Below are 274,848 nucleotides of genomic sequence, written 5' to 3'. Positions count from 1 at the left end.
GGCAATTTTACCTAAGCAACAGATCTCAAATCCATACAACCCTCTCCTTCTCCAGCGCCACCACGCCAGTCCAAGACATCATCAACCCTCCCTGGACTTCTGCAACAGCTTCCTCCATGGCCTCTCAATTTCTACTCCTGCCAGCCTCTACCACCTGTTCTCCACACAGCAGCCAGCGAACTAAAATCAAATCTGATCCTATCATTTCCCTCCTTAACTCTTTGCGTGAGACGTTTCCACAGTCCAGAATGTGCTTCCTCTGGTTACCTCCTATTCGCCCACTAGATCTTAGCTCACTTCCCCTACTATATAGCTTTTTGGACATTTTCTTCAGTTACATCTTCACCCGTTAGGTCAGCCCTGTTAAAGCAGGGGTCTGTTTTGCTCACCATCTTATTTCCAGTACCTATGCAGACTGCCTAGTACACAGCTGTCTCTCAACAGTATTTGTTGAATGAATGAATGAATGAATGAATGAATGAAGCTCATCCAGCTATTGCAAGGCCAAGCTGTCAGGAGCTCTCCAGGGAAGGACGTGGTTCCTTTCCTAATGCCAGCTAAGTAACGACTGTCTTGGTCCCCCGGTTTAAAACAAATGCTGACAGGTCAAGAAACTCGCTCAACTTTAAAGTCACTCCATCAGAGCATCACAAATTTCAGAAGTTGCCTGGGCATTCGCCTCCACACCTGAGGCGCCCATTTCTCGGCTTCCGGGAGGGCGGTGACCAAGCCCCCCCTCCTCCCAGGCGCCGCGGGGACCTGCAATCCCCCAACTCTGTCTCGGCTTTCTATCTCCTACGCTCACCCCGACACCTGAGGCCCAGCTCCCTGAACCCCCCAGGTTCTCAGCCCCATTCCTTGACACCAATCCCTCTCCTCGCTGCCCCTCATTTCTCCGGGCCTGCAGCCGCGCGACTCCTGGCCCTCGTACCAGGGCCTAAGCGCACCCCAGATTCAGGGCCGTTCGGGCCCCTGCCTAGCCGGAGCTCCGGTCTGGATTCACCTGGTCCTCCACCGCGAAGCCCCGGCAGGCAGGCACCGCAATAGCCAGCCTGCGCCGCCCCAGCGGGGTCCTTCGGGCGTTCGGCCGGGCAGCCCTGCTGGGGGTCCTTGCCGGGAGGTCGCGGAGCGAGCTGGTAGCCAAGGACGGGTGTGTGTGGGTGGGGCTCGCGAGGAGAGGGTGCAGCGGGAGCGGCCGGGCGGAGACGGGGCGGCCTGCACCCCGAGGAGCCGGTCCTGCCGGTGGCCCTTGTGTCTCCCCAGTGCTTGCCCCGGGCCGCACGAGAGGGCAGAGCCGGTTCGGGCGGGAGCCGCCCCTCCGCGCCGGGGCTCGGGCGCCCTCCGGCGGGTGGGAGGCCGGCGTTCCGGGGCAGCCCTGCGCGGGGGATGTGGCCGCCTGGCGGTGGGACTGACCTTGCCTGACTTGTTCTCTCTTTTCTGTCTAGGCTAGCTCCTGGCACGTGGTTGGGGGCCAGTACTTGTACGAGGTACGTGGAGGGCGAAGAACTGGCGCGCTTGATCGCGAGGGCAGAGGCCGCCGTTGCCAGTCTGGAGCTGCGAGTGATACGGAGACACGAGGGAGCACAGCTAACGTGGGGGTGGTGACCCAGGGTTCTTGGCTGGGGTACGGGTGTCCGCAGGCCGTGAGGTGAGGGGAGCTAGTCCTAAGCGCCTTGAACCTGTCGCTAAGGAATTCAGGGTGCGGTGGGTTACCCAGGAATCTGTTGAAGCAGTGCAGGGTGAGATGAGAACTGCGGGTATTCTTGGTGTGTGGTCTAAGTACGGAGAGGGGACGGTGTGGTAGGTTGAAGAAGGGTGTTATATTTTGTCTTGGAAGGAGTCACTGAATATGAGAAGAGTGAAAATAAGCCATAAAGGTCATCAATGTAAATATATATATTTTTAGCTGACTCTGATACCAGAAAAACAGGTGTTGCACTCCTGGAATGTTGGAAGGCAAGTCTGTGTTTCTGGCAGCTTGTTTCCACCTGGTGTCTTTGGGAAAGTCCAGTCCTGCCTGGCTGGTGAAGGCACGGGTCCATTTCTGCCTTCACAGGATGAGAATAAACTTAACCATGTGCTACTGTCCAGACATCAGGTTTTAGTCTTATTTTCCAAGTGCACCAGGTCCAGTTTTGTCTTCTACCTTTTTTTTTTTAAAGGTTTTATTTTTAAGTAATCTCTGCATCCAACAGGGGGCTCCAACATAACAACGGTGAGATCAAGAGTGGCATGCTCCACTGGCTGAGCCAGCCGGGCACCCCTGTTTGCTACCTTTATGTTTGTTAATATATCTTTGAATTATAGGGACTTCGACAAATTTTAGACCATGGTCCTTAGTTCACCTTTCTGCCTCACACACACACACACACACACACAGGAGAAGCCTTTAGTTCCATATGTTATAGTTGCTTTGACTATCCTCAGCAACAAGCCTACATAATGAAAGTAGGGCAGATATGATTTTAGGAGGAGACCCAATAAAGAACACGCTTTTTGTGAATTTGGGCTCAGAACCAGCAGAAATACAGGAATGGCAGGCAGGTGGAGACCAGATGTCAGCTTATTTAATACTGATAGAGCTGTTGGAGAACATAATTTAGTTTGAGAACCAAATTCGCCTGCCTTCTCATTCTGTGCTGCCAGAGTTCAACGTCAGGTCTCTTAAAAGCTTTAAAGCAACAGCAACAACAAAAAATCTAAGTCATTAACAGAGCATGCAAAAGGATCGCAGTATCGCCCCACAGTCACTGAATTTAGAAAGTAGACCACCGCTAGCTCATAGCAGATTTTGTCCCTAGAAACCTGTCAAAAGACTGATACTCAGTGAAAGACTGATACTCAGAGAGGGAAGGTGAATAGGCTGAAGAAGTCTTGATTCAATGTCACTGAGACTCAGGTAATTCTATACCAGTTATTCAGAGTCTCCTAACTTGTGGGTCTAAACTCAGTTGGGAGAATCACCCATTCTGAGGTGAATTATGACCTGTGTTCATTATATCCCGAGGGGCATCTACTTGTGTCTAGTCTTATCTTTAGCTAGTGGTTTTTAAGACGATGCCACCTTCTTGCAGTGTTAATTTACAGTAGTGGCAGCCCTACACCAGGTCTTTGAGATGCCTTTCTTTTTTATCCAGCGTATTCAAATTTCTTAATACCGTTTCTCTTTTGGGTCCTGTGTTTCTGGCATCCCCAGGCTGCATTGAAACTGGGCTTTTGGGACCTAGCTTACCCAGCCCCACTGTGAGCAGCGCTCAGCCTTCTGCTGTGGAGTTGCTCAGGCCCGGAACACTTGGCTGCTATCCGTGGAGGGCAGGAGGGTGGTCCTTTACCCCATGAATTTCAGTTGAGAATCACTCTGGCAGGTGGTTGGTTGGTTTGTTTGTTTTTTTGTTTGTTCTGTTTTGTTTTGTTTTGTTTCCCCCTGATGATGCTGTTCTCTGCTATCCGTGGAGGGCAGGAGGGTGGTCCTTTACCCCATGAATTTCAGTTGAGAATCACTCTGGCAGGTGGTTGGTTGGTTTGTTTTTTTTTTTTGTTTGTTCTGTTTTGTTTTGTTTCCCCCTGATGCTGCTGTTCTTGCTTCTAAAGGTTGTTGCCTTAGGGACCCACTGAGAATTGAGACCTCTGCCATTCCTCAGGATGCTGTCTTCAGCTTCTGGATGTGTCACATGGGGAGTAGCATTTCTTTCAGACACTTCTCTTTTGGCATTTTTTTTTCTCTGTGTTCCCCTACTCCTTTCCAGAAGGCTCATTGAATTTCTGACATTTTTGTTGTTGGAGAGAAGGAAGACCATGGAGCCAGCTCTTTGCGAGGCTACAGAAAGTGGGGAAGGAATGAGCTTCCAGGGCCGGGCCCTGGAGATTTGTCTCTCAGTTGTCTTCCAAGATGTCAGCTTTCTTTTAAGAAAATCTCTCTTAAAAAAAAAACAAACAAACAACTTTTTCCTGTTCTTTTCATTCTTGTACTCCTTCTAATCTGATGGAGCAGGTTTCTAAAGCTATGCATTTCTTCCTGGACTTCCTGAACTTACGCGATTCCTTAAAACAGTGTTCCAGGCACAGGCTTTTCTCATCTCCTTGTCGATCTCTGTGGCTGTGGTAATTTCATTGAGTGGTTTATCTACTTCAGTCTGAGAGGATGACATATTTTATTTGTAATAAGAGCATTGTTTTTATTGTTATAAATAAAACCTACCATGTCTTTAAGATTGAAGCTGCATTGTAAATCCCAGAACTATAAAACCCTAGCCAAAGTTATTGGCAAACAGACCAGCAAGAGGGGAGTGACTCTTAAACCGTGGAGGAAAAAAAAAAAAAAAAAAAAAAACACAAAAAAACCCACATGAATTCTTTTGGTTTTGGCCTTTGGGCTTGAGTCTAGCTCAGAACATAAAGGATGGAATTTGAGACAGCCTTTTCATGCTATCTACTGGGCTGAGACTAACAAAGTTTGGAGCTTACACACTTGTGTTGCTTAGCATATGTGGAATTTTTAAAAAAAAATTTTTTTTTTAAGATTTTATTTATTTATTTGACAGAGATAGAGACAGCCAGCGAGAGAGGGAACACAAGCAGGGGGAGTGGGAGAGGAAGAAGCAGGCTCATAGCGGAGGAGCCTGATGTGGGGCTCGATCCCATAACGCCGGGATCACGCCCTGAGCTGAAGGCAGACGCTTAACCGCTGTGCCACCCAGGCGCCCCAGCATATGTGGAATTACAGTTTAAAGCCCGTGGCCTGTCAAACTAGCTAAAAAGCATAGTAAAGGACCATATACTTAATTTTGCCCCAATATCTAAAAGGTGTGTATAGGGAAAGATTCCCTGTAGTCAAATCCGTGCCTCAGCAGGGCCTGCTCACCGAGGTCTTCTCTGCTACTTAGGCTTTGCAGATGCCCCACAAGGGAAGGCAGTGGGTCTGTGTTAAGGCCAAAGTCAGTGCCCACACCTTAACCCTTCATGCTTAAACCATAGTGCTTGTATAAGGACTGCCTTTGCTGAACCACGTCACTGGCATTTTGCTAGTCATCCCTACCTATACATAAAATCGGAGGTATAAAACCGTATACATTCATCCCTACCTGTACATAAAATCGGAGGTATAAAAACACTTGCCTCTGAACAAAGTCGCCAGCATTTCCACATGGCCAACTTCAAAAGTGTTTGAAATGCCTCAAGTGCTCGTCCCATCATAGCCTCAGCTTGTATGTGATATTTCACTCCCCACATTCCTCACCAGGTCTCTCTTCTATGCTCTCTGCCAAATCACGAGATCCTAACATTCCTTTGAATAAAATGTCCCTCTACCTCTGCCAATAGGCAGAGCCTATTCTTGTAAAACTTCCAACACAGAGCAGCAGAACCTGTGGGCAGCTGGCTCCCAAAATAAGGAAGGGAAAAAGGGGCCAAGCTACACTTAACCCGGCTCTCTGTCCCTGAAGCTTCAGCCAGGGGAGGAGAGTTACAGCAAGAGGTCAGAAGTGTTTAGAGGAAATCCTTCCTTGTGGACCCAAGGAATCAGTCCAAGAAGCATTCCCTTTCTAATTGAGTTGAAAATAACTCTTTGGTTTCAACATATGTGTTTGGGAATTTGTTAAGAGGTTGGCTTAAAAAAGAAAATTCATTTGGGATGTGGTGAGTTTGGAGTGATGGTGGGACGTTCAAGCAGGACTAGCTTGATGGTGGTTGGGTAGTTAGGTTTGGGAGTTATCAGAGTGGTGATAGTCGGAAACACGTCAGTGAAGAACCAACCATGGGAAAGAATGCAGACAGAAGACAGGGTCAAAGACCAATCCTTCCCCTGTCAAAGAATAATTTAAAAACTTGTTTATAAAGGGGCGCCTGGCTGGCTCAGTCAGAAAAGCAGCAACTCTTGATCTCAGGGTCGTGAGTTCAAGCCCCATGTTGAGTGTAGAGATTACTTAAATAAATACATAAACTTAAAAAAAAACCCACTTGTATATAAGGGAAAACAATAATTGATTGATTTAATCTAGCAAAAGCAAAAACGATTTATGTACAAAAAAGAGTAGAGAGGGAAGAAGGAAAAACCACAGATTGTGTGAAAATTGTGGCTTTTGTTTCCTGTGGGTAGACTGCTCATCAGCTGGCAGCCAGCAAAGAGGCCAGTATTCTTCCCTGGGGCAACTGAATGGATTATAAAATACCAATTTCACTTGCTTATGGGTTCTCCAGAAGACCTCTAGAGTTCAGGTGAGGTGTATGTCAGGCTGTCTCTGGATGAATAGTGTCTGTCAGTATCCTTTCTAAGCCCCACCATCAGGCCAGGTCTGCTATTTCCCTCGTCAGAATCTCTGACCTCCTCCCTTTTAATCAAACTTAGCTCTAGTCCACATTAGCCCTGAGGGGGCAACATGAGTTGAATATTGTTTTGGGGGCGGTGGCTGTATAACAGTATTTAAACCCCTGAATATTAGCAGACAATGGCAAAAAGAGCAAGGGAATCCTAGATACTATTAAAAATATTTGGAACTCATTTCATATCCAGTTTACTCACTGGCCTGTTTAGTCAGGAGATTAAGTCCCAAGGATTAGTTTAGTGAAATTTAACTAATGAATATTCACAAAGCAAGTGGATCATAATTGAGAGAGCATTTACTTTAGAGAACAAAAATCCTGATAGAAGTTTGTAACTTTGAATCACCGTCTCTGCTCACAACTGCTGAAACATATTTTCCATTAAAAAAATACATATTTAAACACCCTCACACTCACTTTTTAGATGAAATGTATATTTTTTCTTTTGTCATAAATGTTATAAAACAGAACTTTTGATCCCCTGAGCTCCACTTCTGCCGTTAGCCATCCAGTTCTCCAAAAAGTCAGCCATGATTCTTGGTTTCATTTTTTTGCCAGACTCCCCTCAACAGTCCCTCAGCAAACCTGTCCATTTAACCTTCAGCTGTACACTAAATCAGATCACCTCTGTCCATCTCCTAGCCCAAGCTGGCCTCATCTCTTCATGTACTGTCTATCCCTTCCATGGCTTGTTTTTCATACAACCATCCAATTGATCTTTTTATTTTAATTTAATTTTTAAAAATAAATACCTTTTTTTAAAAGTAATCTACACCCATCATGGGGCTCGAACTCACAACCCCAAGATTAAGAGTCGCACGCTCCACTGACAGCCAGCCAGTCACCCCCATATTGATCTTTTTAATGGATAAAGCAGGTCACATCGCTCTTCTGCCTGAAGCACTGCCATGTTTTGCTGCTCTACTAAGAACAAAAGCCAAACTCTTCATGGCCCTTAAAGCACAACCTGACTTGGCCTTTGCTGAGCTCTGTTCCTTCTTCACAAACCACTCTCCCCTCACTGCTACCATTCCACCACCTTGTTCCCACCTCAGGGCCTCCACAGGAGCTGCTCACTTTGCCTGAAAGCTCTTCTACCCAATATTTGCTCCGTTCATTCAACATTGAGTCCCCTCATCACAGAGGCCTGGCCAGATTTCACAATCTAAAGCAACACCCTCTCCCAGCATCCTCTTTCCCATTACGCTTCTCTGTTTTTCCTCAGTACCTGTACTGTTGTTGCTCTAGCCCACCCTTTCTTCTGGCGTTATTAAAGAGAGGAAAATCTGGCTAGCAGCCCTCCAGGTCCACTTGTCTCCTTCCTGCATGTGTGGATACTTCCGTGTGTATGTGTGTGTGTAGGTTATTTTGGTGGAGGAAAAGTAATTCCCCTGAGCCAAGGGAAGGGGACTCCGGAGTCGGACTTTCAGATATGGGGAGGTGCTGCAGGAAAGGGAGATTGGCCTCTCTCTCCTACTGATTCCTTGAACCTCAGGGCCTGGTGTTGCCATGGTCAGATGGGGTGTGCAATGGAGTAGTTAGTGTGAAACTTTGACATGTATCCCCTGGGATTTGGGGCTTATGAAACCATAGACCGTGATGCCTGCTCTCTTCCTGGACAGTCTGCCCACAGCAAAGAAAAAGAGGAAGTTACCCTCACTCTGCTTCCCTAACCCTAACAAATTCCAACCGTAGTACCTAGCCTTTTACTCTAAATCCTATATCCGGACCCCTAACCCCACCACTGACAGTGATCTAACTCTTAACTTGTAACCTAACCCTAGCTCTTCTGACCCTGACTCATTCTCTTCTGACACTGACCTTGTAACTCTGACCCTTAATCCTTAAACTGAAGTCCTAAACCTCAGGCTTTTGCCACAGCCCTAACATCTAATCCACTGCAGTCCCTGACCACCACTCTAACCTTAGCTCCTCTGACACTACTTTCTAACCCTAACCCAAGCCCTAGTCCCTAAACTTCTAACCCTTTAAACTTAGACTGGTTTCTAGATCCTGAGGCCTTGACATTTACCCTCTAACGTTGTAATTCTGCCCTAATCTCAACGTTTAATCCCTAAATCCTGACCCATAGATTGTAATCGTTGAACCCTCACCCATAAAAAGCTAACCTCCAGGATCCTGGAACGCCAGACCCCCAACCCTGACTCCACAAATGACAAGCCAGTACTTCACCCTGCTGTTAGCCACAGACAAGGGGAATTTGCAGCAACTCAAACTGCGTAGGTCAGAGGACATAGTGAATGAATGCCAGCAAATTAATCCACCAGGCACAGAACATCAAACAATAGGACTCCTGGAAAGCCAGGGGGGAAAAAAAAGCCAGAAAAACTTCCCTAAATACAGGATGTGGTAGACTAGCAGCAAACGTGAACAAGCCTTCAAATCTCAGAAGATGGGCAATGAAAGTCCCAGTCTTTGTGACCATACCTCCATGTCCCACCTCAGTCAGCAGGTCATCCTAGACTCATGATGGGAGAGAACTGTCCTTAGTAAGTTGTAATTGCCCTAGGACACAGACAGCAAAAGAAACCTCAGTAATAAAATGACCACCGTAACCCAGGAGATAAGAGCCATAGCCAGCATTACCATTCCCCCAATTTCCCTAGCACAATCACTGTCTCCAGGAGAAGCCCAGAAACCAGCTAACAACCCAACTGAACAAAAGATTGGAACCCTATATGAAACCAGCTCTTTCCCCAAACTCCAGACCCTGACCTAGATGGGATCCCAGAATATAGTTTTCCAACATGAAACAAAGAAACAGGCACAAATCTTCTTCCCCCATGGGGAGGACAGAAAAAGAAGAATAAAAAGTTCATGTTCCAATAAAGATGGAATCCCAGAGTCCTCCCCTTTGTCCCATTCCCAACCCCTTCCCCACCACCAGGGTCCCTATGCATACATGAGACAAAGGACAACTACAGTAGTAACAGAAAACATGTACTGACAGTACAGAGGGGGGGCTTCATCCTGCTTACGCTCGTGACTTCTGTACGTACCTTGTACTTAGGTATAATTGGCTTTAAATTGAAGAATACTGCTGAAACCTAATTTACATGTATTAGAAAAGAAAGCTGAAGAATCCGTCATCTAAGCCTCCATCCATCTCTACAGGTAGAAAAAATAAGCAACCAACCAAAGTTTATTAAAAAGGCAGAGTTAAAAATAAGAGCAGAGATTGCTCAAAATGAAAAAAAGTATCAAAATACAAGATTATTTTAAAATTTTTATGCAATTATATGTAGAGCAAAGTGAATAAAAAGTAAGCAGCTCTTAAATATCTATATCTACACCTGAGTAACCATCACCCAGATGGAGATACAGAACTGAAACTTCAAGCGTTATCCAAGCAGTTATAATCAATATTCCAAATGAGATCGGGGAGAATTTAAGAAAATGTTTTTAAAGATGACAGAAAAAAGCAGGCAAGAAAACCTTAAGAAATAGGAGTAATGAGATAATGCTTAGATATTAAACGTAAACGACAATAATTAAAATTGTGGCATTGGAATAGGATTATGTCAGTCACAGACAAAACTTTCAGAATGAGGGTCTTTTGTATAGAAGAATTAATTCTTGAAAAACAGTCAAAAACTATTTTTAAAAAGAAAAATGGTTGGGTATAGGCTTGTCTTACAAAATATTTATATTTCTTATAAATCCACTCATCAAATAGTGAAGTATGTGTATATGTCAAAGTCAATGGTATTCCATGGGAAAAAGTAATGCTCATAAGGTTGAGAGTTCATCTGGAAGGAAACACCTAGACTTTAACCTCAACCACAGACATGATAAATTCTGCCTGGCTTTAAACAGGTAAAAGTGAAATATAGTGATGAAAATGTCGGAATGAAATTTAGGAAAATATTTTTATATCCTTCATGGTGAGGAGACTTTCCCAAGCAAGATACGGTCTAGAGGCCATAAAGGAAAGACTAGGCCACTTAAGTAAGTAAATAAATGTCATAAAAGACCAAGAATGAACTGTAGACTGTATCGTAAACAATTCTAGCTTGTGGGTAAACAACAGTAAATAAATGTCCCTTACCAAACGGCTAATAAGCATGACTCTACAAATTGACAAGTGAAAACATGTCCAGGCGAGTTACAAAAGAAGAAATGAGTTGTCCTCTACTGCTCTTTGGCTTGGAGTTCTAATTGGCTTGAATGGAGCGTCTGGAGGAGTCGTTTCTTAAGGCAGCAGAAAGGACTTGTGATCTATTAGGCCAGGGTGGATGGCCCTCCCGGATTCTCTTTGGAGCTCCTGTCACTCCCAATTGCCTGCAGCACATCTGCTCTTAACATGGAATCCTCATCTCAAATCTGTTATGTCCCCCATCTGGCATCTCCTCCCTCAACAATTACCAACTGGATTACAGCATTTATGTAGAGTTCTTGCTGTCGTTAGCCTTACGGTAGCCAGGCAAGATACTGTTCCACAAAGTTACTTAGCTGGGTTATTTTCTTCCCTACCCCTTTCAGTGTGGTTATGCAATTTAAAACACAGCTAGTGCAATCCTTAGTGTTTGTATTCCATTCCAAGTCCCCCCACATCCTGGCTGGTTTTAGTTGTTTATGTTTGTGTATGTGAAACATAACTGTGGTTTTAAGGGAACTGTACCAAAAGATATGCTCAGAGAAGTGCTGCTCCCCCCCTCATTCCTGCTATCTTGTTCCCATTCCCCATTTCTTTCCATCATTTTCCCTCCTACTCCCTACAGGGAACTGTTCTTTTTTTGTTTCTGGTTTACCCTGTCTGTATTCCCTTTGCACAAATGAGCAGATACAGGTGTAGTTTATCTCATCCTCTGCTTTCTTACACAAATGTAGCATACTGTAAGTACTCTTTGGCATTTTGTTTTCTCCGCTTCCAGAATGCCCTGGAAAACACTCCATATCAGCTCACGGAGACCTTTCTACTGCTTTTTTACAGCTGCATGTTCTGTATTATGTGACGCACTGTAGTGTATTTAACCACTCCCCTATGCGTGGACATTTAGGTTGTTTTCAATTATTTGCAATAACAGTGCTGCAGTGAATAACCTTGCACACATATATTTTTGTATAGAGGTGTGTCTTCAGAGTAGTAGATTCCTAGGAGTGAGGTTACTGGCTTGGAAGGAAAGTGTATGCCTAGGTTTGTTAGGTATTCGCCAATAGTTGTGTCAGGTATTTCTTAGGTATTTCCTTCTGCTATTGATTTCTAATTTTATCCCATTGTGATCAGAGAGCATACTTAGTATGATTTCGATCCTTTCAAATTTATTGAACATTTTTAATGGTCCAGGATATGGTCTATCCTGCAGAATCTTTCACGTGCGCTTGAGAAACGTGTAATTCTGCTGTGGTTGGATGGAGTGATCTGCAGATGTCTCGGGAGGTCTGTGATGTCTGTATCGGTATAGTTACGCCTGTCTTCTCTTTTCCTTTGGATCCTCTGCTTAGTTGCTCTATCCAGGATTGCAAATGGGATGTTGAAACCTCCAGCTATTACTGTGGAATTGTCTGTTTATCTCTTTAATCTGCCTCATATATTTTGGGGCTCTATTTTTAGTTGCAAAAAATGTTTATATGTCTTCTTGCTGGATTGACTCTTTGATCATTATAAAATATCCTCTGTCTCTGGTAACAATTTTTGTCTACATTCTACTTTGTTTGATGTTAGTATAGCCATGTCAGGCTTCTTTTTGTTACTGTTTGATTGAGTCTTTTTTCATCCTTTTATTTTCAGCCTGTTTGTGTCTTAGAATCCGAAATGTGTCTCTTGTAGCTGGCATCTAATTACTTCATGTTTTTATTCATTCTGTCAATCTCTGCTTTTGATTTTAACATGTAGTTGTGGGTAAGGTAGAATTGTCCTCTGCCATTTTGCAGTTGGGTTTCTATTTGTCTTATGTCTTTTTTGTTCTTCTCTTCCTCCATTGTTGCCTTTTCTTGTATGTTAAATATTTTCAGAGTACCAATTTTAATTCCCTTGTCATTCTTTTACTTTATTTATTTAGAGAGAGGGAGGCAGAGTGGGAGGGGCAGAAGGAGAATCTCAAGCAGGATCCACGCTCAGCATGGAGCCCAACATGGGCCTTAATCCCACGACGCTGAGATCATGACCTGACCTGAAATCAAGAGTTGGACGTTCGCTCTTTTCCAGGTGGATCCATGAAGGGTGCAGAAGAGAAAAAGAAGGTTCCTGCTGTGCCAGAAACCCTTCAGAAGAAGCAAAGGAATTTCACAGAGTTGAAGATCAGGCATCTGAGGAGGAAGTTTGACCAAAAGATGCTTCGAAAGGCAAGGAGGGAGCTTATCTATGAAAAAGCTAGGCATTACCACAAGGAATATAGGCAGATGTACAGAACTCAGATTCGAATGGCGAGGATGGCAAGAAAAGCTAGCAACTTCTGTGTGCCTGCGGAACCCAAATTGGCGTTTGTCACCAGGATCAGCGGTCGCGATGGTGTGAGCCCAAAGGTTTGAAAGGTGTTGCAGCTGCTTCACCTTTGCCAGATCTTCAGTGGCACCTTTGTTAAGCTCAACAAGGCTTCAGTTAACATGCTAAGGATTGTGGAACCATATATAGCATGGGGGTACCCAACCCTGAAGTCGGTGAATGAATTGATCTACAAGCGTGGTTATGGCAAAATCAACAAGAAGCGAATTGCCCTGACAGATAACACATTCATTGCCCGATCTCTTGGTAAATATGGCATCATCTGCATGGAGGATCTGGTTCACGAGGCCTGTACTTTTGGAAAACATTTCAAAGAAGCAAACAACTTTTTATGGCCCTTCAAATTGTCTTCTCCACGAGGAGGAATGAAGAAAAAGACCACCCATTTTGTAGAAGGTGGAGATGCTGGCAACAGGGAAGACCCCATCAATAAGCTTATTAGAAGGATGAACTAAGGTATCTCCCATGATTCTTTTTTGTAATCTGGTCAGTTAGTAAACGACTACTCTCAAATGGAAAAGAAAAAAAAAGAGTTGGACACTTTTAACTGACTGAACCACCCAGGCACCCCTCTTTTACTAGACTTCTTAGTTATTTCTTTGGTGATTGCCCTGGGGATTATAATTAACATCTTAGTATATAACAATCTAGTTCATGTTAATTCCAACTTAATTTGAACATTGTACAAAACTTTGCTCCTATATAACTCCACCCACCTCCTCCTTGGTGGGGTTATCAGCATACATGTGTCATTTTATGCATGTGTGAAGGTCATGTTGGAACAGATTCAAGCCCCCTAGCGTGAGTTCAGGGAGGTTTTTACTATGCCCCTTAATCTCATCTCCTCTGCCCCTTAAACAACTTCACCTTCATATTAAATCTCTGTCCACATCTTTTATTTCTATAGACATTTTCAGGTCTCTCATATATGAGGAAAAGACATATTCACACTGACCAACCAGTGCCATCAGATATAAACAATTATCTCTTTAGAAGCGTAGGATCTCTTGTTGCACGGGACCGCAAGACAATAATTGAGTCAAATGGTTCCTAATTCTAGTTTTGCGTCAGAATTTCTGAGTTTGGGAGGCTTTTCATTCTTACTGCGTGTTGCCTGGGGTTCATTTCAGAACTCCTGATAAGAATTTCATTCTATTCTTTTCATTCTCTTTATGCTGTGTCCTAAGAAGTGACAAGAAATTGTAACAAATGACTAGAACTTCTAGATTGTGTTGAGTAAATGTCCTTAGTCCTAAATGGTATCATTAGTCTGCAGCTTATAATTTGGGGAAAACGGAAAAGCATTAAAGCATGTTAAGAAATAAATGTATAGTAACACAAGCATGTATTTCCTCATCCTTTCTCAGTTTAATGTGTGCATGTGTATATATGTGTTTCCCTAGGACCATTACTGTATGTTTTATGTAAGGATCTATGCAGTTTGTTCTAGTAGAATCCTCACTGTGGAATTGTGTGCAACTCTCTAAGCCTCCGTTCCTTTGTTTATAAAATGAGCATGTACTTCTTAAGTTTATAGCGAGGCTTAAATAAGTTAGTGCTTGTAAAGTATTTAGAAACCTTTCTGTGGCCAGGCATTACTCCCGAGTATTGTGCGCAATATGTTTTCTTTGGATAAAAGTCTCTCTTTTATGGTATGGTTGAAACTGCTCAAACCAGGGGCACCTGGGTGGCTCAGTTGGTTAAGCGTCTGCCTTGGGCTCAGGTCATGATCCCAGAGTTCTTGGGCTCCCTGCTCAGCAGGGAGTCTGCTTCTCCTTTTTCCTCAGCCCCTCCCTACCCCCTCTTGTGCTTTCTCTCGTTCTCTCTCTCTCTCAAATAAATAAATAAATAAAACCTTAAGAAAAATTGCTCAGGGGCGCCTGGGTGGCTCAGATGGTTAAGCTTCTGCCTTCAGCTCAGGTCATGATCCCAGGGGCCTGGGATCGAGGCCACCTCTGGTTCCCTGCTCAGTGGGGAGCCTGCTTCTTCCTTTCCTTCCGCTTGTGCTCTCTGGCTCTCTATCTCTCTGTCAAATAAATAAATAAATAAATAAAATCTTAAAAAAAAAAAAAACAAAACTGCTCAAACCAGATCCTGGTGTATTGAAAGCTCACATGACACATATTCAGTTCCATAGTGACCAGAGCCCTCAGGTTGTATACATAGCTGCTCTTGAGGCACCTACCACGTCGTTTAGATTTCTGGGGTCATTTGCTCACAATCTGTAGGAGAACAGAGGGAATCTATGGCATAAGTCCTGTAGTTTTGGGATGAGAACACAGAATAGTTGGTATTTTTAACAGATTCTGATTAACCAAGAGAAATGTTTGCCAACCAGAATTTCTACTGAGAATCATTTATTGAAGAAGCAAACATCAAGGAGTTTGATCCTCTAGCCATTGGTCTCCTCCAGTACCAGCATTCTCCTCCACAGGGGACGATACTAGAGGTGACAACCATTATGTTTCCCTTGATCGTCTGGGGATTCAGCCGATTCTATAATTCTTCATGGTGAGCTCAGGAGTTTTCCTGGAGGGAAGTATCTGCTTGGAGAAATCAAAGTTGGGAAAATTAAGAGAAAAACTACCATATTGATAACCACACCCGCAGTCCTGCAGGAGGAGTGCTAAACCATTATTCTGTGAATTAAGGCAGACTAGTGACATTCTCATGTCAATGAAGAACAAGAGCATAGAGTGGAGATGAGAAGAAAAGAGGAGAGCTCAGGATGCAGATGCCTAGGTGAGTCTTTGAACCCCTGGAGAGCTGGGGAGGATGCAGAAATGGTGGAGAGTAGAGGCAGTGAAATTGCATGAAGCAGAGTCTGGTCAGAGGCCTATGAGGTGCCATGGGCAGCATAGAAAGTGGTGTTAACAGAATCTGGAGGCTGACCAGCCAGGTTGAAGACTCAGCTCTGCCCATTCCTATCTGTGTGGCCTTGGGCAAGTCGCATCTCTCTGTAGACCTCTCCATCTTTCAATATAGCTAATAGCAACACCTGTCTCATGGTGGGGGCTGTAGAAACATTGGGGAGGCGATATAGGCGAAGCATGGGACACAGTGCAAGGTACCCAGCTGGCCGTCTATCAGTGATAATTGTTAGTCTTCCCATCAAGGATATTGTTATTTCTTTTTGATCTTATCGAAAACAGAGTTTGCATTGTGCTTTGGTAAAAGGTTGTGGGGAGGGGCCACCATTCATTCATTCATTCCCTTTCTCCTCACACTATAGCCAAACATTTTAATGAGCTCAGTGTGTCTCTTTTTGTTTACTTTTGTGTATGTGTTTGCATAAAATGTGTATTGTTTGTGTTTATTTTTAGTTTACATAATGGTATTGAGGTACTTGAATTATTCTGTCTCTTGCTTTTTCTCTCAGTGCAATATTTTGAGATCTACTCACACTGCCAAATGTACATCTGTTTTATTCTGAAAGCTGCATGGACCTCCATGAAGACACCTTCCACAGTTTACTAGTTGATCTCTGGACTAGTCTCACCCAGGCTGCCCCCAAAACTGCCACCTGCCACCATGGATAACACTGCAATAAACATGTATGTCACTTTACAAAGCTATGAGAAAATTGCTTCGTGATTTTGTAGGTTTAGAAATCTAGCCCATGAGATATTCATGTATTTAATTTCTTACTTTGCCTAAGAAGTGGTCAATTGCTCCTCAAGAGTGGCTGTAACGGGCTCTTGGGTGGCTCAGTCAGTTGAGTGTCTGCCTTTGGCTCAGGTCCTGATCCCAGGGTCCTGGGATCGAGTCCCACATCGGATCCCGACAGAGTCTGCTTCTCCCTCTCCCTCTGCCCCTGCTCTCTCTCTAATAAATAAATAAAATCTTAAAAAAAAAAAAAAAAAAGAGTGGCTGGAACAGTCTTCACTGTTACCGCATGTCATGGGAGTACAGCATTGGACATGGCCCAGCTTTCTGATTTTTGCTGGTATAACAAGTGCAAATTGGTATTTTGTCTCAATTTGAACTTGTCTGGTTATTCACGAGCTTTTGAACATCTTTCTTATGCTAATTAGTCTTTATCTTTCTTATAGAAAACCATAGCCTCTGCCTATTTTCCTGTTGGTTTGCTGTATATTTTCTTGCTGTTTATTTACACACAAATTCTCAGTATTAGCTTATTGTTGTCTTTAGGAATGGCAAATATCCTCCAGTTCTGTCAGCTGTCCTCTAACTTACCATAGTGTCCTTTATTTGTCAGAGATCTTCAACCCAACTGAGGTATTCATTGGGAATGACATGATTTTTTAGAATAGTTTAGAAAAAACTAACATAGTCGTATTACTTAAGTTATAAATTTAGGAGCATGAATGGTCTCTCCATTATTCATATGATTTTGAATGTCCTTTGAGTTTTAAAGTTTTTTCTTGGGAAGTCCTGAGTATTTTTATTCTTACATAATTAATTTCCAGATACTTCCGAGTTTTGTTTCTATTTTGAGTGATGTATTATTTTTTATTTTATTTTTAATTGGGTGTTATTGCTATAAAGAAATCTTAACTGATTTTGTAGACTGATCTTTCCTTCAGCACAATTTCAGAATCCCATTAGTAGTGTTAATAGTTTGTGGTTAAGCCCACCCTTGGATTGATGAGTATGGTATCTTCATTTTTGTCTTAGGCAGACTCAAGTGCCATTTAGTCAGCAGACAAACATGAAAAGACTTGAATAAAATTGAAAGTTCATTGCTTGCACATGTAGTGGTCCCTGGGGCGGGTAGGTGCTTTGCAGGAGGCCAGCTGTCTTCCAACCAGTGCTTCTCAGACAGGGTTTGTGATGACTGATTTTATGTGTTAACTTGGCTGGGCCATGGTGCCCAGGTATTTGGTCAGACATTTTTCTGAATATTTCTGTGAAAGTGTTTTTGCATGGGATTAACATTTAGCATTTAATCCCATGGCCAATAGACACATGGAAAGATGCTCAACATCACTCATCATCAGGGAAATGCAAATCAAAACTACAAGGACATATTACCTTACATCTGTCAGAATGGCTAAAATAGAAAACTCAAGAAACAGCAAGTGTTGGGGAGGATGCAGAGAAATAGGAACCCTTGTGCGTTGTTGGTGGGAATGCAAACTGGTGTGACTGCTGTGGAAAACAGTGTGGAGGTTCCTCAAAGAGTTAAAAAATAGAACTACTCTATGATCCAGTAACTGCACTACTGGCATTTATCCCCAAATACAAAATCCCTAATACAGAGGGATTCACAGGCCTCTATGTTTAGAGCAGCATTATTTACATAGTCAAATTATGGAAGCAGCCTGAGTGTCCATTGATAGATGAATGGATAAAGAAGATATGGCTTATATATACAATGGAATATCACTCAGCCATCACAAGAATGAAATCTTGCTGTTTGCAATGACATGGATGGAGCTAGAGAATGTAATGCAAAGCAAAATAAGTCAAAGACAAATACCATATGATTTCACTCATGTGGAATTTAAGAAACAAATGAGCAAAGGAAAAAAGACAAACCAAGAAACAGATTCTTTTTTTTTAAATATTTATTTGAGAGAGAGAGAGTGAGAGAGAGAGCACAAGAGGGGGAGGGGTCAGAGGAAGAAGCAGACTCCCTGCTGAATGGGAAGCCTGATGTGGGGCTTGATCCTGGGACTCTGGGATCATGATCTAAGCCGAAGGCAGACACTTAACTGACTGAGCCACCCAGGCACCCCCAAGAAAGAGACTCTTAACTATTGAGAACCAACTGATGGTTACCACAGGGCAGGTGGGTGGGGGTGATGGGTGAAATAGCTAATGGGAATTAAAGAGTACACTTATGATGAGCACTGAGTAACGTATAGAATTGTTGAATCATTATATTGTACACTTGAAACTAAAATAATACTGTATATTAACAATATTAGAATTAAAATAAAAAAACTTAATTAAAAAAACATTTAACATTTAATCCCAGATTTCTTGCCACAGTGTGGGCGGGCCTCATCCAATCAGCTGAAGGTCTTTGAGCAAAAGACCTTCCTCTCCGAGCAAAAAGAAATTCTGCCAGCAGACAGCTTTTAGACACCATCTTATCAATATCCTTAAGATTAAAAATATCTCTTTGAAGTTACAAGTTTGAAAAAGACATAAGACCAGAAGTTTATTTGGAAAGAGATATGGTCCAGATACAAGAGGAGGGGATTCAGCAGGATTTTTTAGGAATTAGCCCAGGTCAAAGGCATCTGACAGAGGTAGAAGAAATGTAAAGTCTCTTTATAGTTACCCCAAATTATGGAAGTGCCTAAAAGTCTTTATGATTTCTCTCTAGTAGAACTAGAGAATTTTCAGGTTACAGACCTTCCCCAAGTGAGTAATATGTATGCTGGTCTATATATCAGTTGAGACTTGTTAACTTGTTGAGATTGTGTCAGAAGATATAGTCAAAATTATTACAAAAGTATATAATTGTCTTTTTACCTGCTTTACCTTCCACCTTCTTTATATTTTGTTCCAAGATGATTTTCCCCAGTCTTGTTTCCATGCCTTACAACTCTACAGTGATCTTTATGGCATCAGCTGAGTTCTTGCTTTGGCCCTATGACCCTGAAGTCAATGACACAATATCTAGGCCAGAGCTAAGCAAGACCTGATCCATTCACTGTCAGAATAACCTTTCATGTTCTGATTAGTGTCTTTTGCCAGTATCCCAGAAATTGGGGGGTGCCTGGTGGCTCAGTTAAGCATGTGCCTTCGGCTCAGGTCATGATCCCACGGTCCTGGGATGGAGTGTCCCCTGCTCAGCCCCCCCCGCTTATGCACAACTCTCTCTCTCAGGCTCTCTCTCTCTGAAATAAACATAATCTTTAAAAAAAAAAAATCCCAGAAATTGGGTATGGCAGGGAACAGGGAAGGGTGGACAGGATGTTCTTTACTATTAAATTATTAGGCTGAAATATTTTTATTTCCCCTGAAATACTTTTATCTTTCCCCAAAAGATATTATTTTTGAGATGGCTGGGAAACTTTGAACATGAAGTACATATTAGAAAATGACAGGGAACTCATTAGGTGTGATAACAGCATTGTGGGCATGTAAGCTAAGGTCCACACTTCTTAGAAAGTAAAATGACATGGTATCCAAGACACACGTTAATATACTTAGGCAAAGAAAAAAGAAATAATAAAGGAAGGAAATGTGGCTAACACTTTATACTTTGTGGATCGATATGATAGGCATATGATATTATACCTAGTTTTATGTTATGTTTGAATTTTTTATAACAAAACATCTAAAACTCTCTACAGCATATCAGTATATCTGGTTTACTCCTAAAAATGAAAAATGAGAATGACTTTACTTACACATGGTCCATCGTACAGTTTAGTTATGTCAAGCCCTTTGTATCTGAAAGAAATCATATTTTGAAATAATTATTTTTGCTTTATGGCATATTATAAATTATGACTAAATTTCACTTGACAATCTAGCTAAGTTTGAGAAGGAAAAACACTGCTTATAGTGAATTCTTATGTAGCAAATATTTAAAAATCCCTGTTGTTATAGATCTTTATTTGTCAAAGGTATTTGATATATGAAACATACTCAGCCTTAAATCAAATATAGAAAATTTAAAATTATCTTGAATATTTAAGTAGAAATCCAGAGTATCATATAAAGAATGTGCAATAAAATTAACGTAATAATTCGATGAAAGGTAAGGCATTACTACTAACCTTACAGAAATAAAAATGGTTATAAAGGAATACTATGAACAATTGTATGTCAACAATTAGGTAACCCAGATGAAAAGGACAAATTCCTAGAAACACACAAATTACCTACACTGACTCAAGAAGAAATAGGAAATTTCAACTGACCTACATCAAGTAAAGAGATTCGATCAGTAATAAAAAAACCTGTTAATAAAGAAAAGTTCAGGACCAGGTATCTTCTTCGTTAGTGAATACCACCAAACATTTAAGAGTGAATACTAATCCTTTTCAAACTCTTCCAAATAAAAGAAGAAGAAAAAACTCTTGCTAATCATTCTATGAAGGCAGAATTACCATGATAGCAAAGACAAAGACATATCACACACACACACACACACAACTATAGACCAATATCCCTTATGAATATAGATGTAAAAATTCTCAACTAAACTATAGCAAACTGAATCTGACCAAGCGGGATTTATCCCAAGAATGCAGGGTGGTTCAACCCCAAAATACCAAACAATGCTATAGCATCACGTTAATAGAATGAAGGAGGTAAAAAGTACATGTTCATCTCAATTTACATTTAAAAAAATCCCTCATTTGACAAAATTCAACACCTTTTCATAATAAAAGCACTCAGAAAACAAGGAATAGAAGGGAACTTCCTCGACATGTTAAAGAACACTTATGAAAAACCCACAGCAAATATACTCACTGGTGAAAGACTGAAAATTTTCTTTCTAAGATCAGGAACAAGACGAAGATACCCACTTTCACCACTGATATTCAACATTATGCTAAAAGTTTTAGCCAGGGCAAGAAAAATAAAGGCATCCAAAATTCCGTTTGTCAGTTTTACCTCAATAAAGCTGGGTGGGGGGAGAGACACAAATTGGAAAGGAAGAAGTAAAACTTTCTCTATTTGAAGATGACCTGATTCTGCATATAGAAAATCCCAAAGAATTCATGTAAAAACTACTAAAGCTAATAAATTCAGCACTGTTTCAGGGTACAGATAACACATGAAAATCAGTTGTGTTTCTATATAGCAGCAATGACCAATCTGAAAATAAAATTAATAAAACAGTTGCATTTACAGGGGCGTCTGGTTGGTTCTGTTGGTAGAGCGTGCAACTCTCAATCCTGAGGTGAATTCAACCCCATGTTGAGCATGGAGCCTACTTAAAAAACAAACAAACAACAAACAACAACAGCAATTCCATTTACGATAGCATCCAAAAATAAAATACCTATGAATAAATTTAGCTGTGAAAGACTTGTACACTGAAAACAAAACATTTCTGAAAGAAATTAATGAAGTCCTGATGCATGGAAAGCTCTCCCATGCTCATGGATTAGAAGACTTAATATTGTTGAAATGTCCATACTACCCGAAGCAATCTCCAGAGTCTATGTATCCTTATTTATACCAATGGCTTTTTTTTTTTTTTTTGCAGAAATGGAAAAGCCTACTTTCGAACTGATATGGAGTTGCAAGAGGTCGTGAGTGGCCAGCACCATTGAAAAGAAGAAAAGTTGGAGGACCCCAAAAGCCCAATTTCGAAAAGTTACTACTAAGGTATAGTAACTGTGGCACTGGCATTAGGATAGACATATAGAATGTGGAATGAAATTGAGAATGCAGGATAAATTCAAATATCTATGACAAATTGATTTTTGACAAGAGTTCCAAGACCTTTCAGTGATAACAGGAATAGTCTTTTCAACAACAAATGGTGCTGGGATAACAAGATAATCACATGCAAAAGAATGAAGTTGGAACTCTGTCTCACACCATAACAAAAATTAACTCAAAAATAGATCTACAACCTAAATTTAACAGCCAAGACTATAAAACTCTTAGAAAAAAACATAGGGGTAAATTTTCATGCCCTTGGATATTACAGAGGATCCTTAGGTATGACACTAAAAGCAGGAGCAACAATAGAAAAAAAAAAGATACACTGGATTTGATCAAAATTCAAAACTTTGTGCATCAAAATACATTATCAGGAAAGTGGAAGACAATCTACAGAATGGGAAAATATATTTACAGATTATAGTATCTAGTATTCGGAATATATAGGGAACTCTTACAACTAAAAAATAAAAAGACAACACAGTTAAAAAAAATGGGCAAAAGACTCAAATAGACATGTCTCCAGACATGGTATACAGATGGCCAACAAGTACATGAAGATGCTTAACATCATTAGGGAAATGTAGATTAAATGTAGATTAAAACCATAATGAGATATCATTTCACACCCACAGGATGGATATTTAAAAATGTTGGGGAGAATGTGAAGAAATTGGAACCCTCAATGTTGCTGGCAAGAATGTAAAATGGTACAGTCCCTTTGGGAAACATTTGGTGATTTTTTTTTTTTTTAGATTTTATTTATTTATTTGGCAGAGGGAGAGCACACACACAAGCAGGGGGAGCTACAGAGGGCAAGCAAGAAGCATGCTCCCCACTTAGCAGGGAGCCCCATGTAGGGCTCGATCCCAGGACCCTGGGACCACGACCCCAGCCAAAGGCAGACGCTCAACCAACTGAGCCACCCAGGCGCCCCATTTGGCGATTTCTCAATAAGTTACACATGTAATTACTATAGGACCCAGCAAATTCCACTCTTAAGTTTGTACCCCAAACATTGAAAACAGGTACTTAAGTTTATACCTTTACATAATTGTTCATAGGAGCACTATACGCAATAGCTAAAATGAGGAGACAACCCTAATGAGAGAATTGGTTGCTTCAAAATACTAAAGAGAGTCCTTCAGGCTGAAGTGAAAAGACACCAGATAGAACCTCAAATCCACATGAAGAAACAAAGAGAAGCAGTAACGGTAGGGAAATAGAAAAGACAGTATAAATGTATGTTTTGTCTATAATTTTTTCTCCTCCCTGATTGAAAAGACAACTTCATAAAGCAATAATTACAAATCTATGTTGTTGGGCATCCATGTATGAAGGTTTAATTTGCATGATAAAAATATGCAAAGAAGGGTGGATAGAATGGAGCTATCAGGAGCAAAGTTTTAAAAATACTTTTGTAATTAATGTGATATCAATCCAAACTGGATTATTATACATTAAGATCTTTCATTCCCATATTAACTACTAAGAAAATATTTCAGAAAATATTAGTCAATGTGAGTTCTTTGGAAGCCATCTCTCTCTCAAGTATCTCCTGGTTTTAGCATTCTGAGTCTGTGATGTTCTAAATCCCCCAGATTGTGCATTCTGATTGTCAGATGTCTGTACCAGTGACGGAGCACCTGACACTAAATTTGTTCACCTCACAAGTCTTTTATGGGTTCTAGTGTAAATTTTGGTATTTATGCAGCAAGGCATGCAAGAAAGTCCAACCCTGCCAGCTTGACATCTCTTGTTGTGACCAGGATTATTATTTCTTCTTTCAAGAAGACAAGAAGAAGGGCAGGAAGAAAGTTTTATCTACTCTCCTGTCTTTGCTTTTCTCTCTCTTAAAATATTGGACTTAATTTCTAATTCTTAGTTATCCAAGAGTGTTGCTTTTCTCCTTGAAGGAGAAAGCAGATGTCAGGGAATCCTCCTCCAACCTCTGTAAGGCAGCGTCCTTGATAAAAACCTCTGTGCCTTGCTGTTCCTCTTAGACCAAAGCCTTGGGCATTTCATGTCTAACATATGATGGGCCCAAAGACTAAACCACATAAAAGCATGAAAACTAAAGGAAAGTTGGAAGCTAAAGAAAGTTGTTTGAGAGAATAATATCCATTCAAGGAATCAATAAACCAACAGCTGGGAAGATTCTTCGCCCAGCCCCCTCCTCTTCTTCTTCATCAGGCTTTTCTTCTTTGGCCTGTGGGGGCTTGAGGGGAACCCTCATCTGCGGTCACATGATCTGAATGCTGTGGCTCCTTGCTACTGAGAACTTTCCACTTGATACTTGTCCAGGTTGGACAGAACTCTCACCTCAGTGGGTTTCTGTTTCTGCAATTGTGTGAATGGGAGCATAGGGAAGGGTGGAAGAAATGGAGGAGCAAAGAGTGGAGGAGTCACTGGAGGGAAGATCTAACCAGTAGGAAGCGTTCTGAGGGGATTACTCCTATCTTGGCAGCCTTTAGCCTCCTGCCTGGGAGAAAGGAGAATAAAAATTAAGACTTACAGGATCATGGAGCAGAGATGACATTCCCCACTGTAAGTAACCTGGTCACTGCCACATATGGGTTCACTTGGCTTGATGTAAGAGAAAATCCAGCACTTATTTATATTCTCAGTGCACTCCACCTGAAGATGAGACAGATTACTGCTTCAGATGCCTTCCTCCAGGACCTCTGACCATTGTCACTGGAAGTGGGGTTGGGGGCCTGAAGAAAGAATGCTAGAGCGGGTGTTCAGAGAACAGTCTTCAGCAGCTTCAGGGTTGGACCCCTGGCACTTACCCAACAATATGAATATAATATAATATATATTATAACATAACATATGATCTGTGAACTCCCCAGTCTGAGCTATAAGTTCCTCATTAGGATGTAAATCCCTGCCTTATCAACCACAAAATGTGATTGTTCGATTACAGGAAGGAACATGTCTTTAAGTTTAGACTTTTCTTATGAACATTACTGAATCACTTGTGTGTGGTGCTTCAGACAGCAGTGGTGTCACACTTGTCACAGCAGAGGTAGGGTGTAGAAGGAAGGGGACAGAGAGAATATTTGTGGGGCCTTAGTGTGGGAGAGGCAGGATGTACATTTTGGCCTATCTTGGCTGAAAGAATGTCCACTGCAGCATTGGACAGAACTGAACTTGAGCCATGACTTCATCATCCACTTAATGGTTCACAATACTTGGCTTCTATCTCACAAGAGAGTATGAACTGATTGGAATAATTCATGGGAAGAGGGCTCAGGAACATATGAAAAGTGCTACACATAGTTGATGACCCAGCTTTTACTGTAGTGTTATTCCCATGCAAGTCCCCTTTGCCCCCACCTCTCAGAAGAAAACTCTGGGGGCTATTGAGGAAACTGGCTTGCTCCCCATTCCTGTTTTTGGGAACTAAGGAAATAGAGCTCACCGTTGTTTCTTGTAGGTGAGCCCCTGTGCCTGTAGGAAGAGGGAAATCTGGAAGACAAAAACACATTCAGAAGAGTTACTGCCCTGTCTTCTGACCTTAGGGAAAAAAGGTAGGATGAGGGAGACCCTGGTTGGCACATGGGAAGCATCAGATCCCATCAGAAGGTGGAGATTGAATTAATCCCTAGTGGCCAATGATTTAATCAATCGTGCCTTTGTGGAATTATATAAAATTTCTAGACAGGAGAGATTCCATTTTGAAACTCTATTTTCTTTTCTAACTATGAACTCTTGAACTGGGCCAGAAGTGGTCATTATATTACGAACAGTTGCTTGTAAAATCCAACAGAACAACTGGTCCTCAGACCATTAAACTGTTGACATGACCTTTATGAAGACAGAAACATTGACTAATGCATCCCAGGAGGAGTTTTGTTTGCTAGCACCTATAAAATAATTGACTAGGTAGTCATCAAAGGCAGCTCAACCAGTTAGCACTGAATTAAGTTTTTTTCTCTTCTTTATATCCTGTAGTTATCCTCCTTCTTTCTCACAAAAACCCGTTGCTTTCCCGTGTGAGCAGGACACTTTTCTGGTTACTCCAGAAACTGTGCTTGCCAAATTGCAATTCCAAGACCTCAGGGAGAGGCCTTTGTTCTTTTTCAGTTTTGCCTCTTTTTCTCATTTGACACCTTCATAATGGAACCTCCATAAAAATCCTAAACCAAAAGGTTTGGAGAGCTTCCAGGTTGAAGACACTGAGGTGCTGGGAGGGTGGTACGCTCAGAGAGGGCAAGGGAGCTCTGTGCCCCTTCCCACATACCTTGCCCTATGCATCTCTTCCATTTGGCTGTTCCTGAGCTGTGTCCTCTATAATAAACCGGTAATAGTAAGTAAAGCACTATCCTGAGTTCTGTGAACCATTCTAGCAAATTACTGAAACTGAGGAAGGGGTCAGGGAACTCCTGACTTATAGCTAGTGGGTTAGAAGTACTGGAGGCCCAGTCTTTGAGGCTGTCTGAAGTAGGGGCAGTCTTGTGGGACTGAGTCCTTAACCTGTGGTGTTTGGATGGATGCCAAGTAATAGCGCCATAATTATATTAAATTGTGGGATACCCAGTTGGTGTCCACAGAAAATGGGAGGATTGCTTGGTGTGGAAAACCCACACATTTGGTGTCAGAAGTGTTGGAATAGGGGCTCCTGGGTGGCTCAGATGGTTGGGCATCTGCCTTCGGCTCGGGTCATGGTCCCGGGGTCCTGGGATTGAGCCCCGCGTGGGGCTCCCTGCTCGGCGGGGAGCCTGCTTCTCCCTCTCCCTCTGCTGCTCCCCCTGCTTGTGCTCTCTCGCTCTCTCTGTCAATAAATAAATAAAATCTTAAAAAAAAAAAAAGAAGTGTTGGAATAGAAGGAAATAGTTTTTTCTTCGGTAGAAGAAGAAAAGGGGTTTTCCCTGTAAGATATGAGAGGCATGAAGAATAGTTTTCAATTTGTTACAGAGCTTCTTAAGATGTGAGAGTCTTGAAAAAAATGTTTTAAGTGAGAGAAAGCACCAATAGAAAGTAAAAAATTGAAGGTAAATGAGAGTTTCAGAGTCCAGATGGGAAAAGGACCTGTGTAATGGCCACTCTTAGGCAACAGGCTAGAGTAATGGAAATCTGAAGAAGGCAAGAGGGCCCACAGTGACCACTGACCACCAAGTTGACACAAACAGGCTCATTAAGCAATCTACCTGAAATAAGCATAGGCCCTAACTGACCAGTTACATCCACACATAGTTCCTAAGATTACCAAAAAGTCCCCATACTTCCTCATTCCGCCCTATGACTATAGCCCCTCTCCACCACCTCCTGGCAGTCTCTGCTTCGCTGTCCTGCCTGATGCTCCCTGGCCGTGTATCCGCTCAACTTTTATGTCTTTTGTTCTGCCTTGGGTGAATTCTTTCAGCACTGGCTCCACCAGCCCGCACCCAATCAGAATGCACCACATTGAGCCCCTCAAGAGATTCCCTAGAGTTAAGCATGAGCACTGTTTACTCTAAAACCAGACATTGACCAGAATAATATCTGATTCTACTTCCACAGAGCTTAAGCAAGTTCTTTTGGGGTTTGAGAAATGTAAATATACAGACTCTGGAAATGACTGTTTTTAAGGTTTGAATGTCTCGATAGTATTCAGGTATTTTGGAAAGTTCAGTAGTCCTGGGTTTGGAAGGTCTGGATTTGACTCCCAGCTTTGATATCAATGACATTAAGGGAATCCTCTCTTCCTCTGGGTTTCAGTTTCTACATCTGTAACATAAAGGAATTAGGATTAAACAAAACTGAACAGCATTTCCACTCCTACCTCTGATTTTCCTGTAATACCGGATATACCCCAGAAAACATGGGCAGAGCAAGGATACATCACTCACCAACTGCAAAGGCAGCCCACACGGAGATGGCCAGCACAAGGACGGCATTCAAGAAAACCTCCTTCATGGTGGCAGAAGAGCTATGAAAATATGCAGCTTTTGATGGTAGGAGAGAGCAAGTTCCATGTGAAGTACGCATCCTCACGGAGATCCCGCATTGACCAGGAAGTGAAGTCTAAATCCCTCAAGTCTGTTCTTTCCTCAGGCCATTTGGAATGAATTTTGTCTGATGCAATTAAGTTGCTTCATTTGTTTCCCTAGAACAATTGGACATTAGAAGAAAATGATCTAAAAAATGGAATTTGAGAATATGCCAGAAAAAGAGCTAGTAAAGACCATCTGCAGGGGATCATTTAGTAAAGAATAGGCACCAAGAACTTTGCGATTAAATGTTGAAAAGTTGATCTTTATCTCTGAGGTAAGAAGGGCAGTCACTAGGAAGTTCAGTGACGCGTGTTAAATCAACAGGCAATAAAAAACAGGAAGGGACAAAACAACACTCTCATTTCTTAATCTTCCATGTTATTACTTTGGTGCTACTACTTAGTAATCAATAACAGTATTGAAGGGAAAACCATAGAGTATTTACCAGCAGCTTACTTGCATTATTGAAAATATTATAGTACAAGGCAGTTGACATTATTTATGTGCTGGTTTCAATACATTTTCCAGGCAAACTATATATCTAGGTAATTTCTGCCCAAGATCCTCCCTGAGTAAAAACAAATAATAAATAATATAACTCTTTTCCTATTCAAAAGTTTGCAAATTAGTATGTCCACTTTACCTGCTGGGACTCCCAAAGTTGCTGGGACAAACAGGCTGGACAAGATATTTTTTATTTCCAGTTTGTTGATAACGAAATAACGATGTGTGTGGGAGTGGTTGGGTGAGGGAGGAAATGTCTTTTCAAGGCTTAGATGCCTGGCAGTAGAAGAGGGTGAACTTTGTTTGTTTTTAAAGATTTTTTTAAAAATTATTTTTGAGTTAACTCTACACCCAACGTGAGGCTTGAACCCACAACCTGGAGATCAAGAGTTGCACACTCCAATGACTGAGCCACCCAGGTACCGCAAAGAGAGGGAACTCACAACTTAGGAATATGGTAACAACTCGTACCTATTTCTTCCAACTCCAAATTCTGTAATGCCTAAATCTTGTGAGTTTCTATTTCAGTTTTTTAAGGGTGGTATGTACTGCCCACTGCCACTCCAGAATCTACATTCTTGCCAAACCTGGACCTCGCAATCTAGAGATGTGTCCTACCCAAATTTGAGTTCCTGTTTTTATCTGGATAGCAATCATTGTATTCAGGATGGCTTTGGGTATGTACACAGTACGATAAATTACTAAATCCGCATATGCAGTTACTTATTTCATCAGTAGTCAAAACTACGTATTCAGTTTATTGAAACCTGTAATTTAGGTTTCTAATACTGACTTACAAAATCTTAAAGTGGAAAGTTACCTTATATGGAATCTGCCAGGTTCAGCCTTGTTGAGTGGAGTTGAGGAATCCTGGGATGGAGTGCTCTTTCCATGGGCACTAAATGGTAGCTCTTTCTGCCACTTGGAACAAAAGTCCCTCAAAACACCAACTTTAAAGGAAAAGTTCAGAGGTTATTGGGTATCATAAATTCTGTAGGCCCCAGTCCTAGATGAATGGCATTAAATAGGGACATGCTGCATAGTTCTGAGAGGTGGAGTATACTTTCTCAGTACTGTTTTTTGTTTGTTTTTTAAGTAGGCTCCACACTTAGCTTGGAGCCCAACCTGAGGCTTGAATTCACGACCCTAAGATTAAGACCTGAGCTGATACCAAGAGTTAGAGGCTTAACCAACTGAGCCACCCAGGTGCCCCTACTCTCTCAGTACTGTTCTAATTGACCACAGTGTGTACCATGATAGTCTCCAAAATTTTTGCTTTCAATCCCTCTAAATTTGGTGCCCACTTAGATTTTTTAAAAATATTTGTTGTATTTGAGAGAGAGAGAGAGAGAGAGAGACTGGGAGGAGGAGCAGAGGGGGAGGGAGAAGGAGAAGGAGAGAACTCCAAACAAGCTCTGCACTGAGCATGGAGCCCAATGTGGGGCTTGATCCCACAATCCTGAGACAATAACCTGAGCTGAAACCATGAGTCAAACTCCCAACCCACTGAGCCACCCAGGCGCCCCCACCCCACTTAGATAAATATTTTTTTAACTCTCTCTCTATTTTTTTAAAGATTTTATTTATTTATTTGACAGAGATAGACAGCCAGCAAGAGAGAGGGAACACAAGCAGGGGGAGTGGGAGAGGAAGAAGCAGGCTCCTAGCAGAGGAGCCCGATGTGGGGCTTGATCCCATAATGCTGGGACCACGCCCTGAGCCGAAGGCAGACGCTTAACGACTGTGCCACCCAGGCGCCCCCCCCACTTAGATATTTTTTAAGTGGCATATAAAATGTTCCACCCCAAGTTTAAATGGTTACAAATAATTAAATGATTGACTTATTTTAAATGCAAACGTTTTAAAATAAAAATGTTGAAAGCAAAAGTTGTTCTTTAAGATGTATCCAGTGGAATCCACATTCTTTGGTGATTTGATGTCACCATGATAATATGCAAGGCACATGGATGAGCTCACAGTTCAAATTTTATGTACTTTTCCTCCTTGAATGAGTAGAATTTTCATTCTACTTTCCCTACAGCTTTATACACAATGTTAGTTATAAATCTTTAGTGGTCAGGCTTTTCTAGTTTTCTTCAACAGAAATGTGCAATTGAATTGTGTTTTCAATTTCCTGTGAGCATAGGGTATAAAGTGTTAATAAAATTCTTTTGGGTTGAGTTATCACAAGCACTAGTAGTACACCTTGATCAAGACAGCATATATTACAAATGTTGATAGTTATTTAATGTAGAAGGAACTTTTTATTAAATCTTTCTCTATCTTTTTAAGTTTATTTATTTAAGTATTCTCTATACCCAATGCGGAGCTCTAACTCAGGACTCTAAGATCCAAAGTCACATGCTCCTCCCACGGAGCCAGCCAGGCGCTCTTAAGTATACATCTCTTAATGTGATGCATGGTGCTGATGTTTTTCTATTTTTCTAAACATTGTGTCTTTTTGGGTTGGTCTTTGGGAACTGAAAATTCATACCTTTTCCCCAGTTTTCCCTTAGACTTTCCTAAGAAATTCATAAGTTATTACTTCTATGTAATGAATCAAATTTTATAATCTGCAAAGTACAATTTTACTAGATCGATGATTTATGTGCTAATTGTGTATTAATTGTATTTATAGAATATATTATCACACAAATATTTTTACATGGTATTTCATCAAATAATTCCGTTTTATTATTACATAGTTTCTGCTTTCTTATCGTCTTTGATATGGTTGTCCCTGCCCCTAAATTGTAGATGTAGTCATGTAGGATTTTTTGCAAAATTTTATTGCTTTATATTTTTAATTTAAATACTTAAGTTGTCTGGATATTTTAAGTTTAAATACTTAAGCTCAGATTTAAATATGGAGTAAAAGAGGACTTGTAAAAAATATTTTACATATGCAAAGAACTACAATGATGAAGCTACTGTCACCAGCTGGCTCAGTCAGTGGAGCATGTGATTCATGATCTTGGCATTGTGAGTTCGAACCCCACATTGGATGTAGAGATTACGTAAAAATAAAATCTTAAAAAAAAAAAGAAAGAAAAGAAAGAAATAGATCTTTAGAAGCCAACAAATAGCTTTAATAGTTTTGAAAATGAATTAAGAAATAGGAAAACAAACCAATAAAACAAAGGTGAGAGTCCGATATTGGGAGTTTTATCTTCTAGAAAAAGGAAGCAAGTAGGGTGTCTGCTTTCGGCTCAGGGGGTGATCCCTGCGTTCTGGGATCGAGCCCCACATCAGGCTCCTCTGCTGGGAGGCTGCTTCTTCCTCTTCCACTCTCCCTGCTGTGTTCCCTCTCTCGCTGGCTGTCTCTCTCTCTGTCAAATAAATAAAATCTTAAAAAAAAAATAGAAAAGGAAGCAAGTAGATGGCTTCGTCTCCCCTCGGGACGGTGTGTCAGGTGGTGCATATAGAAGTCCACTGGAGGGAGCCACGCAAGAGGCTGTTTGACCAGCCCAGGTGGCCAAAGAGGGAGCTCCAGACCAAAGCCAGGAGAATGGAAAAGCTGAATCACAGCACTTACACGAAGTAGGGGGACATGCGTGATGTCCGAGCAGAGCAAAGAAGCACACTTTACATATCCGTTTGTAAGCAACCACATACGGGCTATTTTAGGAAACCAAGCAATAGAAAGAGACCAGTTCCCAGCTCAGTCACAAAATAGCCTCTCCATTCAGGCTTCCTTCATGATAGGTGATTGTCACCATTAAATACTTCCCTGGATCACCCACCCACCAGCTACCCACGTCAACTCTTCACCTCCATTTAACAATCAACTCGTTCATACCACCTGAAGGAGTTGATGAAGAAATAGAATAAAAAACAAGAATAAAGAAAATAATAGCAGGGGTAGGAAAATATGTTTAAGGACAGAAATAACAAAAATTATCCAAAAGGATCATTTGAATCTCTGAAACCTCCAGACTTACATTGTTATTTGTCCAATTATATACTGAAGAAAAGAAAGTGGGCAGCTTCTCACTGATCACAAGCACTTGGGGTGAGAGAGACACTTATTGTCTCCTTAATTGTATCGGGCTCTGAGACAGAAACAAATGAGAATCTCCCAGCACATGCCGTCAGTATGGGAACTCAAAGATTTTATTCTTTTTATGTAAGCAGAAAAATTATAATGTTCCTAATATTTGTGTATAAAACCAGACATTTTTATAAAAGATGACACAGGAAAATGTAGAACTCTAAAATACTTTTAAAACAGGTATCCTGGGCGTCTGGGTGGCTCAGTTGGTTAAGCATCTGCCTTTGGCTCAGGTCATAATCCTGGAGTCCCAGGATCCAGTCCCACATTGGGCTCCCTGCTCAGCAGGGAGTCTGCTTCTCCCTCTCCCTCTGACCCTCTCCCCAGCTCCTGCTCTCATTTGCCCATGCTCTCTCTCTCTCTCAAAAATAAAGAAACAAAAATCTTTAATTAAAAAAATAAAACAGTATCCTTAGAAGATTACCCTAAACGAAATCAGTGTAGTTAGGAACAGAAGGGTCCAGGGTATCTGAACCCCTTTCTGAGTATAACCCATTCTGCAGAATATCCCATTCTTTCTGCGTTCTCAGAAAGCGATAGGACACGGGATGCCCAAATGCGTGTGTGTGCTTATTGAAAGGAATCTATCCCAGTCCCAAAGCACACATTTAATGGAATATTTAACATTTAATGGAATATTTAACATGAGAGATTCTGAATCAGAAAATTGTTGAAATTTGGGACATAGAACACAGAGGCACAGAGCTAAGAAGCAGAGATTTTGCCAAATGATAGTTTAAGATATTTGAAGACCGTTGGGTATTCAAATATTTAAGCTATTCAAAGAAGTAGGTGAGAGGTTGGGGAGGAGAGAGAGCAAATGGATAGTTAGAAAGGCACAGGCTACTAACAATAGAGTCAGAATATGAAGTCCTAGTTTTCTGTCAAAGAGAGATACTTGTATTATGTGTCTGAAAGAGGACTTCAGGCACCTCCATTTTGACCTCAGTCATACTTTCTAACTGATTCAGTTCTTTCTAGCATATCTCTTAACTCAGGCCAAAGACCCTGCAGGCAAAGCATCCCCAGATGGGAACTGAAACTACCCCCTCAAGCAATGAGAACCGCCCTGAGCCAGCAACCCAATGATGATGACTGACCCCAAGACGATGGTCCACCTGACCTCACTGCCCATCTGCACGTATCCACCGACCTTTGTCCCACGTTTCCCTTATATAAACCTGGAAGTACTTTCAGCACTTTGGAGACAGTCTTTGAGATGCTAGTCTGCTGTCTTCCAGGTGTTGGCCTCCCTGAAATAAACTCCTTTCTTGTTTCACCACCGCTGGTCTCTCTGCCTTTGGATTTTGTCAGCAGTGACTGGCCACATCTCTTTGGGACCCCGGAGCCAGGGGCTCATGCACCCCTGCCGCCCAGTTATATTTCTGTTGAAGGATGTTTTTTCCAGTGAATCAATGCTTCACTAACGCTACATGAAAGACTAGGTAATAAACAATAACAAGGTAATAAATAATGATAAATAGTGAAACAGTGATAAGACTATCTAAAAAGTATAAGAGAAGCCTATAGAAGTATCTGTATTAAAGAAAGAAAGCAGGATAGTGGCCCTTGAATAAGAGAAAAGGAGCTGAGGAAAATCAACAAGCAAGAAAAGTAGAGACAGGAATCCGAAACCGAAAACTTGAAATATAACAAAATATCAAATTATCATTAAATGAAAGATAATGGCTCACCATATAAGTTTAACTTCCAAAGGAATTGTTTCGGTAAAAGTGCTCCCGGGAAATGATGTGTGTGCGTGTTTATTGTAGAAAACATGTATTTGTCGAAGGCAGTAAGTCATTGAATGCATGTGGGGAGCCGAGGCGATGGCAGATTGCTTGAGAGAAAGCACAATCCAGCATAAACACACCAGCCCGCGTGAAGCCTGGGTGAAAGTGGTGCTGTCCACATGGGCCCTGGACCTCATTAAAAATTGAGGAGACAGTCTCCCTAAAATCTATAAAGCACTGTCATTCTCCATCGACCAGTCTCTTGTGCAAACAACACAGCGCTGGCCGCGGTGATTGGCGTGACTCTGACAGGGCTGTTGTTCGTTTGTTTGTTTTTAACCTTTTGAAGCTTTAACGTAGATATGATTTCTGATAGGTTTTTACAAATACTGAAAGTAGCTTCCGGACCCTCTTCTTTTAAGGATCTTTGGAGATTCATAAGAACTACAGATTTGAACATTGCAGTTACCATCCAAGGAGAACGAAAATTCAGTGACTTCCCCAAAGTAATTAACATGAAATTACAAGTCCTGATTATTCTTAGCTTTTCACAAAATGCTCCACAGAGTTTTAAAAAGACACAAAAAGCATTTTTGGATTTAGATAAACCTTTTAAAATATAAAATGAGACCACAAAGCAGTGTGACAGGTTTTCTTTTGTATAATACATCTATTAAAGTTTATTTATTTATTTGAGAGAGAGAGAGTGGGAGTAGAGAGAGGGGGACAAGCCGACTCCTCGCTGAGCATGGAGCCCGACATGGGGCTCAATCTCAGGACACTGAGATCACGACCCGAGCTGAAATCAAGAGTCGGGTGGTTAACCGGCTGAGCCACCCAGGCGCCCCAGTGTGACAGGTTTTCTTCTGTCACTTGCAAACCCTTGAGAAGCAATCCTCAGAGCCCTAGAAGTGCCGTGGAAATATCTTCATTTTCCATCAGGATAAACTGCATCCAACCAAGAGTCAGGGGATCTGGGTTCTAGCCGGACAGGGCACTTTTTATGTTGCAATATCTGAGATTCCCCTCAAGCTTAGAGAAGATGACGAGGTCACCATTTGGATATGCAATGGGGTAAGAGTGATCATAAAAGCCCAGATACGAGGCCGGAAATTCTCAGCTTTCTATCCAAATGGCTGTGTGGTGAGGAGAAGCTAAACTCCGTGTTGAAACTTCGGAATCTCTGAGCTCACCTCTTTCCAGAGCTGTGATTGTCATGCCCCCCACAGCAGGAATGACAGTGGCATCAAGGGAACATCGCACTAATTCTCTGACAAAGATTTGTCCAAGGTATTATTATTGTAAACGATTATTAGCGATTAATGAAAATGCCCAACGAGATGGTCAAAATTAACTAGAAGAGAAACTTTGCACTGGTTTCCAGGGTGACGGGAAGCAAGTATCCTCAGACGCAGTAAATCAGTGTAGAGAATCTAATTTCACTTTCCAGAGAGAATTATGGTTCCTTTGAGGAATCGATTTCCCTGGATGTGTAATTCCATATACTTTTCTTTACAAATTTCAGATACTCAGACATTTATGATATGAAAAGTGAAATAGAAACACCAAAAAATAGTGTATAATGAGACTGCCAAGGAGGAAGAAGTAAGAACCCTTTTCCCCTCACTAATGTCATCTTAACAAGGAGGTAATGTTTGATTAAATCCAAAACTGTTAAGAGGAAAATTAATATAACCATATTGAAGCAGCTCCTGAATTATACATGAAGGAAGTTTGGGGAAGATTGGTGGTTTCTGCAGCCTCCGTGGAACCGTGGTTCTGAAGAATCTAGGAACCAAGGCCAACACTGTTGTGTAGATGGCCCTATTAAATATTTTGGATATGAAAAGAGGGAGGGTTTATCCTACCTTCTGGTGCGGATTCATCTTCCCTGATTATCCAGAGAACTTTCTTTATCTTGTTTCTGAGAACTAATTAACATGATGTCATCATCTCAAGATAATCAAAATCCCTTCAGATTACACTGTGATATGGAACAGAAAAGTTGCGGTAGCCCCATGGAGAGAGAGTGAATGTGAATGCTTTCTTATCCAGGTGATTGAAAATTGCTTTTGATCCTCCTTCCTGATAGAGACGAAAGACAGCACGTACTTTAGACTAATAGCCACATTCCGGAGCTCGTGTTAATCTGTCCGTACAAGGTTAATCCCTCTGCATGCCTGGGGCACATGGAACCGCCCCACGGTTAGGTTCAGGGTGGTTCACTCTCACCTGCCATGATCCGTCTCGTTTTTGCAATGGCCAGATTTTGGCCTGTGATGGGGCCTGTATTCCCTTTGTCTTTGAGGCTACAATTCTACCTGGATACAGTACAGTATTTTGATTAGTTAAGGCGGTTTCAGGAGCATTCATTTGGCTCTTCTTACCATCGTGAATTTTACTTCACAGGACATACAACCAATGCGTGTGCTCTGCCAGCAGCCAGGTGGAGCCATCATGACTTTATAGTCCAAGACCAGAGAGATGACAATGAGGTAAGTTCACAGAACCATTGGATCCAGTATAAAATGAACTTGAGTTGGGTAACCTCTGATCTCCATATGTTTGAGTTTAACATGAGGACTGTGATTGATTTTTTTCTTTTTTTCTTTTAATCAAAGTATAGTTGACATATAATAGGTTAGTGTCAGGTGTACAACATGGTGATTCAACAATTATATGCCTTACAAAATGCTTACCACAAGTGTAACTGCCATCTGTCACCATGCAAAATTAATACGATATTATTGACTGTATTCCCTGTGCTGTACTTTTCATCCCCATGCCTTATTTATTTTATAACTGGAAGTTTATACCTCTTATGTTACCCTGGTAATTGGGTAAGCTCCTTATCTATATCCAAAAGCCCTCAATAGATCTGGGTATCCCTTTTTTCCCAGTGTGGAGTTACTTGGGTCCATGGCCATAGGTCCCACTGGTAAAAGACTCCGTGAATATATGTTTATTTATACTTACAGAGGCTCTGTTGGTTCCATTCTCAAGGACACCAGGTCCCCAGGTTCCCATTCAAGCAATGGGCTCTGTGAACTGGTTTAGATGTCAAAGCTGTATAAGGGCTCACAGTTATCTGCTCAGTTGCTGACATGAGTCTTCTGCAGTCCCATTCTTTATCATTTCATCTGTAGAAGGTGAGCAGTGCCGTCGCTGGCTACCGATGCTATCTCATACCTAGAACAAGGCCAGTTTGCCACAGACACAGATCCTTATGGATAGAGGCCCCCAGGTTGCAAAGCCAGACTTGCTTCCAGTCATAGCAGTCACACCCATCTTGCTTCTGACAGTGAGCTGTTACCATCCGGCTCCTGTTGTATGGAATGCTATTGACACTAGGGAGCCCACTTTCTTAGTCACTTTCCTGTCCTCACCAGGATCTTCAGAGGACAAAAGCTCACCAGTGAGCTTCTCGGTGATGCTGGAGCCCATCTGACTAATAATAATACAGGATGTATTGCTTTTGTGAGAGGAGTGATCTCTGGGCCCTCTCCAGGACCATACTCAGCTGGGTTATGGTAAGCATAATCAGCTCCAGGGCTGTTCTAGTGGGTTCTCTGGATTCACATCATCTTTTTTTTTTTTTAGTTTTATTTATTTAAGTAATCGCTACACCCAACGTGGGACTAAACTCATGACCCCAAGATCAAGAGTCACACACTCTCCTAACTGAGCCAGGTAGGCACCCCTAATAATTCAATTCCTTTTTTTTTTTAAGACTTTATTTAGTCATTTGAGAGAGAGAGAGAGAGAGTGAGTGAGAGCATCAGCAGGGAGGAGGGTCAGAGGGAGAGGGACAAGCAGACTCCCTGCTGAGTGTGGGGCTTAATCCCAGGACCCTGAGACCATGACCTGAGCCGAAGGCAGACACTTAACCAACTGAGCCAGCCAGGCGCCCCTAGTAATTCAATTCTGACATGTCCCTTTGCTGGAACTCTGACCCTCACAATTTGCTAAAGCAATTCCAGCATTTCTGCCTCATTTACCGTGGCATCATCATGTTAGATCTTGAAAGAGCTCTCCCAGTAGGGTCAAGGGCCAATGTCATGTGTTTTTACAAGATGTCAAATCTTGAGTCACTGTGAGTGCCCTCATGTCGATAAACACTTCCGTGCCCAGCCTTTTCCACAGCAAGTGAACACCCTCGCAGTGCACTTTGCCCCTGTTCCCTCAGTGGCCATCAATACAAACGAGACACAGCACACAGCTCATTTGGTAAATCAGCTATTTCCTCACCAAGGCTCTGCTGAGACTTGAACCTAGTTACTGGGTTCCCGGTCATGCAGGGGGCAGAAGTGGAATTTGAGGTGGGCAGACGTCATCTTGTGAGGCAGCCACTTCAGGAGGCCTTTGTGTGGCCACAGGATAGTGGGAGCCTGCTCTCCTCTTGCAAAGGTAAAGCGACTGCTTCCATAGACCTAGAGGTTTTTTAGGGGGAATCTAGGGGTTCAGTGATCTCAGGAATCTTGGTATCAGGGTCTTACTCCTTCAGCTTTAGTGTCCTGGTTTAGCAGAGAAGACCTACAAGGTCTGTGCATTGACATCTCTTTAATTCCACTGACTTTATAATGAAATCCTGGCCTTAATTTTTGCAGTTTGCCTTCTTGCTACAAGAAATGAGGGTCCAGGGGTACCTGGGTGGCTCAGTTGGTTAAGTGTCTGCCTTCAGCTCAGGTCATGATCTCAGGGCCCCGGGATTGAGCCCTGCATTAGGCTCCCTGCTCAGTGGGGAGTCTGCTTCTCCCTGTCCCTCTGCCTCCCCGCCCCATGCTCTTCCTTTCTCTCAAATAAATAAGTAAAATCTTCAAGAAAAAGAAACAAGGGTCTATTTAAATGCTGCCATGGCGGAATTCTGACTCTCAGAGCATGTCCGTAGGTTATGATTGGCCACACGCCCAACTCTAGAACTTTCCAATCACTTTCCCCACATACAGTTCAAATTCTAGAACCAATGTGTAAGTTAGTGCTTCACTTTCCATCTGTACCTCATCCCAATCCACCACATGTCTTTCCAATGTCCCCATGTGGCACTTAGCATTAGCAAAACAGTCCTCACTGTCACCTGACCAACAGTTGACCGTTCTATACCGATGATCTTAGAATTGGTTCCCCCAAAGAAGATCCAGAGATAAGGACTTAAATGGCATGTTCTACATTGAAGATGGTCCGCAGAAAAAAAGTGAGGAAGTGGGGAAGTGAGACAAAGAAGGTGGAAAAGCCATTCACTGTGGCTTAACGAGCAGGTTTGTGGTCACTCCCACTGAGGGAACCTCTGAGCAGCTGTGTGGAACAAACTCAGAATCATCCCAGTTCAGTACGGGAGGCTGCGACATTTCCCCACCAACTCCCATGCCCCAGTGTTTGAGGGGACCCTCAGAAACTTTATTTCCTATCTCTGGTACCTGTCTGTGCAGCCAAGAAAGTTCATGTGGTACCCCTCAGGTCCAGAAAGCCTCAGGCAGAGAAAAGACGCCCATACCTGGGATGTAAAGATGACAACACATCGGGGAAACCCTCTTGCTTTACAGTCGCAGGTGAACTTGGGGGGCCAAGGGGGTGGGGGGGGCGACAACAGTGTATGTGCATCTCTATGCGATCAGTGGACAAACCAGAGGTTCCATCTCCAAAAGGACCATCAAATGCAACTACTCTATTCCTCCTGGTGGGGACCTGAGAAACTCACCATATTGCTTAGAGCAAGTTCAGAGAATCACATTTTCTCCAAATCCTTATTAATTTTAGGAAAAGAAATTTTTCTCATTGGAAAGTGTCTAACAGGACTCTTCAAGATTATGAGATCATATATGTTAGCCATGGGCATTTACACCCACATGGTGTAAGAGTTGCCAATTTTCTTTCACCAGGAAGGTGAAGCTGAGGTAGGCGAAATATTTAATTATGGAGGGAAAAGTATGGGTTCTTCTAAATTATTTTTCTGTGTAAAAGAAAGTATATCAATCATAAAGTACAATTATAATTTTTTTAAAGGCTGACATTAAGACAAAAGACCTTGGAAAATCATAGGTAGCTCCAAGACTGTTTATTTATTTAGTTAATTTCTAAAATTTTTTTAAAAGATTTTATTTATTTGAGAGAGAGAAACAAAGATAGAGAGAGCATAAGCAGGGAGGAGAGGGAGAAGGAGGCTCCCCCAAGTAGAGTTCGATCCCAGGACCCCAGGAACATGATCTAAGCTGAAGGCGGACGCTTAACCGACTGAGCCACCCAGGTGCCCCTAAAAGACAGTTTAAATACCAGTTTGCGATGGGTGGGCGGAATTTTCCACCAGAAAAACAGTGAAATTAAATTTCAACAGCGGAGTAGATACCACATGGAGAAATATGGGAAAACCCTCTTCCCCTTCCATAGCAGAGAGGTATCACTTCCCTTTGCACCTAGGTGGGCTTGCCTGAGAGCCCATGGGCTGCCACACACACCAGGTCCACACACATACACTCCGGGCCAAAGAAAGTTACAAAGCCCAGAGAAACTGGCGCATCTTGATGGGCGGAGCTACCGAGTCTCACTGTAAAGGAGGCCCCTTAACAGGAGCCATAGATTAATGGTCCCCGTTTTGCCAACCTTAGACTTTTCTCTTTCTCTCCCCAGAAACGACTCATTAGCGCTCAAATTTTTACCCGTTGTCTATAATTAGGCACTTCCCTAATTTGCCTGTCTTCCCCCAGAAAAGCAAAAGTCCATTTTCTTTCTCAAGCTGTGCAGTAACGGGCAGTAATCAGTTGAGAAAGCCCCACGGAGGCCTCATCTTGAACTCCATGTGCTCATCAAATATTTTTCTGGAAACTGTAGATCCGTTCAGAAGAAGGAGGGAGGTTGGGATTGCACAGCAATTCATACTATACATTCTTGGATGTTTTGTCTAATTCTATCTAGAAAAACATCTAGTTCCGCTGTATTTTTTCTCATGAAAGGATGGGAAAGTATGAAGCACAGCTAAGCCTCTTCCCACTTACAGATCTGGATCATTTGGGTTGGATGCGACTCATGTTTATCTTGTCCTTTGGCTTATTGCTTCTGAGACGAATGAATGTGTTTGGAATATGTCTAAAACTCACATACCCTCAAGAGAAGTAATTTTTTCTACCTTTGTCAGCATCAGAGAAATGTAATTAAAAACAAAATCTCCCAGGGGCACCTGGCTGGCTCAGTCAGAAGAGCATGTGACTCTTGATTTCAGGGTTGTGGGTTTGAGCTCCACATTGGGTGTAGAGATTACTTAAAAATAAAAATCTTTAAAAAAAAAATCTTCCAACCCAGGAAACCTACAAAGGTAGAAGAAAAAGAAATTTCATTATTGAATAAGCATCAAGCCAAAATGTGATATGGATCACAGGCAGCTATGAAGAGATTACAAAGACAGAAAGGAATCTCACCCTTTTACGTGGTCAAGCAGATACAACCCATTGCGTACATGTTCCCAAGACAGACAATAAATGACTAGCCATCCAGCAAGAGACGTGACAGCACGATTTATTCCATACTTCATCCTAAATTCACCTGGTAATGGGGTGATCATCTGTGTTAGTTCATTGGTTTTATACAAAGGGAAAATAAACTCTTATCTTCATGACAGGAGATAGTTTTTCAGCTGGGAGCAAGGTACCCACTGAAGATAGGCTCCTGCCCTCCCACAGAAACTGTGAGATAGGGGTGCTATCTCCCTGGATGTTTACATTTTAAAGGGATGGCTCCCAGGTCTTTGAGAAAAACATTCCTGGGTCATAAAGCTGACAAGAGTCTTACTTATTTGTTCGTTTGTTTGTTTGTTTTCGAGTATAGTTAACATAGAGTGTGATATTAGTTTCAGGTGTACAATAGAACGATCCAACAATCTATACATTATTCAGTGCTCATCACAGTACGTGTCCTCTGGCAAGAGTCTTACTTAGCTTCCAAGAAGATTTTACACACTTCGAAGAGACAGAGAAAGAGCTTACAATTGCAAAATTTCTCAAGTTAATGCTCTAAAAAAAGGGAAGGGAAGGAAAACTCTTCCTTTATTTTCAACAGGGAAAATTAAGCCTCATTTCTCATTCGTATTTGTCCTTACATCAGGAGGGAGCCCTTCCGTGTTAGCCCATGGTTGTTAGCAACCCATGGCGTTCCGGGTACTCGCAGCTCTCATCAGCTTAAGATGAATTCATCCATTCCTTCATTCGTCGGATTATAATTAAATCTTAAGTTTCCAGAAACAAGCCTGGACTTTGTTGGTTCAGAAGTGAGTTAGACAGAGTCCTTTCATCAAAGAATTATATTCCTTTGAGGAGGAGAGACAATAAATAGATAAATGAATAAATTTACTTAATTTATTTCCATGTGAATTACAGGTGCTGTTAAGGGTATGAAGATAAAATAGCAAAAAGGACCACACTTGATGGGAAGTGTTACTTTAGGAAAAACTTTTTTTTTTAATTTTAGGAAAAATTTTATGTGGAGGTAGTATTTGAGCTAAGATGTGGAGGAAGAGATGGGGTTCTACAAGAGAAGAGGAGGGTCAAAGGCAGAGAAATTGAGAAAAACTTTGAGATTTTTGGCCTGACCAAGAGAATGAATCTCAGTGAGTCACTATGCATGGGGACACAGGGACAATGCACATTGGAAGTTTGAGATGTTTTTTAAACATCCAAGTATAAATGTTAAGAAGACAATCGGCTACATAGTTTTCAACTCACATTAGATGCCCGGGAAGGATATATAAATGTGGGAGTCATCATCATTTAAAACAGGAATCCAGACACCCTTTTCTGGCTATGATGGAGTGCTTGGTGGAAGCCTCATGCTCCCATGAAAACCAGATTAAAACGGAAATAAGATTTTAAGAAATGAATCTGTATGACATCATCAGAGATCCGCCTAGGGAACTAGGATCTGAGTGGGCAGATGGCAAAAGGAAGTGAACCAGAACGAGAGCCAAAAGTCTTTATCCGATTGTTGCCTATTGGCACTGGGCTATTAATAGCGGAAGGGAGCCTGAAAACCCAGGCCCACGGAGGTCTGGGCAGCGTGGTTGCTAGGGGTTGGGGAAGTAAAGCAAAACAAATGGCAGGATTGCACTGTGTGGATGGTAGGGAAGCCAGGATTTGGGTGGCCAATAATCCAGGGATAGGACGCCAGAGGATGAGACCCCAACGTATGACTTGGTTTCTCCTTCCTCTTGAGGCATTTGCCAAATTCTTGGACTGCAATGAGTAGGGGAAGAAGAAGTTGGACAGAAAACCTCTAAAATATCCCACAGTCTCTCAGGCTAGAGAGGAAAACATCAAATTTCAAGACCCAGCAAAGCATAGGGAGCCTTATAATTATTTTTTAAAATATTTTATTTATTTGAGAGACAAAGAGTGGATGAGAGAGAGAGAGAGCACAAGTCAGGGGGAGGGGCAGAGGAAGAGGGAGAAGCAGACTCCCCACTGAGCAGAGACCCCCCCCAACTTGGGGCTCCATCCCAGGACCCCGGGATCATGACCTGAGCTGAAGGCAGATGCTTAACCAACTGAGCCGCCTGGGTGCCCCCATAGGGACCCTCATAAATGCACTACACTTTTGGTTGGGACATCTCCAGTCGCACTCCAGAAGTCACTGATCCAGAAGTAGATGGAATTAAAATAGGGCAAATCTGCCTCCTGTCATCTCAATCCCTTAGCGGATTAGGATAATCTTCCCCTATCCCCATGGGGAAGTGAATAAATGTATTACTTAAATAGATTGATGGGACATAATACTGAATCCAGAAATAGACCAACATATATTATGATCACCCGGTTTTTGACAAAGCTGTCAGTGAACTGTAATAGAGAAAGAATCACCTCTCCCACATGTGGTGCTATGTCAGATGGAAATTCGCACAGAAAAATTAATTCACAATGAACTACAGACTTAAATATGAAAGGCCAAAACAATAAAGATCCAAACAAAAAGTTATTTTGTGGTAGGCAAATGTACCTGAAAAAGGAACAGAACAGTTCTTTAAAGAAAAAATGGATAAATTGGATTTCATGAAGAACTTCTCTTTATCAAAGTCAGCACCAAAGGGCACAGGGGAATTGGGGCAGTGATAGAACTTGATTATAGCGGTGGTTATACAGCTGCAGGGTTAACTAGGTGAATTCACTATCTCTTGGGCAGATAAACACTGGCTGTGCTAAGGGAGAAAAGGGATTATACCCCAAAGAAGCTCCAGATCCTAGTTGGCTTGTACCATCAGGATCAGGAGTCTGAATATTCAACATACCTCACTCTCTGAGCCTCAGTGTTTCCTTCTTCTGGGAAGGAAATAGAATAGACATGTCTTCATTGGTCACTGGGAGGATTTAATGCTTAGAATAGTGGCAGGCTTGTCCCTCTCCCTCTGCCCCTCCCTCTGCTTGTGCTCTCTTTCTCTCAAATGAATAAATAAAATCTTAAAAAGAGAGAAAGAGAGAGTGTGTCCTCTGGGCAGCAGACACAAAAGCCAGGGTACCAGGCATGTACAAAATCTCTTTTCTCAGAAACACCACAGATCTGGGGTGGGGCAGAGGGAGAGCACAGATGGTACCCAAAATTTGCAATTCATATTTTATGCCCCTGAGGCTTCCCCAAACCTTTATGTCCCCAAGTCTCCTGTAACTTTAAACTGCATCCCTCTGGTCACGGGTTCAGCTCTGTAATGCATCATTTACTCAGCAAATATGGAATGTGTGCTCACTCTTTGTAGTGGTGAGCACCGGGGCTCGCCAGGGAGAGGACCCAGGCTTCACTCTCCCTGAACTCTCCAACTCACCTAGAAGAGAGACAGAAAGTAGGACAGTCAGGTTGACGTGCTCCAGGGAGGCAAAGGCAGCCACTCTCTTGCTCTCTGCTGAGCTCCCAGCCTCTTGAAGTTTTGTCTGATCAGTCCAGAGACCTAGCACAGTGGCTGGCACCTAGGAGGTGTTTAGTAAATATTTGTTTTACTGATTGCATGAATGAATGAATATGTGTATGAGAAAGATTGTAAAGATAAGACGTAAGAGGATGGGGGGCGCCTGGGTGGCACAGCGGTTAAGCGTCTGCCTTCGGCTCAGGGCGTGATCCTGGCGATCTGGGATCGAGCCCCACATCAGGCTCTTCTGCTATGAGCCTGCTTCTTCCTCTCCCACTCCCCCTGCTTGTGTTCCCTCTCTCGCTGGCTGTCTCTATCTCTGTCGAATAAATAAATAAAATCTTTAAAAAAAAAAAAAAAAGACGTAAGAGGATGGGATGCCTGGTTGGCTCAGTCAGTTAAGCGTTTGCCTTCAGCTTAGATCCTGGGATTGAGTCCCGCATCAGCCTCCCTACTCACCGGGCAGCCTGCTTCTCCCTCTGCCTGCTGCTCCCCCTGCTTGTGCTCTCTCTCTCTCTCTGACAAATAAATAAATAAAATCTTTTAAAAAAAAGTAGGAGGACAAATTCAGAGAAAGAGAGAGAGATGCCTGCAGAAAGAATATGCTTAGGGAAAGCCCGCAAAGGGGAACAAAGATAGAGGAAACATTAGCATGGGCAGACAGTGGCAGGCTGCCTACCTGCCAGCCTGTGGGGCCATCTGCGAGGAGCAAGAAAGTAGGGAAGCCTCGGGTCAGCAAGGATCCCTGCCCCCACCCAGTTATGTCCTGAGGAGGTCACACGACGTGAGAGGCTCCTTCTCCTCCGCGTGAGGAATCTGGGGCCATTTCATGCCAGAATGGGCCTTAGCAGGTGCAGAGCCAGCAAATCCAAGGCAAGGACACATCTCTTGATAGCCTGGCTCTGGTGGCCAGTGGGGCTTGTGTTCACAGGTTCAACAGGAAAGTAGCGAAGAAAGAGACAGTTCTCAACTGGCTGGCACCCAAGGCTCAGCACAGAGGAAGCAGATAGAAACATCCATCTTCTGAAAGAGATATATTTGTACATGTTGGATTTTTTAAAAAAGATTTATTTATTTATTTGAGAGAGAGAGAGAGTGCGTGCTAGAGCACAAGCAGGAGTGGCAGAGGCAGAGGGAGAAAATCTCAAGCAGACTCTGTGCTGAGCACAGAGCCCGACGTGGGGCTTGTTCTCATGACCCTGAGATCACAACCCAAGCCCAACTGCACCAGCCAGACCGCCCCTATTTGCACATGTTTAAAAGCTGCTGCCTAAGTGTCAGACTGCCAACCAGCCTGAATGTAGTGCTGACTGAGATCCTCCCCCTTGGGACACTGACATGTCTTGGCACACCCTCAACGACTAGGAGCCACTAAATAGAAAGTCGGCTACTTGGACAATCACCAGAGTTTGAGAGACAAGAGATAGGGCAGGGTCGACTGATAAGGTTAATCTCCCACACGAGGCCACTCAGCCACTCGCCAAGACTGGGAGAGGTGGCTGTTCTCTCTCATGCGTAAGAACGAATGCAGAGAGTCAAGGAACATGAAGAAACAGAGGGATGTGTGCCAAATGAAAGAAGGAGATCAAACCTCAGAAGGACCTTAATGAAACAAAGATGAGTGATTTCCCTGATCCGGAGAAAAAAGGATAAGTGCCTTGTGTACTTTCAATGTCAATTTAATGCACATTTGCTGTATAAACACAGGGACCCGGAGGCTGGAGGCCGGTAGAATAAAAACCCTGAAGTAATTCCAGGAATACTTACTCAGAGAGAAAATACGAAACCTAGAGAGCGAGAGAGAGAGATCCCGAGACACAGTCAGTTAGAAATCACCATTCTCACCCTATAGAGGGTAAGAGCAGGCAGCAGCCTGAAAATCAGTGCTAACATTCGATGTCCTGGACCATGAGCGCTGGAAGGAAGCTTATCGCCAAATTCCAGTCCCGTGCGTTTTGTATTGTGGGTATTTTGTCCTTTTATTGATTCTGCATTGGACAGGCTTTAGAGAGGGTAAGACAAAGGATTATTAGAATTGAGTGCCTTTGGGGACATCTAACTGACATAATAATATTCAGATCATTTGTGTACAGAGGTATGTACACGATATACTGTATGTATATATTCACTATGTATGTAACTATAACTCATTCTGGGAAACTTAAGATTTTTCCCACTAGTGCTGTAGATATTTAGTTACTTTTTGCTTTTCTTTAGGAATTTTCTGAATTTGAGGCTTAAAAAAAATCCAGTAGTGGCGCGCCTGGGCGGTTCAGTTGGTTGGGTGTCTGCCTTCAGCTCAGGTCATGAACCCAAGGTCCTGGGATCCAGTCCTGAGTTGGGCTCACCGCTCAGTGGGGAGTCTGCTTCTCCCTCTGCCTGCGGCTTCCCCTGCTTGTGCTCCCTCTCTCTGACAAATAAATATTTTTTAAAAAAATTCCAGTATAATTAACATACAGTGTTAGATTAGTTTCAGGTGTGCGTTATACTCATTCAACAATTCTAAACATTACTCAGTGCCCATCATGATAAGTGCCCTCTTGATCCCCTTCACCTATTTCACCCATCCCGCCACCCACCTCCCCTCTGGTAACCATCGGTTTATTCTCTCTGTTTTTGTGTCTTTTTTCCTTTGTTCATTTGTTTTGTTTCTTAAATTCCACGTATGAGTGAAATCATGTGGTATTTGTCTTTCTCCGACTTATTTTGCTTAGCATTATACCCTCTAGATCCATCCATGTTGTGGCAGATGGCAAGATTTCATTCTTTTTTACAGCCAAGTAATATTCCTGTGTGTGTGCGTGCGTGTATTCCGTATATATATGCATATATACATATCTTCTTTATTTGTCTATCAGTGGACACTCGGGCTGCTTCCATAATTTGGCTATTGTAAATAATGCTGCAGTAAACATAGGGGTGCACCTATCTTTTTGAATTAGTAGAATTACTGGACCATGCGGTAATTCTATTTTTAATTTTTTGAGGAAGCTTCATGCTGTTTTCCACAATGGCTGCCCCGCTCTGCATTCCCACGAGCAGCGCACGAGGGTTCCCCTTTCTCCATATCCTTGCCGACACTTGTTGTTTCTTGTGTTTTTAATTTTAGGCATTCTGACAGGTGTGCGGTCCCATGTGTTATTTGCCCATACGTGAATATACTTGAAGAAAAGTTTAGGATGTATTTCAAGGTCTAATAAATTTGAACATACATTTTTGTTGGTATTAAAGGTAGTGAATAGGAATAGGCAGTCAAGAGCTTATGTAATTTGAATTAGGGAAACCAAAAAACAGATTTTAATATTGTAATTAGTAAAATGGCATCGTTCAGGGAAACTGACTTAGAAAGGACTAGAATTACTGATATGAAAGATACTGGAAGACCCCCTTTATCTCTCTTGAAACCAGAATTTTTTTTTTCTTTGTGACAATTTCTTTCTCTTTAAACCACATTCTCTTCAAACCAGTTTCCTATGAACCTAATTCAACAGAATGAAAAAGGTGTCCTCCCATAGTTGTCAGGTTTGTACTTGCTGGGCCTGTCAATGTGAAAGTTTTCCACTGCAAATTCTGAGGAAGGGATATTTATCCCTGAACAGCCCAGTATGGTTTCTGATAATGGAGTAGATAACGTAGGGAAAACGGGGCTTCCAAGACCCACTACGGCGGTTCCGGCTGGAGGCAACAGAAGGGGTCGTCGCCACTGAAAATACTGGAATCGGTTGTCAAGTTCTTGGAAGAACTTGACATCGGGTCACGAGAGAGAGGCGCCAGCTGTGGCAACCATCTCGGGCAGGCCCTGTGTCCTCGGCATGGGCCTCTGTGGGGACGTCTGCGTGGCCCATGCTTTCTCCTTCCGCCGGAAGTGGAATGCACACAGGTGGACACACAGGGGCTGCGCTGGTGCTAGGAGAAAGGCCCTGCCAGCGGATTCCATGTCCCCAAATAGACATATAAACATGCCAAGCGGGCATCTGGGTGGCTCAGTCCGTTCAACGTCTGCCTTCAACTCAGGTCCTGATCTCCGGGTCCTGAGATCAAGTCCCGCATTGGGCTCCCTGCTCAGCGGGGAGCCTGCTTCTCCCTCTACCTGCTGCTCCCCCTGCTAGTGCTCTCTCTCTCTCTTTCTCTCTCTCTAATAAACAAAATCTTTTCTAAAAACTGCCAGGCTGACTCCCTACACCGGTGATTTGGAACCTAAAGGGTGTTACACAGAGACTTGAATTGGATGAATGTGAGCGTGTCAGTGACAATTTCCTAGGTTGGCGACAAGTTCATCAGCACCTAGAGCAGCCCCAGATCCGGCGCTCTCAGTTCCCAGCACTGAAGAAGGTCCTGTGGAACACGTTTGAACAATGAGCACTAACAAGCAAGGGCTGGGAGGGAGGCCCTCGGCTGCGTGGATCCGACCCCGGGGAAGGGCGCAGCCTTTAAATTCCGAGCACCTGGAGTGGAGGCAGGATGCAGGTTCGGCCGGCGCAGGATGGAGCTCCAAGTGCCGGACGTGCCGCTGTTGAAGATCTTCTCCTTCCTGGACGCGTTCAGCTTGCTCCAGGCTTCCCAAGTGAACAGGGTAAATGCTCCCCACAATCTGCTCTCTGTGGGGTCCTACCCCCACCCCTCCACGAGTGTCGCACAGACCCCTCTCTGCTCAGCCCCTCCGCGTCGGGATCTAGGAGACCCCAGCCTCAGACCCCCGCAGGCTGCCTCACCGCTTACATTTACCGTGTTCTGGCCCGTTCACCCAGCGCCCACAGACCCAGCTCCCTGGCTTGCAGCGGCCGCTCCTGACCGGGTCGCAGGACAGCGGACTGATGCACTGGGTGTTGGGGAGTTCGCGTCCTTCGCTCTGAGGGCCTCACGTTTTGTTAAACGAAAAAGGACAAAGGAGTGTACAGCGTCTCTGTGCTGACTAAAGGGTCCTTGCGGCTCCCGTTTCAAGGCCCGGGAAACCCACGTTTCTCCTGCAAGAATTCCGAGCACCTGTCTTAGCAGAGATGGGCCTCTGCGGCTACCGTGTCGGGGTCCCCCCAGACCGGGAGGGCTTTGAGAGCCCGGCTGGCGGCCGGTGAACCGAGGAAGGCCTTGCTCCCCGAGCACAGGAGAGCAGAGGAGGAGCCAACGTTTGGGTAGTGACTGCCCGCTGCCCTCTTCCTTCCTCTCCCTCAGGGCTGGAACAGGGTGGCGGAGAACGACCAGCTGTGGAGGTGAGCCGGGGCAGGGTCCGGTGGGAAGGCAGGTGTTTCTCGTGGGAGGCCGCGGACCTCCGAGTGTGTACCGAGGCGGCTTGTGCAGGGCTGCGTGGGGAGAGGCACGAGTGAGGCTCACAGCGAGGAAAGGTTCAGGAGACCAGGGCTACTGGGGAGGCCAACTGACCAGGGGCAGCCTGGGGGGCCGATGACTCTGTTTCCAGAAGCCTGTGTCTGAAGAAATGGAGCCTCTGCAACTTCTCTGGGTGCCTGGGCTCACAGACCTGGAAGCGGCTCTTCCTCCAACAAACGAAGCTGGAGCACCGGATGGCGGCCGTGAAGCCAGAGGACTTTCTCTTCAGAGAAGCGAGCGGGAACCTGGGTACGGGGATGGGGCGCCCGGGAAGAACGTGACAAACGGGTTTTAAGAAATGCACTATTTTCGTATGGTGACTAAGATAATATAATAAAAAATCATTAAAAAAAAAAAAAGAAAGAAATGCACTATTTTCCCCCCTGTGTCTTCATTCAGTGAAGAGAAAGAAAATGACAGCTTCTGGCGCTGGGTTGCTGTGGTAGAGGTCACGGTCGGCCTGTGTCTTCTCTTGTCCCCCACGGTGCACGGAGAGACCAGAGTGATCTCTTCAGGAAATAAAATCAGGCCCCGTGTCTCCCTTTCTCCCAAGTCTTCCCATCCCTCCTAGAATAAAAATGTTAAACAAAAAGGAACCTGGAGTAACAGGGCTTCTGCCCTTCACTTTATCCCTAGCGCCTCTTTTAAAACTCAGAACAGTTCTCCGATGGAGCCCTCTTTATCCCCATTTTACCCGTTAGGGAAACTGAAACGAAGGAGGGAAAGCAAGCCGGCCAGTGTCTCCCCAGTGGCCCGTCCGCCGTGGGAACCCATGTCTGGATGACTCTGCAGCCAGCTGCTTCTCTTCGCCATAGCTGTTTCCCAAACGGTCCTAAGAGGGTGCAGGAAAGCGTAGTTATCTTTCCAGAGTCCTCTTTATTCGATTGGACCATCCCTCCACTATCTGGTGGCCCAGTATTGCCTGTGTTTCCTTCCAGGAATCTTAGGACCTATGGCTTATCTGTCAGGATGTGGCCACACAGTGGGTGCACAGGAGAAGTCCGTCCTTTGTACAGTGTCGTCAAAGCACAAGCTTTATGCCTGGGACGTGCAGGAGGTGAGTCTGGCCAGTGAGGAGCACAAGTAATGCCTCCCCTTGTCCATCCTGTGCCACACGGGCAACAAGTGCTGGGGGGATGGCACTTGGAATCGGTGACAGAAACAGAGTCTCAAATCCGGTCTTCTCATTGGTAATCTGTGACCTTTCCGTTTAGACTGTAGACACACACAAAACGCACTTTTTAACGTGTAGTTCTTTTTTTTTTTTTTTTTTTAAGATTTTATTTGTCAGAGTGCGAGCGCATGGGCACACAGGCAGGGGGAGAGGCAGGCAGGGGGAGAGGCAGCCTCCCCTCTGAGCAGTGAGCCAGATGGGGGACTCGAGCCCAGGACCCTGGGATCCTGACCTGAGCCGAAGGCAGACACTTAACCGACTGAGCCACCCAGGCGTCCCTAATGTGTATTTGTATCTATACATTTGTACAAGGACTTGTTTTCTATTGGTAACGTGGAATGGCTGTGAAATAAACTCAGGGTGTTGTACCTCTTCGTGACCTATTCTGCCTCTCTGTCAACTGTTGGCATTTGTTACGTTGGCTTTTTCAGAAAGTGGTCTCTAACACCGATCACTTCCAAGGCAGACAGAGGTCTTCTACATCAGGACCAATAAATGTGGTGCAAAAATCACTAGATGGGGGGCGCCTGGGTAGCGCAGTCGTTAAAGCGTCTGCCTTCGGCTCAGGGCGTGATCCCGGGGTTCCGGGATCGAGTCCCACATCGGGCTCCTCCGCTAGGAGCCTGCTTCTTCCTCTCTCACTCGCCTGCTGTGTTCCCTCTCTCGCTGGCTGTCTCTCTGTCACATAAATAAATAAAATCTTTAAAAAAAAAATCACTAGATGGGGAATTGGAAGACCCCAAAGTGGATCCCAAGTTATTGTATTTTCTTGGTTTTCTCTGTTTGCATTTTTCTCCTCTCCCTATGGAAAGTATACAATGACACTTCTTCACATTGGGTCTTCTGAAGTAGGATAAATAAACCCTTTATGAATATATGAGGTGGCAGGAGAATGATGAAAAAAATCTAGAAGGGACTCCTAAAGTTACACAATGTTATATGTCAATTACGTTTCACTAAAAGCTGAGAAAATCCGAAAGGTACTTTCTTGGATAAGTTGCTCCGGGGGAAACCAGTCACCATGTCCCTGAGGACATCCCAGCAGCCCAGTGGATGGTCCACTTGGCAAAGATCTCAGGCCTTCTGCCAACAGCCAACACCATCTTTGCAGTTATGCGAGCGAGCCACCTTGGAAGCTAACCTTCAGTCCTTCGGATTATTGTGTCCCCAGTCAACACGCGGAAACCAGATGAGGAACCCGAAACCAGAGCCACTCAGTGACTCGTCTCCTGAATTTTCAACCAACAGAAGCTGTGTGAGAGAAACGTTTATTGCTCCGAGCTGCTCTAGCATTTTCTTAGGCAGCAACAGATAACCATTTTTCGTATCACTTTCCTTAAAATTTAAGATGTGGAAGAAGCTTTGGAACCAGGCAGTGGGAAGAAGCTGGAAAAATTCTGAGGAGAGTTTGGGACTTTGAGGAGACCTAGCAGAAACCCAGGGGCCTGTCATGAGGCTGCAAAGACTTAAAGGAAAATGTAAACAAGGCTATTGGAAGAAGAGGGAGAGGATAAAATGACCGTTAGATAAAAGAGAGCCAAGGATTGCTGGTTCTGAAAAATTGTAGCCTTTCAAGATGGCAAATGATGCAAAAATTTAAGATGTAGGCTCCAAGCAAGATCAACCCAGAGCAGTGTCAATAAGCCATTCTATAAAGGTGAAGCCAAAGGAGGGACTGCGGAATTCTTTACAGACCACAGAACGATCTAAGGGGGTGCCTCAGAACTGTTAGTCAAGCAATGGACCTCAAAGTTTAAGGCCTTGTCCTCAGCAGCCCCTGGGATTTATCCCAAAGACTTGTGGATGTGGCTCTTGTCTAATGACACCAACTCCAGTAAGTTTCTCGGAGACCCACTAAGTTCAGGGGAATCATACTGGCTGAAATGCTGCCAGCTTGAATTTAAAGGGGTTGAAATATCACAACAGGAAAAGAGGACTTTGAATCTTGAACTTTTACAAGGAAGAAGCAGCCTGTGAAACTATTCAGCTACAAAATTGGGCCACCATATACAGACAGGGCAGAACCAAGAGCCTAGAAAGTGGAGCCAGGAGTCCTGAAGAATCTTTCCCAGGCGTTGAATCCTGATCAACATATTACAGCACGTTCTCTGTTGGATCTCAAATATTCTGCGTAGCAGTGATGCCCACCCCTCTACCTCCATTTTCCCTTTTTTTGGATGAAAGTGTCTATAATGTTATCTATGTTATAATCTCCTATCCTTGTATTTTGGGGATGGGGTCAGACAACTTGTATACTTCTGAGGTTTTCACATCAAGATGAACTGGATCTAACGAGCCTCATGTCATTAAACAATGAAATCTTGGATTTTGCGATGTTGCTGTAATGGTGAGATATTTGGGGGCATGGGAGATGGTGAATGTATTTTGTATGTGGGAGGGAGGTGAGTCATTAGGGACTGCAGGGTGGAGTGTATCAGCCAGTCTTGAAGATGGCCTCAGTCTTCCTTGTCCCCTATTCGTGATCCTAGATAGTCCACTCCCACACTGAATAGGGCTGACCTTTGTAACCAATTGGACATCGTGGAAATGATGGTGCGTGACTTCTGAAGCTATGTCGTAAAATACACTTCCTCTCTCTTGAGTCATTGGCTCCCAGAAAGCCAGCCACAGTATTATGAGGACCCTAAGAGACCCTACAGGGAAGGTCTGTGTGGTGAAGTACTGAGGGCTGCGGGTAGCCAGCACCAACTTGCCAGCTGTATGAGTCAACCATCTTGAGCCTCCTCCTCGTGAAGCCGACTTCAATTCATAAGAGACCCTGAGCCACAACCACCTGGCCAAGCTGTACCTGAATTTCTAACAGAAACTGAGATAACAAAAACTTTTCTTTTAACCACACAGTTTTTTTGGAGAGGGTTTATTTTTATTTATTTTGCTTATTTAAAAAAACTCCAGTATAGTTAACATACAGCATTATATTAGCTTCAGGCGTACAATATAGTGATTCAGCACTTCTTTACATCACCTGGTGCTCCTCATGACAAGTGCACTCCTTAATCCCCGTCACCTGTTTCCCTGTCACCCATCACCTCCCCTCTGGTAACTGTTCTCTATAGTTGAGTTTGTTTTTTTGGTTTGTCTCTTTTCTGTTTCTTAAATTCCGCAGATGAGTGAAATCATATGGTCTTTGCTTTTCTCTGACTTATTTCACTTAGCATTATACCCTCTAGATCCATCCATATTGTTGCAAAAATGGCAAGATTTCATTCTTTTTCATGGCCAAGTAATATTCCATTGTGCGTGTGTGCGTGTGTGTGTGTGTGTGTGTGTGTGCGTGTGTACGTACATACATACCAGTCTTCTTTATCCGTTCATCTATCAACGGACATTTGAGTTGCTTCCATGTCTTGGCTATTGTAAATAATGCTGCAATGGACATAAGGATGCTCCTGTCTTTTCAAATTAGTGTTTTCCTTTTTTTCAGCTAAATACCCAGTAGTGGACTTGCTGGACCATGTGGTAGTTCTAGTTTTAATTTTTTGAAACGTCATACTGTTTTCCACAGTGGCTGCCCCAGTTTGCATTCTCACCAACAGGGCACAAGGGTTCCTTTTTCTCTGCACCCTTGCGGACACTTGTTGGTTGTTGCATTTTTTATTTTAGCCACTCTGACAGGTGTGAGGTGATATTTCATTGTGGTTTTGATTTTAAGCCACTCAATCTGGAGATGATTTATTGCACAACAATAGATAACACTACACAGGCAACCTGTTAAGCGTTACAAATCAAATTGGTGATTACGTTTGGGGGGTGTGGGGAAGTTAATAGAGCAAGTACAAGTGGGCTTAGAAGTAGTTATTATCAATGTGTAATAACTAAATTTCGCATTTATTTTTGTGTTCTTTTTGTATGATATGCTTCACAATTTTTTAAAGGTTAAAGAAAATCTAGAAGGGAAACGGTTTCTTCTGTGTTATTGGCAATGTACAAGATCGATGATGGAGTAACAATTAAGAGAGTTGATATTCTTTGAATTCCAACTGTTGACGAGGCAGAATTCTTTTTTCTTTTTTTAAAGACGTATTTATTTACTTGGGAGGGAAGGGAGAGGGAGACAGAAATCCAAGCAGACTCTGCACCGAACATGGAGCCTGACGAGGGGCTCAATCTCACAACCCTGAGATCACGACCTGAGTTGAAACCCAGTTAGACGCCTAACCAACTGCGCCACCCTGGCATCCCTAGGCAGAATTCTAAGAATCTTTCATGTGCTGTGAAATGTAATACAACAGCCCTGTAAGAAGCCACAATGGTAAGTAACTTGCTGGTTGTAACACCTTTAGTAAGAGGCAGAACTGACTTGAGCCCAGAGGCCTGATTGTTCTTTATGCCCACCACATAGTGAGATCTTCCCTTTGAATATACTGCGTTGTTCCTTTTGTGTTCACTACCCCTCAAATAATTGAGATGTTTAGAATTTTCTTATTCTTTCCCAGAAGCGAGAAATGGATCTGATTTGGAGGAGAGTTCCAAATAAACACTGGCAAAAAGAAAGCCCAGTAGGTGTGAAGAGTTCCTTGTGTTCCTCTCATTCTCTAGGGCACCATGATCTGGTCCAGCCCAGTCCAGCAGTCTAGTATCATGCGTCTGGCGACCCTCCCTCAAATGCATCTTGCATTCACTGTGGATTTGGAGGGAACTGTCAAAGTGTGGAATTGTCAGGATGAGGATGCCCTGGCTACTCTCACCATGCCTTGGACCTGTTTTTCCTTGGAAATCTGTCTCACAAATGATGGCCCATTCCTGATGGTAAGTGAGCACTGCTCCTAGAGAGGGCCCACAAAACAAAATGCCTTGCTGCCTTGACAGATGTTATGGCCCCATGACTGTCACATCACTGTCTATCTTCCTGGAGTCATCCCTACCACATACCCTGAGAGTCCAAACATACCCATGAATGTTGGCCCTATAAACCTCGCTACCATCTTGGCCTTTGCTCTACCACAAGTACATTTCCCTAGTCATTCTTCCAGAAAAGAAAAAAAAAGTGTCCCTGAATGATTTCCTATCTATGTCTCTTCTTTCAAATGTGTATTATACAGTACTTGACCTTGGACAGGGATTATGAAGAGAGAGCTGTGGGTTTGGGAAGACATTGAGGGGGGAAAAATAGTGTCGATGTGCTATGAGTGACTATTCTTGAGAAGAGTGCTTTGAGGCTTAGAAAGTTTTATTCCTTGGGATCATTCTCACGATGCTGAGACAGCTTGTCACCTCCACTGGGGGATCGAAGAAACCATAGTGTGTTTCGCAGCTGACAGTGCTGCCTTCTGTGTGCTCTCGGATTTCCTGTCTCCTTCCGTTGACGTGGTGGTGGTGCTTTGGTTTCAGGTAGGCAACGCTGAAGGCAACATCTACACACTGACAGTGCCTGAGCTAAGGGGTGTCTCTAAAGTCAATGCATTTAAATATAGTGTTGACCTCCTACACTGCTCTCCCGACAAGAAATGGATCTTTGCATCTGGGACACATCAGAATATCTTGCCCGTGGTAGGTGTTGCTCTGCGCCTTAACTTTGGGAGGAGAGGGTCAACATTAGGAAGGTGGGGTTCAGGAAGTGTTGGAGAACCTGCAGAACTCAGGGAGGATCGCACAGGGTGCTCCCTCATCTCAAAAGCCATATCACATGTAAAATCCATTTTTGTAGCCAAGAAATAATGTTCTTTGAAGTGATAGTATCAAGTTGCAAGAAAAAAAAAAGTTTGTTGGGGCTCCTGGGTGGCTCAGTCGTTAAGCATCTGCCTTCGGCTCAGGGCGTGATCCTGGAGTTCTGGGATCAAGCCCCACATCAGGCTCTTCCACTGGGAGCCTGCTTCTTTCTCTCCCACTCCTCCTGCTTGTGTTCCCTGTCTCACTGGCTGTCTCTCTCCCTGTCCAATGAATAAATAAAATCTTAAAAAAAAAAAAAGTTTGTTAATGAAAATTTGCTCATGAAGCCTGAATCAGCCAAAGAGCTAGAGGAGGTGAGAGAGCTCTCAAGAAAGCAGGATCTTGGGCGCCTGGGTGGCACAGCGGTTGGGCATCTGCCTTCGGCTCAGGGCGTGATCCCGGCGTTGTGGGATCGAGCCCCACATCAGGCTCCTCCGCTATGAGCCTGCTTCTTCCTCTCCCACTCCCCCTGCTTGTGTTCCCTCTCTCGCTGGCTGTCTCTATCTCTGTCAGATAAATAAATAAAATCTTTAAAAAAAAAAAAAAGAAAGCAGGATCTTTGGTAACCTTGCTCATTTTAGCTTTCCTTACTTTACGTTTATCTACCTTGGCTGGAAGGGACAAAAGTCTGGAAGTAAATAAGAACGTAACAGCCTCCGAATGTCCCTCTGAGAAAGTCTGTGGCCCTTGAGTCCGCCATTTTTACCAGTGGCGTGCGTGGACCACACACCAGAGAGCAAGGAGCTAAGAGGAGTCAGTGAAAGCCAAACAGCCCTCGACCAGTTCTCCAAGAAGGGAAAAATCTATCCAACCAATGGCAGCTTGATCTGGGTTCCAATGTGGCCAGATGACTTTCTAACTCCGCGGCATGCCAGAAGAGCAGCTTTGGGGACTTTGCTCTAGGCGTGACCGTGACAGGCAGGAGAGGAAGACAGTCCTTGGATGTCAGATGACAAGCAGGGAATACTCAGTGTTCCTAAGATTCAGAATAAAGCTTTGGCTACAAAGCAAGGATTTTTGTTTTGTTTTGTTTTGTTTAAGTAGGCTCCATGCCCAATGTAGGGCTTGAACTCATGACCCTGAGATCAAGAGTCACATGCTCTGTTGACTGAGCCAGTCAGGCGTCCCAGAAAACCAGGACTTTTAAGGAGGCTTTTCTGGAGTCGCTCCTGTCCTGACGTGCTGTAAATTCTCCTTTCACCCGACTACATGTGCAATAATCTCTCCATAGGTGTTTCTCACAGAGAGCTTGCTGAAACCGTCAGAAGGCAAAAGCCCTCTGTCGCTCTCCATCCCGTTTTCATCATGCTGCAGAGCCTGCTGGGCCCCAAGGAGGACAAGCAGGATCACGGTGATGTACCGAAGAGGCTCTTGCAAGAAGACGGGATTTACCACCTTTGAGCTAATGGCTAAGAGGACGGGGGACCAAACAGACATGCAGGGTAGGCTGTGCCACACCAGAGACACGGTTTCTAGTCCCTTCCACGCATGCATTCTTTGGGAGCTATAACTCTGTGGAAGGGGGGCGGGGGATTTCTTTAGCTGGGGGCTAACCCCTGCCTGCGTGCCTCTCACGCCCGTGCTCTGACCTCCACTCCACTCCACCCCGCTCTTGGGCAGGTCTGTCTAGATTCCCATCCTGCCTTAGGGCCTGGGTCCCAATGCCTCCTCCATGCCTGAGCTGTTCCCGTCCACCGCCCCGCCCGCTCCTGGGTCCGGGCACCCGTTACTGTGGTCTGTGCAGTGTATTTGTCGCTGGCCTACCCTTCGTTTTCCTCACCAGACTGAGGTCCCATGAAAGCAGGGAGTGTGTGTTTTCACTCGGTGTAAAGCTCTCCTGCTGGCTAAAGGATCCGCAGTTTGCCTGCACGTGCGTGTGTGTTTCACACAAACACAGCCCGCCAGATTGCAACTTTCCTGTTGCCGCTTCATATGGAGAGTCCTATCTGGATGGGCGTCGGGGACGGAAATACGGTTGTCTTCGAGAGTGGGCCGTCCTTATTCCTCTTCACCATCAGTGGCCACCTGCTGCAACGATTTGAGGACCACCAGAGGACCATCGGCAACTTGTGGGTGGTAGGTATGAGCCTCCCCGCCCGCCGCTCTTTGCTTGGACTCTGGGCCACTCACCCCGGGTGTCCTTTGAAGGATCCGGTGCACGTCCTCACCACCTCCACGGATGACTCTCTGCATCTGTACATGTGGGACGAGGAAGGCCGTTACCCGCACCTCAAGAGCTGCTGTCACCTGGAGCACGTGGGGAATGACCCGGCGCCGAGCTGGTAAGCCCTGCTTTGTGACCTGACCTTTCCTTAAAGATTGCAAATTTCCATATAAAAAAATGAAGGGATAATAAGTGAGGTTTTTTAAAAAAATTTTTTTGAGGAGATATATATATATATATATCTCCATAAACAAACTTATGTCCAAAAAGAGAATTGCTAGTCCTTGGAATATGTTCACGGCCCTTGCAGTACATTGCAAAAGGCTTTCCAAAAGGGCCCCCACTTGTTTGCCCACAGCAGAATATGGAACATTTCTATCCTCAATATCCTGTCTCTACTTGCAAGGTTTATACCTTTTTTTGAGTTCATTAGTCATTTGGGTCGCTTTTCTTTTTTCTTTTCTTCTTTCTTTCTTTCTTTCTTTCTTTTTTTCTTTTTTTTTTTTTTTTACAATTTTATTTATCTGAGAGAGAGAGCATGAGCAAGGGGGCAGAGGCAGAGGGAGAAGCAGGTTCCCCACTGAGCAGGGAGCCCGATGCGGGGCTCCACACCAGGACCCCGGGATCATGACCTGAGCCGAAGGCAGACGCTTAACCGACTGAGCCACCTGGCTGCCCCCGGGGTGCTTCTTTAGTGAGCTGTTTTTATCTCCATTTTAGTTTTCTTGTAGATTGCTTGCCTTCATTGTTTTTCTTGAGATTTTCCATAGTATCCATAGAGGTCTTGTCCTTTATATACGTCCTGGCTTGTCCTTATAATGTTTACTTTTGGCAAGATCTAACAAAATACAAAATATGTATTCTTCAAGCTGCCGGTACCACTAGCAGGGATTTGACAGTCAACCTCCACCAATTAGAAATTCGTTGGCTGTTTATTGCAACATGAGTTGTGATTGCCAAATGCTGGAAACTCTCTAACTGCCTAAACATAAGAGATTGTTTAAATTACTATGACATATCCACATCATGGAGTATTGTGCAGCTGTAATCAGGATCTCTATGTTCGGATAAATTATTTCCAGGGTTATGGAGGCAAAAAAATTTTTAATTGTATATAACTGATATATAATTATGCTTAGCAGATTTTATTTTTTGCTCTTTATCATATCTAATAAATCTTAGCCTACTCTAAGTCATAAATGCTTTTCTCCTTTCAATAATTAAAAAAAATTTTTTTGAGATTCGTTTATTTTAGAGAGCACAAGTAGGGGGAGGTGCGAAAGGAGGGGGGTGTGAGAGAGAGAGAGAGAGAGAGAAGTAGACTCCCCACTGACAGGGGAGCCAGGCTCAGAGCTTGATCTTGACCCTGAGATCAGGACCTGAACTGAAATCAAGAGTCAGGATGCTTGACCAGCTGAGCCACCCAGGCGCCTCTCAATAATTTTAAATACTTCCCCTTCATATCACATAGTCCAAACTATGTAGCATTATGGTTTTATCTGTCTAATTTTTTAACAATGCAAAGAAATTTAGTCTTCCCCAAATAGAATCCAGTTATCCAGCACAGTCTGAGTTTTGACAGAACCGTAGTCTTTTTAATCAGAAGTACACTCAAACCGCAGAATATTTCCATCATCCCCAAAGTTTTCTTAGGCTCCATTGCAGGCTGTCCCTCCTTCCATCCCCACACCAGGCAACCACTGATCTGCTTTCTGTCCTTATTGATTAGTTTAAATTTTCTAAACTTTTATGTAAATGGAATTAGACAGTACATATTCCTTTTGTGTCTCGCTTCTTTCAGTGAGCGTGGTGGTTCTGAGATTCACCCTTGTCGAGTGTATGGGGAGCGCCCTCCCTTTTGCCGCTTAGTGGTCAGTGCCCTGTCGTGTAGCTGGGCCCCGGTCCATCAGCTCGCCAGCTGAGGGTCATTTATGTTGATTCTAGCTTGGGATGAACATGTTTTCGTATTTACCTACGAGTGGAACTGTCGGGGCACACGATGTTTGATTTTATAAGAAACTGCCAAACCCTTTCCTAGGGGGCTATACGTTTTCGCATTCCCACTTGGTCTTGTTCTGGTTTTGTTTTGTTTATTTAGTTTACATTCTAATACGTGTGTAGTGTGCTCTTATTAGAGTTGTGTTGTGTATTTCCCTAATGATGTCAGGCGGCTTTTCATTTGCTTATTTGCCATCCAGATATCTTCTTTGGTGAAGCACTGTGTACATTTTTTAGTTGGGTTGTTGTTTATTAATATCTAGTTTTGATAGTTCTTTATATATTTGGAATATAAATTTTTTATCAGATAAGGATTTGCAAATATTTTCTCCCACTTCGTGGTTTGTCTTTCTACTCTAACAGTGTCTTCCAAAGAGCAGGTGTCCTTATTTTGGTGAATCTCCAACTTTTCTTCTAAAATGATTGGGCTCTGGATGTTATATCTAAGAAATCTTTGCCTAACCCAAGGTCACTAAGGTTTTCCCCTTTGTTTTTATAAAAATTGTATAGTTTGAGATTTTATGTTTTAGTCTGTTATCCATTTTGAATTAAATTTTATATAGGATAAGATATGGATCAAGGTTTCCTTTTTTTCTTTCTTTTTTTTTTTTTTTAATACAGGTATTTATTCAGCACCATTTGTGGGGGAGGGGAAACCCATTCTTTTTCCACTGAATTCCCTTTACATCTTTGCCAAAAATTGACTCTCTCTCTCTCTCTATATATATATATGTATAATGTATGTATGTTAATTTCAAGATTCTTTTGTTCCAAGGACCAATGTGTCTATCCTTTCTATAATAACACACTACTTTGAAAGTGTAACTTCATTGAAATTTTAAAATCTGATGATATGAGTCCTCCACTTTTTTCTTTTGCAAAATTACTTTGGCTATTCTGGTTCCCTTGTTTTCTACATATTTTATGTTTGCTTTTTGTTTTTCTACACATATTTTAGAATAAGTTTGTAAATGTCTATACAAATTCTGCCGGGGAGGCGCCTGGCTGGCTCAGTCTGTGAAGCATGTGACTCTTGATCTTGGGGTGGTGAGGTTGAGTCCCACATTGGTCTTGGAGGTTACTTAAGGGAATTAAAAAAATAGAATTAGGGGCTCCTGGCTGGCTCAGTCAGAAGAGCGTGCAACCTTGATCTCGGTCGGGGTCATGAGTTTGAGCCCCAAGTTGGGTATAGAGATTAAATAAATTAAAAAAAATTAGAATCCTAGTCAGACACACAAAAAATTCTGCTGGAGTTTCTACTGGAATTCTATTGGGTCTACAAATCTGGGAAGAAAATGGCATCTTTATCAGTGAACCTTATGTCTCTCAATTTATTTACATCTTCCCTATTTTATCAAGTGTTCTAGTTTTCAGGCACAGATTTTGCAAAGATTTGGTAAGACTCTACCTAAGTATTTAGTGGTTTGAGTGCTGTAACAGTAATGTCTTCAGTTTTCAATTTTTCACTAGTAGTATGTAGAAATGATTGACTTTTAAAATACTAATTTTATATCCTGCAATCTTGCTAAACTATTATTCAAATAGCTCTTATTGTCTATAGATATTTTGTGATTTTCCATGTATACAATCATGTCATCTGTCAACAGAGACAGTTTTTCTCCCCTTGCTTTCCAATCCATAGGTCTTTTATTCCTTGTTCTTGACTTATTGCATTGGATATAACTTTCAATAGCAGGGGTGCCTGGCTGGCTCAGTTGGTAGAGCATGAGGCCCTTAATCTTGGGATCGTGAGTTCAAGCCCCACGTTGAGTGTGGAGTTTACTTAATAATAATAATAACCTTCAGTAACAACATTGGAGTGGACAGCAGATATCCTTGCTTTTTATAGGAAGTGTTGGGTCTTTCACCATTATGATATTCACTGTATGTTCTCGTAGTTGCCCTTTACTATGTTGAGGAAGTTCCATTCTAGTCCTGGTTTGCTGAGGGTTTTTATCATCAATAGATGTTTAATTTTGCCAATGCTTTTCCTGCGTCAATTACTATGAGCATATGATTTTTCCTTTTTAGATTGTTAATAAGACAAATTACAGTGATTGATTTTTCTTTTTAAGATTTTATTGATTAGAGAGAGAGTGAGCATGCATGAGCAGGGAGAGAGGGAGAGGGAGAAGCAGACTCCCTGCTGAGCAGGGAGCCCGACTCAGGACTGGATCCCAGGACCCTGGGATCAAGACCTGAGTGCAAGACAGATGCTCAACCAACTGAGCCACCCAGGTGCCCCAACTATGAGTTCTTTAATGGTTATAGCACCATTCAGATGATCTCTTTTATGCTGAGTTCTGGTAGTTCGTGGTTTCCAGGAATTAGTCATTTCATGTAACTTGTTTCTTTCAGTCTTTTACATATATGCAGAGTCTGGTGATTTCGACTCCTTTACTCCTAACACTGGATATATATATATATATATATAAAATATGGTTTTATTTATTTGAGAGAGAGAAGGAGAGCATGAGAGTGGGACGAGGGGCAGAGGGAGAAGCAGACTGCCCTCTGAGCAGGGAACCTGATGGGAGGCTCGATCCTGGGACTCAGGTATCATAACCTGAGCCAAAGGCAGATGCTTAACCAGCTGAGGCACCCAGGTGACCCTCTTTGTCAGTCTTAATAGAGGTTTATCACTTTTAATTATCTTTTCAAATAAATAGCTTTTCTTTTGTCTTTTTTCTTAGTTTCATCTCTGCTCTTTTATTTTCTTCCTTCTTGCTTTGGTTTATTTTGTTTTCTAATTTTTGAGGTAGAAACTCAGATTATTGCTTTGAGACTTTTTTTTTTTTTTTTTTGAGAGAGAGAGTGCATGAGTGAGCCATGGGAGGGGCAGAGGGAGAAAAAAAGAGAATCTCAAGCAGACCCCCTCCTGAGTGTGGAGCCCAACACAGGCCTGCTCCAACAACCCTGATATCATCACAACCAGAGCCGAAACTAAGAGTTGGTCACCCACGCATCTCAAGACCTCTCTTTTTAAATATTAGCATCTGATGCTCTAAATTCCTCACTAAGCACTGCTTTGGCTGCAACTTACAAATTCCAACTGATCGTATTTTCATTTTCACTTAGTTTCATATACTTTTTTAAAAAGTTTTTATTTGAGAGAGAGAGAGAGAGAGAGAGAGAGAGAACACAAGCAGGGGGAGTGGCAGAGGGAGAGGGACTCGATCCCAGAGCCCTGGGATCATGACCTGAGCCAAAGGCAGACACTTAACCGACTGAGCCACCCAGGCGCCCCTCCATATACTTTTTAATTTCCCTTTTCCCCTTTGACCCATGGATTGACTAATTATTTTCCAGTTTTTATTTAAATTCCAGTTAGTCAACATATAATGTAATATTAGTTTCAGGAGAAAAGACCCATGGATTATTCAAAAGTGTGTTTATTTTTCAAGTGTTTGGATATTTTATTACTATCTTGTTGATTTCTAGTTTGAATCAATTATAGAGCGCCTACTCCATATGTTCGTCCTTCTATGTCTGTCAAACTTGGCTTTATGACCTGGGGCATAGTGGATGTTGGTGAATGTTTGAATGTGTACCCTGCTCTTGTCGGATGGAATAGCAATGGCACCGCTTTGTTGATGATCTGTTTCAGTTCTTCGTACCCTTTCTGACCTTTGATCTAGTGGTTCTATCAATTATGAGAGGAGATTGTTGAATTTTCTGACTATAAATGTGGAATCTTTTTCCTTTAAATTCTATCAGTTTTTATTTCATGTATCTTGCAGCTCTGTTACTTGGTACATATACGTTTAGTATTACGACTTCTTGCTTAGTTGGCCCTCTTATGTTTGTGTAATGTCTCTCCTTATCCTTGGCAATTTTCTTTGCTGTGAGGTCTACTTTACCTGTTATTAATTTAGCTATTCCTGCTCCCTCTTGATTAATGTTTGTATGTGACATTGTTTTCCATTCATTTTATTTCCAGCCTACTTCTTATAATTGAAGTGGTTTTCCTGTAGACAGCATCTAATTGGGTCGTGATTTTTATGCACATTGTGCCAAGATTGGTCTCTTCACTGGTGTATTAACTTATTTCAGCGTTTGGGAGATGTTGTGTTATTTCCTTCTGGTTTCTATGGTATCCAGTGAGAGATCCACTGTCATTAGAGGTGTTGTTCTTCTATAGATAAAACTGTCATTTTTCTCAGGCTGATTTCAAGTTATTTTCTGTCTTTAGTTTCCAGAAATTTATTGTTTTTGATGTAGATTTCCTTGAATTTAACCTGCTTGCGTTTGATCAGCTTTTTCAATCTGTAGGTTTACCACATTTGAGGAGTTTTTAGCTATTACTTGTCTCTGCAGTGCTTGAAGAGAAAGAGGAAGGAGGGCCACCTCCACTCATCTTAGTGCAGGGAGGAAATGGTCAACAGGGCTCGACTCAGTCTTTGCAGGGGAGGGGTAAAGGCACCACCTTTGCTTGGGTTAGTACAAGGCAGGGATGGTCACCAGAACTCTACCCCGACAGTTCTGGACTCCTGGAGAAGAGGGGTAGGAGTATCACCTCATTAATACATGATGAGAATGGTTGACAGGGCCATGCCCCACAAGCTCTACATCACCCCCGTGGGGAGGGGGCATGGCCTCTTAGGGATTCGCCCGGAAGAGGGCGGGCATAATCAAAGGGAGCAGAATCCTATTTTAAAATAAAAATATTGTCTCTCAGGGCGCCTGGGTGGCTCAGTTGGTTAAGCATCTGCATGCAGCTCAGGTCATGATCTTGGGGTCCTGGGATCGAGCCCTGCATCGGATTCTCTGCTCAGCAGAGAGTCTGCTTCTCCTTCTCCTTCTGGCCCTCCCCTGCTCTCGCTAGCACTCTCTCTCTCTCTCTCTCTCTCTCTAATGAATAAAACAAATCTTTAAAAAATATCCCCTCAGCATTATTAAATAATGTCTCTGATTTGCTAGATTATCGTGCGAATTCTGGCAGTGCTCTCTCAGCAGGTTGGGATCGCTGCTCTTGCAATTCATAATCAGCAGACCTGTCAGATCTGTGCATCAAAACCAAATCTCAGAATAGCTTCAGTGACCAAAGGACCAGTTGATTTGGGAAGAATATTCATATCTTTGTCGGGTTCAAATTTAGTATTCTCAACAACGGCTATCACTACTTTCCCGTTTGTCCACTGATGATCTTGTTTTTTCTCTTGGCAGCTATGTCTCCAAAGCAATCTGTGATAATATGAGCATAGTATGTGTGATGTCAAGAATTCGGGAATCCAGCATTCTGGTCATGTATTCTTTGCATATGTAACGTGGAAACTAATGGAATTAACTTTGCATCATCTCCCTCAATGTAGTAAAGAGAATTCTGTTTGCAAACCCAGAATGATTATTTTAGTGATATTAGGAAAGAAGCAGATTTCACTAACAGCTACTACAGATCCGGCGCCGTACAGCTGGCAGGAGCAACCCGTCCTTTGTCCTCGCCAGCAGGAAGAGTCTAGAATACTAAGGCAGCAAAATATAACTGGTCACACAACTCAATTCAAGGCGAGCCTATAACAGGAGAAAGAGTGACTTAGGATTGAGGCTGGTTTACAGGTGAAGGCATCGGGGGCGCCTGGCTCAGCTGGTAGAGCAGCAACTCTTCATCTCAGGGTTGTGAGTTCGAGCCCCATAATGGGCGCGGAGCCTACTTAAAAAAAATTGTAGAAGTCAAGGTCATCTGTATTAGTGTTCTCTAAAATGTAAGCAAAACATAAATGTATTAGAAAAACATAGACGTTAATACTTGACGGTAGCTAGAAGCGACTCAGAATGTAGATGGTAATAAAAAATACTCGAGAGGACTAGGAAATATAGCGAAAGCTAAATCACATGGAAGTTTCACTGTGCATATCCTCACAGCCACCGGACATGACAGAGAACTGCCCCCTAGGTTGCATCCCTGGTTCAGGATTCAGAGTTTGGGGAGAGAGTACTAATACATCAAGCCTAAGACCTATGGGTCTGCTGTTCTGGCTCTGAGAGGAGGACTGGAAGAAAGAGGACATGAGGGGGGGACACAGTTCTCCCATGAGGATGTGATCTCAATGGGAGATTTCTCCAAGGAGCTGTGTGGGTTTCTGGGCTGTTAGAGTGCCCACCAGTCCCTCTTCCTCAAAACAGACTTGAGGCTGTGACCAGGAAGATGAAGTCAGTGGAGGGTCCCTGGAGATGGACAAGGCTGGGTGGAGAAGCTGACAGGAGCGTCATTGTACACAGCACGTGACGGTTCTGGGACAGTCGCAGGTTTGAATCAGGGTCCGTGAGGAGGAATACATTCTAACACAGGGTGGAAAGTCCAAGTGTCAAGTCACACAGACAGCTGCAGGATCTAACCCAAATATTTTTTTTAACAAAGAAAAAACTATATTTTATAGATCTATGTTTTTTTAAAGATCCTCTTTCGTGTCATTTAGAAAAGTGATTTAGAAGTAGCCCTGGCCTACACCCGGCATGAGTATCATGTCCTATACCAATTTTACCTCCATTAAAAAAAAAAAAAAAAACAAAATGTAGCCATGGTGACTAAGGAAAGCCCAGGAGGCTCTAATCTCTGTGACAAAGGGAATATGTGGCAGAGGACACGCAGGCGGAAGAGGCGACAGAGGCAAAAATCTGCGGACTATACGTGCATGAGCACAAAGCACGTAATTTGTCCGAGGAAACGGGAGTAAATAGGATCCCACGGGGCCTGTGATTTCTGAATACTTTAGAGACAAAACTGAATTGCTGTTGGGCTTTCATTTTCCAGAAAAAGGTGGTCAAGCTAGGCAGAGGAAACTTTCTACACACAGCACCAAACATTGTTCAAAACTGCAAATGCAAAAGAAAACCTTAAAGTCTATGGTGAAGGGGCCAGAAATGAAGGGAACCCTTCTAAGTTGAGGAATGAAGAAAAAGGGTAAATCCGGAAAAGTGAAGAAATGCTGCATGCCTTATTCCTAGAATTTTAAAGAACTCCACGATGGAACACAGGGCCCCTGCCAAAGCAGAGGTTGGCTCACAGATTTGCAAGGTCCGGGACCCTCAGAAAAGTAACAGTCCTTTCCTTGTAGGTAAACTGAAGGGAAGCCTCCCCACTGGAGAAGGATGATGGGGAGAGCTGCCTCTCTCAGCTTCAGGTTTGGGTGGATTAAAAACGGAGAAACCACTCTCTCCAGAGAATTCCTAACTATAACCATACTCTCCTTGGGGGTGGAGTTGACATCAGTCAAGGTCCCAAGACTAGACAGAGGTCACACACCCATTAAGGTAATTTGACCAAGGTTTAATAAAGCAACTACTGTAATTTGGGTTTGTGGTGAAAAGCATTCGAGAAGCCACAGAAATAATACACTTAGTGGTGTTTTCGCCCCTCCTTTTTGTGAACAGGGCGCTGGCAGTCCACTTTCGACCTATGCTCGCAAGTCCAGGCCAGGTTTTGTTTCTGTCTCAGCCACCGGAAGCTCGTGGGCGGCACCACTGCTGGGAAGAGTTCACTTCCCCTACCTGCACCTGCAGGGTGCTGGCCGAGCTTAGTTACAGAAGGGGTGCTGACCCCCCCCCCCACCCCTTCTTTTGGTTCCCTGGGCTGCCTGTGCTGAAAGCCACGGCTACTGGGTGGGGGCTTGCTACAGCTGCAGAGAACTGAACAGGGCTACTCCTCTTGCTAGAACTCCTCTACCAGGTATCATTGCCTGAATGGATACGTTCAAGTGGTTATAGATTTGACTAACACGTTCTAGTTAGTAAGGACTTTACCAGAGAGAGCGAGGCATCCTCTCTCGTGTACTTCACTCCGTTACAGGCACTGGAGCCAACTGGACCTGCTCCTGACACCCAGGAGATCTGTGAAAAAGGAAACCAAGGCCCCACATGGTGTCCCTTAGGTTAGGTATTAGGTCTTGGTTGGTGGACTTGGGACCTTAACCTAGCTGCAGTTTCAGCCCCCCCGAAATGTCACCTTTACCCAGTCCACATGGGACTTTCCTGGTCAGCACTATGAGATTGACTGCTCGACCCCTTCTGTTCCCCTTAGGAGCGCAACCTGGCCTAAAACAATGAATTCTTTGCTAATAATCTCCTTCTCCCCCCCCCCCATCTTTAAAAGCTTTTCCTCTTCTGTAGCCCTTTGGAGCTCCCCTTTACTTGCTAGATGGAGATGCTGCCCAATTCACAAATGGATTAATAAAGCCCCTCGGACCTTTAAAATTGACTTGGTTGAATTTTTGTTATTTAACAGAACTGATTGCCCTGAATGGGGTACCAGCATATGGGTGATTCCCAGGAGACCAACAGAGGCCCCCCAGCAGATGACCTTCGACTTTAACCCCCTACTCTGTGGTCGCGTCTTTTCCTTCAACCTTTACCAGTGCGACCACACGTTCAGTGGCCAGTCACCCTAGCCCCACATGGCTCATGGGGGTGGGGGTGTCTAGTGCCTGTTAGCACATCCTCCTGCCTGTGGGTGAACACCACTCGCCAAATTTTACAGAGTAAGGGACCCACGCCAAAGGCGCCGTAATATTGGTCTGCGAACTAAACAGATAAATCAGAATCTTTTCCTTTTTGGATCAATTCTCCTGGCTCTCTACCACTAAATGGGCAGACTGGCTCCAAAAAAAGGGTTTTGAAATCCTAGTTTGTGACTTTATAGGGAATCCTATAGAGAATCCTCTCTAGGATTCTCGATCCTAGGGATGCTTTCTCACTGGCTCTAAAAACGGGCACAAGACCCGTTACCTTAAAAGCCAACTGGTGCCAAATTCAAATTTGAACACATTATTTTTGAAATGACCCAAACAAGCAGAGTTTTAGCCATTTAGAGCCTGTCTGCTTTTCCCACCCCCACCGAAGGCTCACCTGACAGCTCCTACCCACTGCTAGGCCAGAGCCCTGTGACTACAGGTGCCAGGCTGCTGCAGTATCGGGGGCTATCTGACCCAGAGCCCCCCACCCCACACGCACACCTAGGCACAGAAGCCGCCTGCTCCCATCTCCTCCTCTCTCCCAGAGTACCCTTGCCGTCCTCCCCTCCTGGAGGGTCGCCCCTGTGCCACAAGCTTCCAGACAATCTTGTGAGATGAGGAACTTCCTCTCCACAGAACACTCTCCAAGCCCCTCTCAGTAAAGCGTGTGTGTGTTACTGCCTCTTCTGGTTTTTTCCATGATGAGCCCCCAAATCCTTTGAGCCCTGAGAGACCTACATCCCAAATAGATAAAGAACTCTTAAAACTCAACAAGAAAACAACCCAATTACAAGTGGGGGAGAGACGTGAACCTCACCGAAGAGGATACACAGAGGCCAACAAGTTCATGCGGTGTGCCACGTCACCGGCCACGAAGGAAATCTACATTAAAACCGCAGTGAGACACCAGTGCACACCCGTCAGATGGGAGGGGGCAGGTGGCGAGACGGACAATGCCAGGAGCTCGAGGACATGCCGCAACCAGAGCCCCATGATACTGCCGGCGGAAATGCAAAATGCTACAGCCGTTTTTGTGAAGAGCTGGGCAATTCCTTATGAAATAAAACACGCACTTAGCATATCACCCAGCAATCCCACTTCTAAGTACTTACCCAAGAGAAATGAAAACTGATCACACAAAAGCCTGTATATAAATGCTTACAGCAACTGTATTCATAATCACCCCAAACTGGAAACAACCCAAACGTCCTTCAACTGGTGAAAAGATCTTCTCGGTGCGTCCGTACAATGGGTACCACCCAGCAAGAGATGTAACCCGACCGCCGAGGCCCAGAAAGCTCTTGGACATCAGCCTTAGCAGCATTTGTCTAGCTCTGTCTCCTCAGGCCAGGGAAACGAGCAAAAATACACAAGTGAGGCTACATCCAACTAAAAAGCTTTTGCACAGTGAAGAAAACCATCAACAAAATAGAAAGGCAACCTACCAACTGAGAGAAGAGAGCTGCAAATGATACCTCCGATAAGGGGTTAATATTCAAAATAGTAAAATTTATAAGATATGCAAAGAATATCCAAAACAAAAGAAGTTCTACAACTCAACACCAAAAAAACGATCTAATTTAAAAAACGGGCAGAGGACCTGAATAGACATTTTTCCAAAGAAGACAGACACCCAGATGGCCAACAGACACATGAAAAGATGCTCCACGTCGTTATTCAAATCGAAATCACCGTAAGCTACCCCCGCCCACATGTCAGAATGGCTAGAATCAAAAAGACAAGAAACAACAAGTGTTGGTGAGGATGTGGAGGAAAGGGAACCCCTTCCTTCCCGCTGTCGGTGGAAGGTAATCTGGAAGACAGTCTGAAGCTTCTTCAAAAAATTGGAAACAGAAATACTATAAGATGCCTTAATTCCACTTCTGGGCACTTACCTGAAGAAAACAAAAATGCTAACTCAGAAAGCTACGCATCCCTATGTTTATTGCCGCAAGATTTACAGTAGCCAAGACATGGAAGCAGCCTCTGCCCATGGACGGATGAGCAGATAGAGACGTGGTGTGTGTGTGTGTGTGTGTGTGTGTGTGTGTGTGTGTACGCCTGCACATAGACACACAGACACATGTACACACAACAGATTATTTGCCATAAAAAAAAGAATGAAATCTTACCATTTGCAACAACGGGGATGGATCTAGATGTTATTATGCTCAGTGAAATAAGTCAGATAAAGACAAATACCGTATGAGTCCACTTACATGTGCAATCTAAAAAAATGAACAAAAATGAGAAACACTCATAAACACAGAACAAACTGGTGGTTGCCTAATAAGGGGAAGGGGGTGAGGAGGATGGGCAAAGTGGGTGAAGGGGAGTAAGAGGTACAAACTTACAATTATAAGTCATGGGGATGAAAACATGGCACAGGAAATAGTAATATTGTAATATATTTACCGTGGTGAGCATTTCATAATGTGTATAATTGCTGAATCTCTATGTTGCACGCCTGAAACTAATTTAATATGTCCACTACAGTTCAATTAAAAATAAAAAAAAAACTTCAGGGGTGCCTGGGTGGCTCAGTCATTGGGCGTCTGCCTTCGGCTCAGGTCCTGATCCCAGGGTCCTGGGATCGAGCCCCGCATTGGGCTCCTCCACTGGGAGCCTGCTTCTTCCTCTCCCACTCCCCCTGCTTGTGTTCCCTCTCTCGCTGGCTGTGTCTCTGTCAAATAAATAAAATCTTTAAAAATTAAAAAAATAAAAACTTTAACACAAAGATTTAAAAATCCTAAATATGACTCCCTTCAAATATAGGAATGAAAAAAAACAAAACAAACAAACAAAACAGGAGAAATGGACGCAACCACTGGAGGCAAGAAGCAGGGGAGCAGATGGGAAACCAAGACTGAATGATGTCCAAGAAACAGAGAACACGGGCCTGGCAGGTGCCCCGAGAGACCCAAGGACCTGGTCCAATAACAGAGCTGGGGACACGGGGGTGCAGGAGGCGGCACAGGGAACCTGAGCACTGCTCCCCCACGGGCCAGGGCAGGGTAGGAAGTTGAACCCGGGCAGCACGGAGCAGCAGGAGTCCAAGGTTCCCATCTGGGAGTCCGGAGAAGCTGGTTCTAGTCCTCCTCACTGGGTGATCTTGAGCAAGTCACTCCCTCCGGATGGATTCAACCTCCCCCTGCCCAGGAAAAGACACCCTCTATGCCTCCCCCAGCCTAGCCCCCAATCAGTGGACAGTGCCACAGCAGCACTTCTCACTTGCGAGGGTACAGGTGGGGGTGCTGGCAAGACAGAGGGCAAAGGCAGGGCCTTCCTGCATCGCCTGGAGCCTGAATCCAGGGAGACCCCAGGCAGGAACCTGGGCATGAGAAGTCGAGAAACCTCTTTTAGGCTGGGCTGCCCGGGGGGCAGAGCGAGGAGGCCAGGGTGAGGGGTGGTACACCTTCCCCTTCCCGTCCTCCTCCAACAAGGCATCGGGCGGACTCCGGCTCACCCTCCACCAAGTCGGGCCTGGCTCTCTGGGCCACGGAGGGCTGACTTGTGTCCTGCAGGCTCTCCTAGCCCTCAGGGTCTCCAGGGCCCTACCTCCTCCAGTGATACTGCTCACAAGACGTCCCTCTGGAAAGGTGCTTAGGGACCCACATCTTACAGAACCTGGGGCGACCGTCCCAAGGTGGTCCCCAGGGCCAGGCCCTAACCCAGTCCTAGAGCTCCAAGTCCATGGGGCTTTCCACCAGGCATCTTTCTTGGGGCCAGAGCTTCTGCCTGCCCCCAATGCCACACACACACACACACACACACACACACACACACACACACACAAACGTAATGATGAGCACTGCTGCCTTGACTCCAGGTCAGCAAGCGGGGCTGGGAGCAGGGAGGAGGGTGAGTGTAAGGAACACAGGTGGCCTCCTGCATCTCTGCACCGGGTCTATGCCCTGCCCGCGCTGGATTCTTCTGCCCTGGGACGAACACGTCTTACACAGCGTGCAGCTCGAGTCTCCCTTGGGTCCCTATTTGCACACCCAGCAACCCCCCCAGCCTGCAGGGGCGAGGAGGCCGATCAGCTCCAAGGAGCTGCGGTTTCTGAGGCCCTTCAGGTGGACTGTGCAGCACTTCCCAAGGGGCAGCAGGTCATGGAGTGTGGGGGGAGGGATCCCCGGAAGCTGGAAACCAAGTCCCACTATGGCCTTAACCCTGTGGCCCTGAACAACAAAACACCTGCTATATGCCTCCCAGGGCAAAGGGGTGCTCGTGCTGGATGCACCGTTTGCCCACCAGGCCCGTCCTACCCGATTTTCCGCCCCGCTCTGCACCTGCCCAGCTCCCCCACCCTCTGGCTCTCAGGTGGCTTGGCAGGAGCCTGGGAAGTAGAGCAGGAGGCCAGGGTAATAATCCCACAGTGTCCTTCCTGCCAGGGGACAGGCTGGCAGGTGCCACCTTCCTCCTCGGAAGGCCTCCATTCACGTGGGGCGGCCCCTCCTCCAGCTTCAGCTCCCTCCGGTGCTGGTACCAGCTCCGTCCCCACCTCTCACGACAGGGCCAGGTTCAGCCTCACCACCCTGGAAAGCTTCCCCAAGGCCCGCAGCTCTGGAAGTAGTTCTCTCGCTAAGGCCACTTCCATGACCCCTTCTCCGGTTTATGATATCAGTTTCCCACCAGGAGCTGGACGGATCCAGCCCTTGACATTTCCTCATTAAATCCTACCAGCTGCCAACTCAAGGTCCCATCCTGCGACACAGGGTGGCTCTTGCCACGTACCAGAACGTTTCTGCCCTTCTCTCCAGAGGCCCAGCAAGTCAGGGGAGGCAAACAAACTAGAATCCAGGTCTCTGGCTTTCCTGGCCTGAGATCTTGGGGAAGAGATGAATTTGGGAATGGTGACATTTTCATAGTAGGTGCCTGGCGGGGAAATCAGGTCCCCAGGGTCCTACAGCATTAGTGAGCACCCAGCCCTGGCTGTGCCCCTGCCAGTTTAGGGGTGAAAAGTCTTCGCTGGTCACCTCTGCTTTGCCCTCCCAACACTTTAGTGATCGATATTCCGTTTGAAACACTCAGGTTTGTTTTCTGCACTAGTCCACTCACTGTTACAGGACTCAACTACTTCCCAAAACATATCTCACATCTAAACCAGAGGTCAGGGTAGAGACAAGACAAGGTCATGCCCTGAGCCCCAGCGCTACTGAACTTTCATTGTTGTGATTTTCTAAAGAGCTCTGGACACAGAAATATCCATAGCAGCCTCCGATAAAATTCCACATCGTGACCAGAAGGTGGCAGTATGCCACCACCCCGAGTCCCCAGTTCCCCAGGGGTCCAGCCCCCGCCCCCAGCATCTCCCCCCCCCCACCTTCCTTGACCTGTGGCCTCTGGGACAGCCCGAAGATCATTCTGCTTCAAGTGCACGTATCAGCCAGGTAATCCAAACACTTAAAAACAAAACCCCCGAACTGCAATCATGGAACAAATTCTTTTCAAATACCAAGATGTTATCTTTGCCTTAGATTTCTGGTAAATATTTGCAATGGGATAAGCCATCATCCTTAATTAGAACAGGACACTTCTAAAGGGAGATTCTTGGAGCATCACCAGATGGTCTGGGTCTGAATCTGGTCTGCAATGTGTTAGCCTAAGGAAGAGCTGGGGGGTGAAAGGGCACCGGATACATGAGTGTCAGTGCCCACCCGAGAAGCCTGGGGCAGCCAGGCCCACCCTGCGGCCCCCAGCACAGCCGACAGCATCTGTCAGCGCTGGCCAGGAGGATCTGGAGTACTTCCGCCCACTCCCAAGGTTTCAAGGGCCTTCCAAGAAGATACCACCATTTGTCAGCACAAGGTCAGCTGTTACACCAATTAGCACAGTTCTTTAAATACCAAAAAAGTTAACAAAAACACACAACTCCCGGATCTTGTCTGGACAATTATTCCAATATTTAAATTGGAGAAAATTCAATTACTAAGGCAAGTCACTCCCTAAACCCCTGGAGGCACCCCCAGCGAGAAACAAGGTCCTTTGCACACTAACACGACTGTGGGAAACACAGCCACGAGAGCCCACTTTTGCCACCCTGATCGGAACAATTACGAAGACACTGGTCAGTCTGGACGAGTGTCTGACACTGAAACTGTGGCCCAGGCCCAAGCGTGCACTCGCAAAGAGCTGTTGGCGTTGGAATCTCCGTTCTCGTGAGCACTTAGACATTGCTACGTCATCACGGTAGATTTTCCTCCTCCACCTCTACCTAGAACAATGTTCTGAGCTCGTTCAACACTCAACCCTCCCGGGCACACAGGAACCTGGTTTCCTCCCCTCACCTACCCGTCTCCTGGAACCGCTACTAGCCTGAGCCTGGAACAGAGGTGGGCGCCTGTCCTGACCAAGTCCGCCCCAGACTGAACTCCCCTTCGGGCCTGCTCCCTGAGATCCCATCGTTTGGCCCCACAGCCTGTGAGGGAGTCCGAGCCATTCTGAGCCACTACAAAAACCTGGCTAGGGCGCCATCTGAAGCCCTACAGCTCCCACGCTCCAGCAATGGTGCCTGACTGCTGACCTCTCCGCCTGCGGTCCCGACATGGGGCAGAGGTGAGGAGGGCGGGCCTTCGGGGCAGAGAAAAGCAGCTGGGACCAGTGGGCACAGACAGACCAGTGTGGCTCCTGCTGTCTTAGGGACAAGGACTCTGAGACGACTTTATTTCGGGCCACTGAGAGGGAAGGAAGGGACTCCTCTTGGAATCCTATCAGCCCCGGGTCTCTTCAAACTCCGTGAAGACCTGAGTGGGGGGTGGGGCCTCTGGTCAGAAGGGAAAGGAGGCTGGGGTCTCTGGGCTTAGGCAGTAAGCAGACAGCCAAGGAGGAGAGCCTCGTCAAGATTTGAGGGCATTTCTATTTGGCAGGCTGGCCTCCTGCTGAGGCCAAGGGTGGTCTCAGTCAAAGGGGCATCGACCCCCAGCCCTACAGGCCCAGCCAGCAACACAAGACCCAACAGGGACAGTCTCGACGCTCACCTCCAGCTACGAATGAGGAAACACCACCCTAGGCGGCCTTCACACAAGGCACACAGCTGGGTCGGGGTCCCTGCCCCGGACACCTGGAGTATCCAGGAGCCCCTTCGAATGTCCCAAGCAAGAGGGGTGTGGGGAGCCCAGAAAAGGGCCCCAAGACCCACTCTGCCTGGAGTCGCCTGTTCTAGAGTCCTCCTCTCCCAGTTCCTCTCCAGACGACAGGACACGGATGGTGGCCTGAGAACACTTGCGCTGCAGACAGAGCAGGGCCCCTGAAGGGACTCCGACCCCTCCGCCTCGGGTTGCAGGCTCCCTAGCCCATCCTGAATGGGGTTCTCACCGCAGCCTCACGTGAGGGTCATGAGAAATCCCCCCACGCACACACCCATGACCCAGGGTACAGATCCCACGTCCCCACCGCGCGCCCCCCCCCCCATGCCTGCCAGGCACGGCTGCCACCCTCCTACCAAGGGAGGGGCTGGGCCGAGCCCACACATGAGGCGCCATGCAGTGTGTTATCTTTTAATGAAGAGCTGGGTCAGTGGGGCCACCGCTCTCCCCCAGGCGCCTGCGGCAGGGGCCCCTCACCATGGGCGGCCTCTGAGGCAGGGTGGCCCGGAGGCAGGCAGCCCCGCTGGGGGGTCAGTTTGCGGCGGCCTGGCAAAGGCATTCCTCTCTCAGACCTAGGAACGTGGCAGCAGCAACAAGGCCAGAGGCAGCTCAACTGAGGTCAGGGATGATGGAGGACGGGCCAGGAAGCGGGACTCTCCCCCCCGCCGAATCCCAGCAGGATGAAGGCCAGTGTTCAGGAACAGTACGGTCTCTCCAGGGGCTGGCGGCCCTTCCAGCCACTCTCTGGAAGCCCTTAGTCCCTGACTCCCCACAGGCTGACGTCACACACACAAAATAGCCCACGGGGTCACTGGGCTCAGGAAGCAGGCTGGGTACCACCCGTCCGCCTCAAGGCCCCAGGCCTGCGAGGTAGGTCCAGCAGGGCCCAGGCCAGAGGCCCCCGGGGACCGGGAGCCACCTTGCACTAACTCAGCTTGTCAGGCACTACAGGCATCTAAGAAGGGAGCTTCTCCCTCAGGGCTCCAGGGCCGCCCGGGCGGGGCAGCAGCAGCGGCAGGCCAGGGCTGGTCAGGTCCCTACAGGTCCGTGACCTTGTTCTCCACCGCGGCTGCGATCTGCTGCAGCCGGTAGCCCAGCTGCATCTTCTGCGCCGTGCCGTCCTCCTCCAGGGCAGTGATGATCTGCAACAGAGGCCGGCCGGTCAGGGCCGCCACCGCCCCACCCGCAGGCGCGACCGGCCCCCCAGAGGCTGCGGCAAGCCCCAACACCCGGCAAGCCCCCTCCCTTCCTCAGGGCCTGGCTGGTGACGTCAGCATAGGGTCTTCCAGATGCGAGAGGTGAGAATGGGGTACTCTACTCAGTACTTAGCACTCACGGTAACAAGCATCCATCTCCACCGGGAAGGTTCTAGTGGAGGCCACCTGCACCCACCATGCTGGCCTTTTCGCCACAAACCCCCAGGAGCCCTGTTCCAGCCATCGTGGCCCCCCTTGCCCACCAGGCAAGAAGCGTTTCCTAATTTCCTATCGTCAGGTGCTGGGCAAGGAGCAGGGACCCCACAGCGAGGGGGCCCATGCGATCCCACCCTCATGGACTCCCCGCTGGGAGGACAGACACAGACCCAACACCACAGCTACAGAAGCAGAAGTGGGGGCTGCCACGGGGGGCACAGCGGGGCCCGGGAGGGTTCTCCACCCCGTCTGCACGAGGGCCTGTGACGCATCACACACCCCCGCCTCCCCCACGCGGGGGCTCGCACTGCTGGGGCAAGGCCACCGTGCCCGGGATTCACACGCGTGCGTCCCTCCTTTGTGAAATGACTGTCCTCACCCCGGGCCTGGGCCACGAGGCAGGCTCGTCCTCTCTGACCAGCAACAGCCCCATCGCTGGCCACACAAACACGTGGGTGGGCGATTCCGGCAGGCACTTAGCACGCTGACTTGGAAGTGCTCTGATCTCGAGGCCCAGTCCTGGAATCCCCCCGACAGCCCCCTTGCTGGCTCTGTTGTGCCCACCCCCGGCAGGACCCTCCTCTCTGACAGCACAGGCTGGCCGTGCACAGCACACAGCCACTGTGGACTCAGGTAGGGATGCGGGTCAGGGCAGGAACAGGTGGCGGCTGTGTGTCCCTCCCCCATGCCACCTCCAAGCCCTGGCAGATCCCCCGGCAGCCCTGCCCCAATGCCTAGGATCCCTGCTGCTGCCAAGGAGCCCAGATGGAGAAGACAAGGCCGGGTTAGAGCACAGCCAATACCAGGGCACACCCTGCGCCGTGCCCGGGTATGGGGGGGACCACAAGTCATGGCCCCTCTCGCCATTAGGGCTTGGGGCTCTGAGCGGTTCTGCCCACCTGGTCGTAGTACTTGTTGATGTACTTGTAGAGTTCGTGCAGGGCCACTCGTGCCCCGAGGTCTCCAGAGTAGTTCTAGGGAGGAGACAAGAGATGAGAGATGAGGGGTATCACCAGCCACAGGACCCCTGGGAAACGGAGGAGGAGGTGGCAGAAGGGACAGGCCCTGAAGCAGGAAGCCCCATCGACACACCAGGGCTCCCGGTCTACAGCGTGAACAGGGCCCTGCCTCTCTCCCCTCGAGGCACAAGCCAGGAGCCCGGGGTCCCAGATGGTGGCAGGGCCCCGCAGGACAGGTGCTGTTTACACGCTGTCTGCTCTGATGTCAGTCTGCTCTGATCTCCCTCACGTCTCCCCTGAGGTCACACCAGACCTCTAGGGGCCGTCTGGGAGTCTGCCCCTCCTCATCAGGACCACGGGGCTGAGATCACCTGACCCGTGGCGCTCCTACGGGGGTCAGGCGAGTGGACACAGTGCCCCCACCCAGCAACACCCCAAATGGCCGCGGCTGTCGTTACTGGGTGTGGCTGTGGTCCGTATCATTGTTTCCAAAACACTGCTTGTAAGCTCCCTGAGTTTACATCTGGGGGCTGTTTTAGGAGTAGGTGGGGGCACATCTACACCCCTGAGGGAAGCAGAGGGGTACGGAGACAAGGACAGGCCAACCTGGACAGTCCGGGACGGATCCCAGCCACCCCACTGCCTCGGACGCATCGACCCCAGACCCCAGACGGGCTGCAGGCACCCAAGTACCTGGCTGAGTGAGGTTAGGAGGCCGCTGCCCGGACAAGCCCCTGCTGCTCTGTAGTGAGATGCTGGGAGCCCTGGTCTTTTCTAGTGGCCATTTGGAACATTCTGCATTTATGATGATGGTATGTGTCCTGCCCCAACCAGCTCACAAGATTGCTGAGGTCCCCAGGGCTTCCTTGCAAAAGAGCAGGACCCTCATGGCAGGAGACCTGTGCCCAACCCAAGAAGCAGAGGGAGGGCCATACCCGAGACAGCTCGGCCAGGATGGAGTTCATCTCTTGATCGCTGGCAGGGACGGTCTGCCTGATGTCTGCGTAGTACCTGTCAGAGACCGTGCGTACGGCAACTGCCGGGTAAACGAGCCTCACCCCAGCAGGGCCCACCCCTGGGCTGCAGCCATAAACATCCAACCATCTGTCCACCCATCCTCCCTCCAGACTCATCGCCTCACCCTCATACCTTTCCACCATCCGTTTGTAACGGGGAATATCTCGAGCATATAAAAGTTTGTTGATGGGGGAGTCCTGGGCACCAGCAGGAAAGAAAGAGGAGAGGCCCCTTGGGGTAACCAACTGTCCCGATTTTCCCAGCACCGCTTCAGTTTTAAATATTCCAGGAAACTCTCAGTCCCAGGCAACCAGGATGGTTGGTCCCCCTGGCCCATTTCCTTCTGCAAGGACCTCTTCCGCCCCTCCCCTCCACCAATGTCCGGCCTCTGCTTCTGTCACCTCGAGCTTCTCCCCGAATTATTCCCAGGTCACTTCTCAGCTCCATCTGCCTCCACCTGCATCCAGCAGGGAGACGGCGTGCAAGGTGGGAGGGCGCGGCGCCGTGTGGGGCCCTAATGCTGCTTCTCCACGTGCTGGTCGCTCCCCGCGTCAGCATTTTAAAAACCAGGAAACTGACCCAGGAATTGAGTACCTTGCCCCACACCACCTCAGTGGCCGAGCTGGCACCTGAAGCAGGTCTCTCAGGTCAGAACCCACAATCTTACACACCCAGACACCTCCTCCACCACCGAAGTGGGTTCCGATCCCAGCTCTGCCCCCCGGCCGTGGGCTCTGGGCAGCACGCTTCCGTTCTCGGCACCCACCGCCTCGGCCTACAGCTGCTGGGAGGGGGAGGCCAGAAGGCGCCACCCTGTGTGGGCAGCAAGGCCTTCCCGGGCCTGAGTCAGCACGCGTGCCTTCTCACCAGCTCTCTGTGGGGGGCCCCTGGCATTCCTCGTTGGACTACTCCTGAGCTGCCCAGCAAGCAGCCGCACTTTTGCTGGGAAGGGGACGCAGTGTGAAGGTTGGGCAAAAACCCAGCCACCGCTCAGCATCCACCCACCGGGGCCCCTGGGGCCAGGAGGGGCCTTGGGGTTTCTCAGTTCACTGTAGACAGAGTGACGGGAACACACAGAACAAAAATGGGCCCCGAAAGACAGCGCTGCACAGAACTAACATTCTGTTTCTCCACCGGGGTCTAGACATAGGCCTCTCAAGAGGTAACAGGCTCCCTTCGCGGGCCTGGCGAGCCACCAGCCCTGCCGGCTGGGTGGCTGAGCAGTTGCGACAGTGACCCCTTATCTGTCATGGGACTCTCCTGGCTCTTACTCCTGTGACAACACCCCAGCACTGCCCCGTGCTACCAGACAGCCCTGGCCCCTCCCGTCTGCTTCTCGGCTCTCCTCACCAGCCCCTCGCTCACGCCTGGCACTCACTGCCCTGGTGTCTCCTGTCTACACTGCCATGGCAGGCAGACCCCCCCTCCACCCCTGTGGAGGGGGCGATGAGAAAGACGCAGGGGTCGTCTCTGATCCCTGGGCCTCTGGCTTGGAGAGGTGAGCCCGGACTTGGAGGAGGTGAGCCTGAGGTGATGGGGCGGGGGGCACCAGGTGGTTTCCAGGTGAACAGGTGGCTTCGACAGTCACAGAACAGCCCCAGGCTGCCTGGTGGATTTGGTTCCTGAGGGGTCATCTCCGAAGACGGGGGCACTGTCGCTCCCGGGGACCACGTCCGGCCGGGGGCTGGAGTCACAGGCCTCCCCTAGCCGTCGTCCTGGACCTTCTCTGGACCTTCTCGGCCAAGCCCGGAATCTGCGCGCACACTGCACGGCCCACCCCTGTCCCCCACTCGCCCCGCCCCCCATGCTCCCCTCCGTGCCCACCTCCCCCTCCCCACTCACCCGGCCCAGCTTGTGGTCGGCCAGGGTGCAGGCATCCATGAAAGTCTGCGCAATGACCAGGAGCACCGCGTCCATGTTATCAGACGTCTGCACGTCGAACACAAACTGCGGGTTTTTTATTATGTTGATCCAGAACCTCAGGGGCAGGCTGTGGGCGGGGCGGGCGCGGCCGATGAGCGTGCTGGGCAGGCAGGAGACCCCGCGCACGCCCCGCCCACCGGGCCCCGGCCCCACCCCCACCTGTTGGTCTTCCAGATGTGCACGGTGTCCTGATCGGAGATGCCGTGCTGCTGGGCCTGCTCATCCAGCAGGTCGAAGAAGTACTTGACGGCAAGCGGCACGGGGCGGCTGGTGCTGAGAATCACCTGGAACAGGTCGTCCACGAACTTCTGCAGGGTGCCCTGTGGGAGGCGGGAAGCACCGGAGCAGGTACAGTCAGCAAGCGGACCTCAGCCCCCGCCCGGCCTCGGATGCCTCGTGGCACTATGGCCCTGCGAGCCCCACCCCACCCGGAATCCTGTAAGTGGTGGTCCTCGCCCACGGCCCAGACCGACCGCCTGCCCGCCCTGGACCCCAGCCTCCAGCCCACGCTTCCCGCCCCACCTTCATGGACAGCAGGCGAGTCAGGTAGATCTCAGGGATGGCCTTGGCTCGCTCGCGCTCCCCGCCCCGAAGGCTGCCCCTCCGGGGCCTGGGAGGCTCCGGCTCCTCACTTGGCTTCACCAGGTGCCAGGGCCGGATGCCCCCCTCGTCCACATCCTCCAGCATTGGGGTCCCTGTGCCAAGACGCCGCAGCTCGTCACCCCTCATCAGGTACCACCTTCCCTGGGCCCCCAGGGTCCTGCCAACTTCCAGGAGTGGAGGCACGGGTTGAGGGCTTCTCTAGGTGGAAGGGAAGCAGACACCAGCCCACCCTAAGGTGCAGAGGACTTTGCCCATTCCTGGGCACTGGGCAAAGCGAGGACAGAGGACAGTGACTGGGTGGGGACTGGAGGGCAGGAGGGAGTACTCACGCTCTCCAGGGACATAATCCTGGTTTTCCCGGAGAACATGCTTGGTGAGGCAGGGGACCAGGGCCACAGTTGCTCCGTCTGGGACCTGCTGATCACAGCTGGTGACCCCTCCACCAGCCCCACCCCACCGTACCCCTCTTCCCGCTCGTACCCCTCCCACCTTGTAATGCTGCAGGGTGTTCAGACGTCTCCACAGACCCTGGACCTCAGAAGTCACATCCTCGTCAGAAAGAATGAGATGCCCAGCCACCCCAGATCGCCACTCTGCAAGAGCAAGGTGGGACTTAGTTCCGGCTCCCGGGACACCCTTCCTGCAGGTGGAGCCTACCTCCTCCTCCACCGGGACAAGGGCCTCACCATCAGGGGGCAGCGTCACCCAACCTCTGCAGAGACTAGGCTGGGGACCCCTCACCAGGAGAGGGGCTGTGTAGAGGGATTCCACAACCCACCACTACCCCATGCCCACTGAGCAGTATGCTGCCCCTGCAGGGCTGGGCCAGGGCCAGCCCAGCCTTCACTCTGGCTCAGGCCCCCAGGCTACCCTTCCCCTCCACCCTCACCGACATCCAGGGTGCGGGGGTCTGGCCGCTGGGCGAGAGGTACTCCTTTATAAAGCTGGTCCAACATCTTCTCTTTGGCCTGGGAGATGGTGTCACAGTCCAGGACCTTGACAGGCACACCCTGGGCCTCTCCCGCGCCAGGCCCCACAGCCAGCAGTGCGTTCAGGGTCTACCAAGGCAAACACGGGAGCAGTCAGGGCTTGTGCCGCACACGGGATGACCAAGACGCGGGGATAGGGACAACCCAAGAGGAAGCCACTGCCTCTGACCTCCAGGCACCAGAGAGTCCCTAATTTTTGTCTCTTCACCTGCCGACCCCTCCTTGGGACAGCGGCTCCCTCCACTGTGACCCCAGCACCTAGCACAGAGCACTAGGTAAATGGGTGAATGGCAGAAAAAACAAGTGAACACAAGGCCCTCTTAACTTAGGTCCCTAGGTTCCTCGCTCAGCTGATCAGGAGGCACCGAAGAGAAGCCTGCATGAGAGGTGACGAGTCCCTACCAGCCTGAGAGAAGAGCAGGTCTGCCGGAGCCTGAATGAGATTTTCCCAAAGGCGCCCTGCATGGGTCACCGGGGGTGACTTCCGGGGAAGGCACCCTGCATGGGTCACGGGGGAAGGCACCTCGCGTGGGTCACTAAGGAAAGGACTCCACTAAGGGGAAAGCAATCCAGAGGAAGAGATGGCCAGGGCTGGCAGAACTGGCTCCCAGCTTGGTGGGCGCATCACATCCCTGGCATGACACTCGTCAGGCAAACACTCAGGCCCTGGCCCAGTCCAACGACTTGGACTGCTCCCCAAACCCTGGCAGTGTCCACACTGACCCCACCCCAAGCCTGAGGCCCTATTCTCCAGGCCCTCTGCCCCAAGGACGGGCCCTCCAGCCTCTATCCTCTAGACTAAGCTCGTCGGAGGGCCTGTCTGGCAGGCAGCCAGAGCCAGGCTAGCCGGACCCCAGACACAGACACGCATAACGAGCACACGTGCTCAGCCTCACCGGGGCTGACACCATGGTGCGCGAACGTGTTCACACGCTCTGTCCCTGCCTCCGTCCCTGCGTCCCTCCCTCCCTTCCTGCCTCCCTATCCCTCTCCCTTCCTCGCTCCCTCACCAGGGGACGGTACTCCACATCCTCTCTGAGAAGCCGGTTGTCATTCAGGGTGTACTTGGCTTTGCCAGTCACGCTGTCCACTGGCCCCTTGTCCACTTGATGCTTAATTCCCCGGAAGAGCATGTACAGCGGCTCCCCTACTGAGTCCTAGGGAGGTGACGGGCAGTGAGGACCCCGGGGCAGACGGCAGGCATGAAACGGGAGCTGCATGGGACATGGCCCACGCTGGGGACGAGGACGGGCTGCAGAGGGCCTAAGGTGACTGAGCCATGCCGTGCACGAGTGGATGAGCCGCCCGGGGGCCAGCAGCCGTGGGGTTCAGAGCCCGCTGCGCCCTGCCTCTCTCACCCGCACGAAAGTGTACAGGCAGATGGACATCCAGTTGGTAAGCAGCTTCTCCACCACAGTCTCGGTCCTGGGATGACAGGGAAGAGGAGGGCAGGTCAGGAGGGGCGGCCTCGGGGCTCCCGGCGCTGCAGACCCCTAAGCCCCAGAGGGCGTGCCTCAGCTCCCGGCTCCAGCCCTCGCAGCCACCCAGCCCCATGGCTTCCGGCAGCCACACAGACCTGCGCAGCATCAGCTTGGGGTTCTTGGCCACGTACTGGGCCACCAGGTCACTGAGCAGGGTGCGGAGGATGTCGGTGAAGTACTCAAGCTTCCCATGCAGCGCCACGGTGAGCAGAGAAGCCACGTAGGCACGGTCCCGAGCCGAGAAGGTGCGCTGGCTCTCCAGGGTGTGGATGAACTGGTGCCGGGGAGACGGACGGGACAGGGAGGGAGGGGCCGATTCAGAGCCGGAGGGACAGAGGTGGAGCTGGGGCAGGAGGGGTGGGACCAGGAGCCCCGCCCCCAGCTGTGGGCGGGGTGGGGGGGGCTTGGCACCTTGGTGAGGAAGAGTTTGCTGTTGAGCAGGTTGGAGAGCTGTCCCAGCCCTTGTTCCACAGTGGGGCGCCTGCTCTCAGGGACACCCAGGTCCCGGTGCAAGGGCGACTCCTGGTGCCCAGGGAAGAAGACCCTCTCGGCATACACCTTATAGTCGAGGAAGGGGATGCCACTGCCCAGAAGGTCACTGGTGAGATCGGTCATCTCGGTCATGAGGTCTGTGGAGCAGAGGAGGCCGGGTTGGGGCGCGGACCCCACACCACGGGAGCAGGCTGGGGCAGAGTCCTGCAGCGCCTTCCGGGCCTCCGCTCTGCAGCCTCACCTGTGAACTCCTTCTTGCAGCGGTCCCGCACGCTGCTCTCCAGATTCTCCAGCTGGATCTGGACCTTCTTGTAGTCCCTCAGGGCCTGCTTGCTCTTCCTCCTGCTCAGCGCCAAGGTCAGGAAAGGGGAGGCCAGACAAGGCCAGAGCCCTTTCTGGTGCCCCAGGCCCCGGGCCGTCTACCCCAGCCTCACCCTGGCCCAGGCTGGCACCGTCTAACACGGCCATGCCCGGCCAAGCCAAGGCCTCGCCCAGAATAGCTTAGCCTGTCCCGTCCTGGGCAAGTCACACCCCATGTCCAGTCTAGCCCAGCGGTTTTTAGCCCAGGGATCAACAAACTACAACCAGGCCAAACCTGGCCCACGACCTGTTTCTGCCAATAAAGATGTGCTGGCACATGGCCACACTCGTTGAGGTTGCCTCTCGTCTATGGCTCCTTCTGCATGGTCACAGCAGAGTTGAACCGCTGCAACTGAGGCCCCCTGGCCCACGAAAGCCTAAAATCGGTACTCTCTGGTACTTTCCAGGAACGTTTGTTGAGCCCTGGCCTCGTCTGCCCTTCCCATCCAGCCTCACCCGCCTCGCTGCCCCAGGCCAGCCACACCCGGCTGCACCCACCTGTATATGAGGACAATGATGATGACACCCAGAGCCAGAAGAGAGGTGCCCACCCCCAAGCCCACCTGGGCAGCCATGGGAAAAGCCACCGGGCTCTCGCCATCGTACTGCACGTGGCCCAGGGAGAAGCGCAGGTTCCCCATCTGCACCTACACGGGAAGCCCTCTGTGAGCAAGGTTTCAGCGCGTGCGCAATGCCCGGCCCGGCCCACACCCACCTACTGACCGTGAACTCAGGCAAAGCATCAGGCACCTCTCGGAGGGCGTGGTGCTGGGGCAGGGGCTGCTCCATGGGGGGCTCACAGTACAGGTGGTGGCGGGTCAGCGTCTTCACCACGCAGGGGCCATCCCCTATCATGGCCACCACCTCCTCCTTGGACATCGCAAGGTCCAGATTCTCCCCCTGGAACACGAGGTCACTGATGGATCACTCCGAGCTCTCCCCTAAGGCGAGGAGCTGGCGGTCACTCAGATCCTATCCCCCCAAATGTGGATCGGACGGGCCTGACACCCACCCCAGGAGCAGGGCTGATGAACCTCAGCACCTCTTCCCCTGCAGGGGGGTGACAGTCCATGGATATCTTGCAAGCTGCCCCCTGACCCTCCTCTGCCCTTCCCATCCTTCCTCCTCACATTCTCACTTCTCCAGAGCTAAAAATCTGGGCCATATAAAGTTGCCCCCCAATCCTGCCCAGTTACTCACAAAGCCAGAGCCCCTAGTGTGCCTGCCGGCCCACCAGGTGAATGACAATGGGCTGTCCACCTACGGCCTTTCGGAACGCCCACCTACTGCATGTGTCAGAACCCACGCCAAGGGTTTGTCCGCGTTGAGCCAGGCTGCCAAATGGGCATCGGCCCAGGCGCCTACTGCGTACCGTGCCTCCCCGCTACTGCGTGTGCCAGACCATTTACATACCGTCATTCAGACTCCTGCCACGGAGTGTGCTGGGACCCGGGCGACAGGACCCAAGCCCCGGCCAGACGCGGCAGGCTAGGCAGCCCACCACCGGCCCCTCAGCCCTCACCACATGCAGGGAGTCCCCTGGCTCTTGCTCGGCTGCCATGCCCCCCTCCCCCAGCAGCAGCGTCCAGCAAAGCAAAGGGTCTGGCGGCCCCACTGTGTCCGAGCGGGAACAGTACCTCCACAGAGAGCACACTCCCAGGCTTGTGCCGGAACGGCGTGGCGGGGTCCTCGGGGTTAAGGGGCTGCAAAGTGGGGTCGGCCTCATAGGAGAAGGGTGTGGGGTTCAGCGTTGCGAAGTCAAAGACCAGGTTGTCAAGGATAAATTCCACCCGGACCCAGGGGTCCTCGGGCAGGCCTGGGAGGGCAGGCGTGTGGCACGTGATGAGCTGAGAAGAGTTCACGTGGCAGGGCTCCTCAAACTGCGGCAGAGGGAGGAAAGACAGGGGAGGGTAAGTTGAGGGCCACGCGGAAAGAGGTCCTGCAAGGACGGGGAGATAGCCTCCTCGGTACCCGCCACCCATGGCCGTGCACGGGGTGGAACGTGGGGTGATGTGGGGGACGGCTAGCCCTGTGCAAGCAGGGGAGGCCCACGGGTCTCCTACGTGATGACCGCCACAGGAAGCCCCGGGGGAGCACGCTGTTTCCGGGATCACGCGCCGCCTCCGCCCAAGCCCCTGGCTCGGCTGCAGGGCTCTTGGGGCCACAGTCACTCGGATCCTTGGTGTCTGCACCACATCCAAATTCTGGCCATGGACCCATATCTTACGTCCTCCACTGCAACACAGACCATGAACCGCTGGGGGCTTCGCAGAACCCGGCTAGCCCAGCCCCAAGCACACACGCCCCTCTCCCCACCAGCGGCACGGGAGTCACAGCGTCTACAAAAAGCCCTGCAACCTCCCCACGTCCTAGAGCTGCAAAGACCCCCCACTCCACGCTGGCACATGCCAGGCAGCCATGCCCTTGGCCCAGCACCTGAGGAAGCTCTTGGTGGGGCCAGCAGAGGTGACATTGGGGTCTGCTGTGTACTCGAACTGGCTGTGTTGAAGCCTCCGCTCAGTGGCCCCAAACCACACAGCCACAGGGAGCGTGGCAGGCGTGGGGTAGGGGCTGGTCTCACACTGCAGCTGCTCGGCCTGCTGCTCCAGCAGCCTAGGGAAGGGAGGGGCGAATGGAAGGCGGGCCAGGAAGGGGACAGGGATGATTCCAGGACACAGGACCCACTCGGGCCTCTGCCCACTTCCCTCGGGGCTGACTGAAAGCTCCACAGGTGACCCTGGAGGCCACCTTCCCACGACAGCCCCTGCTTAGGGAGGGTCTGGCCACTTTCTGATGGAGCAGACCTGGCCCTCTCCCTCCTTTCCGCTCTCCCCAGCATCCCACCCCTCTGTCTTCTCCCTGGAGCACGTGGATTTTTGCCGAATGTGGAAGCAGCCCTCACAGGTGACAAGGCTGGTCTCCAACTACGACTCGGATGTCCTCCAGCCGCCCAGTTAGGAGCTTGGAGCCGTGTAGGGTCAGGTGGGTGCCCCCGGCTCTGGGGCCCCGGGTCGGGAAGATGGAATGCACCTTCGGGTCCTGTGGGAAGGGGGATGGGGAGAGATAGGCAGGCATGAGGCCACAGAGAGGCAAGGGGAGCCTGAGGCAAACGAGAAGGCCGTAGGGTGGGAAGCCCCAGGAGGGCAAAACTACATGGGCTGGGGGAGCCACTTTACCTGGTAGGCAAAGTTGTGCTCTGAGACACCGCGTCCTCTTCCTGGCACCTCCACCGTCACCACGCCAGCCACCTCCCCCAGGCTGGCCTCAGTGATACACACGAAGCTGTGGGCACAGGGCAGGCTGGGGTGCCAGGGCCACACCAAGGGTCCCTCAAATGGACCCGGTTGCCCCCTCCCTGCCCCACGAAATCAGGTGTTGTTTCCCGAGGTTGACAGAGATCCTCTTGCTTCGGAGGGAATTCCTCAGGGCACACCAGGGGGCTCTGGCATTGGAGAATTCACATTCGTGGTTTCAGTCATTCAACTAAAGCCCCCTAACGAAGAGGAATTCACCTCTCTGTGTGGCACAAATCTAGAAGGAGCCCTGTAAGGCTGGCTGCGGGGATGAGGAGCTGAGCAAACGAGGGACCTAACTGCCACCATGCGCCACACCACTTGCAAAGCGGTGGCAACTTGATTTCCTCATGAAAAAAAAGTCCCTGGAAGCCTCTAGTCAGGTCTGGAGGTAGAGGGAAAGGGAAAGTGAGCAATCTAAGAAAATGCTGGTTCTCGGCCAGAAAACAGAAGCTTGGGGCGAATTAATTTCCCCAATGTGAAGCTGGCAGCGGCGCGATTCCGTGACATGGTCACACTCACTGCCAGCACTTTGGAAAACAGAGCAAGTGATATGTAAAGTACCCAGGAGAGACTTCAACCAGAGAATACTTTAATCTCTTTATAAATCACTTTGTAAGTTACTTGAGTCCCGTGGTTCTAGAATCATTAACAGTCTAGACAATCCCCTGAAAGTTTTTGGTCATAACACATTGAGTGGGAAACCACGTGCTCTAACAAAGTCTGGTTTATTTCTTATTATTTTTTTAAGATTTTGTTTATTTATTTCAGAGAGAGACAGTGAGCAAGAGAGAGCACAAGCCAGGCGGAGGAGCAGAGGCAGAGGCAGAAGCAGACTCCCCTCTGAGCAGGGAGCCTGATGCAGGACTCCATCCAGGACCCTGAGATCGTGACCTGAGCCGAAGGCAGACGCTTAACCAAATGAGGCACTCAGGTGCCCCCAAAGTCTGGTTTAAAATATAGATTACAAGGGGCGCCTGGGTGGCTCAGTGAGTTAGCGTGTCTGACTCTTAATCTCAGCTCAGGTCACGATCTCAGGGTCATGACATTGAGCCCTGCATCGGGCTCCGCAGTTAAGGTGGAGCCTGCTTAAGATTCTCTCTTCCTCTGCCCCTCTTCCCCATCCTTCTTCCACTGCCACTTGCACACATGTGCGGGCTCACTCGCTCTCTCTCTAAAAATAAATAAGGACGCCTGGGTGGTTCAGTTGGTTAAGTGCCTTCGGCTCAGGTCATGATCCCAGGGTCCTGGTATCCAGTCCCACATCGGGCTCCCTGCTCAGCAGGTAGCCTGCTTTCTCCCTCTGCCTGCCACTCCCCCTGCTTGTGCTCCAGTGCATGCACTCTCTCCGACAAATAAATAAAATTTTCAAAAAAAATTAAAAAATTAAAAAAATAAATAAAACCTTTAAAAACAAATAATAAAATACAGATTACCAAAATAAATAAGCTCAATAAGATACAGATTACGGGGCCCCAGCACCAGCCTACTGAATCCAGATCTCTGAGGGTGGGCGCAAAGGACCCATTCCATGGTGGCTTTGGACAGCTCTCCAGGAAACCCTGATATTCAGCCGGGTTTGGGATTGGCTGATTGTGGATATCTCCTTGGGAATTTCCCGTGTGGGCACCTTTGGGACCTGCAACTTTCAGCCAGGCTACCAGAACCTCTATCAGCTACAGGCCCTGGGAAGGCAGCCGGGGTCCCAGGGACTGGACTGTGGAGTCTGCCACTCAGCAGGGGAGCCCCAAGTCCGTCCTCCTGAGGCAGTGCCTGGGGGAGAAAGGGCAGCTAGCGGAAGGCTAGCCCCTGAGCACAGCTATCTGGGATCTGAGAACCTCGTTATCACAACTACGTCCCCGGTCACCGGAAAGCCAGGTGAGAACACCTGGACAGGGCCACCTGTCAGCTCTAGGCAGAGACCGGGCCTCGGCCCAGCAGTGACTCCCCAGCAGTCCAGGCCGGGAACATGCATGTCTGTGCACCCTAGCTCTGAGGCATTGTGACCAGAAACAGGGAAAGGGGGAGAGGGAAGGACAGATGAGTAGTGGGTGGGCAGCCGTGAGCAGGAAAGCCAACTGGGGAGCCCATGCGGTGTGCCCAACTCCCGTCGGTCCGGCCAACTCACCTACTAGAGACCTCGTACTCCTGAGCGTCCACAGCACAGGGCACGCCAGCCACCTTGACCGTGTCCTGTACGTCCTGCACATGTTGGCCCAGGTTGGAGCCCCTGATGGTGACACGGGTGCCTCCGTCTACAGGCCCAGTCAGCGGCTCCACCTGTTCCAAGACATGGGCTGCTCACCTCCACCCACCAGTCAACCCTTGGCAGCCCAGACAGGCAGACCCAGCCTCCCACCTTTGGGCCCCCTGGACCCACAGCACCCCCGCTATCCCTCTAGAGGCAGTGGTGAGGAAGGGGCACACCATGTTTCAACGCACCGAGTGGATGAGGGGTGCGGGGCACTGCATGGCCACAGCTTCAGCCTCGCCACAAGCCTCCTGGGCCACGCAACGTGGACGCTCTCCCTTGCACCACACACAGCCATACTGGGGCCTGGCAGTTTGGCAGCGGCTGCAGTCCCCGTGCCCCACGGAGCAGTCGTACAGTACCACTGGGGGCAGCAGAGACAAATGTGAGAGACAGGTGTGGAGGAGCCCCCGGCCCCAGAGGCCCCAACTAGCTCACCATGCAGCCCGTCGGCACTGTCCACACGCAGACGGCCAGCCCGACGCAGAAACAGCCCCACACGGAGCTCTGGCTGCAGAGCCTCATAGCTGAGCTGGAGAAATGGGAGTGGGGTCAGAGCCTGCGGCTGGGGGAGGCATCAGGCCTGGGGAGGGGGCTGGCACAGAAAGGACCAAAATGACCGGTTGTGGGAGCACAAGGTCAGAGATCAGAGTTGGGGAGCAGGGACCCCGAGGCACACAGGGTCAGAAGCCAGAGCCGGGGCACCCGGACTCCCAGGATGAACATGGTGCAGCCAGCTGAGGTCGGTGGCCGGCCTGTGGCCAGCACGCCCTCGCCCACCCGGGCCCTCGTGACCCACACCTGGTGCCGCCAGCAGGTCACATGACACTGGGTATCTGGAGGTGGCTCGCACTCGACCCAGGCCTTGACCGCCACTTCATGGCCCTCCAGTTCCATCACGCACTCATAGTCTCCTGGGCTGTCCTGGGGGCAGAGGACACAGCTGGTGGGGCAGCTGGAGGGGAGCTGGGCCCGGTGAGGCCCCCAGGGGCCCCCAGCAGAGCCCCCGGCTGGGGACTGAGGGCCAAGCCCTCTTCCTGCTCTCTGGGGCTTGTGTACAGCTGGGCAACAGCCTGGGAGGCCACAAGCCCACCTGCAACGGACACACTCACCTGGAAGAGGTGCAGGTTCCTGCCCAGCAGCCGCACTTGTCGTTCCACGTGCACTGGCATCAGCGTGGAGCCCTGAACGCTATCTACACAAGGGCAGGAGCTCGCCCCCCGGGTCACCTCCTCCTGCAGACACCAAGAGCAAGGCAGTCTATGGAGCCCACCCTGTCAGCCCAGGGGTTCCCCGTGCAGAACCCGGGGCCCAAGGCCAGCTTGGAGCTGCAGAACCCACCCTGCCCCTCGATCCCTCCCGACGCAGGATCCCAAGGCAGGTAAGGGGCCGAGTCTGCCCTGTGCCCCCTCCCCTGAGGCCTCCTTCCTGGGCTGGGCCTCACCAGCTCCCAGAGCCCGGGGGTGTCGTATTGGTAGTCGAGGCTGGACAGGAGGATGAGGGGGGCAGGAGGGCCCTCGTGCTCAGCCGAGTCTCCATCACCTGAGAGGAGGGTGGAAGTGGAGAAGGCGGGCGTGTCACCCCCCGTCCACTCGTCCGCCTCAGGCAGCTCGCCGCCTTCTCTCATGAGCCAGTCCAGAGCAGGCTTCGCGGAGCCAGCGGCCCCTGGGAAAGTGGTGGCGGGAGCGGTGCCGGGGGGCTGGTCCAGGAGTGCCGCAGAGGGGTCGGCCTCGGGGCCGGGGTCTGCAGGGGCGGGGGGCAGTGCTGCTGCCTCTGAGGGCGATGGGTGGGAGGCTGAGAGGTCCTCGGGTGTGGCCGTGGGTCCGGAGTCAGTGGGGGCAGGGACAGCGGTTCCAGGTCTGTGGGGGGGGTTGGGAGGGGGAGGTTCCTCATGGAGAGGTGACTCTGTGGAGGCTGAGGCGGGTATGGGACCAGGACCCGCCCCTGGCCCCCAGGGGCTGAGCAGGGAAGGCCTGTCGCCAGGTGGGACATCCGAGGCTGTGGCTGTGGAGGGCGCCCCAGGTTCCATGGGAAGGGTGTCGGGAGCAGGGGTGACTGGGGCCTGGGGGGTTTCGGGTGGGAAGGGGGTGGGTACATCTCTTGCCGGAGGGGCTGGGGAGAGAAGCGGGCTCTGAAGGGGGAGGCAGAGACAGACAGGAGGGGCCGCTCAGCAGGCAGGCGCGGGAGCAGGTGGCAGGCAGGCAAAGGGTGTGTTAAGAGGAAAGGAGACCAAGGGAAAGAGAAACAAAAACAGCCCGTTAATTCTCCAAAGGAGAGAGGGGAGGGCAGGCTCCAGGGGCATCTGTGCTGAGGTGGGGCCCAAGGCCCAGACCTCCCCTGCCGCTCAGCCACAAACGTCCTCTCCCAAAACTCCAGTGAGTCCACCGCACACAGCAGCTCGGGTGCTCACGCCAGAGCCTCGCGTGGGCAGGCAGGCACACAGACCCCGGGCCAGCAGAGAAACCCGCACAACCCTGTGGGGCCCGGCTGGGGGTCCTGCTCACCTGATGGCTAAGCACCACGGGCCCAGCGTCACACAAGGCCTTGTGCGTGCACAGCTGCTGCCAGACACACCAGTTACACCCCCAGCGGCTGCTCACACAGGCCTGGCACCTGCACAGAGCACAGCCATGGGGCAGGGGTCTCCGTGGGGCGGGGGGCGGGGCTGGGGGGCGGGGAGGAACTCACTGTGCAGACGGGCGGAGCTCAGTGACTGCTACACAGTCATAGACAGACAGCGAAGCTTTGGCAATCACCACAGCACCGAACCTGAGCTCCACGCTCATGGACACGTGGTCTGCAAAGCAGGAGAGAGGGCCCGGGCTGAGGACCGGGGTTAGCAGCCTCAGGGCGGTGGAGCACCCGGGGTCTGGGGAACATGGTCCACAGGGCACAAAATGGGCACTTGAGGGGACTGGGGACTAGTTGGGGGACTCGAGAAAGGTGCTACTTCAGGGCTCCTGGCCCAGAGTCACACCTCACCCCAACCGCACCCCTTGGAGCAAGATGCGAAGAGGGTGGGGCTCCCAGGCCCCAGAGCTGGCCCCTTCTCTCACCCACCGGCTCCTTTCAGCAGTGCTGGGGCCTCACTAGGGTCTGGGGACGGGCACATCACACCAGAACTGGTCAGCAGGGCAGGACTCTGGTGATCCCCAAACTGGCAGGAATAGGACTCCCCTGGCCACAGAGGTGGCAGGTCAGGGACCGACAGGAAAACCTGCCAAGAGAGGCCAGGATAGACTCTTGGAGCCACTGGGCAGCAGACCAGGGCCTGTTCCCTGGGCGCCCGAGGACAGCAGGCTCAGGGGCTGGTGGCCGCCAAGGGCTGGTGGTCCCAAGCCTTCACAAACGCCCTCTAGCCTGGGTCAGAAAGAGAGAAAGCAAGGCCCCACGAGAAGTGACTCGTAGAAGGCCCTGTGGCATTAGGAGCAGCTGACACTAAAACACGAGATCCTGACCCACCACCGGAGCCCTCCCCATGAGGGCTGCGCCTGCGTTGCTCATTCACCTCCCTCCGCTCCTCTCGGCTGATGTTGGCAGGACTCACGGCTGCCACCTGCAGACAGCCCCGCTCAGGCTGGAAGCTCCACAGCCACCGCTCTGGGCCCTGGCCCCGCGAGCACTCGGAATGGCGACTGCACCTGCACGAGAATGATGGGGATCCACCTTCATGGGGCAGGGACGCCCCCAATACTGGGAAGCTGACCAGGATTCTCAGGTGGGCTGTGACACTAGGCTACCTCTGCCCTGGCAAGGCACTGATGCCCAGGATGGAGGACGGACGAAGGAGAGTGGGGCATCCCGGGGTCAGGGGGTGCAAGTCAAGGGTCAAGGACCAGGAATACTGGACAGGGCAATTATGCAGGTGCAGCGAGGGCAGGAGGCTGGACTGGGGGTTGGGGAATGGGTCAAGGGTCAGGGGTCAGTGGAGCACTGACCTGCCAAGGAGCACACACCACCCACAGTATGGGTCCTTGTGAGCAAGACAAGATGCACAGTCCAGGTGCTGAGAACAGGAGGCCACAGGAACCTTGAGAAGCTATGACAGCAATCCAAACACCAGTGACTCATGGGTCCCCGGCCTGGCCCAAGGCCCCTCCCAGCAGCCGGCCCCCAGCTCTCGCCTGGCACTCACTGTGTTCTGGGTCATGACATACAGATGTTCGAAGGCCCCATCAAAGGTGAGGTCTCTGCTCACGGCAGACCCCTGCTGGATGTTCTGTGTGGAGTATGGGTGGCCATCACTCCCCGGGCCCAAGTAGACCTGAGGTCAGAGACAAGTTCTGGGACCCAAGTCCATGGCCATAGACCCAACGCCCTCTCCTCTCCCCGCAATGAAGCAATTTACAAGCAGAGTGCTCTCCTAGGCAGTACAGGTCACGCCACCCAGCCCTTGGGGAGGGGGTGGGGGAAGTCATAGGTAAATACTATCCAGCCCTGGAAAGAGAAGCATAAGTCATCTCTCCCAGCCTTGGAGCCAGGGGCGTGTCACAGATCCCTCATCCCCACACCAGGGATCAAAGGTGTAGCTCTGCCCAGGCTGGTCACCAGGAGCCTGTTCCCTCTAGACCCTGGGGCAGGACCCAATACCTCCTGTGCACTCACCCTGTGCAGTTGCCCTTGACTGTCACCCAGGAAAGCAATGGTGTGTCCATCCTCCACGGTGACTGCTACGGCTGTTAGCTGAACCCCTGGCCACTCCAGAATGGGTGTGGCTTCCAGGGGCACATGGCTGGCCATGGGGCTGGGTGTGTGATCCGAGCCACAGGGATAAGCATCCAGGGTGTCCTACAGGAAGCAAAACCAATAATGTCCCCCCTGGATATCCCCATCCCCTGGCCCAGCCAGCTCTCCCTAAATGATTCTCTCTTCTCTACTGGGCCTCCTGGGACAGCCATATTCCCTCTCTTTGGGAGCCCCTAGACAGCCTCATCCCCACCCCAGTCTCTCTGCTGGCCTCCCTGACATCGCCCACAGCTGCATCCTTCGCGTGGCCTCAGCTGCCTTAGACAGACTCCAGCAGCTCTTTACCCCAGTCTTGACGCCCCCCCATCTAGGGGTCCACCCTCCCCCACCCCTGGCCTTGCCCTGGTTTATGCACTCAGTCTTCCCCTGGACCACTTGTCCAAAGCCTCCCAAAGCTGTGTCCTCCTGTCCAGGTCTGCTCCCCTAGGTCCCTGCCACCTCTCCCTCACTCAGTCCCCGCGTCATCCATCCAGAAGCTAGAACCAAACAAGTTTCAACCTCACCTGCCTCCCTTGCTCAAAAACCTAAAACAGGGCCCATCGCCCTACATTCTAGGTCCCTGCCCCATACCCTAGAATCCTCAGTCCACCCATGCAGATACCCCCCCTGCAGCATCCAGTCCAAGCCCAGCTCTGAACGGCTGGCTCTTTGACCTCTGCGCACCACGATTTCAGGAAGGCATCTCTCCAGCACCCAGACACAAAGGAAGCACATTGCCTCTGTTGACCTGATCAGCCCCCACACCACCGCTAGCTTCCCTTCAGACTCCCCGGGCGGCTGCCCAGCTGTGGCTGCCAGACAGGGATGAGCTGGGACTCACCACCGGCAGCTGTGCGCAGTTGGAGTTGACATCGTACTCGATGTAGGCCACCTCCACGCCGTCCTCTGCGCGGCCCTCCCTAGTGTAGCAGGCATCTCGCGTGCGGTTAGCAAGGCGGTCCACCTCGTGCAGAGGGAAGGCGCAGAGGGCAGAGGCTCCCGACACCCCGGCAGCTGCTGACGGAGGCCGGCCCACGGTGGGGGGACCGGCCGAGGAGAAGGCTGCAAAGAGCACCTCCCCCTGGGCCACCTCCAGGGACGTGGCCACAGCCGCAGCCTGGATCAGCCCGTAGCGGCCGCCCTGGCAAGCCAGCGGCAACTCCACATAGGAGTAGTAGTGCTGGTCCCGGAGGCACACGCGGGACACATAGGCACGGAAGGCTCTAGACTGAGCCTGCAGGTCTCGCCGCAGGAACAGGAAGTAGGCACTGGCCCCGCGTGCGAAGGCGCTCACGAAGTGGTGGCTGTACTCGGAGAGGCGGCCCACGGCCAACTTGGCTGTCTCCTCATAGGAGAAGGCAGTTTGGGGGTCCAGCGGCCACAAGGTCCGAGTTGTGATGGGGGGGATGCCACCCCCCACACCCCTGCTGGTGTATCCCCGCCCCACGAAGAGAAGGGGTTCCCCAGCCAAGCCCTGGGCCACCAGTCCCACCGTGCTGACCGCAGGGTCATTGGCGGCCACGTACTGGGTGTCCCCAGGGCGCTCAGGCCGCAACAATAGCTGTTCGAGCTGCCCCAGGCGCCGCAGCTCACAGACCCCCTGGTGCACACTCCCGCACACCACCAGGGCCCCTGGGCTCACCAGGAGCAGCTGGTTCAGGTTGTTGGTAGCCTGGGCCTGGGGGCACTCGTCAGGCATCACAGGGGGCAGGCAGTCCCTGCTATCTAGCACAGGGCCGGTGGGCACAGTAGCCTCCAGCTGCAGCCCAGGGCTCAGCTGGAACAGGAAGTTGGTGGCCCCTAGGTAGAGAGTGCCTGAGGTGGGATCCCGTGCCAGATGCTGCAGATGTGTGCCATTGGGAGCGAAAGCAGCCGGTGGAGGGGGCTGGAGGGTGAGGACCCACCCGGCCCAGAGCGCCTGGAGAAGAGCTGGGCCGAGGGCAGGCATGGTCACCTAACAAGGAGAGAGACAGAGTGCTGAGGAGCCACTGGGGGGACAGAGCCATCACACTGCCAAGGTAATCCTAACCTGGGGAGTAAGCAGAGGAGGCCTAGGCTTAGAGGGAACTGTGGTCCAGGATGACCCTGGCCACACACTAGCAAGGGGCAGGAGATCTTTCCTGGAGACTTCAACACGGCCCGTTTTCTGCAAGCACTTCTGTCTCAGGAGACCTCCATCCCACCCCAGCTCCCCTTCGCCCTGCACTGCCTTATGTCACACAGGGTACCAGGGGAAGGGGCCAGAGGGGCAGAGATGTGGGAAACATCCCATCCCCAGGGACTGGGGCCTGGAAGAGGCAGGAGCACAGGTGAGAGGAAGGAGGGGCCCAGAGCCCCCAGGAGGGAGAGGACACCTCTGCACAGATGTCAGCTGCCTGGGGGGAAAGGGGGAGGGCAAGTTCCCATAGGCCATCTCCACATTAGAGCGAGCGAGAATCAGATGGAGGGCCTTTCAGGCTAGAAATCCAGAAGGGATCCACAGAAACCAATGGCAAGATGAGGGAGGTTGAGGTTGCCAGGTGGCTGGGACCTGAAAGACTGGACGCTGCCTTGGAGAGCCCTAAGAAGAAGCGGGAGTCACACTTCTCCACGTGCCTCGGTGTGAGGTCAGCCTCACCTGGCAGGGCCGGCTGGATCAGGAGACAACAGCATGACCTGTGTGGGAGTCACCTAGCCAGGGAAATAGCAGAGCATGAAGCTGGGGCTGGGCTGCAGGCATGTGGGAGCCCGGGCTCCCCTTCCCGCTGCCCAGCCTGCCAGTGGAACTGGGCCCAGCCTGGCCCTCGGCCACCAAACACATTCCACAGGGGACGCCTCCTCAGAGCCCACACAGGGAGGGGGAGGGCAGCGGAACCAGGCACCCTCAGGGCCTGGGAAAGGGCAGCTAGGAAGGAGACCCACGGTTGGCAGGGCCCAGCCCCCCAGCATGGCCCTGTCCCTCTGCAGCCCCTTGTCCCTTCCTGGCACTCCCTCTCACCCTCTGCCCAAATTCTGTCACAGCACCCAGGTCTACACCCTCCACACGGGCCAGGGGCCGTCCTAGCCCAGACTGACACCAGTACATAAGCAGACGCAGACTTGCACACACCAGGAAGCACACATGCCACTGGCCCTGTGTATGCACACCCACACACAATCACACGGGCAGATGCATGCAGACGCATCGTGTCCACGTCACAGATGTAGAAGCACAGGCCACACACCCCACACACTCAGACACCTGCACAAAGACACAACCTCTTTACACAAACACACACATTGCACAGACAGGCATTCCACACAAGCACATGTCACACCCACCCACATTCAGACACCCACACACACAGATTCATGCGCACTTCCCTGGTTCGAGCCCTAAGGCCTACAGGGCCGCGGAAGCCAGCACATCTCTTGCTATTTCTTCTCCTGCAGGTCAGAGCAGAGCCAGGGCCCAGGGTTGGGGGGAGGCTTGTCCCAGAGGAAGTCACTATGTCCAGCTGTGTTCCCCATCCCCAGGGCCTCCTCAGACCCTGGGTGCCTGCTCTCCTCCCAGATCCCTCCCTGTAGGCCCCAGCTAAAGCCTGCTGGAGCAGAAAACCATGGCAACACCATCTTCCCCAGCCCCGGGGGGTCCCCAGCCAGGAACACCAGGTTGATGAAGTGCTGCTCCCAGGCCAGAGAGATACTTCCCCTACTTGCCTCTGCTCAGGCCACGTTGCCTGGCCCCTCCCGCCACCCAGCTGCCAGTCTGCCTAAGGGAGAGCGTCCCTCAGCCCGGGGTCGGCTCCTCCCAGCCAAGACCCCGCCAAGGTGCTGCTGAGACTGTCCCAGAGTGAGAAGGCTGGGCCTGTCCGGGAGGAGGGTCCAGCAGCCTGGTGGGAGCAGGGGAGCGGTGGCCACAGCCCAGCTGGGCACTGCTCCCGAAATAGCTTGGGGGTTTCCATTTTTAGTGTGCGGAGAACAGGGCAGCTCTATGGGAGCAGGAACAAGGCCGCCTCTGTTTGTTACCCGAGGGGGTGGGGGAAAGGGGATAGCAGGGAGAGTCGTGAACCCAGGGCTATGGCAAGGCCAGGCTTCCAGGAGCCCCCCACCTTGTTTCCAAAGGATGGGGGAAGAGTTTCTTCCTCTGAGAAGACAGAGTCTGCCTAAGGATGGGCCGAGGCTATCTCCTGCACTCAGCAACTGCTCACGCCCTCCGGCCACCTCCTGCCCAGGGATGCGCTAGGGGCAGAAGGTCCATAGTTAGACCAAGAGTCACTCCATGCGCTTACAAACATTTGCTCAGAGCTTACTGCATGCCAAGGTTTTCCAGCCCTCAAGGGGCAGCAACCAAGACACTCCCCGAATGTTAAAACCACAACTTGGTCAAGTGGCCCACAGGAAAATGGGAGGGATCAGAATAGCTCCTGGCCAGGCCACATAGGAGGCTGAAGTCTGAGCCACTCTGGGAAAAGTGACGGGTCTCTTCAAACCTGAAGCAGGACCCTCACTCTTCACCACATACCACAGGTGACGAAGGGGGAAGAGAGGGGCAGTGACATCTTCTCCCTACTGGGCACTCGAATTCACCTAACCTCTGCCACAGGCCAGAGCAGCCCCGAGCCCCTGCAGGCTGCCCCTCCTACCTCACAGGCTCTTCAAGCAGAATCACAGCCTATCTCTCCCCTGTCTTTGGGGCAGCCCCAGGCCTGAAAAATAAAGGTCAAAGCCCTCTAGTCCACGCCCTCTTCCATCCAATCCATGCCAGGGCTCCCCCACAGATGCTGTTAGCTCCTGCTGGTCTGAACTGTGGGCTGCTTCACACTCCTCCCTGCTTGGAATGCCCACTCCCTCTCTATCTGCTTAACTCTGACTCCCAACCATTATCTCCCAGGAGAGCCTCCCCTGTCTCCTCCAGGCTCCATGTGGTGGAAGGACTGGACATATTGTGGACGCAGCTCTGCCTTGGGCTGAATCTCTGAGTTCCAGTTTGTAGAATGAGAGGCAGGGCTGCTCTGACGATTAAATACGAAATGGTGTGTGCCTGGCATGAGTGGCACCAACCAAGGCCACTTTTCTCCCTGTTCCACCCTTCCCACTCTAGATTTGTACATTCCTTTGCAGGCAAGGAGCGTGGCTTTTGAGTCAGAGATCCCAGCAACTACGACGGATATCAGCACAAAGCAAGTGCTCCCTACATGTTGAAAGAACCCCCATTTCACAGCCAAGGAAATCCAGCCAGTAGGGGAGATATGGGGCCCACACCCCTCCCCAGGCCACCTGGCCTCTCAAAGGGACAAGGTGTCAGGCGCACTTTTATTAATAACCAGGCCAGAGCAGACTGAAAAGGCTGGTTTGGAACTAGGCCTCCTGTCCTCAACTTGCAGAATCACCAGTTCTCAGGCCTCATCCAAACTCACCAGCAAAGCCTAACTCTGCCTGTACTAGGGCCTTGGGCCTGCCTTGAGGTCTCTTCTGGGCCCATCTTTCTCTGGACCCCTTCAGCAGAGCCCACAGCTGCCTAACTTCTATCTCAAAGAGGCAGTAGCTCTGGCCGTCCTGGGGCTGCCCTCACCGACTAAAGGGGTAACAAACTCTGCCCTTCCACACCTGGAGGGGTGATACCCCAGCCCTCATCTACCAAGTCACAGGGACCAGTGGGAAACTGGCCTTTCCTTCCCCTTCTCCGCTTCCAGGGTCCACCCAGGAGAGGAGATTCATTGACAGTGCCTTAGTGCACATTGTTCGCCCTGTTGTCTGCGTGTTGAGGTGGGGTGGAGGGGCCCACCATTTACGCACCGCCCCGTGAGGGCTCAGGAGCGCTCATCAATCACCCACCGCCTGGGTCGTCTGGGGAGGTGGGGGTCCCCCTCTGGGGATGCCTAACGCAAGGCTCACAGTCTGCCTTTGTCGGTGGCGCCGAGCGCAGCCTGGAAAGGCTGTTACTACAGAAGGGAAGCCTCGACCTCCCCATCGGCTCTTCTTCCCTCCTCCCTCGGCCGCAGGGCAAGGACCCCACCAGTGGTCCTGGGAGGGCGGGGAAGGGGCCGGCCGGTCCCGGCTGAGGCGGCGGCGAGGAGGGGGCGCGGAGGAGCAGCTCCACCTCCTCTGTCTCCCAATCGCGTTACAGGCGGAGCCGCCAGAGTTTCCCTCAGTGCGGAGAAGTGTGGTCCCAACTCTCAGGACCGAGGCTGCCCACCACTCACCCGGGCTGCCCTTGCCGGCGGCATCAGGACCGAAGCTGCCCACCTCCCCCCGGGGCCGCGCCGCCACCCCCGGCCCCCCAGCCCCGCGCCCCGCACTCACCACCCGGCCGGGCCCCGCGGGAGGAGCGCGCCGAGGCGGGCGCCGGCCGCTGCGGGCTCGGGATCTGCGCGCGGCGGTCTCGCTGCCCCCCGCGCCCCCCCTGGAGGTGGCTCCGGCGGCGCCGCAGCTGTTACCCGGAGACCGACGGGCGGAAAAGCGCGCCCGCTGCCCGCCCCTCCCGCCGCGGCGCTGCCACCGCCGGGAACAAAGGAGACAAAGCCGCGTCGGCCGGGCCGGGCTTCGCTCCTTCCCCCCGCGCCCGCCGGGCCGCCCTCCCCCCGCCCGCCGCCCAGGCCAGGCCGGAAGCAGCCGCGAGAGCCGGGAGCGCGGCCCCGAGCCGCCCGGGACCCCGCATTCCAGCCCTGCGGGCTCCGCACTTGCCGAGGGCGGGGGACTCGACCCTCCCTATGGGGGCGCAGGCTGCACGGCGGCGGTAGCCACGGCAACGCGGGTCGCGGCCAGGCGAGCCGAGGGCGAGGAGCCGAGCCCGGAGCGCGGGCGGCCCGGCCCCACCCCGCCGGGCCTCACCTGCGAGCCGCGCAGGAACCGGAATCAAGAGCCCTCCTGGGATGGGCGGGGCCGGGTGGGGGGCACGCTCCGCACCCACAGGTGTGCAGGTTCCGCGCCCTGCCGCTTCCCTCGCCCCTCACCCGCCCCGCGGATTCGCCAGCCACCACCCCCGCCCCGCAGCGCCCCGAGCTCCCTCCTTCCCTTCTGTGGCCATCCTCCCAACTTTCTTTACCTGAACTTCTCGGCGCCTGGTTTCTCCCCAGCGCCCCTACTCCCCGGACTCCCTAACAGCCACCCCCTCCTTCAGGCCCCAACCTCTGGCTGTGCGAGAGGAGCACAGGCTTTGGGGTTGGGCCTGGGTTTGTGCCACCACTAAGCCTAGTAACCTGACCACCCCCCCCACCTCCACCCCCCATACACGCCTATTTGCTCACCGGCAATTGGAGGTGATACCACACCTAGCCGGCTGTTACAGGAGCTCACACGCGGGCTGCAAAGTGCACAAGCAAGGACACATTTACTTCTTTTCCTCCCAGGCCTGTCCCTGGACCCACCCTGAGAAGCCTTGGGCAAGTCTGGACTCCCTCACTGGCAAAAACACCTGGGCCTTTCTAGGGAGGAACCGTTGGCCCGGGTATTGTGCCCTCTGCCGGGCCCTTCGCACACACCCTGGCCTGCCGACTGCAAACTCAGGAGCCAGGACCTGGCCCTTCCTGTTAGGACTTTTGCAGGGCTTTAGCTCAAGACACATTGGGATAGCCTCCTGGGAGGCAAAATTTGTCACACACACACACACCACTCTGGAAGCCCTCAGAGCCTCCACAGGCTAGGGAGAGCCTCAACCAGAAGGTTCAGGTCACCCACACTGGCTACTGTCCAAAGAGCCAACACCACAGGCACTCTCTGCCACCTGCCACCCCCACCTGCCATCAAGAGTCTGCCTTCACTCTCATCTACCCAACTCTGCCTTCCAATTTCTCTCTCACCAACTTCTCAGGTCACTCCCTTTCCTCCACCCCCTGTTCTAGCACCTGGGGCCCGTGCACCATCATGGAACACCCTTCCCAGTTCCCTTATCCCTGGCCTCTGGCATCAGAGACCGCAGGCTCTCCACCTCATTCTCTAACCTATGCCCCACCACTCCCCCACACCTCAGCCCCGTTGGCTTTCCTGCCTGTGCAGCCTGTGGGGAGGTCTGTCCCACATACCTGGAATCCTCCCACTTCAAATCCATTCACTCAAGTGCACACCCTTTAGGACCTACCTCACCCCAAAGGGGGACATGGGACTTCCAAAACCCACAGCACCCCTCGTCTGTACACAGATATGGCACCTCCTACCCCATCAGGAGGGTGAACATCCCACAAACAGTGGTCATTTCATCCCATGCCATCCTGAGGAACCATTACACAAAGAAAACAAGGTCAAGAATGGAGTAACCAAATGACCAAGGGACCAGTCGTTCAGAGGCACACAGAACCCGTGGGGCCACCTGGGCTGTGATCACGACCCAAGCCTGACCACAGGCTCCGAGGAGGGAGGGCACCTCATAGGAAACCCTACTGGCTCCACAGGCCCCTGCAGAGAGGGCTCTACACAGGCCCAGGCAAACAAGTCCCAACCCACAGAAGCCCCTCCCCACAGATCTACATACCTCCACAGGTTAAAAAAGGAGTGGCTTTTCCAGACCTACAGGGAGGACAGAGTACCTCCTGGCGGTTCCTGTTTACTCAAGGACACGCAAGGCTACCCATGGCCATTTAGCCCAGGAGGTCAAAGGTAGCTGTTCTCTGAAAAGGGACAGGCCAGGGGTTTCCAGGCAGTCTATCCCTGGGTTCCCCCAGGGCACCTCCCACCTCTAGGAGGCCCCTCCCATCACCGCCAAGGAGTTCACACTGCTGGTGGGCTGAGCTCTGCTCCCGCTGGTACAGGCCGTCCCTAGGCTATGTATGGGAGGACACTCAGCTCTAGGGGCACACCAGGACTGCCCAAGGCTCTCTGCACAGGGACCCAGACTGACTACCAATCTCTGTAATTATGTCCCCAGCAATAATTATCAACCTTTCCCCTGATCCCTCTTCCTTGCTCTATCCCTCCAGTGTTAGAACCAGGTTCTCTCCACCCTGGCAGAGAAAGTAATCCAGAAACAGGGCAGTAACCATGGTCAGCAGTGGGTGCACAGGCTAGATTCCACTCACTGGAACCCCCAGGATATCCGACACAGGAGGGTCAGCCAACCAGAGGCCAGGCAAGGCAATCTAAAACAAAAACCCAGGCCTCAAAGGTAAGTACATCCAACACGGTCCTGAACTGAGGACGAGACCTAGAGGAGGTGAGACAGAAACTTAAAGGGGCTGATGATTACCATCATTCCAGGCCCAACCCTCGAATCCCAAATCTCAGTCTTCAACAAGAAAAACTCCGACTGATGTAAATTACTTTAAGTAACACAAACCCAAAGACATTTTAATTGGACATTAGCGCAGGGCTTTGATAATTAATATAAGTGAGCACTTTCTAAAAAGCAAAGTATGCCTGCTGGTGAGCCACGCACACCAGACGGTGCTCAGCCTCAGCTTGAGGTTGCGTGCACCCCTAAGGCTCACTTCATTGTTGGGCTTCTCTAACTAAATCCATAGCCACACCTATCCCCTCAGGGCCTCTGGACGAGGGTCCAAGGGCTAGCTGGCCCTGAACAGCATGTAGAGTACAGGCAGCGCGGCCATGAATGTCACAGAGGTGACCAGCGTGCTGTAGATGGTGTTCCTGTTGACCTGGGTTTCCAGCCTCTGCTCCATGTCCGACAGTGCCACGACCATGCTCCCCTGCTCCAGCAAGGAGCCACGCAGAGCCCCATCTGCTGGCTCCACCAGGCCCGGATGCACGGCAGCCTTTGCAAGCTCAAGCACCTCCGCCGCTTGGCTGAAAGTCTTTTCCAAGCCATCAAGCCGCTCTCGTAAACCCTCTAGACAGGAATGGACCTGCCTGGAATGGCGGAGCTGCTCTTTCAAGGCAGCTGAAAGGACATCTGTGTCTCTGTTTCGGGTGGGGAAAGTACCTGCCTGGGCCCCAGAGCTCTGCCCAGGCCCAGCTTGTACCAGGCCCCTTAGGTCCGCCATGAGGTCATGGAGGTCCTTTTGCTGGAGGGAGTAGCTGGATGCCTGTTCTCGGATGGCCTCCTGGAGGCTCACAGGCCCCTTCTGTGCCTCTAAGAGCAAAGCCTTCAGCTCCTGTAGCCGCACACGGTTCACATAGGTGGAGCCAGCCACGCCAATCAGGGCCCCCAGGACTGACCCAATGAGCGACCAGTTCTTGGTCCTCTCAGCTCGAGTGCGCTCCTTCTCGTGACTTTCCCGCACAGCCGCAGAGAAGAGGGAGAACTTCTCTCGCTCGGAGTCTTCAGCATGCAGATAGGTTGCACGAAGCCTCTTCTCCTCCTGCAAAAGCAGAACTGTGTTACACAGCAGCCACATGGCCCTGCCGCTGGAGCCACGAGCAGCCGCTCCTGGCGCTCAGCCTCAGCCTGGCTCAGACTACATGCTCCGTAAACCCGCCGAGGGAATGAAGGCAGAGTAAGCCCGGTCGGGTTGGGGAGCAAAGGGATCGGGGGTGGTTAGGATGAGCCGGACTACCTTCCACCCAAGCAGGGCTGGGTCTGATCAGACTACAGAACGTGTCCTCTCTGGGCCAGTCCCTCCTCCATGGTGCTCACTCCTCAGCAATCTGTGACCCAGATTACACTGCCCTGGACTGCTAACTCTAGGAGGAAGTGCGTGGAGAGGCTCCGGAAGCCCCTTCTGGTTTACCTCCTCACCAGACCTCTGACCACTGGCCCGTGAGGCCACCTTGCTCCTCCCTGACCTGCCAGGCTAGGGGCCCTGGCCAGCGGGGTAGGGCTGCCCCCCGCCGTGCCCACCTGCAGCAGCCGGTGCTCCAGCGTGGCCAGTTCCAGGTACTGGTTATCCTCTCTGGAGACGCGGTCCAAGCGGTCCCTCACCTCCTTCAGCTTGGCCTGGTGACCTTCCAAGCCCTCCCGGGCCTCTCGGACAAGCCCTCGGGCCACCATGAACACTTTCTCTGCCTGCAGAGAGAACGACGGAGGCCGTCTGCCCTTCCCTCCACACCCACGCAGGCTCAGCTCCATTCCCAACAAGGCTGTGGCTGAGGGGAGTGGGGTGTCGATGCAAAAGGTGTCCCTCAGACACAAAATCCTGGCTCACCCAGCAGTCCTCAAAGTGCAGCCCCGGGCCACACCCGTCAGAATCCCCGGATTTATCCATTCAAGTAGAAATAATGTGCCCCTGAGAAACTGGAAAGTAGCTAGCACTGCACACAAAACCCAGCCAATTCCATTCTGATACAAACCACAACGAGGAACCAGGCTCCTAAGCCATTTCATGTACGTAACCTTACCTACACCTCACAACAATGCCACCCGAGGCATTGCTGTGGCTTCCACGTTACAGACCAGAAACGCCAGCTCAGCCGAGGTCACGACCTCCAAGGGGAGAGACAGCACGCTGCCTCAAAACCTCCCGCCGAACCCCAGGTTCTTGCCACCTCACTAGCCGGGTCTGCACTAGGCAGGAGCGGGAACAGAGATGACAGGATGCGTTTCCGTTGCCACCAAGGGCTTCGCAGCCACACGCAGCTCTTTCCAGCTCACCGTATGCTGCTGCCCCGGCCCTGTGCCTCCACCCGCACCAAGGCTGTTTTAATTCCACACAGAGCTTTGAGGACACTGTAACGCTCTCACCGACCCCAAAGAGTCCATTGCAGGGAGTGTCCGCTGGCCTAACACAATGGATGTCAATGGCCGGGAATGACAGGTACACAGAAACCTGTTTTTAGGGTAGGTGAGCACGGTTCCACAGAGATCTTCACCCCAGGACTATCAAATCCAGGTTGTCATGTGAGAAATAAGTCAGATCCCTCTACGAATAGTATTTGTTCAGGAAAAGGAAAATCTGGGCATGGCTTCCCAGCACCATGTCGCTGGTGAATATCTGGCAGGGGCCTCCAGGCCACAGTTCCCGAGCCAGAAGGCAGGGCCAACCACCCCGACTTCCCTCCTCACCTCAGTCACGTTTCCCTGCGCCTCTCGAACCTCATTGAGTCCGACAAACTCTTCATATCTGTCCCACCAGGTCGTGGCCGTGGAGGAGGCTCGCTGCCGAATGTCGTGCCCCAGGGCTCTTCCCAGAGCTGTGAGGCGGTGGAACAGCCCCGGGGCCACCTCCTCAGGTCTTTTCTCTCTGGGCTGGCTAGGGCCTGGGCTGCAGAGAGTCCTGGTCATAAAGAGGTCCCTTCCCAGGAGGCCTCTTCGCACCAACGCTCGGGGCACACCCATGACGTGCTGCATGGTAAACGCGGTGCCGCACCCTGTCATCAGGAGATCTGTGGGGGGGACGCCAGACAGATCAGCTCACAGCTGAGAAAGGCTGGGCACGAGTCGGGGTTTAGGGCCTAGGCACAGTTCTGAACAAATGCCCATGAAAAAGTCCACACGGAGCGCTACTCTGTTGTGCCTGGAGACTGTAGCCACTGTGGTCAGGCTTCCACGGGTGCTCCCAGACAGCCCGGGGAAGAACATAGCAGGAGGAAGAACATATTTAGGAGATCATGCCTTCCGCCTCCCTCCGCGAAGCCACCAGACTTCATTCCACCCACCTTCCCCACATCCCCCAGGTCTCTGCTGTGACTCGCATGAGAATCCTGGTGCCTGGTTTTCTGATAATGTCAAAGAAAATTCTCAAACCTGAGTTGTGCCCATGCTGACAAAGCCCCACAAAGGTTTCATAAAGACTCCCGGGGAAACTGTGAAACTAAGGCGGTTTCAGGGAACGATTTCTGTAAAAGGCCATCAAAACCAACTGCCCAGACCCTGAGGGCTGCCGCAGCACTGGGGAAACAGAGTTTTGCTTATGTTTGAGGACATAGGTCGTTTATGTCCCAAGGCAGAAAACTCCCTCCTTGGCTGTCCTCTGAGAAGACAATTCCAAGAGAAAAAGGAAACAAAACAAAAAGCCCAGATCTCTTTACAGAGGACAGTTTTTCTTAGGTTCACAACCAGCCATTCTCCTGTGTGCTCCGAGCCCAGACTGCCCAGGCTCCCAGTCCCATGTCACAGTCCTCACCTTCTGTAAGCTTTCTCCAGCCTCTCCAACCTCAGTCGCGCTCTACAGGTTAGATTTCTTTAATCTTTCCCTTTTCAGCCTTGCTTTGATGCTTGGGCCACAACGACAACCACTTCTCGTTACCTAAACAGCACAGGGAGGCTCCCATTACCCATCAAGCCTTGCCTGAGCCCAAGAGCAGCGAGGACGCTGAGGACCCCAAGAGAGGGCCAGGTGACCCATGCTCCCTGCACACCTGGGCCAGCACTCCCTCCCCTGGCCACCTCCCCCTGCCCCCACAACAAGCCCTCAAGTACTAACTCTGGCTGTCAGAGTGACACCTGGTGGCCAGAGAAAAACAGTGAGAGCTGGGGACAGGAAGACAGATTGGGCCCTCTAGAAAACAAAGTTGCTTGGGTAGGGACATGCCTCCTGCCTAAAGCGGGTCCAAGCTGAGAGCCACAGAAGGGGACATTCCTGTGACACTGATTCCAAGCTGGTGCCGCACCCGAACTCCTGGGCCCCATCCCTAAGGCCCAAGAAAGCACACAACATCCAGGACCCAGGGGTCGAGCTAGCCTCCAAGGCCTCAACACCAGCACCCACTGCACTGAGCTGTGACCCCACAAGAATCCTGTGGTGGGCCCTGCATCAGAGTAAAGCACACAGGCTTGCAGCCCCGCCAACCACAGCCCTCTCCTCTTCAGCAACACTCACCAGAAAGGTGTCCGCCTTGGCTGTCATGACCTCCTCAGCCCCCATTCTATCCTGATCCCACTCCACCACGAGGCTGCTCCCCTGGGGGCCCCGCAAAACTTCCACCTTGCCAGATTCAGCAGGCACTTCTCACGTTTCTTCTCCAAATCTCTGCAGCTTTCAACACCCCGTCTTTTTGAAGCCACTACCCCCTCTGGGCTTCCTCCAACCTTCTCAGCCTCCTTTCCCAGCTCCTCCTCTCCCAGCCAACCACTCCTGGAAGCCAGGAGGGTCACCCATCCCTGGCAGCGACGACAGCCACATCCTCCTGTGCCATCCTGCCTTCCCCCCTGCCGCTCAAAGCTGTTCTTCACAACCTGAAGCTGTATTTACTCATCATTTCACATCCCTTGGTTCAACACTCCCCGGCTCCCTGACAGCTCGTATCTCACTTGCCATGAACACACCAGTCCCGCCAGTGGCCAACGAGCCCCGGTCCTCTCGACTGTCATCCCCTTCCTCCTCTCTGCCCCTGTCCTCCGCTACAGGCACCCAAACATGTGAAGCCCAACCCTGCTGCTTCCTGAGCAGCTCCAGGCGGCTCACCCTGACTTCTAGCTCTTGGCACATATATCACCTCCTGGCAAGGCCTTCCCTGACCATTCCCTCCTGGGCCACCTGCTTTATTTGTCTCCATCAGACACATATTTGCCTTCTTTACATGTTGCCAGGCCCCTCGCTAGAACATAAGTTTGGTGACAGCAGAGACTTTGCTGTGCGAGGAAATGACTCAAGTTGTTCCTCTATTCCAGTCCCTCCTCTCGCCCACCCAGCCCCCACTCCAGCCTGACTCGAAGGCCCTCCCCACTCAAACATCTCACAGGCCCTCACTCAGCACAGGGAATGTGTTCCTGGCAGAGGGGGCAAAGTGGAGATGCACGTGGGGTCATCTAAAACCTGAAAGGCAGCCAGTGCAGCTGGAAGACAGCAGAGCAAAGGAGAGTGGGCAGAAGAAAGGCTGAAGAGGTAGACAGAGGCCACGTTAAGGAGGTCCTTGAGGGCCACATTCAGAACCTTGCCCCTCCAAATCCATTCTCCCATTCATTCTATCCAGATGACCGTCTCCTACCAAATGCCCATCCCACGAACTTCCATCACCTGTACCTCTTCCTCACTCGCAGCTGATGGCTTGTTTCATTTTTCACCAAGAAAATATTTAAAACTTGGAGGACAACTTCTCTAAACCCCTACCATACCTTTCTACCTGCCAGTGCATGTCCAGTTTCCACCTTCTCTCTTGCTCTTCAGGATGAAGAATTCATGCTCTAGGAAGACCAAGCTGTGCCCCGGGTCCCATGTGCTCTCCCCACCTGACACTGCTCACTAATTGAGCAGACATCCCTCCAGCCCCACTTCTCAGCCAAACTCTTTGACAGACTGTCAGCACCTGCTGCCTCCAGTTACTCTTCTCCCATTCTCTTAAACCCTCTCTGATCTGGCCTTCGCAACCACCATGCCACCGGAAATGCTCCTGTCCACGTCACTTCCATGTTGCTAAATCCAGTGATCAGATCTCAGTCCTCCTCTTACTCGGCCTATCAGAGCCTGGGGCTCGTGCTGCCTTCCTCCTCCTTGAAACGCCTTCTACACTTGGCCCCACTCATCTCCTGAACCTCTGCACAGAGAGTGCTTCAGGGCAAGGTCCTCAGACTCCTCTCTTATCCAGCCCCATGGCTTTAAAAGCCATCTACGGAAAAAAATTTTTTTGAAGATTTTATTTATTTATTTGACAGAGAGAGAGCGCATGCACGTGTGCACAAGCAGGGGGAGGGGCAAAGGGAGAGGGAGAAGCAGGCTCCCCGCTAAGCAGGGAGCCCCATGTGGGGCTCGATCATGACCTGAGCTGAAGGCAGAAGCTTAACCAAATGAGCCACCCAGGCACCCCATCTATGGAAATGTTATAAAATTATACCGATGGCTGAACAACACCGCGAATATACTAAAATCACTGAATTGTACACATTAAATAAGCGAATTGTATGGTATATAAATAGTATTTCAATAAAACTATTACTTTTTTTCCCCCAAGTAATCTCTACAACATGGGGCTCAAACTCACAACCCCGAGATCAAGAGTCACACGCTCCACTGACTGAGCCAGCCAAGTGCCCCCCCAAAAACAATTACTTGAAAAAACTATCAACTATACTCTCATTTTTCCAGCCCAGACCTCTCCTGTAGATTCCAGGCTCATTTACCCAACTGCTCGATCCACATCTCTGCTTAGAAGATTAATGGGGATCTTAACTTCCCTTCCCAACTTGCCTTTTCCACAGCCTTCTCCATCTTGGTTGATGTAAACTTCAAGTCCAAATCAGACCAAAAACCTCAAATCATCCAACATCCTTCTCTCCCATCTCATATCCAATCCATTAGTAAATGCTACTTCCTTTCTAAAACCAAAATCCCTTCTCTTCTTACCCCTGCCACTGCTATCACCCTGTCCCAATGACTACAATGTCTCCCTACTGCTACTCTAGCCCCTACAGTCTATGGTCAACAGAGCAGCCAGTGGTCCTTTCAAAACACAGACCAAATCATGTCTCTTGACCTGCTCAAACTCTCCAATCGTTTCTCATTTCTCTCAATGTAAAAGCCAAAAATTTTTTCATGGTCTACAGGGCATCCACCTCCTGGCTCTCATTCTTCTCTCTGACCTCATCTCCCACTAGTATATACTTCTCACTCTGTTCCAATCACAGGGACCTTATTCCCCCCAGCTTTATTGACACATAAATGATACATATCACTGTGTAAGTTTAAGATACACACGTGATGACTTGATACACTTGATAGATGTGTACTCGATACACTTGATAGATGAGTACTTGTACGACAATAAGGTTAGCTAACACATTGTTCAGGTAATTACCATGCATGGACTTTCTTGATGTTGCTGGAACACACCAGGCTATCCCCACAGCAGGACTTTCACACAACAGACTTGGTATCTGCACTGCTTGCTTCCTTCTCTTTTCCAAGTCCTGCTCAAATGTCATTGCCATGCATTCCCATCCCAGTACTCTACCCACTTTGCTTTACTTTTCTCCATGCATGTATCACATGACCTGCAATATGTATTTCACTTACTTTGCTTATGGGCTGTCTCACCCACTAGAATGTCAGCTCTGCCAGGGTAGGCATTGTTTTGTTCAGTACTGCATCCTCAGTGCCTATAATACTATCTGCATATAGTACATACTCAACAAAAATGTATTAAATGAATAAGCAGAATTTGCAAAAGATCACAACCCGGCTCAATTATAAAATCCAAACTCCTGCCGGTAGCCTCCAAAACTTCAGGACGGGGTGATCTAGCCCCCGTCCACATTTCTGTCACCTCCCTCATATCTCCGTCCACCCATGCGTGCTTTGCTCGGTTCCAGGAACGCACTTTACTTCAAGGCCTCAGCAAGCGCCCTTCGTTCTACCCTCAGCGCTTTCCCCATGCACTGTCCCAGACCTAGCGCCTTCCGGTTAAGCACCCCTCTTGGCTTCCGGACCCTCCCCCGGCAAGCCAACCCCCACCTCGTACCTGGCGCCCCAACGAGGTAATTGCAACTCAAACACAGAGCCCGCCACTCAGTGGATCTCTGACCCTTTAACGCCCACCCCCAGAGTTGCTTCCGGCAGCGGGAGCGCAACTTCCTGACTAGGAGCCAATCAGAGGGCCCGCGTGGAAGTATAGGAGCAGGGGGTGGGAAGGGGAGCTCCGCTTCCGGTGGCAGGGTCTGGGGAAGGGGCGGCAGGCGCCATGTCCGGCCGCGAAGGTGAGTGTGCGGGGGTGGCGCGGCGGAGAGGGACAGGACCCCGCAGGGACTGAACTGAGCACGTTTGTGTCGCCCACAGGTGGCAAGAAGAAGCCCCTGAAGCAGCCCAAGAAGCAGGCCAAGGAGATGGACGAGGTGAGGGCGAACGCAGAGGCGTGGGCGGGTGCGGAGGGACTGGGAAATTTACCTGGGGTGAACCCCGTCTGCCTCTCTTTAGGAAGATAAGGCATTCAAGCAGAAACAGAAAGAGGAGCAGAAGAAACTCGAGGAGCTAAAAGCGAAGGCCGCGGGGAAGGGCCCCCTGGGTAAGTGAGGGCCGAGTAGAGAGAGCGCAAGCCGGGCAAACGTTCTGAGAACATCAGTCTGGTCCATATCCTGTCCTATTGGTGAGGGCTCGGTTCCTCGCGTCCGCTCCGGCGGACGGCGCCCGCCAGGCTTGGAGTCGCAGCAGCGGTAAGGGGCGGGAGTCAGACCCGCTCTGGAAATGAAGTCTCTTTTCTCCCAGGCAGTCTGATGTTGCCTTCTTTAGGGAAGCGGCAGAAATGGAAACACCGAAATTCATATATCTTAGGCACAAATTCGTAGAGTTGAGTTTCCGAATATTGTGCGCTATTTCTTGCCCCAAATTTGTATTTCACTGCTTCTTTTTTACTTACAACATTTCTTGACTTCACCGCTCATATTGTTAATTCTAGTAAATTCTTTTGCATCCTGAGTCTTCACTCCTGGGTTCGCCTAAAAGATAAAGTCCAGGCTTCTTAATGTGTTGCGCTATATGCTCTTTTAACCTAATCCCCCACCATTCTGCCTCTTTTCTTTATGTAGGAAGAATTGCTTACATATCGAAAGATTTTTCAGACCCAACAGCCCGAATACTTTTCTGTGCTTCTTAAATGCTGTTTATGTTCATCAAACTAGTGAACAATTTCTTCTGTAGTTATTTGTGCCCTATGGGATCTCTGTGAGCCGCAGTGGGGCTGGTGGAGGCTAGGATGGTGGGAGTGTCATCCATGGCTTCCTAAAACTTCTATCCCAGTGAGTTTGATTTGATTCACAGTGCTGAGGTTCTAGTTATTGAGATTCTCTTTTGGATCGTGAGGTATTTTATGCCTTCCTTTAATCTGTGGCTGTGTATAGGGACAAGGTCCATCTTTAGTGAAATCCTATACTACTTGTTTTTCATTGATGGTCTCCGTTTTTAAAGGTTTATTTTGTCAGACATTTAGGATCTTCGATAATGTGTTAGGTATATTTAATTTTGTAACTGTTTCTTAAGTTATCTACTGTGTGCCAAATATACAGTCAAATGTAAATTGAATAAAGATATTGAGTAAACCACATTCCAGGATCATAACGTAGTAGCAATGTGTGATGTGACAGTAGAGAACGTAGACTTGGACATCGGACTACCCAGGGTGGAATCCTGGCTTTGTGGCAGACCAGCTTGTGTCTTTTTTGTTGTTGTTGTTTAAAGATTTTATTTATTTATTTGACAGAGAGAGAGCCAGCGAGAGAGGGAACACAAGCAGGGGGAGTGGGAGAGGAAGAAGCAGGCTCCCAGCGGAGGAGCCTGATGTGGGGCTCGATCCCAGAACGGCGGGATCACGCCCTGAGCCAAAGGCAGATGCTTAACAACTGCGCTACCCAGGCGCCCCCACCTTGTGTCTTTGAACAACACCTCACTAAGATTTCATTTTCTGGAAAATGGGTTGATGGGGGATGAGGATTAAATGAGCCAGTGTGTGAAATACTTAACAGTGTAGATCTGGGCTAGTGCCCAGCCATTATTTGTCCCGCTGCCTCATCTTCATTCAGATATTACCCAGAATAGGCTGTTGGTAAAGCCTTGTGCACGCTTGTATCAAAAAGAATGCCCGGCGCAAGAGCTGAGCCTTTCTAGGACCCATATCAGGTCCCTGGCACTTCTGTGGTAAGGAGTATATTTTTCCTTAGCTGAGACATTTTTTTTTCTTTTTGCAGCCACAGGTGGAATTAAGAAATCTGGCAAAAAGTAAGCTGTCCCTTGTGCCCGAGGCAATGATGATCCTTAATTCCATTCCTGTTTAAACATCTGGATTCCCTGTCATAGCATCCGTTGCTACCTATAGCTGGAATGAAGTATTGTCTTAGATCCTGTTGTACATTTAAGAATAAACTTTTGTAAAAAAAATAAAATAATCAATCATACAGTGGCTCATATTCTCTTTATTTCTTGCCACTCAGTCACCTCTACCTTAGTTGTGAGGTCAGAGTGAACCTAGCCCAGAATCCTGCCAGTGTGTGCTCTTTGGTCTTTGTTCTCTCCTGAACTCTGTCACCTGGAATTAAACTAATTCATTTGAAATGGCTATAGTTTTTGTATCATCGTATACCCAATGGAATACATTAAATGAGGTTAATGGAAGAATTTGTATTTTGGGGGAGGAAAAAAGGTCTCTCTCTCTTAGGACATCCACGTTACCATTTGTTGCAGTGGAACTGTTCGTCTTTCTTGTCAGGAGTCCACTAAGTGCATGCTGCACATGTACCAAAAAGGAATTCCTGTTGTCAAGGATCTTCTCTGTTATGAGAGAGGAGCAACATTAATACATACAAGATGCACTATAAAGGGAATAAAACTGGGGAAAGGAAAAAGATTCCTGAAAGTTTCTAAGAACCAAGCTTACTCTGAAACACCAGGTCTGCATTTACACAAGGGCTTCAGAAAGGTCCTTGCTAGGTTCCTGTGTCTTATATCCCACGTTCGACCCATCAGCAAAATTAAATCTGGCCTCTACATACTTCCTCCAGTATCACCCCCACACCCCGCCATTCTGACCCGAAATCCACCTGGATTATTGCAATCTACATTGTCTTCCTGCCCCCTACCCTTGCTCCCCTACTGTCTAACCTTCACTCAGGATGCAGTGTCCTTGCTAAACCACAAAGTTATACTTTGTCTCTTCTTGGCTCAGAATTCAGTGGCTTTATAGGGCAAAAGCGAGAGTCCCCATAATGACCAGTCAGGCCCTAAGGGATCTGGATGCCACTCCCTACCTTCTGATACCATTCATCCCCTTCATCTTGAGCCACAATGATCTATTACAAGCAAGCTGACTCACTGTTTTTATCAACTCTTCCTTCTGCCTGTTACTTCTGTATACTGGAGACTACCTCCCTTCCTTTAGAAAGAATTCAAGCATCACAGTAGTGAGCTCTTCCCTTACCACTGTATATAAAGTGGTAGTCCCAGTTGTCTGTTACCCTTTTTCATTTTTTTCTCTTTATATTTGTTGATGATCACCTTTGATTCCAGAGGAGTAAGCTGGAGGAGGCAGAGCCTAAATGCATATATATTGAAATAATTCAGAGGCACAAGTGTGGATTTCCCCTCCAAGCCCTTGATATCCCTGGAATTATGCTAATAGTGCTAAGCTTTCTCTGATCATGTGTTTTCAAGAAGGGCTCTAGAACTAGTCAGATTTTGCTAAGTTGAAACTGGAATAGGTTATTATAGATGGAAGCCTGTTTTATGACTAAGGTACTTGACATTAATAGGGCTGGGGTAGGGAGCTCTTTGGTCCTCTCCTGGAAAGTTGCACAGCCAGCACACTTTGGACTTCTGGCATTCCCTGTGGGACTGAGAACAACTCCCAAGATCCAGTGCCAGCACACTGCCCTAAGAGTGGTCTACTGCTCATTTGGTGGAACCTAATCCTTCTTGACAACTGAAGTAAAATCCTATCTTTACAAGACCAGAGACCTGCAGCAATTAAGACTTAGGTGTTCAACATTTGGACAGCTATCTGAGGGAACCTACTAGTTACCTCAAAAACTAAACTCAGGTATTCAAGACCTACACCCTGGTAACCATCTCCCTTTATTTACTGTTTCCACAAACATTCATAAGACACAAGCTAAGTTTGGCACTGAGTGTGCAAGGGTAGAGTCTTACCTCTGTTACTCTCTAACACCCTGTTCCTGCTAACTGTACTGCACGCTACTGCTGCCCAATAAAGTCCTGTCAGGTGCCCAAGTCCTGCTCCTCTTTGAAGCCTGACTTCTCTCTGCCACGGATAACTCCTACCTGGCATTTGTGTGGCCTCCATGTCAGTGTTGTATCCTCATCTGAGTAGACTTGTATGCCAGTCTCCTTGCTAACTCGATAACTTCCACTCAACCTGGAGGACAGCCCAGGTGCCACTTTCAAGGGGACTTTCTTGACCTCCTGAGCCTCCTCATTCACTTATGACCTGCACTTGGGACAAAACCACTCAGGCGCTCTCAGAGAAATGAGTGAATGCCAACAGTCTAGACAGTTCCTACACTCTCCAACACAGGCACACCCTTCTCAGGATCACCCCCTCTCCGTAGAACTTTCTTCTCCAGACCTATCTCAAATGCACACACTCAAGACACTTATTGCTCTCAAAGACACCTCCTCACAAAAGCCGTATTCATACTCTTCGCTCAACCCCCCCTCTCCCAGATGCCTCCTCAAGAGGACCTCTGGGTATGTGAGAGGTGAGTCCGGCGGGGGGAAAAGAGCGAAGTCGCAGAGACCAAACCCCTGAGAGCTGCCTGTCACGATTCACAGGTGTACCTGTGAATGTCAGGACCGACTCCAGCGCGGCTGTGGGGAGGGCGCGCAGAGCCACCCGCGCTGTAAGGCTGGTAAGGCTCGGCCCCGCACCCTGGTGACGCGGATCGCCCAGCACACATCCCGCTGGAGACCCAGGAAACCCAGCCACTGATACCAGAGCGCCCGGCAGAGCTTGGAGGGGCGGGGGGGGGCGGGGGGGCGGCACTGAGAAAAACCCGCGGTCTGAGTAGCACGGCGACGCGTTCGGATTAGGTCATTCTTCCGCGCCCGCTGACTGGCAGCCGATTGGTCCGTGGGCTCGGGGGCGTGGCCCTAGCGGCTGAGGCGAGCGGAGGCGCGTGGGCGGTTGGTCCAGCTCTCCGGCCTCGCGGCGACCGGGCCTTGTTCGGTGCCCTCGGAGACTGGCCGGCGGAGGCATGGCTGGAACCCCCGCGCCAGGCAGCAGGAGGCGGAGCGGGCTCCCGGCGCCTAGCCTTGGCCCTCCGCCCAGCACTGGGCATCCTCCGAGCAAGCGAGCCCGGGCCTTCCCCGCGGCCGCCGTCCCGGACCCCGAAGACCCCTTCGGCGCGCACGGGGATTTCACTGCCGACGACCTGGAGGAACTCGACACCCTCGCGTCGCAGGCCCTGAGCCAGTGCCCGGCCGCTCCTCGGGACGTGTGCAGTGAGTGCGCTCGGGGCCTTTCCCCGGAGGGTGGTGCAGACCTCGCCCGACCTCCCTGATGGCTGTGGCTTCGGCACCCCACAGCGACCGCTGCCCCCGTGTCTTGCACCCACACTCCCCTGCTTAAAATATAGTAATGGCTTCATTTAAGTGGTTGTACTTCAAAAGGTCTTTTGATTTTGGGGAGAAATGTATCAAGAATGTCAAACAGTCGATTTGAAATAAGAAAATTAGGTTAACATTTTACTTTAGTTTATAAAGTTTGGGCCACGAAGTTCTTGGTTCTAAGCAAAGATCCATGGAACACGACCACCACCATCAGAACCATCATACCTACACATGGGGACCCATTCTTGTGACGGGTTTGGGAGGCTTTATATCTAATTAGTACCACTGCCCCCCCCCTTGGGCCGCATGAACATTAAAGGGGGCCTGGCCCAGGCAAGAGATGAAAGAGATTTATTCCTTTATACAACCAGTAAGTTATACTAGGTGCCCAAAACCTTAGGAAACTGCAACATACTTAGCAATTAACAAAAGACAAAAAAAAAACTTCCTTCAGGAGCTTACCTTCTAGCTAGGGAATATATGAAGTCTTGTGGGGCTCACAGAAAGAGAAAAGTTTTGAGGGCACCTTGCATCTCTACTTGGATATCTCACAGGCATCTGAAATCCCACACATTCACCTCCTGGACACCCAGTCATTCTGCAGTATTGCCAGCGTGGTACCTGGCAGAGCAGACATTCAGAAAATGTTCGTTAATGACTAAATATTCTGTATAGCAGTGACTAGTACCACTCTCCATCAGGTGGCACAAGGCAACAGTTCCCTTTCCTTGACCATACATCTAATTCCTTTCCAAATCCTGTAACTTTACCTTCTTAATCCATCTCTGGAATCCATCCTTTTCACATCATCTCTACCATCTCCCTGATCTATGTTACAATCATTCCTTCCTCTGGACAGTAATCTGCTAAATTCTCCCCGCTCCCAGTCTTGACTCTATATAAGTCAGACTTTACACCACGGCCAGAGTGATCTTTTCAGAACTCCTATCTGGCTGCATCTCAGATAAAAGTGAACATCCCTACTGAAGCCCTTTAATGACTTCCCACTGCCTCTAGTATAAAGATCAAAGTCCTGGGTTGCCTGGGTGCCTCAGCTGGTTAAGCCTCTGACTCTTGATTTCAGCTCGGGGCCATGAGATCGAGCCCTACATTAAGCTCCATGCTCACATTGAATCTGCTTGTTTCTCTCCCCCTGCTCCTCTCCCTACTTGTGCTCTTTCTCGCTCACTCTCTCAAATAAGTAAATAAGTAAAAAAAAAATTTTAAAAATCGAAGTTCTTAACATGGCCTGCGAGGCCAATATGACCTGGCCCTTCCCCACTCTCTGTGAGTTTGAGCCACACTGACCTTCCTTCATTTCTTGAATTCTCTCTGCTTCCTTACAATACATAAATTGCACATTGCTGTTTCTTGTACACAGTATTCTTTCCATGCATTCCCCCATTCCCCCTCTTCTGCTTAATTTCTTCTTGTTCTTTAGCTATCAGCTCAGTCATCACTTCCTTGGGAAGCCTTCCAATCATTCCAGTTGGATCAAATCCCCCTAGCATAGGCTTTCCTATATTCTCTTGTGCAGCTCTTGTCACAGTTGTAATTTTGCATTTGTGTGAATATTTTTTAATATCCCATAAGTTCCATGAGTGTAGGGACTGGATGCATTGTGCTCACCACTGAACCTTTAGAGACTAGATTGTGCCAGGTGCTCAGTAGGTATTGGTGTTGGTGTAGGTATAGGTGCTCAGTAAATACTATTGAATAATAGATCACCAACTTCTGACCAGTGAGGTCCCCACAACACCTTTTCAGCCTTTAGGTGAGACTCTTAAAATTGGGGGGTGGGGGAGTGACAGGATCTATTATTTCATAAGAATCATTTATGAGTTTGAATCATGTTCTTACTTTGGAAAATACCTATATTACTTACTAGATCTTTCTCTAATTTGCTTTCAAGAGTGATTCTTTTCAGCATTGACTGACAAAAGTGGGAAAATGTTGGATCCTGAAAAGTGTATGGGAACTGTTTTTTACAGATGTTCGTAAGGTCCCCAGATTAGATGGGATGTCAAAAACTCCCGCAGGGAAAAACAGAGAATTTGTTCCAGTTAAAGATAATTTTGAATTAGAGGTACTTCAGGCACAATACAAAGAACTTAAAGAAAAGGTAAGTGACTTAACTTGGGGTTCTTATAACTAACTTACTCACTTATGCATGTGTCATAAAGCGTTGTATAATAAGATATTGTTATGTAAGATATGTAAAAGTTTTAAAACAAGAGTTCAGATTTAGCCCCACGAAATGGAGGAAGGCTGGGGAAAGAAAGCCAAAAAATTCAGACTGAAAGAAACGAAATCCTGGGATTCCTAACAACTAGGCAAGTAAGGAAACAGTGTACACCAGATCCAGAAAGAGATACAAACTTTCTGTCATAGAACTGAGACAAATTTATAGCATATGTCTTATATAGGGGCCACAACATCATAATGTTTCCTGTTTTCATTAGCAGTTTTACAGAAAAGCAGACATCCTTTATATGACCATCTGTAGGTCCTTAGGAAAACCAGGAACACAGTGTGAAATTTTGGATCTGTGAAGTGTGTGACCCAGGCTGTTTAATACTTTTAGAACCTACAGAATCTGTATGTGTGAATGACAGTGTCCTTAAGCTATCTTGTTGAATGTAAACTGTTCCACGAATGGGCCTAGCAGACCATGGTGACATCTAGTTGGTGTGGATATATTTGAAGACTCGTTGGTCTGTGGAACATGGTTTATATGTGCTTTCTCCATCTCCCCAGCTATATGTTGAAACAAGTACAAATATAACTTTCCCTTGTAAGCTTTTCACAAGATTGATTTGGGATTTACAGATGAAGGCAATGGAAGAAGAAGTCCTTATTAAAAATGGAGAAATAAAAATTTTGCGGGACTCACTGCATCAGACAGAATCCATTCTGGAGGAACAGAGAAGATCACATTTCCTTCTTGAGCAAGAGAAAACTCAAGCACTTGGTGACAAAGAAAAGGAATTTTCCAAAAAGGTGACCCAGAGCTTTTTAATTTTTTTTTCTTTTTCCGGCCATAAGCTTTGCCTGCTCACTGAGTTCTTTTAGAAGCAATGACCAAAGTGTCTATAAATCTTCCAGGAAGATTTCAACAGTTCTTTGTCTTAAATACTTCCTGCTATCAGTTAATTGCATATACTTTTCTTCTAGGCTCTGCATGTAGTTTGGAAAAGGACTTAGAAGAAACTGCTTTGCTTCTGTAGTTATGATAGTTGGTCTTGTCAGGAACAAATCAATAGCTTAGACTTTCCAGAAATAGGCTTAAGTAAGAGCTTTTTTGGCAGGTTAGAAACTCAATAGACCTAGCTTAGGCCAAAAAAAAATTGTATTGACTTCCATAACTAAGTCTAGGAAAAAACAGGTGTGGGGGCCTTGAATGATTCAAGCCTTGCCAGGACTTGTCTTTACTGTCTACTCTATAGACAGGCTCCATCCTTATGGTAAAGGATATGTTCTCCAGCAGCTCCTGGGCTCATATTTCATAGCTCCAGAGCAGACTGAATACTTGTCCCCCTCATCTCACAGCTCTAATTGGTCTGACCTGAGTCAGGTGCCTGTCCCTGACCCTATGACTGCAACCACAGAGATGATAGCTCCCATTTAAATCACACAGAGGTAGGGAAATGATTATTTCTCAGGGGAGGGAGATGCTGTTCCAGGAAGAAATTCTTAGGTATCCATACATAACGCCATTTTCCTTCAGCACTTTCAAGGCTTCAATCTCAAGGACATGGGTCTTATTCTGCCATTCATTCAGCAAGTCAGCGAACTGTGAAGAAGTACTAACCTGTGCCCAGCACTAACAGCAGTAGTTGTCTCTCCACATACACGATGGAAGAGCAAGGGAGTTTCAATCAGACAAACCAGAGTTTGAATCCAGGCTTTCTCACATACCAGTGGAGACCTCAGGGTAATAACTTAAGCTTTGTGACTCGTTTCCATTATCTGTTCCAGGAAATAACCAGAAGGGTTGCTGTAAGACTTAAAACAGCCCTGCACTTGCTAGGACAGGTGCTGTGACTGGTACTATACTTGCTACGGAGTGTGCCGGGGGTAACAGCAGTTAACTGTTGGCTGTAGGCCGGAGCAGGTCTCCCCACGCTGCGTGGGGTTTTGGTAAAATTTCCAAATACTCTGCCTAGACTTTCAAGAAGACCTGGAATTGTGCACCACTCTGTTCATCAAAAGGTCGACATGTCACTGTGAGATAAGGCACCTTGCCAGGCTCCAGTCTGGGCAGTTCACATTCATCCTTCCTGTGTAATCCCCCCAACTGTGAAGACAGGTATTTGTGTTACAGATAAGCTAAAGTTTAGAAAGGCTGAGGAAGTGGTATTTGAACCCTCACAAACTACCTCTCAATAGTTCGAGTCAAATGTCTTTCTAGAATACCATGCTGGCTTTCCGGAAGAAGGCTAAAGCTTTATAGAAAGGACATTTGTGTCACAACAGACTTTCATATTCATTTCTCATGGTTTGTTTTCCTTTATGAACTTGAGATTTTGAAGCCCAGAGATAATTTTGCATGAATGATGGGGCCACCACGAGTATGTTGCTTTTGCCTTCCAGCTCCAATCATTGCAGTCTGAACTCCAATTTAAAGATGCAGAGATGAATGAATTAAGGACAAAGCTTCAAAACAGTGAACGAGCAAATAAATTGGCTGCTCCCTCCATTCCCCATATCAGGTAATGATGGCACTGGAGGGAGAGCTGTTTTGCATGGTTTGTGGAAAGAATGATTAACAAGGTCAGGCTAGTCTTGAATGAAGGCCATTTAAACTTTGCCATTTGGACATAGATCCTCTTTTCTGAAGGCCTCGAAGTTGGTTTAGATGAGGCTTGAATGGTTTGGCGCATAACAGCGTAAAGGCCTCACACTCTAGAAGGGCTTCTTCTCTGTAGGACTCTATACTCAGGACTAAAAAAGGCTGGAAAGATGCTCTCCAAACTTTTGGGTGGCCCAGTCTTCATTTTTGTTTTCCCCAGTCTTCATTTTTATGTACTTTGTTTCAAATAACTGATTTTGCCCCAAGTATAAGCATATTTCAGTCCCAACTACTTGGAACATTTTTTTCTCATTTGCTGCCCTGGGACCTTTGTCCAGCAGTCCCCGCCTTTGCTGCAGATGTGATCAGCTTGTTAACGGTCTTGTCCTGCCCCCTGCCTGCCAGAGAAGTCTGGCACACTGTTGATACCAGCCTTGAAATTTGAACAGTATGGGTCAGAGTGTCTTTTTCTGGTATTGAACATTCTGCTGCCTTTGCTCATAATGGGCAGGGTATGAAATTGAACTCTTCTCGCCTTGCCTAGTCCAGGTAAGACAGGAGAGCAGGGGGTCCATCACCACCTCTTCACACATCTCTGATAGAAGGGTCTTGGCGTTGTCTGATGCGCTCAGAGGGTTAAGGCTGCTTTTCTCACACAAAGACCCTGGCCTGAAGAACTGGCTCGGTTTTCAAGTTGCAGGACACAACATGCCTTTTAATAGGCTCTCTTTCTATTGAAAATCTTTGAATTCAGCCCCTGGGGACCATTAAATAAGAGATTGTTCCACATTAAAAAGATATTTTGGTGGCATTGGAAATAGTAGTGGAATTATGGCCAATATTTTTGGGTGATTAGAAGAATATGGAAATGAAAGAGGTTTTCAACAATTTGGATCAAAATTCCTTGCATTTTGCTCTGCTATCCTGACAAAGGATGACAAATATGTAATAGATAAAACCTTTGGTCAAAGCACCTAGACACAAAGAGTTTAACACTTGAACAAGTTAGAAGTTTTATAACCAGGTATTTTAAGTGGTTTTAGCAGAATCATTACTTTGCTTTCATAGTTAACTTTTTCCAGTCCTAGGAAAAGCCCTTCTGTGGCTATAAAGCCAGAAGCATGTTCTCCACAATTAGTGCTAACACGTCCCTTCCCCACCCCTTCCAGACAGAGCCAGGATACAAGTCTCTGGTGGGCAGAGAGGGTAAGTCAGTCTGTCTCTCATCAATTGCTGTGTAACCAATTATTCAAACTTGTGGCTTAAAACAACAACGAGTATTTCTCCTGGTTCTATGGGACGACAGTGCTGACAGAACACAGTGAGGATGGTTTTTCTCTGTGGCGACTGGAATCACTGAAGGCTTGTCTGGGGCTGAAGATCTATTTCAAAGTGGCTCACTCACATGACTGGCAGCGGAGTTCTCCACATGTGGGCCTCTCTACAGAGCTACTTGGGTGACCTCATAACCTGGGGGACGGCTTCTTCTAGATCTAACAAACATAGAGAGCTAGTGGAAGCCAGGCCTTTTACGGCCTAGCCTCAGAAGTCCCATAGCATCACTTCTGCCACATTCTGTTTATTAGAAGCCATGTTCAAGGGGAAGGAAACTAGGCTGCACCTTTTGAGGAGAAGTGTGTCTAGAGTCTGCAGGCATATTTTAAAATGTCCCCAGTCAACATCCATTGACATGCCAGAAACACAGCTAGTGTACAGAAACTCGTGTTCCTTTCAGCCTTGAGTTTGTACCGCTCGGTCCAGGCTGAGGGGGTGCTACTGCTTTCTAGAGGGACACAGTCTAGCATTGGTAGGTTTTCACTCTGAGAATGTGCTGTGTCAATTTATCTTACAATTCTGATACATCGCCCCTTTCCTACCACCATCAACCCTTTAAGCCATTGGCTATCACGCCACCTCTGAGAGTCTCAACCATTCACATTTTCAGCATCTGGCAGCTACAGGATCAGTACAGGATAGTGTCAGGAGCAGGCAGTGCAGCCCACCAGCCTGGCAGGAGTCCCAGTCACACTACTTACTGGCTTGTGTAATGCAGGCAAGCAAGTCCCTTAACTCCTGTGCCTCTCTTTTCCTATATGTAAAATAGAGCTAGTGATAACACTTCCTCTTAGGGTTGCTCTGAGGAACAAATGAGCTAACATGGGTAAAGCTCTTAGAACAGAGTCCATCTGGCACATAATAAGCACCATAAAAGTGTTAGTGATTGCTGGTTTTATGTTATATGGCCTCATTTTAAAGTGGAGCAAAAAACTTTCCTCTCCTCTCCTCTCCTCTCCTCTCCTCTCCTCTCCTCTCTCCTCTCTCCTCTCTCCTCTCTCCTCTCCTCTCCTTTCTTCTCCTCTCCTCGTATGAGTTCCTGTTTGCCACGAGGAAGGCAAAAATGTGAGGGTTCTTGAGTTGCTCTGGCTCTCATTTTAATCCAAAGTTGAGGAGATGGCGCGGTCCCTATTTGAAACTCATTATGGGGCGCCTTGCTGGCCCAGTCCATAGAGCATGCAACTCTTGATCTCAGAGTCATGAGATTGAGCCCCACGTTGAGGGTAGAGTTTACTTTAAAAAAAAAAAAAAAAAAAGTTAAAAACTCGTACGTTCAAGAGTTTCTGATATGCCTGTGCTTTTGTGCTCAAGTTTTGATTCACATTTTATCTAGTTGTAGAGAATAAGAGCCACAATCTGGGAGGCGACCCCATAAAGCAAGAAGAATCCCAGAAAAGTCTTATTGACAGCTGGATGCAGAGATCGAACACTCAAGGTACCAGAACACCCGCTCCTCAGGCAGGAGGCCTGCCCAGCTCCGTTGTCCTCTGCGGTGCTGCAGTAGAATTGTCTCTGAGAACCAGCATCCCAGGCAGTCCTTCAGAGGGTCCGGGGGAGTGGTAGTCTGTGACTTAAGCAGAAGACTGTAAAATAGAAGGGGCCAAAGCAGGTACGTCCCAGAGCCCTCAGCACCCACAGGGATCTCAGTGGGGCTTAAGGGCAATTTGGAGGATAGTTAACATCCAAGGAACCCTCACTTTTCCTTCTGAAGCCTTAGAAAAGGCCTCCTTTGTCAGAACCTTCTAGAACCACCTTGTCTTCTGCAGGTTCCATTTTGATAAACCTTCTCCTGAAGCAGCCTTTGATCCCAGGGTCATCCCTAGGTCTGTGCCACCTCCTGAGCAGTTGTTCTGAGGCTCCTACCAGCACCCAGCTGCAGCCACCAGGGTTTGGCAGGTAAGCCTCAGACACTTAAAAAGCTTGTTTAGGAAGGACTTCCCAGGAAGCAAGTCCCTTTCTGGTCCTGGCCAGCCTGGGAGGTCTGTGTGCCCCAGGGGGAGGGGAGTCATTTTGGGAAACTAGAGAATTTGGCAGGCAGGTTGTTTGGGGCCCTTGACCTTGTCTCCATCTCATACTTGTGTGTTTTCTTTTGTATTTGCTGCTAGTACCTTGACTGCGATTTCAAGCCTGAGGACCACAGGTTCTCGTGATGGGTCATTTCCCCTCTTGGCCCTGAGAGAAGTACAGAACCTGGCACTCACTGGATTGAATCTGGTTGCCAGGGATGAAGGCTCGTGTGATGGAGACGCAGCAGAGGGAGGCAGAAGGGCCTTCCCACTCTGCCAGCTTCCTGGAGCTGTGCATCTCCTCCCCCTGGTACAGTTCTTTATTGGCTTACACTGCCAGGCTCTGCAAGATTTGGCAGCAGCCAAGAGAAATGGAGCGCCTGGGGACTCACCGACACGTTCCTCCTGCGTGAGCTCTGGGGGAGAGGCCAGCCTCGAGGACTCACTTTGCAACCTGGAAGGCTTCTCTGTGGCATCCCTTACTGTTCTTCAGCACCTGGTGTGCCACAGCGGAGCGGTCGTCTACCTATTACTGTCAGATGCAGGGGTGGATCCCACTGCTAGGGAAGGAAGCCAGAGCCTGGTTCACAGACAAGATCATGGGGATGTGTCCTCAGCCCCAAGGGGGCTTGCCAGTGACCAAGGCCAGCATCCACTACTGAAGATGCTTCTTCACCTGTTGACTTTCTCTTCTTCAGCAACAGGTCACCTTCAAGCCAGTGTCCTGAGCCAGTGTCTTAAGATTTTGGTGAAATTAGCTGAAAATGCTTCCTTTGATCTCCTGCCCAGGTATAACACAGCATGGGAGTCATGATTCTTTGTGGGTCTTACCTGACCTCTCGAGGTCTATCCCATGGCCCGTATACTTTGCCCACATCTTGACCTAATCTATACTTCTCAGTGCTAAGCCTTGGTTTTACGTTCTGAGGCTTCGTTCAGGGAGTTCTGAAGTGATGGAAAATGGGGCCAGGTGTTAGGAGAACCAAGGAAGTGATTTCTTTGGCTTAATTCTACCTGTGTACAGCAGGTAAGCAAAAGACACATGTGATGAAAGAAGGTTTTTAGCTACTATGGGAAAGCATCCTGTCCCCAGGACAGACAAAGGCTGAACCAAGAGCCTTGAACCTGGGCCATGGATCAGGTGAAGACTGCGTATCACACCACATTTTAAGTTTGGTGGGATTCCCTAAGGAAGCAGAGGGCGTGGGGTAGGTCTGCAGCCCATAAGCTGACTTTACTGGGAATCTGCCCATCATCATTGTGCCCCACTCTGGCACAAGCCATAGCTTACCTGCTCCTCTTATTAATGTTTGTGGGAAGTGGTTGTATAGTGAACCTAGCTTGTGAACACTGTAGTCATAAATTCCTAACTTGGGATTCCAGAGCCTTAAGACTGGGAGGAACTATGAACACCGTGCAGCTCACCCCCTTATCCAATAAGCCTGTCTCCCCCTCAGCACGCCACCAAGAAGCCAGTTCCTTTTTGGAGTAACTTCAGTGGCTGCACTACCTTAAGCTTTTAGTCTCTGAGCTTAGCATACTTGTTTCCTAAAAACGCTTCTGGATCCTGGTTTCCATTTGAGGATATTCTAGCTGGTCTGGTCCATCCTAAAGGTAGTCCTCAGAGCTGGACACTACTGTAGTGTAGTGTGGGCAGCATGGTAGGTTCAGAACCATCACCCACGTGTCTGGCACAGACCTAGCTCATAGTGGCTGGTTGCTTGTTTATAAATATTGAATGAATTCCAGGAACCCTTTTACCAGTCCTCTTGGTAGATATACCATCATTCCATTCCTATCGAGCTTGTCCACGAGGACATGAAAAAACAGCTAGTTAGGGGATGCTTACTACAGGCCAGACAGATGCCTTCCATTCACGAGCTCATGTGACACCCTCGGAGCCCCGCATCCCCACACCTAGCATGGAGCCTGGCACGCTCTAAGCACAGTATTTGTTACGTGACTATGAAGAGAGCATGCTGGGCAAGTTTCAGGCCAGTCTCCTTGACTTGCCCTTAATCACGGTCCGACACCACCTCCCACTTGGTGCTTCTCTCCAGAATCCCTACATCCTTGCATGCTGAGCCCCACTAGCACACAGCTTCCTGTTCACCTTGGAGTGAAAGCGAAGGACACGTGCCACCAAGGCTGTAACACAGTGTGTAGTGCAACCCAAGTAGCTGGGCAGACAGTGGTCTCAAAGGGCACCTTTGCCCACCGGGCTTGAGGGCAAGTCATCGCCTCAGACCCATGTCTTCCTACTATATCTGGTGTAGCCATAGGTCACTCCTGGTTACTGGGTCATTCCTGGGTACTGGGATGGCAGCGACTTTTGAGGAAAGAGTTCTCATCCCCAGCTTCAAACAGAACAGCAGGACTATTCTCTTGTATGTTTGGGGGCTCTGAAAAAAATTTTTAAAAGAAGGCTGATGCTATCCAAAATAATTTGGAAACCACTGTGTCATATATAAAATGGATTTTTCTTGCAGATAGTTGCAGGGACTTTACACGAGGACTAGAGACCACTTCTAACCTAATGATGAAATTGAGTAAAAACCAGGTTAAATCCCGGTTTCCCACAAAGTTCCATACTCCCTGGCAACTGAAAACATGCAGCTTATCCACCATACAGGATTTGCTCTAAAATGATTTCACCCCAAATAGAACTTGCTTCCCAAGGGCATACTAAGGACTATTCTTAAGCCCCGATGGTGTGTGCTGAGACCTGCAGGTGCATGAAGGGGGACACGAAGAAGTGCCCCTCTGCCCACCCACAAGGTTGTGTGGGGTTGAGCAAATGGCGGTTGTCTTGGGACTTAGTTCCTTAGTTCCCTGTGCCCGTGAGACCTGGGCTAGAGTGTGCCCAGAGCCCCTTAACTCGTGCACGCTCCAAGGGGGCACCTGCTCCTATCTGGTGACAGAGGAGCTGGTGTTTCCGAAAATGGTCTGCTCAGCAAGTGGTCTCATAAAATCCAACCCTAGCCAAGTCCGCATTTGTCACTTCTAGAGCCTGGCCAGCCCTTGGGGAGTGGGCTCTTAACATTCTCTCACACCCAAGTCAAGATCTGCCTCCCTATTTGGGAGCAGAGGCAGGAAGCCACCCAGGAGCAGGGTGGAAGCCAGGCACGCCAGGTCCAGGGAGGCAGCCCCCATTTACAGGTAGTGCTGTGCCTGGTAAGGGCCTGTCCTCTCTAAGCCATAGCAATATCGTGGTGGAGGGTAGTACCCACTTGCTCACAGGAAGCGGATGTCCTAGCAAGTAGGGGGTGGTCAGCCAGCATTTGAACCCGGGTCTGACCCACAGCTCCTCCTTGTACCGTCTGCTCCAAACGTCCTGTTACCTCCAGTGAAAAGCGAAGGTGAGCTGTGGGATTGGGTTACCAGTACCCCATCTCTCTGGGCCCCTGTGCTGTAGGTTCCAGTGTGTGTTCCGGGTGCTGCCACAGTGCCTCCGCCCTGAGAGCCCCTTGCCCAGTGTGATGCTGACTGTGGAGCTCCTCTCCCTCCTGGCGGACCACGAGAAACTGGCGCCGCAGCTCTGCTCCCGCTCAGGTAAAGCAGAGCAGGGAGGGGGCGGTTGGGCTGCTCCCTCAGGCTGGAAGCGAGGGTGGTGGCAGGGACAGGTTGGAGGCCTCCTGCGGGCTTCTGCAGCTTGTGCCCTGGGCTCTGGGTAAGAAGGGGGACCCTGAGTGAGAGGCGGGGCATCCTTTGCAGAAGGCTGTCCCCTCCTGCTGCTGTACACGTACATCACATCAAGGCCTGACGAAGTGGCCTCGGACGCACAGTGGCTTCAGCTAGAACAAGAGGTAAACTCCAGGGCCCCTTCTGTGAACTGCCCACCACCCCACCCCACCTCAGGGCCACTGTTCCTCCTCCTGGGGAGCACGGAGTTTTCAGTCATTTGGTAACAAGAGTTTACCTAGCTGCTAACAAGGGGAACTCCGTTTGGGGGCGCCACACTACACAGAGGCAATACAGGTGGACCCCAGGGTGTCCTGGAACTTGGCAGAGTTACCTGATAACTGCTCCCACCCTGGCTGTAGGGCCCAGAGGCAGGTGGGTCGCTGGTGAGACACAGGTGTTGGTGCTGAGTCTAGCCTGGGAAGGCCCCACAAGACCCATTTCTTGGACCCCATTATATAGACACGCAGTTGCTAAGGCAACTGGAGCACTTGCAGGAGAAGGCTTAGAAAGCCCTCACTGTGGGGCGCCTGGGTGGCATAGCAGTTGGGCGTCTGCCTTCGGCTCAGGGCGTGATCCCGGCGTTGTGGGATCGAGCCCCACGTCAGGCTCCTCCGCTATGAGCCTGCTTCTTCCTCTCCCACTACCCCTGCTTGTGTTCCCTCTCTAGCTGGCTGTCTCTATCTGTCAAATAAATAAATAAAATCTTTAAAAAAAAAAAAAAAAAGCCCTCACTGTGATCAGGTCTCATTCTGCCATAGATGGAACAGTGTGTTCTTGTTCTAGGCCGTGTGGCTCCTGGCTAAGCTTGGTGTGCAGAGCCCCTCCTCCCCAGTCACTGGCTCTAACTGCCAGTGCAACGTGGAGGTGAGTGCACGCGGCAGCTCTGTCGGGGGGTGAGGCGACCCTGTGCAAGGACCCCCTGCTCCTTCTAACCGTCGTGCCACCCCTCAGAACCCTCCTCACCTGCACCTGCGGTGGCTAGGAAGGGTACTGCCCAGCTGTGCCAGTTGGCGGAGTGCAGGAGCCCTGAGACCCGGCCTCAGCCTTTGCCCTCCCCCAGGTGGTCAGAGCACTCACGGTGGTGCTGCACAGACAGTGGCTGACAGTGCGGAGGGCCGGGCGGCCCCCAGGGACGGAGCGGCAGAAGCGGACGGTGCGGTGTCTGCGGGACACGGTGTTACTGCTGCACGGCCTGTCCCAGAAGGACAAGCTCTTCACTGTACACTGCGTGGAGGTCCTGCATCAGTATGACCAGGTGATGCCAGGGGTCAGCATGCTGATTCGAGGGCTTCCTGACGTGGCCGACTGTGAAGGTGAGCCGGCAGGAGGACCCCTTCCTGTCCAACCCACGTTCAGGGTTTCCCTGAAGTTCACGGACAGGTCAGACTTCCTGGCCTTAAGTCAGCAGTCTTCCGTCCACGGAGCCTTTGCTGGCACTGGGGTCCCACTTGCCTTACTGCTCTGGTTCTGCTCTGAGCATAGCAGACTGCCTTTTGCTTGTATCTGTTGAGTTGGCCTGGCAGAGCCACAGTTTTTCCAGAAACATCCCTGTCTGAATTGCCTTTGTATCACTTTGCTTGCAGTAGCTGAGGGAGCAAGGCCTGGGCGTGGAAGGGACTGGTTAGTTCCTGCGGGCGTGGGGGAGGGGCGGTGGGTCTTCCCCCACCCCTGTGCCCAGCACCTCCAGGCCTTCACCTTAGAACCCTCTCCTCTTCGCTCAGAGGCAGCCCTGGATGACCTCTGTGCCGCTGAAACGGATGTGGATGACCCTGAGATGGACTGCAGCGGAGGCCAGTGAGCACGGCTCCACGGTGGCTCCGGAACCACTACTTTCCCACCGCAGCAACTGATTAAAAGCAGTGAAGGGCTGTTTGAGAACATGCCAGGCTTGTGATGTTTCCTGAGTCTGATCTGTGGCGGCTGAGTGGGAGGGATGGAGCAGGAGCCAGGCCCAGGGAAGGCTGGGATCCTTCCTGTCCCTGGCTGGAGTGGAGACCCTGTCCCCATGGTAACGAATCTGCCCCGAGGAAGGAGCCTGGCCCTGCCCAGCTGGTGGAATTGTCCTGAGTCATCGCTTTGGGCTGAGGCCATGGGAAGAAACCATTGTGTGGCAAGGGAGGAGGCAGCCGGCAGCCGGCAACCTACACCCTACACCAGGGAGACCTGAGAAAGTGGGGCCCAGGGGAGGGTGCACAGTGGCCGCAGCAGGGGCTCCTGGCAGGCTAGAGGCCCGGTGCTAGCCTTCCCTGAAGGGCTGGGTACCACGGCCCTTGTCCTGCCGGCTGGCTGTCACAGTGTGAGGGCTCTGATGCGTTGTGCCAGCCAGCATGCCCCCAGCTGTAGGTCGGAGGCCTTTGGGGAGTCACGAGGGGGTAGTGCTGGGGAGGGACAGACCTGGCCAATGACGAGCAGGGCGGGCCTCGCTCTGGACAGCCCATAGGCGGGCTCACACTAAGTTTCACTTCCCGCCACTGCTGCCAGCAGCAAGAACCTGCCAGACTGCACCCCGAATCATTGCTGCTGTCTGCTACTCGGTAAGTGAGGACCCCTACGGGGATGGGGCAGGGTGGGAAGGCCTCACCCCCTACCCAGGCCCAGACTAGGTGGGCACTAGGGGAGGAGCCAAGCCTTCCCCCAAAACAGAAAGTTGAATGTGCTTCCCCCTAAGGAAGCCACCCACCCTCTCTGGCTTCCTGCCCTGGAAACGGGTCCTGGGGCTCACTGACAGTGCCTGCCTTTGCGGAGAAGGCCAGAGATGTGCTCCTGGGGCACTCACATACCCACTCCCCACCCCTGCTCCTCCCCAGGCTCCGTGGCAGGTACCCAGCATGGGCTCGCAGGCCACAGCTCCAAGGCCGATGCAGACCCTCATCTTCTTGGACCTGGAGGCCACCGGCCTGCCTTCCTCCCAGCCCAAGGTCACGGAGCTGTGCCTGCTGGCTGTCCACAGATGTGCCCTCGAGAGCTCCCCCACCCCTGAGGGGCAGCCTCCCACAGTGCCTACGCCACCCCGGGTGGTGGACAAGCTCTCTCTGTGCGTGGCTCCAGGGAAGGCCTGCAGCCCAGAAGCCAGTAAGATCACAGGCCTGAGCACAGCTGTACTGGCAGCACACGGGCGTCAACGCTTCGATGCCGACCTGGCCAACCTGCTCCAAGCCTTCCTGCAGCGCCAGCCACAGCCCTGGTGCCTCGTGGCCCACAATGGCGACCGCTACGACTTCCCCTTGCTCCAGGCGGAGCTGGCTGTACTAGGGGAGTCACGTGTTCTGGACAGTGCCTTCTGTGTGGATAGCATTGCTGCCCTGAAGGCCCTGGAGCACGCTGACAGCCCCTCGGAGCATGGCCCACGGAAGAGCTACAGCCTGGGCAGTATCTATACACGCCTATATGGGCAGGCCCCACCAGACTCCCACATGGCTGAGAGTGACGTCCTCGCCCTGCTCAGCATCTGTCAGTGGAGGCCACGGGCCCTGCTCCAGTGGGTGGATGCTCATGCCAGGCCTTTCGGCACTGTCAAGCCCATGTACGGGGTCACAGCCTCTGCTGGAACCAACCCAAGACCATCTGCCACCATGGCCACTAAAGCTCTGGCTAGAGCCAGGGACACTAGTCCCAGCCTTGGCAGGGGCAGGAAGCCCAAGGCCCTTCCTCCAATGGAGGGCCCCCGAGCCTCACCCAAGGAGGGACTACTGGCCCCACTGGGCCTGCTGGCCTTCCTAACCTTGGCACTGGCCACACTGTATGGGCTCTCCCTGGCCACACCTGGGCAGTAGGCGCCTAATAAAGACCCCTCTCCGAGCACTGAGTGGCCACTCACCTTTACCCTCCCTGGCAGCCTTAGAGGAGGGGGACAGAGTGGCTGCCACAGTCTTTGTCCCTCACCCCCCCAGCAAGATGGTCAGACGTCTGAGCCCAGGAAAGACAAGGGAAACACGGAAATCCAAGAGCTGGATGAAGACGGTACACGGCCTAATGCCCAGTCCCAGCACCCAAGCTCTGAAGAAAGACGGCGGCAGCCCCAAATGTTTGCATTTATTGTAAACAAAGGTGCAGACCTAGACTCTCAGAAACACATCAACAGGTACAAAGCTAAGATCTGGTGAGATACTCACAGAGGGACAGGGAACACCGAGGTATTCATGTCTGGGCCAGAGCAGCCACCTAGGGCCCCCTTCCACCTTTGGTCCAGACGGCCCCTTGGCCCAGGTGTCCTAGGTGCCAGGACACGCTGTGGACTGGGGTACAGGAGCTGGCTATTCTGTGAAGCTGGTGTCGGGAGAAGCGGGGCCTATCAGAGGTCTGAGGGCCCCTCTCCACTGTGGGCCAATTTCCCTCCAGCACCCAGGGGGTTCAGCCTCACAAAAACTATCACATACCTTTTGAAACTGGAAACAGGCAAAATGTTTGGCTAAAAGGAAAACAAAAACACTGCAGGGAGGACACCTGAGTGTGCAGGCAGACAGAGGCCACCCTGCCTACCTGTGATGGGGGTCATGGCCAGCCAAGGCAGCCAGAACTGTGGGTGGGCGTGGCCCTCCAGATGGTGCCAGGGAGGATGCGGGGGCCATGCAGGCAGACCGCGCTCAGGCGGGTGGGCCTCTGGCTCAACTGTTTTGGTCTCAAGAGGCTGCCTGCCCTCTGCTAGGTATGGCACCGGCTCTGGGGACTATGAGATGTCTGCTACAAGGATTGAAACCCAGCTTAGCCAGGCCCCAAGCCTCACCCCCATGCCACGATGGCTCTGGTTCCTTGAGGAATAGCCCACACCCTGGGGACAGGCCATAGCCTTGAGCAGTGGCTAGCCACCCCGCCAAAACCAGAACACACGGGCATGTTGCCCACAAAAAGCCCTACTGTCCTAGCATGACGGGCCCCACCGGCCTGGTCACCCTGGGGTGGTAGAACTCCCACCCCAACCTTTGAATTTTGAGATTTCAAAAGAGCACAATTTCAAGTGAGGAAGAGAATGAAGTAGGGTCCCAGCAACCCTGGCAAGGACTGCTCCCCACCATGTTGGCATCACAAGAAGCCTCGTGTACAAACTGGACACAAACACCACGCACAGGGATTTTTCTCCCGTGCCTACGTACCCATCCCCCCTCTCTCTCTCTCGTTCTCTCTCTCCTACGTACCCATTCTCTCTCTCTCTCTCTCTCTCTCTCTCTCTCTCTCTCTCTCTCTCTCGCGCGCGCACACACACACACACACACACACACACACCAAGTGGCAGCCAGAGATGAAAGGACATGCTCAGGGGGCTGCCTTCGGGGGGTCCATGTAGGCCGGGTTGTAAGGAGGCTGGCTGGCAGGGTAGGGCATGGCCGCACCTCCTGAAAACAGAGAGGACATCGGTTGGTTGTGAACGCGGAGGGCTGCAGCATGAGGGAACAGTGGCAGGAGATCTGGGGGGCCAGGTAGGGTCAGCGTTGGCCGCGGTACTCACCAGCCAGTGTCTCATGGTACGCCGGCGGGCCCAGCGGCTGGGCAGGGTAAGGCGGAGGGTACTGTGTTGGGTAGGGTGCTGCTGGCATCCCTGGCTGCGGGGGCATGGGGTGGTAGCCCTGGTACGTCGGCCCGGGGTAGCTGGGTGGCACACTTGGAGGCTGAGGGTAAGGGGTGTGCACCACCGTGGTGGCCGTGGTGGTGGTGACCACCGCTGCGAAGAGAATCCCAGTCAGGACCGCTGCCAGCCCTCACCCCAGCTTAGCCGCGTCGGGCCCTGGTCAGCACCCACCCCCGCACTTGGGCTCTGCACCCACACCCCCAGGGTCACGGGGGGCAGGGAGGGGGCGGGCGTGCTTACGACGCGGTGGCCGGCGGCACATCTTGTAGAGGTAGCAGCAGGAGCAGGTGAAGCAGATGATGACCGTGACGACAGAGAGCACGAAGATGGTCAGGCCGATGGCTACAGTCGCCCCAAACCTGCCAAAGAGCCGCTCGTGAGCCAGGCCTCTCGCCCCCGCCCGGACCAGCAGGCCACACCCCAGCATTCCCAGGGGCACCCCTCTTGCCAGAGGAGACTCGGGGCAACACAGTGCAACTTCCAGGTGGTGCAGCTTGAATCTCTTTCAGACTGTTTCCTCCGTGTAAAATGGGGTTGTCTCGTGAGTCTGCGGAAAGCACCTCACCCAGGGTCTCCCCGCTTCGAGAGCCTCCCCACCATGCACCCATCTTGTCACCCCACCCACTCAGCAGCCGGTTCTCAGTCCCCGCGGGCGGGACAGAAGAGCCAGGTGGATGATGTGGGGGCGCTGGAGCTAACCTTGCTTTCTGGAAAAGGAGGCCTCCCTGCCTGATGCCAGCCCCTCTGCAAGGACCACGACAGACGGGAGGGGCTTTAGGAAAGGACAGGCCCTGGGCAGGAAGTGCACTCAAACTGACTTTCAAGGGCAGACAGAGTCCCTTGCTCTCCTCCTCTGTTGCCAGGGACCAACCTCTATTCTAAGAAAAGGCACAGACATGGGGACTACACCTAGTACGTTGAAATGCAGAGAGGGGCGCCTGGCTGGCCCTGCTGGTAGAGCACACGACTCTGATCTCTGAGTTGTGAGTTCAAAGCCCACCCACGCTGGGCGTGGAGCCTCCTTAATAAACAAACAAACAAACTAAAACCGCGGGGGGCGGGGGGGAATGGAGCTTGGTGAGCTCTGGGGCCTCTGCCTCTACCGAAGGCCCCGCCCCACCCCGCCCTGGGTGAAGGGGCTTCCCCTCACAGCCCAGAGGGCAGCACCACCTCAGAAGGGCCCCTCAGCCCAGGGACAGGCTCAGAATAGACCTTTCACACGGTGGACAACCGCATTCACAGAACAGAAGCCATCGGCCACTCTGCCGCCCCTCACCTGCCCCCACTCACAAGCTCCTCCCAGACCCTCTGCCGCCCCAAGGAACAGACACACACACACACACACACACACACACACACACACAGTATGGCGCCCAAGCTCACCCCATGTTAGCCTCCGCCGTCACTCCCGGGCCTCCAGCAGCCCTGGACTTCCCCTCTTTCCATCGTGGGCCACTCAGTTCCAATCTCCTCCCCTTTCGAGGAAAGGGAAGGCAAGTCTTGGCCCTCCCCTATCCCTGACGTCACCACAGGAAGAGCAACACAGAGCCCTTAAAGACACAGCAAGGCCCAGCTGCGCCAGGGGGGCCCGGAGCCGGGAGGGAAGCCAAGGTGGCCAGGCGGTCCTCCCAGAGTTGCCTCCCCAGCCTCGCCTGCCCTGCCCTGGCCTCTCACCATGGCGGTCCACCCTCCTGCCTAGACGCTGCCGTGGGATCTGAGGTGCCCTCTCTGAGTGCCCAAACCACACTCCTGCTCAGCCCGCCAGCCCTGTTCCAGCTGTCCTCCTTGAGGGGCGCCTTCAGTGATCTAGGTCCACCAGCAGTCCCTGGGGCCCCCCGGAACGACACACGAGTCCTCTCAGCTCCCCCTCTCCCACCAGCGCATGCTCCAAGCCACTAGCCTGCCTCGCCAGGATGATGCAGATGCCCCTTCAAGTGCCCTTGGCCAACCTGCCAGGTTTGATCCTGTCACCCCTGCTCAAAAGCCTACTATGGCTCCCGTAGCTCTTGGGCTCACCAGGAATTTGCTTTCTAATTTACTTGTTAAACTGTGTGTATCTGGGGAACCCGGCTGGCTCCATCGGTGGAGCACACAACGCTTGATCTCGGGGTTGTGAGTTTGAGCCCCACACTGGGTATGGAGCTTACCTAAAAATTTTAAAAATCTTAAAAAAAAATAAACTGTGTGTATCTATGCGTACTTTTCTGTATATATGTTATAGTTGACGATAAAAGAAAAAAAATCTAGGATTTGTCTCACCAGAGAGTAAAACTTAAAATAAGACAAATTTTAATCTTTAATTAATAAATATTATATAAACTGATGAATCACCGGCCTCCACCTCTGAAACCAATAATACATTATTTGTTAACTGAATTTTTAAAAATAAAATTTAAATTAAAAAAATCTTTAGTTAATAAAGTCTAAATAAAATAAAACTTGTGTGGTCTGGAACTCCCACCTTACCTCATTCTCTGGGCTCTAGCCACATCACCTTCCTTTCAGCTTTTCAAAGCACCATGCTCTATCTGACCTCAGGGCCTTTGCACATGCAGTTCCTCCTGCCTGGTCTGCCCTTCTCTTCTTCCCACCCCCTGTAATTAATTCCTGTTCACCCTTCAGAACTCAGCTCGACATATCACTTCCTCGGGGACATCTTCCCTGACCATCCAGGTAAGTTCAGGCTCCTTGCTAAATGCTCTCACAGAATTAAATTCTTGTCTCCCTCAGCTATAAATAAACACACCCTCTGTGTAAGCATTTGATTAACATGCCTCCAGCCTGTGGATTCACAGAGGCACAGACTGCACCTGCTTTGGGCCATCGCTCTAGCTCCAGCACCCAGCTAGGAGTAAGTGTTTGACAGGTATCTGATGAATGAAAAATTCACTCAGGGACCCCATAGGCAGCACCTAGCAGGACAGTCAGGCATGATGCTCTGAGGAAGGGTAATACATGAGGGGTGGCTGCAGAGTGTGGCGGGGCCTGTGGTACCCGTGGCCACAGTTCTAGTGGCACCACGCCTCTGAGAGGAAGGAATGGGGTTCCCAAGGTTGGTGCTACCTCCCAGATCAGAGTCAAAGGCCAAGTTCAAAACAGCAGAATCAGCCCCAGCAGGGAGTGTGCAGGGCTGAACTGGGTGGTCCCAGAAGGCCAAAGACTCCCAATGTGTGGACTGGGGAAGACACTCTCTGGAGCGGGGACAACATCACTTTCACCATGATGCTGGCGAGGCAGTGGACTGCCATGACGCCATGGGTGTGAGAGCCGCAGGAAGGATACCGGGAGGGCTGGGACAGGTGCACCATGGCCTCACCTCACCTAAGGGACCTGCATGCCTTTCCCCCACACTGTCATAGCAGTCAGGGTCAGCAGCCACCTGTCCGGGGCCTGCAGCCATGCACTCTACCCACACAGGTGCTGAAAAACACACCTATCCTGCCTGACCACCCTGTGAGTAGCAAGGAACTGGGAAGGGACAATGAAATTAGGATCCAGAAGAACCATGACAAGGATCAAGGACCCTGTACGCACACGGCGAGCATACAAGCCAAGAGTGGAAATAGACACTGACCGTTCAACAGGGCAGGCTGGGGCTTGCCTGCCCACGCTGGAGAGCAGGCAGCGGAAGCCCTGGGCCAACCGCAGGCCCACAGGTAAGTGGTCACACTCTGGGGAGCAGAGTACTCACGTCGAGGGAAGACACCACTCATCCAGGCTGTGACAGGCAGACGTGACCTCGTCTGGGTCCCTGCACTCTGACCTGGTGCCTCATTCTTGGAGAACCCAAGGAGTCACCCACTGAGGGAGACATGAGGTTTTTTTCCCCCCATTGAGGCTTCCCTGGAGCTCCCAGCCATGACCTGGGCAGCAGGGGCAGGACCCCACCAAGGAGCCAAGACTCCAGTGGATAAACAGTGCCCTTGGCCGAGGGGGCAGCACACAAATGCCCACCTGAGGGCATTCACAGAAGTGTCATTGGTGACCCTGCCCTTCTGCCTGCTTCCCAAGCCCTAAATCTGTGCAAGGCAGGTGCTGTGCGAGACACGGCAGGGGCTCTGGTCAGAAGGCAGGGAGGAGAGATGGGCCAGGGCAGGGTGCAGGTGAGTCGGGCAGCATGGCTGCAGTGACCTGAGCTTCCCAGTGGGCAGGACAGCAGGGGCAGGAGGCAGCAGGCACCCCCACCACGTGCAGGGACGTGCACACCACCCACCAGACCCGTTCCGTGTGCACACCTCAGGGAGGGACAGGTGCTCCTGGGCTCATCCCCGTCCCCTCTCTGCCACCACCAGCCCCGGCAGCCTCTCCTCCTATGCCCCTCGGGGACCTTGTTCTGCAAGGTCTCCTCTGTCCCCTCTCTCAGCTCAAGTTTCCACCAGCACCCAAGAAGCCCTTCTTCACCCTGACTCCTCCTCCAACTCCTGTCTTACTCCTCACTGGTGCGCAGCCAAATCTCTCCCTGAAGCTGTCCACGTTCACTTCACCCTACACGTTTCCGACTCACTCTTCAATCCGCTGCACTGAACGGCTCCTGCCAAGGATGCCATGGCCTCTGCGGTGTGGCATCCACATTTCTCAATACCCCACAGCCCAAGCCTCTTCCTCTTTCCTCCCGCTTCTCTGAACCCTCCCTCTCCGCATCTCCTGAGGCCCTTCCTCAAATGTTGCTGACCCTCAGATTCAGTCCTCAACACATTCCTGCCACCCCACCTGAGCCCTTCACCCCAAGCCCACTCCTGGGCCCACAGTCTCTCACAGGGCTGGACCTCCGGCCCCATCACCAGAGCAGAGACCAGGCCCCCCACTAGCCCCCTGGCCACTCCCCAGCAGGCAGCTGCTGAATGACAGTCTCCATCCTCACCTCCCCCCACCAAGCCCAGTCTCCCTCTGGCCTCCCAACACGTGGGACTGGAAAGCCATGGCTGCCTCCCACTGACTGACTGCCACCCCCTCGCGGCCTGCTCTCTTCATCCTCCGTGAAGCAGCCAGAATGGTCTGCTTCCTAAACACCATTCTGACCAGCACTGCCCAGAACACTCCACTGTCCTCAGGACAAGGCCCACTCCTGCGCTGCCCCAGGCTCACGCTGGCTGGACGGCAGAATGTCCTGTGGGGCCGTCAGAAAGCCCACAGTTCTGGGACTCGGCAAAGGAAGGGCACTCGCACGTGTGGAGGGAGGGGCTGGTCAAGGTGTCGGTCCCCAATTCGCCAAGGGTGCAGGACCAGCCAGCAGACCAGAGTGCAGAGGCCGGGCCTTGGGCACGGACGAGGGACCCCGGGCTGGACTTCTTCCCTCCCCACTCCCAGGAGCCCTGTCCTGATTCCCCTGTGCCCAGTGAGACCCCACACCCACCCAGGCCCACAGGGCAGGATGGCGCAGGCAAGCACCTGGAGCCCCGCACAGGCCCAGAGCCCCAAGTGTCCTCCTCCAAAGGGGCAACCGGGCCTGGGCAGATCTTCTCCTGACAGGGGCTTCTAGGTCCACCAGGCAGAGGCAGGCAGCACGCGGAACAGACCCCACCAGGAAAATACTTGAGCGGCTGCACGCTGACTCCACCCACACGAACCGTGCATCACAACACCTCGTCCCGGTGGCAACGAGGCGGAGCAGGAACCCGGCCAAGGGAACTGAGGTTTGGGAGATTGCGTTGCTCCTGGCCCCTTGACAGAAGGGCCCTGACACAGCAACCGTGACTCACAAGCCCCGACACAGGCACTGGGCATATCGGTTGTCCCAGCATCTTTACCACACGACCATTACCTCATCACCGAGCACTTGCACTACCATCACCCTGCCATCATCGTCACCATCACCCATCACCATCACGACCATCATCCCATCCCCATCACCACCACTGCCCCATCACCGTCACCCCATCCCTGTCACCACCATCCCATCACCGTCGTCACCATTGCCCCATCACTGTCGCCATCACCTCATCATTGTCAGCACCATCACCCTGTCACCATCACCATATCACTTTCACCATCGCCTTGTCACTGTCACCAGCACACATCACTGTCACCACCATCACCTCCATCACCATCACCCGCTCCCCATCAGTCACCTGCGCCCACCCCATCACCCAGGTCAATATGGACCCCTTACCCTTGGCCTTTCAACTGTCAACCACAGTCTCCCCATCCTTAGCACAATGATGAGGACACCAACATAAGGATCGAGGGACCTGGTGGTCAGCTAGTCTGGGGCCCCACTACCATGATTCTATGGCAACCCAGTCCCCACAGCCCTCACTCTAGCCCACTGAGCCCCTCGTCACCTCCACCAGGAAGATGCAGCCAGCCTGCAGGTTCTATTTACCCTGACATCGGGTCACTGTCCAAGCTGGAACGAAACCTCAGCGCCGAGCCCAGCTGCTCCAGTGGCTCCGTATCGGTGGACACACTGAAAAGAGGAAACTTCACCATTAACACATCCAAGCCCCACCCAGCACGCCAGGAACAAACACTACCTCAGCACGCACACGAAATGCACAAGGTCCAATCCTGTACAGGCCACAGAGTAGCCCTGCTGGCCTCCCGAGGCGGACTATCACACACACCAGGATCTCAGGCTGCAATGCCGCACACACCTCTCAAGTGCACCCAGAACATTCTCCAGTAGAGACTATAGGTAAGGCCACAAAACGGGGCTCAATAGATTTGAAAAGACTGGTATCATACAAAGTTATCTTCTCCAACCACAGTGCAATGAAGTTAGAAATCGGCAAAGGAAGACTACCATGCCGCGAAGTGAAAAGAGAAATGCTGAACGGAACTCATACCTTGAGAAACTAACATGGTACCAAAAAAGAAAACCAGCAACAAAATTGTGCACTAATAAGAAATTATGAAGTACATTAAGAAATACGTAATGCAGGGTGCCTGGGTGGCTCAGTCGCTAAGCATTTGCCTTCGGCCCAGGTCATGATCCCAGGGTCCTGGGATTGAGCCCCATATCGGGCTCCCCACTTAGTGGGGAGCCTGCTTCTCCCTCTCCCACTCCCCCTGCTTGTGTTCCCTCTCTCACTGTGTCTCTCTCTGTCAAATAAATAAAATCTTTAAAAAGAAAGAAAGAAGAAAGAAAGAAAGAAAGAAAGAAAGAAAGAAAGAAAGAAAGAAAGACGCAATACAAAAATACAGATTCAAAGGGGCACCCGATGTTTATAGCAGCATTACCAACAATAGCCAAATTACGGAAACAGTCCAAGTGCCCACTGATTGATGAATGGATAAAAATGATGTGTTATATCGGGGAGCCTGGGGGGCTCGGTTGGTGAAGCATCTGCCTTCGGCTCAGGTCATGATCTCAGGGTCCTGGGATCAAGCCCCACGTCAGGCTCCCTGTTCAGCAGGGAGTCTGCTTCTTCTCCCTCTCCCTCCCCCTCCCCCATGCTTGTGCTCACTCTCTCTCTCTTTCTCAAACAAATAAAACTTTAAAAAAATAAAATCTTAAAAAAAAGATGTGGTATGTCTATACAACGGAATATTACTCAGTCATCAACGAAATCTTGCCATTTGCAATGACGTGGCGGAGCTAATGTATTATGCTAAGTGAAATCAGTCAGTCAGAGAAAGACAAATATCCTATGATATCACTCATATGTGGAATTTAGGAAACAAAACAGGGAGGGAAAAGAAAGAGAAGGAGAGGGGGAGGCAAACCATAAGAGACTCTTACTATAGTGAACAAACTGAGGGTTCATGGAGGGAGGAGGGTGGAGGGATGGGCTAAGTGAGTGATGGGCACTGAGGAGGGCACTTGTTACGATGAGCACTGGGTGTTGTATGTAAGTGACGAATCACTAAATTCTACTCCTGAAACCAATATTACACTGTATGTTAGCTAACTAGAATTTAAATAAAAATTTGGAAGAAAAAATAAATAAAATTGTGCCAAGTGGAAAAAAAAAATTAAGAAATTAGTAACACTGGATAACAAAAATACTACAGGTTAAAATTCATGAAACACAGCTAACACAGTGTTTAGAGGGAAATTTACTACCTTTTTTTTAAAGATTGATTTATTTATTTCAGAAAGAGAGAGAGAGAGAGTGCATAGGCGGGAGGAGGGGCAGGAGAGGGAGAGGAAAAGAATCTTAAGCAGACTCCCCCCACAGAGCCCAGAGCCCGACATGGGGCTTGATCTCACAACACTGAGACCATGACCCGAACTGAAATCAAGAGTCAGGTGCTCAACCAAATGAGCCACCCAGCTGCCCCCAAAATTTATTTTTAGAAGTAAGATGTTAGGGCGCCCGGGTGGCTCAGTCAGTTAAGCATTTGCCTTCGGCTCGGGTCGTGATCCCAGGGTGCTGGGATCGAGTCCTGAGTTGGGCTCCCTGCTCAGCAGGGAGTCTGCTTTCTTCCTCTGCCTCTGCCTCTGTCTCTCTCTCTCTCTGTCTCTCATGAATAAATAAATAAAATCTTTAAAACATAAATAAATAAACAAACAAATAAATAAAAGTAAGACGTTAAACTCAAGAAGGTGGGGAAAAAGTAATAGAGCAAATCCCCCAAATAAGGAAGTGATTAGTAAAGGGAAGCACAAAAATAAAAGAGAACGACAGCCACAAAAAACAATACAAAAGATTTAAAAACCCAAAGCTGGTAGGCCCTCTGGCAAGACTCATCAAGGAGAAAAGACACAAAAAGAAAAAAATGCATGATAAAAAAGGGGAAGTAACTACAGGTAGGACAGAGATTTTAAAAGTAGTAACTTCAGGAGCACCTGGGTAGCTCAGTCATTAAGCGTCTGCCTTGGGCTCAGGTCCTGATTTGGGGTCCTGGGATCCAGCCCTCCACTGGGTTCCCTGCTCAGCAGGGAGCCTGCTTCTCCCTCTCCCTCTGCCTGTCACTCCTCCTGCTGGTGCTCTCTCTCTCTTTCTCTGTGTCAAAGAGATGAGTACAATCTTTAAAAAAAAAAAAAGTTTCCCTCTTTAAAAAAAATAATCACTTCAGGAGCACCTGGGTGGCACAGCTGGTTGAGCGTCTTTGACTCTGGGTTTTGGCTCAGTCCCTGATCTCGGGGTCTTGGGATCAAGCCCCACGTAGACCCCACGCTCGCTGCAGAGTCTGCTGGAGATTCTCTCTCCCTTTCCCTCTGCCCCTTCCCACCACCCTCTCTCTCTCTTTCTCTCTCTCACTCTAAAATAGATAAATAAATCTTTTAAAAAAATAAAATAAACGTAATAACTTCATTGGCTAGTATCAAAAACAAACAATATAACACGTACTGGGGAGCAGGTGGAGAAAGGGGAGCCCTCGTGCACTGTCAGTAGGAATGCAAACTGGTGCAGCCACTGTGGAAAACAGTATGGAGGTTCCCCAACAATTTAAAAATAGGACTACCATATAATCCATAAATAAGCAATTCCACTTCTGGGTATTTATCTAAAGAAAACGAAAACACCTATTTGAAAAGATACGTGCACCCTTATGTTCACGGGGAGTTATTTACACGAGGTGTTGCTCGGTAGATTAGTGGATAATGAAGACGTCACACACACGCACACACAAACACACAGGAATACGACTCAGCCACAAAAAGAAGAATGAAATCTTGCCCTTTTTGACAACGTGGATAGACCTAAAGGGTATCATGCCACCTGAAGTAAGACAGAGAAAGACAAATACCGTGTAATTTCACTTACACGTGAAATCTAGCAAACAACAAACCAAAACAGAAAGAGCCTCATCAATACAGGAAACACCAGCGGTTACCAGAGGGAGGACAAGCTGGGGGCGGTGGGGGGCGGGGGTGTGAAAGAGGTGAAGGGGATTAAGAAACACAAACTTGCAGTCACAAAATAAATAAGCCACAAGGGTGTAATGTACAGCACGGGGAACGTAGTCAGTAACATTGTAATAACTTCGGATGGACAGACGGTGACTACACTTACCATGGGGATCATTTTGTAACATATAAAAATACTGAATCACCGTGACGGACACCTGAAACTAACAGAATACTGTATGTCAACTATACTTCGATTAAAAAAAAATAACAACAATAACCTTTGGATTCTGATTTGAGCAAACCACTCATGAAAAGGCACTTTGGGACAAGTGGAGGCAACTAAAGACAGAATGGCATTGAAAAGTATTAATGAATTACTGTTAATTGTACCAAACGTGTTACTGAAATAGCGGTTATATTTCTTGACAAAGGACTCATTTGTACAGATGAAAACTAACATTCAAGGGGCGCCTGGGTGGCTCAGTCGTTAAGCCTCTGCCTTTGGCTCAGGGCGTGATCCCGGCTTTCTGGGATCAAGCCCCACATCGAGCTCCTCTGCTGGGAGCCTGCTTGTTCCTCCTCCCACTCCCCCTGCTTGTGTTCCCTCTCTTGCTGGCTGTCTCTCTGTCAAATAAATAAATAAAATCTTAAAAAAAAAAAAACCCTAACATTTAAGGAGACATTTTTTAAAAGATAGATTTATTTATTTATTTGAGAGAGAGCGAGCAGGGGGAGGGGCAGAGGGAGAGAGAATCTCAAGCAGACTCCCCACTGAGCGCAGAGCCCAATTAGGGCTTGATCCCAGGACCCTGAGATCATGATCTGAGCCAAAATCCAGAGTTGGACGCTCAACCAACTGAGCCATCCAGGTGCCCTTGGGAGAAATTTTTATGATGTTTTAATTTTTAATTTGTTTTAAAATAATCAGAAAAAAAGTTGTGGGAAGGGTGCGGAGTAAGAGTGTCAGAGTGCTGGTAACTACGGAAGCAGGTGACGGGCAGGCAGACTTATTATATTCTTCTCTCTGCTTTTGTATATATTGAAAATTTCCAAAATTAAATGTAAAACAAAATAAAATCAAAAAGCATTAGGAACAACTACATCCTAAATAAGACGGAAAAGTGAAGCTAAAGAGAAAATATTTTTTAAAAAACCAGTGTGCAGGGACATCTGGCTGGCTCAGTTGGAAAAGCATGCAACTCTTGATCTTGGGGTCACGGGGTCGAGCTCTACATCAGGTGTAGAGATTACTTAAATAAAACTTAAAAAAAAAAAAGATCAGTGTGTAGGCTTTGGTGAGCAATAACAGAGCAAAGGATACCAAGCGGGTGTGTGGGAGGCTGGAAAGAAAGATCCATGGAAGTAAGCCTGGCATCTGAGGCCCTGTTCTCTGAAAGTCTCAGGTGATAGCAATTAGACCCAGAGCCCACCAGGTGGGGAGGCCCTGATGATTCCCACTCGCTTGGGATGATACCTCAAAAGCTGCACCCCGAGAAGAAGGGAGGAAGTAAGTAGACAGCTGAGCTTCTGATCCTCTCAGTCTCTGCAATTAAGCCAAGATGGTTTTGTTTTGTTTTGTTTTAAAATTTTTATTTATTTATTTATTTGACAGAGAGAGACAGCGAGAGAGGGAACACAAGCAGGGGGAGTGGGAGAGGGAAAAGCAGGCTTCCCGCTGAGCAGGGAGCCTAACGTGGGGCTCGATCTCAGGACTCCAGGATCATGACCCGAGCCAAAGGCAGATGCTTAATGACTGAGCCACCCAGGCACCCCAAGATGTTTTGTTTTAAGATTTTATGTATTTGTCAGAGAGAGAGAGATAGAGACAGAGAGAGAGCACAAGCAGGGGGAGTGGTTGGCAGAGGGAGTGGGAGAGGGAAAAGCAGGCTTCCGCTAAGCAAGGAGTCTGACGTGGGACTCAATCCCAGGACCCTGGGATCGTGACCTGAGCCACAGGCAGACACTTAACTGACCGAGCCACCCAGGTGTCCCAGGCCAAGATGGTCTAAGAGTGCTGTGTCCCTGGCAAAAGCAACACAAATCCTCCCTGGAAGAAGTCCTGGGCTCCAATTTCTACAATCAGTTTTATAAATGTAACGTTAGGCACATCATTAAAAATTTTCAGAAATAGGGGCGCCTGGGTGGCGCAGCGGTTAAGCGTCTGCCTTCGGCTCAGGGCGTGATCCCGGTGTTGTGGGATCGAGCCCCACATCAGGCTCCTCCGCTATGAGCCTGCTTCTTCCTCTCCCACTCCCCCTGCTTGTGTTCCCTCTCTCGCTGGCTGTCTCTATCTCTGTCGAATAAATAAAATCTTAAAAAAAAAATTTTTTTCAGAAACACTAGGATGTGAAGACAACATGAATACAGAACAACAGAGTCAACTGACCCCAGAAATACCCACGGGGCTTCAAATATTGAAGCCACTAACATTAAACACCACCACATACTCAGTTCAAGGAGATGAAAGAAAAAAATCAAGCAGTTCAGGAGAACATGAAATAGAAAAGAAGAAACAAAAATTCTAGAAAAAAATAATACTACAAATTCGTAATTTATTAGACACAGCTGAAGATTCATAAACTGGAGGATCGGTCCAATACGTGTAGACTGAAGCTCAGAGACACAAAAAGACAGTTCATGTAGACAGAAGATGGTGGGTGAAATACGAAATACAAGAGGTTTACAAGAGGTCTTACATATGTATAATTAGGGTCCTAAAAGGAAAAGAGTGAGAAAATGGAGCAGAAGAAATCTTTAAAGAGATAACGGCTGCCGATTTTTCAAAACTGAAGAAAAAATAACAATTCAAGAAGTACTGTGAACTCCAAGCAGCATAAAGCCACACCTAGGGACATCACAGCAAAACTGCTGAAGACTGAATACAAAGAAAAATCTTAAAAGTAGTCAGAGGGGGTGCCTCAGTGGCTCAGTCGGTTGAGCATCTGACTCTTGATTTCAGTTTAGGTCATGATCTCGGGGTCGTGGAATCGAGCCCCACATCAGGCTCCCCGCTCAGTGAGGAGTCTGCTTGAGATTCTCTATCTGCCCCTTCCCCGGCTTGCACGTGCACACGTGCGCACACACGCTCTCTCTCTCAAATAAATACATAAATAAATAAAATCTTAAAAAAATAAAAAGTTAAAAAAAGTAGTCAGAAAAAAACATATTGCTTGCAAAGGAGCAATAATTAAACTGTCAACTGGCTTCTCAACAGAAACGACAGAAATCAGGAGACAATGGAATGGAATGGGACGCCTGGCTGGCTCAGTCAGAAAAGCATCTCAAGGTCATTAATTTGAGCCCCACGTTGGGTGTCGAGATCACTAAAAAAAAAAAAAAAAAAAAAAAAAGATTAAAAAAGAAAAGACAATGGAATGAAAGCTTTAAAGTGCTGAAAGAAGTTGACAGCTGCCAACCTAGAAATCTATAACCAGGAAAAATATCCTTTAAGAAGGAAGGTGAAATAAAGACATTTTCAGAGAAACAAAAATGGAAAAATTTGACACCAGCATACCTGCACGAGAAGCAGAAGGAACACGATCTCAGTTGAGGCTTAAAGGTGTAGGAAGCAATAAAAAGCAGCAGAGAAGATAAAGGTATGGATAAATGTAAATAAATATTCACTATCAAAAACAATTAAAATACTTACTGTCTTTGAGGTTTACAATAATATTACAAGAGATAAAGAGGGACATTCCACATGATAAAATGAACATTTCATCGGAAAGTCAAACCAATCCTCAATAGGTATGCACCTAATAACAAAGCATCAGAAGTCATGAAGCAAATATTGACAGAACTAAAAGAAGAATAAACACATCTGTGGTCTCTCAGTAATTGATAAAACAAGCAGACAAAACCAATAAGGACGGAAAAGATCTAAACACTATTATCAACTTGACCTGACACTTCTAAAGCACTACACCCAACAACTGCAGAATATACCATATTTCAAGTTCATAGGAAACATGTACCAATATAGTATATGCTGGGTCATAAAACGAATCTCAACAAATTCTGAAACACTTAAATCTTAAAAGAATACAACACAATGAGGTATTACTACACATTCACCAAAATTACTAAATTTAAAATCTTCTAGGAAATGGAAATGATCTAGATCTTGACTGAGGTATTCTATGTGAGAAGTATACATTTCTATTTTTTTAAAGATATTATTTACTTATTTGACACAGAGAGAGAGAGAGCACAAGCAGGGGGAGCGGCAGGCAGAGGGAGAGGGAGAAGTAGGCTCCCCACATAGCAAGGAGCCCGAAGTGGGGCTGGATCCCAAGACCCTGGGATCATGACCTGTGCTGAAGGCAGACGCTTAACTGACTGAGCCGCCCAGGTGCCTGGGAAGTATACATTTATCAAACTGAAATATTAAGACCTGTGCATTTTACTATATATAATTATACCTCAATTTTTAAAAAATGATTTACAATGCCAAGTTTTAAGAGGAGGCACGGTAAACTGGACTCTCGTACATGGCTGGTAAGAGTGTAAATGGTACAACAATGCTAGAAAACTGCAAGCATCTGCCAAAGCTGAACACGTGCACCCAATGACTCATTAATTATACGCCTAGATTTACCCAAAAGAAATATGTTCCATTGAAATTTTTATTTATTTAAGTAATCTCTATCCCCAACATGCGGCTTGAACTCATGACCCTGAGATCAAGAGTCGCATGCTCCTCTGACTAAGCCAGCCAGGAGCCCCAGAAATATTTCTTTTAAAAGGCACCAAGAACTGCCCGGCTAGCTCAGTCGGTACAGCATGAGACTCTTAAAAGGCACCAAGGAGGGGTGCCTGGGTGGCTCAGTCAGTCAAGTGCCTCACCCTTGATTTCAGCTCAGGTCATGATCTTGGGGTCCTGAGATCAAGTCCTGAGTCAGGGTCTGCACTCGGCAGGGAGTCTGCTTGAGATTCTCTCTTCACCCCTCCCTCTGCCCCTCCCCCTCATTCATGCTCTCTCTCTCTCTCTCTCAAATAAATAAACAAATCTTTAAAAGGCACCAAGGATTTGTAAAAAAGAGTTCTTAGTATCACTATCAGATTAGCAGAAACCTTCCTTCATCCAATAAAAGGTATCTTAAAAAAAAAAAAAACTACAGCAAATATTATTGTTTATCATGAAATGATGAAAGCCTTCCCCTGAGACAAGAATGCTACCTATCATCACTTCCCATCAACACTGTACTAGAAATCCTAGCCAGTGCAATAAAGCAAGAAAAATTAATTAAAAGTATAAGAATTGGAATGGAAGAAATAAAACATTAATTACACATGATGTGACTATTTTTGTAGAAAATTCTTAAGAAGTTTCAATTAAAATCACTCAAATTAATACATAAATTTAATAAAGTCTCCGGATACAAGGTCAATTTATAAAAATGTATTACCTTTATATCAATAAATAACAAGAATTTTAAGCTATACAATTTACAATACCATCAAGAAGATTAATTACCTAGGAAAAATACAGATGCAGGGAAACTATTTGACAAAATTCAAGATCCCTTTATGACTAAAGTCCAAGCAAACTAGAAATAGAAGGAAACTGCCTCAATCTGATAAAGGACACCAATGAAAAAGCTACAGCTAGCATCCTACCTAATCCTATATGTTTTCTCCCTAAAATTGAGACCCAGACAGGGAGATCTGCTCTCACCACTTCTATTCAACATTGCACTGGAAGTCCCAGCCTGTGCAAAGAGGCAATGAAAAGGAATATAGGAATACAAAAGGTAAAAGAAGTAAACAGTAGAAGAAAAAAAAATGGAGTAAGAACAAACCAAAACAATATGGTAAATGAAAAAGAAAGAAATAGAGAATAAAAAGCACAAAATAAGATGGCAAATATAATCCAAGAACACCAATAATTACATTAAATTTAAATGAAATGCTCCTGTATTAAAAAAAAAATTACGGAAATGGATTTTTCTAAAAAGACACCTGTAAAAATGTAAGGACACCAAAAGGTGTTCACTTCCAGTGAAAGGGTGGAAAAGGATCCATCAGGAATCCTTAGGTATGGCTGGCAGCTATGTGGCCTGGTGCTGGCATTCCCAAGAATACCTTGGAAGTCCTTAGTAACGACATACATCTCACTGACCTGGCAATCTGCTCCCATGTATACTTCCAAGTAATTCTCATAAAAAGAGGAAGGAAGTGTAAGAAGATGCCCACAGCAGTTATCTATGATAGCAAGCTTAGGACTCACAACACAGAGAGTGACACCACAGGGGTGGGCACAGACCAGATGTACATAACGCAGTACGGATGGGTCTTACAACACGTGCTGAACACAAAAAGTAAGGGAGTTCATTGTATCCACAAAACAATATAGACTTTTCAAAACACAAAGTAGCTCAGTCGGTAGACCGTGCAACTCTTGATCTTGGGGTTGTGAGTTTGAGCCCTATGTTGGGTGTGGAGTGTTAAAAAAAAACTTTAACTTAAAAATCAATCAAACACACAAACAATGAAAAGGACATACAGACCGGTTGCTTATGGGGTGAGAGAGAAATGGAAAGGTCACGTGAGATTAAATATATAAGACGGTATGGGCTGGTCTTGTCCAGACCAGAGATGATCACCTGCCATGAGCTGAGACATGGGACCACCTCTACCCTCTCTATACCTATGATCAAACACAAGAGAAACACAGATGCGGCAAAGGGAGACCTTGCTTCCAGCCCATGAAACGGTCTAAACTAGATGGAATGCAAATCCACTGGCCACACCAAGAGGACACAGCATGGTGCAGAGTGCGATGTGCCCTCCGGGGCCCACAAGATATACCTACACAAATCACATACAACCCCCTGCAAGGTGCACGCGTATACTACAGGGTACACTCACACCACGGTGTGCACTTTGCTGGTCCAGGTAGACACCCAGGGGTGAGCCACAGGGCCAGCCGAGGCCACCAGCCCTGAGAAACCTGTTCAGCCCGAGACTGAGTGAGCCGAGCGAGCTGGAGCCCTTAAGCGTTGGGGAGAGAGGGGCAAGGGACTAACTGAGCAAGCTCTGGGGAGTTCAGCCCAGAACAGGGGCTCCCCACCTTCACCCCCATCCCCGGTCCAGTGCTATACCATCTTGAGGGGGCTGAGAAGCCAGAGGGGCAGGGCTATTTCTCTTTCATGCACACTCCTGCTGGGGGCACACTCGGGCCTCCCACCGTGCGACCACCGTGCACCCACCTGGCCCGAGGCATGGTACAGCTTTCCTCATTCCACACAAATTTCTTCCGCTCATCAGAGCAGCAGTATTGGTTGTAACAGTTGCCACAGCAGAAATCAGGACAGGACTCAGGGAAGAGGTTGCGTCCACGGGAAGCCACACATACCTCACTGTGGGCTAAAGCGGAGAAACACACTTGTTAATCAGTGGCCCAGGGCCAGGCCTCACGCCAGATCTCAGCCACGTCCCGGCCAGCGTAGCCCCTTCCCCGGCACCACCAGCACGTACGAGCAACTGGGCTGTCTCTGAGCCACCCTAGTCTTTCGCCACCTCTAGCCACAGCCCCCATCAGCCTTGCCCTCTCCCCTGTCCCACAGCAAAGTCACCTGACAGGGCTCCCTCTCTCCCCCACCAGCCACTTGCCTTCTGATGGAAGACTGACCTTCCTAAGCGGGAGTTTGGCGGGGCCACTTCCTGCTCGCAGACCATCTCCACTGCCTCAGGATCAAGTCCGGGGACCACAAAGTACGGTCTGGACGCCAACTTTGCAGCTCTAGCCATACTCGGCCCATATTCTCGCCTGTTTCCCATTCCCCGTCTACAAATCTACTCCTCTTTCAAGGCCTTACTCCAGGCCCCGTCCTCTAGAAGCTGCCCGAGCCCAGCAGCCACGGAGCTGAAGAGTAACGCGCCCAACCAGCCGCTGGGCCCAGGCACTGGACCAACCAGTTCTCAGTCCTTACTCCCTCTCCTTACCACTCAGCCACAGCAGCCTCAGCCTCTGCTAGACACTGGACCACAGGGGCCTGGTGCTCACAGACCACGCCCTCACGGCGCTCACTGTTCGCCAGGGTCACACCCACCATAGAAGTGTCCGTGAAGCGCTGAGCCCCAGGCTGGGCCTGCAGCAGGTGCCTAGAAAATGTTTACGTAACTAGTGGCCAGGGCTCTGAGGCAGTGGCACCACTTCATGCCCCAGAATCATTACAAGGCTCTCGGCTAGAGTAGGGATCCGAGGGCCTTCCCACAGGCTGGGGTAAGGACAGAGCTTCACCACCCCAAGTCATGTTGAGAGGACCTGGCTGACAAGGCTGGAAATGACCCAGGGCTTTGGGAGACCACAAGGCTTGCGAACTTCCAGGAAGATGCTGCAGCCAAACGTTCCCATGCGTCCTTAGGCTACATTAGCAGAGATCTAGTGCTCACCAACAGGAGGGGGCGGTCCCAGATTGTGCCTGGACAGACCCTGAATGGAACATCCAGTCCAGTAAGGCCCAGATGACCACAGTAGCCTGGGGACAGGTCTGAGGATAAACCCCAAAGTGTGGCTATGTCGCCTGGAAACAGTCCTGGCCCAGCACCTGGACTCTGGGGACCCAGCCTGGCCAGAGCCCCAGGGCAGCGTGCCGTCTAGAGACCCAGTCTGGTCAGTGTATCACATGCAGAGCGAGGCCCAAAGACAGAGGCACTGAGGCACCTCCTTGAGAAGAGATAACTAGGAAGGGCACGGGGGATGGGGAGGGGTGCTCTGTTCTTGGCGGGTTCAGGCAGAACCCTGCTCTGGGCAAAGCTGCAGGGGCAGACGACCTGAGCACTCCCAGGCTCCCCCCAGCCAGCCGTCCGTCTGACAGTAGGTATGGTCAGCATGGCCCATGCTACTGGGTAACTCAGGTGACCAGTCTCCAGCGGGTCCTTTCAGCCTTTACCGCCAAGCCCAGCCTCTAAGCTGGGGCTGAAGACACACATCACTGACACTGTTTGGGCCAAGAGCCCACGACACAGATGCTCTTCTGAGCCCCAAACACGCTGGACGAGGCTTGCCAGATCTCACTGAGCCAGGGACCAGGGCTCCACCTTCTCCCTTTCCGACCCCAGGTCCCCAGATTCATCTCAGCCCCCCAGGAAATAAAGCCCGATCATCCCCTGATTGGCTTCCTCTGGCTGGGCAAGGGGCTGTTCCAATTCCTACCCCGAAATGGCCCCCAGAATGGCCTCCGCCGTCTGTGAATCATCAGTCTACCATCAACACACACAGTGGTGTTTCCTCCAAGCTGGGAGGCCAGCCCCAGCCGTCTCCAGGAACACAGGGGCCATGGGAGCAGCGGGTGGGGGAGTCCAGCCAGTAAAGAGAGAAGAAGGGAAGGCCTCTGATAGAGGGGCCAGGACTCCCTCCTGCCACCACCCTAGGCTAAGGCCAGGCAGGGACTCCCACCCCAGCCCCTTGGAACATCTGAGGGAGCACAGACCCCACCACTACCACCATCATCCAGGGCACAATGGTGGCAACTTCCTAGGGTCTCTTCAGACCCACAGGGGTGCTGACTGAGGTCAGGTCATTCCCGGGGGGTTGACTGACTGCCTCGGGGTTACTGGGGGTGGGGACACTGTGGGGATGGTGCTGCCTGGGCTCACTCCGGGGACGCACGAACGTGGCTGCCCTCCTCCCAGACACACCGTCTCTGCCCGGGACCAACTGCCCCCACCCCCAAGGCTCACCACCTGGAGGCGGCGGGAGCAGCAGCAGCAACAGCAGGATCCGTGGCGCGGGGACCCGCGCAGCCATGGCTGGGCGGCGGGCGGACAGAAGGACAGACGGACAGAAGCAGCGGGGGTTGAGGTGCCGCCGCAGCCTCAGCGACCCGTGCGGCCACCGCTTCCTCGCCCCGCCCTTGGCGGCCTGTTCCGGGAACCCCGCCCGGAGGAGGGAGCGGAGGGGAGGAGAGCGAGGCCCGGGAGGGGGAGCGGACGCCCCTCCCAGCCTCCGGGCCAGGCGCACGTCCAGGGGCCACGCGGGAACTCCAGCGCCTTCTGGACGCGGGCGGCGCCTGGCGACCCCCGACGTTGCCTTCTGCGCATCGGATACTTTCCGCTCCTCCCCTCCCCCCGCATCCCAGTTCCCAGTCCTTGGCCCGGAGGGGGCCTCCTGGGGAATCTGCGTCCTAACACTTGGAGGCGGGACACCAGCCCTCCTCGCGGCAGGGGGGCCCTCTTGTGCCCGGCGGATCCTCACTCCGGACCCATCCGGAGCCGGGGACCAGGGGAGGTGGTGGGAACAGTGCCCAGAGCAGACCTGGGCACACAGTAGGCACTCAATAAATGCCAGTCCCTTCTACAAGCCTAATCCGGAATCTCGGAGGAGGCTCCATCCCCTCGTCCACTGGGTCGACAGCTCCATCCCTGCAGTCATCCTGCCCCCGAGCCCAGGCAGGCTCATCCCCCCCCTCTGAGGGCAAGCCTGGTTCACACGGCCTGCTCTGAGGGTGGGAACCGGCAGCTCCCAGGCACACTAGCCCACCTCCTGGCTCAGGAGAGTCTGGCTGGCCCACATTCGTGTCTGTTCCAGACCGTATGCTCACTCACACAGGACTCCTTGAGAGGGGCAGGGGCTAACCGCGGCCCTGCCATTCACCGTGGGGCAGAGGTCTGGGCAGAGCCCGGGAAATGTAGAAGGAGCGGAGACTATTCCAGCTGCTGAAACAAAACATCATGGACTCGGGGGCTTATAAACAAAGTTCGGCCAGCTGGGAAGTCCAGGATCAAGTTGCCAGCAGAGCCTGTGTCTGAGGAGCATTTCCGGGTTCCCAGATGAACGTCTTTTCCCTGTATTTTCACTCGGCAGAAGGACCAAGGGACTCTCTGGGGCCTCTCCTATAAGACACTAAGCTCCATTCATGAGGGCTCCACCCTCAAGATCTAATCACCTCCCAAAGGCCCCACCTCCAAATACCATTACCTTGGGGTTGGAATTTCGACATCTGAATTTGGGGAGGACACAGGTGTTCCGTCTATGGCCAGCCTTTTTGTACCCGGGGTTTCTGACCTGCCGCCCACCCCGCACCTGGCACGTCCAGTACATGGTTCTCAAGGCCGAAAACATGAAATGTGGCTCTCACTAGGCACCGAGCCAGCGCGTGCACCCTGTGCGCTGCCACATGTTTCTCACCTGAGGACGGGGCATCGCTGGGACAAACAGACCCCAGAGGACAACCGGGAGGTCCTGAGTGCGGTTCCCCAGGCTGGGGTGTGCCAAGAGGGAGGAGACAGCTCAGCCACCCCCTGGGCGCGAAGGGCCCAGGACTCCACGAACGAGGCAGAGGCATGGCTGTCCCCTGGGCAGAATGAGGAGCCCTCCCTGACACGGCTCAGCCTCGCCCTGCCCTGCCGCCTCTGCCCCGTCAGCAATGCAGTCTGAGGTTGGACACAGCCCAGGTCCCCCTTCCCCACGGACAACAGCCACCACACGCTCCCCTCCACATGCACCTGTCCAGCCAGCCTCTGAGCCCTCGTTCCACACCCTGGGTGCCCAGCCTTCTGCCTCCCACAAGCTTGGTCTCTCTTCATAACCCAGTCCCTCCCCCAAGCAAAGCTCCTAACAGTCGTCCTTTCTTACGTCCTGTCACCTGTCTTTGGCCTCTCTGCTCTGACACCCCCACCCCATTTCCTCTAGGGGCCTCTCCCCTGGCCTCGTCCTCCCTGACCTTTTCAGGATGGGAGTCCTCATGCCCTCTCATTTTTCCACACCTCACAGACAAACGTGGGAAACCTTCATGGGGGAGTACGGTGGGGGGGGTCCCTAGCCCACCCAGAGCTGTGCACAGACAGGAGGGGCTGGAGGCTGGGAACAGCCCGTGGCTGGGGAATCACAGCCACGCAGCCGAAAGGGATGTGCCCGGGCTGGGAAGGAGGACACCAAGTCTGTGAAGCAGGGAAATGATCACTTCCACAAGCCCCCTGGGGAAATCAGCCCCTCTGAGACAGAAACCAAATTCCCTGTGCTAAATGTGGGGGTCTCAACAAGATTGAGGGTCCTACAGGCAGGACACATGGTATAAGGACCCAGACCAGCTGGACTAGCTCAGCCAAAAAAGGCCAGGCCTCAGGTATGGGATGGAGGGGCCGGGGCTTGGCGCTCAGACCCACCCCTCTGACAGCCTGTCTCCTCAGGCCTCCCCCACCCGCTCTTCATTCCAGCCAGTGCCCTTCCCTGCTTAGAAGCACACCCTACCTTAAATTCTGCCCCTTTCCCATCTCCTCTACCTGAAATGGCTCACACCTCATTTCAGGGCACCCCCTTCCCCCCTCCTGCTGTTCCTCTGTCCCAGGCCTGGCGCCACAGGGTCCTCCCCTTTGTCCTCACTCTCTCCCTCTGCATTTCTACCTTGCACTCCCTGCTGGTGTCCCGGACCACTCCTCTTGCCCCCTCCCCAGTGTGCTCACAGTGTCCCCTGCCCTCGCCTCTCTTCCAGCGGGCTTGGCCTCTGAGATTCCCTGTTCATTCACCACAGTCCAGGCCCTGAGGACTCCCAGAATACCACCTCCCAAGAGCTTCTGGGCCTGTATCCCCAGTTCCACCTGTGCACACTCCCCCCACGCTGCCACTCTCACCTCCAGGACATTCTTTTACTCACCACTGACCCAGCTCTGGTCTCACCACTTCTCTCCATGCTTCCAGTCTTGATCTTCCTAAGGAACAAATCAGTAGCCACCACCCCCCCAAACCCTGCAAGGGCTTCCCATGGCTCTTAAGGTAAAGTTCCAATTTCAGTACCAGCAAAAAATGGGGCTCCTCACGCTTCCTGGCTCTGCAGCCACCACACACACCCCCCTCACCCTCTCTGGCTCACCTTTTAGGCCGAAGTTTAAAACACCACCTCCTCCAGGAAGCCTCCCAAGATGTCAAGTCTGAGTTAGAGCTCCCCTCTATGTTCCCACAGCCCTTGTGACTCCCCCAGCCCAACACCAAACCCTGGGTCATGTGGGTGTCTTCTGCTACTCTGGGGGTTCAATGAGGCTGGGGTAGTGTCTGTCTTCTATATCCAGCACAAGGGCCATGCACATAGTAGGTGACAGATAATTGAAAAAGGAAAGACAGGATCCCCTTCAGCCCACTGACCCCTTTCCCCTGAGTATCAGCCCAGAAATCAGTCCCCTACGGGATGGGCTGCCTCAGTACGCCCAGTCCTCTATGCTGCCCAAAACAGGGGCCTGTGGCAGCAGCTTGTCTTGACTTTTCCTTCCAGGTCCACCCTCCACCCTACCCCGTCCTGAGGCTCCCTCTCCCTGGGCTTCTTGTTGGGCTTGGCGGATAGAAGGCAAAGGTGCGAGGTCAGAGTCGGGGAGGAGAATTCGCAGGTGGGGCTGTCCTCCCCTACTCCTTCCCCAAACTCCTGCCTGCAGTCGACACACCCCACCCTATAGCCACTCCCCTCTCCTAGGTTCCTTTCAGGGCCAAAGGCTGAGATACTGAGACTTTATCTAGAAGGCCACAGGAGTGAATGACTTGAGAGATCCCTCTGGTGGACAGATTACTGGTACTGAAATGGATGTGTGGGAGCCAGTCTGGAGCTAAGGCGTGAGAGAGAGAGAGCACACACACGAGCCCGGGGTGGGGGTGGGGGTGCAGAGGGAGAAGGAGAAGCAGGCTCTCTGACGAGCAGGGAGCCCGACGCAGGGCTGCATCCCAGCCCCCTACCCCCCCATCACGACCTGAGCCAAAGGCAGACATTAAACCGACTGAGCCACCCAGATACCCGGGAAAGAGCTCCTCCTGATGTTAGCCCCCTGGTGCTGCCCCAACCTAGGCTGCCCCTCGAACCTATCTACAGCCCTCGTATTGAGCTCTTCTCAAACACCCAGCTTGACGAGAATGCTGTGATGGGAATTCCACGTGGGGCCGGCAGCCCAGAGCAATACCCAGAGATGCCCAGGCGGCCCAGTCCTGACAGGGTGTGGGTGGCATGGCAAGGAGGCGGCCCATCCGCCCGGGACTGAGCCTCAGGGCCAGGAGCGGTGAGTGCTGTTAAAAAGAAAACCACAGGCCCCAAAAGGTGTCCCTCAGACCCAGTTCCCAAACCAGGGCTTGATCCCCAATCTAATTGTGGTTTCAACCTCCCCCAGAAATGTGGTCTTAACCGGTCAGTCGGGAATTCTTGATCAGCGGCCAAGAAGTCGGCCACCTGCTCCTCTCCCACCCCTCAAAGAAAGATGAGGTCATCTGCATGATAAGACAACTTGCTTCGCCCCTAGAAAGAGGCCAGCCGGGCCGGGAACAATCCTTTTCTTTTGCTAACAACTTTCTTGCTTCTACCATCCTTCTATGGAAAGCCTCCAACTTGCCCCACTTCTCGGAGCTCCCCTCCCCTTGCAAGGTGGAACGTTGCCAATTCATGAAGTGTTTAATAAAGCCAATTAGATCTTCACGTTTTACTCAGTTAATTTGCGTTAATCCCCGAAGCTAAAATAGAGGTCCCCCGCCATTCCTTTCACCCAGCACCTGGGCCCCTTTCTTCCGCCTCGGAAAGCAGAAATGCCAGATATTCACTCGCTCTGCGTCCTTTGCCCCGGGGCAAGGGCCTTTATCCAGGTCCAACCAATCAAATGTACCGTCCCTGGAGTTCACTCAGGGGCTGGTGACCAGCAGGAGGACCGCACAGAGCCTACTTCGTGGGGGCCGTGGCAGCTGGGCAGCAGCCTGCAGCGTCTGGGCCGACGCAGAACTGTGATCTGGGCTGGAGACAAACTGTGTGGCTCCGTGTCTTGTCCTCTAGACCCCTTGGTGGCTCTGGGAGCGACACAAGTTCCTTTTCATAAATTCTCCTTCTAAGTTGGGCATAACTGGTTTCCTGCAACTGATAGAGGAATTGTCCCCAGGGACGGCAAGGAGGTGTCCGGACTGGACATTCGTCTGGTGGGAGCGAAAGGCAGTGGAAATCCAGCTAGGACAAAGGGAAAGGGCTCTAGTTAACCGGGCAGGCTGAAGCCACCACTGGGGGTGTCCTTTAATACAAAATAGATGCTCTTTGTCTCTGCTTCCTGGCACCAGAACTTCTAAAACACTTGGCATGTACTGTCTTTTGGATGCTAATGAGAAGAGTCCCGGCAGGGAAAGGCATACCCCCTAGATGGGGGGGGCAGGTCACCAGAAAGACCAAGCCATGAATAGAGAGTAGGAATTTTCAGCCCCAACTGGGGAGGTGGGGGTGGAGATTTCACTTCTATCAAACAAAGGCCAGTGATTTTTTTTTTATGATCAACACCAGCGATATCAAATTTTCTTTCCTTCCAAAAATAAAGTTTTAAAGCCAAAACATTATTTTTTAAAATTCTAATCCAATAATTTTATGATCTATGTAACTTGGTTTCTCGGGATTTTGAAGGTAAAGTCTCCCAGTACCCCACTTCTCCTACACCTGTCCTTAAACTTACAAAGGCCAATGATTTGATCAATGGTGTTTCTGTAATGAAACCTCCATAAAACCCTTTTCATAGTGCGTTCAGGGAGCTTTGAGAGCTGGGAAGGCAGGACCCCTGGGTATCCTGAAAGTTCCATGCCACCCTTTCCCTCCCCCAATGCCTCGCCCTACGCATCTCTTCTGTTGGCTGTTCCTGAATTGTATCCTTGTTAATAAACTGGTTAAATGTAAGGAACGTGTTTCCTTGAGTCCTGTGAGTCATTCCCGCAAGTTATTGAATTTGAGGAGGGGGCTCATACCTAATGTATTGTCACCTGGTCAGAAGTTATGGGTGGCCCTCTTGGGACTTGTGTCTAGCACCTGAAGTAGGGTCAGTCTTGTGGGCATAAGCCCTTAACCTATAGGGTCTGCACTCACTCAGGAGCTGGTGTCCAAATTGAATTCAATTGTTGGACACCCAGTTGGTGTGGGAGAATCAGAGAATTTAACCCCACTGAATTTAGCGTCCTGAAGTGGCGTCAGAAAACAAGACACCACAGGTGGCCCCTCACGTGGGAAAGCCATTGAGGATGGGGCTTGGGGAGGCCAAGGGCTTCCCCCTACAACAGCGTGAAGGGCCTGAGAAATGCACCGGGTGCCAAGTGGCTGCTTCCAAAAGCTCCAAGCAGCTTAAAGAGAGAACAATAGGGTCAGATTCTTAGCTGCTGCATGTCAAGGTACGAACAAAGCTTTCTCTGCTTTGCAAAGGAGTCTCCTATCTCCTGCAGCCGTGGGGCTGAGGTACAATCATCAAACCCACAGGCTGATTCTGAGGCTTCCAGGTGAAATACTGATTGAATTCACAGGCTCCCTCAATCTTTTATGAGCTAGGCACTGCTCGGGACGTCACTGATTAGACACGGGAAACACCCCGCAAGCCCACATCCAGTGGCAATTCCCACCTTCCTTGACCCGCTGCTGTCGTCAGACACAGAGGGCCACTCCCCACTCCGCTCACGCTCCCCACACTGCTCCTTCCCACACCCCTCTTCTGGCTCTTCATGTCAAGCTCATGATGTGGGGTCCCCAGGGCTCCGTCCTCAGGGCATTTCTTCCCTTTTGACCTTTCCCTTGAGCGCACGTCCAGGGTGTACGCACTATGATGCCATTTCTTATTTCCGGCCCAGGCCTCACCTCCAGATGCCAAGATGCCACTGCCCGTTAACGCCTCCCCTTGGATATCCCTGGCATTTAATCTGAATGCGCCTTCAACTGGACTTTGGACCCTCAGCACCTGCTGCCCCCTGCGGACCTTCACATGTCCACAGTGGCGAACCCACCCTTGGGCATGGCGTGTGTCTCATATGCCTTCATCCAAACCAGCAGCCAATCTTGGTGTGATTTACACCCCAATTTAGGCAAAATCCGACTACTCAGCAGCCCCAACACCAGCATCAAGGTCTCTCGCCCAGATTGTCACAGTGGCCTCTGGACAGGTCTCCTGGCCTCACTCTGCCCCACTGAAGTCTATTCTGGAGTCAGCAGCAGCCAGAGGGACCCTTTAAAAATGTTCATGAGATCAGGGGCGCCTGGGTGGCACAGCGGTTGGGCGCCTGCCTTCGGCTCGGGGCGTGATCCCGGCGTTGTGGGATCGAGCCCCACATCAGGCTCCTCCGCTATGAGCCTGCTTCTTCCTCTCCCACTCCCCCTGCTTGTGTTCCCTCTCTCGCTGGCTGTCTCTGTCGAATAAATAAATAAAATCTTAAAAAAAAAAATGTTCATGAGATCAAGTCGCTTGGCTCAAAGTAGCCTCCCATTTCCAAGGCCCCATATTGCCTGCACCCCCTGACCTCTGACCTGGTCTTCCTCCTCCTCACTCCTGCTTCTGCAACCATCCCAGCTCCCCTATGTTCCTGGAACTTACCTGGCACAGCCTGCCCTCGGGGTCTTGCACTGGCTGTAGGATGCTTCACGGCTTCATCCGGGCCTTTGGTCACCTTCCAGGCCTTCTTACACCCCCTCTGTCCCAGCGCCCTGTGAGGCGAGTCTCTCTGTGATCTTTACTGTGTCTACCACCACGGGAGTGTCGGCTCTGTGACAGCAAGGGTTTGTCTGTCAGGCTTACTACTCTGTCCCCACAGCTTAGCCCACGGGAGGCACTTAATGCGTTAACAAATTTCACGGGATGTATGTGGAAGAGCGCAGAGGAATCAGATTACTACCAACACCAGCCCCTCTGCACCCTCCTGCTCACGGAAGCAAGGCCTCCTCCCCTGAGGCCCTGTGAGGGAGTTGGTTTGCCAGGGGAAGCCGACTCTTCTGCCCCTCTTCCCAAACTCCTTAACACCCCCAGTGCCTTAAACTAAAGATGGATTCCAGCAGGACACCTGACGGGTTCAGTCAGTGGAGCACCATGTGACTCCTGATCTCAGGATTGTGGGTTCGAGCCCCACATTGGGTGTAGAGATTACTTTAAAATAAAACAAATAAATAAAAAGTTGGATTCCAGCATGTCTGGAGGTCTTATCACAAAGTCAAACCCAGAGGGGAAGGCTTATGTATCAAAGGAATTGTAAGACTTTGTTACTTTACCTTGGTCACAATGTGGAGAGCATGTGTGAGGAAAGATCCAGGTCCTGGACCAAGGAGATAAGAACCCAAGTTTAGATTGTGCTGAATTTATCAATACAGGTGCACTTGCCGGAAATTTTGGATCCCGTGTGCGGGCTTGAGCTGCTAGGGGTCGTTCTGTGTGTCTGTTTGGTTGGCCGGAAAGAAAGCCGAGTCTCACTAAATAAAATCAAGATGCCAAAAGCTCCCGGGTATAATGTAGAGGGAAGACTCCAAAGCCTCGGGAAGATTCGCTCGTTCTTGGAAAACAAATGTTGGACCGAGTTTCTCAGACAACTCACCCGGAGATACTCCCTTCCCCACCGTTCAGAAGTTCCTGGCAGAGGGGAACGTCTTTGAAAAGTTTGTCTGCTCAGGGCTGTGTAACAAAGCACCACACACCCAGTGGCTTACACGACAGAAAGTTCTTGTCACGTGGCTGTGGAGCTGAGGGGTCGGCAGGGCCGCGCTCTCTCTGAAGGCACTGGGGAGTTCGGGATTAGGGGCCCGCCCTACGGCAGGACGACCTCACCTCAACTCAGTACGTTTGCAAAGCTGCTATTTCTTTTTAAGATTTATTTTATTTATTTGAGAGAGAGAGAGAGAGCACGAGTGGGAGAGGCAGAGGGAGTGAGAATTGCAGAGTCAGTGCCAAGTGTGGAACCCCAGGTGGGGCTGGATCTCATGACCCCGTGATCACGACCTGAGCCAGACACCCTCCAAGATTCTATTTCTAAATAAGGTCACATGGTGAGGTATTAGGGTTAGGTCTTGAATGTATGAAATTTTTTTTTGTTGGGGGGGACACAATTCGACCTCAACAAGCACCACAGTCGCTGTTCCCCATGTCAGGGATTCTTTTTTTTTTTTTTTAAGATTTATTTATTTGAGAGAAAGAGAGCACCCTCGCACAAGCTGGGGGAGGGGCAGAGGGAGAGAACCCCAAGCAGACTCCCCGCTGAGCTCGGAGCCCCTTGACACAGAGCTCAATCCCAGGACTCTGAGATCATGACCGGAGCCGAAATCAAGAGTCAGATGCCCAACGGACTGAGTCACCCAGGCACCCCCTCCATTTTTCACTTTCAGTAAAACAGTTTTGTTCAAACAACAATATGCCCAGCCCCACACATGATTGGTCTAAGCCAAACGTGCCAACACTCCCCTTTGCAGGTGATCATTGTATTTTAATTTATTAATATATAGTATATAATGATATTACAAACATAATTCAAATGTTGCTGGAACCTATATTTTTTTAAGATTTTATTTTTAAGTGATCAGTATACCCAACACGGGGCCCGAACTCACAACCCCGAGATCAAGAGTCTCATGCCCCACTGACTGAGCCAGCCCAGAGCCCCTGCTAAAGCCTATGTCTTTGCGACAGCATTTCTTTCTATCCAAATATCCTCTGACCTAACATCCAATGATGGTCATTGTTTCCTAGCAACCCAAAATGCTACACAATTTTTCAACATGACAATATATAATCCCTCTTTCTAGGTTGTGGTAGAAGATGGGACCTGAAGAAAAATTCTCAGAGTGTTAAATCTTATTCCTTCTGCTGTTGCTTTGCTATTAATAAGTGCTGAGGCCTCTCATGTCAGCATGTCAGGTGTCCACCTAGGAACTCAGTACCCAGAGACAGGGTGAGGACCATCAAGCTGTCCCCTAATCTCACCCACCAGGAAGACCATCACAGCGGAAATCCCGCTGAACTCGGGGATGAAGCCCAGGGATTTCTGTCACCCATCATGACACAGCTGGGTAAGGCAGAGCCATAGTTATTGGCAACACCGAACTCCCCAGAAGCAGCCCAGCCACAGCTACCTCCACCCCCACACACTGGGAGAGGTGCAGATGGGCACCCAGCCATGTCCAGCCCCATCGTGTCCACCAAGGAGCAGCCCTGCAACCTGCTCTCCAACAGCCCAGCCCCAGGGCAGGAGGTATGCAAAGTCCAGTGAAGTTCTGGGGCACGGGAAAGGGAAAACCCTGCCCCCTGCCACCATCTCCCCCAACCCAAAGGTCAGTGACAAAGAAAACAGGACAGAACCAGCCAACACACTCCCACTCACAGCCTTGTGTCACCCCTCCATCCTCGACCCAGCCCCTGGTTCCCTCCCTCCCCAAGGGTGCCAACATCTGGGACTCATAATTTCCCCTTAATGGTCCTCCAGCTCACCTCAGATGCCCCTTCACACATCTGCTTCCTGCTCAGGGGTGAGGGCCCAGAACCCTAGGATGGCCCGAGAAAACTCAGCCCTGTCCCTGCCCATGGGCACCAGGCCCAGGACTCACTCCAGGGGAAGACTGTTTCCTCTCCAGAGATGGGTAGGCATGGAAGTGGGAGCGGGACCAAAGATCCCAACACAGACCTAGGAGAACACAACGTGGGAGTCTGCGGAACCAGCTAGAGATACCTCCGAAATGGAGAGATGGCCACCAGATACGACCTTAGATTCTTATTTTTTATTTATTTATTTATTTTTTTTAGTAAGCTCTAGGCCCAGCATGGGGCTTGAACTCACAACCCCGAGATCAAGAGTCACATGCTCTACAGACTGAGCCAGCCAGCCGCCCCAATTTTTTTAAAAAAAGTATTTATTGCAAAGAATGCTGGACACAGTGTGACATGTGGCTGAGATCCACCAACACCCATTCCAGGGAGAATGGGAAAATGTCTTCAACACAAGCACATCGACCATCATGGATAAAACCCGGCAGCCAACCCAGCGGGCTGTTGTCCATGCAGACACCAGCCTGGGCAGAGGCGGAGAGGAGCTGCCCCCACCCATGCTATGTCTGCCCTGGCCCAGTCCTTGTAACACTCTGCGTCTAGCAGCTCCTGACTGCCCTCTGGGCACAGAGAAAAGGCCTCGCGGGTCTTGCCTCAGTCAGCCTGAGGTCCCGGAGAGGTGGGGACATCCACACGTCCATGCCGCCAACCAAAGAAACCCACTATGGCCAACAAGTAAGTGTGTCCAAGTGACCCAGTCACCAAAACTCTGGGGGACACAGAAACAAGGGCTGTGGTCCCCATGTCCCAAAGGCAGTGGCATGGTCCTCTGGTCCCGAGTCCAGGGCTAAGGGCTCTGGCAGGAGGTAAGTCCAGAAGCTCCTCCCCCAGTCCTCTACCTGGTCTGTCCACGGCCACTGCTGCACACGAGGCTGAGAGACCACCAGGTGGGACAGGGGCACGCACTCCCCACAGGGGCAGGTGGCACCTACAGGCTCCAAAGCCCTGGGAGGCTGGGAAAGGTGGGCTGTTCTGCCAGGGAAGGTTCCAGGTACAAGGTGGGCTCGGGATCCTGAACCAGGACCCACTTGTGGACAGCAGGGCGTCAGACTACAGACCCAGATACCTCCTCGCCCAGCCTCTCGACTTGCTGGCCAGGCCTCCTGCCCAGCTACGAAATGGAGCCAGAACCTACTGCCCAGCCCTCCTCTCTGGGCCCAAAAGAACACAGGGGCGCGTGACAGAAGCCGAAGCTGCGCCATGCTGGGGAAATCCTCCCAGGCTGCCTCGGATTTCCCGCCTTTGCCCTGTTCAGTCTCACAGGCGGAGGTCAATGAGCGCCAGGGCAGGCGTTTTCTCTGAATGGTTCACAGCAAATGCATTTCTCTGCCACCAGGGTCTGCTCCTATGTGGACGCAGGCGGCAACGGGGGAGAGGTAGCCTGGGGAGCATGGCCGGGAGGGTGAGGAGGGATGACAGCCTCTCCCTCGAGCACCTGGGTGTGCACTGGGAAGGGAGCTCACACGACCACCCATGCCATGTCCCCCCATGTCTTTACGTGCTATCACTGTGACAGCCGTTGGGCAGGGCTGGCCTTGGCCACCAGCTCCCCCAAATGTTCCAGTGTATGCGCGATCGAGAAGGGGTGACCACAACAGCCGTGCTCCCTGCGTGCGTCTGCTGAAGCTCCAACTCGAGGGCCGAGCCGGCGGGGGTGTCCGCCCCGGCGGCTCCCCGGTTCCTGGCAGGGCAGGACGGGAAGGGCATTCCCTCTCACCCAAGGCAGCAGAGCTCAGGGTCCCACAGAGAGAAGACAACAGAGTCACTGCTGGGGTCGCCGGGTCCGCCTCAGACAGCTCGGCCGTAGTGGGACCCTCACAGCCGGGCTTTCTGTTCACATGTTTAGGGCCTCTCACTTCACAGAGCCAACGGACCAGGGGGACAGCACCTCAGAGCTGCAACGGAAGGACCGGGTTGCGAGAACACCTCTCACCAGCCCTGGGCGGTCGCAGTCTGGCCAAATGCGTTATAGCAGCAGGTCGGGCACCACGTTTAACCCTGTCACCGTTCGCAAGGAAGCAGGGGGGCTGTTGCCCCGGGCTCTGGGATGTTCCAGGAGAGAAATCGTCACATGCGCCATGAGGCCTGTAAAAGGGACCTCATCTGCAGAGCTCAATACCTGCCTGGTGGTCACAGTGGATGAGACATGGTCACTGGTGAGCAGGGACCGTGACAAGGGCTTCCTCCGGGGGCCTCGAGATGTCTACATTCTGCAAAACAACACACACACACACACACACACAAACCACAGAACACTCGCTCTGTGGCGAGAACAGATGGACACCCACTGTCCTGCTGTTTCCTTTCCTCATCACTGTAGCCCTCTGGGTTCACATATTCCCACCCACCCCACCCCCAGGAGCCAAGGCGGTGGGACTCCAACCCCCGCATTTCCCTAAGAGCAAGGGCCCAAGAGCCCCACCACACGTGGTCAGTGGACGAACACAAGGGTTCAAAGGCAGTGGAGGAAGGTGCCTGGGTCCTGCTTACTCCTTGCTCACGGGGCAGGCAGCACCAGAAAGAGCCCATCCCACCTCCTGCCTCAGGCCTGAGTCAACTGGGAGGGAACAGCTGGCTGGGGGCTCAAATCCTCACCAGCGGGGGCAGGCAAGGGGACCCCGCTCCTGGGGGTGCCCACCTCCTTGTCTAAGTGTTGGTGGGCAGGTGTCAGAGGAGCCCCAGCAGCCTGTGGACCCCTCCTTGTCTGCGGCCTGCTCTGTCCTCTCAGAGCTGGGGCACATGGCATCCTGGACCTCCCAAAGCCCTCAGCTGCAGACAGCTTTCGCCAAGCCACAAAGCCCAGCTCCTTCCATGGCCTGCTGAGCTCACGCCTGAAGGATAGGGGCCCTGACACCTTCCTCAGCTCCACGAGACGGTCCTATGAGCCCCCCGATCCTGGTGGCCCATCTTCTTGACTGTGGGCCCTCTCAACCATCTCGTGCTGAAGCAGGTCACCTGGGGCTGTAGCCCCGTGCAATGGGATGTACCTGGACCCACAGGGAAGAAGACACAGCCCCCAGGGGCCCACCTCTGGCTTCACTGAACCAGCCACTGCAATGGGAGCCAGCACTCAGAGGTGGGCAAGGGGGCTGCCAGCTACCCCATGGCCATACTGGCTCCTGCCCTGTGATGCGGGGATCAGCCCCCAGTGCCTGCCGGGTCCAGGAGCTTCTCTTACCATCACCCTGTCAATGCTGGGGCCCAGTGTCTTCTGGACTGTCCTCAGCACAAAGGGTGCCTGTTAGGACATGCCTTCCCTAGTGACCTACGGGGGCCAGACGGGGCCTGGAGCAGAGTCTCGGGACAAACAGGGAAGAGGCCTGCATGGTGGATGGTCCCAGTGAAGAGGCAGCAGCCTTAAGAACATCCACACGTCTCCGCCAGTGGGGACCAAGGCCAAGGGCCTGCCGGTGAGCAGCCCAAGGCGTGCACCTTTGACAGGGACCCAGAGCCCACCATGCCTCCTTACAGGTGGCAGCAGGCACAACTGAGACCCCAGGAGCCTTCCTGGCACAGCAGACTCTGGAAATGGGGTCCAGAAGGGCTGGTGCAGCCCTTGGCCTCAGTGGAAGAGGTACCCAGTGTGGCAGAGAGACTTCCCATGGACACAGAAAGGAGCTCCGGGCAGTACTTTGAGGGGCTTCTGTCTAAACAAGGCACTGGGGGGACACAGGGTGGTGAACTGCTCTCTGCAGGACCATCTCTGTCCAGCCCCAACACGCTCTCTGCACCTGCATGGCCCTTTCCCCAACAAAGCACATACCATTTTAATTTTAAAGGTGCTCAAGTTGGAAAAGATGCTCACGAGGCCTGAACTTATAGGGGATCATGGAAGATTTCCCACCCACCCCCTTGTAAGCCTCTTGCTTCTTTCCCAACTGGGACCCCCTCCCCCCTGGCTTAGACCTCTATGGTAGGGCTGCTGGGAAGCCACCATACCCAGGCTCAGGCACTTCCTACCCTGGTGGCCCAGCTCCGGGGGCCTCCCCACTCCCAGGGCAGCACCCTCGGGAAGGCCTAGCCCAGAGCCATGACCTCGCCCTGATAACAAGACAGCAGGTTTGGCACAGAACTCAGGCTCTCTCTGGCAGGCACCCCAACTGGCCCTGGGCCTGGAAGATGCTCTATCTGGATCTCCCAGGATGGGCTCGGCACCCCAGCAGTAACCCCGCTAATACCTGAGGCCTGTCCCGGTGCGTGTTCACAGCCATCACATTCAGGAATATGGATTCCACTTTACAACCTGCCAAAGGGAAGATGTAAATCCGTTTCCCGTCCTGGAGGCATAGAGGGTAGAAGCTTCTTTCAGGTGGAGGCCTGGGGTATCATAGCACAGGGCAGCCATTCACAGCCTCATCTGGGTCCTCCCACCTTAGGCAGCTTTGGTGCGCACGTGAGGAAGGACGAGGCGCCCCGTCAGGCCTGTGTTTACCATGTGCCGCCACGCAGCCTTGGTGAGAAGCCCAGGAGGGCTTCACTGAGGACACGAGCCGTCACTGCCGGGGCGGAGAGCAGTCCAAGCAGCAGCAGGCCCGAGCTCAGCATGGAATCATCCCTTGAGCCTTCAGGGCCCCTGAACCACTCACACCCCAAGCACGCCATAAACACAAGGCCCAATCTACACCAGGGAAGGGGCTCCGTGCGATGGGGACAAGGCGATGAGCACACAGGGGCATGACATCAGCTGTCACTGGGCTTTCTGGTCATTCTCCCAGGGACACGACCACCCGAGGGGTGCCTCGTAGCCTGTGCTGAAGGTGAGGAGCTGAGACCCAGGAGCTTAGGAGGGGGCCTGAGGGCTCTGCGGGCACAGTGGGCAGAGGTGGGACTCAAATGACTGCGCTCAAAATACCCTGAATATTTCAAGGCCCAGGTCCTGAGGGGCCACGGGGCTTTGTGGGGATTTCGGAAAAACCAGAAAAGCCCCTCATGCAGGTGAGTGATGGTTAAGGATCACTGGAAAAGCATGTGTGGCCACAAAAATTGAAACCAAAAAAAAAAAAAAAAAGGAAATTGGGAAAGGCAGTGGGGTGGGCAGAGGAGAAATGAGCCCCTGATGGGATTTTCAAGGGATCTGCAGAAAAATCGTGGAGCCCCGTGGAAAGCCAGCGTCCGGCAACCAGGTGAGCGTGCAAGAAGCTTCCTTACCGTAAGCCACAGGGGTCAGCTTCAGGACGGTGTGCAGCGGACACTTGAGGTAGGGCAGCTGCTCTGTGGACACAGATGGGCATGGCTGGCACGCGAGGGATGCCCGCGTGACAGTCCCTCCGTCTCCCTCACATCCACACATCCCACCTCCCCGGGGCCGGCCCGCACCTGCCGCCTTATCAAGGAAGTAGGCCAGGAGGCAGCGCATCACGGCCTGGTGACAGATGACCAGCACATTCTCTTGCCTCTCCAGCTCCATGATGACAGGCTCGAGTCGCTGTACCAGGTCCTCGTAGGACTGCAAGGACAGGCGGGAAGGGTCCCTTAGGCCCTTGCTCCGGGGGTAGTGACAGAGACATTCTGGGTAGCAGGCTACCTTCTCGCTCCCGGGACCCTCACCATTCTAGGAGGTTGTGGCTGGGAATCCTCCAGCCTGGAACCCCGGGGGCACAGGGGGAGGGCAGCTCCGGGCTAGGGCTTGCCTTTGTGGGACAGCGAGCTGCCCAGCTTGAGAGGGAAGCTGGGAGGGGAGAAGAATTGGCAGCCTGAGAAAGAGCTCGCATCCTCTAGGGCCAGGTCCCGGGAGGACTATAGGGCAGCGCTGGGCCTCAGGTTGCCATCCTGAGGGGCCATCTCCATGCCCACCCACACGGCCCCTGGCGGAACCCTCCGCTGCTGGAATTCACACACTGGCAGCTGAGGACTGGGAGGAGAGACACCGCGTCCTTCCAGCCCCCCAGCAGACGGAACGCACAGGAAGAACCGTGGGGCTAGGAGGAGCAAAGATCCCCCAAACTTCCTGGAGCATGACCCATCGGCATGACTGAGGGCCCAGGAACAACGATGCTCACGGTCGGCCTGCCCCGTGCCTCCCCTGGGTGCCATGAGGTAGCTGATGAGGAGCCCTTGGACCAACGCATCGGCCCTGGGGTATAGAGACTTCCCCACCGGAGACCAAGCCCTCTTGGCACACAATGAGTGGGCCTGCAAAACACACGCCTCACGCTGGGGCCGGAGGTGCCCTCCGCACGCTGACTGTAGTTCCAGGGGAATCTGAGATCAGTTCTTTCGCTAACTATAATTCCCCTACCAATTTCCCCCGCTGTATTCTCAAGTCTGAACAGGCAACTGCTTTGCTTCCTTTCACTGTTATCTGGGTTAGTTTTTAAACCTGACTCTGCCTCACAGTACGACGTGAGCAATAATTAATGCTCCCCAGGGCTGTACTTTTCCTGAACACAGCATGGCAGAGGGGCCAAGAGTCTGGCATGTGGGGGGCGGGGAGCTTCTGTATGTGTCCGTGTATGTGTGTCTGTAGGGCTATCTTGATTTGGCCACTGCCCCAGGCCACCTCCTGGAAGTGGGAGATACCCCAGTCAAAGGTGACCTATTTCTCTCCTGGGGCCTGGGCTGAGCCAGGAGCCAGACTGAGGGAAGGTGTCCGAGCACATGCCTCTTGTGGCCACAACTCAACTGGGAAAGGTCTCTCTAGGTCCGTATTCAGGGCTCCATGTCTGGAGCGACAGGGAGGACATGATCCCTGTGACACCCCGGGGAAGAGGAAAGGAAAAGATGGGGAACATCGGGGAGCAAGGATCCAAAGAGTCTCAGAATTGGGGGTCCCGTGCAGCCATGGCCACCCACCGCCCAAGGGGGGGTGGGGACTGCGGCCTGGGCAACGTGGCTGGGAAGTGGCGGAGATGACAGGCACACCCAGCCTGGCCGAGCTCTGAGGTCAGGCCCCACTTGCTGCCCACGCAGCCTCCAGAGTCCCCCAGGGGTCCTGGGGCAGACGGCAGGTGGTGGCTGGGGCTAAGCCCCCAAATCCCACCTACCTCCCCTTTGGGGTACCGGTACCGGTACTTGTCCTGGTCCCGTAGGGCAAATTCCAGCGGATAATGATCCTGAATTTCTTCATAGGTCATCTCCTCACAGACGCCCTAGGGAGATACGGCAGTCATCACCTCTCCCATGCCGGGCGCGGGGATCAGCCCTGTGTCGGGGGGAGGGCAGGCAGAGGGGACGGGGTTTACAGGGCCTTTCCTGGGCCACGGGGGTCCTCCCAGCCTGGAGCTTAGGACCCCTCTGGGAAGAGCAGGCCCTTGGTGACGCTGGGCAAGGGGGCAGCCCCTCGTTTGTAAAGAGCTGCCAGGACAGTCTTTCCCATCCATCCAGTTTATGTCATAAAAATAAATGCAGGAATGTTAACTATGTGTCTTTCCTTGTGTCTTTTGTTTTCTGTGCTGTGGAAATACGTATTCTGAGTTACGGACCCTCGTACAAGCTATAAAGCAAGATTTCACTTATGTCAGGGGCGCCTGGGGGGCGCAGTCGTTAAGCGTCTGCCTTCGGCTCAGGGCGTGATCCCGGCGTTGTGGGATCGAGCCCCACATCAGAATCCTCTGCTATGAGCCTGCTTCTTCCTCTCCCACTCCCCCTGCTTGTGTTCCCTCTCTCCCTGGCTGTCTCTCTCTCTGTTAAATAAATAAATAAAATCTTAAAAAAAAAAATTTCACTTGTGTCTTTCAAGATACACACGCTCTCACACATAGCATGAAGAGTATAAATACTATTTTTTTTTTTTAAATCCAGTAGAGAAGAACACTGGTGGACAACACTTAAGTGTAGTTTAAGGGCCCTAAGAGGGGAAGAAACCATAAAATGTCCTAATAAAAGTTGCTGGTCTCTGCCTTTGTTCTAAGTTGTTTTCTAGATAAAGTCTTGGGGCAAAGTTGTCTATTAAGAAGGAAAGAACAAGGGGCGCCTGGGTGGCACAGCGGTTAAGCGTCTGCCTCCAGCTCAGGGCGTGATCCCGGCGTTGTGGGATCGAGCCCCACATCAGAATCCTCTGCTATGAGCCTGCTTCTTCCTCTCCCACCCCCCCTGCTTGTGTTCCCTCTCTCGCTGGCTGTCTCTATCTCTGCCAAATAAATAAATAAAATCTTTAAAAAAAAAAAAAAGAAGGAAAGAACAAGATGAAAAACTTTTAGCTGTAAATGTCTGTATGGAAAAAAAAAGAAGAAGGAGAAGAAGGAGAAGGAGAAGGAGGAGAGGAAGAGGAGGAGGAGGAGGAGGAGGAGGAGGAAGAAGAAGAAGAAGAAGGAGAAGGAGAAGGAGAAGGAGAAGGAGAAGGAGAAGGAGAAGAAGAAGAAAGATCTCAAATCAAGAATCTGATCTCCCACCTTAAGATACTGGAACAAGAAGAGCAAGCCAAACCCAAAGCAAGCAGAAGGAAGGAAGTAATAAAGATCAGAGCAGAAGCGAATGTAATAGAAAACAGAAGACAGAGACAAGCAAGGAAAGCAGAAGTCGGTTCTTTGATAAGATTAACAGAATTCACAAACCTTTTGCTAGATTGACAACAGAAAAAGCTCAAATCACTATGATCAGGCATGACAGAGGAGGGACATTACTACCAAGCTTCCAGAAAGAGAAGAGACTGTAAGGGACTCCTGCGAACAACTCTGTGCCAACAAATGAGATACCTTACATGAACTGAGAAAATTCCTAGAAAGACAAACCATCTTTGTTGAGTCAGATGTGTCCCTGCTGAAAGATACGTTCAAGTCCTAATGCCTGGTACCTGTGAGCATGACCTTATTTAGAAATAGGGTTTGGGGGCGCCTGGGTGGCTCAGTGTTTGACTCTTGATTTTGACTCAGGTCATGATCTCAGGGTTGCGATCAAGCCCCATGTCAGGCTCTGCGCTCAGCGTGGAGTCCGCTTGAGATTCTATGTCTCCCTCTCCCTTCCCCCAGCTCACACGCGCACTCTTGCTCTCTTTCTAAAATAAATAAAATCTTTTTTTTTAAAGATTTTATTTTTTTTAAAGGTTTTATTTATTTATTTGACAGAGATAGAGACAGCCAGCGAGAGAGGGAACACAAGCAGGGGGAGTGGGAGAGGAAGAAGCAGGCTCCCAGCGGAGGAGCCTGATGTGGGGCTTGATCCCATAACGCCAGGATCACGCCCTGAGCCGAAGGCAGACGCTTAACGACTGAGCCACCCAGGCGCCCCTAAAGATTTTATTTATTTATTTGACGGAGACCAAGAGAGCACAAGCAGGGGGAACAGCAGAGGGAGAGATAGAAGCAGCCTCCCCGCTGCACAGGGAGCCTGACGTAGGGTTTGATCCCAGGACCCCGGGATCATGACCTGAGCCGAAGGCAGATGCTTAACCAATAAATAAATAAAACCTTCAAAAAAAAGAAATACAGGGGCGCCTGGGTGGCACAGCGGTTAAGCGTCTGCCTTCGGCTCAGGGCGTGATCCCGGCGTTATGGGATCGAGCCCCACATCAGGCTCTTCCGCTATGAGCCTGCTTCTTCCTCTCCCACTCCCCCTGCTTGTGTTCCCTCTCTCGCTGGCTGTATCTATCTCTGTCGAATAAATAAACAAAATCTTAAAAAAAAAAAAAAAAAGAAATACAGTTTTTGCAGATGTAACCAAGTAAATGAGGTCATCGGGGGTGGGCCCCAGTCCACTGGCTGATGTCCTTTCAATTGACCATGTGAAGACACAGCGAGATACACGCAGGGAAGAAGGCCATGTGAGGACAGAGATGAGGTGATGCAGCTGTGAGTTAAGGAATGCCAAGGATTGCTGGCAATCACCAGATACTTGGTAAAAATATGGGCATTGACAGTGATTCTGCTAAAGGCTCAGAAGGAAGTGGAGCATGGTAGAGAAAGTTCCTATAGAAATACATATATCCTCATGAGCATAATGCTGCTAGAAACACGGATGTTGGGGTACCTGGGTGGCTCGGTCAATGAAGCAGCTAACTCTTGATTTCAGCTCAGGTCATGATCTCAGGGTCCTGGGATCAAGCCCCGCATTGGGCTCTGTGCTCAGTGGGGAGTCTGCTTGAGATTCTCTCCCTCTCCCTCTGCCCCACTGCCCCTGCTCATGCTCTCTCTCTCTCTCAAATAAATAAATCTTAAAAAAAAAAAAAAAAGAAATACAAATGTGAAAGGTGCTTCTGGTGAGGCCTCAGAAGGCAGTGGAAGGTGGTAGTCACTGGACGCTGAAGAAAAGGAGATCTTTGTTAGAAAGTGGCAGAGAACTTGCTGAACGATGTTCTACTGTTGGTTGGCTATATTAAAAAAAAAAGACAGATAATAACAAGAGTTGGGAAGGATGTGGAGAAATCGGACCCTTCCTGCGCTACTGGTGGGAATGTACAATGGGGCAGTCTGGCGGTTTTTCACGCGGTTAAACAGAGAGTTTACCAAAGGACCCAGCAATTCCACTCCTCCATATCTACCCAAGAGAAAGGACAACATGTCCACACAAAAGGCTGCACACGAATGTTTACAGTAACATTATTCCTAATAGCCCCCACATGCAGACCCCCCCAAAGCCCGTCCACGGATGACTGGCTATGTCACCTGGGGTATATCCGTCCGCTAGGATATGGGGCAATATAAAGGAATGGAGCTCGAACTTCCTACCTCGTACGTTGACCTTGAAAACATGCTGAGTGAAAGAAGCCAGTCACAAAAGACCAGAGTGTCTGACTCCATTTATATGAAATATCCCCACGAGGCCGGTCCGCAGAGACACAAAATAGACGAGTGGTAGTCTCGGGCCGGGGGGAGGGGTTGGAAGGAAATGGAGGGCTGGGGTCAGGGTTGCTTCCTGGAGTAATGAAATGTTCTGAGAGTGATCGCCGTGGTGGTTACACAATTGGGTGACTATCCCAAAGCCCGCTGACTTGTACGAGTTAGGTAGGTGAACTGTATGGTATGTGAATTATTTCTCAATAAAGCTGGTATTTAAAAAAAAAAAAAAGAACAAATAAGACTGTGAATTGTGGACTGAACTAAGGGAAAAAAAATCCCAGTGTTGAAATAGAAGGCTAGCCCAAGGCTGTTTACCAGAACGCAGGAAAAGAACAAAGATAAACATAGAAAGATGATGACTAGATCACAGATATTAGAACAGTTTCCAAACTCAAAAGATAAAGAAGAGAATCTACCAGCATCTAGGAAAATAATCAGATTGACTACAAAGGAAAAAAAAGACAAAAAAAACCTGGGGTGGCCTAAGGCTTCTGTGCGAAGCCCAAAGCTAGAGCCGCGCCCGAGTCCCTGCAGGGCAGACGCTGGCGCCCAAGCGGCTCAGGGAGACCGTGGAAGCGCAGCTGCAGGCCTCCCACGACTCCCAGCAGCCACAGCTGATGGGAGCCCACACCACAGTCAAAAGAGCTACGAGACGGCTCACAGACAGTGCTCCCTCTTCTCCAGAGCTCACCAGTTCTCCCCCAAACTTCCTCCTTCCACTCAGTGGATCAATATTTATTGAGCACCTACCCTGTGTGGCACAAGGCAGACACCGTTCCTGCCCTCGTGGAGCCGGAACCCTTCCCAGGGCCTGGAAACCTGGGATGGTCCTGGACGCTTGTCTTCTTCTGTTATCACTTCCATCCCTTCCCCACATGTCGGTCCCCAGCATCCGGCCCAGTTCCTACCACGGGCGGGCTGGCACAAACACGTGTACAAATGAGTAAACGGCCTGCAAATCCACACATTCCTCTCGCACTTTCCAGCACGTTCCAGATGGCCTCACCTGACCAGGCCCCTGCGAGCACCTCTCCCTGCTCTCCCTTCTCCAGCCTGCCCTCTACCTCGCCCCAACAAAACCACTCTCCACGCCAGCTGGGGTGACCTTTCCACAATTCAAATCTGACCTCATTACCAGCTAGCGCTTCAGGCAATGGTGGCCTAGCTTGTTTCAGAACAACCCTCCAGGGAGAGCAACTAGAAAAGCCAGACAGAAAAGAAAATTTTTAAATCTGCTTGATATTATCATAGAGCTACAAGGCAGAGAGGCCGTGAGGGGCCAAGGTCTTGGAGGAAAGGGAAGCCCAAAGAGGGGAGCCTGGAACATGGCATCATTTCTCCCTTTGGGGTTTTGTTGCTTTGAAAGTGGAAGTTAAAAGGATGAGAAGCCGGGGGTGGGGGAGATGGGTGAAGGTGGTCAAAGGGTACCAAATTCCAGTGATAAGATAAATAAGTCTTGGGACGCCTGGGTGGCTCAGTCAGTGAAGCGTCTGCCTTCGGCTCAGGTCATGATCCCAGGGTCCTGGGATCGAGCCCCGCATCGGGCTTCCTGCTCAGCGGGGAGTGGGCTTCTCCCTCTTCCCCTCCCCCTGGCTCATGCTCTCTCTCTCTCAAATAAATAAAATAAGAAAAGAAAGAAAGAAAGAAAGAAAGAAAGAAAGAAAGAAAGAAAGAAAGAAAGAAAGAAAAAGAAAGAAAGAAAGAGTTGCTGAGAGATTAGATCTTAAAAGTTCTCCTCACAAGAAAAAAATGTGTAACTAAGGGAGGTGGCAGATGTTAACTTATTTTAGTCACCGTTGCGTAATATTCAGGCTCACCAAACCGTCATGTTGCACTCCTGCAGCTAACACACTGTTACATGCCAATTATATCTCAATAAAACGGGGGGCGGGGTGGGGAAGAGAAACCAAGCAGGAAGCAGGGACTGAGTGGACAGAAGGCGGGCCGAGCTGGCAACAATCTTGAGCTGAGGAGACAACAAAAGAGGCTTGGGCCCGCGAGGTTTTCCCTCAGAACCTTACAGGCCACATTCTAGGAGAAGGAGGAAGACCTCAACACTGAGTGGCCTCTACAAAGATCGAAATGCAGCTTTGCAACAGCTCTATCCCTGAGTAGACTACGGTAACCCACCCCAACTGGCTGCCCAAAGCAAAAGTTAATCCTCTGGAGAGAGAGAACATTCACTTGGGCCTAAATTACTTCTAGTAGTGTTCATCCAAACACCCGGCTCCCAACCAAAAGTTGGGAGTGTAACCAAAATACATCAAGAACTCCTAAAAATCACCAAGAAAAAGGCAGACAATCCAACAGGGGAAGAAAAAGAACGAAAGACCTCACAAAACATCCAAAGGGCCAAGAAACAAAGTAAAAAACTGCCCTCATTAAAACAGCACAATTCCGTAAGTCATACTTAATATAAAAGCAGGTGAAAGAAATGAACCGGGAAGAGCTAGACGGGTGGTTAGAGGTAAGTGAGTTAACTGGGGAGAGACCAGTTTTAAGGCTTCTGTTGGAATGGCCAAAAGAAATTCTGGTTGGTCGAGATAGTTAAATTCAAAAGGGAAGAAAGGAAGGATGGGGGAGGAGGGATCCAATCCCTAAAAACTGAAGAAAAGTGAAGCGGAGAGCTCCCCCAGGGCCTCAGCACAGTTGCCCTGGCTGAGCTCAGGCGAGCCCCCCCCCCAGCACAGGGCGGCGGAGGGCGGGGCCAGGGAGCACCGAGCAGCAGAGGGCGGGGACGGTGATTACCGCGTCGATCTCGTTGAGGACCTTCCACTGCTCATAGGGCACGCCCAGGGCCTCGGCTGTCTGGATGGTCCTCTTCATCTGGCTCGTCCAGACCTTCAGGTCCTTGATGTTCTGATCACGGATGAACTGAGCCAGACTCCTGGCAAACTGAAACGCATCAGAAGCAAATTCAGACCCGCAGATCCAAGGCTGCTCTCAAAGGACCACGGAGCCACAGGGCACAATGGCGTCGTGCCCACCCAGCCTCGGAACACAGAGAACTGACCTCTTGAGAACACCCACACCCTCAAGTGCTGTCCTTATGCATTCTCTCCAGACCCTCCATGTAGTTCCGGTGGATCCTTACGTCCCCTGCCATTGCCCACCTCCCGGCCATGTGTCCTGGACCATACGACCTCCCTACAAAGGCCTCAGTGTCTCCCCCGGACTGTGGTGCAGCCATCAGCTGCGCTGCAGGGATTTGGGTCACTCCCATAATGGCATGCCTCTCCAAGGAAAGGGGCTCAGCTGGTGACCGCACACATGGAAGCCAGAGATCCAAGCCTGGNACATGACAGGAACATTCCAGACTGATTACACATGAGCTACAAGAGCTGGAGTCCGGGCCCATTGGACACACGCCTACATGTGCCCAGCTGCCCAGAAGTGCCAATGCACAGCTCCCCTCACCACACCCGCGCACACACACACACACACACACACACTGACCTCCCTGCCCCGGGGGGACAGTCCCGGGTCCCCGCCAATCCGGCCCTTGAGGTTGAGCTCACTCTCCCCGTGCCGGCAGAGGTAGATGGAGCGGGGGGTCACGTGGATGTTCATGAGGTAATAGACGATGCGGCTCTGGATGTGATCGGCCACCCGGTTCACCACGTAGCTCTGGCCCACGTCCATGATCTTGATGTAGGACAGATCCCTTTCCAGACAGCAGGTCGAGAGAGACTGTGAGTGTGACTTGGCCCGCAAGGGCTCATCCTGCCAGCCATCGGAAGTGGCCGCAGAGCTGTGCATTTCGGACCACAGGCTTGAGATCACAGCACACGGGAGGGGCAGCTGGTGTGCAAGTGACAGGGGTGAGGAGGGAGCAACACAACACGTGTGACAGCCAGACAAGGCAAACAGACCCTGTGAGCGGTGCTCAACACTTGTGTTTCCAAAAGGTGACATCCAAAGTACACATTGTGCTCTGTGGCCCCCGGCCCCCACTTGCCTACCTCTGAGCTCTCAACGCACAGTCTGTAAGGTGAATAAGAGGTAGCTTTTTCCAGGACTGATCTGGGGGTAGCTGGCAAACGCTCCTCACCTCCGTGCCCCTGGCCAACCACCCCTGGACCTGCCTTTCCCTCCCCCAGTAAGCCCCGCCCCTGTACCCCAGCTCAGCCGCTTCCCTGGCCCGCTTCCCTGGCCCGCTGGGCCTGGGCAGCAGGGCGGTTGGGAGAACACGCTCGTCTGCTTATGTTTGCTGGGTGCCAGGAGGCAGCAGGAGGAAAGGCGGGGTTTCTCAGGCATCGTGCTCTGCGCTGGCCCGGGGAGGCCCTCTGAAGGTTCTCATCTGAGTTCTCACAGTCTGGCCCGAGGGCCTGGGTTTAGGCTTAGGGATGTTACACGGACACCAATAAAAATAGCAGCAAGGTTAACTGAGGAACCCAACAGGAGTGGCTCCAGTTAAGCCTCTCTCGTGCGGTCACATCACAGAACCATGAGAACCACTGTGCTGGGGTGACTGGAGAAACACGAAAAACCTGAGGGGTCCAGGCAGGGGGTGCCGACTGGCTTGGGTTGGCCACTAAGCCCGGCCAAGGAGACTCGGCCAGTGTAGGAACTATTCTGTAAAGACCCCCAGAAATCATCCGTCTTACAGGCGCTCGTCCCCCTTGGTTTGTATGCAGTAGATGTTCTCATGTGATTATACAGGACCTGCACCCAAGCTGATATCCCAGACTTTCACTTAATGCCACATAACTTACCTTGTCCCACGTGTCATGGCTATGATCTGTGACTATGCAACACTTTACCAAGGGGCCATAGTGTTACTTACTTAACCACTGCTCCCACGTATGCTGTCATACAGCAGTTGGCGAACTATGGCCAACAAGTCAAATTCGGCCCGCGGCCTGCTTTCACAAATAAAGTTTTACTGGAACACAGTTATGCCCATTTATTGACATATTGTCTATGTTTCCTTTGCACTACAATGGCAGAATTAAGTAGCTCAACAGAGACTGTATGCCCCCAAAGCCTAAAATATTTGCTACCTGACCCTTTACAGGTAAAGTTTGCTACTGTAAGAGCCTGAGCTGAATGCCCCTTGTGGGCCTAAAGACCCCGCCCCACCCACACTTACTCCTGTTGGGTCTGCCATTCCACAAGGAGGCAGTGGAGCTAACCAGCACGGTCACTGCCAGCTGTGCGTAGGCGGGATCCGGGCACTCCTTCCCCCATCTCAAAACACAGACTGTGCGCTTAAAGAACACGCAATGTCTGCAAATGCCTTGCGGGAAGACCCTCCGCGTAGCAACTGGGCTTGATTTTATAAGGGAATAACAGAAAATTCTTTTCCTTCTTCCTTTCTTTCTTCCTTCCTCCCTCCCTCCCTTCCTTTCTTTTTAGTGAGCTCTTTGCCTAATGCAGGGCTTGAACTTATGACCCTGAGATCAAGAGCCGCATGGAATAACAGAAAATTCTGTCTTGCAGAGCCCCAGATGAGGTAATATGGGTTCTGCAAGTCACCTCTGGCCCACAATTTCTGCCCAAAGGAAAGAAACAAGGCCAGACCACCTCTGCCCGTTGGGGTGGCCCCTCAGCCCCCACCATGGGGAGTCACAAGGAGGCGGCTGAGTGGGACCCCCAACCCCACTGCAGGACACGGGGCTCTCCTCACTCACCTGTCCAGGTCCTCGTCCAGCGACTCGTACGAATTCTCGTAGCACTCAATGCGTCGCATGAAGTCTTCCGTGGCCTCATCACTATCGTGGTTCACATAGTCAGGGCTGCCCAGTTTCACTTGCTGCCGGACCAGGCACAGAGCAAGGACACATCAGGGTTGGAGGCCAGGCAGGGCCAGAGACCAAGGAAAATGCTGGCCAGGGGGTGAGGGGAGGCTGAGCCAGAGGCCAGGACAAGGGTAGGGGCATGAGGCTGGAGGCCAAGCCCAGAAGACTGCTTCCATTAGGAAGAGTCCAGCAGTACCCTGGTCTTGGTTCCCATGCTAGTGCCAACAGAGTCTCACTGGGCAGCCTAAGACGGGAGTCCTCATCTTTGTGGCACATGGGGAGGTGAGGCCGGAGGGGCAAAGGGCCCGAAAGCCCCTTCCCACCTGAACCCTCTCCCCCAACCCAGATGCCCATTCCTTGGATAAACAGGGGGTAGGGGAGAGAGGTCAAATATATAAACAGCACTTCCTACCCCCACGCTCTACCTCCAGAGGCTGAAGCCCCCCTCCCACCGTCCGGGAAGTGAGGAGGGGGAAGGGAGGGGAGGTAAGAGGAGGGAGCAAGAGTGAGGCCACCCAGCTACATGGCCCTCCACACAAGTGGTGCCTGGGAGTCTCCGGTCACCTGACCTGGCATTGTACTGCCTCCCCTCCCCCACCCCAATGTTCAAGAAGCCCAAATCAAGGCCAGCCCAGGCACCAGCCCAAACCTGGAGCCGGACCTCACTGTCACGTGCCACCTCAGCTGTGTTACTGCCCCCACAAGGCCAGAGACACCACTCACCACGATGTTAGCAGCTATGACCTCAGGATCCACACAGATGGACTCCACAAAAAAGGTCTGTGGCAAGGACATGGGCCGGCAGGAGGGAAGGAACCACAGACACATTCAGGGCCCTGGGCCTGGCTCCACGGAGCTCCCACCTCCCTGAGGCCCAGGCTGACCCCAGGGTCCTTCTTCTGGAGGTGGGGACAGGATCGAGAAGCCACCCTATCCGGGACTCTCCCACGAGACGCCCACCTCCCTGGAAAGAAAAGCCCAGGCGGAGAGGAAATAGCACCCCTGTAACCCACATCCAGTCTGGAGCCCACCTGCCTAACACCCGCGCACGTCAGGGGGCTGTGAGAGGGGCCCGGGACGGTCGGAACGCGCCACAGCCCAACCGAGGAGGTGAACCAAAGATGCCTCACCTTGTAGCCATTCTGTTCCCCAAAATTAAAGATGGTTGCTCTCCGTTCTCGGGTGGTATTCGTTGCATCAAAAACCTAGGACCAAACCAGGGTTAATTCGGACTCTGGCCCTCGAGCAGGGGGGAGGCCAGCCAACCGCAGCTGCACAGGGACCAGATTTCTCACGGGGACCAGCTGGGGCCCAGGCCACCGGCCTGGCCAGTCTCCTTTAGACCTGCGAGGGCTGGGCCGGGTCTCCCCTTCCTTGAGGAACACACCTCAGGAAAGCTGGAAGGAGCGGGTGCCTGTGCTCTCAGCGGGCACTCAGTCCGTGCTTGGCCAACAGGACTTCCTGTAAAACCAGTTAAACGTGGAATGCGGAACCCTTGCTTATTTCCACTCCATCCCGAGTCTCCGCGAAGATGGGAGAAGAAGAATAAAGAGAACAGGAGAGGAGATGTCAACAAAATTCTGGGGACTGACTCAGAGAAATGGAGACAACCAAACACGAGCCCTCGGCCAGCAGAGCACACCCACCTGTGCAGAGCGGGGAGCATCAGGAACAGGACCCAGGTGTCTCTGAGAAAAGGGACAGGTGCGCAGAGGAAAAGGGAGGGCTGCCTCGTGGTGCAACTAAGAGCACGTGGAGCCCCAGGCCCCCTCCCTGCCTCAGGCCGACGTGTCCTCAGGGGTAACCCGCTCACCCGCGTGTCTAAAAGCAGCTTTTAGAGCACATTTTTAAAAAAGGCATTCAACCCCGGGCTCACGGGATACTCCGGCAAAACCTCAAATGTGAAAAACAGAGACCACGTTAAAAAGAAGAAAAGGAACTTTGAGAAAATGAAGACGGGGCAGAGAAGAGAGAGAAATGTCAAACAAAGATACAACTGTTATCTAAACAGAGCTACAAAATACTGTAGCGACCCCGAAACAGAAACAGAGTTCTAAAAAACTGGAACACTCAGAGATAAGAAATTTAGAAATTTAAATATTTAATTTAGAAATTAAAATAGGATCACGGAAAGTCTTTAAAAATTCAACCAAATGCTTATATGATAATGTTGAGAAAGTCTCCCTGAAAAGAGGACAAAAGTGACAGAGATAGGAAATCAGGAGGGAAAAAAAGATAAAATTAGGGCTCAAGCCCAGCATGAAACCACCAGTTCTAGAAAAAGCAGCTCAGAAAACTGGGAGTGGAGCAGAGAATCAATTGTCAGAAACTGGTGGGGGTGGTTTTATCAAAGTAATAACAGATGACAATTTCCCTGACCTGTTAGAAAAGAGCTTCGCTTGGAGAGGGCCGCCCGGGAACGCGGCACGGCAAAGAAGCCCCAGCACGAGGCCCTGAAGTTCTCCCCAGAGAAAAGGGCATAAGCAGCCCCAGTTCCTTCCAAGAGCTGAAACTTTGGGGAAGATCAGCGAATCAGAATGTCATCAGACTTTTCCACAGCTGCTCTAGCAGCCATACTACCGCAGAGCGATGTTGTAGAAATTCTAAAGGAAAAATACTTCCCACCCAAACCCAACCATCAAATATGAGGATAAACACAGACATTGCCAGACACGCAAGATCTCTTTCAAGGTAATGCCCAAGAACCTTCCTCGGGAAGTTACTGGAACATGTGATCCGACAAAACAAGTCAGTATACCCAGGAGAGAGAAGACAGGGGGTCCGAGCGCAGGGCTCCAGCTGGGGGGTCAGGAGGAGGAAAGTCCCAGGGTTCCACAGACTGAGAAGGTGACGGGTCCAGATGGAGCAGGGGGACTCAGGGCTGCAGGAAGCACGCCTCCAAGAGGAAAAGGCAGCTGCTGTGTTTGACGGCTTAGGGTGAGGGGAGCGGCCTTTCCCATAGGCACCCTGGCTCAACCTTGTCCCACCCAACCATCCGACGGGAGGGGCCAACACATCGTTGGAATTCCATTGCCCGGGATTCACTGGGTTCCTGGAACAGCCACTAAATGTGGGACAGGATTCTCCCCAGCCCTGGAGAAATCATGTTTGCTAAAGACTTGGGTAACACGATACCACATGTGGTGACCAACGATGGGAGTATTCAGAAGGAAGTCCTACTGGGTCAGATGCAACCACAAGCCCAGAGGGAAATTCCCAGCACACATCCAGCCTCTTGCTTCCTCCTGTATAGTGGCGGAGACTTCCTCCCAGGGCCCGGCACCCGGCACCCGGGGGGCAGCTGCGGCCACACACACCCTCCCTTCCCTGCCAGGCGGCTGATAAGCAAAGGGCTAGATGTAGCTAGGCTCCCACATGTCACTCCCAGAAGTCACCGGGATGTCCCACTCACCGCCACATGGCCCCCCTCCTCACTGAGGAACCGCCGGACGTCACGGAGGGCTGCCAGCGCACACTGCCTTCAGAAGAGAAAATACAGGGTCAGCCCTGCACCTGACCCTGGCTGCAGGAGGGCCACAGATCAGAGACACATCTTACCCCGGATTAGAGGGCCCAGTCCCTGGGGCCCCTTCTCTTCTCAAGGTCTCTCTTTCCTGAGGTCATTTTCGGTGCTTTTGCTAACTCTGCTCCTGTAAGTGGAAGGCTATGTGCTGCTGGCCACTGGGGATGTTTTTTAAAATACCACTTTTCTGCACCTTCTCTTCTCATCTCATTGTGTACAAATCCAGGCTGCCATTCTGCCATATTCATGATTTCTAAATGTCATGCATTTCCCCTGATTATCAAAATAAACACTTCTATTTTTTATTTATTAAGATTTTATTTATTCATGTGAGTGAGAGAGAGAGAGAGACAGCACAAGCGGAGTGGGAGGCAAAGGGAGAAGGAGAAGCAGACTCCCCACTGAGCAGGGAGCCTGACAAGGGGCTTGATCCCAGGACCCTGAGATCATGACCTGAGCCGAAGGCAGGCGCTTAATCCACTGAGCCACCCAGGCACCCCCAAATAAGCACTTTAAAAACAAGATGTTTCCTTGTGTGTGAGTGTTGGGGGCTGGTGGTGGGGAGAGAAAAGACACCGTGGCCCCCAGGGCGACATTATACTTACTATTCCATCTGCTTTCCTGGAAGAGAGAACCTGTGAAACTATCCCTTCCGGAGGAGGGTGCTGTTCCCTGCCTCTTGCACCCATGTCCACAGACCCACAGACCCTCCGGAAAGTGAAGCTTTCCCCATGACTGACTCTACTGCCTTCAGAACATCTCAGCCTTTTGGTTTATTGCTGCAGAACGGGCTGCTCTGTATAAGGGTCTTCCGTGTTTTATCCCTTTCTCCTCTAAGATCTGGAGACAGACAGAGCACTCTGGCCTTTTATCTATTACCTGCACTTTCTTGATGCAGGAGTGAAGTTAGATCTCCCTCCGTTTGTCTGATCTTCAGATTTGGAGTGCAAACCCCCAGCGCACCCAAGGACTCTGCCGTCGGGCTTTCACCAGCCGGGCTGCATGCCTGAGCGCGGAGGCCCAGGCCCGGCAGAGCAGGGGGCAGCCCGCTGGGGTCAGGGAGAAACGGGACAGACCTGAGTCCAGGTCCCTGGAAGAGGCTCTGCTCCTATGCCTCTTTTTGACCTTTCTGTGCCCCCCCCGGGGGGGGGTGGTCTCTGTTAAAACTTTAAAGAGCTTTCTTCTGCCAAAAACCCCCTGAATTCCGAGAGCCCAGGAAACCGGCATTGCTGGGGCCATTTCTGGCTGCGTGTGCGCCCCAGGTTCTGGGCTAGGATCTGCAGGGTCGCTCTGGCTGAGGCAGCACCAGGTAAGAGGGATCTCAGGGCTCCAGGGGAGACGTAGGATGAACAGCCCAGGAGCCCGCGTGTACGGGAGTGTGGGTGAGAAGCGGGGGCAGTCTTATGGGACTGAGCCCTTCACCTGTGCAGACTGATGCGAACCCAGGTGGAGAGCGTCAGAACAGATCTGAATGGAGTTGGTAGACAAGTGGGCACGTGCCCATGGGCGCGCGTGTGGGCTCGCGTGCGTAGGAGACTGAGTGCACGAGTACGAGTGCACCTGATGGCCTGTATGTACGCGTGGCCTGCACATGTGCATGTGACCCTGCTTGCCCTTTCCTGGACCTTCCACCGTGCCCGCTGTCAGGGACGGACAGCAGCGTTGTGGAGCTCCAGGGACCTCAACAATATGTGATCACCCAGGTCTCTGGGGAATCTAGCCTTCTCTTCTCAGGCTTCCCATTTTAAAAAAGTCTGATCCTTCTGCGTTGCCAATTACCTGTGGGACATTTGGGGCTGGTTATCGGGAAATGGCCCTAAGCTTGTCGGCGCCCACAGCTTGAGGCTGCTGTAGAATTTGCACGGGAGACAACCTCTGACCTGCTAATTGGGTAACACTAGAAAGCTGGACACCACAGTTTTTAGTGGTACGGGCTTAGAGTCAAGTCTGGGCTCTGGGAAGCACCTTGTTACCTTGTCTGAGATCCCTGAGCCTCAGCTTCCTCACCTGTAAAATGGGGAGGGGCAGTGACCACGGGCAGCAGGCACCCAACACACAGCAGTTCAAATATCAGTCCTCTCCCCTTTGTCTGAGTCACCAGAGAGTTCTACCCACAATTTGGCCACAGGCCTGAATGTCAGACTCCCCTTCCCTTTCTTGGTACAGCGGCCTGGCATGGCCTCACTGACCCAAGAGCAAACACTAGGGAAGGGCCCGGCCCCACAGTGGGGAGCTCTTGCCCCCTGGTGGCCACAGATGGAGGGCGCAGCCTAGTAGCCAGGCCTGGGCAGCAACCCAGTAGCTTCTGGCCTGGAGCTCTACTTGATTTGGGGAGGTCACTACAGCTGGGCCAACCTCTGCTAAATACCCTACCACAATGGCTGGACCCAGAGCAAGGGCAAGGAAGCTTCTTGATCCCTCAGCTGACAGCTGCCAAAAAGAGCACAGATCCTCAGACCACCAGTTGGTGTTCTTGGTTCAAGTCTGAATGGGGCAGGGAGGGGAGGAGGTAGGGTATCGTATGTAAATTCCCATCTCATGAATGAGAACAGGAGGGTGAAGTCTGAGCCACATGAAAGCAAAGCCAAGGCCTGTCCTACCCATGCCAAGAACATGCCAAGCACATGCCAAACATCTTTCAAATATACAGTTTATCCCAGGGCAAGGGAAGGAAGGCACAGTTCTGGGCCCAATCCTTCTAGCTTTGTGAGAAGGTGCCAGGAGGTAGTCCTTCTCCCACCCTGCCCCATCCCAGAGGCCTGTGTTCCTGCAACCACTCAGCCCCCTGCCTTACCAGAGGCCATGCCCATGGAGGGCCTGGGGTAAACAAGTGAGAGGTCTCTGCAGCCGGCCGTGACCTGCCCTGGGTGTCTCCTCCATCTCTCTGAAGCCCCATCTTCCCCTCCCATAGGATGTCCCTACTAAGGGTTCATGAACCCCAGGGCAGGGCCAGCCACCAAGAGGGCATACACCTGGGGCGCCTAGGTGGCACAGTCAGTTAAGTGTCTGCCTTTGGCTTGGGTCATGATCTCAGAGTCCTGGGATCAAGCCCCACATCAGGCTTCTTGCTCAGCAGAGAGCCTGCTTCTCCTTCTCCCTCTGTCCCTCCCCACCGTTCAGGCTCGCTCTCTTTCTCTCTCTGTCTCAAATAAACACATAAAAGCTTTAAAAAAAAAAAAAAAAAGAGGCCCTACACCCTCTCCCATTGTCCCCAAGTCTAATACATCCCCACCCCACCATATCCTGAGAGGTCAGGAGACCAGCCCTGTCACAGCCCAATGCGGCAGAGCAAGGCCAGGGCTCAGGAGCAGCTGGGCATCTGGGCTCCAGGGCCTTCTCTGTAAACACACATAATCACACACATACACACACTCACTTCCTGATTTTCAGGCCCTCTTCATTATCTGGAAGGAAAAACTCAAAAGACTTGTAGGTCTTGACCATGTCTCGGCGATACTGGCCAACGTTGAATTCTGGGGGAAAGAAAGGCTCAGCTTTCACACAGCAGCAGCCCTCCCCAGTTCTTGACCTTGACCCACCCCAGGCCACCCTTCTGTCTTCCCCTTCCCTCCCCCACAACGCCCCAAGGCCCCCTTGGAAGTCGAGGCCAAGTCTCACCGCGAGTGGGCACGCCAATCCAGTTCAGGTAGCGAGTCAGCTTCTTAGAGATGTAGGTCTTGCCCCTGGCAGGCAGGCCTACCATGACAATGAGCGTCGGGCAGTTGGTCATGCAAACTGAAAGGCAAGGAGCCGGCGTCAGATGCGGGCTGGGATGCCCCAGTGTGCCACTCCCTCTGCTCCCGGCACAGGACATCGGATGGGCCTTCCAAGCCTCCTGGCCTCAGGCCCTGGTCTCAAGCCACCAGTGGCATAACCCAGGCCTGTCTGGGCTCCAGGAGCTGCGGCAGAATCTCATCAGCCCCTTCTCCTGATGGGCACTGCGGATATAAAGCTGGGCCTGCCACACTCCTGAATGAACCTGCCAGACGGAGCCAAGGCCCAGGGGAGAGTCAACACCCAACTGTCATCCGGGAATCCGCACCCCGCCCACACAGCCTTGCAGCATTCCTGCTAGCACAGTTCCACTGCTTACCCTCCCTGCTGGGAATTTTGCCTCATCAGTACAAAGCCCAGCTCAAAAGCTGCTTCCTCAGTGAGCCCTTCCTCCCACCCACCCTGTGCTCCGCCGGCACACTCCTTCGATCCTGGCCCCTCACCCGTGAGTCTGCCCCCTGCACCTGATCGCTCGGAGTGGGAGCAGCCCTGCAGTGTCCGAGCCGTTCGGGATCATGCGGTCTGGCACAGAGTTGGTACTCAAAAATCATGGGCGGAGGGGGCATCTCGAAATCCCATAGGGTGAACACCAAAAGGGGCTGAGACCAGAGAGCTAGACCAATGTCCGCAAGGACTATCCCTCGGGCAGCCCACCTGCCACCATCCCACGTGCCGCCAGGTAAGTGCACCAGCCAGAGAAGTTGCCAAGGCCGGAGGCGGCGACAGGTCTGGACACAGCATCCCCAAACCCCGGCCCACTGGGACAGACACCAAGACAGCGGAACTACCAGCCTCACGTGATCCGGCTCAGCTTTCAGTGTGGCCTCACCTCAGAAACCTTAGGAAGCTTCCCTTTTGTTGTTCCCCAGCACCTGGGTTATGTGAAACCACAGCAGACAGACAGGTGGCCCATGTGGGGACCTGTCATTGCCCCTCCTTTGCTCCCAGGGCTCTGCAAGTGCCTTCTCCTGGTAGCCCTGCTTGGACAGACTGCTGGGCCCTACCCCTCAGCTTGTCTCCCTCACTGGAGCTGGAGCACAGAGGCCCCAGGGGCAGCCCCATGTGGGGCTCAGGAGTCAGGTCTGGGTTCCTATGTTGACTCTGACAATGACTGGCAACCCTGGGCCTTGGTGTCCTCACCTGTCAAATGGGCCGACAATCGCTCAGTGAGGCCTAGCACTATCTCCATGGAAAAGCCGGGCACCTCTGGGAAGCTGTGCCACCTGCCCAGCCCTGAAGACGCAGGCGCACCTACTGCCCTCGGGACTCGGGGTGCAGAGGCACCTGTCTGTCTCCAGGCAGGCCCCGCAGAGGAGTAAAGGGCCCTGCCTGCCAGTGGGGGCTCCATCGCTCCCGCACCTGATCTTTGGGCAAATGTGACCCAAGCTGTGAGCCTCAGGGGAGGGAAGCAGCGGATCCCACGGAACACAGGCCGACAGTGAGCAAGAGTGAACTTGCAGAAAAACCTCAGCATTGGCTAAGGTGAGAGAAAAGCAAGTTAAGCAAGGCCCTGCATCCTGAGGGCCAGTGACACTGGGGCCTGGGCTGTTTGCACAACTGCTGGCCAGGCTCTCAAGCAACTAAAGGGCAGTGAATCAGCTACTAAGCACGGGGGAAGCCTGCACACCCAGCCTGCTCCTCTCCTTCCCACTGCTCCCTGAAGGGCTCTCCCATGACCTCAGGAGTGGGGTTCTGCGTCCCTTTTGCACATTTCCTATCTTCCCCCAGACAGCCCTGGCCTCCTCCCCCAGTGTTTGGGGACAGGATCCCCTCCCTGGCCCCAAGCACAGCCACAGTAGGCAGGCAGGGTGGTCAACCACGGCTGGGTGCAAAACGCGAGCAATAAATTACCTATCAACTCTGTTCCTCAAGATAAGCTCCCAAGGAAATGACCCAAAGAAAGCCCAAAGTGCAAGTGTATTTGCAATAGCTCTGCTTACAACAGCAAAACATAAGCAAGCTGGCAGAAGAGGAATTACAAACAGAGGCCCACAAGAAGGAACACACTACGGGGTCTGAACGGAGAGCATATGCACCAGGGAACCTGGGGGTGCAGCCGGAGCTGTAGCTCTGGGCCCTCGAGAGCCTCGGCACTGAGTAATTAGATAGCAGAACATGAGGTTTACGTGCAGAAGATTTGCAGACATGTCCATTCAACTTACCTCACTGGTTCCTTTTCCTATATATTTGCTTAGGGCCACAAGAACCCAAGGAATCAAGAGGCCCGAGATAAGCCTGGTGCTACCCTGTGCTGACTTTCTGGTGGGCCACCTCAGAGGCAGCTACAAGTCCTGGAGAAGGTTCCAGAACTGGTTCCTGAATTGCACCTGTCCCCACTTCCTTGGGCCAGGCTGGGGAAGGGAGAACTCTCTAAAAGAAAGCAACCTGGCATCACCGTCCTGTTCAGAGGGGACAGAAAGGCATCTCTCCTACTGTCCTGTGCACATTCTAGTCATGTCCTTAGACAAGAAGTTCTTGCTACCTTTTTGCCAATAAAAGCCATCACAAGCACTGTCCTTTCTGGAATGCTCTGAGTCCTTTCTTCATCCCCTGCCCCACCTGCTCCCAGAGCTCCTCCAGGGCTGAGCTGAGGGGTTAATGATGAAGGAGGTAGCAGCTTCCGGGCCCTCATGTGTAGCTCTGAATTTCACCAAAGGAAGAAGAATTGCTAATGGAGAATAGGGGTGGGAGAGGCACAGCCAAGCAGCCTCTGGTGGCCTCAGGGGCCAGGGAATAGACACCAAAGACAACCCACGACACAGCACACACCAGCCATGGACTCCATATCCTCTTCTCTATATAGCTCTGTGATCAGGTCAACTTCCACCCATCCCCCACCCTCAGGTCCTCACCTGTCCTTGTGGTCTTCCACCGAGTTATAAATCTACCATGCAGGGGGTAAAACGCTGCATGAACACAGGCTCTGGGGACTGCGGGTGCTGCCCAGACAGGTTCCATGTTCACTCCTGGCTTACTCCCTGCTATGAACTCAGGGACCCTCGCCTGGGGCCCAAACCCCCATACAATCTGCAGGTCTCATCTTTGGCTTCTTGGGTGCCTTCCCCTCCAGGAAGCCCTCCTGTGCTGGGCCAGTCCAGAGTCTCACCCACTGCAACACGCTGAGACAGTGCCACACCACAAGCCCTTCTGCTCAGGCCAGAGCCATATTTTCACCGCATCCTTGGAGCTTGGAGAAACACAGGCCCCTCCCCAGTGGGCCTCAGCATCTTTGCCATCTGGAATGGGGGGTTGGCTCCAAGCTGATGCTTCAGTTCCCGACTCTGAGGTACTGAGAAGCAAAGAAGGGTGATGACGAAACGACAGCACCACCTGCCACCACTTATCAAGCATCCCCTCTCGAAGAGGCTCACAGCGGCTCCTGGGAGCAGGGATGATGACCGTCTCCATCCCACAGATGAGGAACCTGGGGCTTAGAGGGTCAGCTCCTTGCCCAAGGTCACACAGCTGAGCCACGATGCGCCTTGAGTGTTCCTGCCTTCAAAGCCCAGGTTCTGACTTCTCCCCCTTTATGTAATAACAGCAACCACCCCCTTGTAAGCACAAGAGCAAGAGGCCTTGGCCTTGGTCCCTCCAGAAAAGTCTTAAAGGAGGGCTGGCTAGGGGGTTGCCATTGCCTCTCAAGACTGAGTATTGACTGGAAAGCCATGGCCCTGGGGCTAAAAGCCTGGTCACCACCTCAGCATCCTACCAGGACCTACATCACTGTCAGAGCCATGACCCACTAGCATGCTCGGTCAAAACCATGGCCACCCCTACCAGGACCCAGTGTGGTAAGAGATACACACAGTCCACCCACAGGACTTACATCTTGGTCAAAGCCAGGGCCCCCAGGCTGGCCTCAAAGCAAAACAAGAACAGAGCACTCTCCCCTCCCTTATCATGGCCAAGCAGACGTCAAGGAGTACAGAGAGACCTTAGTACGTCACACAATTCCTGATCTCCATTTCTATATCTGTATTACAAGTTGGACTAGATGTTCTCTGAGGTCCTTGCCAACTTGCAAATTCATTATGATGTTTCGGTTACTACTAAAACAACAACAACAACAACAAAACCCTTTGTTTTTCTTGGCAATAAGAGGTTGCAGACTCATTTAAGGACAAGCAGAAAGTCAAGTAAAGTGGATTAAACATCGGGATCCCAGGAAAGGCAAGCCCCTCAACAATTCCTTAACAATTCCATGAATTTCAGCATGTCTCCTAGGTGTTTCCCCCTCCAACGTTACCATTCACCCACAACCTCACCTGGATACATATACCCCCATGGACACAAAGACAGGTCCATATGGAACAGTGTTCTCACCTTCTCCATTCCCAACACACCTGCACTTCCCTGAAATTCCTCCCAAAGCTCAGGTTTTAGCCCAGAGGTGGGTAGTTCAGGCCAAGGGGCGCCCTTCCTCCCACTGGAGGACTGGCCCACCTTTGGGCCTCTGAAAGTTCTGGGCTCAGAGAGGTCAAGCGATTTCCCTAAGGCCAACACAGCTCAGACCAGGTCCACGCTCTCCGGCCTGAAGTGAATGGCAGGAGAAGGCTCCGAATCCTCCCCTGGCCTGACCTGATGGGTACAGACTCCGGTGAGAAGGGGCCGGCGCCCTGCCGGAGGGGATGGTAGCCGGACCTAGCCTCCCTAGCGAGGGGGAGACGGGGCCACATACCTGTCTCCGCCCCCTGCTCGGCCACACCTGTGCCCGGCCGTCGACCTGTTCCTGCTCCCCTACCACCAGTCACTGCAGCCTCACCTGTCCCCGGTTCCCCACCTGTTCCTGGCCCCCTTTCCGTGCGAGACCACTGCGCAGGCCGCCCTATCCACCCATCCCCGTGCACCGCCCTCCCCTTCTCCACGGACCCCGCCTCACCACCGCGCTGGCAAGCGTGCAGAGCGGGCCGCCCATTGCTGTACGGCATCCAGATCTTCTTCAAGGGGTTCTGGGTCAATTCCCGTGGGGACGCCATACCCGGGACGTCTTGAGTCGGACTGCGCGGCTTTCGACCCAGCAGCCAGGCCACCTCGGGCCACTCGAGGCCCCGCCCCTCGGCCCCGCCCCTCCTCGAGCCGCAGAGACGCTTGTCCGACTCCCCGCAGGCCCCGCCCCAGAACGAGTAGGCCCTACCCCAACTGAAGAGGGCCCGGCCTCCGACCACGCATGCCCAACTCGCCTACCAGCCGGGTTTGGACCCCGCAGGCCCGCCCTTCACGCCGGGATCGAGGACGCGCATGTCCAACTCCCCACAGGTTCAAGGCCCGGATAGTGCCGACCCTGCCGGGGATGCACGAGCCCAGCCCGCCCAACGGCACCGCGCAGACTTGCCTCGGCCGCATCTACTGCCTCGCCTTGCACAGCCTTGCCCCCAAGGCACCCGGGTTCCGCTCACTGCTACCGTTGATCTCAGGGCCCCCAGGAGGGAGGGATCTGCGTGCTAAGGGGCTGCACCTGCTTGAGCAGATCTCAGTTGGTCAGGACCTGTCTGGTGGCCCCTCCGTTATGCCAGTTGTCAACTGCTGCGCCCCCCAGCCGTGCGTCCCTACCCTCCCTCGAGCCCCAGGACTCTCCCTCGCCCACCGGAGCGACCGGCTCAACCACACTGGAAAATCTTTTACCTCATGGACAGGGACGTCTCAAAATTGTTTCCTCTCTTTACCTTGGCCCCTGGGGAACTCAGGCTAAACTCCAGCCCCCCCGGAGCACGTGAGCAGAACGTTTAAACCAAGCTCCCTGGAGACTCACTGAGCCCTGGCAGTATCTTTCTTCTTCCAGGATTTCACTTTTACCAATTAAATTGTAATTTGTAAATTTGCATATTTTTAAAATGACCCTCTGTCTCAGAATGCGGGCATCATCAACCTTACGGGATTCTGGTATAGATTAAATGTGTCAGTGTCTGAGAAATCCATTCTAAAGCACATTAGTGATACCATTAAATTACTTACCTCCCTCTTGTCTTTAAGAATGCAGTGGAAGCAAAGGGCAGGGGAGAAATCCAGAAGTCCAGGAACCCTGGGTCATTCTCCTTTGTCTCCTCAGCCCAGCTTCTCCAAGTTCTGTACACTTTCTGTCCTGGGGCCCCCACTGACACTGCCCAAACCTGGGTCACACTGCCCTCTAGCGATGTCCTCCGCAAAACCCCCAGACAGGATCATGGCATCCTCAGGTTCTCTCTGCTCAAAGTGTGTCCAGCCCAGAGCCGGGGCTAGGGCTATGGAGAACAAGGCTCCGCCCAGCGCCCCACAGGTGCAGCACCCCCGCCCTCTGACCTCCCTGCCACACACCCGTCTCCACCCAGCACTTCAGAGCCTGGCAAGGACCCTTAAGATAACTCTGATACAGATGTCTTGTCCCGTTCACAGGAGATGAGGGTTGGCGAGGCAGAAGCCCACTAGATCCTCCCTGAAACCAGCTCTAGCTGCCTGCCCTGGGAGGAATGCCCTGCCCCAGACAGAGCTGAGCACTTCCTCCTTCATTCTTCCTCTGCAGCGTCCACGCCCCCACCTCCCTCCACCTCACACAGAGGCCGCTCTGAGCACACCCGTGGGCAGCTCCTGATGAGCGGGATGCCCCTTGTGACAAGCCGCCCGCTTTCCTACTTCTCCAAAGCCACGCATTCTGTTTCTGACGCAGCCAGCCTTCCTGTCTGTCTCCTAGCCATTGCCAAGGCCATCCTGGGGCCACCTTGACCTCAGAGACCTTGTCACCACCCGCCCACACCCTGTCCAACCCCCAGCACTTATTGCAAAAGCTACGTGCTCTAGCATCCACAGACACCCAGCACTTCCTCTGACCTGCCCGTTCTCCTCCTCAGCCCTCCTGGGGTGTTAGTCAAAGGCTGGGGGTAGGGGTAGCCAGAGCAGGGCAGGATGCCAGGGCCATTTCGAGGAAACCGTCCCCACACCCAGACAGTCTGAGCCTAGCCTCCCAGGAAGAGCTGTGGCTCTACCTCCCACTCTTCCCCAGTCTGACCCTGGGCTGACCCAGACACACCTTCCCAAGTCCCCATATCCAGTGGGAGGCCACAGGTTACCAGCAGGAGGAGCCTGGGGCTCCTCCCCAAGGCCAGAGTCTACTTCTGCTCTAAGAATATTCTTCATCTCCCTGCCCATTTCTTGAGTAGGAAACTGAGGGAGGGCCGCAGGGCCCAGGGTCACAGAGTCAGCCCACAGTGCAGGACAGACTCAGACCAACTCCCACCCTTTAAAACCTCACCTCCCCCATCTTCCATGTCACCACATTTCTCCCCCTACAGCTGGGCTCTGCTTTGTTCCCTCCAATGCTCTCTTGGCTTTCTGCTCCCCCAGCATCAGCAGATGCCCAAGAGAACAGTCAGCCTTCATGGCTTTTCCCTCCTTGGGGCCATCCCAAAGTAATGGGGTGGAAAGTGTCCTGGGAGGTCAGCATGCACTGGTGGGTGAATATGTCCTGCTCAGCCTCCCCACGCCTCTATGAACCTGCCTGGCGTGGCCCAGGTCGGCTCCAGGAGTGCCCTCTGCGCTGACCACTGGACCTCTCTCCAGTGTCCCTGGCTACAAGCTATAGGGTGGCTGAAGTCCTAGATCCTCAGTTCTCACTGCTCAAACTCTTCCCCATCCCTGTATCTGCTGGTCAGTCCTGGCCAGACTTCGCAGCATAAAGGCCCAGGGACCTCAGCGGATGCTACACAGACCCACATGCCCACATGCCCATGCTTGGAAGCGTGCACACAGAGCCACACGTGCACGCACACTAGCAACCCAGGCCTGCACAGAGACGGGGAGGCTGCAGCGGCCTGCTGCTCTCTACTGCCTCCCTGCCCCTTTATTTCCCTCCTCCTCTCCCCTCCACTGCCACTGGGAGGTTCAGGGAGTTCCCAGGAGTTCCAGCTTTCTCTGGCCACTTCAAGCCAAGGATCAACCCCGGTATCTCCGTGGGCCCAGAGCTCACAGAGGGTGTGGGGTTCCAACTGGGGGGTACAGAGCCGTGTGACTGAGCAGGCTGTGAACTGTGGTCTGCACTTGCTGATTTCGGCTTGGCACAGGGCACACGGTAGGTGCTCAAAGTGACTCAGGGCTGGCCAAGGCACACAGTAAGGGCTCAGAAAGGTTCATGACCAGGACAGAGCACACAGTAGGTGCTCAGAGCAGCTCAGGACCTGCACAAGGCACACAGTAGGTGCCCTAGAAATGCTGGTTTAAGGGCTAAAGCCACTTCATATGAAAAATTTCCCAAATGAGCCTCTGGGCCTTCCCAAAATGATGTGTGACCCCTGAGGGGGGACCTGGACAAACATGACCTCGTTGGAGGCCAGCAAAGGGCAGAGCAGGAGGGCCTCAGGCAGCTCCAGCTGGCTGTCCCTCTCCCTGGGCTGGAGGAAGAAGCTATTTATAGTTCCCCCTTGGCCCAGCCCCCCCACTCCCCTGCAAGGCGACAGTGTTCCCCCTCCTCCTTGCCACTGACAGGCTGATGCCCCCTCAGAGTACCCCTACACTAGAGAGACCAACACTCTCGCACCTTTTCCAGCACCACCTCCACTGCGCGCTGGTCTTTCCCCAATCCCCCTCCCACCCTCTCCCCGCCGCCCGTGCCTACCCCGCCTGCTGCTCCCTGACCCGGGGTCCGTCAGGGCGCTGCCTCCCTCCTTGCTTCTGTCCATCCTGCAAGCGAACTGGCCTGGGCCACCGCCCCCTGCAGCCTGGAGCCGGGCAGCCCCGCCCTCCGGGCGCGGGACGGAGCTGCGGTGTGCCCCGTGTGGCCCCGCCTTCCCAGCCCCGCCCTGGGCCCGCCCCCCAGGGCCGCTCACAACTTGAGAGATCAACAGTGCCCGCACCCCAGGCAGTCATACTCCCGCCCGTGTGGCCTCCCTCTACAGCCAGAGCAGTCCATACTGCCCAGGGTCTGCCCTTGTCTCCAGCCAGAGCTGTCTACACTACCTAGAGTTTCTGCCCCCTGGGCAGGCAAGCCTGTCCACACTGTTCGGAAGGGTCTGTCCCACCTCCAGCCCAGCAAAGGGGCTGGGGCTGTGAGATTAGGGAAAACCTATTCCTTCCACACCAAAGGGAGCAGGTCGGTGAAATGGGGCAGGGGTAGGGGGAGTGGGCAGAGGGGCACCGTAGCCAGCTATGACTCAGCCCTCGACTGTCACTGCCTGGGTGCACATGACAGTGATTCTCGTTCATCCCATTCTCCAGGCGCTACGTTTATTGAGCTCTTTCCTGCATGCCAGAACTCTCATGTACACTGTCGCTCAGTGCTCACAAGAAACCTGGTGGCATTGCTCTGCTCTACAGAGGAGGAAGCTGAGGCTTGGAAAGATGAGCACGTTTGCTCTGGACAGTTCGATGAAGGAGATGCAGCGCTGGGCTGGAGCCTCAGCGGCCCGAGCCACGTGTGTCCGAGGGCCACGGCTGGGTGTGCAGGCGTGTGGGTAGGACAGTGCCTGGCTGTGCGTTGAGTGTGCTTCATGCTGGTTTGGGGGACAAGCCCCTGTTCCTCGCAGCCCCCTCACATGCCCTCACCTTGCCCACACACACTCACAGCTATCAGATACACTGAGACGCAGCCACCCAGGCATGCGTACGCCTGCCACAAGCCCAGGCTGCCACAGCCACAGACTTCCCACATCCAGCCACCCATGCCTGGAAATGCCCCCGATGGCCCCCTCATCTGAGGGGGTTGCTGCCTCAGGGAGCACAAAACATGCGTGTGACCCTCAGCCTGCACGTCCCTGTGTGGTGACCGTGGAAGGCAGGGCAGACCTGAGGTCCGGTCTTAGGCAGACTGGTCTCAGATAACATATGGGGCTCCTGCGTTGAGGTTTCTGAAAGTGGCCCAAGAGTAACCACATTGACTGTCCGGATGCTGTTTGACTGTGGGGCACCCAGACATGGCGAGACTTCACACAGTAGTGACATTCCATGGTAGTGTCCACGCTGTCCAGACATATTGGAAGTCTGCAGGGCTCCAGGCATGGCACGACTCCATTTGGCAGCCCCCCAGCCTGGCAACGTCCAGGCTGTCCAGACGCACCGTGGCTCTGAGAGGCACTCAGCTGTGACAGGACACCACCTGGCAGGGACCCCACAGGGCGATGGCCAGGCGCACCATGCCCAGGTGTAGTGCCGTCCTGCTCTGCCACCGCCTTCCAGGTCTCCTGACGCGGGGTGGCCCCATCATTGTGACTCCCGCTCTGTGGCTCAGCGGCGGCCAACGTGGGCCAGGATGCGAGCATTGGTGGCAGCCTGCTCCCTCACAGCTCTGGCGCGGGCCTGCTCCAGTAAGATCTGCAGGAGGCCAATGGGGACATCCAGAGACAGGGTGATGCGGGGGCCCGGGCGGGGGCCGGGGCTCGGGTGGCCCCAAGCAGTGGAAGGGCCTGTGGTGCTGGCTGAAGTGCTCTCCAAGGCCACAGGGCGGGGAGTGGCCTGAGAAGGGCTCTGAGGGAGGAGCTGGAAGGCTGGGATAGGGGTCGCAGGGACAAGCAGGGCCCTGCGTGACGTCAGGACCATCAGCACCAGCAGAGCCCACCTGGTCATCGCGTGGTCAGGCTGCGAGGAGAAAAGAGGCTCAGGGTAGGGAGTCTGGGCAGCCATGGTGCATGGACAGAGACAGATGGGGAAGCAGACAGACAGGGAGACTAAGGGAAAGAGACAGAGAGATTAGAGAGGCCAGGCAAGGGACGCAGAGAGATAGAAGAGACAGAGATGAAAGGACAAGACAGCCAGAGTGAGACTGAGAAAAATCAAGACAGAGCTAGCCAGAGCAGGGGCCAGGGAGATAAAGAGAGCACAGCCAGATCTAGATACAGAGAGAGATACACTTGGGGAGGGGAAGGAGAAGAGAGAGAAGGAGGAGAGGGAGGAGGCAAACCAAAATATAGGGAGACTGGAAGAAAAAGGCTGGAACCTAGACACAGACAGCATGATAAAAATAGGGACGCAAAGGGGCGCCTGGGTGGCTCAGTCAGTGAAGCGTCTGCCTTCAGCCCAGGTCATGATCCCAGGCTCCTGGGATCAAGTCCCACATCAGGCTCCCAGCTCAGCGGGAAGCCTGCTTTTCCCTCTCCCTTTGCCCTCCCCCTGCTCATGCTTTCTCTCCCTCTCTCTCTCTTCAAATAAATAAATAAAATCTTTTTTAAAAAATAGGGATGCAAAGACACAGAGAGAACGTGGAGGGACAAAAGGGGAGCCTGAGTTCTGAGGGAGCTTGCAACAGATCGAGGACAAGCAAGAGAGGGAATAGGGTCCTCAACGTGGAGAAGCAGCCAGAGACTCCAAGGCCCCCTCAGGTCCAGAGACCTCCACCAACCCAAATCCCAGATCCACTCAGCCCTCAAGGCCCTGCCCGTCCCACCCAGAGCCACCCCAGTCCTACCAGCAGCAGCCTCCTCTGGGGCACGGTGGGGCTGCCGGGGCTGCCCGTGGCTGGGGCCAGGCAGTGTGCTGCTGTGCTCCGGCCCTCTGCCCCCTTCACGGCCCCTTTATCTCTCTCAGCCCCTTGAGGTAGGAGCTGGGGCATGGCTCCTGGCATGAAGCAGCACCCCACCTCTGACTCATCCCCTCCTGGGGGGCAGTGAACACATGTCCTCAGCCCCCACTCAGTCTACTCCTTTTGGGGGGCAAGTTGAGGACTGAGGGTCACAGGACAGTGACCAGGGCTGGACAGAGGGACTCCCCACCCATGCAGGATAGTACTGACCTCCCAGGGAAAACCTGGCCCCCTGCCAGCCCCATCTCCCCAAACAGTCACAACAGGGGCCTTTTAAGACAGCAGCTTTAATGCCCCCCAGAATCAGCACCATGTCATCACAGGCTTGGGTCAAGGGGTGGGTCAGATGCAGTCACATCCGCTCACTGCCCACAGCCACCCCCACACTGAGTCATCTGCTGGGGAGGCAGGAGCCACAATGGGGGTTTGTCCACAGGGGGAAGGCTAGACCCATGGGACCAAGTCACTGAAATAACGGACACGCTCATGCACGCTCACGTGCACACAGGCCTCTAGCACCAAGGGGAGGGACAGCAGGACTCCTCCAGGGGATGCTGAACTTCAGCTGGTCATCTGGACCTCAGCTCCGGGCAGCACCTGGGGCGGGTAGCAAGTGGGGAGCTGTCTTCAGCCATCTGGCCTTACCCAGCATGTAGGCCCCAGAGGAGCACTGGGGCAGCTGGGGGCACAACAGGAGTGGGGCTCCGCCCTCAGAGAGGGGATCTTCACTCAGGTCCTTGGAGGAGGGAGCACCGAGGGGACTCCACAGCTAGGATTCTCTGTTCAGCTCCTTGGTCCAGGGGTCTGTCCCAGGCCCCCAGTCTGAGGGGGCTCCTGACCTGGGACCCCGACCAGGACCTGATCTGGGTAGGCTCAGCATCCAGGCTCCTGTTGGGGTAGAGGGGTAGGCCCATACCTGTTCCCTGGTTCTGGACCACGCCGGGCAGGCAGCGGCGCTCACAGGCCTCACGGGTCCCAAAACGGTTGGCATTCCCTCCACAGCCGCCATAGACAAAGGGGTGACAGGCCTCTGTGCCACCTGCCGCAGCCCGATGGTACCAGCGCAGGGTGTAGGCGGTACAGGAGCCCTCGTCCAGCGGAAGCAAGCAGGGGTCTAGGGCCAGTGGGGGTCAGGAGGTCAGCAGGGGCGGTGGCCATCACAGAGGGACTAGAGGTCTGCCGCCCCTCCTCGAGCCCTTCTAGGCCAGCCCCCACTCTCACCATCGCCGTCCCGAGGAGCTTCGGGGTCCTGGTATTCCTCCACGGAGTACTCAGAGTATTCGTACTCGTCGTCCTCAGGGGGCACCCGGCCTGCACACAGGGTGGGGTGTACTGTGAGCGAGGCCGCCACGGGGCTACGTTCCTGCTGCCCAGCCCTGGCCCTGGGGGCGGGGCGGGCAGCACTATCTCCCACGTGTGCACAGTGTTCCAGCTGTGCCCTCCGTGCTGCCCCTACACATGTGGCATTGCCCTGCACTCAGGAGCAACGTCACATGGGTCTGCACCCCACCGCAGCCACTGCTCCCCCTGCCCCCACAAGTCTAGCTAGCCTCACCTTCCTCCTCTGCGTGAGAAACCCGGAGCACAGGCACAGGGCGGAGCTGGGGGCTGGCAGTGTCTGCAGCATAACTAGGGAGGGGTCCTGGAGCAAAGGGCAGGGGCACAGGGCCTTGGGGTCATAATGGTGGCCACTCAGCCAGGCCCCTGCTGAGTGGACCCAGGGGATGGTCACAGTAGGGCCTGGGATGAGGAAAGTTCCGGGAGCAGAAAATACCAGAAAACTACTCACGTGATCCAGATGCGATGAACTGACCCTGGCAGGCTGGAGAGGGCAGAGAAGGGCAGGGAGAGAGACAAGGACGGAGAGCAAGAGACAAAGATGGAAAGCGGCAGGGGGAGAGACAGAGGGACACACACAGGGGGGCAGAGATGGAGAGAGAAGGACCGCAGGAGAGACAGACAGAGAGACCGACGGAAGGAGAGAAAGAATGGGTGGGCAGCAGAGAGAGAGGAAGGGAGAGAGAGAGGGTCAGAAACAGGCGGGCGTGGAGAAGGTGTGGAAGCGGTCAGACAGAGAGGAAGGAGGAGACAGAGCTTCATTCTCTGATACCCACCGGGCTGTTCCCACTTCCACCCCTCCACACACGGCCACACTGGGCTGCTAGGAACACTACGGGAAAGTCCCGTCGGCATGTCTGTCCTGAAGCACACGCGTCCTTCTGCGTATCTATCCATGTCCGCCCATCTCCTTGACTGCTTGATCCCCGTAAGTTCTGGGGACTCTGCCTGCCCCTGTCTAGGGAGCTGGGGTGGAGTGGGAATGGGACCCAAGAGGCTCTGGGCTGGGCCACACTCACCGCAATGCTGACTCATCTCCTGACGCACAAAGCCTCGAATGTCATCCTCCTGGGGGCACAAGACCGCAAAGGGTCACGAAGCACCCATGGATCACGGGAGAAACAAAAGGCGTATGATGCAGGGATCGTGGAGGGACAGCACTGAGTCAGGGGCCCAGGCCCAGGGGGTCAGGGTCCTGGGGGCGGGAGGTGGGGCCCAGCCCACCCAGGCCCACACTTACTGTCAGTGCAGCTTCTCCCTTCTCCCCACGGGGGCCGGCAGGCCCTGGCCGCCCCTACACACAGTGGATGGGACCGGACTGTGACCTCTGATCTTAGGGACGCCAGAGGTCACCCCAGTCTCCAACCCTAAGCCCAGGAATCCCCACTCACCTGCTCTCCTCTCTCTCCAGGGGTCCCAGGGGCTCCAGGGGCACCCACCACTCTCTCTCCGGGGGGGCCTCGCTCACCCTAAAAGACGCAAGGACGGAGTGAGCAGTCAGAGGCAGTGGAGGTCAGAAGTCGGGAAAGTTGGAGATCATAGGTTCAGAGACTGGGGCAGGGGTACTGGGGATAGGTTGCAGGGTCAGAGGTCAGTGAGGTTGGAAGGTTCAGGGAGGTTCAGGGGTCAGGAGTTAGAGTCAGAGTTCTTACCTTCTGCCCCTGAAGTCCTTCAGGGCCTTTGGGACCAACACTGCCAGGTGGCCCAGGGGGACCACTAGCACCATCACTGCCCTTAGGACCTGGGAAGCCCCCCGTTCCTGGGGGCCCCTGTGGAGACACAGGTCAGGATCAGTGATCAAAGCCCCCAAAGGTGGACACACTTCCAGAAAGTACAATCTCCTTAGCTTGCCATGACCTTGGTCTCAACTTACCCGCTCCCCTTTCTCGCCCTGGTCACCCTTGGATCCTGGCTGCCCATCAAAGCCTCGATCACCCTGAGAATGGAAGAGAGCATGAGAGACTGTCTGCCTTGAACTCCTCAGCTCAACGGCCACGAGCCCCTTGGCCCAATGGCCACAATCTTCTATGACCCAAGCACCTATGACCCTACCATACCAGGACCCTCCCTCTGCCGTGCTCCCCATGACCCCGACCTTACTGTCATACCCCTTGCCCCGATTCCACCTATTTCTTTTATACTGACACTCCAGCCTCCCTCACTGACCCCTTAGCCCTGATGCACATCTCCCCACTTCTCCACCTCTCATTCCTTAATCCTAAATCCCCACTGTGACCCCAACCCACCCTGAAACCTCAAGACCTACCTCACTGTACCCCCCAATGTCCCAGCCTTCCACAACCCTTTTGACATGAAACCCCCATCACCCTACCGTGATCTTCCCTACCCCATTCTGACCCCTTATGTCCACTTTTGAGAGACCCCATACCTTGGGACCGATCAGGCCCTCCTTCCCGGGGGCCCCTGACTGGCCCGGCACCCCCGGCTCCCCCTAGAGAAGAGAAAACATGAGTTGGGCCCTGGGCCACCTATCCTCTCCCCATCCCGGGTACCCCACACTCACCGTATCTCCCTTGCGTCCTGCCAGCCCAGGGCGGCCCGGGGGACCAGTTTCTCCCTACAGGCATCAGGTGGAAGGGTCAGACGTAGGCCCAGGCCCCACAGCCGCCCACATGCCCACCGCCTCCTTACCTTATCTCCCTTCTCTCCGTCGAGGCCACAGGCTCCCTTTACCCCTCGCTCACCCTGCAGGGGGAAAAAGTAGGTGGGAAGTGACTTCCAGATACCTCACCGTATAACCCCTTGACCAGATAACCACTTTCCAAATCGCCCTCCAACACTCTAATCTCTGACCTTCCAACCCCTAACCTAACACCCCACATTCAACCCCGTATACCTCAACATCTGACCCCAGATACCTTGCCCTCCAACATTAGCCGCCCCCCCAACCAGGAAAAACCCCCAGCCCCTTCCCACCTTGAGGCCCCGTGGACCCATGAAGCCAACATCTCCTTTGTCTCCTCGGACACCAGGGGCTCCGTCCTTTCCTGGGAATCCCTAGTGGGGAGAGGGGTCAATATGAAGTCAAGGAGGTCAGGGGGATCCAGGGGGAATCACTCTGGATGAGAGGAACAGGGAACATCATGGGGTGAGAGTCACTATTGGAGGCCAGAGCCACCGGAAGGGCAGGGCTTTCCAGGGGTGGGGTCACCATGGGGATGGGATCATCACAACAGTTACTGGGAAGGTGGGGGCCCCGGGCAGCATGAGGACACCACGAGAACACCAGTCACTATAAGGTCAAAGGCCACCACATGAGGACGGGGGCCCCATGGGACAGGGCATCTCTGTGGGAGTAGGGGCATCTTACCGGGTCACCTGGGATCCCTGCGGCACCAGGCTCACCCTGTGGGAAGCACAGATGGGGGAGTCCCTCAATGTGACTGTCCCCCCATGCCACTCGGGGACTCTCAGGCCGCACACAGATCCCATGTGAACACACGTGGCCAAGAGTGAGGGAGGCTGGAAACCCTCCAACGTTCAGAGGACACCCACAAGACAGATATGTGTGATGGGTGGTTCTGGGTCTGTGCCTGGGGTGGGGCTGACCTTGGGTCCCGTGAGTCCACGAGCTCCCAGCAACCCGGCTGAACCCTTGTCACCAGGCTCTCCTTTGGGGCCCTGTGGGTGTGACCGGGAGAGGGACACAATCAGGACCAGACAGGGCTGGAGGCTTGGAGTATGACGGGAGCATGCCTGGTGAGGAGAGCCAGCCAGTGCGGCTCCCACCCACCGCTCCCAGTGTGGCTCATTTCTCACCCCAGGCCCTCAGATCCCTGCCCCTCCCTCCTACCCCAGGGTCCCTAAACCTACTTGGAGTACCCCTGACACCTGAAAAGCCCCTTGTCTGTTGTTCCCAGAGGCCCTCTCCTTGAGCTACATTCCACAGAGCTCCCTGGTGACCTCACATGGAGGTCCTCAAGCCCTCCGGAGAGCCCCCATCCTCTCAGCCATCCCACAGAGTCACTACAGCCTACTGAACCCCCTCCTCTCTGGCCCCCCCAAAAGCCCCCCATCCTCACAGACCCTCAATAGAGCCCCCACAGCCCACAGAAGTCGTCTCCTGACCCCATACAGAGCACCCCACCCTCTTCCCTGTACCTTCTCTCCAGGGTTCCCACTCTCTCCACGAGGTCCTTTGTCACCATCTATGCCTGGAGGCCCTCGTTCGCCCTGGGTCAAGGGTCAGAAGTCAGGCTCAGGGGCTGGAGGGCCTTCACCATCTGAGTTTGAGCTCTCAGATCGCCTGGCCCAGCCCCCAGAGGAGCCCCTCCCACAACCAAGAGAAACCCGGTCTGTATATGTGGGCCAGACCTACTCACCATGTCCCCCTTGGCACCGCGTGGCCCTGGAGGCCCCGCAGCTATGGCTGCATCACCCTGAGTGGACAGGGGGCAGTCAGAGGAGTCAGGAGCACCCTTAGTCCCTGCCTCTGCCCTCCCCTGTACCCACACTCACCTTGTCACCCTTTAGCCCTGAGGCTCCGGCGTCACCCTGTGGGGTGGAAGAGTGTGAATCTCTCCAAACCAGAGGAGTTCCAAGTCCTGAATTATAAGATCTAGCCCCACCCCACTCACCCCAGGGGTCTTTTCCTCCATGTTCTTACCTTCTCCCCACGCTCCCCCCGACTGCCTGGGGGCCCCTGTATGAGAAGAAGACAATAGTGAGCTAGGGGAATTTGGGGCCATTAGTGAGGAGACCGCTCAGGGGGCAGGGGAGAACCAAGCAGCCCCAGGGGGATAGGAGAGAGGAAGGACCAGAGAGTACAGAAGCAGAACCAGAGGGCTACAGAGAGTGTCCCAAGGGCACAGAGGGCACAGGCAAGGGACCAATGTCACACCACTGGCGCTTTTCCCAAGGGAACCCACCGTGAGTCCTCGGGGTCCCTCCTGGCCGGGACGGCCATCTTCACCCTGGATGGTGACATTAAGTTCATTGACTCAGAAGTCGGAAATTAGAGGTGAGAGCTGTGATAAAGGGAGCCACGGCTGCCGAGCAGGACATACATACCCGGACACCTGGCTCCCCACGCTCGCCGCGGGCCCCGGGCAGACCTGTTCCAGGGTCTCCCTGGAGATCAACAGGATACCAGGGTTATGCGAGAGGAATCAGTGGGGGACAGAGGGTCAAGGAAGGTCAGAGGGGGACAGACAGGGTGACGGGGGTCAGCGGAGGCGGGAGGGGGTGACAGGGATCAGTGGAGGTGGGGCGTAGTGACGGATACAGGAGAGCCAGCAGCCTTGTCCCATCTACCTTGTCTCCTTTGAGTCCAGAGGCCCCAGGTGCTCCCTGTGGGCAGAGTAAGGTGAGGGTCCTGTGCCCCTCAAAGGCACACACGCATACCAGCCACGCAGTGTGTCCCAGTCCCCACATGGACAGACTCCAACACACAGCAATCAGACACCCGGGATGTTAGGGCACTTCTACTCACCGTTGACCCTGGTGGTCCAGGTGGCCCCGAGGGACCTGGGGCTCCCTCTCTCCCTGGGAGACCTGCCAGACCCTACCAGAACAATGAAGCGAAAGAGGCAGAGGGTGACTTGGGGACCTTCCTCCCCTTTGGCTCCTTCAAGACTGGGAGCCCCCGAGGCAGGGCCTGGGCCCCCTTCTCCTCCTCACCCACTTGCCCACTACCAGAGTCAGAGGTCCTGAGTCACAAAGTCCCCACATGCTGCTTTCAGCACGCTTACCCGCTCTCCACTGGGGCCTGGCTGACCCATCTCTCCTCGAGGGCCTGTCTGACCAGGGAATCCGACAACACCAGGAGCACCGGGGGGGCCAGGGGGGCCCACATCTCCCTGGAACAGAGATAGCAAAGGGAGTATGAATAGTCCCAGTGGGACTCCTTCCCAGAACTAGCCCCCGAATGCCCTCTTCTTCACCCTTCCAGGGACTTCCCTGCCCACCGCCCACAGCCCACCACCGGTGATGGGGCATTGACTTACCTTCAGACCTAGAGGACCAGCTGGCCCAGGGGGGCCCTGGACCCCAACTCAGATGAGTCCCAGGGAGTCGCAGGAACATGGCCTCCAGCAGGGACACCCTAGGTATACATACCTTATTACCCTTGAGTCCTGCAGCCCCTTTTTGACCCTATAAAAACAAAGTAAACAGTACTTGAGGGGAGGAACACGAACCCAGAGCTGAGACGTGGCCCATGGCCCCTCAGATGTGCTCATGGCGACGTGGGACTCAGACAGGTACAGAAGGATTGAATCCTAGGAGCTCAGAGGTGACCACAGACTCGTGAGGGCACAGACGGAGGGAAGCTCAGATGTGACCACAGATACAGGGGAGTTCGGGCGTGACTACAGACACGTAGGCTCACACAGGAGCACAGGCTTAGGGACCTCGGATGTGAGCACAGACTCACGGGAGATCTCAGGAGCACCCCAATGCAGGAACTCAGAGCCACCCCAGCCCCGGGAGCTGAGACCTGGAACTCGGAGGGACGGGGGACAGGGGAAGCATGGCAGGTGAGCAAGGAGAAGCCCCCAGGAACTGTGCTGTGTCCTGAGACTGGGGGCCATGGACAGGCAACCACACACATGTGCTCAGACACACTGAGGAGCAGGAGACGGGGAAGAGGCACCAGAAAGCAAAGATGTGCCCCACTCCCCGCAGGAGCATGGAAGCCAAGAGGCTTAATCCCCGTGTGCTCCCAGGAGCAGGAGCTTGAATGCTGGAAGGGGCACAGTCCTGGGAATGGTGCCTCTGGTCCACAGCTGCATTCCTCCTCCCAAGGTCAGACTTGCCCAGACCCCAGACTCACATCTTCCCCAGGGTCTCCAGGCTCCCCTGCACGGCCAGCTTCACCCTGCACAGAAAGGGCGGTAAGGGGGTCTAGTCACCCAACCTGGCCCCCCCTTGACCCAGCCCTCTGGCCCTTGGGCCAGGCCCACCTCACCTTCTCACCCCGAGGCCCTGGAAGTCCTCGGTCACCTTTGGCCCCCTGTAGAGACAGGGGACAGGCGGCAACATGGGCATTAGGGTCATAGAAAGATGACACTCAAGGAAGGAGGCATGAGGCCCGGGGTCAAATGTGACACGTATTATGGAAGCCGAGGGTCACGAGGATGAGTGAACAGTGCTGTCGGGGGCTCCACACTCACCGGCTCTCCCACCAGGTCTCCCGCGAGGCCTCCGGGCACTCCCTGATGTGGGACAAGGGTCAGTGGGATGCCTTGGCCTCCAGCACTTGGCCCCTCCTCCCAGACCTCTTGCACACTCACCTTCTCTCCCTTTGCTCCAGGGAGCCCGACTACAGCCTGTGGGGAATGCCCAGTGAGTCACCTCACCTCCTGCCTTCTCCCCGGCCCCACCCCGCCATCCTGGATGGGGGGCTGGCATAGACACGGTGAGGTACAGAGGGGCAGGGGCAGGGTCACCTGTCCAGGAGCCCCCATGGGTCCAGGCTCTCCTTTAGGTCCAACAGGGCCGGGCAGACCTGGTGACCCCTGTGACAGAGCAGTGTGAAGAACTCAGGGCCTCCCCACCGCCCTGGCCCTGCTGTCCTCACCCTCCGGGCGCAGGACAGGGCCCCATCACAGGCCTGAAGCAAGCTCCCCCAGAACACACACCGGCACGCCAGGAGCTCCTCTGTCTCCATCTTTTCCACCGGCACCATCACGACCTGGGGCTCCTGGCTTTCCCGTCTCCCCCTGAGAGGGAGGAGCTCTGTCAGGGGCCTGCCCACGGACTCCTGACCCCTGGAGCACGGCCTCGACCCCCAGGACTCACCACTTGTCCAGGCAAACCTGGCGCCCCCTGAGGACCCTGAAGGAGACAAGTCAGAGGTGAGGGGGACATGGGAGAACGTGGGACCCAGAGGGCAGGACGTGGTGTCCCTGCAGGATCCTCACTCACCACCAAGCCTGAAGGGCCAGGAGGGCCAGGAAGTCCCACAGCTCCAGTGGGTCCAGGCAGACCCTGGGAGAAGAAAGAGTTCAGGGCAGGGCCAGCCAACCCCACCTGGCTCCCTGTGGCTCTCACCCAGGAGTTGGGCCACTCACCCGTCCCGGTGGTCCCGTCTCTCCAGGTTCCCCCTGCCAAAAACCCAGAGACTGCATCACCCTCAGAAGGACAAGAGGCTCCTCAGCCCCTGTCCATAAGCAAAGCCCCATGGATGGAACACCGTGGTGCTCAGCCCCACTGCAGGGTGACAACATCCCAGGGCGCTGGCAGATGTTACCCTGGTGTGGACACGGCCCACACACACCCACACTCACCTTCAGGCCAGAAGGACCCTGGGGTCCTGCGGGGCCAGCAAGACCCTAGAAAAAAGTATTAAGAGAAGGGGGCAGGGGTCAGAGTTATCTGCCCGGGCTCGGGGATTCACACAAACAAGGCCTGGCTCATCAGTGGGGACCAATCCCCAGCCCACCCCCAACAGGCCGTAGTCTCCTGTGACTTACCGGGGCACCGGGTGGCCCAGGGTCTCCATGGCCACCCTGATGGAGAGAGAAAGAGTCTGATGAGGGGGAGCCAGTCCCACCCGACCAGGGAAACTAAGGCACTACTGCCCCCTGTGGGATGGGATAGGATGGGGGCAGGAGTGGGGGGGGAGGAGTCTAGGATACTCACCACTGGGCCAGGGGTTCCCCTCGGACCTTGCAAACCCTGGATGGAGAAGGGGGCTGCTGAGCCTCAATCTGGGCCTCACTTGGGCCTGTCCCCACCCTCTGGAGGCCTTTGTCTAGGGAGTTCATTTGCAGGCCACCCCCCCCCACACCCAGGCATAGATCACCCCTCACCCAGGGACTGCCCCTCAGGGATAACACATACTGACCTACACACACACACACACACACACACACACACACACACAGATGTCACGCATCTGCACTCCCCCCCGGGCTCGCAGGCACAACACCCTTGTCACTAGTGACACGCGCCTGGAGTGGCCAGCACACGGCAGAGAGGAGCTATTCCCTCGGCCTGGGCCAAGCTGCACCCACCACCACCCTTCGGGTCCAGCCACACCACGCTCTCCTGGTAGGCCCTGGAGAGAACAGATTGAAGGCTACGCTGTCCCTCTTTGTTCCCCCATCCCAGCTTCCCCCAGACAGTCCCAGGCAGTGCAGACTTCAGTCGGACCACACTGTAAGCGCCCCGGGCTGGCCCGGGGGTGGCCTGTGGTGCAGACTCACCGGGCTGCCATCGAGACCCCTCTGGCCAGGCTCTCCCCGGTCTCCCTTGAGGCCTGGCACACCCTGTGAGCAGAAAGGCACGCCCTGAGCCCCCCGTCACCACTGTGTGCCCACGTACACACCACCCCTCGGGTGCTCCCAAAAAGGAGGGGGAAGCACGGTGGTGGGGGAGGCCTCACCCTGTCTCCCTTGGGGCCTTGGTCGCCGTCACCGCCTGGCTCCCCCTGTAGGGATGACATGTCAAGCCAGGCCCCGGTGCCAAGGTGGCTCCCCAACGGATCCCACGCACTGACCTTTGCGCCCTTGAATCCAGGGGGTCCTTGCACTCCAGAGAGTCCAGGACCTGGTTCCTCCACGGTCACCTACACACACAAGGTCACAAGGGAGAGAGGCATCTGTCACAGAGGCATGGAGGGGTCATCTTCTCTCACAAGATCCCACAGGAGTTTGGGTCAGAGACACCACATGGAGTTTCTGGGGCCTGAGTTAATGGTAGCCTCCTGGTAACGAGAGTCACAGGTCTAGGGTAGGGCTGGGCTGATCACCTTGGGGCCAGGGGGGCCGGGAGGTCCAGGGAGGCCAGGAGTGCCATCTCTGCCCTACGGAGAAGAAGGAAATGGCAGGGCTGCCCCAGCAGATTGCCCAGGCAGTCCCACCGCTAGAAGCCATCCCAGCTCACCGGTTCTCCACGTTCTCCTTTCTCTCCCCGTTCTCCCTGAGATGCAAATAGCAGGTTGGGAGCCATGTCCGTGGGGAGTCCAGCTCCTCCTGGGCCCGCACCCCCAGCCCTCCCGGTTAGCCCCACTCACCCTCTCTCCTGGCCTGCCTGCCTCCCCCGTGCCCCCAGCCGGGCCTGGGAGCCCAGGAATGCCAGGCTTTCCAGGCTCCCCAGCAAGGCCCGGAGGTCCAGGGGGGCCCCTTTCCCCAAGGGCCAGGCCTGGTGGCCCCTGAGGGCCAGGGTCTCCACGATCTCCCTTCAGCCCGCGTTCTCCAGAAAAGCCGATACGGCCCTGGAGGAACAGAAGAGTGAATGTCGCTAGCTCTGCAAGGACGCTGTCCCCAGGGTGCCCCCCCCAAGCCGTGGACACACACCTCCTTGCCCGGGGGGCCCCGCTCGCCTGGCTCCCCCTTAGGGCCACGGCGTCGTTCAGGCATGGGCAGGAAGCTGCCGGAGCTCTCATCCCAGGTCTCCACGATCTCCCGCAGGGCAGACGTCTGAGTGATAGCGAGGTGTTGGGAAAACAGGGCCTGTCCCTACAGCCACCCAGGCCTCCCGCTCAGCCAAGTGGGCCCTACTAACCCTGTGGGGCTCCCACCTGCCCCCACTCCCAGCCCCCAAACAACCTACCTTGATGCCAATAGTTTCCAGCAACCGCTCCACATTCTGGGGACACAAGCTGGGGTGAGGGGCAGCCCTCAGAGAAGCCTCCATACCCCCTTCCTCTGGCCCACAGGATCCTTTAGCACCGGTTGAGGCAGCCCGAGGCCCTGGAAGCCCTTCCCTGACATGTCCCCATTGCCCGGCTTTCCGAATCCCAGCAGAGCAGGGGACTGAGGGCAGGGGACAGAATCCATGGGGCCTCATGGCAAGGGGGAGGGGAGAGAGGTGGCTTCCTCATGCACGCGGATGAGTCAAGGACAGGGTCCTGAGCTTCACTCACCCCCACGCTCCCAGGATCTCCTCTCAGGCCGCGCTCTCCAGGGAGGCCCTGGAGACACCGAGAGATAAGCTGCTGGACCCAGTTTCTGGGGGGACTGTGTGTGTGTAGGTGGGAGCTATGGCTACCTGGCACGTGAAAAAGGTGGGGACCTCACCTGTTCCCCTTTGGGTCCAGTCTCCCCACGGTCACCCTGAGAACAAAGAATGATCAGGTGGGAGGAGTGCCCCAACCCTGCTCAGCCCTCACCACACCCCCGACCCACCAAATGCACACTCACCTTGGGGCCTGTGTTTCCCGGAACCCCAGGAAAACCCTGAGATAAGACACAACACAAAGTCGTCACACAGGACCATGGCATCCCAGGGCAGTATCCAGTGGGAACATAATGGTTCCTGTTGCGCCCAAGTCCTAGAACTCCCCTTCTGCATACTCACCTGGCCGGAGGGGCCCACCTGCCCTGGGAGGCCTGGGGGGCCCTGGAGTCCAGGGCTACCAGGAGCTCCACGCTCACCCTTGGGACCATCGTGACCCTGTGGAGGAGGCAGCCAGGATCAGGACCCTGAGACCCCAGAAAAGAGTGGAGCCGTATACCACAGAGTCAGGGTCAGGCGTCAGATTGCCCAAGACTCCAGCACTCACTTCTCTCCCAGGGGCGCCGGAGTCTCCCTTCTCTCCCTAAGGAAGACAAGGGCACTTTAGACAGGGCCCTCATCTGAGGCCAGAGCAGACTCCAAGTGAGGGGTCTTACCTTCCTTCCATCTTCTCCAGGGTCCCCAGGTTCTCCCTGTGGGCAGAAGATTCACATCAGCCCCAAGATTCCCTGGCTCGGCTGACCTCTGATGACTGTGTCTGTGCCTGTAGTTCCAAACCTCCGTGTGCTTGGGGCAGGGCCTGGGACCATCTGCGTAAGCTGCGGCACACGGGAGGGCGTGCCTGCGGGGCCCTGCTCACCTCACAGGTAACTGCCCATGGCCTCTGTCTCCGGCTTTCTAGATGTAACTCCACATCTATGCGTCTCTGGGTGTGTGTGTGTGTGTGTGTGTGTGTGTGTGTGTGTGTGCGTGTGCGTGTTAGCACGTGTACCCACGCATGGGTCTGTGTGTCCTGGCAGGTGACACTTAGTAGGTGTCTCAGTCTGTCTGCACATCTTCACCCACATCTCCACATGGGCATATACGTGTATACACAGGATGGACGTGTGTCCGTATGTCCCAGTATCCGCCAGCAAGTCTTGTGTGTGTCTCAGTATGTGTGGCCATATGCGTATGAATGACTGTGGACGTAAATGCACGTATCACACGCCAGGCCCTTGGACGTGAGTCTCACCATACTTCAACACAAGTCCTCATGTGGCCCGGGCTCCACAGATGTCTTAGCACGTATCTGGGCTGGGTGGGGGTGTCTGCGTGTCAACACGGCTCCAAGTCTCCCTGAATGTGGCTTCACGCCAGTATGTCTGCACCTCTCACTCTGTGTCCGTGGCTCCTCGCCTGTGCCCGTGGCTGTGTGTGTCAGTCCGTCTGGGCATCGGCTGTCAGTCCATCTGGGCACCAGTCCGCACAGCCGTGTGGCTCACTGTGTCTGTGACCATCTGGGCACCGGTCGGCGCAGCTGCATAGCTCGCGGTCTGCGAGGCTGCGGGCGCGTGCTTCAGGGAATATGTGTGGGTCCGGGCTAGGTATGTGGGTGTGGACACGTCTCAACAGCAGTCTGCGTATGTGGCCCGTGGGTAGCTGCACATGTGTGTACGTGTGTGCTGGCGTTTCTCAGTGTGTCCCTGCGTCTGCTCTGGACACTCACGTTTTTCCCATTCAGGCCAGGCTTGCCGTCCTCTCCTGGCTTTCCCTGTGGGAACAGATCATTGATCAGGAGTCAGGGCCCGGGAGAGGGCAGTAAGGGGGCACAAGGGTACCATAAGATAGAATATGCAACTCTTGAACTCAGGATCCTGCGTTCGAGCCCCACGTTGGGGGTAGAGGTGACTTAGATTACTTTAAAAAGTAAGTAAACAAATAAACTTAAAAAAAAGGTACCATGAAATCTCAGTCTCACCTGGGCTCCAGGGGGGCCAGTTGGGCCAGGGGGGCCATGTTCTCCTCGGAGGCCCGGCAGGCCCTGGAAAAAGTCTTTGCTAGGACTGAGAGAGCCACTGAGAGAGCCCCTGAAGCCCACCCGTGGACTGGGGAGGACCCCACTAAGATCCTCCTTGAGAGTAGAGACCCCCAAAATTTGGAGGTTTCATTGAGATCCCCTGAGGCAGAGACCCCATTGTTTAGGGGTCCCCTGCTAAAACTCCCCAGGGAAGAACCCCCAGGACTTGGGGGACCTACTAAGGCCCCCAAGGCAGAGAAGGTCAGAGAGCTGGACCCTGCTAAACCCTGTCTGCCAGGGACTGAGACCATCCCAAGCACCCAGCTGGACCAGCTCGCCCTGCTCCCACGGATGCTGCAGTGTGATGACCGGGCTGCAGTTCACGCTGGATCCCTGAGCCACCCTCCAGCCCAACATCTCCCCTCACTTACGTCTCTCCCTGGGTCTCCAGCTTTGCCTGTAGCACCCTGAGAAGAGACTCAAAGTCAGGGAGTCTGCAGTGACCACGGGGTCGGGAGCACCGCCCACTGTCACGGCCACTAGTTCCTGTGAACTCAGGGCCTGCAAGGCATTACCACCCCCCACCCAGCCGGGTTCCCCGGGAGAAGATACAAGCACCCCATCTGGCTCAGGACCTCATCAAGACCAAGAAGACCCAGGTGAGGTGGGAGCCATGTGAAGAGGGAAGGGGAGGGTGGGGCCAGGCAGTGACCATCACGACTCACATGCAGCCCAGGGGGGCCAGTGGCTCCTGGTTTCCCATCTAGCCCACCACGGCCGTCCAGGCCAGGTGGGCCCCGGTCACCCTGAGGAAGACAGAGAGGTAAGAGGCCTCATAAGGATAAGACAGACCTAAGAACCTGGCTCACGCCTGAAAAACCTCCCTGCCCTCTCACCTTCTCTCCTGCTGGGCCTCGGACACCTGGGTCCCCCTGGAGGGAACAAGGTCAGATGAGAGGTGAGGGTGGGGGTGGGACTGAGGTTGCTGGGGCAAAGAGCATCACTCACCTGAGGGCCTGGGGGCCCCCGAAGTCCACTGACACCCTAGGATAGGAGGAGAAGAAATCAGACCAGGCCTTTCCAGGCCTACACTTCCTCAGGGGACCAACCACACTCACCCTTTCCCCAGAGGCTCCAGGGGGGCCCGGGTCACCCTTGGGTCCTCGAGGACCTTCCTGTCCACGGTCCCCAGGCTCTCCCTATGGCAGAGACAAGCTTGTTGAAGGAACAGTCCTAGGGCTGTAGGCATGCCCGCCATGGAGGCACTGGGATGTTCCTGTGCTCCGAGCCTCACTCCACCCACAGACCCTGATACCTTCTCTCCAGCTCCAAGTCCCGGGTCCACCTGCGGGGGGAATGGCCAGTGAATGATTCAACAAGGGGCAATGGGGCCAGTGAGGGGCTATGGGATCAATGGAGCTCTCGGGAGGCCATAGGAGAAATGGGAGTCAGTAGAAGGGATGAAGGGACACCACGTGGCGCCAACAGGGCCAGGCAAGGGAGATGCAGAGAACCAGACTCAGCTCAACCCTTACCAGCCGTCCAGGGAGTCCTGGGGGACCCTGGGGAAGGAAATGATTATGGTCAATAGGAGCCCCGAGGTCCCAGGGCATGACTCAGGTTTGCCCCAGGCTCAACTCTGCTCCCAGATTCCCTGAAGCACCCCAATGCCAACCCCCAGAAGGCAGGTCAGGCCCGGAGGTGGCCATCAGTGCGCCCCACCTTGACCCCCAGGCCCCTTATGTGATCACTGACCAGACCAAACACTGGAAATCTGCATCCCTCCAGAGCCCAGGACACTGGCACTACTCACCGGCTCCCCACGGTCCCCCTTGGGTCCAGATGGTCCAGGGCTGCCCTGCAGAAAGTCAGGGGGTCAGGGTCACTCAAGATAGGTGGCAGTTTCAGGGAGTTCGGGAAGCAAACTAAGGACTCGTGGGGATCCTGGTGGCCTTTGGGGGTTGTGATGAAGGGGTCACAGGGGATTGTGAGGATTTAGCATTGCACGGTTGGGGCGGCAGGAGCAGGGGCTGGGAACTGGATGGTTGAAGTTGGGGTTTGGGGTCGGGGTTAGGACTCACATTTCGTCCATCCTCTCCAGGATCTCCTTGGTCTCCCTTCTCACCCACAGGCCCCCGAGCTCCAGGTGCCCCCTGGGAAGAGCAGCTGGCCTAAGACAGGCCCTCCCAGCATTTTTCAGGTTTCCCATGACCCCCCCCATACTGCCCCAGGTTCCTCATCACCTCCAAATCAGGCCAGAGTTTCCCATCACACCATGCCTCCCTCCAGACTCTCCAGCACCCCCTTACTTCACCCTGCCAGCCTCACCCGAAGGCCACGCTCGCCAGCTTTTCCAGGCAAACCTGGGTCGCCCTGGTGATGGAGAGAAAGCCACACTGAGCAGGTGTGTTGGACTCACACGGACTCGGGGAGAAGGGGCAGAGAAGGGCCTGGCACCAGCCGGACAGTAGGCAGGGGAATGGACCAGATGACCGGGTGGAGCCCCCAGCCCAGTGGGATCCCAGTTCAAGGCTAAAGGCTCAGAAATCACAGTGGGAAGGAGTCTCACCGGGGGGCCCTCGTCACCTTTCTCTCCAACTTCACCCTGTGAGACAGGACAGTCAGCCCTGGTCCTCAGATCCCCCAAGATGCCGACAACACCCTACTCCCCTGTCCCCTGTCAGGAACTCCCCCAAGTCCAGCTTTCTTACATCTCGTCCTCGGGGGCCGACAGGTCCAGGGGGGCCAGGCCGCCCAGAGTCCCCCTTCTCTCCAGGAGGCCCCGAGTCACCCTGTGGAGGAGACAGAAGTGAAGGGATTGCGATGCAGGTAGCAGCCAACCCCGGGGGCAGTAACCCCAGAAACCTCGAGGTTACTCAAGGTTACAGTTACTCACCGGGGGTCCTGCTCTGCCCGTGAGGCCAATGGGACCCTGCAGGGTGTGTGGGGGGTACAGGACTTAGTTGGGGCTCCCAGGTACTACCTTACCTCTTTCTGTCACCCTCCCCAGTCCCATGTTTATTCACCCGGTCTCCAGGATCTCCCTTGGGGCCAGGGTCTCCAGGAAGAACCAAGCCAGGTGGGCCCTGTGGTGGAAGGATCAGAAGTCAGGGAGCACAACCTTCACCTGCCCTACCCCCTAGACACTTTCCCTTCGCTTACCCGCTCCCCTTTGACTCCTGCAGCTCCTCTGGGCCCAGTGGGCCCCACATCTCCCTGGGGGTGACAAAGACCATCAACCATCAGCATCAGCCCCAGGCTCCATGACCCCCTCCCCTGCGACCTAGCAATCATGCCACGACCCTTTGCCCCCCAGGGGCCTCCAGGCAGGCCCTGTGACCTTGACCTCAAGCCTGTGTCAGCCTCCTTTCACTCTTGCCAGAATTACCTTCTCTCCTTTGGCCCCCGCACCGTCAGGTCCCTGAAAACAAACAGGACAGACACGCTTGGCCCCACCTGGGGACGGCAGTACTGTGTGACTGACTGGGGATGGGGTAGTATCGTACTGCAAGTCATAGAGCTCAGTCTCTGTTCAGAGGTCCCAGAGTCATGGCTGGGAGCTGGGGCAGGGGTTACATGGAGCTCATGACCTGTGTGACGGTCACAGGCGACAGCCAGGAGCCAAGAGATGTGTTACAGCATAAGGAGAGTCACAGAGCTCTTAGCCTGCCCAGGGCCCCAAGGTTACAGGGTCCCAGCCCGGCACCCTGGTCTACAGGCAGGCCAGTGCGCAAGGAGCTGCGCTGCGCCCAGAGCCCCATCCCCCCTTTGCTCACCACTGCAGGGTCCCCAGGGCGACCAGGCTCCCCCTGTGGAAAAAGAACAGAGGCAGGGATGGGTCAGAGACCCACCTGGGAACCAAGGGCCTGGTGTCCCACCTGCCACGATCCCTAGTACGGGGGTGTGGGGGGAGAGCACCAGCCCCCAGGCAATGACCCACCTTCTCTCCTCGGCGGCCGGCAGGTCCCGGTGGCCCCTGCGTGTAGAAAAGGTGTGAAGCCAGAGTGGGAGGAACACATGAAAAGCCCTCTCCCGGTCCCACCACAGTCACAGACTCACTTCAGGCCCCTCAGCTCCTGGACGTCCAGCCACTCCGGGCAGCCCCTGGGGAAGAAGAGAAATGCTGGTCCGAGGGAAGGGGGCAGGGTGATCATGGCAAACAAGGGCTAGAGGCTGTGAGGGTGCTGCAGAGAGGGCACGGAAGGTCAGGATTCGGGTGGCAGGGGTTGAACTCGTGGGACGCCAGGTCAGTGGAAGTCAAGGTCAGCTCAGCAGGGTCAGGAAGTGAAAAGCATGTCCCAGGGCTTGAGGGTTAGAGTCTGCATCAGCGGACGTTCTGGGACGAGAGGTGGCGGGGCAGGGGGAGTCAAGCCTGAGAAGTCAGAACCAGGAAGGGGCACGGACCTCGAATCAGCTGGGCACTGGCACTGGGGTCAGAGGGCTCACCTGGGGTCCCACTGGGCCGGTGGATCCACGTTCACCCTGATGGAACAGAACAGGTCAGAGCTGAGTCTGGTTCCAGACCCTCTGGGGCCCCGAGAGACCCCTCGGCTGCACTTACCTTCTCTCCAGTCTCACCCACAGCTCCTTTCAGTCCTCTGTCACCCTAAGGGGAGACAGATAGGAGAGGTGCCTTGACTGTCAAACCCCAGAGAGGGTGTCTCAACCTCTAGCCATCCTGCCCCTGAAACCAGAACCTCTGACCTGCTGAGAACCCTCATCTCCTGATCCCCCCACCTCCCCCAAACCTATAGCAGTCCCAGCGAGTCATGTCCCACACCTGACCCCCTAAAATGGCACTTACTTTGGGGCCAATGTCTCCAGGAGGTCCTCGTAGGCCCTAGAAGGGGTTCAGAGGTTTGGGTTTGGGCATAAGGATAGCATAGAGAGTGGAAGGCTGTGGGAGCTGTGGCCACCCCTCAGAACCCTTGCCCCCTATACTCACCCGCTCACCCGGGCTCCCAGGTTGTCCTGGGAGGCCTGGGGCTCCGTCCTCACAGTCACCCTGAAGGAGAAACAAATGAGTAGAAGATCCTGCCCCCACCTCACCCCCACCCCAGTACTAGGGTCAGGCTTCCTACCTTTTCTCCTTTCTGTCCAGAGGGGCCAACAGGGCCTTGGGGTCCAGGGCTTCCAGGAAGACCCTTAGGGAAAGTGAGTAAAAATGTGAGCCCCAAACTGCAAGGCCCAGCACCCACCCACTGCCCAGCAGAGCCCCAGCCCCAGTATCCACACCCCTGGGCATGACCCCAAGTTCCCCAGCAGAGCCTCAGGGCTCCCTCACCGGCAGCCCAGGCTCCCCTGGAGCGGTGCCACCATCACCTGATCCTGGAGGGCCCTGAGAGAGAACAGCAGGTCAGGAGATGGCCAAAGGGAATCAGATTCCAAGCCACCCCAGGACACCTTGCCCCTCACTTACCCGCTCCCCACGATCGCCTTTGTCACCCTGAAAGACAGATCATGGCCCCATGTCCCTGGACTATACCTCCACTCCCCAATATATGGGGGAAGATGAAGGTCAGGGGGACAAATTGGATTACAAAGGTCATGGAGGAACTGAGGAGTCACGGGGGACTAAGGGGTCACATGGGGTCAGAGCGACCAGTAGGGGTTGTGTGGGTTCAAATGGGGTCACTAGGTCACTGGATCACACAGAAGTCATGAGACCACACGGGGGTCATGTTGTCACCTTCACAGCTGTTCCAGGAAGTCCTGGGGGACCACGGGGTCCTGGGTCCCCCAGTGGGCCACGGGATCCAGGGAGGCCCTGACAGAAGAGACCAAGTATAAAGTATACCCCCACAGACCCCTACTCCCACCCAGCCTCCCTCTGGTCCCCCACCACACATCCCTTGCCCATACATGTCCTGGAACTTACCGGAGGTCCAGGGTCCCCTTTCCGCCCAGGAAGCCCTGGGCCCTCGCCTCCAATGACTTGTCCAGGCTCTCCCTGCAGGACAGAAAGCAGTGGACAGGATTCAGGGTATGGGAGCCTTGAGGTGGGAGAAGCCCCTAGAGGGGCCTCAGCTATTCCTCGTCATGCCGCAGGCCCTGCAGTGTCCAGCCTGCTCCTTCCTGGGCCATCCTGGCTTCCTCCCTTCCCCCTGCACCTACCGGCTCCCCCTTTGGGCCTCGAGGTCCTCGCTCTCCCTGAGGACAAAATAGAGCAAAGGGTGATACCTGGGCTCAAGCACATCCATGCTGCTCCACCCCCGCAGGCCCCCGCCCCACAGAAAGAACTTTGGGAAGACACCGGATGAGCAAAGAAGGGAAAGCAACTTACTGGTTCTCCACGAGGACCAGGCCACCCTGGGGAGCCCTGTTAATGGAAGACAGGACAGTCAGACCACCCACCCACCCACTCAAGCAAAGAGTCCCACTGTGTGACCTGCAAGGGCAAGGCTTGCTTACCTTTGAGCCAGGGCTTCCGGGAGTCCCAGGGCGGCCAGGGCTGCCTGGAGGCCCATCTGCCCCAGGGAAGCCCTGAGGAGGCAAAGAGTTCAGGGCAGGAAGGGACCCTCCCTCCATGCCCCTGGTTTGCTGGAGGAGCCCAGACCCCACAGGCCCCCAAGTGTCGCTGGGGTGGAGCAATGGGGCAGAACAGCAGCCCTTCTGAGCTAAATGGGGCCTGATCCCAGGCACAAGGGCAGTGATGAGGTGGAGGGCCTTCCCTGCCTCTGGGATTTCGAACTTACACCCAGGTTCTCTGGGGGAATTTCAAAACTCCCCTGGCTGCTCTGCTTTAGGCCCTTTCCCAAACTCTAGTGTGGTTTATGATGCCCACTTAGGCTTCTGGGAATACCCTGTGGTTCTACCCGTGCTCTTTCCTTCCGTCTCCTGAAAACCCTGAGGACAGTTGCAGGAGTGTCTTAGGGGAACCTCAATGGTTTCCACTCACCCTCTCACCCTTTGCAGCAGTACTTCCTGGGGGCCCTTGGGGGCCAGGAACACCAATCCTGCCCTGAGAAGAGAAAGCAGGTAAGGAGGCAGTGTGCCAGTCAGGGAGCAGAGGACAGGCGTGGGGAGGCACTCACCGGAAGGCCAGGGGGGCCAGGAGGCCCGGCTTGTCCTTTCACGCCCTAGGAAGGATAATCAGTGAACCCTGTGCCACCACCAGCTCCCCCCAGCCCCACTGACCCCCAACCATTCTCTGCCTCCAACTAGGGCCACTCACCATCTCTCCAGGTTCCCCCTTCTGGCCCTGGAGAAAGATATGTCGAATGAGGGTCAGAGTGGCCAGCCCCAGGTGTGGCCCTCGCCCACCCTCTCAACCCTGGACATTTACCTTTGGACAATGCACAGTGCAAGGCTCTGGTTGTGGCTGTGGACATAAGGTCTCCTTGAGGCCAGGCTCTTCTACCAAGAGTCCCCAGACACCCTCTCCCCTGCCAGCTACCCCTCACTGAGAGGTCCCTTGCAAACCTGGGTGGCCGAACCAATCCGACACAGGGATGTTGCCAAACTACTGACTGCCCGTTCCAAGCTTGGACCATCATCCACAGCAAAGAAAGTCTGGACGGGGTCCATGCCTGGCACCAAGCGACGCAACTGTTCTGGGTCAGCTCCGGCCTGGCCCAAGATCATCACTTTGAGCCCTATGGAGGGGTCCAGCAGTCTGCATGACAACCCTGCTGGAGCCAGCCCGATTCCCAGGTCCCATCCCCACCAGCCCTACTCCTCACCAGCAGCCTGGGCCTCACGGATAGGGTTGAAGATGTCACCTCTCAAGGGCTCATCTACAAGCAAAACCATTATCCCTGGTACGTGCTGGCGGCGCCCAGGAGCATCTGGTGCTAACAGGTGTCTGTGAGCAGTAACCACAGCGGTGCCTGGGAGAAAGAACATGTCAGAACTCAGGGGCAACCAGCTCCCCGCAGGGAAGCCCCGAGAGTCCATGTTCAGTGCAGTTCCTTACCCAGGTTGTTCCCACTTGGGTCCACGTAGGGGATGCTGCGGATCTTCTGCAGGATGACGCCAGGATCATAGGAGCTGTTCAGCGGGAACAGCGGGGAGGGCCGATGGCTGTAGGACAGGAGGCCAACCTGGGGTGGAGGGGGACACAGAGCCTGGGGAGGATGGCAAAGCAAGGATGACAGAGTCTGTGGGGGGAGATACGGACCTCAGGGTGTGGGACTAAACTTGAACACTAGGGAGTCAGCAGTGATGGTAGGATAGGGAGCCAACCAGCAGATGGGGGAGATCTGGAGCCTGGGGGTGGGGGGTGGGGGAACTGATAGAGCCTGGATCACTGGTAGAGGAGGGAAATGGTAGCTGCTATAAAGCCTGGGACAGGGAAGGGCTGGGATGGGAAGGGGTCTGTCTGCATCTGGGGCCAAACCTGGACCGCCTGTGGCCCAAGAGGCCCAAGTGCAGACACCAGACGCTCCAGGGCTCGCTTTACAGCCTCTGCACGATGAGCATTGTCCTGAGTGCTGTGCACCAGGAACACCACATCCATCAGGCCATGGGGACACACTGCCAGAAGGGGGCTGAGTTACTGAAGCAACTGGCCCATCTAGCTACCTCCTTAGGCCCCTCCCACTGTGCCCATCATACCTGGGATCTGTGTGACAGAGGCCTCAGGACCCCGTACACCCTCCCGGATGGGTATCAGCGAGAAGGTGTAGGAGATGCCAGGCTCTAGCGCTGTCACCTGCTGGGAGCTCGTGATCCCTGGAAGTGTCTGTGAGGCCCCAGGGATGTCTGCAGAGGATAAAATCTGGTTAAACGGGAGGCCTTCCATGGAGCCCTAACTGCCATGCCACCCCAACCCTGGCCTCCCCTTCACCTTGGCCAGGCCGTCTGAGTGGCCGCCAGGACAGGATGTAGCTGGATACTCCAGATACTGGAGTCCAGGCCAGAGTCACTGAGTCAATTGAAGTGTCCACCACACGCAGTTCAGTGCTTGGAACACGGGGTGACTCTGAAGAAGGAATCAAAGACCAGGGATCAGAGTCTATGTCTTGAGAACCCAGAGATCATCTGAGGAGGTTCTGGGGTAGGATCATCTTAGTGAAAGAAGTGTCATAGGAGATCATGCTGGGGTCCCCCCAGGGGCAGGAGTGGTGGGGGGGCTACAGGAGGAGTCACTAAGGATCATGGGGTGCAGGAAACCAGGGTGGGTCATCAGTGGGGGAAAGGTCACACCAGGGAAGGGTGGACTCTCTGGGCTCACCAGTGTGTGCAGTCACTTCTGTGGGGGGCCCTTCTCCAGCCGACCCCAAAACACTCAGCCATATGCGGTATAGGGTGGCTGGTTCTAGCCCATCCAGTTCATAGCTGTTGAGATCGGGCCCCAGGATCCGGGACTGTTCCTGGCCACCTGGGGCTGGCATGAGAGTAGGGACCCAAGACACATGGGAGGATGCTACAGACCAGCATTAATGAACTTGCCCACCTCCCTGACTGACCCTGCTGACCAGATCCACCCTCCTAATTGATCTTCCCCATTCTCGCTGAACCTGTTCACTTTAATGACCCTGCACGACTGACCCTTATTGATCCCACCCATCTCACTGACTGATCCCGCACACTGTCACTGATCCAGCAGACCCCCCCACGCCGTCCACTGACAGACTCTGCCCACTCATTGACCTCGCCCATCTCGCCAACCCCGCCCCCAACCCCGCCCCCACTGGTCCCTGAACTCGCCACCCCATCGGGGGACACCTCTCACCCTCGGGTCGCCAACGCAGACGGAAGCCCTGTGCCCCAGGCACCGGCTGCCACCGCAACCTCAGCGAGTGCTCCCCTCGCTGCATGACGCGAAGGGTCTCCAGTGCCGGCGGAGCCTCAGGCGCTACAGAGAAAGCACTGAAGTCAGGGAGGCTCCGCCCCCACTGGCTCCTGAGCCAATCCCAGACCAACCCTGGAACGCGCACCGCCCCAACCGACTCCTCTGCCTATCCCAGCCTTCATCCCTCCTTTCCCCTTGTAGCCCGCCGTACATAAACCCCGCCCCCAAACCATGCAGGCGACCAATCCAAGGCTCGCCCCAGCCCGAGCTCCGCCTACGCGTAGTGACGACAATGGAGACCGGCGCGCCCTCACGGTCCCCGACAAGTGCAGTCACTCGCACAGAGTAGCTGACTCCGCCTTCGAGGCCCCGTATTTCTGCGGAGTCCGTGTTTCCCGGGAGCACCTGCTGTCTCGTGGGGCCACCTGGGCAGGCAAACATGGGGCAACAGTCGGGGTGGGGGTGGCTTACCAGAGAGGAAATCCCAGCCGTGAGGGACAAGGGCAAGTCAGGGAACCATACCCTCGCTGCGGCCCCAGGCCAGTCTGTAGGCTGTGGCTCCAGTGACCCCCACCCAGGTGACCCGCAGAACATCACTGGAAGCATTGAGGATCTGCAGCTTCGACACACTGCCCACGGGCGCAGGGTCTGGGGGCAGAGGCAGGGTAAGGGGTCAGGGGCCACTGGATGGTTGGCAGAGAACAGAGTGGCAGTGCAAACATGGTCAATACAGAGAGGTCTGAAGGTCAGGGTGAGGTTAGTATGGACAGGTCAGTGTAGGCAACCTCTGAGAGGGGGGAGGTCAGTGCCCCAGAGTGGGCAGTGTGGAGCGGCCAGGAGGTCGCTGAGGGTGGATCCTTAGTCAATGTGGAGAAGCCACTGAGCAGTGACGGAGAGGGCAGCTGAAGCAGTCAGGATGTTCACACACACCCCTGTTCACACAGTGGGGTGGGGCAGCCAATGAGATGTGGTTGCCGGCTGGCCAGGGTCCACTCACCTGTCCTCACAACCACAGAGGCAGGGGTCCCATCCACACCAGCCACATGGGCCCACACATGCACTGTGTACTCAGTATCTGGCTCCAGCCCATCCAGCTCAGCCACTGTGGCCTCTCCGGAAACCAACTGGGATTTCTCTGGACCTGGGAGTAGGAATGAAGGCAGCTCCAGGGCTAGCTAGACTCTGCCCTCCAATGCCCCCCCCGGACCCCTAATAAGCCCCCATCCCCCATTCCACCCAGACCTGCCCCGCCCAAAACCCTCCAAAACCTCCAGTCCCCTCCAAAACCCTTGGTCCCCACCATGGCCTGAGTGCCAGGAGATCCTGTATCCTGTTGCACCAGGAACCCTGTTCCAGGCAATGGTGACAGATGAGCTGCTGGTCTGTGTCACATGGACAGTCCTCACTGGGCCCAGTGGGTCTGGGGGGAGAGGCAATGGAGAGTCTAACGGAGGAGGCAGTGGAGGGTCTGATGGGGGAGGATTGGGGGACCATCTAATAGAAGGCTATGGGAGTCTAGAAGGAGACAGGGATTTGATGGTAGAGGAAGTGAATGGGTCAGATGGGGGAAGAAGTGGGGGTTCTGACAGGAGATAGTGCAATCTGAGTGAGGCAGGTGAGAGAAATCTGAGAGAGAAGAGGGTCTGACAGAGAAGATAATAGGGTTCTGATGGAGGTACGAGGAGGCAGTGAGGGGTCTGACAAAGGGAAAAGTGTAAGCGTAAATCTTAGAGGAGAGTCGGGCGGAGCAGAGAAGGCAGCGGGAGCCTGAGAGACGAGGCAGCAGAAATCTGAGGGCAGAGTGGGGTCTTAGAGGAGACGCAGAGGAATCTGAAGAAGGTGGGGGCTTAGGAGGCAAGGGAGGCCAAAGCAGAAAGCAGGACTCTGAGGGAGAAGGCAGCAGGAATCTGAAGAGGGAGACCGTTCTGAGGCGAAGCAAGGGTCTGAGAGGGGAGGCGTGGGGGTCCAAAGGGGCACTAGAGATACACAGTCAAGGGGCTGGTTGAGGCCCTGACCAGTCTGAGCCATGACGACCACAGGGGGACCCTCCTCTCTTCCTCGCAGTGCTGACACAGCCACCTGGTAGGAAGTTCCAGGCCGCAGCCCCAGGATATCTGTGGCAGTGGATTCTGGGGGCAATGTCTGGCTGGACTCCGGACCTAGGGTCAGAGGGAAGTGTTGACATGGCTCTTGCCTGTCCCTTCAATCCCCTATACCCTGATTGTTCCTCTCCACAACCCTCCCACACACCCCACACCGACCACTGTCTGTCCTCCAGCTAATCCGAAATCCACTGGCTCCAGGAACAGGTCCCCAAGCCACCCTCACTCGTGTTGCATCTGATGCCACGACTCGTAGCCCTGGGATGGCAAGTGGGGTTTCCAGTTCTGGGGGTGAGAGATAGAGGTCAGAGGTCAAACCAGGACCGGAGTAAGTCAGGCAGCTGTCCCCCCACAGCCTTCCTGCAGTGCTCACCACGGCGGACCGTGAGGATGCTGGCGCCACCCTCACGGGTGCCCACTCGAGCAGACACCCGCACGGTGTAGCTTAGCCCAGCCCGGACATCATCCAAGTCAAAGGCTGTCTGACTTCCAGGAAGCACCAGGGTCCGTTCAACCCCTAAGAGAGAAGGCAGGGTAGGTGGGCAGGGGTCAGTGAGGCACAGGGATGCGGGACGATGCTGGTCAGTGAAGACAGGGACACAGGATAATGGACCAGTGATGAATGGAGACCCAAGATGATAGGGGTCAGTGGACATGGTCATGGAATGTAGGATGAGAGAAGTCAGTGAACAGCGATAGGAATTGACAGGTCATTGATAGACAGTGACATGGGGTGACAGGGGCCAGTATTGGGTGGGGATAAGGGCTGAGAGATCAGTGTGGGCAGTGGTTCCAGCCAGGGTCACTGAAGGGCAGGGACTGGGCTTGTGCTTGTGGAGAAGGGACGTGGGGCAGTGAGTGGAGACAGACCCCGGTGAGAAGATGGGCTGAGGCAGGGCTGGAGCAGACAGCCTCCATGACAGATCTGGGCTCAGTTGCCCCCTTGAGGATAGATGGACAAGGAGACAGAAGGAGGCTGTAGAAACCCAGGAGTGGAAAGATGGGGTGAAGGTGCCATCAGACCCCAAGAACTGGATCTTTAATGTGTGTGTGGGTGTGGCTGTGTCCCCCTCACCCTGGGTACTGCGCACAGCGATGCGGTACTCGGTGGCACCAGGAACTGGGCTCCAGGACACTCGTACCCGCTGCCCGGGCAGCTCAGTTGCCTGCAGGTCTGTCACAGGCCCCACGGGCAGCTCTGGCCCTGTTGGAGAGCGCAGCATGAGAGGCTGCCCGGGGGCCCCGTCCCTTCCCCTGAAACATGGCCAGGCCCACAGAGCCCTCACCAGTGGGGACCACAGCTGCAGGTGTGGCCACCTCGCGGCCCTCCAGCAGCGTGTAGAGCGTGAGGCGGTACTCAGTACCCGGTTGCAGCCCATCCAACTGGTAGCGGGTCACATCAGAGGGCAGCACCACCTTCTGTGGCGCCCCCAAGCCTGCAAGATGACAGGGTCAGGCCAGCTGAAAGCCAAGCCCGGCCCTGCCTGCCCACCCCTCTCCCCTGCACTGACCGCTCTCACGCCGCCATTCCAGCCGGTAGCCACGGGCCTCAGGCACCAAGTTCCAGGAAACGAGAATGGATGTGGGGCCCAGGATGACCGGGCGCAGGGTCTGTTCAACAGAGGCATCTGCCCAGGGCACACGGGACGTCAGTGGCCTTGGTGCCCTGTCTGCCTGCCCACCCAGCCTGAAGAAAGCATCCGGCCTTCTCACCAGTGCGGGCAGTCAGGGAGGTGGCAGCCCCGACGCTCCGGCCAAGCAGGCTGCTCACAGTCACCTCGTAATCCGTGCCAGGCTCCAGGTCACGCAGCAACACTGACCCCTGCCCGGGGCCCAGCTCCTGCTGCTGTGTGACACCGCCTGCAGCGGGGGGTGGTACCCGGGCGGTCAGTGTGCCTTATAGACTCAGAACCCTACGATCCTGTCTGAGGTGCAGGGATCCCCCTCACTCACCCCTGAGGACCCTCCATGTCACACGGTAGCCAGTGGCACCCGGCACACTCCGCCAAGCCACCAGGAGGCTGTGGGTCGTGGTATTCTGGATGGTCAGCTCCGGCCCCTCCAGGGCAGCTGGGGGAGGGTGCACCAGGGGTTAGCAGAGTCAGGCAGGGGGAGGGGTTACTGGGCAGTTAGGTGAGTGGGGTCAGAGGTTAGCAGAATTGCTCACTGGTCCGAGCTGTCCCACTCACGGCCTCCCCGATGCTATTGGCGTAGAGGGCTACCACAGTCACTTGGTACTCGGTCAGTGGCCGGAGACCTTGCAGCTGCGTGCTGGTCTCACCAGCGGGGACGCTCACCTGCCCAAGGTCAGAGGTCACTTTACCTTACACTTCCCACCAGCCAAATCCCCAACCCTCCACCTACCATCCCAGACATCCTTACCTCCCGCCGCTCGCTCGGCAGTGGCTGTCCCAGCCCTGTCAGAGGAGTGTACTGGACCTTGTAGCCAGTCACAGGGCCACTGGCTGCAGTCCACTGTACCCTCAGGGATTGACTGCCTGCTTCAGACAGCACCAGGTCTCGGGGACCAGAGGTCAAGTCATCAGCTGGGAAGGGCGGGGAGTCAGGCAATCAGGCAGGAGGATTGGGGGTCAGACTTAAAGTGTAGCATTGGGGTCAAGGGTCAGGATCCATGGGGTAGGGTCAGCATCTCGAGGGCAGGATCAGAGGGCAGTACCCCCAGCTTGGTGTCGGGAGCACATGGGATGGCATCAGCACTCCCAGGTGGGGGCGCGGGGGCAGAGGTCCAGGTCAGCACACAAGTGTGGGCAGGAACTCACTGGGCAGGGTCACGGGCACGCCACCAGCAGTTGTGCACACTCTCCGGGAAACAAGGGGCAGCAGCGTCCTCAAGATACTGAAGTCGTTGACGAAGAAGAAGAAATCACTGGTGGGCTGTGAGGCAACTCGCTTCAGCTCCTCGGGGTCGGCATTCTTGATCCCTGAGGTGATACCCAATCAGAGCTCAGGGGCTCACGAGCCCTCTGCCCGGCCCCCACCACAACCACATGTCCCCTCAGCTTGCAACTCACCCACAGCAAACAGCTTGACCCCCTGCCCCTTCAGCCGCTGGGCAGCTGTGTCCACCAGGTCCTGGGACTTCCCATCTGTGATGAGGATGCAGACCTGGGGCAGGTGCCGGGGATCAATCAGTGTGCCTCAGACAGCTAACTTGGGGGGCATGGTGGGGTGAGAAATCACCTTGGGGACACCGGGTCGGGCCAGCTGGGGCAGGAAGATGTGGTCAGCCACGTGGAGAATCGCAGCCCCTGTGCGCGTGTTGCCCCCCTTGTAGCTGAGCTCACGGATGGCTCGGATCACGTCACCCCCTGAGCCAAGTGCATCAAGGCCAAACTCTGTCCTGTGCAGGGGAGGGAAGATGGCAGCAGGCTAGGGGCCAGGATCTCTTCTGGCCCTGGCCTCTAGGAAGCCTCTGGGGTGAGGTTTGTGAGTATCAGTCCCCTTGAGTGGTCTCCTAGTTCCGTGACTCCTGTCCTCCATCTCTGAAGCCGTTAACAAGCTCCTCTGGTACCCCTCTGTGTCCTGCCTGTGGCTGGAGCCCTTCGGGCTCCCTGCCTCGGGGAGCAGGATGTCTGGTTAATTAAGTAATTGTGGGAGGAAGGGTCCGGTTGTAGGGAGGTGGCCGTTGGCCAGACAGGGAGGCCCTGTGGGAGGGGAGAGGCCAAAGGCATCAGGAGGCTGAAACATGGAGAGTCCGGGAGGCTGGGGGTAGAATGTAGGCTGTGTTCTCCATCTCCAGATCAGAAAACACAGTGCTGTCTTTGGCAGGAGCCCAGCCTGGAGGTGTCTCAGGTGCAAGATCCCTGCCTCTGTCTCCAGAGGAGGTCCTGGCTCAGGGCAGAGGGGTCTGGGTTCCCCAAAGCCTGTCCTAGGAGTTTCTGGACTCCCTGCTCCTGTGAGGGAAGAACCTGGTGAGAGCTCTGGGTCCCCAGCTCCAGGGGCCACCACTCACCGGGGATCGTCGCTGTACTGCACCGCCGCGAAGCGCACGCCCTGTGCACCGGCTGCCCCGGAGAAGGGCAGCACCAGTCCCTCCAGGAAACCTCGCACTTCGCGGAAGTTGCCACGGCCGATGGACGAAGAGCCGTCAAGTAGGAACACGATGTCAGCCGCATAAAGGCGTGTGCAGGTCACTGAGGCAGGGAGGAGAAATCAGGCTCTCCTCCTGGAGCCCACCCACCCCTCCGTGCACTGTGGTCCCTTGGCACTAGGGGCTGGGGAGGATGGAGTAGGCCTCAGCGGCTAAGCAAACCGGCCCAGGCCGGCTGGGGCCTGGGAACCTCAGAGGGAGGGACAGAGGGACCCAGAGCTGACTCTCCGCGGAGGTTTTTTGCGTGCCGAGAAGGGAGCTCCCCCGACGCGGGTGTGGATCTGGGACTGAGGCTGGCCTCAGGGGGCCAGAGTGGAGTGACAAAGAGTAGGTGACCCAGCGCGCATTTGGGGAGCCAGAGTGTGGGACCCAATAGGATAGGATGCAGTTTGGGGGACCCAGCAGGGGTGGCGGAGGGTTTTGGGGGGTCCGGGGAGAGTTAGCAGGGATGCAGGCAGGGTCGTGGAGGTGGGGGGGGGTCCCAGATGAAGGCCACAGGTGACAGGGTGCAACGCCCTGGATGAAGTCCTTCCCGGGGTGCCCACCTCTCTCCCGGTGCTGGGCCCGCACGCGGAGCGCCCCTGCCAGGATCCCGGCGCAGAGCGCGGCCGCCAGGAGCGGCAGCCTCATCCTGGGTGGGGGAGACGGTCAGCCAGGCCCCCCGTCTCTATTCCTCGGCCCCCACAGTTGTGGCGGGTCCGAGCCTAGCGCACCCCCACCCCCAGTCCCCGTCTTGCCTGCCCGTCCACCGGCTCCGCCGCCCAGCCGCTGCTGCACTACCGCCGCCACAGCAGAGAAAAGTCCCCGATCCGGGGGGCGGAGCTGCGGGCGGGGTCCCAAGCGGCCCGCCCCCGACCCAGCGTCCCAAAGGCCGCCGCCCCCACCACCCCTGCCCGGATAGATGATTTGACTCCACTCAAGTGTAAAGACCCCCACGTCCTGTGGCTTCCGGGGCTCCCCCCAGAAGGTTCTTGACGGATGCTGAGGAAGACCCCTCCAACCCTGTCCAGGGTCAGAAGTTGCGGCTGCTTTAAGGTCAGAGTGACTAGTGTCATGACCGCTGGAGGCTGGAATTCAGAGAGGTTCCTGGGGACGGAGGAGACTGCAGGATGGTGGTGGGGGGAGGCTGCAGCTGGAGATGACTCAGCCCCCACCCTATGGGGGTGCCCAGACAAGCCTTCAGGCCATAAGTCCCGCCGGCCACTCCTGTGATTCAACCATCCGTCTGTTGGATCTCCTGTGCCCCACCCCTATCCCCTTGACAGCTGGAGCAGCCCCCAGCAAATGAGGGGCTCAGGCTCATCCCAGGGAAACCAAGGCACCACTGGACTGCATCTGAAAAATGCCATCCCCCACCTTGGGGGGGGGGAGAAGCCAGGAGGAGAGAATCTGTGTCATGCATACGCACACGTGTCCATCCCAGTACCCCTCACCCCCTGCCATGCCCTGAACCAGTCCCAGGCAGATGCCATCCAGCTGTGCCTGCACGGAGGAGGGTTGTCCATATGTGCAGGGTGGGACCACCCACAGTGACAGCTCATCTCTCAGGAATCCACCCCTTCCTGCCTACACCCCCACTGGTGGCCCTGTCCTGCTCCAAGTCCCCCTAACTACTCATCCTCATTCTGGCCTGCTGGAGTCTCCTCCCTCACTCTATTCTTCTTGAAGACCCCCTTCCACCCGTCATCCCCACCAGGCCCAGAGGTCACCATAGGCCCTCCCTCCTTTCCTCACGATCTCAGGGTCCACCTGTGGCTGCCACTTTCATAACTACCCTTGACCCACTGCTCACCCCTTAACCAGCCTGACTTCCCACCCATTTCCCTCAACTGGCTTTTGTGACTGTACAGTCCCCTTTAACACAGGTCACGAACGCTGTCCTGAGATGAGTCTGTATGTGCACGTCTTCATCCAAGGGAAGTGACACAAAGGCGGAGATGTTCCCAAGAGCAGCAGGCCCGTGTTTTGTTTGTTTTCCTGCTAGTCCTAGATAATTCTGAGAAGTCCAGGAAGTAGGTCTACACTCACCACTGCCGCTGAGTCCCTTCCAACATGCCTGGCCCCAGGCCTCTCCTGGGTCAACAGGCTGAGTGGGGAAGAGATGGGGACAACACGTCTTCATCTCCCCTGGGCTCCTTCCAGGCCGGGGGTTCTGCGGTGTGGCCAGAGCTGGAGGCAATGAAGGCCATCCACACTGCCTGTTTTCCTATTCCCCGGAAGGCTGAAGCTACAGAATGGCCCCTGTGATCCCTGATCCCTCCCCCTAATTATCACAGCGTTGTGACCCATAGGGCCCAGAACTTCTTCCAAGGTCATGGTCTCCTCAGCCACGTCCCAACACCCCCAGCCCTTAAAGCGGTCTGATAGGTGAGAACAGCAGAGACCCAGACACAATCTCCTTACAGACGCAGCCCCTGCCCCCAAGCCCTCCACCTCCTCTTGCTCAGCAGGGGCAGAGCTGCCACGTACGGTAGGGTCACACGCACACATGGCGGTCCAGCCTGTAGGGGCAACTGGACACCCTGCTGAGAGGGTATCAGACCATGATGTGCCCCTGAAAGGAAGGGCTGCCTGCTGTGTGGGGGTCCCTCAAAGGGTGTGGGAGAAGCTGTTGTGGAGGTTCAAGTGCAGGTGGTGATGTGAGACGAGCCCCCAGGCAGGTGTGTGACCCTCTGTGGCTCCCAGCTCCAGCCTCCTGGCAGATACACAGGCTAGGGCCCAGCTCCTGAGCCCAGCACCTTCCATCTGAAGAGTGGGGCCCCAGAGCTCTGTCCTTCCTCTAACTCTCCCCCCACATCTCCTTCCCTGGCTTCAGTCACTACCTCTGCCCGGTGGCACCACATCTCTAGCTGGGGCTTCTTTTCAGGATCGCAGCCCCACACATCCCACTGTCCCGGACACCTCCCAATTTCTCACCAAAACTGTGGCCCAAGCTAGGCAGGTCATCCTCTGGCAACCTACCCCTCCTTGGGGTACCCAGCCCTGTTGGGGCTGCTGTCCTGCTTGTGTCCCCTGAAGCCCGCTCCAGCTCTTCCTACAGCTGTGACCTCTGCTCTGCCATAGCACAGCTCCCTGGGGTGCCACAGAAATCCAGCCTCCCAGTCCCCATGCTAAATCTCAGGCCGATCTCACTTCTCTCGCCAGTAACCTCTAAGGGACCTCCCTCAAGATGCCTCCAGAGTAAAGACCAAATTCTCTGGTTTGGTATGCAAGGTCTATTGGGACCAGATCACTTCCAGAAGTGCCCAGCACATCCAGAGCCTTCAAGGACCATGCCTGGGCTTGGAAGAGAAATCACCCCCATCTTCCAGGAGCTCAAACTTAGGGCAAAGATTTGGTACTCCCTGGGCCCACTGTACTGCCTCTATAAGCACCGGGTTGGCCTGTCAGGTTTCTGCACTGTCTAGCAGGTTCTCTCAAAGTAGGAGGATGACCTGGGACCTCCAGCTCTGGGTTCTAGAAGGCACTTGACAATTATTTCCTAATTGACAACTGGTGGCAGCAGAGATGAGATAAAGGCACTGGGGCAGGGCAAGAGTGATTCTGGGGTTGTTTGGGGCCACTGCTAGGCTGGGGTGCTGGATGACTTCTCAAGAGCCTGCTTCTCAACCACCTTTGTCCCAGACTCTGCTCCCGACTGCCAGCAGCACTTCTCCTAGGAGAATCAGGCCCCTCACTTCCACTTCCATCCTGGGCTCCCAGGGAGCCTGACTGCAGAAGGGCTGGAGACACAGGAAGAGGGGTCTCCCTGCCCACCTGCCTCCTGGGGCCAAGGCCTGAAGGGGGACTAGGCAGCTGTGAGTTCCACCAGGTCCTGGCTGCCACAGGTAGATGGGAAGGGGATCATCAGGCCAGCAGCTCAGGACTTGCCTGGGACAGACCTAGTCAAGGGAGGGGGCTCAGGCCCCACTGAGCTCAGGGCTATTCTCGGAGCCTGAGTCAGCGGCAAATCGAGGCAAAGGATTCTTGCCCTGCCTGCCCAGGCAACAGTTAGAAATCAAATGGGAACACTATGCCCCAGGCTATCCTCCTCCCAGAATCCAGAGTAAACATATGAAGGAAGCTTCCTCAGGGAGACTCCGGGACGTCCATGGCCCTTCCTGGTCTGTCCAGGGGGCCAGGAACTGCCAGAAGGCTTATTGCACAGGACCCACACCAAAGGGCTTCCCTCCTGAGCCACCAGAGTTCCCAGGCTGGGACCTCTACCAGGGCAAAAGCATGGGTTCCCACACCCTACTCTTGGGACAGACCAGCTAGGAGCATCCCCCACGTGGCTAACTGGAAACATCTGGCTTCAGCTCCCTGCAGGCATCAAAGGCTTCCGGCCTCCATACTGCAGCCCCCACGCTTGCCCCTGGCTGAGGATACATCAGCCTGTGGGAAGGCAGAAGGATCTGGGGCATACAGAACTGGGGGGGGGGGGGGAGTCCCTGCTCCCCCATCCACTGCCTGGGAGACCCCACGGCCATGCCGAGAGACGGACAACACAGTTTTCAACACGGGCCTTTATTGGAGGTAAGGTCATCTGCACACAGGTCTGGAGAGCCGAGGTGGTACGCTTGTGGCGGGGAGGGACCGGGAACCCTGGCCCAGCCCTCTTGCCTGTACAGCCTTCCTGCCTAGAAGCGCAGCCAGAACATGCCGCTGCGGATCCGGTTGTAGTCTGGGAGCTGCTCGATGGGGCCTGTGGGGAGAGGGTGGGGCGTCAGGGTGGGGTGCCTGGCCTGTACAGGGACACCTGGCCCTGCGCCGCACCCGAGGCAGAGCTGCCCAGAGCAGCACAAGACAGGCTTTGAGTGGAAAAAGGGAAGAGAACATTCCCCCAGGGGTGCCGAGCCTGTCACTTCATGCTCTGGCTCTCGGAGCCCCACCCCACGCACAGAGGTGTCCGTTACCTGGCGGGTGCGGGGTATTGATGGAGGCACCTTGGCAGGGAGTCAGGGAGCTGCTGGGACAGGTTTTCTGAGCAAGAACTCCCTGGCAGCCAGGCTGTTGGGCAGAGCCTCTCAGGGGCCTCGGTTTGCTGCTGCCAGGGTAGGCGGGGTGGGGGTGGGGGGGAGCACAGGCAGCAGGGGAGGCCAGGAGGAGGCCTGAGAAGAAGGACAAAGAACAGGCACTCTAGGCCACTCACCCAATCCAGCCACAGCTGGACACTGGTCATAGAAGTACTTGGAGCAGACCTTACGCACCACACTGGCATCCACTTCCTGCAGGGGAAGCAGAGGGCACACTGACACGCAGGTTCCTGGGGCCACCTCAGCCGGTCAATGTCGCCCAGCCAGCCGACCAAGGTCTTCCATGCGGCCCGAGGAGCTGCCCCCTCAGCCAAAGGGGAAAGGCAGCAGGGCCCTCCCTGCCGCAGACGTCCACAGGCCCCACCCACGCCCTCAGCCTTCAGTGCCTCTGCCCGGCCCTCCGATGACGCCACCCTGTCGGTGACGCTGCCGAGGACACCAGGGATGACTGCGGGAGCAGTCTGCACCGTGCGCTGTCAGGCCTGAACTCCTCGCCCTTTAGGAGGCTGCCAGGTCGGGACTCCAGAACCTCCCCCAGAGGCCCACGTTACCGCAATCCGGCTTTCCCACTCGGCCAGAGGGATGCGCCGGCCATAGGTCAGGAGGCTGCGTCCGATGTCCTCGCACACGGGAGTGGTGCCTGCAAGGGTCAGGGGAGGCTTACAGCTCCTCCCGGTCCAGTCCAGGAACACAGGTACTCGCTGAGCCTCCAGCTCCAGGCTGCCACCTGGGCCATGGTCTGACCCTGGATCCCAGCCTCACTTCCACCATCTGCTCTAGTGATGGGCTGTTGCGGACCTGGCCCGCCGCCACCTGAATCTGACCCGCCAAGGCCCTGGGGGTGGCAGTGGGGATACGGCATGGCCTTCAGAGTTCTCCTCTCCCATCCTGCTTGGGAACGTGGCTACCCTGGGGCTGTCCCTCCAGGATGCGCTCCACGTCCTCCCCACAGAGCTGCAGGACTCACCATCCAGATGAGACACCAGGGCATTTCTGAGGATGTTTTTGCCCCGGAGCACCTCACTCTCTGTGGCACTGGTGCACAGGCGCATCCTACAACGGGCGGGGGATGGGCTGGTCATCCTGAGAGACGGGGCTGTCTCCTACCCCCACCGTCCTGCTCGAGGGCCCCTCCTGTGCCTGGCAGTCCTGGGCTGCCGCTCACCACTGGCCTTGCAGGAAGAACATCATGTCGTCAATGTTCATGCGATCGCAGACGAAGTGGGCGCCCAGCAGCCCTGTCTCCGCGTAGCAGATGTTGAAGGTCTGGAAACTCTGGCACAGCTTGTTGGTCACGGAGACGGCAGCCAGTTGGCTGGAGAGGTGCTGCCAGGGGCAAGGGCCGTCAGCACCCACCCTCCTGTCCGTGGCCCACAGCCTGAACCCCATGGCCCGGCACCCTCTGTTCCCGGACGGCAAGGTCCCGTGCTCAGCCCAGCACTCACCGAGCCGCCACCGTAAGTGCAGTCGTAGTGGCCTATGATGGCATTGGCCACTTGGAGGGCCACATTGTCCGGGTTGGACCAGCCAGGCCCCTCTACCGCAATAGCTACATGGGCCAAGGGCAGAGCGTCGTCGCGGTGGCGGATCTGAGAAAGGACAGGGCGAGACTGAGAGCCGGCGCGTGCAGACGACCAGAAAAGGTACCAGGTGTGGGTGAAGCATGTGCACACGTGTGGGAACACGTGTGCTCGTCAGGCAGCATCCACAGGACCCTTTCCCCACCCCCGAAGCATCTCTGGAATCAGGAAGACAACCATGTTCACAAGGGTCCTTCCAGAGGCCGGGGCTGAGACCACCACCCCCGGCCACAAGGCAGCCCACCTCGCTGCCCGTGAAGCGGCACGGAGCCAGAGTGGGCACGGTGTCCTCCTCGTATGCCTCCGAGACGCTGCTGAAGTGCTTCTGGGCGAGGTCCAGCAGCTGCCGGTGCTCCACCCCTGCCGAGACAGAGGGCGCCGTTATGGGCCGGGCAGCAGGGGCCAAGGCACAGGGTCAGGGGGATCACGCACAGGCGGAGGACCCCACGTCCGATCTTGGTGGGAGATGGCGGAAGAAGACACGACATCAGGACAGGGTCAGGGAAGAGAATCCTCCAGAGAGAGGCTCTGCCTCATGGGCGTCCATCACCTCAGCCCCAGGGAAGCAGCAGCACGGTGGGCTGAAAGATGGGTCCCCAGCAGATGCATTCTCCCCCACATTAAGAACAAGACTGGGGCTCCCTGGGCCCCAGGCCACCTGCCCTGCTTTGTCCCTCTGACCCTTCCTCAAGCAGATGCTGGCTGCTACCCTGTGGGGGAGGCTAACGAGAGGGCACAGAGGTGCTACTGCAGGGCCGTGACTAATTCTTGGGACGTTCACGAATACCACTCGGGACCCTGCAAGACTGCACACCCTCACCTTTACAAGGGGAGGTCTCTGCTGCTCGAGCATCTTGACTGGTCAGCGCTGTGGGCAGCCAGAGAGACAGCCTGCCAGCGGCCTCAGCCTTTATTCCTTCCTTCCCAGAGCTCTCACCCTTCTGGACTCAACAGTCTCACTCTCACTCGCTTAAACTGCCCTTGGGTCACAGGCCCCATGGCCACCAACCATGCCCTTCCCAGCAGTCCTTTTCACCCACCCGGCTGCCAAGGCCACAAGCTGGAAAAGCATCCTTAACCCCTCTCCTGTCCACTCCCCACCACAGCCAGACGTCCTTCAGATTTCCATCTATAAAACCATCCTGAATCCATCCCTCACTCCTGCCACCTCCTACCAGACACCTGCCATAGCCTCCCCCACCCTGGGTCTGCCTGCCTATGCTCTGGCCCCCACATAGCAGCCAAGCATTGGACCATGACACTGCCCTGCCCCTCTGCTCAGGTTCCCCACTCCCCACCTGACTTAACCCCTCCCAATCCTTTAGACCTTGGTTCCAACAACATGTGCTTCAAAAGCACCCCCTAACCTCCAACTCTGCACTTCCCGTCTGTCATCAAATAGGTATCGTCACACCCCAGGGTCTGGCCTGCCCACCAGCAAGGCTGCGAGGAACAAACCTGAGGGCTTGTATCTCCCACCAGCCTGCCACCCGGGTCTCTTAAGGGACAGGTGGGGCTGAGAAAGGCCTGTACTAATGAGGGCAAGCAGCATCCCTACGTGGTGGGTCCCAGGGGTGTTGGCAGGGCAGAATCCCATCCCACCTCAGAGCGCATGAGACAGAGCTCGCTCTCCTCAAGGACAGGACAGGAACAGGGTCCCCCGGACGGGAAGATCCCCTATGGTCATAACCAGGAGACCCGGGCCCTGGTAACCAAGGCTGGTGCCCACCCACCCATCACCACAGAGCTTCGATGGGCCCAGCACTCACCTCCAGCTGCTGCCAGCACCATGCGAGGGGCCTTATAATGCCTGCTGAGGTACTCGGTCAGGTCTGCACGAGACAGCTTCCTGCAAGACATACGGCCAATGGCTCAGTGCCTCTCCCAAACCACAGTGGTCTGGGTCCCACAAACAGAGCTGAGGAGACAGGCAAGGAGAGATGTGGCTTCTCTGGGGAGCAAGCCCTAGCACACCCCTCGATCCCCTTCCCCATCTCTGCCACCCAGCCCTCCCGGCCCCACCTCACATCTGCCCTCAGGACAGGCTCAGTCCTTCCTCCCCGAGGGGGCTGTGAGCTGATGCTGTGAAGCTCTCAAGGGCGGTGTCAGAGTTCGTCCCACCAGAGGACAAACAGCCACGCAGACGGGATCCCCCAGCTCCCTCCCTCAGGTTGTCAGGACACACATAAAATCATGCCCTACAAGGAAGCCCGCAACTCGAGTGAAGACCACACAGGCATTTCAAAAAGACCCCCAGGGACCATGTGGCAACAGAAAGAATGTTTCCAGTTGTGCGAATTAAGAATATACAATAGTGCAGGCCAACTAAAAACAAACTGGCACGGGCCAGCACGGGCCCAGCAACCCTCACCTGACATTCCCACTGGGCCCCTCCACAGCCTGGGCTAGAGGTGTGCCCTGGAACGCCGTGGCATGCAGATAGTCGAAGACCACGTCCCGCATACACGCATCGTTCTCCTGCAGCTCCTGGAGGATCACATCACGCTCCTTCTCAATCTGGGAGTCTTCTAGGCTGCAGTTCTGCACAATGTCGGCCAGGAGCTCCACAGCTAGATGCAAGAAGGGCAGGTGTGGGCACCAGGTGGGCCACCGCAGGCCAGTAATGGCACAACGCCCCCAGGACTGGCATGCCTGGTTGCCCTGCTGCAAGAGGATGCTGTCAGGGTAACCCCATTCTTCGGCCAGGCCAAGCTCTTGGAGGCCTGTCCTCTGCACCCCTGAAGTCCTATCCCCCCGTCCCTGCCCCCTCCTCCAGGCGTTACCTTTTGGCAGGTCCTTGGATAGCGCCTTGATGTAGTAAGCTGTGTGTTCCCGGGTGCTGTAGGCATTGAGATGGGCCCCCATGCTCTCCACCTCCTTCTCCAAGGCATTGCCAGGCCGATTCTTCGTTCCCTTGAACCAGGTATCAACAGGACCAATCAGGAACCATGTGGGAACTCAGGACCCCTATCTTCGAAGGCCAAAGTCCCAGCAGCACCACTGGTCCACAGGCGCCTCCTTCAGCAAAGACTATGGGCATAGAGGGCCTACGATCTGTGTTCACCAAGTGCTGAGCAGGCCACAGTATCATAGGCTAATAGAATGGAGACAGCCAGGGGCCAGGAGAGAAAGGCATGGCCAGTGCAAGTATGGCCTGAAATCCAGAGCCCCATAACAGTCTGACCTTACCAGCACTCTCTGTCACCTTACTGACAGTCACGGTCAGGTTAGCTCACATCAATGTGCAGGTGACGCTGCCATGACCCACTCTACCCCCATGCCATTCATCTGACTGTGTGTGTGCTGGTGGACACCTCTGTGGGACTCAACCCCACTTCTGTGTGTCTGTGTGTGTGTCTGCTGCTGTCCACTGGCACATACACGCACGCTGAGATCTACACTCACATCTGTGCTGCTGCTGCTGGCCAGACTACCTAGCCGGTCCTGCTCCACACCCCCACCCATCCATATCTGCTCCATTTTTTAATTCATTTAAAAAACTCAGACTTCACGCCAACATGAGCTGGCTGAGGGACTGAGCGTGGAGACTGTCCCCACCCTCAGGAAAGCTCAGTATTTACTTCTACAAACAAGAGATGCCCAGGCATTCTGCCAGAGGAGAGCATCTCACAAGAACGCACGCCAGCCCAAGTCTACAAAATTGTTAAATGCGCTTGTCCATCTACGTGTTCCACGCTTCCACACCAATGCACGCATACAACACAGGCCTGGCCTCTCTGGTGAGGAGTGGGGTCCTGTGCCTCCCTGGGGGCCTTATGCAGGGGCTGACTAGATAGGTGCTCACTCAGGAGAGGCTAAACCCACATGGTTCCTTCCAGAAAAGCCAGCCAGAGATCGCGCCCGCCCCCCCCCCCCAGCTGAAGCCCATAACTGAGGAGGTTGACTTTGCTAACCTGCATCCTCAGGAGGGACAAGAGGCAGGGGAGACGCAGGATTTCAGGAGCCTCACCTTGAAAGCCAGATGCTCCAGAAAGTAACCTGCCCCATTGTTCTTCTCAGTCTCGTAACGGCTGCCGGCATCGATCCACACCCCGACCTGCACAAAAAGCCGGCAACCAAGGTAACAGACCACCCCAGCCCCGACTTACACCCTACCCAGTTTGACTTAAAAGAAGCCCCCGGCAGGGGGGTCATGGTCCCAGGGTGGGGGGACAGCTGTCTCAGTAGGACCCCTGTGCTTGGAGGTACAGCTGTGCCCTGGGGCACAGGCACTGGCTAAAAGACATACTGTGTCACCTCTCCTTTCCACTCTTATTTGCCGACTGGTTCCCAAACAATTTCTAACTGTGCACACTCACCTGACCCCATTACCAATATGAAACTTATATTCTGTCTCGCTTTTCAGTTAATTGTGTTTTCTAGGCAAGCAACACATCATTTGCAAACAACAACTTATTTTCTCCTTTCTAAAAATTATACCTTGCCTTTGTTCTGGTGATTTTGTCTTTGACCATTAAGGAAGGAAACTATTGGTTTAGACACTGAACATTTTATCTTATTAAGCAAGGAGCTTTCATTCACAATTTTTTTTTTTTTAATTTGACAGAGAGAGAGACAGCCAGCGAGAGAGGGAACACAAGCAGGGGGAGTGGGAGAGGAAGAAGCAGGCTCCCAGCGGAGGAGCCTGACATGGGGCTCGATCCCAGAACGCTGGGATCACGCCCTGAGCCGAAGACAGACGCTTAACGACTGCGCCACCCAGGCGCCCCCACAATTATTTTTTAAAAAGTTTTTAATCAGAGTCGAATACTTAACACTGGCAAGTGTCTCCTTGGCACCCAATGAGAGAATCTCCTAATTTCCTCAACAGCCTCCTGGTGTACTATGAAACATACAAACATCACTCAACCCACACAAGTCACATAGATCTCGTCTTAATTTAATATTTGCTCACAGCTGATTTAAAATTTTTACATCTACTTTCCCAACGGATGTTGACATACACACCATATATCAAAAAATTCTTACACTAGTATCTGTTTCACAACTAGTATCTGAGAAAGAAAAATTAATCTTACAACCCATGGTAGCCTTGGGTCATCATCGGCAGCATTCTCTCTCTGGCACAGCGGTGTCCCTTACAATCGAGAGCATCTCAGAGTCCATGAAATACAGCATTCTCTCCCGAACTTTAACAGGCTTTGGGTCAGTTTATATAAGCGCCACGTAATAAGGAAGTTGCCCATGATCTTTTACCATGTTCAGTAACAACTTATGTCAAAGGACATTATTTGTTACTGGAAAACTGAAAGAATTTAACAATAAAACCACTTAGCCCTGCAGTTTAGGGTGCAGAGGATTACGTCTTGAGAATCTTCTCACCTAATGATATATCTAGCCAAGGTTTCTCTCCCTAAGTCAATTTTGAGGATCTGTATTTTTTGGAAAATCACGTTTCTTTGGAATCTTCAAATGCATTCATTATGCAAGTGCATAAACAGTCTAGCCAGGAGATTATGACTTTGGGCTGTGAGTCTAGCAGTCACCTTACGTCTCTGAAACCCATTTTCCTCAAGGTAAAATGAAAACAGGATCACTTCTGTCATAGGCGCTGCTTAAGAAAAGGCTGCAAAGAACCTGGCCTCCTGCTTGGCAGCTGTCATATGCTAAATGACTGTTAGTCATACTGAGGAATGCCCCAAGAAGTCAGGCCTAGCTGGGGTCAGGATTAAGGTAGGTAGAGTCAATCCAGCGGTGAGTGAGGAGGAGTCCGATCCAAACCACAGAGGACTCGAGCCCAAGGTCACACCCTGACCTGGGAAAAAACGCTAGGCGCGATATGGAGGCGGCCTCCCGAGAGGGGCCCCCGCTCACCGTGCAGGTAGGCTGGGAGGACTGCTCGGAGGCTACTCGCAGCCCGTTGTCCAGCACGCTGACCTGTGTCTCTGGCACGCTCTGAAGAGCTTGGGCGAAGGTGGCGGTGCTCCGCAAGGCAGGCGACCTCAGCAGGGCCGGCTGCTGAAAATGGACAACCGAGACTGAGGGCTGGGTTGCGGGGTCTCTCCTCGGCTCCCAGGCCAGAGTGGGATCCCCGTCGCCGCCCCGCGGCCAGCCGCAAGACTCCCATCCCCGCTCAGCGCCGTGACCTTCGCACGGCCCTGACCCCGGAACCTCCCCAATCTCGACCCTCCGCCGTTAACAGTCCGCTTCCCGTCCGCGTGCCGAAGCCCCGCGCTCCACGGCCTTGTGCTCTCGCTGTTGCCTCACCGAGCGGCGGGTGCGCAGCAGCACTCTCGTCCCGGCCCCGGCCGCCCGGCAAACTGCGGAAGCCGCCATCTTCTAGCTCCCGTCGGCACCAGGTCGCGCCACACAAACGTAGAGTGGACGCGCCGGAGCCCGAGGCGCAGGCGCACTACCGCAGACGTGGCGCTCGGCCGCCTCCTGGCGGAGTCCAGGAGTATTCACGCCCGGCTGTTCCATGGTTCTGTCCGAGCGTCCACCGGTACTGCGTGCATCAGCCCACCAGGCTGTCCATGGCCAGTGTGGGTGCGCGGTCCAGTCCATCCTCCCCTTTCATCTGTGGGAGGCAAAGTGCGCGATGTTTCTCACGAACCGCGGGTGCTCCGTATCCACTGCGTGCTCGGAGCTGCCGCGCGGGCCAGGGGCGCAGCCGCCGCGTGTCCGGGCCTGGGAGCCCCGGGGCTCAGGGGCTCAGGCACCAGCGTGGGATGCTGGGACTCTGACGTAGCTGCTGATCACGATTTTCTCTTTAAAAGGGTGAAGTAGTTTCAGACGGTTGACATCGAAGGAATTTAACAAGATATTGCTAAGAAAAAGGAAAGGGTTAGAGACTACTTATTTGGGTGGAGAGAATACGGATTCCGTTTGTTCGGGATTGACACTGATGCTGTGCGTGTGCACCCATACGCCCTGTGAAACTGAGTTCAAATTCAGTCATCGACCTTGAGCAACATTTCTTCGGAGAGGAACGTGAGAGAAGGCTGCTGCTCCCCGTTCCCGACTTCCGTGCACCCTGCACACTGTAGAACAAAGAAAACTCCTAGTCTGGGGTTTGTGAAATAGGATTCCCTTGCTTGGAAAAGAAAACATACACAAACAAAACAAAACAAAACAAAACAAAACAAAACAAAACAAAACAATGAGGCTTTTCTAATACACCCCATTGAAAAAAAATCCGGAGGAACTCTCTCGAAACTTTCAGCCGAGTGACTTCTGGAAAATGGATTGAAGGGAAGGAGAAGGATGCTACCATATTTACATTTCTGTGTTAATACAGAATTTTTAATTTTTACAAAACAAATGTTACTTTTGAAANNNACCTGTGAACTCTACTTTCACATGATTTATATGTGATTTATTGTACTTCTGAGATCTTCCCCAAAAAGTCATACTTAAAATATAACCCTTAAAAGCAGACAAAAGACACTTAAGTGTTTATTAATATTTTGTGGTTTAAAATTATGATTTAGGGGCGCCTGGGTAGCGCAGTCGTTAAAGCGTCTGCCTTCGGCTCAGGGCGTGATCCCGGCGTTCCGGGATCGAGTCCCACATCGGGCTCCTCTGCTGGGAGCCTGCTTCTTCCTCTCCCACTCCCCCTGCTTGTGTTCCCTCTCTCGCTGGCTGTCTCTGTCAAATAAATAAATAAATAAAAATAAAAAAAATAATATAATAAAATTATGATTTAGATGTGAAAAATAAAAATCAAAAAGGATCTCTAATTAGTCCATCTTTGCACTTTTTAAAAACTTCAGTTTTTTTTTTTAATTTTATTTATTTATTTGATAGAGAGAGAACGAGAGAGGGAACACAAGCAGGGGGACTGGGAGAGGGAGAAGCAGGCTCCCTGCTGAGCAGGGAGCCTGGATAGGGGGAAGGCAGCAGGTTAACTATTGAGCCACCTAGGCACCCCTAAAACTTTAGTTTTAAGAAGTTTTATATTTACAGAAAAGTTGAGCAGATAGTAGAGTTCCCATATATATTCTCCTTACACACACATAGTTTCCCGTTATTAACATCTGACATTATTAAGTATGCTGGTTGTGATTAATGAACCAATATTGGTACATTATTATTAACTAAAGTCTATAGTTTATTCAGATTACCTTAATTTCTACCTATTTTTTCTTTCTGTTCTAGGATTCCATCCAGGATACATTATATTTAGTCGTCACGTCTCCTTAGGCTCCTCTTGCCTATGACATAACCTCCTTCAGTGACCACCCACTTCCCTGAAGAGTTCACTGCATGCACTTCCTCTCCTCCCATTCTCTCCCAAATCCACTCCAGTCCAGTCCCCACGTCACTCCTCCAAATCCACACCTGTCATGGTAACCAGTGAGCTATGTTGCTAAATCCAATGGCCTCCTTTAACATGATTGGCCATTTCTTCCTCCTTAGAGCCTCATCCCTTTTCCACCTTCAGGTTCCCACACTGCTATTCTTGTCCCACCACCTTGGGCACTCCTTCTTAGCTCCTCAGCTGGTTGTTCTTCACCTCCCAATCTTAATAGAGAGCCCGGGGCTCAGTCCTGGCTACCTCTCCCCTTCCTGATCAAAATTTGCTCTCTGGTCATCTCACCTAGCCTCATGGCTTCAGTACTGTCTGTACATACAATGGCTCCTATATTCCCATCATTTACTCACCATCTCCCCTGGAGGGCCAGCATCTCAATTAAACATGGCTGACACTGAACTCTTCAGTCTCCATTCCAAACCTATTCCTCGCACAATTGCCTTCATCAGCAAATGACACCTCCAGTAACCCAGTTGCTCAGACTAAAAATCGGGGAGCCAATCTTAACTCCTCTCTCAAAATTCACACCCAATCCTTTAGTAAATTCTATTCCAAGTAATTTCTATATCCTGTCTTCCCCATCCCCTTCCCCCATCCCCACTGCTACCTTAGGGTGAGAAGGGAAGGACAGTGATAAAACCAGGAAGTGCGTGATGTTGTAGAAGCCTGGGGAAGTATGTGTTTCAAGAGGTTGGTCAAAAAAAGAAATGTTTACTTACAGCAGCAGCCATTGCAATGACTTGGCAAGAGTCTTTGGTGATTCACTAATCTTTGGAATTTACTTGTTATATGGAATGAGGTGAAGTAAAAATATCCTTTCCCCACAACTGAATTTTCTAACAGCATTTCTTTTTTTATTTTTTATTTATTTTATTTTATTTTTTATTTTTTTTCTTTCTTTTTTTTTCTCTTTTTTTATTAGGTAATTTCTAGGCCCAACGTGGGGCTTGAACACATGACCCCGAGATCAAGAGTCACATGCTGTACTGACTGAGCCAGGCAGGTGCCCCTCTAACAGCATTTCTCAACCAGACCTTTCTCTATCCATCTCTATCCATATCCCCTTTATTACGTACCCCAGGGATTCTCAAACCTGTAACCAGGTCCGCGTGGCCTGCCTGAGAAGGCTCTGGCACTCACCTTTCTCTCCTCACTCAGTATTTATTTGATATACTCACCAGTTTATTATTTTAGGCTTTTCTCAAGTTTTTTTAAATTTAAGTTTTTTAAAGATCTATTTATTTTAGAGCGAGGGAGAGAGAGCAAGAGTGTGAGCAGGGTCAGGGGCAGAGGGACAAAGAGAGAATCCTGAAGCAGACTGCCTGACCCCCTGCTGAGTGTGGAGCTTGATGTGGGGCTCAATTCCAGGAACCTGAGATCAGGACCTGAGCCAAAATCAAGAGTCGGCCACCTAACTGACTCAGCCACCCAGGTACCCCTGGCTTTTTAAATTTTAGATTTAAATTGTGCTAACATTTACATAGAATTTAGTATCTTAACTATCATTAAGTGTTCAATTCAGTGGCATTGGTTACTTTCAAAATACTGTACCACCATCGCCACTATTTCCAGAATTTTTTTTTAAAGATTTCATTTATTTGAGAGAGAGTCAGTGAGAGAGAGAGAGCATGAGAGGGAGGAGGGTCAGAGGGAGAAGCAGACTCCCCGCTGAGCAGGGAGCCTGATGTGGGGCTCGATCCAGGGACTCCACGATCATGACCTGAGCCAAAGGCAGAGGCTTAACTGACTAAGCCACCCAGACACCCCAATTTCCAGAACTTTGTCATCATCCGAAACAGAAACTGTACTCACTGAGCAATAAATCACTATTTCCTCCTTCCCTCCAGCCCCTGATAATCTCAGTTCTACTTTCTGTCTCTACAAACTTGCCTATTTTAAATACCTCACCTAAGTGGGATCATACAATATTTATTGTTAAAAATAAGAGGCCCAGAGTAAAGTCACTTATGCTAAGCCTCAAACCACCAAACCAAATTTTTTAGATGTGTGTACTCGTGTTTTTCATCAGATTTGGGGGGAGGAGTTAACCATTATTTATTCAAATACTTTTTTCTGCCCCTTTCTTTCTTCTCCTTCCGTAACTTCCACGATGCGCATATCGTTCTCCGTGATGCTGTTGTACCGGATTTGCACGTTTTTTCTTCATTCTTTTTCTTCCTGATCCGCAGACTGGATAAGTTCATTCGTCTTACTCTCAAGTTCACTGATCCTGTCTTCTGCCTGCTCCAGTCTGTTGCTGAACCCTTCTAGTTCTCCATTTCTGTTATTGTGGTCTTCAGCTCCTGCATTCTTCGATCCACTTAAAATTTTCTCTTTATTGATATTCTAATTTTATTCAGACATTGTTTTTCTGATTTCCTTTAGCTTTTTGTCCATGGTTTCCTTTCACTAATAATTCCACTGCCCTGGGCTTACTCAGGGATGTGTTCTGTCAAGTTCCTTTTTTTTCCCTCTGTGAATGGGCCATGTTTTCCCATTTCTTAGCATGTTTCATAATATTTTGTTGAGAACTGGACATTCTGAGTATGACATGTGGTACTTCTGGAAATCGGATTCTCTCACTCTTCAGGGAATCCCGATTGCGGCTTCTGGAAGCGTGGAACCATCTGTTTATGACATTTCCATACTATTTTTACAAAGCGTATATTCCTTGTTGCATGCAGTGACTGAAGTTTCTATTTTATGACCACTTTGGCTAGCCAGTGACCTGACAAAGATTTCCATAAATGTCTTGCTCTCAAAAGGCAAGTATGGGATGGGGCTGGGGGAGTGAGGTCTACTTAAATCCCCTGCAGCTGGGAAGCTGCCTCAGCCTGTGGGGGTGGAAACAGGGGAATTCATTGAATTCGATTCTTCTTCAGACTCTCCCTGGGATGCTGCAAGTGTTCAACTCGACTTCAGAGTTCCAAAAACCTGCTGCACAGTCTCTGCTAGGTCAATAGTCATTTTGGTGGAGGAAGGATTCCTGCAGAGTCCTTCTCTGCCATCTTTTGTGATGTCACACCCTGTTCTAAACTATCTGTAAAAATAGTTCTTTGTCAGTCTAAAAGAAAAACATGGTTTGATTAGAATTACATCAATGCCAGTAATTTGGGGGAAAGTGGTTTTTTGGACAGTTGACCGAGAATTTCCGAGATCAATATCCTGGTTCTGTTTTAACCCTTTTCCTCTCGATCTTCTTCCCTCCTCTTGCATTTTACCATAAATAGCAAGAGCTGAGGCTGTATTTTCAACATTTTACTTGGATATCTCTTCTACTTCATGTCCAAGTTCATCATTTACAAGTTCCGCTTTCCTCCCAACTGCTGGACACAATTCCACTACGCTCTCCACAGCTACTTAGCGTTCTGCTTCCTCCTGGTCTCCAATAACATGCTCCTCGTTTCCTTCTGAGCCCTCATGGGCAGCATTTTTAAAGTCAAGATTTCCACTAACGGTTGAAGGCAGTTTGGGCTTTTTCCATTATGCTCCTTGACATTCTTTCAGCTTTTTGCTCACTGCTCAATTCCAAAGCCATTTCCACATTTTTAGAATTTGTTACAGTAGCACTTTGCTCTTGATACCAATATCAGTATTAGTTTTCTATTGCTGTCGTAATAAATTACTTGGAACTCAATGACCCAAATTTATTACCTCCCAGTTCTGTAGGCTCAAAGTCCAACATGGATCCCTTGAGCAGGGCTGTGTTCCTTTCTGGAGGTTCTAGGACAGAATTAGTGCCCTTGATCATTTGGGTTATTAGCAGAATTTAGATGCTAGTGTTGTCGGTCTGAGGTTCCTGTTTTTCTTGCTGACTATCTGCAGAAGGTCGTTTCCAGCTTCGGATTCCTCCTTCAAAGCCAGAAACAGAGGATCAAGTCCCTCTCACTATTTAAATCTGACCACTCATCTGTCCTCTTCATCACTTTTAAGGGCTCATGTGATTACATTAGGCCCAGCAAAATAATCCAGAATAATCTCTCTTCCTTAAGGTCTTTAACCTTAATTCCATCCACCAAGTTCTTTTTGCCATGTATTGTAACATAGCCACAGATCCCATGGCCATCTTGAGGGGCCATTACCCTGCCCACCACACCCTCACTAAGAGGTACCAACCCCTCCCCCGCCCCGCCTGCTCCTTACTCACCAGAGCTCCTTTTGTCCACTGAAATTCTGACCATCTTCTAGTTCCTGGATAAGGCCAAGGTCTGTCCCCACCCTCTCCACCAGGCTTGTCATTCTGATCAGAGCGCTCTCCCCTACTCTGGTCACCTCACTCTTTCTTCAGGTACCCGCAGTAGGCCCACATCTGCTCTACCCTGACTAGGCCAGCACACCTCTCTGCAGAGAAATTGCTTTTTTATGAGTTGGTTTCAGCACCACCACTACCACCACCCTTCCATTTGTGAGTGGGTAAGGGGGGAGCCCCTTCTGCTCTGTACATCATTGGATCCTGGTACCCACAATAGAACTGGCAAACAGCGGGTGCTCACTGAACCTTGGAGAATGTAGAAGTGGGCCTAGCAAGGGACTGATGGATCCTAAGTTTCAATGCCCTTCTCTTTCAGGCTTGGGAAGACCCCAGTAGTGTGTCTGGAAGGGCAAGTCTTTTTTTTTTTTTAAGATTTTATTTATTTATTTGAGAGGCAGCATAAGCGGGAAGAGGGTCAGAGGGAGAGGGAGAAGCAGACTCCCTGTTCAGCAGGGAGCCTGATGTGGGGCTCAATCCTAGGACCCCAAGATCATGACCCAAGGTGAAGGTGGACGCTTAACCAACTGAGCCACCAAGACACCCCAAGTCTTTTTTTTTAACACTCACAAAATGAAGATACTCTAACTGCATTCAGTTAGAACCTCTGTCCTTTCCCCGTCACCCCTCCACCCTACCTCTCCTCTTATAGGGGACATTGACGAAGTTATAACAGTTTGGGGGTTCAGCCAAGAGGAAGGTGGGTTGGGGGTTGTACCAGGTTGGGTTCTCTGGGAAGCAGACTCCAAGAGGGAGATTAGGGTGTTTACCAGGGAGTCAAGATCAGTATCCGAGGGAGGGAGGGAGGGAAAGGGTTGGGCCAAGGTCAAAAACTAGCTGTGACGAGGCCCTTCTGCATCGGAGGCAGACCTGTCTGTTGGCTGCCTTCTCGGGGGGCTGGCAGCAGCAGGCTTCCCTGCAGGGGGACCTGGGCGGTGCAGGTCCAAGTCTACCTCAGGGACGCACTCGGTTTGGGTTTAGAGGGACCCAGTGTGGTTTGCTCCACTCCTGTGCGTGGTTACCTTATTGTTCCTGTCTTGGTACAGGAGGCCTCCAGGAACCCCCTGCCAGGTCAGAGCTCCTGATCAGGACAGAAAGACAGCATCCGACTGCATTTCAAACCTGCCCCCACAGTGCCCAGTGCTAGAAAAATTGTGGGCCACAGAAAGAAAACAAGTTTTGAAACGTCTGTGGAGCCAGAAGCCCATCTTTGAAAAATTCTTCCAAATTACACAGCTTCTATATGAAGTCAAGTCGATGACAGTTTTCCAAATTTGAAAACCATCCAGACCATTGATGGGACATCATCAATAACAGGTTTGGAGAAGACTTTTCTAAACTACCAAAAATTAAAACACAAATGCCAATCAACCATGTTAGAAGGAAGACTGAATTATTTTTCTGTTTTTTGTATAGAGAGTATGTTCCCCACGTGACAAAGCCCTCGTCCTATAGAGTTGTCAGAGTCAGCAGCCAGGGGGTTCAGGAGAGCGCGCGTTACAGAAACGTGTCAGGGCGTCACCACAAGCACATAATTGGTCTGGATTTTGCATTGTAGGGTCAACTCTCTCACATTTGTAATCTCTCATTTCCTTTCCTCCACAGTCTGCAGTCAAAGGAAGGGAAGGGGGGTGAAGTTCAGCCCTCAGCCCGCTTCCAGGGGCCTTAGAGCAAGGGCCGCACAGGTGCCAGAGCATGTTTGGGGCTGCCACAAAGATGGAGGCGCCCGGGGCTCACCCCCCACCCCCCTCACCCCCCCACCCCAACCCCTTGCATCACCAACCGGGAGCCCTCACTGACTCAGCCAGGTTGTCATCTCCTCTGGGAAGCCCTCCATGGACTACCCAAGTCTGCCCTGACCATCAAGTCTTGTCCCAGTGCACTGGGGCCCCTGAGGAGCCCCAGAGGAACAGTTGCATTTGTGGGTGACACCTTAGGGAAGCGGGGTCTATTGGTAGGGGCAATGGAGCAGTGTGAGCCAGTCCCATCTGCCCACCCATCCTGGGCATGGTGGCCTCACCTCTGCTGGCTGCAGAAGTAGAAAGGGGACATAGGGTCCAGGCAGGCCTGGAGAGGACACACACACAGGCCTGAGCCTGGCCCAGAGCCTCAGGCCATCCCCACCCCAACTGGCCACCAGGCAAAGAGAGGCATACATTGGGTCACCCACTCTGGGCAGGACTCCCCTTTATTTGGGTCTTTTTTTGGGTGGATATACGCTGCAGGTGGCACTCAATATGGACCAGGAGCGAATCCAGCATGTGCAGGACCTGAAGGAGCAGGGCGCGGTCTGAGATTGGGGTCCGCCGTTTCCGGGGTCCAGAGGGGTTCATGGTCACCTGCGGATGCTGAGGATAGGACCAAGAGGCAGGAGTAAGAGCAGAGGGACGGGATGGGGGTGTGGTGAGGGGCAGCGATGAGACCAGGGAGAAGGGCATAGGAAGGGAGGTGGTGATGGAGGGTCACCAAGGGTCTGTTGTGGGCTAGGGTGGTCCCGGGGGCTACGGGGGCTGGATGAGGAACAGGGATAGTAAATGGGTGGACAGATGGTGGCAGAATACTGGCCACAGGGAATGGTCAGGGGCTGATGGGTGTGGACAGATGTAGGGACCACAGGGTGTGAGCAGCGGGGGAGGGGACACAAGGCCTGGGTGGGAGAATGGGGTGGAGGACATGAGCTTGCTGGGTCTGAGCGGAGGCAGGAGGCTGCGCAGGATGAGCCTGGGAGCGCCGCCGCTGCAGCACCGCACGGCCCATCATCAGCATCATGGTGGTGGTGATCGTGACCCCAGCCACGGGGTAGATGCGGTTCGTGCCCAGGCCCATCCAGTGGCCAGGACAGCCCAGGCTGCCTCCACAACCTTCCAGGCTGTTGGGCTGGCACCCCCAGGGCTGTAGGTCCAGCCCCACCTGGTACCACAGGGGCCGAGACCAGGCGTGGGAGGGAGCTGGCAAGACCATCAGGGACAGCAGTAGCAGAAAGGACGGTGCGAGCAGCATGGCGGCGCCAAATGCCCGGATAGAACCCGGGTGCCTGGCAACGGGCAAACACCCTTCCCCCAGTGGCAGTCAGTGGGTTCCAACTGGGTCCATTGCCAGAAAACACAGCAGGGTGGGGAAGGGGGGGCTTCCAGGGCCAAGGGAGATGGCAGGCTGGAGACCTGGATGCCAAGCTCCTAGCCAGCCCACAGGACTGAAGGAGTACCTTCTCCCTACCTCCGCCTCCTCCCCCTCCCCTAACATCCAATCCCTAAAATTCTAACACCTCATGGCTCCTAAGGCTGTTGTCCAGCACAGAGCTGCTTGCTGGTCCCCAAAGCCCAGCCTGCCCCACAGTCCAAATTGCAGCAGGGTGAGCCCTCACACGTGGGGGCCCCCCACACACTCTGAATGAAGCCTGAAGGCTCGCCTTGGCCAGTGAGGTCCCGCATGCTGTGGCCTCCCTCCGGCCTCATGCAGGCCTCCCTGGTGTTCCCAAACACAACTGCTGTTCCCTATGGCCCCCCACTCGTCCGCTTCTCACGGCTGGTGTTTCAGTTTGTGTGACCTGCTCCCTTGGCTTCTCTCCTGTGACCCTGTTGGGTAACAGTCCCTCCTCTCTTGTGTGACCCCGTTTTGTTGTCTTCAAAGCAGTTCTATCTCAATTTCTTGCTTGAGGTCTGGCCTCCAGCCAGCACATAAGTTCACTCACCCAATATTTGCCAAGCACACCACACGCCAGGCACCGTTCTGGTGCCGGGACATGGCGTGTCAGAGTAGATTAAAAAGCTCTGACTTCCTGGGCTGTGGTTCGGGGGGGGAGGGGCGGATGATTCATGAACACAAAGCAGGATGCCGCCGCCAAACACGATAAACACTGAGCTGGACGAGGGGCACCTCGGTGACTTGAAGGGCAGGACAGCCTCTGTCCCCTTGCCCAGCACAGAGCAGGGCACCTGGTCAGTACCTGGCGGCCGCAGAGCTCAGTGTTCTGAGCAGGTAACACGAGCCCGGCCTCGTTAAGAGCATTCCTTGGACTGTCTCGTTTAATGCTCACTGAGCAGCCCACGAAGTGGTATGGTTACCATTCCCGCTGTACTGCCGAGGAGACCCAGAAATATTCTGGCCCCCCCACCCCCACTCAGAGCATCCGCTGGCCCGAAGGAAGGCCCACTGCTGCCCACTGGGCAACATGCCCAGATGCTGACCTTTTAAGGTAGAAATCAGCACATGCTTCTTGGCTGACAGGGACCTGCAGAGCCCAAGTGACCTAATGGTACGAACAGCCCTCTTCCCAAGTAAGTCAATCCTACGCATTCGTACTTCTCAACACAGACCAGCAGCACCTGTGAACACCATACTCCCCCAGCTGGCTGCTCGGGTGTTCAGTCTACACCCTCCAGGGCTGCACTCACTGGGACCATTCTTGAGAAGCAGCTCTGATTCCACAGTCTTCTAGCTGAAGACACAGGTGCCGAGGATTGTGCATGGGGAGCTTGAACCTGGGGTACACCCGCCCTGGCCCCAGGCCCCATAACTCTCCCTCTGGCTCTCTATTCTCTCACCTGACTCTGCCCTCCCCAAATCTTCCCCCCAACTTCTGACTTCAGCCCCCCATTTTGGCGCATAAGAAGGGTCAGGAGCCAGGGCTGTGGATCACTGCCCACTCCACCAAGCCAGCACCAAGGTACAGCAGGGCCTGGTGGTAGGCAAACAGGTCTTTATTTCTGGGGCCAAAAATCTGTATCTTCCCTCGACCCAGCCGGTGCTGCTCTGACTCCAGTGCCCCATCCCAGGCCCAGGCCTATAGCACTGAACTTGGGAGTCCCAGGACCTCCATCCCTGAGTCGTGTGTGTGTATGTACGGAGGGCACTCCTGGGTGACGTCTGGAGGCAGCCCGGGGCGGGGAGGTTCTCACAAGTGCCTGGCCACAGCCTCCAGGGGTGAGCAGTCTCAGGCAGGGCGGCGGCATGGTCAGAGTTTGGTCATCTGAGGAGGCAGAGGAGGGGAGGTTCCGGTCAGTTTCCAAAAACACGTATCGGCTCCCTCCCCCAGGATAGCAACCCCTGCTCCAGCGTCAGCTGAAGGTGGGAAGGGAAGGCACTGCGTCCGCTGGGGGCAGAGCCATTCAGGAAGGGTGGACTTCCTGGAGGTGGGGGTCAAGGTAGGGACAAGCAGTAGACAGACAAAAAGAGCTCAGTGAGCCAGAGGCCAGCTCACCAAAACAGGGCTGGCAGGGCCGGACCTCGGGTGTTGGAGGGCAAAGAGGACAGCATCGTGGACAGAGGCAAACAGATGCTGCTTAGAGATCGATGCATCGAAGAAGTTCCCGGCCTCAAGCTGGGCGACCACAGGAGCTGCAGGCAAGGAGTAGGTCGCCCCTGACTCGCAGAACCGCCAGGAACCCCAACCCCAATCACCAGAACACCCTGACCCATTTCACCCATGACCTCTACCCCTGAGGTGACAGCTAAACCTCCAAGCACTCTTGACCCTTGACCCCTGCCTCCCAAGACACCTCTGACCTCCAGTCTCAGAGAAAGACTTTTGCTTGTGCTGCTTGGCAGACTCCTTGGCTGGAAGAGCCCCACTCCCCTCCCAGGCCACTCGTGCTGTCCCCCCTGCACGCACTGTGGCAGGCGGCCATGTACACTTCCACCTCGATCTCTCGGAAGTCGCGGAAAATCTGCAGCAGAAAAGCGGGCCAGACTCAGAGGGAGGCGCCAGGGCTCCAAGGAAGGACTCAGGCAGGTTGTGGGGGAGGGAGTTTTGAGAGGGAACTCAGAGGGGCTATTGGATCTAGTTACGGGGTCAGGAGGCTTAGGGGGCCTTGTCCTCTCCCAGAGCTCTTCTTAGGGGTGCCCCAACCCCTTACATTCTTCAGGCTCTTGATGCACACAGTGTCCACGAAGGAGAGGGCGCCCAGGTCCAGGACGAGGCTGTGGAAGTGTGGCTGAGGCAGGCCCAGGGCCTTCAGTGTGGATCCATCTGGGGCCTTAGCATCTTCTTGACCGCTGGCTGCTGTATCCTCTAGCTCCTTCCCTGTGCTCGCCTGCTGGGAAAACAGACACCCTGCAAAGGCTGCCCATGCAGGAGTGATGGCAAGGAACACACATGGACAGGCAAGGGGCCACACGGGGTCCGACGTGGGAGCATGCATGCAAACAGCCGCATATATGGGACATGCAGGGGACACGTGAAAACCTGGACATGGGGAAGCCTCTTGTATGCAAAGACAGGAGGGATACCTGGGGACGCACAGGAGAGGAAGCCCAGACTCAGGGAGCACGCACAGACGTGCATATACTGCTCTGTTACCTCCCGGGCCCAGCTCTAGGGACGCTTAAGAAGGTGGGGTGCTGGGCGACAGCGCCCCATCCTCAGCCAGCCAGGGTGGGGTGGGTAGGGGGCCCAGGGACACATGCACACACACAGGGTGGCACCCCGCCTGGGTCTCTAGTTGAGCTTGGCATCCCCTTTGATCCCATATTTTCCCGATACTCCCAATCCCCTCTCTCTACCCATGAGCACAGACTGCAGGGTCTTGTGGACTCTACAAATTCAAGGTCTTTGGGTGGCAGACCACAGAGCCACAAGCAGAATCTACGGCTGATCACTAGGCCTCTCCCCATAGCGCTTCGGATCCATCATCCCACCCCGCTGCCGCTGACCACCTCAACCCACAGTGGGTAGGTCCACGGCTTGCCTCGCAAGACGTGCGTGGGCCGCCCATATCTCTGCAGCTCGTGGCTGGCCCCTCTCCCACCTCCAGCCTCACCTTGGCCTTGGAGTCCTCCATGTTGTTGCTCTCCATGTCTCTGACGCTGGTGTTGACGTGGATAGAAACAGAGGCGCCCTCAGAGGCGGCAGTCTAGGCCGGGGAGAAGGGGGACAGGAAAGAGCTGTCCCGGCTGTCAAATGACAGCCAAGCCAGGCAAGTCTGGTGTCACCCTCAGGCTTTGGGCAGGTAGGCAGGCCAGGAACGAAAGCTTGGGACCCAGGGCCGCCACGCTGGAGGGGGTTTGACCAGCTCCAGGAGCAGTCAAAAATGGAAGAGGACTGTGGTGGTCCATGCTGTCACTGGCCTGGGGGGTGGGAGAAAAACGAAACTCCGCCCAGAGTCCTGACCCGCCGGGGGAGCAAAGCAGGGGCCGGGCGGGCGGGGGGCATCAGGGAGGAAGGAGGAATGGATGAGGCTAAGAACACAGGAGGCCAGGAGAAAGGCTGTGTGGGTTTGGCAGCAGGACAGGGGCAGGAATCCCTGGCCCAAAGGGTCCCCTGCCTGTTTCTGGAGACTCTTCCGCAGTCGCTTTAGCTTTTGCTCCTGCTTCCTGAGCCGCTTCTTCTTCTGGGAGATGAGGTGGTCAACGTCCACACCACACTAGAGGCAAACATCACGGAAGGGGATGTGGACGCTCTGGGGAGGCGAGGGACCCTCTGACACTCACCCGGGGACCCCCAGACTCACCCTCTGCTTCAGCGCATCGCTGTAGAGCTCAGCATTAGCAAAGTACATGGTGGCTGAGGAGCGGAAGACCTTCACGCCTGGGACCTCCCTGGCCTGGGGATGGGTCAGGGTTGAGGTGGCTGGGCCCTCCACTCTCCTGGTTGCATCTGGTTCTCCTGCTTTCCTCCCCCTGTGTGGCCCAGGGCCCCCATCACCAAGCCTCTGCTCACTGGCTGGCACAGGCCCAGCCTGCGGCCCCTGCCCTCCCCAGATCTTGGGCTGCAAGCTTGGCTATATCACCCTAACCCCTCATCCTACTCTCTACCCACCCCCCCACCACCCAGGCCCTCAGCCAGGCCTGTCCAAGCCTCCTCCAGGGCATCCTGCACCCTCCCTTCCCATCTCCCCTCCCTTCTGCCAATACCCAGAACAGGCTCTTAGGTCTCCTCTTGGGGCTCCACCCCCCACTCTGTGGTCTGTTTTCTGCACGCGCACAGAGAGACCCTCCCCAAATCCCACTCCATCCAGGGCACAGCCCAGGTCCCTGCTCAGCACTTGGACCTGCATAATGTGCCCCCACCTCCCTTTCCATCCTGCTGAGCTGCTCCCCCTCCTGCCCTCCCCTCACTCTGCCTGATTATACTGTCCTCAGACTCCAAGGCTCCAGGTTAGCAGGAATGGGCTTGTTTTATAACCCCACTATTAGGCATGAAGCTTCTCGGGAGGTAAATGAACAATAGAGATGTAGGAATTCCACTGATCAGATGAGGCAACAGCCTTCCCTCCATCCTGGTGCCCCAGGCTCCTGCCCCAAGGCTGCCCTGCAGGATAAGGCTTATACTGCTGGCTCCAAGACAGACCCCTCTCCAGGCTCCCCAGGCCCTCTCTGTCCACTCCTCCTCTGTCCTATCGTAGCTCTGAGTAGGAGTCACAGACCCAAATTCCTCCCTTGACGTTCCCAGGACCAAAGCACCCTCAGCCCCCAGGGTCTTTGCCAGGGGCAGAAAAGGACTAACAAAGGCCCATTCTGCCTCGATTCCCACCCCCTCGGGCCTAGCCCCTGCCACCCACCTCTGAGTACTCGGCCACATCTTGGTAAATATCCGTGTCTGGCACCTGCCCCAAGACAGAGTAGCGGGGCCTATGAAAGAGAGTGTGTGAGAAGGGGGTAATGAAGGGGTACTAGGGAGCCTAGGGTTACCCCCGAGACGCAGGAAAGCTGGAGGGAACCAATGTGGCCCTCACCCCCTCACCAGCTGGGATGGGGGGACAAAAAGGGGGAGACTCACAGCTGAGTGCGGACTATCACGAGCAGTAGGGAGAAGACCACGGCAACCGCCAGGCCGATGTCCAGGTTCAGCAGGATAGTGGCCACAAAGGTCACCAGCCAGATGAGCTAAAAGTAGAAGGGCAACGTGGCTAGGGGAGTGGGAGAAAAATGAAACTCCACCCAGAGCACTGACCTGCCAGGGGAGCAAAGTAGGGGCCCCGGGGGCATCAGGGAGAAAGGAGGGATGAGTGAGACCAAGAACTCAGGAGCCCAGGAGGCCAGGAGAAAGGCCATGTGGGTGCAGCAGCAGGACAGGCGGCAGCAGGACAGGGGCCCCCAGGCCTCTCACCAGATCCATTCGATTCGACTTCCAGAGGGAACGTATGTCGGTGAACTGCATCAACATGCCCTTCAAGTTCACGATAATGGCGGCTGCCAGGACTGCCTGGGTGAGGGGAAGGCGTGTCAGCAGGGGCCGCTGGGACTGAGGCTGGCATAACCCCGCATGATGCTAACAGCCACCTCTGAACCCAACCACTTGGCTCTGACTCTGAAGGGCTCTAATCCCTGACCCTTGACTCCAAATCTCACCCTAAACAGCTCAACCTTGAAAAACAGGTCACGCCCCTGTATCTCTGCCCCTCGCCTAGGACCTGACTGACCTGAGCCCCTGGCCTGGCCAAGTCCCTCAAGCCTGGCTGGGCAGATGCGGCTGCTCACCTTGGGCAGGTCTCTGAAGAGCTCCCCAAGTTTGACGATGATAATGAGGATGAAGAGGGAGGAGACGGCTCCAGCCACCTGCGGGGTGGGAGTGAGCAGGGGGTGCAGTGGGGTGGGGAGTAGGGGTGGAGGGAGGAGCAGGGTGGGACCGCCCAGCCGAAGCAGTGCCCACCTGCGTGTTGCCCCCGGCGCTCTCCTGTACCAGGCTGCGGGACATGGAGCAGCTCACAGGGAAGCACTGGAAGACGCCCCCAATGAGGTTACTGAGGCCGAGAGCCACCAGCTCCTGGTGGAGAAAAGTGCAGGTGTGTAGTGCCTGGTACCTGTGCTGCTGTGTCCAGGCCTAGGGGTCCCCAACCTCCATCCACACTCAACAGCCCCCAGGCTTGGCTGCTGCTGTCCCGAATGCCTTGCTCTCCTACCCTCAGTCCCCCACATAGCCCCAGCTCATCTGTTTGCAGTTTCCCTATGTCCCACCTGATACTCCACACACACCCCCGCCCCCAGGCCCTGGAGCCTCTGTCTACCCAGCTACCCCCATATCCCAGCCCCAGACCTGGTTGCTGTCCACCCGGTAGCCGTGCCTCAGGGCGAAGATCTTCCCCAGTGAGATGGCAATGGCAAAACCAACCACAGCGATGGTGAAGGCATATCCCAGCAGGCTGGTGAACAGCTGGGGGCTGGGGGCCGCTGGGGGCACCAGCCTGTGAGGGGCAGCTGTGAGGCCAAAGGAGAGTGCTGGCCCTGGCCCCCCCCAGCCCTCCCTGACCGGACAGGGGCCAGAGCTCACCCTGCAGGGATGTTGCCCACGACATCCACCCCAAACCTGGGCTTCAGGCCCACGCCATAGGAGATGCCTGTGGCCCCGATGAGCTGGGGAGAGAGGACAGAATCAGGGGAGGGGTGCTAGCATCGTCAAGGGGGTGGAGAAGCCACTGTGGGGGTGAAGAGGGAGGCCTGAAGCAAAACCTTCGGGGGAGGTGGAGAGAAGTGGGCGACGGGGTAAGATACACCACCATTTGGGGACAGTGGAGAGGTTATTGGGGTCCTGAAGGTACCGACATGGGACCTTCCTGCTGTGGTCATACCCCATCCCCAGGAACGCTCCCTGGCGCCCAGTCCAGCTGGTCTCTAAATCCCAGGGGTGCCCACCAGCAGGGATGTACCCTCCCCTGCCCCCCTCCCCTGCCCTGCCCCCCGGAGTCCGAACCGTTAGCAGTTCCCCAGGAATCGGCATGGGCAGGTATCGGCGCAGCTTGTCGTTGAGCAGTTTCACCAGCACGAGCGCTACGCCTGCCACCAACGCGGTGACCACCGTGCCAACCACACTCTGGGGCAGCTTCCAGCAGACCTCCAGCACCGTCTGAGGGGAGGCAGGGTCACGGGCAGCACTCAAGGCTGTGGGGTGCACCCCGCCTGTCCCTCCTCCCGCCCTCACTCACATAGATGAGGGACAGCGGCCCAGAGCGGCTGCTCAGTTGGAGGCCAAACACATACTTGAGCTGTGAGATGAAGACCTGCACAGACGCCGCCGTGGTATAGCCGCGGACCAGGGGCTCGGACAGGTAGGTGACCACAAAGCCGAAGCGGACCAGGCCCAGCCCCACCTGCGGGGTGGCCAGGGGCAGTCAGGGGAGACTGAGGGTCAGGGTCGTCAGGGTGGCGAGAGCAGAGCCCGGGGTGGGTGGCACCCAAGGGGGATGAGGAGGGCGGTGATGGGCACACACTCGGGGGAAGGGGAACTGGCAGAGGAGGGTAGGGATGGGTTCAGCAGTGGCGGGGTGGGGGGCACAACCACAGCCTTCTGCCTGCTCCGCACCTGGAAAAGGCCGACCAGGACGCTGAGTGTGGAGGCCAGCTGCACCCGGACACCATCTCTGGCCGCCTCATCGACGGTGGAGTTCGCACCCTGCAGGAAGTTCTCATCTGGGGCCAGGGATTCTGTCACACTGCCCACCATCACAGACATGACAGCAAAGGTGCCTGCAGGGTAGGTCAGGGTGGGTCTGAAGGGGAGAGGACACTGCCCTACCCTGGAGCCCTGCCCGTAAGGGGTCAGGAGATAGCCGGTTCGAGACAAGTGTCTTCAGACTATGTCAGGCATATAGAGGCAGTGCTAGTGGTCAGGTATGAACCCTGAACTCAGGGACTCTGCAGGGCAGCTAGAAATCTTGGCCCCGCATCACCTACCCTGCCCCACCCATGTCCATCGGCGCAGAATCACACCCCTCGTAGAAGGTGAGATGGGTAAAGGGACACGGCCTGCCTCAGGCTAGTCAGACCTCTGCAAGTTCTGGGCCCTTCGAGTTGCCTCACCCACATCCTCCTGGAGCCAGGGCCTAGAGCTATCCTGAATCTGTGGCCCCACAGTCAGAGGCCTAGTCCTGCCTGGAAATGACCTTGGGCCAGTGTCCCAGCGGCCTAGCACCAATGCTGCCCCCTTCCCTGAGCTCCCTTGCCCCGCTTGGCCCTCCCTTACCCTATCCTCCATGGGGGAAGGTGGACGTCCTTCTGCAAGGCCGCCTGGCTCCACTCACCCACAGAGATGTGCCGGGAAGTGCCGAACAGGAAGTAGATAAAGACAGGATAGAAAGAGCTGTAGAGGCCAAACACGGGGGGCAGTCCAGCCAGGAGCGCGTAGGCTAGGCCTGGGAGTGGAATGGTAGCAATGAAGGCTTGGAGGCCAGGGCCTTGAAAAGGATGAGGGAATCCCAACCCCAGGTCATGGGCCATAGTTCCAGAGGCAGCGCTCATAGCTGGGGGGTGCGCAAGATCGCAGGGCTCCCGGGCCAGGGCCTCGAAGGACTGCAGATCATCCCACAAGGATTGAGGGTACAGCCTCCGGGGCAGGTATGGCTCACCCTGTGGTAGCTGCATAATGGCCACACTCAGGCCAGCCAACAAGTCGCCCAGGAGCCAGTCACGCAAGGAATACCGGGGGAGCCAGGCCAAAACTGGGAGGTGCTGGAACAGAAGGGCTTGGGCCCGAGCACGGGAGCACCTGGGGATACAACGGTAGGTACTGGGGACAGGGTCTACCTAAGTCCTGCCAGCACCCCCAGACCCCTACCCTCAGCCTTACTGAAACCAGGTTCGCCACTGGTAGGTCCTGGCTGCTGAGGTCCAGCACCCCAGCTCCTCCAGCTGTTCCTGGTTCATCAGTGGCCGTTCCACATGGTAGTCTCGCTTCCTCAGCTCCATGGCCTGTGTCACAGGCAACAGTGCCTGTGTGTCCCTCTGTCTGGGGTGGTGAGACCAGAGTCACAGTGAGTGCACCTCTGGCCCAACCTCCCCCACACTTCCACGTAGGATCAGAGTCACCCACTTGACTTTTCTAGGCCTTAAGATCTAGGTAGCTGAGAGCTGGACCCATGCCCAGCCAGTAGAAATCCCTGAACTTTGGCTGGGAAAAGTCTCTCGCTGGGCCAAAGTCCCCTATGAAGAGATGAGTCCGATCCATACCTCCAAACTAGGTAGAGCTGCCCACCTGTGAGTGTTCGGTAAGTCCCCGTCCCACGCTGACTGTCCCCCTCAGCCCCTGCCCTGGACAATCCCTGTCCAGTCTCTGGGTCCTCATCCAGCTGCCCCATGAGCTCAATGCTGGCTGGCTGAGAGCTCGCACAAGGAAGGGGCCCAGCAACCAGGGGTCCAGTTCTTCAGGCAGGCTTCTCTTTAAGAGTGGCTGCCCTCTAACGGAAGGAAAGTATTGGGGCTAAGATTGCCCCTGGGCCTCCAGCCTTGGGGATCCAGGAGGTGAAGAAACTCAGGTTTAATCTGGGAAAGCCAGGGGATGGCTCTCACCCGGAGAAAGGGGTCTTACCTGGAAAGGCAAGCGCCCACCTGAAGTGGGAAGATTTCCCCTTAGGAGCTCCTACTATCGGGTGCTCTTTCTCACTTAGGGAAAGCTCTCACCCGACAGGAAAGTTTGCACCCGCCAGGTATGTTCTGTATTCAGAGAATCTCTTATCCACCCAGAGGCTCCCCACCTGAAGGGGAGGCGGGGAGGGGAGCGGGGACCTCCCTTGGGAATAGGCGATCTGTGGGGAGGGAGTTCTTATTCAAGGAAGCTCATACTGGGAGGGAAGCTTTCTCAGTGGGGAAAGTTTTCACCTGCCAGGAAAACCAGGAAATTTCTTATCTGGAGGGTACTCTCCGCTAAGAGAAGCTCTTACCTGGCGGAGGCTCCCACCTGCAACGGTTGAAAGCTCTCACCTGGGAATAGATCTCAGCACAGGAGTCTTCCCTAAGGGGAAACTCTCCCCTGCTGGGAAAGTTTTCAGGAAAGATCTGATCTGTGGGCTCTGACCTGGGGGTAGGATCCCACCCGAGGGGTAGGAACCGCCCGGGAAGAACCTCTAACCTGGATGTCCTGGTTGGAGAAAGGAGTGGAGTAGGTGCAAGGCAGATCCTCAGAGACTCTTGGCACCGCAGTCTCACAGAGATCTTTGAGCCCCCTTGCCCCTCCTCCGTGAGTCACTCAGGTCTTCTTAAAGGGCTCCCCCACTCCCCAGGACACGTGCTTGGAGGGCGGGGCCTAGATCCTTGGCCCCTCCCCCTGGGAGAGCACCACGGCCCTTCCAGCCGGACCCCTCATTCCCCGTCAGTGGTACAGCTGGGTGGGCTCAGGCCATCGCTATGGATTCCTTTTGGCGACCGCCCGGCTCCAACACGCCCAGCGGCTCACCTGCTGGGCAGGGGCTCCTCCACACTCCGCCGCCTCCCGCGGCCCGAGGCTAGCCCGCGGGCGGCGTTCGAGTGGCTTCCCGCACAGCCCTCAGGGGCGGGGGTCGCGCCGGCTCCCGCCCCCATCCCTCGCTTCAGGGGGCAGCCGCCTGCAGAAGATCGGCAAAGCAGCAAACCAGGGCGTCGCTGGGGGAGGATGCCTGCTTCGGACTTAGCGGCACCCCCTTCCGAGCTAACCTAAGCCGGCGTCTACACCGGGGCCACGCGGCAGCTCCCGGACACGGACGCGGGGAACCGGAACCGTGCCCTGCACTCACCCCGAAGCTTCAGACAGCCCCATGGTCAGCGGGCTGCCTGCCAGGTGGCGGCTGCTCCTGGAGCTCCGGCGGGAGGCCGCTACCTTTCGGAAGCGGAGACAGGGACCTACGGCGCGCTCCAAGGGGCCAATCCCCGGACAGGACGGGGCAGGTTTGAGCCAATCAGCGTGCTCGGGCGGGGCCTAAGTGAGGCTCTTTAGGCGTGGCGAGCCCCGGGACAGAAGATTTAACCCCTTCCTCCCCTGCGGCCTGGTTCCTGCTACCCTTCTCGGCTCGCCTAGTCCTCCTCCCTGAGCCGGGTGGAACTTTACGACTGAGATTAGGGATCCGCGCTCGGCTGGCCGTAGCCGCGGCCCCGGGGTACCTGAGTACGACAGGGAGGATACCAAGTTCTGGCTTCTCTCGGAGGGTCCCCGCGGGATGGGGAGAGAAACCCCCCAAATGGGCTGCCTCGGGGCGCTGCTGGTAACCGGAGCCTTAACTCTCCTTGGGGTATCCGGTCCATGAGGCCTCTTTTGCGTCCCACTAAAGGCTCCACCTTCAGGCTTTCCCCTTAAGACCAGGCAATGTCTGACACCGAAGGTGCTCAAGACCTCCCTTCAACTCTGGACATCCAGACTTGAAATGAGGCTGCGAGGTTTCCGTCCTGTACAGAGCACAGCCTGGCATCTCGCCCCGAAGGCTTCTGCCTGAGCCGGGAAGGAACGCGATGTCCTGGCCGGCTGCGAGTCCGAGAGGCTAGTGGGGGTCAGTACTGTTAATGGGCTGAAGGGTTGACAAGGGCAGTTCCTAGGGTTGGTTGGAGCCCTGGCCGGGGCAAATGCCAGGTTAGATTGCAGGCCCTGAAGACCAAATCGTGCTGACACCTTGAAGAGAGAGGGGCTTTCCCTGGCCTTACGCCCAGCACCCATGCTCATACTTCACGCCGGGATCACAAGGCACCAGGCCAGAACTCAGGGTGAAAGAGATGGGAACCTTGTCCAAATGTCAGATGAAATGGGCTAAAAATAGCTGAATATTGAGGGGGGGGGCAGCGCTCAGATTTCTCCCAAAGGTCAGCCTGGTCTGAACCATTCATAATCACCCTCCTACCCTACCCACCCCATTCCCACCCCCAAACAGAAAGAGGCAATAACCATTTTCTATAGAAGTTTATTCCCAAAACAGAGCGCGGCTTCACGGAACAATTTACACAGACAGGGAAAGGGGACACTGGGCTGGAGCAGGGGACCCCCAGAGAAGGGCATCTATAGAACCTAGGACATAGCAAGGACAGCCCCTCTCCCCACAGCGGGCCCCTCAACCCTTCAAGGGCTGGGGTCATTCTGGGTAAGGAGAGCTGGAGTCCTGGCTGGCAGGATTTGGCACCAGTCAGCAAAGTAGAACTTTTAATCTCCTTGGAAACTGCCTCCCAAGAGTATGTGTGGGGAAGGGGGGTGTCTGCACAGACCCCCTACCACCCTAAGCAACACGTTGTTCCCAGCTGTAAGAGGATGCCTGCTCTGGAGGCCTTCTGGGTCTGCTGTTCAACAGGGGGGACTCAGGGCTGACCTTTGGCCTAGGAGAGCTAGCAGCTAGAAACCCCTCAAGATGGCCAGGTCCAAGGTCCTCAGGCCCCTCTCCCACCTTCTCAATCTTTCACTTGTAAACAGAGGGGGGGAACCACATTTTCAACTGTAAACAAAGTGTAAAAGTTCAAAGTTTTAAGTTGTAAACAAAGTTTTTTAAAATGTTTTAAATCTTGACCTGTAAACAAAGTAACAAAATCTAAAAGTTCCCAGTTCTGGGTGTCAGACAAAGTAATGTAAGAGAGTTTTGTGAACAGGGTCCAAACAGTCATTTTTCCCTTTAGAAGGGAATAAAGTAGGGTGGGACTAGTTACCGCAGCCCAGGTGCCTAGGGCCAGGGAGGGTCCTGTAAACATGGGAGGCAGTGGCACCTACATTCTGTGTCTTTAACTCTCTTATTTCTGCTCCCCCTTGCTCCCCCTGCCTCCCCCTACCCTGAGGAAGAAATTCTAGGGCAGGGCAGTGTCAGGGACTGAAATGGCACCACAGACAATGGGCTGGCAAATGCCCCCCTAGTCCACCGTCTGCAGGAATGTCTGAATAGAGGCCTGAGCCCCTCCGCATGGGAGAAAGGAAAGCCTTGCTCTGTAAACATGACGCGTGCAGCTCTACCAGCGCCCCGCAGCATCAGTCCTAGGTCATAAGGCAGTAAGTGGCAGGGACTCCACATAAGAAACACACACATCCACGGGGAGGGGCAGCACGAGCAAGCCCCGTGAGGAGGTCAGAGGACCCCTGTTTCCAAGACCAACCCCCAGTCCCTGAAGTTTGGCCCTTGGGGCATTCGAGAAAGAGCAAAGATCAATTCTGTACTTTGGGCCCTAACAATAGTCAGATCAATGGGGGGGGGGGCTAGTTGCCCCTCCTCTCTGAATCCACCCCAGTAAGATGAGAGGAAAGAGCATACGATGTGCCAGGGACCCAAATGGGGCCAAACACGGCACCTCTTATCCTCTGTCCCCTTCCCCTCCCAGCCCAGCCTCAGAACCCCGGGAGACAGAAAAGCTGAAAAATAACATAAGCATATCTCTCTGGTTACAAAGGTACAAAACATATAAAAGTCCTCCTTTCAGTTCCCTCGCCCTGCACCTGTTACGCACATGCTCGCATGCTCACAGACAGAGCGAGGAGCCTCAGCGCCGCAGCCACAGGAGAGCTGGGGGGTGGGTGGGAGGCTGCCTTGGGATCAGCCCCCGATGCCTGGAGTCTCTTCTCTTAGCTCAAATCCTCCATGGCCCTCAGCCGTTCCTAGTCCGGGCGTCTGCCCCTCAGGAGTGCCCCTCGCTTCTGGGAACTCTGCAGAGTTGAACGCCGTGGTCAGAGGTGGTTGCTGAGAGAATTCAGTCAAGGGGCTCTCGGCTCCCCCGCAGCCTGGGCCCCCGCCATCTCCCCCCCCAACCCCATCACCTTTTCCTCTCAGTCCCCAGCCCCTTACACCCATTCCGGGGTTCTCAGAGCCCTTCACCCCTTCTGCACCCTGAGACTCATCAGCAAGGCGCCTCGGTCACCTGTCTTCTCTCTAGGTACTCAGCGAGCACCTGCTGCGTACGGACACGTTAGCACTTGACAGATTTTGTCTCAAAAAAAATCTCCACGTCTCAGTTTACTACAGATGCATTTTACAGCTTTGGAAACAGAGACCTCAGGAGGTGGAGTGTGACTCCAGAGCCCGAACCCCTGCGCAGTCCCCCAAGACCCCTCCCCCACCCCACCAGCCAGACCCCAAGGCTGGGCTGCAGTTGGGCCCAGGCAATACTCATAGCCCTCCCTCAGCCCTGTGTCCAGCACCCTTTCAGAGTCCGGCACAAGGCCCGAAGTTCCCTGCTCCTCCTTCCTTTCTTTTCCTCTGACTCTGCCTGGGTGCTATCGGTCTCCTGCCCCATTCCTGGGGTCCCTTCCCCCCAAAGCCTCCTTTCACCCTGCAGACCTCCACAGAGCCTGACCTAGCTAGTCCTCCTTTTTGAAACTCAACTCTTGTCTTGGCTTCCGAAGCCTGGCAATCCCTGGTTCCTCCCCACTCCCTCTCTGACTCCTGTATCCAGCTGCTTCCCAGGTATGTCTGCTGCTCCCTACACTATAGATGGCCCACAGGTCCCTGAGATGCACCAGGTCCCAACTCAGTTCCTGTGTGCGCCACCTCGCAGTGCCCACAGGCATGAGGAACTTAACATTGCCTAAATAAATAAGTGGGTAAATGATTTACTTTCAAAGTCAGCTCTTCAGCCTGACATATGAGATGCCCATATCCTGGCACTACTTCTGGCCCCTCCTTACCCCTTACCAGCTCCTAAGCAAAGGCTCCCAAGCCATGATTCCTCCTCTCCCCCTTGCCCCTTTCTCTACCATGTTACCTCCTCCTTCTAGGCCTTGGCTCCTACTGTCGCCCCCTCCGCTAGCTCAAGCCCTTTGGAAGGCACTTATCTCTCTTCCCTAGCCTGGGAGGTGCACAGGAGGGTGGCTGGCACAGATCAGACACCTGGCAAGTCCCTGCTAATCACACCACCATTGCCTGCCTATGGCCCCCGGGCTGTGCTGAGCCTGGGGTAGCCCACACTGCCAACCCACACCCCATTCTGCGGCAAAACACGGAGCGCCTTAAGCTGATGAGGGTCTGGACACCTGGCCACACCCTGCTTACTCTGAATCTGGAGACAGCTCCGAGATGCTGTGGGACGTGGCAGAGCGTGGTGTGGAGGGCCCAAGCGCAGAGGCTGTGGCAGAAGGCGTGGCCGTGGTGTGAGGGCCCGAGGGCGTGCTTGAGGACTGCACAGAGGAGGAGAGAGCTGAGGAGTTGAAGGAGGCCAGGATGGAAGAAAGAATGTCCAGCTGCTCTGTGGAGGGGCCATGACTAGGGCCACTGGCTGGGTCCTCCCTAACTCTGAGCAGCTGTGGGGGTGGCCCGAGGCCTTCTCGCGAGGGGTGCCGGCTAGGCACATGGTCCAGCTGCTCCCCTGAGTTCGATCTCCTGGACAGCGAATCCAGGGGCCGGGATGGCAAGAGGGGGTCCCTTGAGAGTTGCTGCTGGGGAGACAGGGGCAGAGGCGGGGGCTGTGGGTCAAGGTCCCGGGCACTGTGGGGCGGGGGCAGTGTGCTCAACCACTCGCAGGGCGCCCCCAGGTCCAGAGCATCTCGTGACCCGAAGCGGCAGGCCCTGGCACCAGGGTAGTCCCTGGGTGGCTGCCTCCGTGGGAGGGTACTGCCCCGATCCCTGGGCTCCAGGCGGCCTGGCGCGGCGTCCAGGCATTCCTGGGAACCCGGCCGACTCAAGGGACGAAGAATAGGGGCAGGGGCCTCCTCCAGTCGCTCACGGCTCAGCTGCCGCCGGAGGAGCAGGTCCAGCTGTTCTCGAGAGGAGTAGCGGCTGGCTGGCTGCGAAAGGCTGCCTGTGGCCCCTCCAGCATAGATGCGACCATAGGAGGCAGCTGGCACAGCACGGTGGCCCAAGGTGGCTGCACGGCACCAGGACAACTCGGGGGCACCGCGGCTCTGTGGCACCAGTGGGTACTGCAATCGGTTCTTTAGGATGCCTGTGTGAGGAACACATGGGAGCAAGGGTATGTGTGGGGGGACAGGGGCAGACACTCCCTGGGTCTAGGGATGCAGCTGCCCTGCGATCCCTCTAACACGGGGCTGGAGGCAGAAGCCCCTTGGGGAGGGGCAGAGGCAGCCCCTAGGGACTCCACAGAGGCAGCAGGACAGGGCTCAGAGCGGGGAGGCAGTAATCCTTGGTCAGGACAGGGTTTCTCCCCATTATGCAAGAGTAGGGGCAACCCCACCCCCCGCACCTTGAGATCAGAGGAGCGACAGCCCCCAGGACCTGGCAATGCAGGCCAGGGTCAAAGGGGCAGGAATCCCCTGGGTTTCGGTAGAAGCAGTCCCTGGGGTCCCTGAAGTGGACGCCAAAGTCAGGGATCATACCTTTCCTCTGGCGCTGGGCCCGGCCCAGAGAGGTTTCATCTCCACTGGTCAGGGCCAGGTCTGGCTGGTTGTTGTTGGCTGCATCCTTACTGGTGTCCAGCCCCAGGCGCCTTTCGGAGCCCCAGGTCTGCAGAGCACAGGGAGTGGCCTCGCATTCCCCCAGGGCTGGCCAGTAGGACAGGAGGTCATTGCCGTCCACATCTGTGGAGCCAGAGCAGGTGACAGGAGCCTCCGAGTTGGCCCCATTGTTTCGTGAGCCCTGTGATCCAGACTCGGTGACTGCCCCCACTGCCCCAAGCCTGACCCTAATGACTCCTGAAACCCTGGCTGTTCTGACTGAGCAGAGGTAGGAATAAGCGGTGTCTCTCAGAAATCGACAGAACCATGGAGAGGATTACTGGTGAGCCTGCCCCTCTGGAGGCAGAGAGATACTAGGGGTAGGGGGGCTTGGTGGCTGAGGGGTCAAGAAGAACCCTGGAAGAACCAACCAGGCTGAACCCTAACCCTTAGGGAAGCAAAGGGGCTGGAGGAATGACGTGTCACCCTGACTTTGACCTTGTTGTCCAGGCTGTTCCTGGGCCTCTAGCCAGCAGAACTGCTAGGAGGCTGGATGGGAAGAGGTGTGTGGGCGCACGGTGATGACCCCCATGCCCAATAGGTCAGTCCCAGGAATCCTCAGGGGATATCAGTGTCCCTGGGTCACACCCAAGTGGAATAGGGGGTGTCTCTTGGTCACCCAGGGGGTCAAAGTATCCCCTCACCTTTGGGGTGAGTGAGGAGCCTCTCACTCTGGGCTGCACGGCGGAGTGGACGCTGGAAACGCCCCCGGGTCCGGCCATTGTCCTCACTTTCTGAGGATGGGATGGACAGACTTCTCTCCTCCTCCAAAGACAGGTCACTGTCAGAGTCAGAGTCTGCGGCTGGAGTTGGGAAGGTCAGAAGAGGGAGGGCACATCAGTGGCTCAGGGCGGGGGGTCAAGGAAATTGGGGGTCAGCAAAGAGCCTGGAGCTGAGGGTCTTGGAGCGGCTACAGTGGGGAGCTGGGGCTGGGGACCTAGGTAGAGCCTGGAGTGGGGGTTGGTGCAAATGGCTGGGACTTGGCAGGAGAACCTGGTGCCTCCAAGAGCAGTGACCTGGGGGGAGCTCACCCCACCACAGTCAGCTGCTGTTCTCAAGAAAGAGAAATAGGGGAAGAGATCCTCCACCTCCCCCCACCCCCGGCCCAGGCCCCTACCTCCACCAGCATCTCGATGGAACATGGCCACGTCCAGGTCAGTGGGGCCAGTGTGAGCCTGGAGGCTGTGGTCAGTGTGGTCAGCAGCTGAGCCATGTCGAACCAGGACATTGTCCCTGGAAATGCAGGAGAGGCCCCCCACCATCAAAGAAGGATGAGATGGGGTGTTCTGGAGGCTGGGGTGTCTGTGAGCACATAGGCCAGCTGCTGTGGAATGGCTCTGAAGGCACCCCTAGGTGTGTGGCAAGAGGCGTCTGGGCCCAGATGCCAAGTTAGGCAGAGCCACCATCCCGGGACCACTAATGCCAACCTCTGGTCAAGTGGGACGGGTCCGAGCTGTATTTGCCCCTCCCGAGAAGGTCGCTCTGCTCACCTGAGGTAGCCGCGGCCCCGCTGGCTGTCTTGGTCCTGGGTCCGGCCGGAGCGGGCACTGCTCACTGAGGAGACAGTGGAGGCACCCAGGGTGATGCGGATGAGGCCACTCTCTTCAAAGAGGGCCGTGTTGTTGTAGGCCCCGTGCCCCTGCAGCAGGCGGACGCAGACAGGAGTGTGAGCTGGCTCTGCAGAGGCCCCCGCCCTGACTCCCCAGCCCCGAGAGCCCCTCACCGTGCCAGGCGCCGGCCTCGCTTCCTCGGGCGCCGCCTTCCTGCCCAGACAGGCCGGCGTCCAGGCCGCCCGAGCATCTGCATTCAGGACACAGAAGAGCAGCAGCACTGCCAGGCCCTGTGCCAGCAAGGACCAGTGTGGGGTCAACGAGGGGTTAGCGAAAGTCAGTGAGAGATCAGAAATGAGTCACAGGTCAGAGGAGGGCCACCAGGGGCTGAGTCAGGGCTGGGAGAAGTCACTGCGGGTCAGCAAGGGGGATCAGTTGTCGCAAGTTAGTGTGAGGGAGTGAGGAGCCCAGGGTCGACCCAGGAAGGGAGTCAGGGAGAGTCTCGGAAGCTGTGAGGGGTCAGAGGGGCACAAGTCACTAAGTCGGTGGAGGTCAGTGTGGACCAGCGAGTGGCCAGGAGCCACAGTGCTGGGGAAGGTCAACCCAGGATGAGCAGCCCGCCCGTCATCAGTCACCCAGCAGGAGTCAGCCCGAGACCTGGGCTCCAGGGCCTGCCCAGAGCTGGGGCTGCCCTGCCGAAGCCCCACCTGGCCCCGGGCGGGGCGGGGTGCCAGCTACCTGGAGGCCACAGAGCGCGGCGTGGAGGTAGTGGAAGGCCAGAACGCTGTGGTTGACCGCCAGGAGGCCGAAGAGCCAGGAGGCACTGACCAGGAGAAGCAGCAGAAAGCAACTGCGAAGGCTCCTGCTGCGGGACACATGGGGACACAGGGGACACGCAAGCATCACGCAGGGCTCGTGTGTGGGACACACAGGGGACATGGAAGGACAGGAAACCACACAGGAACATGGAGGTCTCAGGAGGACACGGGGGGAGATGGGAGGTCACCAAATGAATCAGGAGGATACTTAGGGAGCCAGCAGGGGACGTGGGGAAAGCATGCAGGCAGTGGGGGGGGGGGCTGTGAGAGAAACGTGGAAGACGGGGGTGACACAGGGGGTAGGGGGCAAAGTGAGCCACCCAGATCATGGAAACCTCTGCAGAGACCACGGGGCAGAAGCACATGTGGGGCCAGAGGGTGATGGAGGCGCCAGAGAGGGACCACAGGCCAGGGCAGGTAGGACTGCATCCCCGTACCCAGAATCTGGAGCCCAGCCTGCCCAGGAGAGGACTGCTGTTCTAAGAACCCCCACCTTCCCCCGCCAGCCAACTCACAGCGCGGAGGTCTTCTTGGCCTCCCTCTGCCCCGTGGAGCAGGATGTGCGGGCAGCAAGGAGAAGCATGGTCCCGTTCATCTGGACCCGCGGCCAGACATGCGGAGCAGGGGAGGGGCAGAGAGAGACAGAGCCAGTGAGAGAAAGAGAGAGACAGGGACAGAGAGAGACCGAGGCACACAGAGAGAGGCAGAACCAGGGAGAAACACACATGTGCACGGGTGCACACGCACACAGTCCGGAGATCAGAAACAGAGAGGCCCTCAGACACCGACGAAGTCCCAGGTAGGGAACAGAGAGGGACTGAGAAATGGAGAAGGAGGTTCCCGAGAGGGAGAGGGAGCCAAGTGCCTGACCCGACGCCTCCCATCTCTGTGCCAGGGGAGTGGAGGACAGAACTTGACCTCCTGCAAAGACTGTGGACTGCCCCCTGGACCTCTCCACGGACACCACCACACCTGCTGTGGGCTGCATCCCAACACCTGCCGCAGCGCGCATGGGTGGCCTCGAGCACAGCACACTCACCGCGACGACCAGGACGACAGGGCCTGCGAAGCTCCAGATGAGGGGCTCGTGGATGGAGATCCAGCAGAAGTCAGGGTTCCCATAGCCCTC

At 53.0% G+C, this 274,848-nt stretch overlaps 16 protein-coding genes and 1 long non-coding RNA gene across 46 annotated transcripts in view; 5 read left to right on the top strand and 12 right to left on the bottom strand.

Annotated features, from left to right (window-relative positions):
- NME6 (NME/NM23 nucleoside diphosphate kinase 6) overlaps positions 1-1,267 on the bottom strand; it is a 7,051-nt gene extending 5,784 nt beyond the window's left edge. The window contains exon 1 of one of the 3 annotated variants that reach the window (XM_008703848.2): positions 1,004-1,267. The gene's annotated coding sequence lies outside the window, so the exon portion shown is untranslated. Of the gene's footprint in view, positions 1-931 lie in introns of all 3 variants that reach the window. The other 2 variants (XM_008703847.2, XM_008703849.2) reach the window with 2 other exon arrangements.
- Positions 1,268-1,278: 11 nt separating this feature from the next.
- Positions 1,279-69,768, top strand: FBXW12 (F-box and WD repeat domain containing 12). Of its 10 annotated transcripts, XM_008703843.2 has the most exons (17): positions 13,105-13,240; positions 16,164-16,338; positions 21,930-22,051; positions 22,747-22,821; positions 33,619-34,092; positions 36,790-36,875; positions 37,770-37,910; positions 49,419-49,823; positions 50,420-50,457; positions 50,664-50,821; positions 51,511-51,629; positions 56,307-56,516; positions 57,099-57,257; positions 58,648-58,858; positions 59,314-59,492; positions 59,565-59,698; positions 66,745-69,768. In XM_008703843.2, the coding sequence occupies exons 8-17, from the start codon at positions 49,734-49,736 to the stop codon at positions 66,842-66,844; spliced, it is 1,398 nt and encodes a 465-aa protein (XP_008702065.1). In that variant the 5' UTR covers positions 13,105-13,240; positions 16,164-16,338; positions 21,930-22,051; positions 22,747-22,821; positions 33,619-34,092; positions 36,790-36,875; positions 37,770-37,910; positions 49,419-49,733; the 3' UTR covers positions 66,845-69,768. The 10 variants fall into 10 exon arrangements, with proteins under 10 accessions (XP_040484811.1, XP_040484810.1, XP_008702065.1 ...); XM_040628877.1 differs by lacking the exons at positions 13,105-13,240; positions 16,164-16,338; positions 22,747-22,821 and adding exons at positions 1,279-1,297; positions 1,446-1,487; XM_040628874.1 differs by lacking the exon at positions 22,747-22,821.
- LOC103674854 (60S ribosomal protein L7-like) lies at positions 12,496-14,125 on the top strand. Its single transcript, XM_008703833.2, is given in 1 exon segment — positions 12,496-14,125. A coding segment is annotated over 1 exon segment (744 nt). The 3' UTR covers positions 13,240-14,125.
- SPINK8 (serine peptidase inhibitor Kazal type 8 (putative)) lies at positions 15,239-28,087 on the bottom strand. The gene is made up of 5 exons (XM_008703834.2): positions 27,949-28,087; positions 25,539-25,585; positions 24,627-24,748; positions 20,116-20,158; positions 15,239-15,327 (listed from the first exon to the last, which is right to left on the bottom strand). The coding sequence occupies exons 1-5, from the start codon at positions 28,085-28,087 to the stop codon at positions 15,271-15,273; spliced, it is 408 nt and encodes a 135-aa protein (XP_008702056.1). The 3' UTR covers positions 15,239-15,270.
- Positions 69,769-77,510: 7,742 nt separating the features above from the next.
- Positions 77,511-98,605, bottom strand: PLXNB1 (plexin B1). Its single transcript, XM_040628870.1, has 36 exons — positions 97,460-98,605; positions 96,499-96,681; positions 96,029-96,157; positions 95,832-95,932; positions 95,402-95,534; positions 94,954-95,110; positions 94,582-94,690; positions 94,398-94,506; positions 93,338-94,024; positions 93,006-93,128; positions 92,695-92,817; positions 92,332-92,425; positions 92,085-92,257; positions 91,771-91,922; positions 89,526-89,631; positions 89,252-89,388; positions 88,786-88,962; positions 88,413-88,584; positions 87,987-88,229; positions 87,073-87,249; positions 86,848-86,996; positions 86,231-86,331; positions 85,909-86,126; positions 85,593-85,771; positions 85,375-85,441; positions 85,027-85,173; positions 83,917-84,085; positions 83,517-83,620; positions 83,357-83,441; positions 82,947-83,119; positions 82,584-82,744; positions 82,344-82,491; positions 80,634-80,698; positions 80,420-80,495; positions 79,425-79,499; positions 77,511-78,255 (listed from the first exon to the last, which is right to left on the bottom strand). The coding sequence occupies exons 1-36, from the start codon at positions 98,564-98,566 to the stop codon at positions 78,151-78,153; spliced, it is 6,414 nt and encodes a 2,137-aa protein (XP_040484804.1). The 5' UTR covers positions 98,567-98,605; the 3' UTR covers positions 77,511-78,150.
- A 7,222-nt stretch (positions 98,606-105,827) lies between these two features.
- Positions 105,828-113,904, bottom strand: CCDC51 (coiled-coil domain containing 51). 5 transcript variants are annotated; one of them, XM_008703827.2, is made up of 5 exons: positions 113,800-113,904; positions 109,530-109,652; positions 108,470-108,789; positions 107,309-107,473; positions 105,828-106,829 (listed from the first exon to the last, which is right to left on the bottom strand). In XM_008703827.2, exons 3-5 carry the CDS (start codon positions 108,779-108,781, stop codon positions 106,074-106,076), a joined length of 1,233 nt encoding a protein of 410 aa, XP_008702049.1. In that variant the 5' UTR covers positions 108,782-108,789; positions 109,530-109,652; positions 113,800-113,904; the 3' UTR covers positions 105,828-106,073. The 5 variants fall into 5 exon arrangements, with proteins under 5 accessions (XP_008702049.1, XP_008702050.1, XP_008702052.1 ...); XM_008703828.2 differs by lacking the exon at positions 113,800-113,904 and adding an exon at positions 111,461-111,691; XM_008703830.2 differs by lacking the exon at positions 109,530-109,652 and having other exon boundaries at positions 113,800-113,892.
- A 37-nt stretch (positions 113,905-113,941) lies between these two features.
- On the top strand, positions 113,942-116,221 carry LOC103674852. Its single transcript, XR_571718.2, has 4 exons — positions 113,942-114,034; positions 114,114-114,169; positions 114,252-114,339; positions 116,015-116,221. It is a non-coding gene; the product is annotated as an uncharacterized LOC103674852 (long non-coding RNA).
- A 2,689-nt stretch (positions 116,222-118,910) lies between these two features.
- Positions 118,911-133,084, top strand: LOC103674851 (ATR interacting protein). The gene is given in 14 exon segments (XM_008703825.2): positions 118,911-119,279; positions 121,379-121,509; positions 122,217-122,387; positions 123,981-124,099; positions 125,262-125,311; positions 125,314-125,385; positions 126,848-126,949; positions 127,281-127,410; positions 127,620-128,309; positions 130,936-131,072; positions 131,235-131,326; positions 131,988-132,068; positions 132,265-132,517; positions 132,926-133,084. Coding segments are annotated over 14 exon segments (2,352 nt in total). The 5' UTR covers positions 118,911-119,032; the 3' UTR covers positions 133,003-133,084.
- Positions 133,085-133,218: 134 nt separating this feature from the next.
- TREX1 (three prime repair exonuclease 1) lies at positions 133,219-135,005 on the top strand. Its single transcript, XM_008703824.2, has 2 exons — positions 133,219-133,738; positions 134,012-135,005. The coding sequence occupies exon 2, from the start codon at positions 134,033-134,035 to the stop codon at positions 134,975-134,977; it is 945 nt and encodes a 314-aa protein (XP_008702046.1). The 5' UTR covers positions 133,219-133,738; positions 134,012-134,032; the 3' UTR covers positions 134,978-135,005.
- Positions 135,006-135,221: 216 nt separating this feature from the next.
- Positions 135,222-156,381, bottom strand: SHISA5 (shisa family member 5). Of its 4 annotated transcripts, none has more exons than XM_040628866.1 (6): positions 156,194-156,379; positions 153,718-153,874; positions 143,090-143,173; positions 137,008-137,126; positions 136,648-136,860; positions 135,222-136,534 (listed from the first exon to the last, which is right to left on the bottom strand). In XM_040628866.1, exons 1-6 carry the CDS (start codon positions 156,258-156,260, stop codon positions 136,455-136,457), a joined length of 720 nt encoding a protein of 239 aa, XP_040484800.1. In that variant the 5' UTR covers positions 156,261-156,379; the 3' UTR covers positions 135,222-136,454. The 4 variants fall into 4 exon arrangements, with proteins under 4 accessions (XP_040484800.1, XP_040484801.1, XP_040484802.1 ...); XM_040628867.1 differs by having other exon boundaries at positions 156,197-156,378; XM_040628868.1 differs by lacking the exon at positions 143,090-143,173 and having other exon boundaries at positions 156,194-156,381.
- Positions 156,382-164,653: 8,272 nt separating this feature from the next.
- PFKFB4 (6-phosphofructo-2-kinase/fructose-2,6-biphosphatase 4) lies at positions 164,654-199,189 on the bottom strand. 9 transcript variants are annotated; one of them, XM_008703819.2, is made up of 15 exons: positions 195,407-195,571; positions 190,372-190,488; positions 190,130-190,226; positions 186,643-186,709; positions 184,361-184,435; positions 183,954-184,010; positions 183,123-183,244; positions 180,946-181,153; positions 180,238-180,384; positions 173,761-173,865; positions 172,094-172,223; positions 171,926-171,988; positions 170,956-171,020; positions 168,897-168,987; positions 164,654-168,672 (listed from the first exon to the last, which is right to left on the bottom strand). In XM_008703819.2, exons 1-14 carry the CDS (start codon positions 195,501-195,503, stop codon positions 168,928-168,930), a joined length of 1,410 nt encoding a protein of 469 aa, XP_008702041.1. In that variant the 5' UTR covers positions 195,504-195,571; the 3' UTR covers positions 164,654-168,672; positions 168,897-168,927. The 9 variants fall into 9 exon arrangements, with proteins under 9 accessions (XP_008702041.1, XP_040484794.1, XP_008702043.1 ...); XM_040628860.1 differs by lacking the exon at positions 195,407-195,571 and adding an exon at positions 199,109-199,189 and having other exon boundaries at positions 164,654-168,987; XM_008703821.2 differs by lacking the exon at positions 195,407-195,571 and adding an exon at positions 196,480-196,962 and having other exon boundaries at positions 164,654-168,987.
- Positions 199,190-199,745: 556 nt separating this feature from the next.
- UCN2 (urocortin 2) lies at positions 199,746-201,326 on the bottom strand. Its single transcript, XM_008703816.2, has one exon. The coding sequence runs from the start codon at positions 201,106-201,108 to the stop codon at positions 200,713-200,715; it is 396 nt and encodes a 131-aa protein (XP_008702038.2). The 5' UTR covers positions 201,109-201,326; the 3' UTR covers positions 199,746-200,712.
- A 954-nt stretch (positions 201,327-202,280) lies between these two features.
- Positions 202,281-232,842, bottom strand: COL7A1 (collagen type VII alpha 1 chain). The gene is made up of 118 exons (XM_040628859.1): positions 232,758-232,842; positions 232,075-232,255; positions 231,303-231,462; positions 231,134-231,227; positions 230,882-231,043; positions 230,484-230,647; positions 230,269-230,398; positions 230,055-230,171; positions 229,815-229,961; positions 229,613-229,729; positions 229,388-229,537; positions 229,177-229,305; positions 228,475-228,618; positions 228,261-228,386; positions 228,015-228,158; positions 227,300-227,419; positions 226,997-227,140; positions 226,522-226,647; positions 226,278-226,424; positions 225,940-226,062; positions 225,439-225,585; positions 225,052-225,186; positions 224,820-224,966; positions 224,602-224,738; positions 224,179-224,305; positions 223,946-224,092; positions 223,686-223,858; positions 223,549-223,584; positions 223,438-223,464; positions 223,298-223,342; positions 223,162-223,224; positions 222,675-222,746; positions 222,547-222,582; positions 222,378-222,413; positions 222,142-222,213; positions 221,953-222,030; positions 221,683-221,709; positions 221,548-221,601; positions 221,345-221,407; positions 221,209-221,268; positions 221,068-221,103; positions 220,825-220,869; positions 220,710-220,745; positions 220,323-220,367; positions 220,204-220,239; positions 220,040-220,072; positions 219,652-219,684; positions 219,426-219,479; positions 219,290-219,349; positions 219,160-219,195; positions 218,975-219,055; positions 218,833-218,868; positions 218,592-218,636; positions 218,345-218,416; positions 218,077-218,121; positions 217,799-217,825; positions 217,579-217,608; positions 217,382-217,462; positions 217,272-217,307; positions 217,160-217,195; positions 216,989-217,069; positions 216,695-216,730; positions 216,225-216,287; positions 215,973-216,017; positions 214,921-214,956; positions 214,812-214,847; positions 214,607-214,702; positions 214,450-214,485; positions 214,327-214,362; positions 214,173-214,220; positions 213,860-213,895; positions 213,604-213,726; positions 213,321-213,521; positions 213,191-213,226; positions 213,057-213,110; positions 212,805-212,873; positions 212,691-212,735; positions 212,512-212,574; positions 212,316-212,363; positions 211,946-211,981; positions 211,777-211,812; positions 211,591-211,635; positions 211,375-211,407; positions 211,229-211,291; positions 211,103-211,138; positions 210,943-211,023; positions 210,751-210,819; positions 210,595-210,630; positions 210,475-210,516; positions 210,270-210,314; positions 210,135-210,179; positions 209,416-209,455; positions 209,308-209,354; positions 209,053-209,160; positions 208,794-208,865; positions 208,616-208,651; positions 208,373-208,432; positions 208,231-208,275; positions 207,969-208,004; positions 207,821-207,856; positions 207,685-207,741; positions 207,464-207,535; positions 206,912-206,983; positions 206,673-206,708; positions 206,279-206,359; positions 205,994-206,047; positions 205,866-205,919; positions 205,731-205,793; positions 205,215-205,277; positions 204,994-205,110; positions 204,733-204,810; positions 204,582-204,635; positions 204,361-204,409; positions 203,793-203,825; positions 203,559-203,645; positions 203,225-203,314; positions 202,920-203,117; positions 202,281-202,600 (listed from the first exon to the last, which is right to left on the bottom strand). The coding sequence occupies exons 1-118, from the start codon at positions 232,840-232,842 to the stop codon at positions 202,584-202,586; spliced, it is 8,805 nt and encodes a 2,934-aa protein (XP_040484793.1). The 3' UTR covers positions 202,281-202,583.
- Positions 232,843-236,702: 3,860 nt separating this feature from the next.
- On the bottom strand, positions 236,703-245,194 carry LOC103674845 (cytochrome b-c1 complex subunit 1, mitochondrial). Of its 2 annotated transcripts, none has more exons than XM_040628857.1 (13): positions 245,036-245,194; positions 244,643-244,786; positions 242,778-242,864; positions 241,591-241,720; positions 241,179-241,377; positions 240,577-240,656; positions 239,052-239,167; positions 238,673-238,816; positions 238,393-238,553; positions 238,195-238,280; positions 237,779-237,867; positions 237,344-237,419; positions 236,703-236,896 (listed from the first exon to the last, which is right to left on the bottom strand). In XM_040628857.1, the coding sequence occupies exons 1-13, from the start codon at positions 245,102-245,104 to the stop codon at positions 236,832-236,834; spliced, it is 1,446 nt and encodes a 481-aa protein (XP_040484791.1). In that variant the 5' UTR covers positions 245,105-245,194; the 3' UTR covers positions 236,703-236,831. The 2 variants fall into 2 exon arrangements, with proteins under 2 accessions (XP_040484791.1, XP_040484792.1); XM_040628858.1 differs by having other exon boundaries at positions 244,643-244,783; positions 245,036-245,187.
- Positions 245,195-253,493: 8,299 nt separating this feature from the next.
- On the bottom strand, positions 253,494-255,039 carry TMEM89 (transmembrane protein 89). Its single transcript, XM_008703814.2, has 2 exons — positions 254,032-255,039; positions 253,494-253,679 (listed from the first exon to the last, which is right to left on the bottom strand). Exons 1-2 carry the CDS (start codon positions 254,329-254,331, stop codon positions 253,494-253,496), a joined length of 486 nt encoding a protein of 161 aa, XP_008702036.1. The 5' UTR covers positions 254,332-255,039.
- Positions 255,040-255,960: 921 nt separating this feature from the next.
- Positions 255,961-265,884, bottom strand: SLC26A6 (solute carrier family 26 member 6). Of its 3 annotated transcripts, none has more exons than XM_008703813.2 (21): positions 265,749-265,882; positions 263,831-263,989; positions 263,610-263,749; positions 263,286-263,396; positions 262,568-262,731; positions 262,191-262,355; positions 261,959-262,111; positions 261,539-261,621; positions 261,305-261,452; positions 260,921-261,034; positions 260,749-260,826; positions 260,378-260,473; positions 260,048-260,154; positions 259,830-259,899; positions 258,780-258,872; positions 258,594-258,692; positions 258,090-258,182; positions 257,187-257,363; positions 256,943-256,997; positions 256,532-256,668; positions 255,961-256,300 (listed from the first exon to the last, which is right to left on the bottom strand). In XM_008703813.2, the coding sequence occupies exons 1-21, from the start codon at positions 265,769-265,771 to the stop codon at positions 256,286-256,288; spliced, it is 2,280 nt and encodes a 759-aa protein (XP_008702035.2). In that variant the 5' UTR covers positions 265,772-265,882; the 3' UTR covers positions 255,961-256,285. The 3 variants fall into 3 exon arrangements, with proteins under 3 accessions (XP_008702035.2, XP_040484790.1, XP_040484789.1); XM_040628856.1 differs by lacking the exon at positions 265,749-265,882 and adding an exon at positions 264,236-264,253; XM_040628855.1 differs by lacking the exon at positions 255,961-256,300 and having other exon boundaries at positions 256,837-256,997; positions 265,749-265,884.
- A 1,000-nt stretch (positions 265,885-266,884) lies between these two features.
- Positions 266,885-274,848, bottom strand: part of CELSR3 (cadherin EGF LAG seven-pass G-type receptor 3) — a 27,402-nt gene continuing 19,438 nt past the window's right edge. The window contains exons 26-35 of the mRNA XM_040628853.1: positions 274,759-274,848; positions 274,235-274,314; positions 273,640-273,763; positions 273,075-273,191; positions 272,842-272,990; positions 272,469-272,584; positions 271,996-272,148; positions 271,235-271,435; positions 269,955-270,843; positions 266,885-268,612 (exon numbers count right to left, since the gene is read on the bottom strand). The exon at positions 274,759-274,848 is cut by the window's right edge and continues 23 nt beyond it. Of these exons, the coding sequence (XP_040484787.1) occupies positions 268,585-268,612; positions 269,955-270,843; positions 271,235-271,435; positions 271,996-272,148; positions 272,469-272,584; positions 272,842-272,990; positions 273,075-273,191; positions 273,640-273,763; positions 274,235-274,314; positions 274,759-274,848 (1,947 nt within the window). The 3' untranslated portion in view covers positions 266,885-268,584. The remainder of the gene's footprint in view (positions 268,613-269,954; positions 270,844-271,234; positions 271,436-271,995; positions 272,149-272,468; positions 272,585-272,841; positions 272,991-273,074; positions 273,192-273,639; positions 273,764-274,234; positions 274,315-274,758) is intronic.

Source organism: Ursus maritimus, unplaced genomic scaffold (genome assembly GCF_017311325.1).
Source record: "Ursus maritimus isolate PB19 unplaced genomic scaffold, ASM1731132v1 scaffold_14, whole genome shotgun sequence".
Classification (NCBI taxonomy): domain Eukaryota; kingdom Metazoa; phylum Chordata; class Mammalia; order Carnivora; family Ursidae; genus Ursus; species Ursus maritimus.
Note: the sequence above shows the minus strand (reverse complement) of the source record. Positions and strands in the feature narration are given on the sequence as shown.

Bases quoted from the DNA above. Each gene is read 5' to 3' on its own strand.
- CCDC51 (XM_008703827.2), bottom strand. From the start codon at position 108,781: ATGACAGGGTGCGGCACCGCGTTTACCATGCAGCACGTCATGGGTGTG. The intron at 107,474-108,469 runs GTGAGGAGGGAA...TTCTCTCTGCAG, and splicing joins CGCAGGGAAACGTGACTGAG to GCAGAGAAAGTGTTCATGGT. The intron at 106,830-107,308 runs GTGGGCACGGCG...CTGCTTTTGCAG, and splicing joins TGGAGCACCGGCTGCTGCAG to GAGGAGAAGAGGCTTCGTGC.
- TREX1 (XM_008703824.2), top strand. From the start codon at position 134,033: ATGGGCTCGCAGGCCACAGCTCCAAGGCCGATGCAGACCCTCATCTTC.
- TMEM89 (XM_008703814.2), bottom strand. From the start codon at position 254,331: ATGCTGCTCGCACCGTCCTTTCTGCTACTGCTGTCCCTGATGGTCTTG. The intron at 253,680-254,031 runs GCCTCCGCTCAG...TCCTATCCTCAG, and splicing joins CTCATCCTGCGCAGCCTCCT to CATCCGCAGGTGACCATGAA.
- PFKFB4 (XM_008703818.2), bottom strand. From the start codon at position 195,503: ATGGCGTCCCCACGGGAATTGACCCAGAACCCCTTGAAGAAGATCTGG. The intron at 183,245-183,953 runs GTGAGTGGTGTC...CTGGTCCGGCAG, and splicing joins TCATAGCTGCTAACATCGTG to CAAGTGAAACTGGGCAGCCC. The intron at 171,989-172,093 runs GTGCGGGCCGGC...CTGTGTCCACAG, and splicing joins CTTCCTTGATAAGGCGGCAG to AGCAGCTGCCCTACCTCAAG.
- LOC103674845 (XM_040628857.1), bottom strand. From the start codon at position 245,104: ATGGCGGCTTCCGCAGTTTGCCGGGCGGCCGGGGCCGGGACGAGAGTG. The intron at 237,420-237,778 runs GTAACGTGGGCC...CTTCCCCTGCAG, and splicing joins AGTGGGAAAGCCGGATTGCG to GAAGTGGATGCCAGTGTGGT. The intron at 236,897-237,343 runs GTGAGTGGCCTA...CTCTCCCCACAG, and splicing joins TCCAGCTGTGGCTGGATTGG to GCCCCATCGAGCAGCTCCCA.
- COL7A1 (XM_040628859.1), bottom strand. From the start codon at position 232,842: ATGAGGCTGCCGCTCCTGGCGGCCGCGCTCTGCGCCGGGATCCTGGCA. The intron at 219,480-219,651 runs GTAATTCTGGCA...TGTCACCCCCAG, and splicing joins CGGGGGCCAAAGGAGAGAAG to GGAGATGTGGGGCCCACTGG. The intron at 219,196-219,289 runs GTGAATAAACAT...CACACCCTGCAG, and splicing joins AGGGAGATCCTGGAGACCGG to GGTCCCATTGGCCTCACGGG.
- SHISA5 (XM_040628866.1), bottom strand. From the start codon at position 156,260: ATGGCTGCGCGGGTCCCCGCGCCACGGATCCTGCTGTTGCTGCTGCTG. The intron at 136,861-137,007 runs GTAAGCACGCCC...TTCTCTTCGCAG, and splicing joins GTGCCGCCGGCCACCGCGTC to CGGTGGTCACCACCACCACG. The intron at 136,535-136,647 runs GTGAGTACCGCG...CTCTGTTTTCAG, and splicing joins GTACCATGAGACACTGGCTG to GAGGTGCGGCCATGCCCTAC.
- SPINK8 (XM_008703834.2), bottom strand. From the start codon at position 28,087: ATGCGTACTTCACATGGAACTTGCTCTCTCCTACCATCAAAAGCTGCA. The intron at 24,749-25,538 runs GTGAGCTCTATT...TCTCATCTTCAG, and splicing joins CTCACCTACAAGAAACAACG to GTGGAGTGCACTGAGAATAT. The intron at 20,159-24,626 runs GTAAGTCTTAAT...GATTTCTTTCAG, and splicing joins CATCTCTGCTCCATGATCCT to ATACAAAGGGCTTGACATAA.
- UCN2 (XM_008703816.2), bottom strand. From the start codon at position 201,108: ATGGCTGCCCAGACTCCCTACCCTGAGCCTCTTTTCTCCTCGCAGCCT.
- FBXW12 (XM_040628876.1), top strand. From the start codon at position 49,734: ATGGAGCTCCAAGTGCCGGACGTGCCGCTGTTGAAGATCTTCTCCTTC. The intron at 49,824-50,419 runs GTAAATGCTCCC...CCTCTCCCTCAG, and splicing joins AGGCTTCCCAAGTGAACAGG to GGCTGGAACAGGGTGGCGGA. The intron at 58,859-59,313 runs GTAGGCTGTGCC...ACACAAACACAG, and splicing joins GGACCAAACAGACATGCAGG to CCCGCCAGATTGCAACTTTC.
- SLC26A6 (XM_008703813.2), bottom strand. From the start codon at position 265,771: ATGGGGCTGTCTGAAGCTTCGGG. The intron at 263,397-263,609 runs GTGAGCCATACC...TTCCACTCCCAG, and splicing joins CATTATGCAGCTACCACAGG to GCCTAGCCTACGCGCTCCTG. The intron at 257,364-258,089 runs GTGAGGCTGGAG...TTTTCCCAGCAG, and splicing joins TGGAGGACTCCAAGGCCAAG to GCGAGCACAGGGAAGGAGCT.
- PLXNB1 (XM_040628870.1), bottom strand. From the start codon at position 98,566: ATGCCTGCCCTCGGCCCAGCTCTTCTCCAGGCGCTCTGGGCCGGGTGG. The intron at 94,691-94,953 runs GTGGGTGAGAGA...CCTGCTTTGCAG, and splicing joins AGCACTGCTGAAAGGAGCCG to ACCACGTGTCCATGAGCGTG. The intron at 79,500-80,419 runs GTATGGCCCTCC...TCTCCTCCCTAG, and splicing joins TCCTGGCCGAGCTGTCTCGG to AACTACTCTGGAGACCTCGG.